Below are 272,971 nucleotides of genomic sequence, written 5' to 3' on the forward strand. Positions count from 1 at the left end.
ATTACCACCCTGGCCTCAGCCACCCCACATCCATCTCTTAGTTCAGATTCAGGTCACCAGGGAGATGAATGGCTCAGGCTCATGGGGAACAGCCCTGGGGAAAGCAGGGCAGAGAAGGCATGGCCAGGTCTGGCTCCCACTGCTCCTGCAGTGGAGACCGTGGGGGGCAGGGTGTGGGGGGTGACAAGGAGGGGTGGTGGTGGTCATGGTGGGAAGAGGAGTTGGACAGAGGCATGGGGGAGGGGTGAGAATAATAGTTATAACAGCCAATATTTACTGAACTCTTTATTCTGGATGCTATACTAAGCATGTTTGTATTTAATTCTAATAAGTAGATACTAGTATTATCTCCACTCCAGAGAGGAAGAAATGGAGCCTCAGAAAGGTATGTGGCTTCCCTAAGGTCACAGATGGAGTCAGGACCCCAACCTGAACAGGCTGTCTCTGAGCTCACACTCCTCCTGAGTGCACAATGCTGTCTTACATAGCTTACAGGGACTGTGAACGGCAGAAGCAATTTTCCCAGTTCTTAGATAAAATGGTTTTGACCCAGTCTGGGTTCTCTCAGCTGTGCCACGTTTGGGGGCCGTCATGCCTGCACTGTCCTTGGGTCCTGGATTCTCTGCCCTTCCACTGCTGGTTAAGGTCCCAGCTTTGCTGGCCATCTTGCTGTTTTCCCTTGTGGTTTCAGAGGGCAGCAGAACCAACGTGGCCCTCTCTTTAATTCCTGCTGTGTTCACTTTAGCTCAGTCACTTAATCCATCAGCCAGGAAGCTGCCCGAGGTTTATCTGTGTCTGTGTACTGGATTCAGTTCATCTGCCTCCAAAGATTCACTTGCCCCAGCTGTACCCTCACCCCGGGCCTTGGCCACTTGTTTTTTGGACAGCCCAGCTGCCATTACTGTCATCTCATTTAGTAACACATCTGGTTGTTTTAGCCTCCTCAGGAGAGTTTTGACAGAGCCTCCAGTATGCCCACTGTGGTGGGATTGCAATGGGCCTAATTTGACCAAACCAGGGGCTATGACTCCTCTTATCATTTCTAGTCTCAGATGAACCACTGTGCTTTAGGGTGTGGGATCTGGCACCCCCCGTGGCTACTGGAGTGGTGGGGTAATACAACCTCCCTTTCCCCTTATAAAGTGATGGTTCTATATGGCTTCAATGACTAGTTGTGTTTGAAGCTCCAGGCAACTTTATAATACACAACCTTATATTTTCTTCCTTTTCTTCTTTGCTTCACTTCTCTTTGCCTCCTCAACTCTTGCTGCCCTGGGATTATAGTTCCCAATGAAATTTTACCACATAAGCTTTACCTCAGGCTCTGTTTTCTAGGAAATAAGAAAACAGGGAATCACCACAGAGCCAAAGGCTTGAGGGAGCCAAATGCTGGGTTAGGCAGCAGTGTAAGGCACCAAGAATATACTGATCTCTTAAACTGTTCTATTATTTGAATACATTTGGCCTGGTCTTTGTCCAAAAAGAACTTATATATAATACAGTCCGGTGAGGTCCTGGAAGCTATAGGGGTGAGCTCTAGAGCACCGAGGAGGAAAGAGCACATTCTGGGGAAGTTAAGGGCACCATGGAAGGCTCCATGGAGGATATTGGTGCTAGGCCTTAAAGGAAGCCTCCAATCCAGACAGTGTAGGTTGACTTCATTCTTACAGCCAAGAAGTTTGGTTGTGCCCTATTCTTAGGCCAGACTCAGGACATATGAAAACCAGGGACAGGAGAGACCATCTCAGAGCCTCTCATTTGTCTAATTTTTTTTTTAAGATTTTATTTATTTATTTGACAGAGAGAGACACAGCGAGAGAGGGAACACAAGCAGGAGGAGTGGGAGAGGGAGAAGCAGGCTTCCCGCAGAGCAGGGAGCCCGATGCGGGGCTCGATCCCAGGACCCGGGGATCATGACCTGAGCCGAAGGCAGACGCTTAACGACTGAGCCACCCAGGCACCCCTCATTTGTCTAATTTAATTTATCTATTTACTTATTTGTTTATTGTCTGTTCTGCATCTACCTTCCCCTCCGCAATATAGTCTTCTCAAGGATACAGGTTTTGTGTGCCTTATTCACCAATGAATCTTAGCAGCAAAAACAGTTGCCGACACCTAGCAGAGGCACTATAAATGTATGTTGACTGACTAATCAACTGGGATTAATGTCTAGATGACATTAACGGGAGGAGGAATACCCAATTCCAGCCCCAAGAATCAGATAGGAAGATGTGCCTCCACTTTACTGACTTTGGGTTAAGTGGCATCTGTCCCTGCTGATGTTTATTTCCTCATTTGTCCACAAAAGATTTACCAGATTCCTGCTTTATTCGTGGAACTGTGCTGGGTATTACTGATACACCATGAACAATACAGAAATAATGCTTACCTTAAATGAATTTACAGCCCTGGGGGAGAGACAACAAGGAAATTGACAATTATAAAACAATGCAATAAATTCTGTAGGTGCAGAGTAGAATCACCTAGTCCATTATGCGGGATTAAGGAAGACATTCCCTAATATGGGTATTACCAGGCATTCCCAGCTCAGGCAAGAACCAGTATGTTAAGGTCAGATCTCACAGAAATGGTGGGCCCAGAAATGACATCACTTTCTTTGTGAAAATATGCAAATGGCAGACAGAGGGCTTGGTGACCAAAGCTGGGCCCAGAAGATGGTTCTTGGCTCACTGGGAAGCTGTCAAAGCCATCACTGATTTGGCCAAGGCCAGGGTTTTCCACCTCAGAACATGTTACCCATGACTTCCCAAAGAGCCATAAACCAGATGAAGAAACACATCTCTGGCTTTAGCCAGACTTCTGCCCAAATGACAGAATAGACTCTCTCTCGTAGCTCCCTGTAGTTGAGGCCAGAATCCTTTTAACTCTGACGTTCCCTCTGGAGCCAACCCAAACAAGTCAGTTCCCTTTTCAGTAGGAAGGCCCCTCAGAAATCTAAGAATTTTCTTCTTAGCCTAAAATCTGCCTCCTTTCAGCTCTCCCCAGGCCCACCTCCGAGAGTGGATGACAATAATGACTTGTTGAACAAATCATGAGGAGGAGTTATCTAAATATAACACGTCATGTTATGAGCCTATACTCACCTCGTGAGTATATTGGGAGGTGGGAAAACGGAAGTGGGGGACCTGAGTCGCTCTAGGCCTTAGAAAGTTTTCGTTATTTAAAATATTCCTTTCCCAGGTCGGAAGGGAGCTCCCCCTTCACTTTCTTCTGAGTACGTGCCACCTCAAAACTACAAGTCCCATAAGGCCAGCCGCGGGGAGTCACCATCTTGACACACCTTAACGCGCATGTCGGCGGGAGAGCGAGCGTTTGGGGAGAAGAAGCCCCGCCCCCTGAAGCCCATTGGTCGGAGGAGCAAGCGGCGGGCTCAGCGGTTGGCCACCGAGCCCGCCCGTCAGTCGCGTCGGCCGGGGTCAGAGTGCGCGGAGGTGAGTCGGTGTGTTGTGGACTCGTGGTGCTGGCTGCCGCTGTTGAGGCGGCCGGGAACGGGCGGTGGGGAGCGGGCGGAGCTGGCCTTGCCTCTGCCTGGCCGGCGCCGCAGTCGGCGCGGGCCGCGCCCGCCGCCGTAAACTGCCCTGAGCGCCTGCTGAGGCCGAGGGAGACGTCGGGGCCTGCACCTGGAGGGAGCCTGCCGCGCTGGCCCCGAGGAGGGGGCGTTGCCATGGCGACAGCCTCTCCCGCCGCTGACGGGGGGCGGGGGCGGCCCTGGGAAGGAGGGCTGGTCTCCTGGCCCCCTGCCCCTCCCCTTACTCTCCCCTGGACTTGGATGGGCCCGAGTTGGGGGCAACACCCTGGGGTGGGTGATGCGGAGAGGCCCCCCAGATTGGGCCCTGGTTAATGCATGCGGGGTGAGGGTCGCCGCGCGCTGTTTGTGCAGTCTGGGGTGCTAGCCCATGTGCTCACCCTGGATGCATGATCTACTGAGTAACGTTCTGGCCAAGAGGGAGCGGGGCAGGGCTTTGCCAGACCGACTGGGTGGGGTGATTAAGCGTGCTGACTTTTTACTTGGGATTATACTAGGTAAGAGGAAGAGAGGTTTGGCCACAGTGGATAGAAACTCAGCAAAGAGATAGTAGATAGAATAACCCCATTCTTCCCTCTCCAGCACACACACGAGGTTAGCACTTTAACTCTTTGTAACTCTGTAGCAGTGGTAGTAGTGATGGTGGAAGGAGTGAATAACGGGCCTAACCTAGCTAGCTTTCCCCTGTTTGCTTTTCCTGCAAATGTTCCAGCAACAGGTGTTCTCTTAAAACAAAAAAGCATGAACTTGGATTGAGGTGTGACTGCGAGTTTTGCATAATGTAACTTCTGGTTGACTTGGAAGATGCTGCATGTGGCTCCTTCCTGGGGGTTTGAATTCTAACCTTAGGGTTGGATTTTGCAAACTGATAATGCCCATCGTTGTCTCTGCTATAGGTCTCTGGCCACCTCTATGGGATTAGCTCTTATCAGACATTTTATCATTCTCCGAGCTGAAGGGCAAAAAACCACGAATCCTATTGGCTGAAGACTGTACACTATTTGAACTATAGTAGGTTGTGATTGGCTGAATGAATTTTGACTGTAGAGTTTCTACCAGAAATTGGCTTCATCAAATTCTGCTTTATTCTGACTTTATCATACATGGCATGCCTTGTTTTAGTGGGTTCGTTCCTGGAGCTTAAGTATATTATACCTGAATCCCCCACCATTTAAAAGCCAATTTATAAACAGGGACTTGGAGTGTGACTCCACTAATGTGTGTGTCTGTGATCTTGGTTAGAAACCCACTTGGCTGCCTTTCGTCAGAGAGGTAGGGTGTGGGGGAAGGGAGCTGCCGGGAAGTGATTGATAAGGTTTCCTTTATGGATTCCGTGGTGCTTCACTGGAGCTCAGAGCACTTTGGCAACTTAAGCACTCCAAATTAAAAGCTCATTAACAATTCCTGCCCAAAGATCCTGTAAATAATCAGCTAGCTAGGTCCTAGAGCTTGGCTGAGAGCTCTCCTTCTAACTTGAAATTTCCAAATAAAAGTGCCTTTATTCCCTTTCATTTTGGGAAAAGTGTTTTCTTGGTGGTGGGTTAAGTCTGTGAGTGGTCTTTCCCAGGGGCTCTGAGTAGCATAAAGTCTTAAATGTGCAGAGTGGTGGACAGGAATAGATTGGTTCCAAACCTAAATGTTTCTCTGTACAAAGGGCATTGCTAGCTTACAAGAGCACCTCTGCAACTTCTAGTCTTTTGGAAAATCTGAATTAGGTGATAAATATGATAGGTCTCCATTAATGATTTGACTTAGGGTTTGGTTACACTTTGACTTTCTTAGGACTTGAGATATACCTGGAAGTATACTGCAAGTGTTTAATGGTCTATTTGGCCATTTGCAGTATGGCCTGTGGGTTTGTGGCAACCAGCCCCTCCAATCCTGGTCTCAGTTCCTGAGTTCTGAATATTGTCAGCCTTACCAGTGTCTCCTCCTTGACTAAACTAGGTTTCTGGTGTTATCCCGAGAGATACCATTTCGTGGCCATCTTTCTTAGTCCAAGCTCAGATATTATAAATGTTTAGTGTTTCTAGGAGATGACCTCCTTAGGAAGAAAAGTATGCGACTAGAGAACATGAAATCCATCATTCCAAAAATAAATAGTACTAGTAGCTTCTGAAAGCTTTGTTCAGGCATTGTTCTTCCACATAGATAACTGTTATCCCAAAGTAGTTTGAGTTTAGGAGTTGAGGTTTGGTGTGGTCCTTAAATTGTTTCAAATAGCAGCAGTCCCCTGGGGATTTGATCCTTTATACTGAAATAGACTTGTTGCAGAGATGTGTATTTATCCACAGCATTGGGGCTTTCCAGCTCTCACAGAACCTTCAGCATCCCCAGCTGGCAGTCTTGGCATCTTCGAAGTAAGGAGAGGTGAGAATGTTGTTGCATGGTCAAGTTTGGCTCGACTTCTTTCTTATGAATATTTGGGTTTGGAGGGTGAGGGGGTGGTGGTTGGTGCAGATTGTATTTTTCTGTAGCTTTTTCTGATTAGACACCATGTGCTCAAAGACTACTGAATGGCGAGAATTAGAGGTGGGGTATCTACTCAAGTTCTGTCATGATTTCTCTGTGGGCATTGCATGAGCACCTACTTTAGGTTCAGGAAGGTTGAATAGAGCTGGAGTAGCCCTTCATCCTGAGAAATACACAGCTTAAGATAATAGGAAGGAACACATTGGTTTGGCTTTTGGTAATGCATTTGACCAAGGCCTTTGGGATCTTGGTTTGATTTGGGTTGGGAATCACCATTGGGTGGATGGTGAATCCCAGCCTGTCTCCATTTTACAAGATCAGGGCTGCCTGAAAAGGAAGACTCTGATGATTAATATCCAGGATCTCAGAGGCTGTTTAGTAACAAAGGGCCAGATACTTTGCTAGGACTGGAATTGTAGTGGTGAACAAGACAGATGCTGTCTCTGATGCCACAGGGCTTAAAAATTCAGGGGAGAGAGAGGTGGTAAAGAAGCAATTCTGATACACACTGGGAGTGCTATAAGGTAAGTTTAGATGTTTGGGGAGTACTCAGAAGGGTCTGCAACCCAGACTTGTAGGCTCCTCATCTAGAATTAAATGAAGACATGAGGGACCAAGTGTGAATGTCAGAGTTTTGTTGAGTTTGAGAAACTGAAGTAATGTGTTAAAACATAGTGTACTCAGTGGGCAGGGGATTGGAGAATAAGGTGAGAAACGAAGCAGGAAAAGTAAGCAGAGGCCAGGGCCTTATAAGCTCTTAGGATTAGGTTAGACTAGGTCTTTTTTCTGTAAAGGACCAGATAGTAACTATTTAGGCTTTGTGGGTCTCTCTCACAGCTATTCAACTCCATTCAGCTCTGCTGTTAACGGCATGAAAGCAGCCATAGTATGAAAGTGAATGAGCATGGCTATGTTCTAGTAAAACTTTATAAAAACCAGTGGCAGCTGGATTTGGCCTGTGGAACATTGTTGCCAACACCTGGACCAGACTATCATAAGAGCAGTAAGAAGCCATTAAAGGTTTTAAGCTGTGGACTGATAATTAGATTTGTGTTTTAGAAAGTTTGTTTTGATTTCATTGTTAAGAATGGACTGAAGGGGACAATACTGGAGCCAGAGACCAATTAAGAAGCCTGTGACATTTGCATGGGTAGCATTTTATATTTAACCCTTTGAGGCAGTATTTTGACCCTAAAAAATTGAGCATAACTGAATTTTTGCATAATGTATATACTGGTTATGTTTATTAATATCCTGGCCATCGACTAGAGCTTAAAGCATGTCTGCCAAAGAATTTGTTGGTAATACCAGCTCCTGTGTTACAGACTAGAAAAGATGTAGGGGCGCCTGGGTGGCTCAGTTGGTTAAGCCACTGCCTTCGGCTCAGGTCATGATCCCGGAGTCCCGGATCGAGTCCCACATCGGGCTCGCTGCTCAGCAGGGAGTCTGCTTCTCCCTCTGACCCTCCTCCCTCTCATGCTCTGTCTTTCATTCTCTCTCTCTCAAATGAATAAATAAAATCTTTAAAAAATATATATATATAATTTAAAAAAAAAAGAAACGATGTAGGAAGGGAAAGTAGGTGTAGAATGAATGAAAAGGTTTGGGGAACTCTTCTAATCAAAGAAGTAGAGAATAAATGGAGCCCTGGTAGGGATGTTGGTCTTAGGGCTCATAGCTTAATGTCAATTACTTTAAACTTTTTGAACTATACAAACAAAGGAGGACCCAGTTTCCTAAGTTTTCCAGGGAGTTGTCCTCATTCTGTTACGTGTCCTACTCAGTCAAACTTTCCTTGCTTGTAGCAACCTGATGACGTTTTTTCTGGTTTGGGGACTGTCTCCTGGTTCAGGTATGATGGTATATGCCAGGCACAGGAGCCAAAGTGTTGAGTGTCCGATAAATTGTCTTCGTCCTCCTGCAAGCCTACTTGCCTTGCTGGAGGGAAGCCTGTAGGTTTCTGATAACCCACATTATGGTGTTTATGTAACCTCGGGCAAGTGACTTACCTCTCTGAGCTTTACTTTCCCATCTGTAAAATGCAGATAATGGGACTTAAAGAGGGTTGATTAATGGATTTAATGAGATAATGTATATAAAGCTCTTAGCGCAGTGTTTTAATAACTTTTGTTTACTAATAGTATTTTACACAGTTAATTTTTTTTTTTTAAAAGCAGCCCACAATTGGGTGAGTTGGCCTTTGGATTAGTATGTTTTGGGTCCTCACAGTTGTCATTATGGCCATATGATAGGAACATAACCACTGGTGGTGAGAGCCAGTAGACAGAAGGAAGTTATAACTAACGGAAGGGGCCACCACTCTTCGTAATGGAAAATTTTCAGACATCAGGAGTCCAGAAAATCAGAACTTTCTTCAGGGTAGACCTTAGCCCCAATACCATCAGTGAGGTGAATTGAGTGAGCAGCTACCCGAAAGAAATTCACCAAAGTGTGACCAGTCATTTCTCCCAGTTGGTCAGGGTCATTTATTAGTGTTGCCACCCTTGTGGCCCTACATCTTCGTAAAGTCCTCTTGAATGTTTTTTTATTACTTTTCACCACCACTCTGGGAATGAGTCAGGTGGTCAGTATTGCTGTCCCTGTTTACCCCTGTGAGGAAACTGAGGCCCACGAAGGTTAAGTGTGTTACCTGAGGTCGTGCTGTGAGGTACTGTCATAGCTAGTGCAGATTTGCCTCCAGATGAAATTGTGTTAGTTTATTGCTGTGATTTCTCTTCCTTTGAGTGAGAGATGTGTAGTCATTGCAGAACTGCAGACTGATGCATGCTTTGTCCAAATGTGCTAGGAGTGATTTGGGTCCCACTTTATCCACTTGGTCCTGTTGGGTTTTAATTGATGACTGCTTGGACCAGGGAAGCAGATTCCCTTTGGGTCATTGTTTTTAGCCCCTCCTCCTTTGGGGACATTCTTGGGGGAGCCTTGGGTTACAAGAGATTGCTTTGATATGTTCAGAATTGTGCCTTGTGCCCCACAGCTACAGGTAAAATCAAAAGGCGGATAATTTATGGGAGTGTCAGAGCTGGCCGCTGGCACCTCAGGAGGCCATTAGTATGCCTGTTCAGACCCTCTGTGTCCTTGCAATTGATTCCTCTTTGCATGAGCTTGATTTGGGAAGCTGTAGATCTGTGGGTAGTGATTGGATGTGACAGTCCAAACACTGGTCCCTAAATTAATCCTTTTAATAGTATTCCAGCACCAAGGCAATGTGGTATCTCTCTCTGTCTTTGACTGGGGAGGACAGAATGGGGTGGGGCTAGGAAGGAGAGAGGAAAAAAAAGAAGCTTTGCTTGGTGCTTAGGGTCTGTTCTGTTCTAACATGTTCTGATTCCAGAGCAGTTGACATCAGGACTTCGGGCATATTCATTCAGCAAACATTGATTCACACTAACTTTGTACCCGGCCCTGTGCTGGGTGCTGGGAATACAGAAATGAATAAAATGTGGTCCTTGCCCTTAAGGATCTATGTGAATGTCAGTGTTTCTCAGAGTTTTGAAACTCATGCGCTATTTAGGTGAAAAAATTAAACTGATGCTTTTCTTTAATGCTACTTGAAATTTTAAAATGCATTAAAGGGTCTGACAAAAAACAAGTCCAAAGAAATTATGCCTTTTTTACATGCACGCGCACACATACTTATACCTGCTGTCTTACAGCCTTCTCACCTAAGGCTCTGAAAATTATAGTAGGAGAAATAGATTAAAATTTTACAATATAGTGAGACAAAAAGTATATGTACAATATAGTGAGACAAAAAGTTATGAAATAGGAATAGGGTGTGTTACTGGATCACACTTAGGCAATTAACTTTCTGATGGAGTATCAGAGAAAGCTACTAAAAGGGAATTTTGAGCTGCATTTTGAGGAAGGAGCTGGTGAAAATGGAAGTAACATTCCAAAGCAGGGGGGTAGCATTTGCCAAGGCACAGATTTGTAAAAGGAAACATCACATTTGGGGACCTGAGCAAGAGCTAGTCGTCACCCTGCCTCCTGCCAGTTTCTCTGCTCTTCTGGAATTGTTTGAGAAGAGGCTTTGAGTTTCTTGTGCTGCAGTTGTTTTTGTCCAAGGCACCCCATCCTTCTTCTGCTTTTTGTTCGCAGGGCTGCAATTTGTTTTTCTTGTTAAAATGTGATAAATGTATTATGAGAACAAATTTGGATGATTTGGACAGACTTGATCATTGCTTACGGTTGGGTTACTTTTTAAAGTCACCACCTTACCTCAAAGGAAAAACTGAAGTTGATATGTATTTTTAGCGGACTCAATCAAGTGGGGAATGTGGGCCCTCAAACATGGGAGAGGAGAACAGGGCCCCGAAGAACTGAGGACGTGTGAGGCTTAGTTTTCTCATGTGTAAAATGGGATTATTGTTCCCCATTTTGCTTGAGAGTTAGGAGGATAAAATATGTGGATCACTAATACAGTACCTGGCTTATAGTTGTGTTTCCCTCTCCTCTTTCTCATGCATTAACAACAGTAGCTCCCTTCTATTGAGTGCTTAAACTGTACAAAGTGCTTTATATACATTGTGTGGTTGACCTGAACCCCAAAGAGATAGGTATTATTATTATAGTAGTTATTGTTAAGAAAATGTGGTAGAAGGGCTGGCTCAGTCAGTAGAGTATGCAACTCAATCTTGCGGTCATGAGTTCAAGCCCCATGTTGGGTGTGGAGCCTACTTAAAAAAAAAAAAAAGGATATGTGATAGAGTCAGGATTTGAACCTAGACTTGTCTGATTCTAGTGTTTAAACATCTGGGCTGTGTTTCTGTACCAGTTCCATCTTGGAAGCAGGGGAATGGCAGGTTCTTGATATCTCTCCTCTGGGGTCAGATGCTGTCTACAAGTGTGAAAGGTACTTGAAGGGATAAGAGTACCATACTCTGCCCCTCCTTCATTTCTATCCTATTTATGGTGTATTAGAAACAAACCTTTGCCCCCTCTCACGTGCGATGGGTGTCACAACTGACTTGTAGGACTTTGCAAAGAGATGTCTCCCAGCTTTGGCTCCTCGAAGGAATTTGCCCAAACTACTGCATGTAGTGGTAAGTTAGCAAACAGCAGGCCAGTCACAGTCGCTTCTTTTTAGGTGCTGCCTTGAGCTGCTGAGATGGCTAATTGAAGAGGAGAGTAAGCCTCCTGTGGCCTGTAATGTTGTCATCAGAATGTGGTGTTCCTGAAGGTCTTTAGTGACTGTAGCTCTCTTGGTAATTTAGGGTTAGCAGCTGCTTCTAATATGGAGAATGCTCTCCCTTGCCCCACCTTGGAGCAGAAGCAACTGTAGGTAGCTACAGGCCGAGGGAGTGACAGGTTGTAGGGAGGAGGAGAGTGTTTTGTTGAGGTGAGGACCCAGCTTTAGAGTTCCTGCTTCCATTCTACTTTGGGGCCATCAGGAAGTTGTGTAGAGGTTCCAGGGCATGTCAAGCTTTGTTCTGCCTCACCCTCTAGCTTTCAGTAGACTAGGCCAAACCCTCAGGCCCCCCGGCCTCCACTGTGAGACTACAGAGAAGCTTGGGAGGTGAGCAGTGAGGCCTGCTCCTTGTGTTGGGGCAGTGGTCTGAGACCCTGGTGTGGGAGTCAGGAGCCCTGGGTTCTGTTGTTACTATGCTATGTGAGTCTTAGGCAGTCCTTTTCTCTTCTGGGGCTCATTTTCCCTGGCTGGCTGTACTGTGTCTCCCCTTAGATTTTCTTTCACCTTTGACAATCTGTGATTTTCACAGAAAGTGCTCTGGCAGCAAGGTGCATTCATTAGCTTGAAGATTATGACTTTTGAAGGCATGCAGTTTATTTAGATTTTTCCCAGGCTATTTTTAGCTGCCTAATACAGAGCCTGTGACTGAGTGGTTCCAGACAGGTATTACTCTGCTCTCTGTTGATGCCTCTGTGACTCAGGTACCTGAGCCCTTGTAATACTGTCAGTCAGATTGGGACAGGGACTTGCCCTGGGACTGGGACCTGAGGAAGCTGCAGCTCTCTCAGGTGCTTCTAGTTGGCTAGACTCAGAGCCTGCCTCTAGTGCCTTACAGTTTCTCTGGAATGTGCTCCTGCCTCCCAGTCTGGTTTTTAATGGAATGGTTAGAATCCAGGGATGGTACCAGCCTAAACCCTCCCCAGGGATTCCAAGTACAGTTGACCCTTGAGCAACATGGGTTTGAACTGCACAGATCAACTTGTCGATTTTTTTCAGTAAATACAGTATAGTACAATAAATACTTTATGATTTTCTTGACATTTCCTTTTCTCTACCTTTATGGTAGGAATACAGTATACAATACATATATAAGATATGTATTAATTGACTATGTTATTGGTAAGGCTTCCAGTCAACAGTACTATTAATAGTTGTTTTTGGAGAGTCAAAAGTTATAGGTGGATTTTCCACTTTGTTGGGGGGGCGGAGTCAGTGCCCCTAAGCTCTGTGTTGTTCAAGGGTCAACTGTATTTGCAGCTGGGGAGATGGAGTGGGAGTAGACCCCATATTTCATGATGGCCCTCTCCTTTCCTATCCCCCACGTTCCTGTGGCCTGTGGATGTGGATGTTAAAGGATGGCCCCCTCCCTTTTCTCTCTCTCCCCCCCTCAGTAATGGAAGGCTATAAAATGTCTATTTACCCAAGACACCAGAATGACTCCTCTGTGGTTCCACTAATCTGGTGATTTGGTGCTTCTCTGGTCTCTCAGGTAAATACAGATTGAGGCTTTTTATAAAGGCATATTTCCCTCATTAAATGTGTGTTTTGGCACATGCGTTATTTACCTGACCGGTGGTAATGGCTGCAGAGGACCGTTGGTGTCTGTTGTGTAAATACTCTGCACAGAGACCATCCTCCGGGGGCTGTGGCGCAGGCCTGTTTCTCCAAATGGGGCTGGCATGGCAGTCCCTATTTACCACTCCCCTGTCTCCAGTGGGGGCTGGACCTTTCATTTTGAGGAGGGAATCATTTATTTTCCTCTTTGCCATAGGCTACTTACTACCTTTAATTGCCAGGAGAAGAAAAAGGGTGCCTGAGAATAAATGTGTATAAGTCTTGGTCTCTGATGAAACACAGTATGCAGAAGTACATGGAATCATAAACTGTTCCTTTTGAGTTCTGCCCCTGGACTAGATACTCAAAATCCCAATTGATGATACCAATTATAGACTTAGAGTCTACAAACTTGTGACTCAAGTATAAAGCAGCATTAGGAAAGGGGAATTCCCAAGAGGCCAGAGGGTACAAGGCAGGTGGGATGCCTCTGCAGGGAGTGCAGGGCTCTTTCCTGAGAAGGCTCTAATGGTGGCAGGAGTGCTCCATGAGCAGGCATTGAGTGGGGGCTCTTGTCGTGGAGACTTGATGCTTTAAGGGCTGGCTTTGCCTCTTAAGGTAGGCTGTAGGCTGTATGCACAGGCTACCTTCGGTGGGCGGTATGGCGAGATTGAGCCCTCACATACCATCTCTTCTTCTCTCTCTCTCCTCCCCCCCTTTTTTAAACCACATTGCAGCATATAGATTAAAAAATAATTTTTTTAAAGATTTTATTTATTTATTTGACAGAGAGAGAGACAGCGAAAGAAGGAACACAAGCAGGGGGAGTGGGAGAGGGAGAAGCAGGCTTCCCACCGAGCAGGGAGCCCGACGCGGGGCTGGAGCCCGACGCGGGGCTCGATCCCAGGACCCCAGGATCATGACCTGAGCTGAAGGCCGACGCTTAATGACTGAGCCACCCAGGCGCCCCTAAAAAAATAATTTTTAAAAGTTTGGAATAGGCCAAATTTACATATAAGTTGGAATTAATAGTACAAAGAATTTTTTGTGGAACTATTTGAGAGCTAATGCTGACCTAGTGTCCCATCACCCTGAATACTTTGGGCATATTTCCTACATGCAAGGACATTTTCTTACCTAACCATAGTACAACCAGCAAAACCAGGAAATTAATATTGGTACCTTACCTCCTTCTCATTCTGAAACCCCATTCAAGTTGGCCTATTGTCCCAGTAATGTTTTTTTGTAGCAAAATGATCTAGTTCAGAATGTGCATTGCATTTCGTTATCAAGTCCCTTTGATCTCCTTTAGATTTTGCTCAGTAAAAGTTCCTTGACATTCATGACCTTGATACTTTTGAAGATTACAGGCTGGTTATTATGTAGGCTCTCCCTCAATTAGGGTTTGTTGGATATTTTCTCATGATTAGAGTTAGACTATGCATCTTTGACAGGAATATCACAGAAATGATGCTTTCTTCTCATTGCATCCCATCATGTGGTACATGATTTTGATTTATCCCATTGTGTTCATTTTGATCACTTGATTAAGGTGATGTCTGCCAGGCTTCTCCATTGTATACTTGCTTCCTGTTAACTATTAATAAGCATTCTGTGGGGAGATTGAAACTACGTGAACATCCCTTACCAAACTTTAATTTATTAATTAGTTAATTTGTGTATTTTAATTTCATGGTTTCCTTTTTTATTCAATGCAATATAATCTATTAATATCATTATTTATTGCCAGTGGGAGCCCCTTCAAATTGGCTTCTGCATCCTTTTGATTAATTCCCATCATTCTTTGAGCATTTCCTTGCTTTCTGGCCCCTAAACAAGATGTTCTAGACTCATCTTGTACTTTCCCTGCCATAGTTGTGGAATCAACCATTTCTTCAAAGAGCTCTGGTTCTTCCACTGAAGACTGTTATTTAGAAGGCAACTGGGTGTTAGGTGTGCTCATTGCTGCTAGAGTGTTGCTGCTCCCTGGCCCTTCAATAGACAGAGCTAGAAAATAGATTGTGTGTGTGTGTGTGTGTGTCCCCATACTCATGTCTAGCTTATTTTTATATATTATATATCAGAAACCATGAGTTCACACTGTTTCCTCCAATTTCAATTTGACACCATGGATTTTTTTTTTCCTCTTTCCATATTTTAATTCCATCCTGTAACAATGAGAAACCTGGTTCTCATTACCCTTAATATACGCCCTTCTTTGATCAATCCCTCTGTATATAACCAATCTCCCATTTGTTACCATTGGTCCTTACCCCTCTTGAGTGCCTTTTTTACCCTGCCCATGACTCCCCACATCAGGCTTGCTCCCCGCCTCCCCATGTCCTCCACACCCCACATGGGTTCTGACATGCTACGTCACACCTTCTTGCCTCTGTACAGATGCTTTCCTTACTGTGCTTGGGCTCTGATACCCTCCACCCCCACCTTCAGACTCTTCTGCTCCCCCCCACTTCAACTTGTAGATACTACTTTCCTCTGCCACAACTAATGACTAAAGCCATAAGATTAAATTTTTCAGGAAGGGAAGAGGAAGAGCTGCCCCCTGTTTCTTGACTTGAGTTGAACTTGGTTTTTAGAAGTAAAGGAAGTATGGAATCCAGTGATTACTGACGTGTGGAAGACTTCTACTATTGTCTATTCTCAAGACTTCCTGCAAGAGAAGCTTTTTGATGTGGGTGAAATCAGTTGGGAAAGCAAGGCCTGCAGGCAAGAGGGCTTTAGGTCATCAGTGTGTCATTCATGGAAGGGGATAGCGCACATATAGTATGCTACATGGGAGGCCTAGAGCATTCTGGGCACGCAGGAGATTTGGGTGTTACTTCTGAGGTTGCCTTATGCATGCATTAATTGGATATATAGGCTCCAAGTTTGGGGGTCCAGGCTTGGCCAGGTGGGCATAGCTCAAAAAAATAGTAGTAGTAATAATAGTAAGAGATATTGAGCCCCTATATGCCAGACACTGCTCAATAGTGTTTTACATGTGCCCTCTCATTTCATTCTCACTTACGGAATAAGAGCTATTATTGTTGTCATTTTACAGGTGAGGGATGGAAGAACAGAGCTTGCCCAAGGTGCCATGGCAAATAAGTGGCTCAGCCAGGATGCAAACCTGGAAGGCCTCCTTAATCATGATGCTAAATTGCCGGTAGTATTTGGCAGATGGGGTCTGGTTGACTATATATATTATATACACTCTCTATGAATATTGACAAACATTAGGACTCTCAAAAGTCCTTATCCCAGCCTGACTTCAAGGAGTTAGAGGAGAGTTCTAAGGCCCTGAGAGATTGTGGATCCAAACTGTAATGCATAATCTGAACATACTGGTGTCTCCCGTCTCAGCAAGGCTTCCAGTACTGTTCAAGGCAGGGGTGGTGATGTGAAGTTATTTTGGATTCTGGTGTTCGAAGGGATGTTGGCCCCTTTGCCTTTCCAAGGGATTCCATAGTGAAATCCAAGCCAGCCTTTGTCTATCCTGAGCTGAGGAGTTTGGGCTGCGTTTTTGGAAATGCTGTAAAGCCATGGTGAAAGCAAGCACTGTGCTCTGTAGGATCCATGAAGAACTTAAAATACTTTTTGGTCTTAGCACCTCTGAATCCCCATGGAATCTCACTACGGGGTTGGGGAAATTGAGGACCCACATGTGTCCTAGTAAATATGCAGGCAAGTTATTGTAGGTCATTCAGTGAGTCAGGGAAGAGCCAGAAGGAAAAGTGATACTTGATTGTACATGTCCATTCAGGTAGTAGTCACCTCATTGCCTCTGAGTGTGCTCTGGACTTCACAGGCTGCTACCCCCCTCAGCCCTGCAGGAAGGAGCCAGTGCCCATTTGCAGCCTTTCATAGGCAAGTTTTTGGCTCTATTAGAATGGGGCTTCAGAAGGCATAAACTATGGCTATATCTGCATTGAGCAGTGAGATTTCTCCTTTGACTTTGAGGATTAAAGTTGAGGGAATTTGAATATTGGGTGTAAGAGGGGTAAAAACAAACTTTCTTTGTTCCTTTTTTTTTTTAAAGGAGGCCTGGGTTATTTGTGAGTAAAACTTAGGCTTTGATTTTTATATTTAGTTAACCCTCTAAGGAGCAGACATTCTACAAATTTAAAGGGAAAACTTGAAAAGTGATTTGGATTTTTTTTTGCACATGTTCACTCAGGAAACTTTACTAGACTTTTTTTTTTCTTTTTTTCTTTTTTTAAGCAATGCTCCCATTACTGCCACATCTGGGTTTTCTCTTTTTCTTCCCTATTTAAAAAAAGTCCTGCAGTCCTTCAGGGCCTCTAGTAGAGAGTGAGCCTAAAGGCAGCGAACGGGAAGGCCTGAGGCTGTTACCAGCTGTGCTCTCTGGGCGTCCTTCATTCCCCCAGGGTGCCACTTACTGGCGCAGGGGCTGGGGAATCACTGGCCCTGCAGGAGCAAGCTCCCCTGTGATTGGCTGTGTTCCATTTCACCTTGGGAGATGGGAGGGAGGGTATGTGGAGGTGTGTGATACCGACTGGAAAGCCAGAGGCAAATGGCTTGTAATGGAGCTGAGGAGAGACTCTTTGGCATTTTCCAGTTTGAGGCTCCTTAGCTCCCAGGACTGACTGTACAGCTGGGTCACCTCATGTTACTTTAGGAACCTTAGCTTTACATTAACTGTTGCCACCTGAGAAATGACCACAGAATTTTTCTCTCCTCTCTTTTGAACTTTAGAGCTCCATTTAAAGATGAAGGCCAGCGTGGCAGGTTGTTCTGAGGATGATCTTGGAGACTCAGAGCTGTCGTAATGCTGCAGGGGCCAGTATTAGGGTCTTGAACTTCAGGAATGAATACTGTTGATTTAGAAAAGGGGTCCAGAAACACTGGGGAGTGGTTTGTGTTGTGTGACTATTCCTGAAGACCAGATGGAACAGGGCCACCGTGGGAGGGGAGTAACCCAGGCTCTTTGTTCTTTTTTTTTTTTTCTTTTCTTTTCTTTTCTTTCTTTCTTTTTTTTTTTTTTTTTTTTAAACTTTCCTCCCCTAAGTTTTAGATGCTTCTGGATGTTCAATGCTAGCACCTTTACAGACTGGAGCAGCTCGATTTTCTTCATATTTACTTTCAAGAGCAAGAAAAGTGCTGGGCTCCCACTTATTTTCTCCCTGTGGTGTTCCGGAGTTCTGCTCCATATCCACCAGAAAACTGGCGGCCCACGGCTTTGGCGCATCCATGGCGGCAATGGTGCCCTTCCCTCCCCAGAGGTATCACTACTTTTTAGTGCTGGACTTTGAGGCCACGTGCGACAAGCCACAGATTCATCCTCAGGTAACTGTTGCATCATTGCTTCAGAAAAGGTGGGGTGGGCAAGGAGGGAGGGAGGTTAGTCTTACTTTCTGGGTTCCAGGGGAACTTTCTCATGTCTTCCTGGCTTTTAGCTACTCATCAGGAGTTCCTGCCTAGGAAGTTGGACTTGGTTCAGGCATGGTAGGGTAAGGTAGATCTGAGAAGTCTCTGGAGAGAACTGGGCATATTGTTTCTCTCTGGTCTCAGCCTTTGGGAATCAAAATATTTCCTTCTGTCCCATCCTTCCTCTCTCCTTTCCCTTACCTCCTTCCTTCTCCTACTATTGCCGCATGTTATTTTAAGGAATACTGTCGTAGTCAGCCTCTAAGATGGTACCCAATGATCCTTGCCTCCTGGGATTCCTGCCCTTGGTAGTTTCTCTCCCACACTGAATCAGGGCTAGCCTTGTATAACCAGTAGAACATAGAGGAAAAGCCATAGTGTGATTTCTGAGGCTAAGTCATAAAAAGCGCTGTGGTTCGCCTTGCTCTTTTGGATCACTTGCTTTGGAGAAAGCCAGCTGCCGTGCATTGAGGACTCTCAAACGGCCTGTGGAGAGGCACATATGTACAGGAACTGAGGTTCTTAGCTAAAAACCAGTACCACTTGCCATTCATGTTTCTTGGTGCTGTCTTGGAAGTGAATCTGCCAGCCCCAGTGGACATCTGACTTCAACCTCAGGAGAGACCCTGAGCCAGGCTGGTCTGCTGAGCCACTCCTGAATTCCTGGCTGGCAGAAACTGTGAGAGATAAGAAGTGATTATTGATGTTTGGAGCCACTAAGTTTGGGGATGTGTTAGAGAACCTGAAGTACAACTCTTGGTCTGTTGGAAAGGAAGATTTCTTTGCTTACTTTTTTTCCTTAGTCATCAACTGTGTCTGGAGACCTTTTACCCTTTAAGGTAGTGCTACTAGGAGGTTTGGATTAGCAGCAGAGAGGCACCTGTTCTTGGAGATATTGGCGTGCTTGGGGTTGGTTTGGGGGGAACGATTGGGGGCTGATGGGGCAGTTCATTGTACTGTGGGGGCCTTGAGTATGCCCGGCTCTAGGACTGTAACTCTTCCCTGTGGGCCTGGGTTATTAGGGGTATAATTTTGGGATGTGTAGACATGTTAGTTTGGGAGCAGCTTTCAATGGTAGGGAGGATGGGAAAAGGGGGGCGGTAGCATCAGGCACTTGGGAGACAGGGAGGAGTGGGGTCCATTCAGAGATAAACTGAGTTCATTTCTCATGGTTGGTTTTTCCCATGAAGAGGTTCTGTCTTTAGAATAGTAGATTATTTTCCATAAAGCAGATCCCACCACCCTTTTACCTTCCCCTTTCTCTCTCCTTTTTCCTGTTCTCCCTTTAAGTAGTGGACTGTCTTTGGGAGCATTGGAATTAGCCCTGTGGAAGTTTGGGAAGACAGGAGCAAGATGAGGAGAATGTCCTGAGGGAAAGAACTTCACATAAAAGGGAATATAGCTTGGGTGCTGCCTGAGCCACCCTTATTTTCTCAGCCTCTTGCTCCTGCCCATGCTGTAGAGTCTTCTCTGCCTCCCAAAACTATTAGAGATTCTGTGCTGGCTGTTCCTGGGTGGTGGGTGGGAATTTTGGTTACATAGATTCTCCCAGGTTAGGAATCAAGGATCCATATCTTAACACACCATATTATTTCCCTTACTGATGTAGATTTCAATTACTGAGTAAGCCCTAGTGGGACATGAGTCTAAAATCCAACACGTCCCAATTGCATATGATTCATCCCTCTTCTGAACTCTCATAATCACTTGGCACCTCCTTTATGGCATTTTCTACATTCTGCTTTCTGGCACATGCCTACGTATGTTTATTTCTGAACTTTTCAGTTAGATTGTAAGCTCAGATAATTATGTAGCTTTGTTCTCTTGTCCTACAGAGGGTCCTATCAATGTTGCTGAAGGTAAAGCCTGATTCATGTCTAAATTTGGTCTGTCAGTATCACCTTCCATCTCTCTTTCAAGGGCATTGTTCTTTTTATTTATTTATTTATTGCAATGCTGAAGATATAATGCAATACGGTTTGGTTTTTTTTTTTAAGATTTTATTTATTAGAGTGAGAGAGCACAAGCAGGGAGAGTGGCAGGCAGAGGGGGAAACAGGATCCCCGCTGAGCAGGGAGCCCAATGCGGGACTCGATCCCAGGCCCCTGGGATCATGACCTGAGCCGAAGGCAGATGCTTAACCATCTGAGCCACCCAGGTGCCCTGCAGTACAGATTTAAATCACTTGTATCACCAACTTCTCACCCAGACTTAGGCACCAAGGCCTTCCTGACCTAGGCTGAGGTAGGACTTCATGCCATTTACCAGGATCTAGGCCTGATTAAAGATTATCTCCAGAATCAATGAACCCTGATGATGTGATTCCAAGGGCACTTAAAGAATTGGCTGCCCTGGTTCATTATTAGAAAGCGTTAGCTGTTGCTTTAGAGAACTCAGGAAGAAGCATTCGCTGTCTTGCTTATCTTTAAAAAGGGGAATACGAATGATCTTGGAAGTTATAGACCTGTTAGTTTACTGTGATTCCAGAGAAGATACTTGACCTGATCGTCAGATAATCAATCAGCAAACAGCTAGAAGAGCATAGGGTACTACTGAGTAATAACTTACATGGGTTTGTGAAGAAGAGCAAATCCTGTCAGATCAATCTAACTTCTTGCTGTGACATAGTGATGGATTTGAGTGGATCTGGGGTAAGTGATAAATGTAATGCATCTCTACTTCATTAAGCCTCCACAATGCTGTGATCAACAGGTAGGAAGGTGAGTTGGGGGCCAGGCAGCTCTGTTGGACTACCCATTGGATCACTCTCAGGAAAGGGATGGGTAGCTCAGGAGTGATTTGAGACTTGTTTGTGGCAACTTAAAGCCTCTCTCTCTTTAAAAACCAAACAAACGAAAAACTTCTCTAAAGTTTGCAAGTAGCAGGATCCTGATAGGATTCAGAGGAATTTTGGAAGATGGATTGGAGAAGTTATCAGTTCCACATAGGATAGCGTCCTTCCACTGAGGTTATCATGGGGGGGGGTCATGTTGTCATTAGAGCCTCTGTGCTGTGTAGGTCTTCTGGTTAGCAGGGACAGTGGAGAAATTGGAAAAACTCAGGATGAGAGGGGAAAAAAATCATTAGGGGCACAAAAATAGGACTTAGAAAGAAAGAAGAGAAATTGAATATCGTCTTTGTGACTTATTTCTTATTCAGACTAAATAAATTCATCATATGGGAGGTAGTTGTTCCAAAGAGTATACTAATAACTTGCTCTTCATTTTAATAAGGATAAAAAAAAGAAATGAATTTAAATGGAAACAGGAAAGATTGAGATTTGGGATGATAATGAACTTTTAGAAGAGACTGGAAAAGGACTAGAATATGGGCTGCTAGCTGAATCCAGCCCTCCCTAGTGCTCTCTCAGAATAGCTTAATGGCTGTCCACTTGACAGAGATGCTTTATGGGCAAGGTCTGTGTGCCTCCTGGGGATGAGCTTGGGACTGTGGATCAGCCTTCCTCCTCCCTGACTCCCAGTGGCTTTCAATACTCAAGGCCTCTACATAGGACATTTCCGATCCTTATGGGAGTGTGCCATTATCCCTCAGGGGTGAGGAGGCAGAAACAAGTTTGGGGCCAGGATCTATCTGGAGGCTTGGCATGGGGTTCATTTTTCTGATCTATCTTTGGTCTTCAGAAGTCTCTGAGTCAGCTTATTGGGACTGTCCTTAAGAAATGGCACCATGAAAACTAACAGGTATAAGCTCTGTTGTACTCGGGTGAGTAATAATATTGGTAATAAACATGGTAAAACATCTGGTATTTTCCATCTGTCATCATTTTTGCTGTTTATTTTTGTACTTTGTTCAGCTAGGTGAAGCTGGAGTGGTCGGTTTACCAGTAATAGGCTTCACTTTTTTTTGCAGGTTTTTGCACTCATTTTGATTTACATTTTGATTCAGATTAATCTCTATCATGTTAATATGATAGATATTGGCAGAATATGAGACTTTTACATTTGAAAACATTTTTCCACCTAAATGTTAATTTAGGTGGTTTAAATTGCTTTAGAGACTCTAAGTTTGAGGAATAGGATTCCTTTCTTGCTTTAGGAATTGTTTCCTGATAGGGAAGTAGGTTTTTATCTGGTTTAGGAGAATCCTGACTCCTTTCTCCTGGCTAGCAGGAGTTCATAGTTGTTCATTTTGGTGTGGATGTGCATCGAATAATGGTGGTTGTGACCCTCCGGCCCAGGGAGCAGCCTGAAAGCTTTGGTGGGATCTTTAACTGTCCATCTTTAACCTGGGGGCAAGTTCTCTTACCACCTCAGTGTTTAGAAAGGAACAAAGCATATGTAAGTGAGGACAGTGAGGTATAGGCCACAGCACACGGGGAGAAGGAAATAACCTCAGCTCTCCGGATGGCCGGGGAAAGGGCAGCCCTGCTGTCCTTGTCTGGGGAGCGAAGTCCTGGCTGCTGCCTGCCCTCCCTCCCTGGGTTTCCTCTGGCCAGCCATCAGCTCCTGAGCATGGTCTTTTCCTCACTGCTGTGCCACAGCCCTGCGACTGTTTTCCTTCTCATCTGTATTCAAGTGCCCATAACTTTGGAGAAAAATGACCTTTGGGGTTGAGGTTTTCTAGTGTTTGGTCTTTGTCCACAGGGGCTTTTCTTTTCTTTTCTTTTCTTTTCTTTTCTTTTCTTTTCTTTTCTTTTCTTTTCTTTTCTTTTCTTTTCCTTTCCTTTCCTTTCCTTTCCTTTCCTTTCCTTTCTTTTCTTTTCTTTTCTTTTCTTTTCTTTTCTTTCTTTCTTTCTTTTTCTTTCTTTCTTTCTAGGAAACCTTGAAGAAACTCCATCTGCATTTTGAGTTAGAACTATGAGTAAAGGAGTTTCTCTTTTATAGAAAATTGTCCAGATGCTGCGTTATTTTGGGAGGGTAGGGTGGAGGAAGGTTAATGGTGACAGGAGAAGGAATAACATAAAAGAGAGGCATTTGAGAGGCATACTCAGTATGACTTAGAACTGGTACATCGTTATTAGTCTTTTGTGAGAGAGACATTTTGGGAAACTTTACAGAAATTGTTAAGATCCCTACAAATCAAACTATATTGATTCCCTTCTCCATTCAAGGCTGAAAGGCAGGCTCCCCCTACCCTTTCTCCCCTGCCCCCAGCCAATGTGCACACACACATGCTGCTCTTCCTATGTATCCACCTTTCCTTCTCCCTGCTCTTGGTTTCTACATCCTCCAAGTGGACAGAAAGGCGGTTCCCTAGAGAAAGAACCCACCCTTCCTGCCCCATTCACTTGTCCCAATCACAGCTCCTTCAAGTAGGAGGGGCCCAGCCAGGCTTTCTATTGCGAGGGCCCAGTTGTTGGGTTGCGGGTCATCTGCCTGTGTCCCCAGTCAGCCTGCACTTTTTTCTCTACAGACAGGCGAAGGCGCTGATGCTATTCTTCTAAACTGGGAAATGAAATGCAAAACCGACGTTAATGTAACATTATGGTTGAGATTAAATGCACCAAAATCAGGAAATTCAAAGTTATGCTTCCCACAGCAACTATAATTCAGCCTCATCTGGCGTGTGTAGTATTTTGTGTTAGTGCGGATGGTGTTATATGTTAAGACATTAAAGTTAACACCATAAGCAGAGCACAAAATGCTTGAGGGGGCTGAGTTATGATGACTGTGTGAGCTGTAAGTGTTCTTGCACAGGCTCCCAACTCCTGGTATAATTTTCCCCTTGCCCATCAGACCAATTATTGCCTTTCTTTTTAGTTATATTTCTGCTTTAACACATCTCTTCTTCCAGGGTCACCATAAATGAATTCCGCTATTGGTGGTCACTGATGGTGGTGGGACTGGGACAGCCCACTAGGCGCTTTTGTCCTTTTTGTTGCTGCTTCCATAAAAGTGGTGCTTCCCCTCCACCTCCAGAAGCCCCCTCCTTCACAGACTGCTGTTTCCTGGTGGTCCCTCATCCGGATCCCCACCCCCACCCCCGCCATCCCTTCCCTCCAACTGTCACTGGGGCTCCTCACAACTGCTCCCTGAATGAGAACAAGCGTTTGCTGTGTCCGGGTCTTGGCCTTGTTGTAACTTCACGTGAAAGCCGAAGGGCCCTTCTTTATTTGGAGCAGACATAGCAATGTGGAAGTAAAATATACATCCCGGGAGCGCAGCACCGATGCATGGTGGTGCTGCCTTATGTGTTTGGCATAGCAGAGGCGTAGATCGAAGTGGGTTTATTTGCTCTCTTCTGACTGCTTCTCTATCTTCCCCAGGGTTTATACCTTTAAGCTGCTGTGGTGTGTAGTTAGGGCTGTGGAGTTGCCTGGGGGTGGGACCAGGAATTTTCCTTGGGGAGCACTGGGTCATTGGTAACAAAATCACCACATAATTGAGTACAAATCAGGAAACCTCCCCCTAGCCTCTTATTATCCTGGTGGCCTCCCCAGGGCTGAGACAGCTGTTGGAATGCAGATTTTGTTAGACACTGGGCTAAGGTTGGTGGTGGGGAAGAGCTGTAAAGAATAGGGCCATTGATAAATGATGAATGAAATCAGGGACTGTAAACGAACAGTGACAGTGAGCTGCCTTTTAAAGTTTTTGTTGGATATGACAAAACCAACCAAGTAAGCAAAGGAATGGGGAGGACCTTATTGTAACCACCTTAGAGGCAATGAAAAGGCCTCATTCTACTCTTTGGATAGCAACTTCAAGCTCTGTGTTAGATCCCGGGGACATAGAAACAAGTGAGAAATGGTCCCTACCCTCAAGGAGCTCATAGTCGAGGAGGGTAGACCTACATGTAATCACTGTTAAGCATTTGATTATATCATGTAGGTCAGTACTTGGTGCAGTGGGAGCTCAAAGGAGGGGAATGATCAACCCTGCTCATGGTGTGGAGGAGGGGTTGCATAGGCTTGATGTTAGAGAAATTTAGGAGATCCAAGAGAGCCAGGTCAGCCTATGGCCTCTCAGAATTGTTGTAGCAGGAATGAAAGAAGGTGCTCACAGAGTAAGCCAGGATGAATTGACCTAAGGCTGAAAAACTGACCTGGATTGCAGGGTTGTTTGTGGGAGTGTTGAAAATGAGGAAGAGAGAGAATGAAGACTTTGAACTGACAAATATTTCACTGTTTGTTTAGTAGGATTATTTCTATTGGTTATATGGTATTTCTCACATTCAATCCAGAAGATGTTTGTTGGTTTTTTTTTTAAGATTTTAATTTTTTTTTGAGAGCGTGCCCTCATGAGCAGCATGGAGGGCGGGGAGGGGCAGAGGGAGACTCCCTGCTGAGCAGGGTGCCTGATGTGGGTCTCAATCCTAAGACCCTGAGACCACGACCTGAGCCAAAGGCAGACGCTTAACAGACTGAACTACCCAGGAGCCCTGCAAGCCAGAAGATCTTAGTGGGATCTGTGAGAGTATGAAGGCTAGGAGAGATTTGAGAGAATTTTAGCCAATAAAGTGTGGGCAAAAATGTAAGGGTCAACAAAAAAATATGTGAGCTGAGGCCCTGAGGCATTGCCGGGGAGGGCTAATTGGATGCCCTGGATGCTATTAAGGGCAGCACGGGGTTGGGCTGCTAGGCCTTCAGGGAGAAGGAAGGGCTGGAGAATGACACAGCATCTCCCTGTGACCCTCTAAAAGTACTGGCAGTTTGGATCTGGATCTGTGAGACATCCTTTGGGAAGACCTACCTTCCATAGACTGGGGAGGTTTAGATCCATCAAACAGATAAGCAACTGGCTCCCTAACGTCGAGAGATGCAATGGAAGGATTAAGGAAGAGGCAGGTGGGCCTGGGTAACAACAGAAAATGTGCTAGAGCAGAGGTGACTAGAGGGCTTCGAGATGGGGGGTGAGCTCTCTCTCTGAGCAGCAGCAACAGGTGCACAGCCATAGAAGGAAAACGGGGAATTTGGGGTGGGGTAGTGAGGAAGTGAAATCCAAAGGAGTGTTTAGGGTAGGTCCATAGGCTTCACTTCTCCTTGCCTCCATCCTATCTTGTTTTTCTTCTCTCCAATATTGATTACATTCCTTACCTTGTAGACTGAGCTCAGTTGTTTGACATGAGGAAACTGATATTAGGAGATGCTTTCTCCATCTCTGTCTTTTTGGGGAAAAGGTCCTGCATCATTTTGATTAAGATGCTATTGGGGTGATTATTTTTTATTCTCTTATCCTGGGTGTTCACAATACTTAAAAAAAAAAAAAACCCACAGCTATACATTTATGTGATGAGTTTTGAGCTCTCGCTGTGAAAATTGAGTCATAGCCTAAAAGCCTGAAACAAGAGTGTTCCCAGATTGACACTAGCCCCCCAGGCTGGCAGGTCTGCAGCAGAGGGTGAGCAGGCTGGGACAGGCAGAGAAGGGTTTGTACCTTCTAGAGTGCTGTCATGGGCAAAGCCCCGTTTGGTGCTGAGAGATCAGAAAGGAGGTAAGTGGACTCTGGAGAGAGAGACAAACATCAGCAAAGCTTTTAATCTGATGTTCAGGTACCTTGGAATTGGCTGCTGTTTTGGTCCTATCCCTGTCTGTAGTGGCCAGTGGGCGATCTTGGTCTGTGGGCAGGAAAACACATCTGTTATGTGATCAGTCCACTTCTGTTCCAGTGCTGTGGTCAGTGTCTAGTTCTAGGGAGGCCAGGGGTTGGCCTGAAGGGTAAATGCTGGCAGAAGCTCTTATTTGGAGATACTGATGTTGCTGAAAGGAAAGGAGCGTAGAGTCCAAGGTGAGGCTGGGGGCAAAGTTGGTGAGCCAGAAGAGAAAATGTGAAGGTGTTATTGAATGGAATAGAAGAAACAGAAAGAGATGTTGCAAGCCAGAATTCATGGGAATGGTGGGGAAGATGTTCCAAGGGGTTAAAAATGGACATGGGGAACCTAATTAGGAGGCATTATTTGGAAGAGTTGTTAGTAGGTTGGACTAAGGTAGTGATGGTGGGTATGGAGAGAGGAAGTTATGTGTTGTAGCTTTAGATGTGCTGGGAAAGAAGTGAGCTTGAGAACCAAGTAGCTGGTAGTTCCTTTGGATACTGGTGGGCCCCTAGGAGTCAGCGGTGCTAAGAGATTTGGCAGGGAGTAAAGGTGGAACCTATGGTTGTTGTAAATGGAGTGCTCCAAACTGAAGAGTCATTATCAGGGAGAACCAACAAGGTGAGTTCCTTAGTGGTGTTGTAAGTAGGATCTTTTTGATGAACCGTTTGGCCATTGGCCTAGGGGAGGTAGGTAGTGGTGATTAGGTAGATAGGATGATAACTGGAAAGAAAGCTTGGAATCTTGCTCTCCAAAAGTGTGATAGCAACTGAGAGCCCTGGCTTGAGATTGTTATGTTTGAAAATGGAGTTCCAGGGGGTCTGTCTGCATTGTTCACGGGTTGGTTTTTTTCTGTCCCCACTGCTAGCAGCATTTGAATGAAAGGCCAACTGGTGGACTGAAAGGGATTGGTGGTTGGGAACAGAGGAGGTAGGCACTGAAGAATGGAATATGAAACATGCCATTTTGATAAGGTCTACTTTCACTAGAAAGGTAAGTGACTAGAGAAACAAGGCCAGGGGTAGGCCTTAAAAGGAAGTTAATGATGATGGTGTAGAATGTGGCGGCTGGTTGATGTTGGTGAGGAATCCCCGGTTTGGTGCCTCAGGATATTTGCAGGAATTGCCAGGATCCTGTTCCAGATCTGTGGCCACAGGTCTTTATCAAGAAGTCTTCATTGGAGAAGTATCCAGAACTGCTTTTTGATTCAGTTAGACAGAAGGAAGGTGTTTTTCTGGAGAGGATAGTATGAGTGCTCTGTGGGTAGCTGATGCCCTGATCCTGACAGTATTCTTCGAGGGAGCACGCATTGTCATGAAAGAAGATCTCTTGTTGGCTCCCTAGCAGAGAGTTACCGGCTTGCTCATTAAAGCTCTGGGATGTGACATGCCAGTTTTTCTCCCCTGATTGTGGCAGCAAGGAGAATGAAATATCTGATGGCAAGAGCCAGGAGTGGTTGGCAGATCTAAAGGTCTTGTCCCAGGTGCTTGAAAGTGGGCCAAGTAAGGGTTTGTTCTGAGAAAGGGACTAAGACCTGTGGCTCATATTCTCACTTGGTCAGTATATCTGTGATAAGGAGGTACTCTCATAGATGTTCTAGACTACATCTGTGTTTTTCAAAGTGTGGTCCAAGAACCAGCAGCATCCTCATCATGTAGGAGCCTGTTAGAAATGCAGAATATCAGGCCCTACTCCAGCGCTAAATAGAATCTGTAATTTGACAAGATCTTTGGGTAATTTGAAGTCTGAGAGACACTGCTGTAGTCTAGACCAATGGTCCTTAAACTTTAGCAATCAGAATTGTGATCAGAATCACGTGGAGAGCTGGTTAAAACACAGATTACTGGCCCCAACCTCAGGGTTTCTGATCCAGAGTTTGGGGTGGAGGCTAGGAATTTGCATTTCTGATAAATTCCCAAGTGATGGGATGCTGCCTGTGAGGAAACATGCTTTGAGACCCACTGACCTCCCTAGCTTTTTCGTCTATAAAATAGGGCAATGATTCCTGCCTGCCTTACAGAGATGTAAGATCAAATGAGCCAATGTGTGAGAAAAGTGTTCAGCGCATTGTAGGCAGGATGTCAGTTTGTGTATTGCTTGCTCCATGGTCAGTGATTTTAAAAATCTACTGTCATGCCAGCACAACCGTTTACCTGTCCTGGCTTCTGGCTGGCAGCTTTGTACAAAGAACAGGGAATCTATGAAGCACCCATGGAGATAAGTCTTCTATGAAGAGACCAGCAGCCCCTTTAGGAGCAGGGTCTCCTGAAGCCCAGCCAGTTTCTCTGGTCTCCTACCCAAGTTACCTGACCAGAACCTCTGTCTGCCTGAGTGGGCTTGGGCCTCTCCTGATCACCTGTTACCCCCAAATAGTAGATCTTTAGTGCAGTATTTACACTCATTGGAAAAATGGTCTTTGACTAACCAAGCCTCTGATTCATCTTGTGATCCTGAGCGCATTACATGACTTTTCCTCACCTTACTGGTTGATTAAACGAACAGTCATTGGCTGCATGTGCCCAAGTCCCAGAATGTGCACTCTGGACCTCCAGGGTGAGGAAAACTGAGGGAGAGGCTATTCTGATGAGAAGCAATATAGCATAATGGTTCAGAGCATAGACTCCAGAACTGGACTCTGGATTTGAGCCCTCTCCACCACCTACTAACAGTATGACTTGCCTTGGGCAAGTTGCTTATACTCTATGCCTCAGTTGCCCTATTGGCAAAAAGGGGTTTTATAAAGCGCCGGTCTCATAGGACTGTTGGGAGGATAAAATATAAGTGCTTAGAACAGTGCCTGACATACAATAGCTGTAGGAGTTAGCTCTTACTAGTAGTATTCTTAATCATGGCATCATTGCAAGGTATTGGGATATAGCAGATGGCTGGGAAGCAGGCCCTCCTTCAGGAAGCATAGAGAAAGCCTTTAGGCCCTCTATCAGCGTAGTGGGTAGAGCTGAGGCACCACCCAGAGAGATTTTTTTCCTCTACTGGAATGGTAAGTTGGACCCAGAACCCTTCTATTTCCATGCCCTCCCTTAGTCCTGCCCCTGGGGGGCCTCTCCTGCACACAACCCTGAGATTTGCTTAAATTAATTTTATGACCAATATCTATACAGGTAGCTACAAAGGAATCATTTGGTTGTTTGCAGCCCTGGAGGGTCAGCTTCACAGAGGCCACTAATATCTGCAGTTACTTACAATTGAACATGTAAAAATGCTTGAACTGAGGCGGATCCAGAGTCACGTGAAGGTAGACACAGGCATGCACACTCTCCTGGGTGAGGATGCAGTTTTGAAAACTTTTGGTCTCCTTCATTTATTGGTATTATGGTTTTGTTTTTTAAATTCAGATTTCAGTAAAAGTAAATTATAAAGCATTCTGTACACCACCCTCCACCCCCCCCAATAAAGAATAGCAGTGTCTATTTCAGCCTCTTTTCTACATTTTAATTGCTTTGGGGTCTATGGGGATAGTGAAAAGGGACATGTAGGTGAAAAATCAGCCTTTTAAAGCTCCAATTTTTTACCCTTCCTTGTCCTGAAACTTTGAGCATCAGCTCTCATCTGTCAAAGTGTAAATCAGCAATTAAAACCCAAACAGCCAAATGCCAAAGATGACCCGAAGCACAAAGCAACTGACAAACAAGTCTGGACAAATCGACGGGTAATTTATAAGCTTTGCCCTAAAATCTAATTATTTGGCAATTCGAATTTGCAGCCAGCCAGGGCTCGGCAATAAATTTAACCCGCCATAAATTATTTAGGAGCAGGCTGTGGTGTAAATCAAAACCACGAGTGTTTGTTTAAGAAATAAGCTCCTTGTGCATAAAATGTCTTTTTTCCCCCCCCAAGGGAGAAACTGTTAAGCAAACCGTGCCCTGTTCGTTGCCCAGTGCAGCCCTCACTTTCCCCTCTCAACTTCCCCTCTTCCCTTAGCCAGGAGGCTCCTTGATCCCTTGAGGAAGGGCCTGCCTTTGCATGTGACTTGTAGCCAAAAACCAAGTATTTGCATAAAACTCATGTTTTATAAAAGCCATGTACTGCTTTTTCTACCTTGTGGTGTGATGTCGCTTTTGGATTTACCAAACCTTTCTGTGCAGCGGTGTTGCACATTTTGGAATTTCCTTCATAGGATGGAGGGAAGGGATAGATTAGTTGTTGCCATCTGTAAATTGAAGAAATGCCGGTTCCTAGGTTGAGAGGAGGAAGTCGTGAAAAATTTTTTGCTGATTCCCTTATTTCAGACGGGACCATAGAACCATCAGCTCAGGCAAAGGAGAATCTGTGCTTTGGAGAAAAAGTCTATAAGAACGCTATTAAACCTTCTGTCCCATTGTCAAGAAATTCCAGCAGTCTAACCTAAGTCCCTTCTTAAAAATCCTTTTGTTGTTGTTCTGTCTTCAAATATATAATCTTATCACTGAAGACACTTTAGTTGAAGGGAGTTTGAATACCCTGAAAGCAACCTACACATTTATTTCTTGTAATCTACTGATTGTAGTTGTGAAATTTCACTTGAGATGCTATTGCACTTTTGTCCTCAGTTAATCAAGATAATCTCTGGTGTTCCTCGTTGAGCAAAAGCAGCTATGTCTAAAACCTTTGCTCCAACTTATACCTCTGCTCACTTAAAAAGGTAAAAGAATATTTACTTGGTGCTTCCTTTTTATCTGTCTTCCCTCCCCTTAAAAAAACAAAGGTTTGCTGCTGACATTTTATTGAGGGAGACACGGGAGATTTGGAACCCTGGATACTTTGAACAATCCAAGTTCTGAGGCTTTTGTCCTGAGTTGTCAAATTGTGGCTAGTTCCTATCCACCATCAGCAGACCAACTTTTGGAGACTATTATGCTCTATCCTTGGACAACCTAGTGGTGCAGGTAGCTTGTGGACAGGTAGGTTGACCAGCTGTCCCAGTTTTAACTCTGAAAGTTCTACGTTCCAGGAAACCCTTGGTCTGGACAGACAAAAAACTGGGATGTTGGTGGTTTGCAGCAGTTGGGGGAGGACGAGAAAGCACTTCAGCATGAGAGACAGAAAGTGCTTTGGGGTGTTCTGTGTCTGGGTTTGAATCCTGGCTCCACCACCATCTTTACCCTGTTTGTCACCTTCACCTCCCTGACCTGTGGAGAGCTCTGTAAAACAGAGATGTTTCTCTTAGAGCCATGTGCTTGGCTTCTACCTTGCCCTTTATTGGCCCCCTCAGATGTTACTCACCAGAAGCGCAGAGAGCGCGGTCTACATGCGAGGACAGAGCTGGGTGCTGGAGATGCAAACCTAAGGCTCCCACCATCCCCGAGCTCAGGGCAAAGCACCATCTGTGTCACTGCAGCTGCAGTGGAGCCTGTGCGGCAATGGTCCTCCAGGACTTTCTGCCCGGGTAGGCTGCATTCAGTGCTCTTGTAACTCGAGAGCAGTCTCTCTTCCTAGGAGACAGCAGACCGAGCTTCCTAAAGACAGCCTGTCAGTCTGGAAGAATCAGCTCTTGACCCGTCATATTTTGAAAGCTGTTCTCTTTAAGTCTCTTTTCCCCATTTGGAGTCCCAGCTTTGCCCTTCACAAGGAGTGTAACCTTGAGCAAGTGACCGCTTCTTTTAGGGCCTTAGTTTATCTGTAAAATAAGGATCATAGCAATTCCCACCTCCTGAGTTGTTAGGAGGCTTCAATGAGGTCGTTCCTGTTAAGCATCTAGCAGACAGTCTGCCACGTAGTAAACAACAAATGGAAGGAATGAAATGATTCCATTTTCCATGTGTCCCCAAGGGTGTCAGGGCCAGCTCCTCTCTACCCTTTGTCCAGACTCAGACAGAGGAGCCACATCTCATTGTATTTGTCTCTGCCTCCACACCCAGTCCCTGCCTGGTAAATAGTAGGTGCTTCATAGTGTTGGTTTATGAGCTGCTGCTGCTGCTGCTGCTATGACCTATCTTCCAGGATTAATAAGGGTAAGATAAGAAAATGTATTTGCAAGCACACTATAAGTTGAAAGTCCTAACACTCAGTATGTCCCTCCACTAAGAATTTATCGTAGTGCATTGTTCATTATTTGTTCTGTATCTTCTCTGCTCACTAGTCTGTGCACTTCCTTAAAGCAGAGGCTACATCTTTCTAAATCCCACTCTAACACTGGTACAGTGCCCTGCACCCAGTAGATGCTGCTCAGGTAGTTTAATTGAACGTGAATGACATACAGATGTAAGGAATTGGGAAACTGTTCTTAGGGCAGGAAGAGAGGGCTGGTGAACACACACTGGTTCTTTCATTCCTGGTGCTACCTCTGCACAAGCAGACACTCAACTACTGCTAAAAACTTCCCTCTTCCCAGGGGAATGAGGAGATTGAGGGAGGGAAAAGGAGGAGAGGCAGGAATAACAGTTTCATTATCGGAGTGACTGCCCTCAGAAGCTAGCACGTAGGCACATCCTCCTGAGCTCCTGGGTTGGAATTAATGTGATCAACCTGTAACTTTGGTGTTACCATTGCGATCCTTATGAGCCGAAAACTGTTGAAGTGTTTGGCCTGCTCCAGGTGCACTGGCTGCAGAGTCATGCCCCCTTGGTAGAGATTAGGGTTCCTCTCCCATGAATGGGCTGTTGGGGCCAGGATTTTTAGGTTCTGGGCTTGATTGGGTAATATGGGAAGGTAAGAAGTACCTAAGTGAAATCCTTTGTGCTCTGACTCCCCAGAGGGTCTTCCATCAGAAGCTCCTCTTTTGCATCCTCATTGGCTTAAATGAGTTTGCCAGTGTGCAAGGTCGTTGTTACAACAGCTGCTGATGGTGCTGAGAAGGGGCCCATGCAAAGTCATGTTCTAAGATTGGCTATTGAAAGTCCCTCTTGTTGGTCTTGGGGAGAAGGCCTGGCTGACGGGCCAGTGACTCTGGAGAGGTATGTTTATGATAGGTCCAATCCACTATGTCCCTGGCCCCCAGGCCTCCTGGGGATCTCCTCCCCGTCTTTTTGCTTAGAGCTGAAGCTAGCTTATTCTTCCTCTCTGGGAGGGTGCTACTGAGTGTGAGCAGAGGTTGGCTCCATTTCCCTAGGGGTGAGGAAGCCAGCAGCAGGAGAGCTTGAAGAGCAAGCTGCAGTGGGGAAACCCAAAGGCCAAGTTTTCAGAGAATCTACTGGGGATGCCGACTTGGTGCTGGTCAGAACAGGAGCTGAAGCGCTTACTATTTTATAATAAATACTAATGAAATTCTAGATCTATAATAACATTTCAGATATCTAAAACAAGCCATGTGCTTGTAAAAAAGTGGAAAGAGATCAACTTTAAGCCATAAATTCTTGGTAATAGAGGGCTTTTTTTCTATTTATGTTTGATAGATATTTTTGTTTCCAGAGGAATGTCAACTCCTAATTTCATAATGTATCATAGGCTTAAGAAAATTGAATTTAATAAAAGCCAGAGATGAATGGCATCCTTAAAGGTCCCAACACTTGTCTTTATTAGCAGGACAAACTGCAGGTCTCCAAACACTGCTTCTCTCCAAATGAAAGTTTAAATGAAAAGTACAGTTGTGTCACAGGTTAAATTTCATTGTGGGCCCAGCTAACATTGTTAGTGAGGAACTGGCTGTATTTGTTTCTTTAGACACCAGGGCAGCCAAACTAACCAGGCTGTGGAGCTCCCACTGGGGAAGTGCTGCTTCTCCATAGTTGGAGAAGCAGGATACATCAGAAATTCAGGTATCCGATGAGCCCCACTTCAGAGTTAGTGTTTGGAAATCTTGGACATCTGTTTTTTTCAGGGGGACCGATAACGTATTTTGTGTGTATGTTTGCCTCCATTTTATTTTTCAGCACAAAACTGTCCTCTACCAGGTCTGCAAAGGAGTGCTTTGTGAGGAGTGAGAGAGGCCCAGGGATTTGGGGGATAAGTCCCCCCATCTCTTCAAGTTGGGAGGAAAGGTGTCACCTAATTTAAGCAAAGCTGGGACCTCCTTGCCCCAGCCCCTCTGCCTCAGCCTTGTTGCCCTTCCTATCTCAGGGGGCTCCTGTCAGTGTCCCCATTTTGGGGGATCAGCTGGGGAGACCAGGCAAGCAGAACCTTTGGATTTTTCGGTCATGAAATCTGACTGCCTTGATTTGGTCTTCAGTCCTGCTGTAATGTGTTGGATAAAAATAGATGCTTTAAAAACAAGCCCGATAGTCACAGGTGTGTTTGAGGGAGAGGCTACCTGGCTGCCCTGGGACATTGAGGAGATTGGCCATTTGTTCTGTCTTCCCACTCATCCATGTCCTGCTCGCGGTCAGGTATCAATAGCTTCCGTGCTGCTCCTCCACGTTGTCCCTGGAGAGAACCAGTTTGCCTTGATTTTAGTGATACTAGAAAGGTCCCCTCCAGAACCGGGGACCTGGAGTAGGGATGCTGCTGGAGCTGACTACTGGGGCCACGGAGTGGGCCAAGCCCCCCTTCGCTCTCTGCAGTGGAGGCCTTTTCCACATGCTAATTTTACTCGGAGGATTTTGCTTTTATTTATTTTTTTTATTATTTCCTATTTGTCTCTTCCAGATGTTTTCAGGGCAGTTTTTTTTTGTGTTGTAAACTAATTCCATTCATGTTTTAAAAATTTATGAAAGCGCTAATAAAAATGTCAAAGTGGTAAAAATGTTAGCTTTTCCTCTGCTTTGATTAAATTTTGCAAACTGTTTTTGAATATTAAAAAGCAATAATTTTTTTTATTCTCTCTCCTTGCTTTCCCTTTTCTCTCTGATGCGTGTGTGCTCTCCTGCCCTCTCCCCCCTCTGGTGCATTCCTCCCTTCCCAGGAGCGATGTAGGAGGCGCGCTGCACAGCCAGCGTTCTGCAAGCCTGTTTGCACACCAGGACCTTGGTGCTGTGCATCTCTATTAAATAACGGAGACAAATTAATCTTAGAGACACCAAACAAATTGTCACTCCTCCTCCTTCTCTTCCATTACGTTCCAGTGGACTGGGAAGGGCTGGCTAAGTGATTGGGGGGGAGAGGGTGGGGGAGGGTGTACTGCCTGAAAGAAAGGTGGGAGGCACCAGGTCCTATTACTCTTACTCAGTTTTCTTTTTCTCTTTATATCCCCTTTGGCTTTATTTATTATTTATCTTTTTTTTTTTTTTTTTAAGAACGAATGAAGAAACTCATCGGTTCTGCTTAAGCTTCAAATGCAGAAGGCTGTGATTGGTCTTATGGCTGGTTGTCTAGGTGACTGGAGATCCAGGCCCATCCAGGGCAGAGGCCTGGGCAAGGGGACAGGGTGGGGCTACTCTTATGGGCTCCAGTTAACAGGCCTCTGGCAGAGAAGCAGTTGGGGAAACTGGGGCAGCTTGTACTACTGTCTTCTTTCCCCTTTCCAGTGGGGGTGGGGTGTGTGTCTAGTCCCTGCCACCTGTAAGGGTAGTAACAGTGGGAAGGTTAGGATTGGAACTGAGCTGGCACCATCTCACTCAGTCTTGGGTCTGGCCTGGCAAGAGCTAATGAATCCAAAACAGTCCCTCATTCTTGACTCTTTCTTGTAATGTTTGGTTAAAAAAATGTATTCTTCTTTTTCTGTGTCTTTGCCATTCCAGGAAATCATCGAGTTCCCCATCCTGAAGCTAAATGGTCGGACCATGGAGATTGAGTCTACCTTTCACATGTATGTCCAGCCCGTAGTCCATCCACAGCTTACTCCCTTCTGTACAGAGGTAAGGGCCCTGGAGCAGGGCAGCACGGGCTGCTGGGACAGGAGCTTTTGGGTCACTGGTGCACTATACATGCTGCTTTAGGGGCAGCTGGAGCCTTGTTAGTGGGTAAGGCAGGTGCACATTGGACCCAGCCAGCAGTTGGCTTTTTACAAAGTCTGCCACTCCGCTTGCACCGCTGTGGTCACTGGGGACCCAAGGAGAAGTGGCACCATCTGTCCCGGCTTCCCCAACCTTTTCTCTCCCTTATCATCCCTACCCGTCCTGGTGACCAGGCACTTGGAGTGCTGCACCACTCCAGGGTGGTACTGCCGCACCACTCCAGGGTGGTACTGCCGCACCACTCCAGGGTGGTACTGCCGCACCACTCCAGGGTGGTACTGCCGCACCACTCCAGGGTGGTACTGCCAGGGTTCAGCTACTTTTCAGTTCCATTTCCCTTGGCACCTCTTGACAAGAGGTAAAGATTTCAGCTTCTTGGAAGGAGAGGTTATGTTCAGGCTTTCTTAGCTTCTGGTGATGTTTTTCTGTCCTTGAGCAAAGAGGCCCTGCGTGAAGCATTGGTTGAGTTTGTGGGAAGCACGACCCTGTCATTGAGGAATGAGAAGAGCAGTCCAAGTGGGATATGAGGCTGAAATGTCTTTGTCCTTATCCCGTGCCAGTGTTGTACTCGGTCACCTTGCCAGCAGGTTAGTATTGGCCCCATTTTGCAGATTGTGAAATTGGGCTGAGATCTTGATGCTTGCTAGAGGCTCAGAAGAACTAGTAGCAGAGAGGAGGTGCCCCTGAAGAGTTCTTACTCCCGAGACCTTCTGTGACCGCTTTCCCCTGTGATGTGTCATGTTATGCTCTCTGTGGTAGCCAGGGGCTGTGGTGGAATCATGGGCCAAGTATGTGTGGTAGCAGAAGTAATGGGAAAACATGAGTGTTTCTGGAATCTTCTTAAGAATTTGGGGCTGGGGTACATTCGAGATATTGTGCTTTTGTTTAGCGATCTACATTCTTCATATGAGTGAAACAGGAAGGAAGTTCTTGAGTGATCCCCCAAACCATTGTCTTGGTGTGGGGAATGCTGGGAAAGGGCCTGCCTGCCACTGGTGGGAGGGCCCCATGGGCTCTGAGGCTGACTTAGCCCAGATATGAAGTTTCAGGGGTCGCTGGGCTTGATGCCAGTGTTTCCTGCCCAACCCAGGTAGGCCTTTGATGCAGGCATCCATCTGCCAAAGCGTGTAGTCTCTCAGCCCCTTTGTTCTTCCCACTAATGATGTTGAGATTCTTGCTCCCTCTGGGATCTATGTTTTTTCCCCCTTGCCCCTGGAAATTACCTATACCACCAGGGGGCGCTAATCTGTTCTTTTTGCCCTTTTTGAAAAAAAATCACCATTTTAATGGTGAAAATCCCCTTCCTTATGGAAAGGGAAGATTTTCCTTAAGCCAGCTAGTTACTTGAGCCTCCACTGGCCTGAAAATGCAGTATCCTCTCGTCCTTCTCTTCTTCCTCTCTGTGTGCAGATTCTCCCCTGGGAGCTCCAGCTGCAGCTAGGCTGCCTGGTGCAGCTGGGCAGACCCAAATTTGGGAAAGGTTACTAGTTCTTTAGGCATGGAACAGTGCTGTTGGAGCTCAGCCCTGGCAGGAGTGGGTTCTTGAGAGTATTGGGAAGAGAGATCTTTTTGAGATCAGGGCTGCTGCTGTTTTTTTGGGGATAAGGGAGGAGGGATTGTGAGACTATGATGAGAGCTGTTTTTCCTTTTTTAGAAAGTTTCACCCCTGGACACACATACATAATTTGGAGGGCAGGAGGCACGGTGGGGTTGGGACCCTTGTCCGGAAGCCTTATCTGAAAGTGAAGATGTGACTGAGCTGTGGCACCGAGGGTGCCATTTCGCCTCAGGCTTCCAGAGGCTCCAATTCTCCCTGACCTGGTCCTGGCCATTTTATCCAGCCTCATATCTCCCTGCTTCATGCCCCCTCACTTCCCTCACCTAAGGTCGCTCCCTCACAGTCTGCCTGTGCACATGAAGCTCCTGCCTGTATGCGGCTCCCACTCTCCTCCCCTGCCCCTACTTGTCCCTCTAGGACTCTTCTCAGGGTCACCTTCTCTGGGGAGCCTTCCCCAAGCCCATGGCTGGTCCCACCACCCAAACCGCTGATCAGATGCATTGTACTTTATTTACTTATGTGTCTCACTAGACCGTGAGTGAGTTCCTTGAGGGCAGAACCTGGATCTGATCCATCTCTGGCCCATCATTAGGGTCTGGTGCCAAGTAAACACTTAACATGTGTTCCTTAAATGAATGAATATTGTCAAAGAGTAGTCAACCACACCTTGCTGCCCGCCGCCCCGCTGCTGCCCCGAAGTAACTGTCCTGCTAACTCGTTCTTTCGAGTAAGTTATATCTTCTTTGGATGACCTCAGATCATCTAAATATTGCTCTGTTTCCATACCAGATGGAGTTGTAATATAGAGAAAGGCATGGACGTGGGATGGGGGCCATCATTGTGGGACCTTGTCCTGTGTGGCAGTGGCTGCCTTTGGGGTAGAGATAGAGATCATCACAGTCAGAGAGAATCTTTCCTTAGTAGGTATGAGGAACAACCCAGCACCTCTGGATTGTGCCTGAGCATCTCCTCTAGTAGGATTTTCTCTTGTGCACAAGAAGTTCTTAAGAACCCTGGCCTGTGATGTGTGCACACATCATGACACATGAGTACACATCTGAGTACATGCTTTTGGAGGGGAGAAACAGGCTCAGTGCTGGGCAGCAAGAAGAGGGATGCTGCCTTGAGTGGGTCTGTAGCCCACATATAGACACTCTTAACTGCTCTGTGTAATGGACATGTTAGTAGCCTTCTTGAGGTCCTTTCTTCGTTCCAGGTGATAGTCTGCCTGGAGACTTGTTTCTGACAGAGATAGGATGGGATAAGTTTCATTCCTTCCCAAGCCCTTTCCCTACCACCTCTAGAATCTGCTCCAACCCGTCAGATCTCTGCATCTAGCAGCTGGGCTACTGCACAGTTCCTGACCATGTGCAGTTTTTTTTGTTGTTGTTGTTGTCATTGTCTTGAAAAAACTAGAAAAAATACCAATTTTGCTAAATGCCAGTAAAGGGCTTTGTCTTGCACCTGTACTTATAAAGAGTGAGATTTATTGGTCTCTTTGTCTGAGGAGAAAGAGTGGGTCTGATTATCAGATTGCACACCAGAGACAAGTGCTTATGTAATCAACAAACTGTCTTGGTGTCAGAATACGATTGTGTTGGAGATAAACTGTGAAAGGAGAAAGCACTGGATGCTGACATGCTATTGGCATTGAGTGTCCTGGGCTGCTTCCTGTAGTTGCTAGTGTTTATGATGAAGCCAGCTCATTCCTGGACAAAGCCCCTGTGTGGGTAGGGGATCTCAGTAACCAGTCATGTTATCAGTCAGGGTCAAAAGCCCCTCGCCTTACGGTTTCTGAGTCTGGAGAAGCGGGAGTTAATCTGTAATCCCTCGGTGAAAGGAGCCACAGAGCACACATTAATTCTTCCTCTCACCTCTCCAGCTTTAAGTGGTTAAGGTCTTTGAGCTCTGTTTAGCCTGTGAGCCCTGGTTCTCAGCTTAATAATACTTGGCTTTCCTCTAGTACCTTTCATTGTGAGGATGTGAAAGCTTTTTACAAATATATATTAACCCAAGTGGGATTGGGTTTAAACTGCAGCATGAAGGATTTAAGTTAAGCCTAAGGTAGAACTTTCCAGTATTTATTTTATTAAATTAGCTCTCTCCTTCATGGCTTCTGGTGTAAGTCTTAGAGATGTCTTCTAGGTTGTCAGTATCAGGTACAGGGACGAATTTCTTAATTTCACACTCTTCATCTAGTGCCTTGGTGGAGCTGATAAGATGTAGTCCATCCTTGGAAGGATTCATACAGGGGAGTGAGGCCTCTCCCTGGAAGGATGCCTCTAGCCGAACCAATAGTTCAAGCCCCCGTGTCTCTGGGGGTTGAGTTCAAGCCCTTTAGGAGCTCAGCTGTAAGCCTTGTCTTGCTGAACCACAGGTGATTTGGGAAGCCTGGAGAGAGAGAGAGCTGGGCCCACTAGGCTCCTCCCAGGCTGATGATTCTAGGATTGCTGACCACTGGACAGGAGTGTGAGAAAGCCCCAGGACCCTGGAGCCCTACCTCCAGGGTGGAAAAGGTGGGCCCTAGTCTGTAGTGAGAGATCGTGCAGAGCAGTGCCCTGGTTTTCCTTTTTAGTGCAGTGACTTTCTCTCTGCACATGAGTGATTTTCCTGGGCCCAGAGCAGGTGCTTGTGGAGTACATAGATGCTGACCTAAGTCCCATCTCCAAGGAGGGAGGTCTCTTGACAAGGGTGCCATTGGTTTCTTCTGTGAGTGAGCCTTTCTGGAAGCCCTTCAGTGTTCATCTCATCTCAGTGACCCTTGGTGTAGGAGTCAAGAGAAGTGGTAGACCTACCCTTGCCCCAGAAAACTCAGACAAGACATGAGACTGGCACACAGATCCCAGAGCTTTTCCAAGAAGTAAGAGTGGCTGTAGGTTTTCCAGGATAGTCCTGACCCTGAGCCCCAGCTCCAAGCTTGGGGATATGGCTTGGCTCTGGAAGAATGAAGCAGGAGAGAAGTGGGGCCAGGAAGGGCAGGGGTGGGTGCATGGGTGCTCGTCAGTCATCTGGGTGTTGCACCTGGAGTCAGCAACAAGCCTACTCTGGACTCTGGCCCCTCTGTGCCTGAGACAAAACACAGGGCAACTGCCTGCTCAGGGTGTGGCTCTGGAAGGTGTACAGGCTTTGTATGCTGGCTGGGCTGGGCATAGAGGGGGCTGCCAAGAAGAATGCTGATTCCAGGAGGGCAGGGATTTCATGTTTTTCCTCACAGCTGGATCCCTAGTTCCTGGAATGGGGCCCAGTACATTGTAGGCTGTCCATGAATAGTTGTTGACTAAATAAAAAGAGGAGTCTTAGCACTCTTAAGATTAAAGCCACTGACCCAGAGCTCTTCCTCACCCCCCAGCCCCACCCCTAGCCCTCAGTGGACCAACTTTTTTTCTCTTTGGCTCAGGCCCTCCCTCTGCTGGGCAGTTCTTTGGTCTCCCAAGCAAGGAAAGGGTGTGGAGGTGCCAGCCGGGTGGGCATGCTGTGGGTTAAAGCCTTGTGAAACAACAGTGTAGTTAATCTTTCTAATTTATTTTCCTTTTAGACCATGGGAAGTCTGTAGGCAGCAGCTGTTACCCAATTAAAATACAGATTAATATAAAAACAGTTTCTGGAATATAAAATAGAGTGGCTGTGTCCTTACACTTCCTTAAAATACCACCTAATAATGACTTGATGAACTACAGAAACCCACCTAGAGGAACTCAGCGTTCTTAAAATGAAAATTTCTTCCCTAAAAGGTGTGTATTACCATTCCATGTAAGTCTCTATGAGAAACTAACCTTCCCTCTTAGAGCCGGCAGTTCCTGTGAGCTGGGTATTTGATATTCATTAAATGTAATTATAGTTTAATTGGAGTTTAATTCCCCCCCCCCAACACTTAAAAAAAATAAGTTCCCCAGCAAGCCTGAGCTGCTGCTCTCTGTAGGAGTAGCCAGGGGCACATTGGGCATGGTGATTTCCAGCTGGGTTCACGTCTGTGGATAGGGGCCTCCTGCCTCAGGTCCCCGAGGCAGTCCTAGTCTGTATTCAAGGGATATTTTCACTTCAAAACAAAGCAAAGCAAAGCAACAAGCTTGTTTGAACCTAGGCCTGACCTGGGTGAGCATAGGCCTGTGAGTCAGAAATTCTCTAGACCAGGTTCCTTTATTAGGCCTTTCTGTCTGAGTTTCCCAATCAGTTAAAGGTGTCTGTTTCTTGGGGTGCCTAGGGCTCAGTCGTTAAGCGTCTGCCTTCAGCTCAGGTCATGATCCTAGGGTCCTGGGATCTAGCCACGTCTGGCTCCCTGCTTAACGGAGAGCCTGCTTCTCCCTCTCCCTCTGCCTGCCACTCTGCCTACTGGTGCTCTCTCTCTCTCTGTCAAATAAATAAATAAAATCTTTAAAAAAAAAAGGTGTCTATTTCTTGCTTGCCTAGTTGGTATTGAGGACCCAGGTATTCAGGGTAAAGAGTGGATGCCTGTGGGGTTCCCCCGGCTCTTCTCTGGTGTTAGATGGGGAAATGCTGGACATCGAGACCCAGACTTGATAACCAAGTGTTGCTGTCCTATGTGAGCATTCCTCAAGGTCTACAGGAACTTCTGTGAAGCTGGGAGGTGAATTTACTTTGGATCATAATTTGTAGGGATTTACTGAGCCTATTGAATACAAGACACATAAAATCTTTTTTTTTTTTTCCTTTTCTTTTCAAAGTGAAAGCTGAAATGGGCATGAAACACACCCTTTGGTCAGCATGTAGATGTGTTTCCCCCTCTTGGGGCAGGATGTTGTGGAGAAAGTTCACCTTATGTCCTGGGACTTCATTCCCAAGGCTTCTGGCAGGTTCTGAGCCAAAAGCATTGCAGGCCAGAGTCTTTTATGGTAGAAGGAGAAAGGAAAGGATCCTGTCTGGCTTTGAGACCCTGTACCCTGCAGTTCCACCTATTGGCTATTTCTCTTTCCTTTCAGCTCACCGGGATTATTCAAGCCATGGTGGATGGTCAGCCGAGCCTGCAGCAAGTGCTGGAGGTAGGTTGAGTGACCTTTAATTCCTGACCTCTGGACCCTTTCCCGCTGCCTTTCTCTCCCTCCCCTCCTGAGAATGTAGCCGTGTAATTTGACTATGATTATGGCTTGATTAGAATAACATTTGCTGTCACATCCGTGACATGCTGTTGAGAGTATTGAACCATTGATCTGTCATCTCCAGCTGTTCCCGTCAGGGTTACTGGCAGGATGTCCAGTGCTGCCCCGAGTTCCACACAGGGCCCCCGCCCCCTCCTGGCCCCCGGCCCTGGGCTGGACAGCGCGGGCAGCCGGTGCTGGGTGGGTCATGGAAGAGGGGGGCCGAGCGTAGGACCGCAGGACTAGCCCTAGGGACTGAAGGTGTTTTTGTTTAGCTTTAGTGTTGGCTGCCTGTGGCATGTGAGCGCTTCATTAACTCACCCAGAACTCCCCATCGATGGCTTTTGTTTGCTGTCGGCTCCTCCAGGAGGTGCGCTGGGCCCGCCTGCCCCACTGCAGCCTGCCACTGGATGCATTGTGCCTGTCAGGGGTGCAGAGGCTGCGCTGGGTAATGATTCCTAATCAGAATAATTACGACAATTGCCTATGTGAGGGAAATCAAATGAAAGGCTTTAGAACCCTTGGCGGAGACCACACTTCTAGGATGTTCTCCTCGGGGAGCTGGAAAAGGTTAAGATGCTGCTTCTTGTGCTCCAGCCTGAGGGAATAAGGAAGGGCCGGGCTTGGCCTCAGCTTGTCTCCCACCCCTTCTGGCCTGGGAGTTTTCACGGAGGGGGAAGGTCCCTTTCCCCCTCCCTCCTCTCTAGGGGGAGGGGAGAAGAGAAGAAGCCTGTGGATCCCATTAGGTACTTTATTATCTTTAAGACCAGTAAACCTAAAGCTCAGCCCCTATCAAAGCACAGGAGGAAGCAGAGGGGGTGGGGGGGGGTAGCAGGGCACGTCTGCGCCGGAGGTAATCAGCCTAGAGGAAGTTGGGTGGTAGCCGGGAGAGGCGGGAAGATCTCTTTATTTAGCCAAGAGGCCCTGTCTCATGGGAGAGAGAAATGCAGACTGAATTCCTGGGCTCCTCAGGATGGAGTCAGGTTTAGGCTCACCCAGTGGCAGGTATGCTCCCTGTCCCTGCGAGTGTACAAGCCTAGGTTCTCTGACTGGTCAAGCTCTGGGTTGGGTCAATGTGAAGGTACCTACACTAGTTTGGGAGATGAGAAGATGAGTTCTGAGGTGTCTCCCAGCCCCACTGACCCTCTTTTTTTGAGGGGAGATTCACTCCTATGATTGAGGGGGCCCCTCAGCATCGACTGCTCCCTGTAAGACCAGACTCAAAGAGAAAGTGGGAACCCCACCCATCCTTTCCTCTGTCCCAGCCAGGGCCTGCCCCCTGAGGGAGGCCAGACAGCAGGCAGCTAGCTATTCCCTGGAATGTCGCTGGCCAGGATCTGAGGAGGAAGATGCCTGCTGTAGGCCAGCACTGAACCAGAGCTATTGAGCTTATGGGATTTTTTTTTTTCCCCTCAGTTGTGCTGGTTGACAGGGAGCGATGGTCTTCAGGAGACTTCCTCTTGCTAACCTCAGGCCACCCTGGAGCAGAATGCTCAGGGGATTCTGAGTCTTATCCATAAAGCTACTTTCTGATACTTGAGGATACTTTGTGGGTAAAGAGGGAAGATTCCTGGCATCAGCCTGAATGGGGAGTCTCTGGCAAGGAGACCAGAATGGGCTGTACTTTGTCTCATTGGCCCTGAGTTGGTCATATAGCTAAAAAGCTGACTTCTTGTCCTAACCAAGGCCCTGAGCAGGTGGCCAGCTAGGTGTTTGCCTGACTCATTTAGTCCAAGTAGGACTCATGCTAGACCTTCAGTAGCTGGGAGGGCCAGCCCAGCTGATTGGGGATTGTCTTGGTGATTCCTCTAACTCTTTATCCACCTAAGTGGAGAAGGGAAGGAAAAGGACAGAAAAAGACAGTGATAGTACAGGACAAATGTATCACCTCTCTGGACAGGCTTACAGTGGAAGGTTCTCACTAAATACCTATTGCATGAGTGAATGGCCTAGGTCCTAAGCTTCCAAGGACCCCTGTGAATATTAAGTGCTTCTCATGGGAAAGATCCTGCTGGGCATTGGCTCCTGACAATCTTGTCTTGCTCTCTTTTCCAAGACCACTTTTTAGGAGTTGGGGCATTGGGGAGCACCCCCCCAGCAGATGGGGCACTTACCTTGGGGATTTAAGGCCAGTGAGCTAGAGCAGGGTTAGATGACATAGGGAGCCCTAGGTTTGCCTTACTCCTTTTCTTATGTAGAGTCTTGGGAAAGGATACATGAATGTGAGTGTGTGCGTGTCCTTCTGTGCAACTGGGCCATAGTGGCTGGGGAGACAAGCCATTCCGCAGTAGAAAGTCCTGAATTTAGCTTGCTGGGGAGACTCTTGGGCTGAGGGGGATTCTCCGGTGTGCAGACTGTGAAAAGGGTCTGCACAGTCTGGCTTAAGGAGCGGTCTGACCTCCTGAGAGGTAGGACTGCTCTAGTCATGGAATGACCTAGGATCCTTGGCCCTACTCAAAGACTGCTTTGGTGTGGACTGGGCCTCCAGGATCTCTGAGATGTCCCAGGGAGCTAGCCTACACCTGCTAGGAGTAATCTTACTTCACAATTTCAGTGGGCTCTCCATTACCTGCTGGAGTCTTCACAGTCTGGCCCACCTAACCCTCAGCGTCATTTCCTGTCCCTCCTTTCTACACACTGGACATCGGTCACACTATCCCCTACTCATGTTTCAGTCAATCAGCAGGTATCTATTGAGAAGACACTGCTGAGTTAGGGATTTAGACAGTGAATAAAACGAAAGTCACTGCCTTCATGGTGCTTATAGTCTGGTGGGGGACGCAGACATTGAGCATGTAATTGCTTCTCAAATATAAAAGGATCATGCCTCTGCCTCTGCCTGGGATATCCTTTGCTCTGCTCCATCCTTTTGGGAAACCCAACCACCAAGTCCCCTAGTTCAGTTGGCGTCTTTGTGAAGCCTTCCTTTCTGACTCCTTTTTCTGTAAAAGATAGAGCTAGTCACTTCCTTCTCTTGGTCCTGTAGCATTCTGGTCACTTCTCCAGGGCTGCATCTATTATATTGTATTATGATGATCTGCCTTTCTCGCCTTCTCAGCCTACTGTCTATTTTGTGGTAGGCACTTAATACATTATTACATTTAATTCTCAAAACAACCCCGTAAGGTTAGTCATCCTACCTCGTTTTATAGATGAAGGAAACTGAAGTTCAGAGAGGTTAAATGACTTTTAAATGACTTCCTATCAGTGACACAGCCAGGATATGGAAGAGCCAAGGTTAGAACCCAGATGTGTTTGACTTTCAATCCTGCATTTCTGGCTACTTTGCGACGTAGCCTTTAAAAGCTAATCCTTCTCTGTGAGTGGCGTGGTGGTCATCTGCTGTACTCTCACCCCATGCCTGGAATCTTCTGAAAAATAGGCAATGCTTCAGGAATGCCTTCTGATAATTCTCTCATTATATACTGATTTTAGTATTTGTACTTCCAGTGTGAGTGCAAATAATAAACCTGATCAAAGGGATGAAGGGAAAGAAAACTTAAAGTATGTTTAGGAGCAGTTTTTGTCCCTGTCTAGGAATTGAGCTCAGCCTTCAAAAGAGTCCACTGAATTTGAATTTGAGTCCTCAACCAGGAGAGGAGAAACATAAAGCCTGGGCCAGTTTATGAGCTTTCAGTGACTGAAGCAGGCAGTGCCACCCCAGGGATCAAGGTGGGGTTCTAGCCCAGCAAGGGAGCTTTTTCTGCTAGACTCACAGTGAAGATTAACTTCATCGTCATTTCGGGAATAACCAAATTCATAAATTTGGTTAATAAACCTTTGGTGGGAGGGTGAGATGAATAAGGGAATGAATGAACCTGTGGATTGGAGTTCCTGCTTGGAGCCTCCTTCCAGCCTGTTCTCATGGCCCAGGGCATCCTGTGTCTGTGCTAGGCTTTGCTTTTGAGGACCGACTTACCAGGATGTGTCCTTATCCCGTCTGGGGTGGGCTGCCAGGCAGTGGGGCAGGGAGGCAGCGGAGGGGCTCCCTCCCCCCACTCATTCGGGTTTGTGGATCTTCCTGCAGGGATCATCCTCCTGGTGCCCCCATAGCCCTGAGCCAAGGCTGAGAGCCCAGAGCGGAGCCATGGCTGGATAAGATTACAGTTTTCTCCTGCTCCGATTACAAGCAGCTTATCTGTGTTTCACTGGTGTGGCTCTTCACAGACTTGGGAAGAAAAAAAAAGAAAGGAAAATCTCATCTGTTCTTGTTGTGTACTTTTCAGAGGGTCGATGAGTGGATGGCGAAAGAAGGCCTCTTAGATCCAAACGTCAAGTCAATTTTTGTCACCTGTGGAGACTGGGACTTGAAAGTCATGTGAGTATGAGAAGCACTGCTTTGCTGGCAGGGCTTGGAAGCTATGGGACCAGGTGTCGCCTTTCGCAGGCTTACATGTCCCAGCCTACAGGGCAGCTGAGTCAGGGAGTCCCTGGATCTTTGGGGCTGCCAAGGTAAAAAGAGGACTGGGAACCCTGCCTTCTGCCTCTGGAGCTGGGAGTAGACCTGTCAAGGACCCTACTGGGACGGCTGTTGTCAGGACCTTCCTGCCTTTGCCAGGTCCCACTGCTCAGGACAGTCCTTCCAGTTGTGGGGCTGCATGTTATTGCCCTGGAAGGAAGGAGTTAAAAGAAGATCCTTTTTTTTTTTTAACAAGTATATAGTGTTTACTACCCTTAATGCTTTAGAAATAGTAATTCGTTTAATAAACCTTGGTACTTTTATTCCTGTTTTATAGATAAGAGAATTAAGGCACAGAGAGGTTAAGTAACTTGCCTAAGACACACAGAGCCAGGATTCAAACCCAGGCAGCCTGGCTCCAGGGTCCTGTCTCTTAACCATTCTGCTGTGCTACCCTTTTATCTGGGGTACAAGGCCCTGATGATTCAACTGCAGGCCCAGTGGTGGGATGAGAGAGGGCTGCTTCTAGGGAGCTGTCCAATTCCCCAGCCTCCTTTGTCCCCACTGCTTTTTCTCCTTTGTCTCTGGGTCCTTCCCTGGGTATGGAAGACAGAACTGGTTCCTTTGCTAGGTTGACACTTTTGCCTCTTGTCTATCCTCATGGATACCTGGCTTCAGACAGCCCCCGGGGAGCTAAAACGGGGTGGAGGTGGTGGGGGCACTGTTTGCTGAGGATTGATAGAATCGATACCTCTGTGTTCTTTGTGACCGAAGGCAGCTGCAAGCATTCTGTGTGTGTGTGTGTGTGTGTGTGTGTGTGCGCGCGCGTGCGTGTACACTTTCGTGCATAGGTGGGGTATTGGTCGGAGGTGAGGAATAGTGGCTCTGGAGTGACATTTCCTACCAAATTAGGCATTATCTTCTCACCAAGGTCCTTTTTTATGCCTTTTGGATGCTGGGTATTGAGGTGAAGTTACGCACTCAGGTGGATGTCAAGCCTGCTACTGGATACCAGCTCCCTAGGTGAGACAGGAGGAACAAGTCCAGATCATATAAACACCCACACATCCCTCAGGTCGTGTACACACACTGACTGCATACTCTAGGTTGCACACAGGACTCCCAGAGCTCCAGAGGATCTCCGTGTTCCCAGATGACACTCATGTGTCAGGGAAATTACAGAGGCTGGATCTGGAAGCAGATATGAATCAGGGGAGGGTTCCACAGAGAAGGTGAGGAGGAAGAAGGCTGTTGCTCTTATTTATGGCATCCTGGGCAGCTCTGAGTACTTGAAGCAGAGAAGGGATTGAGGTGGAAGTACATAGCATAAGAGAAGCTGTTTGGGGTTCAGGCTGATACCCAGTGTCTGTGGCTCGTGTGGCCCAGTCCAGAGGCCCAGTTTCTCCAGATAGCCTCCCAGGACTCCCACTCTTCCAAGTGGATTTCACTCTTTGATGTGTTCATATCCCAGACACCCACATTTCAGAATCTCCTGCATTAACTAGGGAAGGCATGTGCATATGCGTGTATATGAAAACTTCCCTGTGCATACGAGTGGGGGCTCTCTGGCCAGACCTCCTAAGCTGGTTTCTCCATGAGACAAAGAGGGAATTTCAGAGGGTGTTGTCTTTGGGTCTGGCCCATTCTGGCCTATAGCACCAGTTCGGCCCACTGGGCCTGGGACAGATTTTGGTGACTCAGGAGGCTGCTTTGCATCTTCATAAGAACTGATGTAATCAAGAAGAGGGATTGGGTCTATATCCAAACATATAGAAAAAAAAAAAACCAAAAAAGCTTTTTTAAAGATTTATTTTAGAGAGAGAGAGACAGCATGAGCTGGGGGGGGGTGGGGGGTGCAAAGGGAGAGGGAGAGAGAGAATCTCAAGCAGACTCCACACTGAACTTGGAGCCTGAGATGGGGCTCCATCCTGGGACCCTGAGATCATGACCTGAGGCAAAACCAAGAGTTGGATGCTTAGCCAACTGGCACCACCCAGGCACCTTGAAACCAAATTTTAATGAGCATGTACCATATTTCATTCCGTCCTCCTAATTATCTTCCCCGGTAGAAGGTGATAGCTCCCTTTTATAGATGGAAAAAACAAAACAAGACAGAATTTGAAACCAAGACCCAAATTGGTAGACTCCTAGCTAGACAGACTTGAATTCTAAGACCATGTTGCTTCTAAAAGAGATGGGTTGGGCAGACTTTGGTAAGCTGGTTTGGGTTTGCATTGAAAAGACCAGTGAAGATCTGAAAAAGAATATGCAGGAGGGAAGCAGATGTCAGGTAGCAGGGACTGGGGGGAGGAGAGCTTTGTGGCTGCCTTTTAGAAGCAGGAGTCCGCATAACTGCTGGGAAGGCTCTTAATTAAATGTGTAACAAAATAAAAACAGCCAGAGAGGAAACCTAAGTAGTGCTTCGTGACAGTGCACAGCTTATCCGTGTTCCTGGAACCTCTCGTCAGATGGCTCTCATCAGAGCCATCACCTTTTTATGCGCCTGGTAAAGGCTGCTGAGGAGCCTGACAAGGGTGGTGTTAAATTGACATCCGCAACTTGTTAGTATGGGGTTTACTTCTTATTTTGACATCCATTTTCAGATTTAACTAAGTCTAAAGAATTCAGCAAATATTTTCATTTCCCACTCTAGTTTCCCAGAGCCACGGCTCCTTCTCGTTGCTGCCCTTCCCCTCTCTCCCAACACCCACCCCCAGCCAGCTTCCCATCACTTTTGTTGGAGAGGGCCTGATTAGTGAGGCACTGAGAAATGGGAACTGAAGTGGCAGCGGAAATCCCACTGGAGAAAAGAAATCTGCTTGGTCCTGAAAGAATCATTTTGTGTCCATCTTTTGTCAAAGCCAGATGAGTTGATACTCTGTGGGCTTTGATGCTGTAGTCACAGATCCTGCCTAGGTGGGTTTTAATTTAGTGGGCACAGATTTAATTTTCCTTCTCAACTTGTTTAAGAAATGTCATTTGTATGGCTTTGGCCCTTGGTCAGCTTGCCTCCCCTACCTGACCTACCTTTCCTTTGCCTTACCTCGTGGTTCTTGAACCTCTTCATGGCGTTTAGGGTTCTTTTCTCCAATTCTCTCTCTTCTCTGCCTGCCCAGGCAGGGAATGTCTCTATAGAGGGGTTTCATCTTTGACATGGCAGCAGAGATCCTGCTGGAGAAAAGCAGTCTGCTTTATCTGCCAGCTGAACCCCAAGCTTTCACATCCAACTGCCTATTTCTGTATCTCCATCTGGATGCCACAGGCCCCTTAAAGCTCAGGTGTCCTCTTTCTCCCGACACCTGGTCCTCCAGCTTGCTCTCAAGTTGTGACTGGAACCACTGTCTGGTAGTTCTGTCAGAAACCCGAGAACCATCCTTGATTGCTTTTCTCTAGGCACAACCAATTAATTGCCAAATCTTGTTGATTCTTCCTGCCAGAGGTTTCTCAAAATCTTTGTCTTCTTACCATCCCTGCTACGGCTGCCCTAGTTCAGGTCACCAGGTGCTTTTTTTTTTTTAAGATTTATTTATTTATTTGAGAGAGGAAGCAAGAGTGCAAGCGGGGGGAGGGGCAGAGGGAGAAGGAGAGAATCTCAAACAGACTCTCTGCTGAGCCTGGGCCTGACACGGGGCTCTATCCCACGACCCTGAGATCACAACCTGAGCCGAAACCAAGAGTTGGACGCTCAACCAACTGAGCCATCCACGTTCCCCTCAGGTCACCGTATTCTTGGATTACAGAAGTCTTCTAAATCATCTCTCTGACTCCAGTTTTACCCCCCATGACATTCTCCTAACTATAACAAATTATGTCACATGCTTACAAAACACTTTCAAGGCTTCCTCTTGCCCTCAAGGCAAAGTCATGCTGTTTAATGAGGCCTCAAGGCTCTTGCTTACTTCTCGAACCTCATCTTTCAATACTCTCTGTGCACCCCCCACCCCCTAACCCCAGCTGGATGCTCTAGCTGGCCAGTTCCTCATGATACTTCTTAATGTCAATTTCTAGGTGCCTTCCTGTGTGTTTCTGGAGCACATGTACTTATTTATACATGAAATTGTATTGTGTCTGCCTCTACTTGTCGGTCCCTCTCACTAGATTGTGGGCACCATTATAATCTTGGACAATGTTTGGTATGTAGTAGTTGTTCAGTAAATGTTTGTTGAATAAATGACAGCTCAGTAATGGAGTGAGCCTGTGGAATCTGTACTCAGAAAGGACGACAGAGGATCGATGGAAGGTGGATTCAGGGAGAATGGAACAGAAGAGGAAATCTTGGGCCTTTCTGCATCAACCTGAGTGTGAGGGGTTGCAGAACTATGCTGCTAATGCCAGGAAGCTCCTGGATTTTCTCAATGCCAGCACTGGGTGTTGGGTCCTCCCTCCATGGTACTGGGTGAGATGGCCCATAGGCCTGGGCTGTGGAGGAGTTTGGTCCTAGGAGCTGGCTGAAGGGCTCTCTGAGAGATTTGTGCCTTCTAAGACTCAGGGCTGGGATTGCTCTGGAGACATTTATATCAGATAATAAAGATAGCCAGCATCTATCGAGCACTTATTACATACCAGGAGTCTTGCTGTGCTATTTACACATTATCTCACTTAATTCTACCACAATCCTGTGAAATAAATTCTTTTTATAACCTTTTTTTTTTTTTTTAAATAAGTGATGAGGAAACTGGAGTCCAAAGGGGTAATTTGTCAAGGGCACACAACCATTTGTGACAGGGATTTGAACCTAGACATTCTGGCTCTAGAACCTGTGTGTTTAACCATTATGCCATCTGCCCATCTGCTTCTGCCCTTCCTGGCCCATGGCTTTGTGATACGGTGGGAATTCCCTTCCCTCTTGCTTTGGTTTGCACTGAGTGGCAGATGTTCTCTGACACCCTAGGCTGCTGGTACCCGGTCTGGTGTTGGTGGAGGTCTGGACTGTTAGGTTTATTTTGATATGGGGGCATGGTTGGCCAGGAGGTGTGGTGAGGGATGATTTGGGGCTGTCTGAGAGCCTCCTTGATGAGCTACAAATGAATGAGTCCTCAGATCAGTTTTAAGGAAACCACTGCCAGCATCATTTTGGATACCTGTCTCCTGTAGTATGTGGGGGGCTCTCATCATATCACTAAGCTCATGAAAACCTTGCTCCTTGCCCATGGGTGGGCCAGTTGGTCCCAGCTCTGAGCTGCATCACCTCTGATTAGCAGCCTGCTGGGGGAAGGGGCTTGAGTAAGAACTCCCTGGCAGTCCTGACTTGTCTCATTTCCAGATACTTTTATCTGTCACTGCAAGTGCTTGGGCTCCCCTCCTGAACTAATTAAGTTTGCATGTGTTTAGACACATTGCCAAATAGGGCTTAGCAAAGCGGAACTGAGCTACATCTCTTTCCGAGTAGGGAAGGAAGGGTAAATGAATGCTCTTCCATGAGGGCCAGGGAGAAGCGTGGATGACACGGAGTGGGTGTGTGTACAGATGATAGGCATTCTGCCCTGGCCTTCCTAGGGATGCCGCAAGCTTGCAGAGCAGCCTTCTGATTGGCTGGCAGGGGCAGGTGAGGGCCCACTCTCCAGCTCTCTTAGTGAATTGGGCCTTTTTTTTTTTTTAATTTTATTTATTGGGGCGCCTGGGTGGCTCAGTCGTTAAGTGTCTGCCTTCAGCTCAGGTCATGATCCCAGGGTCCTGGGATCGAGCCCCGCATCGGGCACCCTGCTCAGCCGGTAGCCTGCTTTTCCCTCTCCCACTCCCCCTGCTTGTGTTCTGTCTCTCGCTGTGTCTCTCTCTGTGTCAAATAAATAAATAAAATCTTAAAAAAAAAAGATTTTATTTATTTATTTGACACAGAGAGTGAGCATGAGCAGGGAGAGGGGGAGAAGCAGGCTCCCCACTGAGCAAGGAGCCCAATGCGGGACTTGATCCCAGGACCCTGGGATCAGACCCGAGCCAAAGGCAGACACTTAACAACTGAGCCACCCAGGTGGCCCTGAATCGGGCATTCTAAGAGGGCTAAGAATGGGTAGAGGATAGGCTCTGATGTGTGATTTTTATCCCAAGCACAAGCAAAACTGAATGTCAAATTCAGTGGGATTTACAGGGGGAATTTGTAGGGCTGTGTGCTCTTTGCTGCCAACCTGAACCTACCTAGCCCCCAGGTCTAAAACCACCTGTGTGAATAGCAGCGTGCAGGGTAGCCTTCTTTCTAAGTCTCTGAAAAGTATGCTGGAGATGTGGATACCTTTTAGCCCAGAAGACCCCAGGTCCCCCTGCTCAGTCTTGTGATCCCTATGAGATGGCCTCAGAGGGAGCTGGAGAGGAGTAGTAGTGTACAGAATCTCCCTACCTTAGAGGCTCACTATGGTGAGGTGATAGCTGACAGTGTGTTTTTGTGTCAGACCAATGCCTGTCTTTTCCCTAGTGCTGGGTGGCCTGAGGTCTGAGATGCCCTGTGGCATAATGTTCTTGGATCCTGCCCAGACAGCAGATAAGGGGGCATTACTATGTTGTGCATTCCTCCTCTGAAGTAGGGAGGGAGGGAGGGTATTTCCTACACAAAGTAGTTAGGAAAGCCAGCCACCAGCCGCCAGCCATGGGCAGTCTTATAGCTCGGAGGCCAGTGTGTCAGCTTCCTGGCCATGAAGAGGCTCTCAGTGGGCAAGACTGGCTCAGAGTCAGGCCAGGCTCCCAGTGCATACTGAGTGTGTGTGGCGGGTGGGGAGGGGGTTCTGGAGGTTGTATAGGAATTCTGGGCCTTCGAGCTGTAGCCTAAGCCCAGAGAGAACAAGAACCAGACCTTCTGCCCTCCCTTCAGCTTCCCTAGAGCCCTCTCGTCAGCAGAGGTGCATCGGGTTAGCCCCAAGAAGGCAGCTTGAGTTGATGGGGTCATGTTTCAGTTGCAGCTAATCCAAGTCACTCGATATAAATCTCTCCCCGCTGCCTCTCCCCTCCCTCCCATCCCCAACCCACAGACAGGGAAATGAATCCTGGCCCTCGCCCTGAATACATCATGGCAGGCCTGCCTCTAATGAGAGAGGGCCATTCATTGTAGGGTGAAGCTCCCTGCAGAGCCTGGGATGCCATTAATTAAAGAAGAGCCACCTGAAGCCAGTCGTGCGGTGCAGCCTGCCACGCTCAGATGGAGTGGCGGTGGGGTAGCCTCGTTAGCCTGACAGCTCCTTGGGCTGAGAGTTCTTGGGCTCTGAGGAGCGAGGGGTGCCCCGCCTCCCCCCAAGAGCTTGCAGGCTTCTGGGGCCAGCCTACTCACAGACACAGGAGAGTTCCCTCCGGCACATGTCTTGGTGCCTAGCACTAGTGGTAAAGGCGCTCCTAAGTGTGAGCATAGTGGGATTATCCCATTTCCTATGGGCAGGTCCTAGGGCAGGAGCAGGTTTCTGTGGAGTCCACCCGGACTCCTAGGTCCCTGCCTGAGCCCCCTTTCCATTCTTCTCCGTGTGGTCCTGGAGCTGCAGGTCAGCAGGCAGCTCAGCCTGTGTCCTTGCCTCGGAGCCTGGGAGTTTGGGGCAGTTGGTCTACTCTGGAAGGACTTTGGACCTGGAGGGGCACTGGGGAGAAGCTCTGTTGTCTGATCAGTAAGTTCAGCCCCTCCTTGGCAAGCAGAGCCTCTGGTGATTCACTTTCTGGGCACTTTTAGGCTGAGTGGTGGGACTCTAATGTTGGCCTCATCTCCTCATCCACTAGGAAGGTGACAGAAGGTTTAAAGCACTCTAGTGATTTTTTTGGAACCCCTGAAATGGAAGTGTTGCTTGTTTAAAATCCTGATAAAAGATAAAGACATTTGTGTGGTAACTGATAAGGTTTTGAGATGTGTGTGGTGGTGGGAGCCTCATGCGTTAGCCTGCTACAGAGCCGCTGACTGGATGGCTCTTTACTGCTTCACTGGGCCTGAGGCAAGTGTTGCTGCCTAAGTAGTGGCCCCCAGAGTTATACTCCCCTTGACCATCTGTGAGGGTCTTACCACCTCCTCCTTGCTGGCAGCAGGGGCTGTAGGCCTTGAGACCTTTGCATAGCCCAGAGTTCGGGTAGCTCAGCTAGTGTCTGCCCGGCTTGTCAGGAAGACAAATTGGTCCTGTGGCTCTTTGAGACTGTCTCTGGAAGTCTGGTTCTATGCTTTGTGGCAGTATCTGCCAGGCTGCATCAGAGAGCCTCAGAACCAGCTGGGGCCATGGCTTGACCGTATATTCCATCTCTGCTTCCCCACAGCTCACCTGGGACGGAATAGAGGCTGTTACTACCTCCTAGGCCTGGCACTCGGGCTGCACTTCTTTGTGTTTTGAATATTTCTGGACCTTCCCAGGCCTTGGCCATTTGTTTGGGCTCCTCTGTCCTCTGGCAACTAGAGAGTGAAGGCTGGAGGGCTTGTCCCCTGAACGCCCAAGGAGAAGGAGACACTGTTGCTCCTGGAAAATGTTTTACTTTGGGTGAGATATTTCTGTGTGTGTGTGTGTGTGTGTGTGTGTGTGTGTGTTTTAAACTCTGTGTGACTCTTGAGACCTAACCCTTTTTTTTCTACTGTTTTTAGAAATCTTGGTATGACATAGGCACAGTAGGGTACATAAAGCACACAAACGTGAAACGTACAGCTCCATATGTTTTTATGCAAGTACAAACCTGTGCAGCCACCACCCAGATCAAGATAAAAAACCTTTGACATCGTCCTAGAAATCCTCTTGTACCCCTTCTCAGTCAGTAACGCTCTCCGTCTGTCAGGTAACCACTGTTCTGACTTCTTTTACTTTTGGTTCGTTTTGCCTGTTCTTGACTTCCAATAAGTAGAATCATACAAAATGTACCCTACTATGTCTGACTTCCTTTGCTCAACATAACATACAAGAGAGTCTTCCATGGTTGTTGTATATATTAGTAGTTCAGCCTTTTCATTGCCGTATAGTGTTCCATTGTATTTCTGTGCTGTACTTTATCTATCCTTCTTTTGTTGGACTACATAGCTTCGTTAGCCCTTCAGTACATGGTTGTCGAATGAGCATGTGAATGTTCAGTCTGATATGAGAATCTCCCGAGGCCTATCAGCTTGCCCAAATTTCCCTCATACTTTAAAACCTAACCCCAGTCCTTTGGATATGTGGCCTCCCTATCTCTTCTGGAATCTGCACTGGTTTCCCTCTTCTCTGAGGGAGAGGCTGGCCCCAGGCCTGTGGAAGTGGCCTTTGAGCCATGCTGACCCATTTAGTTATTCTTTCAGCAGATGTTGATTAAATACCCACTCTGTCTTACACCATGCTAGGTATTGAGGATATAGCAGTGAGCAAAGAGAGAAAACTTCTAAAACATTCTGCCTTCATAGAGTTTACATTCCAGTGCATGCAGCCAGCACTGCCCTCTGCCCTTTGGACCCTGGTGCCAGAAGAATCTTGGTTTTGCCCAGGCTCCACTATCCTGTGGGGTTCTGCGGGAGCTGGGGGGCAATGGCCCTTGCCACCTTGACAAGGCCTCTGTAGAGCCTGTGGGCTTTTATCTCCCTCTCCTGCTGCTGCTGCTGCTTGGCAGGGAAGAGGTTTCTCAGTATTGGTGCTTCCCTTCCACTGTCCAGGAGTCTGATTCCCTCCGTGAGAGGAGAGAATTAATCTCCAATTTTCCATGCCTATAAGGTGAGTGACCTCTGTTTTGTCAGCGCTTGCCAATCTGTCCTCTAATGCCCAGCCAGGGTAATGGAGACATTACTCTGCGAAAGCAAACCACCAGTTCTCCTTGTGTGGATACCAGACCGATCCAGGCACTGGGAACAACGGGGCAGTCTGTGGGGATCTCCTTACAGTTGTCCAGGCGTCTGGAGACTACAGGGGCATTGACACTGGAGCAGCTTTGGTCCTGAACTGTGGTTGGCAGTTTCAAGGAGGGAAGATGCCCTGCCATCACATTCTCTTTAACCACCATCCATGCCGGTGGGGCAGCTGCTTCAGTTTGGTCTGAAATAGATTCCCTGTGTTGGGCTCCCGAGAGCCCCTGAGAGGCTACAAACACCCCAGTGAGGAAGAGGAGTCAGGAAGCAGGGGTCTTGGAAGATGAAGGCTCGGGAACTCGAGGGTGCAGCTGTCGTAGTGGCCTGTGCCTGAATGATCTGTGGACTTGGGGGCTTAGCTCAGTAGGGCTTGGGAAAGATGGCTGTGAGTGGGTGGGATAAATTTTCAGTGTCCCTGGCTAAAGGGTGACATACTCAGACTTGATAGTTTTGTAAAACTGTTTCTTCCAAAGCCTGCAAGGATGTTGGTTTGGGGAAGAAAGCCAGCCAGCCCAGAGAATCCCGGGAGCCTGACAGGCCTTTTTCTCTGCGATTCTTTCTTGCAGGCAGCCCGAGGCAGCCTGTCTCTTTGTTAACAGAGTGACAGCAATGTGACACCATGGAAATAATTACTAACAAATCACGGTGCTGACTGCAAACAGCTCTCTGTCTTCAGAGGCATGTCAGGGTGCATTAGAGCAGGACTAGAGGAGCGGCACATGTGGGGGCCGAGGCGCAGCCCGCACTCAGACGCTCTCCTCTTCTTCCCCCAACCTGACCCCTTTCTGCTATGGCTGACTCTCCTGCTGGTGACCTTTTCCCAGAGGTCAGCTGAGGAACCAGCTGGATGAATGACGTGTGGCTAGTCCCACTTCCTCTGGGCAGGTAGCTAGGGTTCCCATCTTTGCTAAGGAACACCTGGGTGGTGATGAGAACCAGGAGTTTTTCAATTATGAAGTCCCCAAGAGATGGAGGGATGCACCATTTCTGATTTACTCTACTAGTTAGGGCCAGCTTCACCTGCCAGTGGTCTTGGGGTGATGGGAAATATTTGCTCTAGCTGGACCCAGAATGTGGGGGAAGCCTTGCATCTCAGTGTTGGCTCAGCTCCCTTCCCCCACAGCCCTGGTTTCTTCAATTGCCAGAGTCAATTTTTGGTAAGTCCATTCCCTCTTGGTTAGCAGAGTGATTGCTCTGACTGTCAGGGCTGTAAATAATGTTCCTGGTGTGTGTGGCTGGAGGCAGCCGTGTTGGGTGGGGAACAGAGTGGAAGGAGGAGCAGCACTCTGAGGGCTCCCTCACTCTCCCCCCTCCCCTCTCATACAATATTTATCCAGGGATGGGAGTCAGATGCAGCGACCTCAGGGGTCACCCAGTTAAATAGCTTCTGAACCTCCCTGCATTCTAATTGCTGCAGTTGTCCTTTGCTCTGGAGACTTCTCCTCCCCATTGTCTGCTGAGGCACACACTAATGGCTCTCTTCCCTGGCCCTGCTGGGAGACATATGGGGGGGAGGGGGCGTGCGAGGGAGAGGGCTCATTGCTACCTTCCTTTCCCTGGGGATAAGGGAATCTAGGGCCTATTAACAAGTGGCTTTAGCTAGGAGAAGCACAGACCCCTGCCTCCCTCCTGCCCCTTCCCCAGAGCTGGCTGGAGAAGGAGGCCAGGCAGTGGGTTTGGTTTTGGTTTATGGGGCCAAGGGGCTTCACCCATTTCCAGAGCTATAAGCAGAAATGTGGGACTAGTGACTCTTCTACAAGGCGGCAGACCCTTGAGTACTCAGCTGATGAGCATCATCTTGTGTTTCCATGGATGGTCCCACATTCAGGGTTTGGAAACCTCTAATGAGTGATATTTCCGGTTGGAATGTCTGCATTTTGCCCAAAGATTGGCCATTTGCAAAAGTCTCTCTGGTTCCCCCCAGAGGTTGGTTTGGGTGATTGATGATGGTAGCAGGTGTGCCCCACTTGGTCATTTTAAGAGTGGCATATGCCGTGTGTCTTCACTAGGACCTTCTTTGTGAATGTCATCCTCACTGCAGCTCTTTTCTTTCAAGAAGTCTTTTGGAAACTGCCCTTGAAGGTGCTGACCACTGTGGGTGCTGGAAGTGCTGGCATTCCCAGCAGTAGCCCCGAGTCAGCCCCCGCTGAGAGAAGTCCTGTGCTGGAGGCTGTCAGGAGCACAGGTGGTTGGGATGGAAAGCAGCATGTGCGTGACTAACTACAAGCTGAGTGAGGTGGAGGATGAGAACTTACAGAGAAGATACAGAACAAACAGAACAAACGCCATGAGAGCCCAGAGGTGCACAGGAGAGAGACTGATTGGGTAGTATTTTTTAGCAGGAAACTTTTTTAAAAACCCAAATATTAAAGAAATCCCAATATTACAAAGTATATAAAAGTTGAGCTGCTCTGGTTGAAGCTGGGGCAGGGCCCTGCCATTCTTCCTCCAGTCCACAAAGTAGCCTCATGTCCCTTCTAGAATCCTAGAACCCCACTGAGCACAGTTTAAAAACCACTAGCCTATTCTAATGCCCACCTGGAAGTGTGACTCTGTGTAGGCCAAGTGCTTAACATGTTTTGAGGGAGTCAAGGGAGCTGGGATCAGGGCAGCGAGGTCAGCCAGAGGGTTAAGGGGAACAGCTCTGTCCTTGAGTGTGTCGGAGCAGAGATCAGTCTACATCCCGGAACCTGACCGCTTGCAGCTTGCCTCTCCATGGAGCCTCCAGAGGGCATTGTAGGCCACACAAAAGCAGCCCAGGCAAAGGGTCAAGATGGCCACAGGCCAGGTGGAGACTGTAGTGGGGGACGAGTGAGATATCTTGGAAACAGCTCAAACTGCTAAGGAGCTCTGGATTTCTTGGGCCAAAAAGAATAGCTCATCAGCTGAGATACTGACCAAAGTGCCCTGGAAACCTCCTGTCACCTGCTTCCCCTCCTGCCTCTACCCTCCTCCCTGCCGCCTGCTGGGGCTTCTGCCATTCCATCTGGGAACGAGCTCTAGCCAGGACCTGGTGGCAGCCCTGACACTTCCCACAGTCACAACAGGTGTGGCACTGTGCCCTTTCCTTGGAGGAATTGGCCTTGGGGAGAGCCTGGAGAGATGCTTGTCTTGCTGTCTCACTGGAGAGGGGCTGGGGAGATAGAAGGTATTTGACTTCCTGAACTATTTGTGGCACAGGGGAAGTGCGTGTTATACTTAACGTGCATCTTAAACACCACAGGGTGCTTGTGGCGCTTGTGTGCTTCTTGTGGTCATTTTTGTGGGCTCCGTGTGGGAGAAACGGTAGGCAAGTGGGCCGGCAAACAGTGGAGCAGGGAGGTGCCTTTTACCTATCAGTGCCTTTCGGAGGCTTTGAGCAACTGCTTGGCATTGGGGATTTGAAGTTGATTTTCTCAGGGACAACCGGCAGCCTGGCCTATGGGGCGTCCCTCTGCTCTGCCTGTGTTCTGGTTTCTGTTTGGGAACTCTCCAGAGCAGCATGTCTGGGAACACTTCCAGCTGTGCCGCCAGACCCAGACGCAGGTGACGGCCTTTCGTCTGTACCATAGGGAAACCAAGAGGAAATTAAATGTCATTTGCCCCCTGCACAGCAGGTCGCTGCCAGATCAGACACTGCTGCTCAGAGCTGTGCAGAGGGTACCCGAGGGAAGGCTTCTGCCTGCAGCCATGCCCTCTGAGCTGTGGAGACTCCCAGGTGATGGCCTGGCTCACTCCCAGGGCTTTCTCTGCCAGGCCGGGCTCACCCTGGCCTGGAGCCCAGCCCTGTGCTATATGGCAGCTGTGGCCTATACCAGGCCAAAGGTGTGTGTGTGTACCAGTGGAAGGGAATGGAGGGGACGGGCAGGGCCCTGGGAGTAGAGGACACACAGGAGGCCATGAGGTGATCAGCCCTTCCTCAGAGAATCTGCATGGTGCTGTGGAAAGAGATGGGCCTTTAGAATTAAGAGACCTGGGTTCGAGTCCTGACTCCACTACTTACTAGTTGTAGGATCTTGGGAAAGTCACATTGCCACTCAACTCCACGTCCTCATCTGTAAAACAGAGATTATGGTAAGCTCTGGCTCCTGGCCACCTGTGGGGGAAGTACTTCCTGTTGGGACTGGTGCCAGAGTATCCTCCCCTAGATCTGGAAGGGAGCCCCTGGAGTCCCTTGCCCATGGGCCTCCCTGTGAAATGAGTTGGCCGAAGTGGATGGGGAGGGGGGTGGACAGTAAGTCTGGCCTGGAAGGCATAGCTGGTGATCTCCCCCCACCTGAGGCCTTTCCTTCCCGTCCTGGTCCTCTCAGCTAGGCAGCCCAAGGCCTTTACAAGATGAGCATGGGTCATGGTGGTCACCCTCCCAATTGCAGGGATTCAGCTGGCCCCCTTCAGCCTCACACTTGGCATTCTCCTTCTGTTGGGAGGACCTTAGGGCTTGTCCCCACCCCTCCCTTGCCTTGAAGTCCTAGCAGTGGGCTGTAGTTCTCGGCTCTGCAGTGACATTTATTAACAGGGCTTTAGGAAAAGATGTTTTAATACTGCGAGGTTCTCCCTAGAAAACTCCCCACCCCCACCTTCCCCCCCCCCCCCCCCCCCCGCCCCTGGCCCCATCTGAAGCATGGCTGCTGGTGGTGAAATTCATTAGTGTTCCCTGACAGGCAGTGGCGACAGAGGCGCTCGCTGTCTGCTTCCCGCTCCCTCGCTCTCGTGCTCCTGCTTCACGCACACTGATATTTAAAGCTGATGGGCTGCTTATAGACTTCTTGTACCATGACAAGTTTGGGGAGGGGGGTGGGAGAGGAAGAGACAGACAAGGAGCCAGCTGTCACGCTGGTATTTCAAACAGTACTCTCTCCTGACCCCTTGCAGGCTCCAGCAAGTGTATCATCTTTCTGAAGCCTGTGGTTGGAATTGTAACCTGCAGCTGTCCCAGAGGATGGGGGCAAGTGTGGGAGCAAAATGGGCTGAGAAGTCGGCACTCTCCCAGGGCTGTGGGCAGGCAAAGAGGAATGAATGGAGGGACAGAGAGGGGGGAGAGAGAGAGAGAGAGAGAGAGAGAGAGTGAGTGTGTGTGTGTGTGTGTGTGTGTGTGTGTTCGTTCTAACAGAGGGGACTGAAGCAGAGTGTTTGTACATGCTCCCCAGCAGTGCTCTCCCATCACCAGAAATAGGATGGCCCTTTCTGTCGTCTTTCCAGGAGTGATCATTATGTTTCATGCTGTGATTATCTTCTGGGTGGTCTTGGAAGCTCTGTGAATCTAGGAATCAGGTTTGATTGGCATCTGCCCTTGAGGGTCCTGGGTCTCAGTGATACCCTTAAGTGTGTGGTAGCAGTTGAGGTAGAATGTTCTCCCATTTTGTGTCTAGACTGGGGCCTTGATTTTTGTTCCCTCCTATATGTATGCTGATTATTTAGATTTGGAGAATGAGTTCCAAGGTGCCTCCTCCATGCACAACTCCTCCTATCATCCCTAGGCTTCGGAATTCATTTTTTGCCATTGTTCAGTGGTTTTAGAATTTACCCCTTTCTGTGTCATCCCTAGCAAAGCTTCTCCAGTGTATTTTTCCTGAGTAAGGCGCTGTCTTAAGGCAGGTGACCCGGAAGCCTCTCCAAAGTCTGTTGCAGGTTTGGTCACAGCTGACCTCCCTGTAGCCATACTCCCTTCTATGCATGCTTAGGTAGGAACGTGTTTCCCTTGGCTGGCTCCTATGGCCTTCATAGAGCAGCACATGGAGGTGACGTAACTTGCTCAAGGACACATGGGCACTTGACCAAGTTGTCTCTTAGTGCGGCAGAGCTGTATGCTGGGTGGGGGTTATATTGACGCTCCCTCCCCCGCGCCCCCCTCTAGCTCCGGGTCTGCAGTGGGGGAGCCATTGAAGAATGGGCCTGACTCTTCTATTCCTGCCTCTTTTAGCCTTGTCATTGCCATCAGTGCTGCCATTGGCTTCCTCAATTTCAGCACAACTGTGTGTGTGTGTGTGTGTGTGTGTGTGTCTGTCTGTCTGTCTGTCTGTCTTATCTGTCTGGGGGAGGCAGAGAAGGGTTACTGGATACCCCTCTAAAAGCACCTTGGACAGGGGGTGGAAAATGGAGCCAGAATGCTGCTTCTGTCTGTAGACTGCCCAGGATCATCTTTAATGTGATCACCTTCTACACCCTCCCCCCACTAACCCCCCATTCTTCACCCCACCCTGCACTTTATCCTGTACGCTTCTAGGAGGGGTTGCTGGCATGGGGCCGCTGTCTTGGGTAGCACCTATGTCTGCCTTCCTGACCTTGCTGATCCCTGCATGGTCTGGAAGCACTGAGAGCTCAGCCTGCCAGGGGTGGCCCAGGCCATGTCTTCTGCTGTGGTGCATCTCGCAGGTGAGATGGAAACTAACCAGCTTTGATAAGTAGGAGGCTCCAGCATTAATTTTTTATACATCAACGGTGGCCAAGTGAGTGAATTCAATTATGGGTCTGCTTTCTGTCCACCACCCTCCTCCCCCCAATGTGGTGGTTCAGAGCAGAGACTAAGGAACCTGTTGAAATGAGAAACCCCTATTTCCTGGCTTGACCCCCCTCACTAATTCGGGTTAAATTGCTACGCTATTGCTGTGGTGACACATTGTGCCTGCCTCTGTTTGTACAAGAGGATGCGGTGGGGGAGGAAGGACCAATTTACACCGAGATAAAGGTGTCGCAGCAGATAACTAACATCCCAGCCTTGTGCCCGCTCTCATTGTAGCTCAATTTGCTCTATGTGGAAGCCCAGCCTTCCCCTCTTTCTTCCTTCCCTCCCCTTGCTCATATTTTACCTCAATGCCACAGGGTAATGATGCCCTGCGTAGTGGGGGAGGAGATAGGCACCTCTGGCTGACAGCCCTTCCCGATAACCAAATTCCAGCCCATCCATCACTAGCTACTCTCCTCAACTTGAGGAAAAGTGATCGTGAAAGGCGGGCCGTTTATCACCCAGGGTCTGTTTATCTCCTCTCGTAGGGGGGGAACGGAAACAGGAGAGACAAAGAGCTGTGTCCCTAGCTAAGTGCTGCCTCAGCTGGGATAGGCTGCCCATGCTGGATGCAGACTCATCACGCCGGCCGTGAAGGCTCTGACTGGGTGCATCTCCCAGACTAGGATCCAGTGGGAATGGGACCTTTCCCAAGGCCTTGGAAACATGGCAGTTCTGAAACGCAGGATAGTGACAACATTCCGTGGGCACGTTTGTATCAGAATGAGCAAGTGTAGAGACCCTACATGGAAACAAGCCCCACTCCCCCTCATAGGTGTCCCTTTGGCAGGAGCATCCATCTGGCTGATTGGTTGGGTCTGTTGGCCTACTCCTTGCCCAGGCTGGGCCTTCTGGCCCTCCGTGGCACAACAGTGACTTGGGAGAAGACTGAGCCTTTCTCCCTACTCTTCCCTTTGCTCCTTAATACTTCCCCGTTTCTGCATATCAGATGGGACAAAATAGTTTGCCCTTGCAGGTGGGCAGTATGTGCCTCCTTGAGCTTTTGGACATCAGGACTGACAGCCTACATTACTTCAAGATCTGGGTCTCATGGCCTTCCCAGAGAGGCAGAAAGGAATCACATATGGCTCCAGATCCGGCTGGCTTCCTGCTCTTTAAGGGCTCAAGTCTGCTAAAAGTGAGAGTGTCCTGTATCTCCCTGATTTGGAGTTGCCCCTAAAACGTAGAGAGAATGAGAAAAGCACAGAAGGAATTGCATGCATAACCTTTCCCAGCGCTGGTGCCTGCGCTCCTGCTGGTCCTGGCTGCTGGTGTCTGCCAGTCTATCTGTCAGACCTCCATGGATGCTGCTGGCCTCCTCAACTCAAGCCTAGCAGTTCTAGCAGAGCCCCCCAGATCTGCGTCACCTAATCTTCAAAGCTGAGCTCCTGTTCACAATGGCTTCATCCTGCCCCTACCCATTAGCGAGGGTGGTGTTCCCTTAATGAGCTAGTCCCCTGCCTTGGCTGGCGCCAAGCTGGTCACACCTGTTTGCCATCAGGGCTGTCTGGGCCCAGCCCCAGCACTGGGCTGCAGGTGGTGGGGCTGGATGAGGGGTGTGTGGGGAGGGCCGGGTTCCTTATGTTTTGTGCACTACGCTTGTTGGAGGGGGCAGTTTCTTCTATCCCTCCTCCTCCCACACTGTTCTAAGTGGAGGAGGGCTCTCTGCTTTCTTTTTTGTTATTTGGAAGGAGTAATAAGGGAACTTGAGAAATACCCCATCTTTTCTAACTCCTGCCTAGAGTTAGAAGTAGTGAGGGGCTAGTCAGGCATCTTTGAGGAGGGTTTGATGTTCTCTGCTGAAGACCCTAGGGCCCAGTGTGATAGGAGCAGCGTCACATGGTAAACGCTGAAGGCGGAGTCCCTCTCCAGCCCTCGGCCCCACAGTATTTGGAAAGCGATTGTAATCCCTCGGTTTAGAGCCCACGCAAGACTGGGGGGCCCTTCCTTAAAGGGGGCCCCTTGCATTCATGAAGCTGAAGGAAGTTTTGATTTGGTTGAAAAAATCTCATTCCTTTTTATGGCCTGGACATAATTGGCTCTTTTCTATTGGCCATCAGTGATGTCATTCCGACCCTCATAAAGAAGGGGAAATCACACCTGTGGACTCGGTGCATAAAATTTCATTGGGCAGCAGTAATAAGCATGGCCAGATGATGTTTGGGCAGTTGAGGAGCTCTGTGCCCAGTGATTCCAGCTGCACGGAGACCTGGGCACCATAAACCTGCCTGCACGTTCATGCCCGCAGGCTAGTCCAGGGCCCACTGCCAGTGGCTCTTTTCCTGGTAGGAACTCACAGCATTCGGACCTTTTGTGTCAGGGGGACTTTTGCCCTCTTCCTTTCCAAATTGGTGGAACCATGTACCCCCTGGTACTCACGGACCCTAGCCTTAGGCTCCTAAGAACCCTGGAGCCAGGTGAGACCTTGAGCAGTAACCACCATGCTTACCATGCTACCTGCCTCTCTAAGGCCCCAGCGCTTGGCTTCCCAGGGACTGTGAAGAACTCTGGGTGCCTGTGCATGACTGAGGCCCCGTGCAGTCGGAAGGCTGAGGCCCCACTTCTCGTTCTCCCCTTGGCCTCTTGTGTGATCGAGCAAATCCTTTTTCTTCTCTGGGCATCACTTTCCTTTTTTATGTAGGGGATGACAACTACTCTGACCTACCTTGCTCATAGTTTCTCTTGGTGCTCTCTGAGCTGGCGAGGGTTCTGTCATAGAAATGTGTAGCTGTCTTCCCATGAGGCACCTGGAAGTTCAAGTTCTGGCATTTGGCTCTGTGTCTCTTGTGAAGATGGGCCTGGAGCCTGCCGCATCTCGACTGCTCATGTCTTGGAGTCACAGGGCCAGGACCAGCCGCAGACTGGAGGGCTCAGCAACCTGAAGGCCTGTGAGTCTGCAGACTGCATGTGTCCCTGCAAGTCCTGAAGCCTGAGTGAGAATTACAGTCCAGCCTTCCTCTGCTTCAGTCAGCCACGGGGTCCAGATAGCACTCAGGGCTGCTGCTGAGCCGTGTCTGAGGCTGACCAACCCGCCTGGTGGTCTGTCTAGTCTGTCTTTGATGTGGCCCCTCTGGTATAGGTCTTCCTCCGAGAGGGTCAGGTAGGATTCTACTGTGCCAGACCCTCCCTACCTGGGTAGAAATGTCTACCTTTGATATCTTGCTGAAAAGGGAGCCGCCACCCCCTCCACCCCCACCCTGTGCCCCCGACCAGAGTTAGCCACAGCCAATAGGACTTCTGGTCCGTGTCATCTAAAAGAAACTGGGACTGGCTAAGGGAGAATATGGTAGGTGGCCCAGGACCCCTGCCTTTTGCTGGCCGGTCCCCCTGACCTGTTTCTTTGCAGATTCTGCTGCTTCTGGTGGCCCCTTCACTCACAGACCTTAATGTGGTTTTTCAACAATACCTGAGCTCAGCAAGCATTTTCACAAATAACAAGGGTAAGGAACATGAAAGAAAAATGGAAGGAAATAAGAAAATTATCCAAAAAATACAGTTCTCCTTAAGCAACCACATTGTGTAGCGCCTAAGGCTATCTTTCAGCCTTCAAAACCTTGCCTAGTATCCTTATATTCTTGGTCCTTGGTTCCCTCATGGGGACGTGTTACCTGGGTACTCCTTCATCGTGGTCTCAGCCAGAACTTCCCTTCTGGGAAATTGACTGGTTGTAATTAATGTCCCTGTGCCACCTGAATATTTGAGAGGACCCTCCCCTTCAAGTAAGGTATCTCAGGTCTTAGAAAAGTAAATTTCTTAGTGTACTGCCTGAAACATGGGTATCAGTTTCCTCTGAGCGTCTGCCAAATAACAGAGTAATGGAGGGGAGGCTGGACTGCCCTGGAACTTTCTGGGGTGGAACCAATCACCTTAACTGGATTCTTACTACCAGACTTCCTCAAAAAGGAGTTTATACTGTGGTCTCCACTTTCTTATCTCTTACTCACTGTTTGACACGTTGCATGTTGCCTTCTGCTCCCACCAACCCACTGATGCCAAATCCATTGGGTTTTTCTCAGCTGTCATTTTGCTTGACCACTCCGTGGCATTTGACACTAATGACCTGTAATTTAAGCTGAAAAATCGGTTGTATATATTCCAGAAAGGGGAAGTGTGCTTTTAGGTTGTTTAGGTTGACCACAGGTTGATATAAAGTGAGGCCAAAAGAGCATGTGTGACTCTGGGTATCTGATACCCTGAAAAAGGTCCAGGAGCTCTGCCCTCTAGGAATGAGGATAGGTTGGGTGAGTCCTGACTCATGGTACATTATCTCCTGTGGAATTCTGGAAGGAGATGAGAAGGGACCTCTGGGGAAAGCTTCCTGGGCCCTCAGATCTTGGGAGTATTCTGCAAGGAAGAGATGGAAGTCTCACTCTCTAGTTTCTAAAGACTCAGACAGAGACAGATTTTAGTTTAGTATTAAGAAAGGATATTCTAGAATTGAAGGAGACCAAAACTAGGGCTGATTGCCACATAAAGTAGTGAGTTCCATGTGTGTGGCGATGGTCTTCTAGGGGTGACCTGATTTCATTCTTGCTCAGTAACACTGCCGAGACATTAGCCTGGGCCTTCTGCTCATCTCATTCCATACTCTTCCCTGTTGATCTACTCTTGTGGCTTTAATTTCATTTAAATTACATTAACGATTTAGCAGTTTATATCTCCAGTCCAGACCTCTGCTCAAAACTGGATATGCAGCCGCCTCTTTAGATATCATTCCCCTGCCACATGTCTCCTAGGCACTTTGAACTTAGCAGACATTGAGTGCCCACCATGTACCATGCACGTACGTAAAACTGTATTCCCAAACTTGTGCCTCCTTCCAGTGGTGCACCAGGGGTGAGGCAGTGAGCAGTCCACTGTGATTTGGGCAGAGAATTTAAAAACAGTCATAAAATTGACTAAATACTGTTTTGCTCTGGGTGTCCGATATCCTGTCTGTGCCCCTGCCTCCCTCTCTGTGTCTGACTCAGGGAGTAACATGAAGCTAGCCAAGCCACAGACCTTTGAATTGGGCTCTTCTGCTTCCTCTCATTGGGCGCCCCCATCCCATTTGGTTGCCAGGGTCTCCTTCACGTCTCATGTCTGTTCCTTGCTTGTTATTTCTACAGCCTTTGTCTAGCTTTGGGCTACTACCCAGCTTTTTCAGGGTATTGTTTTTGTCGGCCCCAGATAAATCTTTGTAAATCACAACTCTTCAGAGGCTCTCCACTGCCTATGGCCAAGCTCTTCTCTTAGCAAGAAAGTTCTATGTTCTTTCACAGCTACTATTTCTGGTATTTTACTCCATGTTTTCATGTATCCCAGTGCTCCAACTTAAGGCTGTTTAGTCTATTTCTTTTATTGTCCATCCCACTGAACAAATTGTGAACCCCTTGGAGGCAGGGGCTAAGTCTTAACGTTTTGAGCCCTAAGTGCCTGTCTATTATTAAACTTCAGTAAATGGTTGAATGGATTTATGCGGGTACAACATCCTATTTAGAGGGAAAGACCATTTATAAATAATAAGAAAGGGCTTTTGGCTTAAATTCTGACCTTTTATCCTTTTGCATGGTCTCTTCTCTATCAGCAGAAAACCTCTTGCTAGAGACCTAAATGTGAACTGGAGCCCCTGCCCAGCTATCACCAACTCACATGCTCCTCTCTCTCTCCTCCCGTCTTAGATCCCTGCCTCTCTGCTGTAACAAAACAACTACAAACTGGTGCATTGGAAAGAACGTAGGCTTTGGGGTGAGATAGACCTGGGTTCAGTTCTTGGCACTGTCAGTTTTTAGCTGTGGGACTTTTGGTGACCCCTCTGAATTTCATTTTCTCATCTGTAAAAGGTAGGCAACAATGCCTCCCAGCATCGTGCTGAGGAATCACATGCCAATGCGAGTAAGATCCTTAGCATTTTGCAAGCCATCAGAAAATAGTAGCTGCTGGTGTTAGTTTGAATAGAGGTTCCAGGTGCTCACATTTAGATCTGGAACCTAGTGTCCAGGGTGCTAGAGGTGCGGTGCCTTTCTTGGGCAGAGTGGGACCCGTGGCTAATGGGTCAGCCTTCTGAGGAGGTGTGTTTGCATTTCCTAGATTCAGACTCCATACCTGGGACATGGGTGTTCCCAACTTGTTCTCTTTTCCCTTTCTTGTAGGCTCCCAGGCCAGTGCCAGTACTTGGGCTTGCCAGTGGCGGATTACTTCAAGCAGTGGATTAATCTGAAAAAGGTACTGTGTCTGAGCCCCATTCGGGTGCTTCCTCTGGGTCTCCTGTCCCCAGGTCCCCTCCCCCCTTGCTTGCTTTATTCATCTCTGTTCTCTTTTTGTTGTCATCTCTTTTCTTTTTGTTCTCCTTTCTCAACATCCCTCCTTCTTCTTCCCTAGCTAACATGCACTGGAAGGGTGTGGACCTTTCTGGGAGGGAGGAGCTGCTTGGGGACCAGGCTGCAGGGTAGAGTATAACATTATCCAATGTAGTGTCATCCAGATGTGCAGAGAAGTCCCAATGAAGGGGACTTTCTAGGTTCTTGCTCAGAACTAAATCACTGGGCTGAGCTGCATTGTCTTTAGGAGAGATGTGGCACTAGCTGAGCCTCTGGGAAAGTATCCTTCTTTGATGTGATCATGAGTGTGGCCTCTGACTGTCCTGAGTGGCTCTGGTATCACCCTCTGGTTGGGAGGTAGAATTAGTTCAGGCTGGCTTTGGTCCTGCCTCGCCCCAGCAGAGCCTTGCTCATGTGACAAGGACCATGGAAACTAGAGCCCAATTCCCTTTGAATATGAGGAAGGAGACTGGCCCTAATGTAGCACCAAGTACCTGGGGAGTGGGTGCTGGGGCTCTGGGCTGGGAGGGACCCCATGTGGCTATGAAATTGGGACCTGGCAGAGAATGAATTACCCAGAAAACTCTACTTTGCTAGTGTGTGTGCTATACTTCCTAGGTAAGCAGAAGAAAGGAGGTATAGGAATAGACTCTCAAGATAGAGATCCTCCTTCCTATCCCTCTGTTGCGATCATTCCTCCAGGAGGCCCAGTCCGCTAGAGAGACTCACCCCCATAATTCTGATGTAAGGGCAACAGCCCTCGAGCAACCTTAAGAACCCCATGCCGCTCATCAGCTTAGTGACTCCCAGGAAATCAGAGAAGAGAGAACACACCAGGGGTCAGAGTAGTGGCCCCCAGGGGGACTTAGAGAAGAGAGCCGTCATTGAAGGGTATTGTGAGGATTTGGCTCGTGAACTGGGTATTCAAGGAAGGTGGAATATGAATCTGAAGAGGAGAGAAGACTTTCCAGGGGAGCAGCATGCTTTTGGTGTGTGTATCGGCTGGAGCTAAGTGAACATGTGGAGGAACAGTAGAGGAGAATGACTTTGGATGTTGTTCCATCAGTCTCAGGGCAGCCATTCTTTATGGCGACATTTGTGAACTCCTTTGCTTTCCCCTGGTACTCAGGTTCTTTACACGTGGTCCTTGGCCTGTTTGTACTTTGATCCTTACCCACCTCTCCAGCTGATCTCCCTTGGACCTGAGCAGTAGCTACTTACTACCTTACATCTTTGGCTGAGGGGCCAAGCTCTGTCCTTCCTCCAGGTCTTGGCCTGTGGCCTTACCTCTGTCTGAAGTGTCCCCCAGTCATCTTCATAAGGCACGTTTGCTCTTCTTGAGGATTCAGCTCAGGTATCACCTCTTCTGACAAGGTCAGCAGTCAGTCTCTTGTCTTGAGACTCCTCGACCCTTTGGATATCAGTGATCTTTGAGCGTTGAAACTGAGTCCCAATCTGTTTCCTCACAGACCTGTCCGTCTGGAGCACGGAGACTGAGGCTGGTTCCTCTCTGTGTCTGAGGTGGCCAGATCAGGGCTGAGAACAGAGTGTGTGCTCAGTGAATTGTGGCTGGCTGGCTGGCTGACTGATGTTTGAGAGCTGGCTCCACAGGCCTCACACAGGGCTTGGTGGGGCTCTGCACGAGGGTGTGGCTAGGTCTGCGCTCCCGGAAGACAGCATGTCAGCTGTCAGAGTGCATCTGAGGCTGCTTGCTGGCCTTAGCAAATGTAATGTGAAGGCCCGGCCAGGCGAGGCAGGCGCTGACCATGAACAGTTGCTGTGTGAAGTTCGCTAGACTCTTTGGTGTCTGGCTAGCTCCCTGCCTCCAGGTTCCTTGGCAGAGAGGCAGGAAAACAGCCGATCCGTGTGTTAACATTGCCACCCAAGGCTACCTTGATGCTACTGGGGTTGGAGGCAAGCTGTCCTGAGCCTGTTCAGCGTGGTTCTCTGCCAGACTGTGCCAAGCCATAGGAGGGAAATAGGTACAAGTGGAAACTGGAAACTTTGTTCCCAGTTGGCCTTGTGACTGCGTCTTGGTAGGTAAACTGAGCACATCTAGGAAAAACAAAAGTGGCATGAGGCGAGTGGCATTAGAGGGGTCTAATCCCTTCCTCTCTGCCCTCCAGCCACATCATGTTCCAGATGCGCCTGAGGGCCCAGCAGGAGAGATGCCTCACTTCTGGACTTTGGGCCAGTCTTTGCCAGCAGCCATTCAAGACAGAGAGGCTGCAGGGCCCTAGAGGTCCAGGGGCATGGTGATCTTTCTGACCTTTTTACGGTGTGGGTTAGTGCAGGGTGCACAAAGATTCCCGCTCCCTTAAAAAGAGTAACAATAACAGCAAGCCAGAGAGGTCATTGCCAGGGTTGCATGGGTATTGTGTAACGTCTTACACTATGTATGCCCTTCTTTCCCCCTGTGTGACCAGGCCCTGGCTGTCTCCAGGGCCCTCTCCTGTCCTTGATCTTACTCTTTCCTCCCTACTTTACCTCCTTTTCCTCTTCTCCTCAACTCCACAAGCAGAACTTTGCCCATGGAAAAAGTAGGGGTGGGGGTATCTTGGTCTGCTTGGCTGCCAAAGCTTGCCCATTGAGTGAACTGGGACTGAATTCACCATCCCCATTTCCTAAGGCCTCTCCTGTCCAGGAATGGTGTGCACTACATCAGGGAAGAGTAGCTTTTCAGTGGTCAGGCTGCCACATCGCCTGTCTCCACCCACTTCCCCTGTAGCAGAGTGGAGCAAGCCAGTGTTTGCTGACATTTGGAGTATCATTGAATGATCTTACACTCTTATTGAACTGTCAGCTTAGAGAAGACATGGGGCCCTGCTCCCAGCTCCCTCCAGGAGGTCAGAGCTGTCACTGAGGAGCCAGAAGAACACACACACACACACACACACACACACACACACGTGCAGGAATATACACGTGTTTTTACTCAAGTGAATGAATATACCCAAGTAGGCATATCCAAAGTTGTATGTATGTTTCCATTCATACATATGGGTGTAAATATATAGTCACATATTCACCTTCAAAAATATATGGAAATACACAGGCACGAATGTTTATACGTACATATTTATAAAGCATGAAGACACATGGATATATATATAAAAACATACACATCTTCATCAGTAAACACGTATTCTTGAGTGCCCTCTGTGTTCCAGGTACTGTACTAGGCCTGGAGATATAACAGAAAAGATGGATATTAAATAATTCTAATTGTAGTCCAGAGTCATGGCATCATTTCATAAGGGGGCCTGACTTAGGGGGGCAAGGTCAGAGAATGGTTCCCTGAGGAAGGGTGTCTAAGCTGAGATCTGAAGGATGAGTAGGAATTGGCTAGTAAGCATGTGGCAAGGCCCTGAGGTGAGGAGAAGCCTGGCAGCTTAATGGAACTAGAATGCAAGTTCCATGAAGAGTGGAGAATTTTAGTCTCTGTTCACTGTTCTGTCCTCATCACTTTGAATAGTTCCTGGCACACAGTGATGTTTAGTCATTATTTGTTGAATGAATGACTGCCTGGAGCATAGTGAATGTGGGGAAGAGAGGAGAGTGGCGAGGGATGACACTGGAGGGGGAGGCCACACTTTAGATTTTGATCCTTATCCTTAGGGTAAGGGGAAGCTGTTGAAGGGTACTAAACATAGGAGAGGTGTCATCTGATGTGCATTTTGAAAAAGCTCTTTCTGGCTACAGTGTAGAGAGAGCTGAGTGTTGATATGGGGGGATCAGTACTGGTTTTTCTTAATGGGGCTATCTATAGTTGGCGTCTTGGAGTGGGAGGAACCCTTGTCTGGACAGCATTGCTGAACTTGTAGCATTCTTGTCCCCCCGTTCACTGAATGCTAGTAGTGCCCCTCTCCAAGTCATTGTGACAATTGGAAATGCTCCGTGCCCACCATATGCACGTACATTTCCAGGGGCCTAGACAGGGGTGGGAGTGGGGAGGTACTGTCCCTGGTTGAGAACGACAAAATTAGACCACTGCTACAGCCCAGGTGAAAGATGATAGTTACCAGGATTGAACTGAGAACAGTGGAAATGTAGAGAAATGGATTAATTCTAGAGTATTAAGTGGTACAGTCAGTTCTGCTACAATGCAACATAGACCTTCTTAAAAATCACCATGCTATGAAAAGTTATAATAAAAAGTTGAAATAAAAATGGGGTTAGAAGCACAATTCTCAAAAACTTCATCAGTGACATATAAAAAAAGATAGGAATCTAATAAAAAATGGTAGCATAATTTTACACGTTAAAAGGCTAAGAAATACATAAATAGTGCAGTGAATACGGCACTCTACCTTGAAAAAACCCTGAAGTTTGCTTGGTAGTGGGCATGAGAAAGGTTGCAGCTTGTGAGTTACTGCAAAGTGGTAGAAAGCGAGTTCTCTGGAATCAGTTGGAAAATTGTAGCCAGATGGATGCGGCTTATGATACATGTAGTGTTCTAGGAAGCTACGTATGTTTGAAGTGTAAGCATGTGTGCATTCTGCATCTTCTGACTCAGCTCTCTTCAGCCGGGCCACTTTCCTGTGTTTATCTGGTATTGATGATGAACAAAATCACACATAAACAAAGGCAAAATTTGCATTATGCTAAACTGTTTCCTAATACATTGACTGCATTGGAATGAATGTTCTCTTTCAAAATGAGTATTATAGCAGAACAGACTGTACAATGGACAGGAAAGGGTGATTGATTGGCTGTGAGGACTGATGATGAAGGAGGAAACCACGATGACTCTTAAGGTTTATGATTTGAGCAACTGGATGAATTGGAATGAATGCACTGAGGTAATGGAAGGAGGAGAAGTTCGGGGATTAGAAGAGAAGATGAATTGGTACACGTAGAGTTTAGAAGCTTTCAGACGTTCTTGTGAAGCTACGGAGTAGTTGAATATATAGGTCTGGGGCTCAGAGATAAGGTCTGGATAAGAGATATAAATTCAGGGGAGTTGTTGGTATATGAACGATCATTGAAGCCAGGAGAATGTAGAATATACAGGGTGAGAAGACGAGGGCCTAGGATGAACACTGAGAAACATCAGCACTTAGTAGATAGGAGAGGAAGAGTCAGACATAAAGGAGTGGCCACTGAGAGTAGTGATAAAAATTCTCATTCATTGATTGCATTTTGTGTGCTAGACCTGTGTTGTCCAGCGTAATTGCCAGGTTTTTTTTTTCACTTTAAAGTTTAGTTAATTTAAATGTAAATAAACTTTCTTGAAGAACTTTTAAGTATACTTGGAACAACCTGTGTTGGTGAGTTTACATTTTCAACTGTTAGCTGTTTAAAATCTAAATATAGATCTAATATTTCTAATGACGATTTAGCATCTGAACTGAGATGTATTTTAAGTATAAATTACACACTTAAATACAGAATAGTTCATTAATTTTTTTGTTCTTTAGTAATTTTTATGTTGATTACTTCTTGATAATCTGTTATTATTTGCGTATCTCTTTTTTTCACACTTTAAGGTTGAGAAAACAGGCACGTAGTGAAGATGCAACTTGCTCAGTGTCCCACGTTGGTACCTGGCAGAGGTAGAACTGAAATTTAGTTTTGCCTGACCCTTTGTGCTAAAGAGAGGGTTAGGACGAGAGAGTAAAGAGTGGTAGAGAAGGGAGGGTGTGGTGCCACAGAGACCACGGAGAGAAAGAATCTTCAGGACAAGAGGGCCGGTCAGCTCGCAGAGAGCCATGGAACAGAAGGACCGAACTGGGAGTGCCTGGGACGGAAGGGCCTCGGCAACCTTGGTGAAAACTCGATGGCGTGAGAGGGACTGGAGCCAAATTGGAGCAAATGGGGGAGTAAATGAGGCGACAGAGAAATTTTAACCTTTTCAGAAACATGGCTTTGAGGGAGAGAAAAAGGACAAGAACTGTGATGGGGCAAGTGTGGGGTTGAGGCAGGTGGCGTGTTGTAAGATGGGGGACGTGCGCTTGGTTGTAGGCACCGTTACGGAAGGAAGTTTGAAAATACAGGACGGACAGAGGTCTCTGGGATGGTGAGGAGATGGGGTGCAGAAAATGATGGAAATCGGCTCTCTGCAGGAGGAAGACCCCTCTTCTGCTGCGAGGTGGGGGCAGTAGATGCTGAAGGAGTGCGGATTTGATGGCAAGTTGAGGTAGTTCCCATCTGATGGCTCATTTTCTCTATGAAGTAGATGAGCCACTTGCTAATAACTAATAGGGGAGGACTGGGAAGGTTTGTAGGAAGTGGGAAAGGATTGCTGTAGTTTTAGTAAAGAGTAGAAGTGTGAGCCAACTTGAGAAATAGAGTAGGATTTCTAGGCAGTATTGAGGGTCCCGTCGAGGTTGATGGCATTCATTCATAGTGGAACCGCTGCTCAGTTGTAGGGCTTTTCTGTAGCAGAGCTCAGCAGACCAAAAGCAGACATTTAGATTCATCCAGGGTGGAGACTTTCGCAAGAAGTGTGATGAAAGGAACAGAGGAGTTGTTGAAAATACTGGCAAGATGGTGGTTGCCAAGATGGGCTATGAGATCCTAGCTGGATATTGAGGAAAGAGAAGACAGCAGGGGGCCTGATGGATATGGAAAAAGTAGCTAGGTCCCAGTAAGGCGCGGAAAGGTATACCGGGTGTAGTTGAACATGCCACATGGAAAGATAAGAGATTATGGTTAGCGTAGGATGTGATTTCAGAGATGGGGCAGTTCTCCGTGTTGGCAGGTTCCAAGGTGCACCCATGGGAGTGAGTAGCTAAGATTGGGTGGTGGAAAATGTTAGTGTAAATAAGAGGTTAAGAAAGGGATAGGTCAGATGCGACTTTCCTAAGGAAGTGAGTATGTGGATACACACATGCACACATAATGTATATATTCTCTCTGCATATGCATGGACACATAGGGATAAATGTATATACGAATATATGCCTGCATGTATGCATATGCAGTTCATGTACTTTCAGACCAAGCCATGCAAGTCCATGCACATACACTCACAAATGGTCTGGAATTCCCTCTGGGCCTGTTTAGACAGGCCATCTTAGGAGGATCCTGAGTCAGTCCTGACAGAGCTCAACCAGACATGCTCAGAAGTTGTAGGGAGCGGGTCACCTAGAATTTAACAGACCCAGATGTGCCAGAGTAGGAAGACTGCTGTTCCACTTTTCCTCTGCCATCTGTGCTATCCGCCTTGCTGTAATTTCTGGGTGCTCTGAAGGGGTGCGTTGGGACCAGCTGTGAAAGAGAATAAGGAAGAGGAGACCTTCTTGGGTCCCTCCAAGAAGGAGAAGCATTTCTCCAAGAAGCCTTTCTGTCTCCCTCTCCCCTGGGAGTGGACAGCAGGAGAAACTGCTGAAGGGAAGGTTGGTGTCTACGATTGAGTGCGACTTTTCCTGACCTTGGAGCATTCAGAGTCCCAATCAGTGCAGTAATAAATTAAGGGCTTATGGAGGAATAAATTCTTGGCCTTAATGAAGTTCTTTGCTGGGGGCCATAGGCAGGTCAGCAGGTCGGAATGATGCAGATTGGAGGCTCCAGCAAGTGGGCTTAGCTAGCTGGGAAGCCATCAGGAATGAAAAGATCTGAAACTGTCGGTCAGGTCACTGTTTTGGAGCTGTGGGCATAAAACTGCTCAAGTGATAGGCAGCCTGACAGAGGCTGGGACTCTATAGAGTGGTGGCCACGTGGTGCCACCTGCAGAGCCCCTCCATTGGGGTTATTCAGAAGCTAATCTGGAAAAAACCAAGAACAAAACAGAACTGAAAACCAAGAGAGGGGTGTGAAGATCTAGGGGCCCTGCAAGGTGTTTGTTTTATTTGTTTGTTTATTTCGGAGGGCGAGAGGGTTTGTACCAAGACAGGTGTTTCTGGACCACTCAGTGGTCAGAACCAGACATGCTGTGGTCCAGGTCTTTGGCATCATCCAAAGTACAGAGCATTGTCCGTGGGGCAGTGGGCAGTTATGGGCCACTATCCTGTGGGCCAGGGCCTCTAGAATTATGTGCACAGAGGAAAGGACACAGAGCACCAGGTATAAATGAGGGAGAGGTGGGGGCACAGGCATGGGACAAGGAGGGGGCGAGTGGGAGAGCAGCCTGGAGCGCTTGCTGCTGGGTTTGATGCTGAAGCCCTGGGAGGAGCCAGTCTTGGGGGCTGGAGGCTCCTGGATTGTGGAGCTGAAACTAGAACCCAGGCCTCAAGACTCCACATCCTGAGCTCTTTCTCCTTTCATCCTGCCCTCTGCAATGTCTGCCCTTGGGCATGAGCTCTTGGGATGTGGTCCAGAGGTAGCAGAGGGAACAGTGCTATGTTTGGAATCAGGGGCAGCTGGAGCTGGAAAGAATGTCTCCTTTCTCCACATCTCCCTGCCCCCATGGTGTAGTGCCCTGCCTGGCTTTTCCTTTAAATATGTCTTACAGCTGTCTGAACTCTGAAATTTCTTTCACTCCTTCCCTCGCCTTGTTAACATGTGTTGCCTTTGGGGTAATCAGGGAAAAAATATTATGTCCTTTTACAATTACCGGGTTTTGGAATATTAAAATGTCTCGCTGCATCGGCACTGTTATTTTGATTGGTATTCTAACCTTTGACTAGCCCATAAAGCGCGCCGCTCCTGAAGCCAATATTGCAGGACTGAAATTTAATTCCGAAATGATTCCAGATAATAGGGAGACAGATAATATATGCATGAAGGATATTATGTTTGGACTAACTGCAGCAGGGCCAAGGCTGGGGAGCTGAATAATAGCCCAGAGTGAGTTATAATCTATGGGACAGAAATGCCTTACTGTCAGGGCCAGGAGAGGAACTCTTAAATCAAAGGCACAGGAAAGGGTGCAATTGCAGTGTGCTTGTTTTGACAGGAAAAGCACTGGAGCCAAGAGGGTAGGTATGGAAGGCTGTGACCCATCCTTTCTCTTGAGCAAAGTACCCAGGGCCCTTTGCAGCATCCCTAGCTTCATATCTCCTATCCCTCTAACATTCTGGCCATATCAAACTTCTTGCCATTCTTCAAATACACTCTTCAAAGGGACTATCACTTCCCTTTGCTCATTCTGTTCCCTTTGCCTACATTGCCTTTCCCCTTTTCATGTGTTGAGAAAACTCCTGTTCATCCTTCAAAACCCTCTTCTGTGAAGGCTTCACTGACCTTCCCCAACCCCTGGTAGAAATAGTCGATCACCTCCTCCTTTGTATGGTTTCAGCACTTTGTAATGAGTATATATCACATGCTCCTGCAATTATCTGCTCACACATTTGTATTTCCTAGTAGACTGTGAGCACTTTGAGGCCTACATGCCACCTGTCTCTGTATTTCTAGTGCTCAGCACTGGACTGGGCACACACTGGGTGTCAACAGGAACTACTTGAACCCACACTGAATATAGGGCTGGACGAATGAGCTCCGGAGTCCACATGCCCATTCCCCTGCCAGATTTCCCAGACAAATCAGCTTAGAGAAGTTAAGTAACTTGCCACACGGCACATAGCCTAAAGCTAGGATTTGAACCTGGGTAGGGGTGTTCTGTTCCCCAGACCATATATCTTAGGCAGGTGGGCAGGGAAGGAGTTGGAGGCCAGGGTCAGAAAGACAGAAACTCACTTCCCTGACTCTTCCTTCCTTTCCTAGCTCAGGACTTGAGTCCTCTTTGCTAGAGATGGCATCGGTTCTTAACATTTATGGGTCTCAAGTCCTGGAAGGGATTGTGCCTCCTGTCACTGCTAATGACCTTTGGACAGTTATTCCACACAAAAGACACTTCTCTACTGTGCGTTTGTAACTAAGGATTGGGAAAGTGCCTTGACAAAGTGCCTGCCTGTGGTTTTGGAGAGCTCTCAAGGAGGTAGGCAGGCAGAGTACGTGGAGCTCTTAGTGACGTCAGAAAACTTCACAGACATTCCTTTTCCCCCTCAGCACTTGGTGGAACTGATGGTTTGGGTGTTTAGAGATAAGGGAGGTACATAATGAAAAAAACTACAATGAATTTGATTGGCTTTTAAATGGATTTGTATTTGTTAATTACAACACTATCTGCATAAACCTACATAAACAAATAGCCTGGCTGTGTGTGAGATGGACCCTTCCCTTAGTCTTCAGGTGATGCTTGGTGTGGACACTGGCCCCTGGGGATGTAGCTCACAGTCTGGAGACCGTTAGTGCAAGAGAAAGAGCTTTAGAATCAGATGAGTCTGGCTTAAACTTCTAACATTGCTCCCAACTAGCTATGTGATCTGAAGCAAATTCCTTAAGCTCTCTGAACCTATAAAAGACAACTAATACCTGACACACAGAAGTAGGCTCCGGAGTCCAGTAGGCTTGGTTTAGAATCTTCACTGTACTTACTAGCTGTGGGGTTTCAGGAAAGTCACTTCTTTCAGCTTCAGTATCATTCTTTGTATCCTTAGCAGAAGGTGACAAATTACAGCGAGGAATCGGGGTGCCTGGTGGCTCAGTCACTTACGAGTCCAACTCTTAATTTTGGCTCAGGTCAGGATTTTAGGGTTGTGAGATCAAGCCCTGCCTCAGGCTCCGCGCTGAGCGTGGAGCCTGCGTAAGACCCTCTCCCACTCTCTCCCTCTGCCCCTCCCCACCCTCTCTCCCTTTCTCTTTAAAAAAAAAACAAAACAAAACAGTGAGAGGAATCAATTAGGTGATGTGTGTAAAGCTTTTAGAAGGCTGCTGGCACTGGGGCGCCAGGGTAGCTCAGTCGTTAAGCGTCTGCCTTCGGCTCGGGTCATGATTCCCAGAGTCCTGGGATCGAGCCCCGCATCGGGCTCCCTGCTCAGTGGGGAGCCTGCTTCTCCCTCTCCCACTCCCCCTGCTTGTGTTCCCTCTCTCGCTGTGTCTCTCTCTGTCAAATAAATAAAATCTTAAAAAAAAAAAAAAAGACTCTCTCTCCCTTTCCCTTGCCCCTCCCTGCTGTGCTCTCTCTCTCAAATAAATAAATAAATCTTAAAAAAAAAAAAAAAAAGACTGCTGGCACTTGGTGTGTGAGTGGCTAGCCTAGCACACTCTCAGCCAGGGGGCTAGGCCGCCTTGTTCTGCATCCCCCGTGAGTGTGGCCACAAGCGGAAATGGAATAGGTGAGGCAGTCAGCTCAAGGCAGCTGCGATTCTTTCTTCCTCCATGAGGTTCCCTGCTGCTGCTACAAGTCGATCTCTACCCTGGAGTTGCTTGCAGTGCCGTCCGTGGCAGGTGTTTGCGGCGAGGCCCGCCACATGGTCTCCCTCTTGCCGGCTGCTGCTCAGATCTGTGTCCTATCAGGTGATACCACCTCTTTCTCCTGGTCCCACTGTGATGCTCCTCTGTCTTTCTCTTGTGTCCTTGAGGAAGCGACTCCTGAGAACAAGGGAGCGTGTGAGCTCTCCTGGGTCTGTTTGGGGCTTGGATTTAAGCCTAGGCATCCCGACTATCGAGCCTAGACTGTAACTGTCGGGCTAACCTCTAGGGCCCAGAGTAGCCCAAGGTCCAGGCCTCTTGGTTATTTTGTGTGGCCCGGTCTGTCCCTGTGCAGGACCGTGAGCCACTCAAGCACAGGGACTAGATCTCGTTCTTGAACCCATCAGAATTCTCAATCCACAGAGCTAGGCCAGCAGAGGGGATTGTCAGGAAGACACTGGAAGAGCTGAGGGCCACTGGGGTGAGAGGTAAAGCGAGGGAGAGGTTGACTCATCTACACTCAGTGTTAAGTCTGAGAGAAGGGAACCATGAGTTACTCTGCCTTCTCCCAAGTTTTTGTTTTGTTTCATTTTTTTTCTTTTTGTGTTCTGTTCTGTTTTGTTGTTGTTGTTACTGTGACTCTGGACCCTAGAAACTGGAAGGAGTTACAGAAAAGGAGAGAAAAGGACAAAGAGACTTTGTTGAAGGCAGGAGGCACAGCCCTGCCTCCCTTCTCCCTCCCACATTTCCCTGCTGCCACTCTGGAAAAGCAGGGCTGACCACGTCTGCCAGTGTCAATAATAGAGCACCAACGTTTGGAGCCCCAGTTGGCGCTAGCCTCCGTGCCAGGTGTTTTACACACGTTCATTCATTTCATCTTCACAGCTGTGCAGCAAGGGAGTGGCTGTTGTCCCTGTTTTATGGGTGCTGAAGTAGAGACTCAGAGAAATTAAGCTCACCCAAGGCCCCATGAACAGGATGTAAATTCAGCTTCTCTCCTTTCCTGGCTTTCTTGTCACTTGTCCCATAGCAAATACCACCTACAGGCAGTTCCTCTGATCTGGCCTGGTTGGAGCAAGAGGCTGGGGCAAAAACATACCAGCCATTACTAGTTGTATGGTCAGTGAAAGGCAGTGACTGGGGAAGAATAGGGATTGGCCTCATAATCCAAGTCTCTTGGAAGTGGCACCTAATTAATGGGGTCTGTCTGTGTGTGTATGGGGGTGTGCCAGTGTATGTGGATATCTGTATATGTTTAAAGAAGTGTATCTGTCCATGTGGGAGGTTTGTATCTTCATATACTCAGGTGTTTGCACATGACCACGTGTAGGAATATGGTAAGGGTGTAAATATGGGGTCTGTGGAAATATGTGCCCACTTGAAGGTGGGCAGATGTGGCCCTTATCTCTGGAAAACAGCAACATACAAAGAACCCTGGGCTGAACTTGAAGCTGGAAGATTGAAGATATGGGCTCTGGTGTTGGGTCATTTGCCTTTTCTATGCCCTCAGTTTCCTCATCTAACAAATAAGGGGGCTGGAGAAGGCAATCTCTTCTGCCTTTGCCATTCTGAGATCATTCATGGTACTTTAGGTTTCCTCTTTTTTGTTCTCAGCAAAAAATGAGACAAAGGCAAGGAAGGTGAGAGAAGTTCCCCTTAAACCCTTACCTACATTGATCTCCAGCCTTTGGACTACTCTACTATCCCACTAGGAAAAGTTGAGGGTCTAGGGAAGGCAGAACCTTGCCTGGCATCAGGTCAGGAGAGCTGGGGCTCAGGTATTAGGGAGGGGTTTGGATAGCTGGTCCTGTCACAGTTTGGGGTGGCCTGGACTAGAGTTGAATGCCATTGAGGCTTCAGGCTTCTCCGTGAGAACATGGGGTGAGGTGAAGCTTGTTGTCTCCCTGCTCCTTTGGAGTGTGGTAGGAAGGGGGCCTCTCAATACCTTAAAGGCAGGCTGCAGCCCAGGCCTTTCCTCTGGCCTTTGGTCCCCTTTGTTGATTGTCTTGGCAGGTGCAGAGTGATGACCAGGTAGAGACCAGAACAAATAGCTGGACATGTTTTCACATTCCTATGAAACTTGCTAGTTCAACCCAAAGCCTTTGTGTGAGCTCACTTGGCCTGCTGTCAGCTCTTTTGGGGGAAGAGTAGCTTAGGGTGCTTTAATTTTCCCCGGCTGATTCCTCAAAGCTGATTTGGGTGGCTTCGAGATATGGGACCTTTGGCTATCTCAGTCTTCAAATAGGATTGTAGCAGGGTTTTGTCTATTCTGTCCCATGAATTTGCCACCAGTTCCCTGAAATTTCTGAATTTAACTGGCTGGGTCACTAGAGAAGGAACAGGCATTGTGTGGACTCACAGTGAGGTGTCCTCGGTGCTGGGAGGACATTTATCTGTAAGCTAAGCTTAGATCAGCCTGGACCTAGTGACCTGTACCCTGCCTGCGCCAGGACCTCTAAATTCACATTCAGCCACCAGTCACTCTCTAAAGCCCTGTGTATCAGGGCATTTAGACTCTGAGATGAATCAGGTCTAGTCTTTACCTATACAGGGCTCCCAGTCTAGCAGGGGAAATGGGGAAAAATACAATAGAGGTAGTTAAGTACAGTAATAGGAATTGTGTATAGTGTGTTTGGGTGTGTTTTTAAAAATAATTTACTTTGAATTCAGCTTTGTATGAGTTAGAATTCACAAGAGAGAGAATCCATGTAAGCATGCCTTTGTGTTTATATGTCCCTTGCCTGTGTGACTCGATAAGCTCAGAGCTAGCCGGGTGAGCCTGCCCCGGCTGCAGCTGGGCCAGTGACTTTTTCAAGGGCCTTAACGCAGGGCCCTCGAGAGATGCTAGGCTGCCCTACTTGGAAAAGAGGAGTGGTCCTTCTGGGAAGATGTGGTCCAAGCTAGCTGCTTGGGAAGTGTTTATGTATGGGTGCACACAGCTGTGCCTGTGAGTGTACACGAGCATGAGCCCAAGTGTGCAGAGGGCGGCAGCCAGGGGTCTGTCTTCAGCACCATGACCAGGGCTTATGGTGCTGGGCCTGGGCCTTGCACCTACTTGGCTGCTGGAGGGAGGACTGGCTGGCTGCAGGCAGATCCCAGGGCAACCCTGCGGCCTCCCCAGTGGTGTGTTTGCTGTGCCTAATTACCCGGCAGTTGTTTAACTATGCAAGCTGCATGCCTGCCTTTATTGCGCTGTGATTGCCAAGCTGCCTATGGGGAGTGTCATAAAAAGATATAAAATGCCCATTATCTGTCTGACGCCCTCCTCCTAGACTGTGGGTGTTTGTGTTTTATTTTATTTTTATGGCTCAAGGGAAGCTCTGCAGGAAGGAAAGGGAGGGAAGAACAGGGAGGGGAGAGGAGGCCCTACAGGAATTGGGGGCTGGGAGGCTGAGGAGCCCCCTTCATACTGTGGTCAGCAGTGAGCTGAAGGGCTCTCCTGACCAGAGGGGAGAAGTGGAAATGGCGGATCTCTGGGGTCAGGACAGGGTGCTCAGGAAGTGAGGTCCAGACCTTCTCCTCCTCGTCCACCTGAACAACCTGCAGCTTATGTTCCCACCTCACCTCTGTGCTGGCCCCCTCTCTGCACTTGGGCCTTGGGTGCAGGGTAATCTGCAGAGGATGCTGCGAGCGGGCTGTGGGAATGTGGGTCTGTCATTCCCACTCAGGTCCTCACCAGCTTTAATAAGTGGAATTGCCTGCTGCCTTCCTAGAGCACCATGGCTTGCTGTGGATCGAATACCTTGGGTACTACCACCTGCTCCAAAGCCCTGCACCCTGACAGCTTTAGCTCCCTTTTTCTTGTCAGCCACTGCATCGTGTTCATGCCACACTATCCAAGATTCACTGGGTCTGAGGGAAACCTCCTAGACCAGGAGAGGGAGGGGTATTAATACAATTTGAACACTTGCCCTGTGCCAGACAGAACCCGTGTGAGTCACTGAGGCAGAGATCCGACAGGGACCCTGCCCATGAAGAGCTCACACTGTGTAACCAGTGCGAACTTCACAGTAGATGTTAAATCAATGTTTGTCAAATGGGACTGGATTCAACATATTCATTCATTCATTTTCATTCAGTAAATGGCTGTTGACCACCTACTAGGTCAGGCACTCTGCCAAGCACTGGGAATAAAATAGCAAGCAAAATAGACAAAATTCCAGCCCTCATCGGTCATTCAAGTTTATTGGGAGAAAAACTGAAGGATTTAAATGCTGGATATGTGACTCCAGAAACCGTGGCCTTTCACCTGTGACATGTTGTTTCCCATGCCTAAACCGTCAAAGCCCAAGCTATTCCTGTACTGATCATCTGACTCCTCTACTTGAAAAATCTTGATGTCTGCTGTGTGCAGTACAAGCTCTCTGGCCTACCTCTTGAAACCCCTTTGGGTTTTCAGCTGTACCAGGATAGCCTGCATGGTCACTTGCAGACCTTATTCATATTTGTTCCATTTACCTAGAATGCCCTTTGCTGCATTCCTGCCTACTGAACTACTTAACCCTTCAAGACCTAACTTCTTTATGTCCTCTTTGAAAACTTGCTGCGTTTCCCATTGGCAACTTCCTTCTCTTTCACACACCTATTTATTAAGTGCCTAGGTACCATGGTAGAGCTTTCTGGCTTTGTTCACTTAGGTGAGGCTGTTGTGGGTTCTTTGCACTTCTTCTGTGCTAGTGTACTTAAAAAAAAAAAGTTTTGTTGAACTGTAATTCATATACCATACAATTTATCCATTTAGAGTGTACCATTCAGTATTTCTTAGTATATTCCTGAGGTTGTGCACCCATCATCACCGTCTGAGTTTAGAACACTCTTGTGTCCCACTAAAAGAAACTCTATTAGCAGTCACTTCCCATTTTCCCAAAATGCACCAGCCCTAGCCAACCACTAATCTACTTTCAGTCTATAAATTTGCCTATTCTTGCATTCTGGGAATTTCTTATTTGTGGTCTTTTGTGACTGGCTTCTTTCACTTTGCATCATTTCCAAGGTTCATCCATGTTGTACCATGAATCAGCACTGCATTTCTTTTCATTACTAATACTCCGTTGTATGGATATATCACATTTTATTTATCCATTTATCAGTTGGTGGACATTTGGATTGTTTCCACTTTTTGACTGTTACGAATAATGCCGCTATGAATATTTGTGTACAAGTTCACTTTATTATTTTTGCATTTTTGGTGTTCTGTTTGTTTGTTTTACACCTGTCTTTCCAAGTAGATTGTGAGTAGCAAGAGTAAGGGTCACTCCTATACTGCTCATTGCTGTATCCCCACCACTTAGCCCTTGGCTAGCACTCAGTAAATATCAGTGTATGAATACGTGCATGCTTTCTAATTATCTTCCCTCTTGGGATGTAATAGCAAATTTCCCAAGCCACTCTGCCCCCTATATCTATATTCACATACCTGCCACCCATGCTGAGGCGTAAGTTCATTGTCAGTGTCCTGGACCATGCCCTTCTCATTCCACTGTTGGCCTCTCTGGTGTCAGTCCTTTGCCCAACAACAGCTAATCTGAGAAGCTTTCCTGAGTTGCCCCCTTGGTGGCAAGTAAGGCCAGTAAGGTCTCTGGCGAACTCAACACTGAGGCAGAGACTGACTCTAACCCTCAATCCCTGCTTCCTCTTTCCCTCAGGGGCCCTGGATTGTTTTATGCAAGGAGGGTAGAATCTGTGGAAAGGCCCTGGAGGGAGTGTTGATCTGGATGGCCTCCTGGCTCTAGGCCAGGCTGGCTTTGTGACAGCTCCAGATGCCTGGGTATCTGAGGAGGAGAAGAGGTTGCCCCTGCCATTCCAGTCAGTAGCCTGTATGAACCAGGTCTGTAAAAGAAAAGGACTTTCTAGAACCAATAGCCTCTGAGAGATTAGTAAAGCCAATATTTCTCTTTTCTTTGCATTTACTCACCCTAATAGTTTGAGCCCATAATTAGAATTGGGCTTTATTAGGCTAATTAGGAGGTAGGAATGATGGCAGAAGGGCATGTGGAGATGCATCAGGGTGGTGGGCAGTAAATCTAGGGTTTTAATAGGTTTGTTCCATAATCAGGTGGTCTGAAAGGCTGACTGGGTGGCTGGGCCCCCTCCCCTCCTCCCTTCCGTCTAGTCCCATCACTCCTTGAAGTGGCCTTCACACTTTGCCGTCCTTGTCCTCGATACTGGCAGCGGCGCTGGGATATGGGGGACTCAGGAGGGAGGGAGGAGACCCCACCCGGAGCTTCATTGCCTATGCACGCGCCGTCCAGCCTGGCGGCATGATTACCTTGCTGAGAAATCCGTCCAGGCGCAGGGCTGCTGATAGCAATCATTGATTAAGAGGGTAATTGTCCTGAAAATTCAGATTGATCAGAAGGCAGAAATGATAACTTGTGTAACTGTGTTTAAAGCCACGTCCTGTCAATAGACGAGACTGAGATGTATCGCGCCAAGAGGGGGGCAGAACGGATGGGTGTGTGCAGGCGGGCAGGCGCTGCCATCCTTCTCTCAGGGCTGAGCAGGATGTTTCTTGTCAGTAACCTGGACTATTGGAGATTCAATCACTTTTATCTCCCCCTCTCTCTCAATCCAAATGCCTTTTCATATTAGGAAATTAGAATCGGCCCTGCTCATGCAAGATTTATTAGCTCTGCTGAGCAGTCACACCAAAGAGTAAATGATTTTGCTTTGCTGGAGCTTTTTACACATTAGGACCCAACTTCTTCCCTGCTCTATGCCACTGGCTGCCTGGAGGAGTGGGCTCTAGAACTAGATACTCTGGGGATGAGCTTTCGAAGTCTGGTTCAGGGGAAAAGCATCACTGGGACTAGCTTCTTGACCTGCCAGAGACCCTGTTGTGTCTGTCTGACTTCCTTCTATCTGCTCCCCAGACAGGTCCCTTACTGGGGTCTAGGTTGTCCCTCTCAATTGAAGGGGTCAATCCCCCTGAAGGAATGAGGTTCATCCCTCAGAGCTGGGTGACCTGGTGGAGGCTTACCTAGAAGGTTGGTGCTGAGACTGTATATTGAGTAAGGACTGGCAACAGAGGCAGAGGACGGAGGGGCTGCCATGACTTGACTTCTCAGAGCCTGGAATTGTCCTCCTGTCTGGGGTGGGGCTGCAACAGCTAGAGCATCTTTCTGAGCCCCTGGGGAAGTTGTCCAGGAAGTTACCTGGGAGTTTAGAGCTTGGGAGCTGGTTAGAGCAAGTTGAGGGGTGTCTGGGCCTGCTGGCTGGGTATCTAGAGGGCTGCAGGGGGGTTGACTGGCTGAGGCTCTCTGATCTGCCTTTAATGTGGGCTCTTTGGGAAGGAAGGGGCCGAGATCCATGTTTCTGGAATTCTCCTGTGGCCTTAGGCTTGAAAGCAGTATGGACCTGTGTGCCATCTAAACCTAGCCTGCCCTGGAGATCAGGGTACCATTGGGCTAGGTTGGTTGTAGGGAGGACCCTTTCTCCTTCACTGAGACTGTATGATTCTGCCTCTTACCCATCTCCTTGGGTCACTTGGACTCATGGACAAATGTTGGTCGCTGTCATTCTTTCACACCCCTCTATTGTAGGTATCTGATCTTGGAGGCCTGGTGGAGCAGGTGAGTGTGGAGAGTCCTGATACAGGGCTGAAGGAAGGTCATAACAGATTTTCTGGTTTTTTTGTGAGAGGGATATGATCCCAAGGACTACAGTCTACCCACTTTGCTCTGTTACTTGGCTCTATGAAGCCTCCAGTTCTCTGAGCTTTCAAGTTCTTTCCCCAAACCTAAGGGTTAGAGCTGGAAGTGATGGGGTCCCCAGGAATGAATGGTGGGGGTAGGTAGCAGCCATTTTGATCCAAAAGGAGGGCTGTGTTTTGGGCAGGGGATAGGGGGAGGCTTTTCAGAGAAAAGTAGCTGGCAAGTGTCTGCAAGATATTCCCTAGATAGGACTTGCTTCTAAACAGACCACAAGGCCACCAGCTTTTTACTGAGGCTCTGCTTCTCTCTACCACCAACCTCTATCCTTGGAGAAGCCTTGACTCTCTTGGACGGCTCCTCCTACTAGGCTGGGTTGGGCAAGACAGGCCTTCCTTCTCTATATGCACCACCCCACCTCCCACTGCTAAGAGTATAGTAAGGGATAGAGTAATCTCTGAGGTGCTTGATGTAAAAAAATTTTTCAGAGAAAACGTATGTGGTATGGACATAAAGTTTTCTATGTAAAAAATTCTGTACAACTTTCTGTACAATATTGATTCTCATCTGGCATATTCTAATCAGGTTTAAGTCAGTGAAGTTTCTGTACTGTTAAAAAAAAAAAACAACCCTACCTTGTCCCATCTGATGGATTGTGAAGGAAGTGGGTGTGCAGAGCCAAGAGGGTTCCCCAGGGTGGAATGCCTCTGCCGCTGCCTCTCAGCTAGGCTTGCGGGCTGCCTAGGAATACTTTGCAGTCCAGAGGAAGGGTCAACTCTTGTTCGGCTTAGTCTCCTGCTAGGGATAGTTTGGGCAAAGTCAAGAAAGAATGGAAGTGCCATGGGTAGCTTGGACCTGGGAATAGAGAACTCAGAATTCTGACAGACTCCCAGTGGAGTGAGGGAGACAGATAGTCACTACAGGGTGATGTAAATGGTGTTGCTTTCCAGAGCCCAGAAGAGGGAGTGCCTGAATTCTCCTGGAAAAGCGCAGACGGGCGTCCAGAAGGCGGGGGGGGGGGGGGGGGGGGGCTGGGGGGGGCGGTGGCTCTTGAACTGAGTCTGTGAGGAGGATGGGGAGTGTGCTGTGGAGACAAGTGTGGGTGAGCTTCTGGGCAGAGAGAACAAGGAGAATCATCACAGATCAGTTGTGTTAGGGCTAGGGCTGGGACCCAGTGGGATTTACTCTCCCAGGCACACTTCTCCATCATAATTTGATGGTATGAGCCACACCTCAGTTTTAGCAAGCCTGAGTGGTGCCTACTTTCACCATCTAGCTGGGCTGCTGGGGGCTAGGGGCCTTGGATTAGACCAGCCAGAGCTTTAGGTCAGAGAGATGTACAGGACAGAGCCTTAGGAAATGGACCCCAGGCCCTCCCTCTGCTCTGTTTCCTCTCCTGGTCAGCCTGACGAGCAAGGCAGGGGGCCAGGCTAAGGCAACAGCTCTGGGGAAGCTTTAGGCCAGCTTGCCCCACCCTTGCTAAACCCATTCCCAGCCCTGCCTGGGCCTAGATCCAGCCCTGCTGCCAGGGGCCCAATTGGTTCCCTGGGCCTGGTAGGGAGGCTGGGAGGAGCCCGGGAAGCCGGGAGACTCATTTTCACTAGAATTTGACCTAAAGCAGGATTGGAAGGGAAGAAAAGAATCTGAACAAAAGTGCAGGCAGGAAGGAGCTGTTAACGAGCCTTTCTTTCTCTTCAGGGACGGAGCGGAGCGCCTAGCGGGGCGCAGCGGCCTGCTCTCCTCAGCGGCTCTCTGAGGTAGCTGTAGTCTCCGGCCGCTGCCTGCTCTCGCTCACTCTCCTTTTTTCCCTCTCCTCTTTCTCGGCTCTCTCTATTATGGGGACTTGCTCCAGCTCTTTCTCTCTCTTCTGTCTCTCCTTTTGTTCTCTCTTTGTCTATTTATCACACTGTGAAGGTTGAAAGAGATGTTATTAATCTGGGAGAATGAAGGCAGGATTAGTGGTATGAATCGGATTTTGAGAGGTGTAATGATAGAAAGACTCGCTCGGCTGGCGGCCTGCGTGAGCTTGATAAATGGGGAGCACTCCAGACTGACTCGCGCCTTCCCCGCGCTGTGCGCCCTGCCCGCTGGGGCGTGCCGCGCTCTCAGATCTGCCAGCCGGCCCACCCCGCTCCTACCTGAACCGGAGCAAAAAGCCAAGGGTAAAGCAGACACAAATATCTCCCATCGCACTTGGAGACATCATTGCTTTTAGCACCCTTTTCAAGTAGAGGCCTGTCGAGTTCTCAAAGGACTGTGGGCAGAGGGAGTGGGGACCCAGACTTCTGCCTGCTTCTAGGGCCTGGAAGAGTAGAGCTCCCCTCCTGCCTCTGAAATGGATGTCAGGGGTCAGGCAGAGACAAGACAGTCTCCAGACCAGTCAAGTAAGAGAACCAGACCCCATGTAATATGTAATTAAGCAAAGTGCTATAGGGAGAACCATAGTATGAACTGTGGAGGTCAGGGTGGGATATGGGGGAGGGAGGAAGAGAAATCAGGATGGACTTCCTGGAAGTGGTGTCCTGGCAGACAGAGTAGGATTTGGAGAGGGTGGAGGAAGGCCAGTGTTTTGGGGGTGAAATAGTGTAAGCAAAGATGTGGGATCAGAAATAAGCCTGACTTTTGTGGGAGGTTCACCTCGGATCCAGTGAATTTCAGATCAGGAAGAGACCTAAGAAGTCAAGTAATTAAGCCCCTCACTTTCCAAAGAGGAAACAGTCCTGGGGACTAGAGTTGCTGGAATCATTTCCTGAAATGATTTCCTATTTAAGCCCTGTTGCTTATTCTAAAGGTGCCCCTTCCATCATCCTGAGATGATACAGTGAGCCTTTCCCTCCTCTGCCCTCTGTAGCTTTGGTCACATCCTTCCAACCTTCATTTGTGCAGTCAGAAGATCCTGGCTCAAGTTCATTTCTGCTTGGTCTCCGGCCCTTTCCTGGGAGCCTTGGCTCAGGGTCCTCCTCACACTCTGCCCCCAGCCCTAAGTGCAGTGTGTGTGGGAGTGCTTGTCCCAGCCAGCCAGCTGCTGCTTGCGGTGAGGAGAGGACCAGGAGGCAACACACCTAAACTGGGCTCCAGATGCCTTTGGGCTTAAGCACTTTGCTCCTTCGTAACACTCCTGCAGTTCTCACTGATCACTTTGTCACAGTGACTGGGCACTTCGTGGCATCTGTATTCATTTCCCTGCAAAGGACTGTGAATTCTTGAGGGCAGAGTATACATGTGATTTAGTTGAGGTGCCAGGGTCTGGCAGGCCTTCAGTGTGTGAGTCTTCAGTGAATAAATGAATAAGTTCAGCTGCTTGTGCAATTTCTCCCTCTCCTTCCAGGAGAAAATGGTCTTGGTTCTTGATTAGCTTTTTCCAGGCCTGACTGTCCTTAGGAATAGGGAGGGACAGGTGTGCAAAGCAACTAACTTTTGACTTTGGCACAGCACCCTAAGATCACATTGCATGACAGTGGTAGACCCTTGGCTGGCTTCCATCACCTTAGGAAACAATAGTGAAACCCTTTATTGTGTCCCGTGAGGCCCTACGTGGCCGGGCATCTCCTGCCTTCCTCATCAGCCACATCTTACACTGGCCTCCTGTGCTCCAGGGGTACCAAGTGTTTGATTCCTTCCAAGTGCTGTTTACCCTTTGCCTGAAGGCTCTAGCATGCATCATTCCCTACACCCCAAACACCTTCCCCTCCAGTCCATCAGTTCGTGCTTCCCTGTCCTCAGGGAAGTGTTCCCCATCTAGGTCAGGTTCCCATCTTCCATCCTGTCTTAACAGCCTACCTTTCTTTGAGTCCTTACTATAGGTACAGCTTAGTGGTTATTTATGTAGCTGTTTATTTAACATCCACTTTTTCCAACAGACTGTGAAGCTCTCTGGGGATGGTACTGTGTCTGTATTGCTAATGTATGCAAGTGGCCTGGCATATAATAGGCTGTCCGTAAACGTTTGTCACAAGTGAGTCAGTGTGATTGCAGAGCCTGCACTCTTCCATCAAACCACATCCAGGCAGAGTGAAAGTCGCGGTGACAAGTGCGTACGGGGACAGGATGGTGGGTGTGCCCAGAGAGGAGGCTCTTTGGGCGCTGGTTCTGGAGGCTCTAGGGTTTCAGCCTTCCATCTCTCGGCCTTTCTCTTTTCCCTCCACACGTCAAAGAAGAGAGGGCCTCTTCTGACCCTCAGAGCTTTTTTATTCTCTTTCTGGGTGATCTTACCTACTTAGTTTCAAGTGCCACCCATACACATTCTTAGGACTTTCTTGTCTCAGCTTAGACCTCTGACCTCTGACCTGAGCTCCAGGCCCACATGTCCACCTTCTCTAGGCACCCTGCCTTGGATGTCCTACTGAAAGCCACGTCAGTCTTCTAGCTGATTTCCCTCCAGACCTGGTTAGGGTTTCTACCTCAAGGCTCTTGTTGATCTCAGCCCCCATTGCATGTGAGTTTCTGTGTTTCTCCTTCTAGCTTGGAAGCTCCTTGAAGGCAGTGGCCTAGTGCACTTGATCTGTGTGTCTCCAACACCTAGCACAGAGCTTGGCACATGGTAATTGCTCAATAAGTGTGTGTTATATGAGCAAGCCGGTGAAGATGGAGGGAGGTCTGGGATGAAGGTTTTGAACACCGTTTTCATTTTTCCCAGGGAGAAAGAAAGCGAAGGTGTATGTGCTATGTGCAAGCAGGCACATGCTTTCGTGTGTGAGGGGTTGGTGGTGGTGGTGGTGGTGTCACATGCTCAGTAAAGGATTATATTTTAATTTGGAAAGCACTTTAGAAACTTAAAGTGCTTGCCTAAGTGCTGACTGCTATTAGTGTCTCCTTTTTATTAGGAAAAAGGACATGATTTTTCTCTTTTATCTTCAGGCCTGTCCAACTTCTGAGAGTCAAACTTAGCAAAATGCCTGCCCCTCACTGAGGACTAGTTACATGCCAAGTTCAAAGCTTTGGACTTGAAACACAGAATTCTGCTTTGCAGACTGGTTCTGACACCCCTGAGGGGATTAGCCCTAACAGCTCAGTATTAGGAGGGGTGGGGGAGGTGGGAGAGACAGGGTCATTTGACATAGTTCAAGCTGCAGTCCCAGGCCCTTCCCCTCTCCATATAGGTCTGGGTGCAAGGACGTAAGAACCCGGACCATTTTGGGGGATGGGGGAACAACCCCAGTCGTTATCAAAAACCCACTTGTCATGCAATATGAAGTGCCAGGCTTCACAGAAAGCATTGGGGAAGAATGGCCCCAGGAAGAATTGGGTTTGTTCAGCTCAGGGATTTTAGAACCAAGAGGCAGCGACATCACAGCTGCCGGACTTGGTGATGTTAAGAGCTGCCGCCACAGAGGGCTAGGTCAGAGAGAGGGAATGTGTGTAGCAGTAGCAAGAGGAATTCTGATCTAGGAGACCATGAGGCAGGAATTTGTCTTGTGCTTTGAAAGCACCTTTGAGAGCCTTGCTGGTTGGAAGGAAAGGTAACACCCCTCCACATGGAGAAGATTTGGTGCTGCAGTGACAGGGGGCCTAGGAGGCCCAGCTAAGCCTTGTCATTGGGCCTCTCTGGGTGGCCTCTACCCCAGGCTCTCTACTGAGCATGTACAAGATGCTCCTGGTCTCAGTCTGACCTGTCTCTGCCATCCCTGGATGCTGAAGGCTCTGCCCGTGGCCAAGGCACTGGGAGGTGGGGGCTTTGGCCCATCATGCTAGTGCCCTGCAGTTCCCAACTCCTAATTGGGCCCTAATCTGGGGAAGGTAGGGCGGGGATGGGGTGAGGGGAGTACATTGAGCCTTCTGCCTTAACTGAATTTCCATACCTCCTGTTGTTAATTATAGAGATGTAATAATGTGATTAGTGCACGATTAAAAAAAATCCCTGATATGATTACCATGGATTTAATATCACATGATATATCATTATATCGTTATGCAGTGACAGATGTAATTGAAATACACTTATTGGAGCCGGGGGTGGTGTTTCATTCAATCCTTAGCACCCCGGGGAGGAAAGGGCTGGCTAAAAAGAAGCAATGGGAGAGGAAATTGTAATGAAAACAAAGAAAACACACAAGTTCGCTCTCACCCTGGGCAGCTGGCTGAGACCTGCTGCCTTCAACTCTGTGACAGTGCGTGTGGAGCCCCAGAGAGGCCAGCCTCTTCCGTGGGGGCTCAGGCAGCGTGGCTCAGGAGCTCCTTATCTGGTTCTCGCCTCAGAAAGCTCAGTGTCCCCAAGTCCCCTCTGACTCAGCAGTGAAGCAGAGGCTCTGGATTACTTCACCTGAAAATAGACCTGGGACCCTCATGGGATCAAACGGAGTTGGCAGCTGTCCTCCCAATGCCGTGAACCTGGCCTTGGCTGTGGTGTCGGTCCAGCACACTGGAGGCAGCTGTCCTGTTGTGGGCTGTGTGCAGGAAGATTAAGTACAGACACAACAATCATCTCACACAAGGTCTGTGGATGGACAGAGGCAGTGGCAGCTCTGGGGCCCTAAAGGATGTTGGTAGCCAGGGAACACCATGAACATGCAGAACTACCCACCAGGCGTAGAGAGGATGGGTTTTGTCAGCTGATGTGAGTGTCAGTCCCTTTGCTGTTATAGTTGTGCTGGCCACGCCTCTGCTGGGCCACAGGAACGGAGTGGGAGCTACCCATACGGCCAGAGAGCTCAGAAAAAGAAGGGGGACAGGAACAGCCTCCCCTTCTCTCCTAACATAGGATGCTGAGCGCCCAGTTCTAAGGTTGACTGTTGGGGGGGATTCCTGGTCTGCTGGGCAAGAACAGCAGTGGTTCTTGAAGGAGACTGGGTAGGGTCAACAGGAGCAGCAACTCTGAAAACCAGGCTTTCCTGCGTGGCAAAATTAGGCCCAAAGAGACGTCTTATTTTCCCTTCCCTTAACGGAGACCATTTAGAGAAACAGCGATACAGCCCTTGCCCTTAAAAATCTCCCAGTGTCGTCGTGGGGTAACAGTTATGTAAACAAATCTGGTGTTACAGATGCTGTTCAGAGTATGGTTGGGTTTAAAGAAGGGACGAGTCAGGGAAGACTTGATAAAGGAAGGTACTTTGAGTTAGTGGTGAAAGAAGAGTACGTGTTCATTAGGACAGTGGGAGAAGGCCGAGGGCATCCTAGGCAGGCTGAAGGAACTGCTCAAGTCAAGTCTTGGAGGCATGAAACAGCAATCCCAGGACTCGGGGCAGTAAGGAAGAAGAAGACGACACAGTTGACCCCACATTTCTATAGACCACAGAGATGATAATGGCTTTCACTGGGATTTGGGAACCCAAGAGAAGGGTAACTTGGGGGAGGAGATGTTGAGGCGTGTTTTTTTGGTTTGGGTTTTTTTTGTTGGTTTGTTTGTTTTAATGTTTGAGAATGATGTACCCGGGTGAAATCCAGGTGGAAATGTCAGGTAGGCAATAGAATATATGTGGTTAATACTCAAGTAGTGGCAAAGAGTATCGATTCGGAAGTTGGAGAGGTGGAAGACAGGAAGTTGAAAAAGTCACCCAGGGAGAGTGGTAGAGTGTAGACAAAGACAGGAAGTGAGGGCACCTGAGCGCATGAGGAGGAGGATGGTCTGCACGAAGAAGGGACTACAGGGAGATTATGAGGAAAGTGGCAGATCAGAGAGAGAAGAGAACGCAAAGAGAACCAAAGGAGAAGAGTGTGAAAGCTGAAGCAGGCACAGAGAGGCAGAGACAGCAAAGTTCTGACACTGTCCCTAGGTGTGGGCAGCGTGGTGAGGACCATTGGCTTTAGCAGGAGCTAAATGTCGGTCAGGCCAGAAGCCGGACTGCAGGGGTTCAGGAGCAATGTGGGAGGTGAGTGGAGGCAAGTGGAGACAACCTTGAGAAGTTTGGCTGTTAACAGGAAAACAAGTCAGTCACCAGATGGGGATATGGAGTGAATGGAGGGCTTTAAAAATAATAATCTAATACTGACATAACTTTCAGAGGGCCGGCTATTGTTTTAAACAGTTTACACACAATAATTCATTTAATCCTCACATCAGCTCTGGGGTAGGAACTGTTATTACCCCCATTTTACAAAGAGGAACCTGAGGCCCAAGAAGTTGTGTAAAGTTGATAGAGATTCAAACATTTGCTAAAATGCTAGTGGAAAGGAGCCAGCAGAGAGGGGGAGGTTAAGGATTTAGAAAAAAAGGGGATCCCAGGTGGAGCAGGACTAAGCAGGCAGGAGAAGGGTGAGATGTTGAGCACAAGTACGGGATTGGCCTTAGACAAGAAGTGAGGTGTCCCTTGTGTTGGAACAGCGCTGGTGGAGGTACAGATGCAGGGAAGGATACAGATGCATTAGTAGACAAGGGGCATGCAGTTGAAAGAGTTCTGTGCCACAGCTTTTATTAGATTTGTGAAAGTCAGAGAAGAGTCGGATTGTTGCATACCACTGAGAATTGCTCAGGTTGTGATCTTGTACCCATAGTGGCCACTTTTGATGCATCAGAGTGACTTTCCAGCATCACTTAGCTCAGGTGCAAGTGTGGAGAAATGGAGTCACCATTGGGTTTTTTCAGGGAAGGTGTACCTAGGGTAAGCGGGCAGGGGTTTGAAGACTGGGGAATGGGTGCTTGACGTGATAGATCCCAGGGCTCCAGGCCTGGTAGACAAAGGATCGAGACCAGAAGGAGTTGGACAGACTGGGAAAAGAGCAAGAGTAGAGGGTACAGAAGCTGGAAGGAGAGGAGACTGGCGTCAGAGTGGAATCTGTCATTGTAAGATTGCTTAGGGAGAGCAGTTCTGGGTGATAACAAGGCCCCGGGTGTGGCCGTAAGGATGGATGGGTGAAATAGGTAGAGGAGAAGGTCGTTAGAGCCCAGGAAGTTGAGAAACTGAAAGGCAGGCAAGGTTCATGGGTGGGCTGTCCTGTAGATACTGAAGTTACCTGGTGGATGATGACCTGGAATGGAGTCCCAGAGGGAGGGGAGGAATAGTCTCAAAGCAGCAAGAAGTTGAAGGTATTGGCAGAGTGTATCCAGAAGTGAGTAGGTATTGGTTTTCTAGTTAGTATTGCTGCATAATTAGTCACCCCCAAATTTAGTGACTTAACACGACAGCAGCTATCTTACTGTATCTCAAGGTTTCTGTGGGTCAGGAATTTAGGAAGGGCTCAGGAAGGTGGTTCTGACTCAGCTTCTCTCAGGCATTTGTAGTTAGTCCTTGGAGCTGGCACAGGGTGTGACTGGGTCAGCTGGGGGCTGGCTGGGCATCTCTCTTTCTTTGCCTAGTCTCCTGGCTTCTGTACGTGGTCTCTGCACAGACTAGTTTGGGCTTCCTCACAAGATGGCTGCCCGGGAGCAATCTGGCTACTTACAGAGCCACTCAGGGCCCCAAGGCAAGTGTTCAGTGAATGAGGAGGAAGCTGCCTCCTGTATTTCTGAACTTGCCTTGAAGTCCCATAGCATTACTTCTGTGTTACTCTGTTAGTTGAAATAGTTGCAAAAGCCAACGCTGTTTCCAAGAGAGGGACATAGACTCCCTCTCTTGATAACAGGGGTGTCAAAGTCACATTGTAAGAAGAGCATGGGAGATGGTGTTGCAGCCATCCCCGGAAAACACAGTCGGCCACAACTGGTTGCTAGGCTGAGCCCAGAAAAGGGAGAGGGAGCAGCTTTCTCAAAGGCAATACGCATTTTGGGTGACGGCATCAAGAATATCTGGAGGTTGCAGTGGGAGTGGACCCGAGTGACCTCAGGTATACCCGGAGAAAGAACTGTCATCCCATGTTGTGGTATAGGAGACTGAGGCTCAGAGACGTTTGATAACTCCTCCCAAGTGACAGTGCTAATAACTGGCAGAACTGGGAACCAAATTCATGTTTGTCTGACTCCTGAGCTGGACCACACTGCCTTTCTCTGGGCTGCTGGGTCTGCCAGCCTCGTGTTTACCTCTGTCTTTGGTACTTGGCTCACCAGCTATAGAAGTGTTGGCCAATTAGATAAGGAATTAAGTAGTAGTTATGTCTGTCAGGCTTTCTGTTCCCCCCTCCCAATCCTCCAGAGTATCACCCTTACAACTTCATCTGTTGGGTGTTTGTGGGAATGGCAGGTGATTTGATTTATTTCCTCATCTTGGGAAATGACCCATCAGCCTTAGGTCCACCAAGTGACATGTCACCCAGAGGTCTGGTTAAAGGCCTCCTCTTCCCCACCTCATGAGGAAGCTGGATAGGTCCAGTGTGCTGGTTCCAGCTTGGAAGCTCTGGGTTTTCTGGAAGTTACAGAGCAGTCTGTGCTTGTGTGTGGAGTCTGAGCTGGGTTCTAACCCCATCCACTACCCTGCCCACTCCGTGGCCACCCCACCCTCAGGGCCCTGGCAGGTAGTGAATGGGTGGGCCGAGACACCCCAGCAGCCATCGATGCCTCTTCCTTCCTCTTTGAAGGATCTGACGCTGCTGCCGAGGAGGGCTACTTCATCTATTAAACCCAATACACTTGTCGCAGCTGCTAAGCCCCCGTAAGCCGCCGGGCGCCGTGTTTGTGATGGGACTGACAGTGCATGGAGGAGGCTGATTATACACGATTCCATTTCGCGGGCCCAGCAATGTAATTTCACAGGGCGATCAGCGTTTGCATGTAATAGCAGGCTGTGCTGAGGTGTCAGAATATTAAAGGCGCTAATGGCAAAGCTCCCTGTTACACAGGGGGCCACCCGCCGCGCCTACAGCAGGGCTGCGCGGCAGGCCCGTCGCAGATGGCTGGCCACTAAGCTAATGGGGCAGCAGCCAAGGCGGGCAGAGCCACGAGAGAGAAGAGCCAGCCGGGAGTGGCTCGGCACCTGCTTCCCCGCGCATGGAAATTACAGCAGCCCAGGGGAAGGGAAGTGTGCGTGCCTGCCTGGCACAGGGCTGCGGTGGGGTGGTTTGGTAGACCCAGCATCTTTCACCCCAACTCCACCCCCCCAACTCTTTCGCCAGGAAGCCACTGCTGGGGGAGAGGGCGTGGGTCCTGGTGGCTAGGAGAGGTGCAGGTGGAGAAGTGGCACCCCAAGAATTTGGAAGCAGTGTGGGAAGGGGGCTTTTGGGCACAGGCTCTTGGCAAGAACTCTTAAAACAGATTCCTGCCCCGCGCTGATTGAGGTCAGAAAACTCCAAGGTCCCTTACCCCCACACCCTGCAGGCTGGCAAGAGAGAGGGAGGGAGCAGGGAAAGGAAGCAGGCGGGAGAACGGGGATGGACAATAATTAGGTCCCTTGATTGATGCCAGTGTTGCTATTGGTACACAGAGCTGGGAGCCAGCACCTCAAGATAGGGCTCTTTCCGTCCTTGTGGGCTGCCCTAGCCCCACCCAAGCCCTTTCCTGTGCTCTCACCAAGCTTGCTCCTGCCATTCTCCTTTGTCCTTACTATGTCTCCTGCCTGGACTGTTGTCAAATCCCCGCCCAGCCCTCCACTACCACTCCCTCCAGGAAGCTTTCCTAGCTGCCTCCAATGTCCCACAGGCCTGTTTCTCTCCACTGTCCCTGTGGGCAGCCACAGGGGACAGCCTCCCTGATCTTCCTGTTCTGCTGGTTCCCTAGTCCGAGCCTTGACTTCTCAGCCAGAATCTCTGAGACACAGCCCACATCACCTTGTCCTGAGCGGGGCTCCTGGGAAGGCTCTACTCAGATTCATAGACGGATGTTATCTTGTGGGGGACATCTGGAGGGCGTGGGGAGTGGAAGGATGCGCCGAGTAACCTAGGGAGAGTCTGGTGCCTGTGTGGGTGTGCACACTTGATGGTGTATGTATCTGGCAGGGAGGGACTTTAGAAGTGAGTGCTGGGGGTGGTGGGCATGTGGGTACAGGCGTAGAGGGGTAGCAGGTGTGAGGATCCAGACCACACATTGGTAAGAACACAGATTGCTGTAGGACCCTGTGTTCTCTGGGTGGCTTTCTGCGTCTGCTGGCTGTGACTGAGGGGTTCCTCAGATGGCAGGAGTTGGAGGGAGCTTGTGGGACTGTGCCCCGAGGCTGGTGGTCACTTCTGAAGGTTCAGCTCTGCAGGGGTGTGTGACAGTACCTGGGGGAGACATGCCAGGGTTCTCAGCAGGGGCAGCAGGGGGAGAGACCAGGCTGAAGGAGAGCAGTTTTAATTAACCGTTTTTAATATCATTTTGGACTTTGGCTGGTATGTGAAGGCCCCGCTGGAAGCAGCATTTGTAAAAATTAAATCCCTCTTATTAGGAGCTTGGCAGACCCATGTGCACGTGCTGCCCCCTTCCCCCCGCCTGTGCCCCCCTGAGGAAGTGCTGGATGAGGCCATGTCATGGCAGCAATTGGTTATCATGCCTTATCTGGGAATATGAAACTGTGCGCATGACACCCGCGGCCACGCTGGAGACGCCAATTCATCTCGCCCTCGCTCTGACAAGCTAGACTGCCCTTCCTGAAAGGCATCCGTCAGGCGGGACCGGGGCCGCTGCCTTGCCTGTTTCCTCTGCTTTCCTGCCTGGGTTCCGGCTTGCTCTGTTCCAGCCAGGCCCAGCCTGGCCCTCCTGGGCGCTGCCACCCTCCACCCCCCTTCCACATGTCCCAGTCTAGGGAAGATCTTGGGGAGTCATAATTATAATAATAATCTAATCACGGTGACTCATCGGGGCAAGCGTCTAATGTTATCTGAAGTGGTCTTCCCGCTTAGCTGCGATAAGACTCAGGATGACGTGCAGATAACGTTGAGCTGCCCTGTCCCCAAGCCACGAGCGGAGCAGAGGGGCCTCAGCAGCCCGCTGCCCGCCCGCCGCTTTAAGCCGGGAAGCGGCAGCACCTGCTAATGCAAGTGTTTAATATTTGATGGGCTGGGATAAAGCAGGATCACCTTCGAATTGAATTGAGTGTCAGCCGAGAATCTATTACTGAAATTCGGGTGTGATTTGACAGCAAAGTAGACGATGTTATTCTTCACTAGTTACTGCAATCTTCTCCCCGACATCACTTAAATATTTTTTTCTTTGCTTGAGTAAACACACATTATCCTTCTTTTTTCCCCCTTCCTTCCCTTTTTCCTTTTTAGAGGGGAAAAAAACCCATCCAGCTCGCCTTCTCCAGGCTGATAGGGTAGATTGTTATTTCTTTATTTGTCCTATTAAATGGAATTTCTGATCGTTTAATCCGGCCTTTGTAAGTGATTTTAAAGTACTTGAAAGCCGGCCCGCCACTGCTCTCTGGCCCACTGCGCTCCAGCCATGGCCCTGACCACGCTCAGCAGCTCATCCAGCTGTGCACCACCCACTGGCTACTTTCCCTTGCTGCCTGCACTCCCCCAGCTCTGCCCTGGCTGCAAGCCAGCGTTCTTTCCCCTGCCCTTGAGCCTCACACCCAGCCACCAATTTGTGGGTCCAGCTGTGGCCTGGGAAAGTGTGGGAAGGTTGGCTGGGACGTTGAGTTGTGGCTGGTATCGTCTGTGGTCAAGGAAAGCGGCTCGGGAGGGTGCTAAGATTGAAGGACCCGCAGAGCCAGGGCTTGGTTCCTGCAGCTGGGAAGGAAGGGTACCAGCCCCTTGGCCTCAGCACAGACTCTGTGTCCAGCCTCATGTCTTTGGTTTCTGACCTGGTGTTAGGACCTCCCCGCTGTGAGGGAGTCTCCAGTGGGATGGGGACCTCCAGGCCAGGGCATGGCTGGGGGCACTGCAGTGCCTGTCTGAACGTGGCTGCAGCCACCTTAGTTCCCCCTCGTTCCCCTCCCCACCTAGCTTCTGGGAACTCCCCCGAGCTACATTCCTAGTGACCCTATCCCGTATGCTTCCTGCCACTGGGAGCAGGGCAGCCTGGGGTTCCAGGACTTCAAAGTGAGGCGATGGGAAATGTCTGAAGGGCCAGCCAGCTACACAAGCCCCTGGTAGAAGCCCAGGACTTTGCTAGCAGGTGGAGCAGGAGTTCAGTTCCCACTGGGCCACTTGATAGCATTCTAACCCTTGTAATTCTCTTCTTTCTGGGCCTCAGTTTCCTCATCTGTGATGTCAAGTCAGTTGTGCCTGTAAGGGATTGTGAAAGAAAAGTACTATCCCTGGTCCTGCCATGTACTGCCCCCCACCATGGAGGTTGGTGGCGGCCAGGTGGCGCGAGTAGCAGATGGAGGGGAGCAATGAAGTGCTAGGGGTCTGAGCAGATCGATGCCCCCAGCACTTCCTTCCCCAACCCCAGGAAAACAATTAAGTACAGATCGATGGGTGGCCGCTTTGAATATGCATAAGTGAGTACTTGACCTTCAGCAGAGATCTGTTCCCCCTAACACACACACACACACACACACACACACACACACACACATTCTTTTTATGTGTTCCCTTCACAGCTGCTTGAGTCAACCAGGTGACCTTACTCCTCCTCAGTTGAGCCCACGCATGGCACTCAGCCTTCCACAGCCTGGCCTGCCTCTTGGTCTAAAGCAAGTAGACCAAGGGCCTGTGGTTGGCCCCCTCTTGCTTCAGTTTTCCTATCTATAGAGTGAAGTTTGGATATGTTGGTCTCCAAGTCCTTCCCGACACCAGGCTTTATGACCAGCAATACTGTGGGGAGGGGCCCAGCACAGTGCTGGGTACACTGAGGGAGGGGTATCTAACAGGGCTGCCTGGTGAAGGGGGTGCCCTGATGACAGGATGGTCCTGAGAAGGAGAATCTTAATAAATGGGAGCTCTCTAGAGGAGCCTGACAAGGGGGCACCTGTTGGGGGCTGGAGGTTTCTGATGGGGAGATGCCTAAGATAAAAGGAGCTCTGAAAGAAGAAGGGATTTTCTGGTGGGGGCCCTGGTGGAAAGGGGACCCAGTGAGGGGACTCTCATGAAGTGACATAATGAGAGTAAGCCCTTACTGGCAAGATTTGGCTGGAGGGTGGAGGTGGTGAGTATTGGGGGTCAGGGCCTCTGTTAACCATTCTTGCCTCCTGTCTTCCAGGCTTACAGCTTCGCCATGGGCTGCTGGCCCAAGAATGGACTTCTAGACATGAACAAGGGCCTCAGCCTGCAACACATAGGCCGGCCCCACAGCGGCATTGGTCAGTCCCTCCACATATACCCCCTGGCAGCTCAGTCAGCCCCCTGCCCGCATGCCCCAGTCCCCTGGCACACAGAGGGGTTCTGTGGCTCTGTGCTCTAACGGGGTGCTTTCCATAGGTGGGGGGAGTGGGGAAGGAGGGTGGCATAGGGGAGAGTGGAACCAGACCATTGGAAGAGATCTCTCAAAACACTGTTTAGAATAAGACTGGGGTCTGGGCTTTGGGTGGGTCACAGGTGGCCTTGGATTCAGGCCAAGATACCCCCAACCCTGCCTGCATCTCTGGTGGGTGATGTCCTCAGAGGGGTGGGCATATGTCAGCTTACCCACCCCCATGGAGCTAGAAGAGGCTGTTTAATATTGTTTCAAGTCTGTGGCTACTAAACTGGGCGATCAATGGGAGTTAAGGAGATGAATTATTTAAACCTCACCAGCTTTTAATTAGTCGGGGTCCTTCTGACCGATGGCTCCGTCCACAGGGTATTGACTCCCCCGCAGGAGGAGCAGCCTCCATTGAGCGGTGCCGGGGTTGGGAGGGGCCACTTGGGGTACCAGGTGGGGGTGCACCCTCAGAGGAATCCCTGCGTGGGAGGGGGATGGAGTGGCTGTGGTTCTAGGCATTGGAAGCTCTGCTAACTTTGGATATATCAGTATTGGGGGGCATGTGTGTGTGAGTGAGTGAGTGTAACAATATATCTGGGTTGATTTTCCTGAGGGCATTTGTCTTTATATGGAAGCAACCATCAGCCTGTGTGTGTATCCACCAGAAAGTGTGTCTGTTCATTTCTGTGTATCTGATTTTCTGTGTGTGAGCACACGTCATGCAAATGCTTTCAAGTGGGGTACTTGACAAGCATAGGCTTTGTTCCAAGTGGGGAGGAGCGGGGAGGGGGGTTATTCCTGGGAAGTAGTATGACATTATCATAACCTGTGTACCTTTGGGGAGCTATGGCGGCAGAGGGACCGGCAGGATACACCAAAAGGACCCAGTCACCTGTCACAGACTAGCCCTTCATCCTTTCCACAGAGATCACTGGTGCCTAGTGGGTGCTGGGCATGCTGGGTGGAGATTCTTGTCCTCAAGGAGGTGACATCCTAGGACAAGATAGAGACTGAACTGGGTCCCCAGGGTATAAGGGCCGCGATAGGAACACCTAGGCTGCCCCAAGGGAGGATTTTCCTGTCCTCAGGTGCCACAATGACTTCTGCTTCTTTATTTACATCTCACTGACCTCAGGGATGCCCTGTATCCTTCTTGTTGGGACACCCCAAGGCTCTTCTGGGGCCTGGCAGGTGGGGGGAGAGGAAGCAAGTCAACAGGTCTAAGGAATTGGGGGTGCCCCACAACAACTGTTGCCTTCCATAGGAGCTAGTCCATACAACCTAGAGGAGACCCCAAGCCTAGCAAGCTGATCTGCTTGGAAGCTCAGCAGGGAGTTTCCTAGAGAGGAAAGACACTTGAGTCAGGAGATTCTTGAAGGATGAGTAGGAGTTTGCTAGGTAGAAAAATGAGGGAAGGGTTTTCTACTTAAGGGCAGCTGTGCGTACAAAAGCACAAGGGCACACTGAAGACAACTTAGATACCTACACGTAGTTTGCTGTGACTGGAGTGGGAGGGACACTTGGGTCAGAGAACAGCTAGAAAAAAAATGGGGAAATAAGTGGGTCTTGAATGCCAGTTAAAGGGTTGGCTCTTTGGTGAGGTTCTGAGGAGATAGGAGGTTTGTGACTGAGAGGACAGTACTCTCAGAGCTCCTGCTCAGAACTGACGGGGCAGGGCGCACTGCGCATGCTGGTTCTTAATAGATGCTTAGTAAACACTTTGGGGGGGGCACTGAATGAATGAGTAGATGAATCAGTGACAGAGGGATGGGAAAGGGAGGGACCAGACAGTGAGGATCAATGAGAGGACTTGCACTGGCCCAGGCGGGCAGGGGCTGCCAGTAGTTGAGTCTGGCTGCTAGAGGGACCAGCGGGGCTGGGTTGGCCTTGAGCTGGGTGCCCTGTGTCTGTGGATGCGTCCCAGGGTGTGTTTGTGAGAGGAAGAGGTTCCTTCTTCCCTCTCTGTTAGGACTCCTGAGGTGTTCCCTCCCTCTCCAGGGAAGAAGGTTTTTCCATCTGGCCAGGCCACAGGGGACAGTCCAAGGTTACAAGTGACAATGGAGTAAGGGCTTTGGAGCCAGAGGAAGTTCTGGCTCTACCACCCAGAGCCCTGTGACCTCAGACAAGAGACAATGCCAGTGCCTCTCAGGGCTGTTGGGGAGGTTCAGTGAAGCTGATCGTGTAAAGGGCTTGTGCAGTGCCTGGCCTGGCACACAGTAGGTGCTCAGGCAGCCCCCTCCTCTGTGGCCCTGCCAACACCATGGCCTCCCCAGGGCACTGGGGGTTCCTGGCACTGGGTCTTTGTATCTTTGGATGCAGAGGGCTGCCCTGCCCGCTCCCAGCTGGCTCTGAGGTGTGGGTGAGGGTGTTTGGAGGGGAGGGAGGATGCAGGGCATTAATTGGGCTGGGAGAGGCAGGGAGGGGAGGCGTTGGTTTTGAGCAGTGAGGTTAATGGCCCTCGCGCCAAAGAGACAGCTTTAATGAGCTTCAGCTGGCGGTGCCCCGAGTTACTGTGCGTGCTAAAAGGGTCGCGCTGTAAGAGTTTGATGTGGACTGTTTCCCAGCCCTGGGGTCAAGGGTCAGCTCCTGTCACTGGCCACTCAGGCTGGTCCTCAGTGACATAGTGCTAATTAACTGCGTGAGGAGCTGCCAGCCTGAAGTGGGGAGTGGTGTGCATATTGGTGGGGGGGCAGCATTGGTGATGCTGGGCAAGGGTTCTGCAGATTCCACAGCTTAGCCATCTCTGGGACCCGCTTGGCTCTCCCACGGTGCCAGGGAGGGGGCTACGCAGTGGCTCTGTGCGCAAATCACTGATGATCCTAGGCCCTATAGAGATCTCCTGAGTCTCTTTCTAAGGTATGGGTGGGAGGGGGAGTGTGTGGGGCCTACCTGGTGGGGACTCCTGCTGAGCACCGGGTGTGGTGGCCCTGAGAGAGCAAGGGGCAGGCATGCTGGAGGGCTGGGAGGTAGGCTGTGGAAAGGGAGAGGGCCCGCTGGGATGGATGTGCATGGCTGAACTGTTGCAGGGGAGCTGGGGGCGGGGTGGGCGGATCCTGGCAGAGCGGTAACCTGGTCAGAGTTGGGCTTCAATTTGAGCCATCTGAGAGTTTATACAGGGAGGACTAGCAAGGAGAAACTGCAGAAGGGGCAGCTCAGCAAGGAGCACGGAGGCGGCGGTTAATTCAGAGCCAGCAGTGGCCCTGGGAATGGAGGCAGAGGACCAGTCAGTGAATGTTTACCTTACACCTGCTATGTGTCAGGAGCCGTGACAGGTGTACTGGTGAAGATGACAGAGTGCCCTGCCCCGACAGAACTCAGGTACAGTCGTCAGCACAGGTACAGTTGGCCCTGGCAGCTAAGGGAGAGGTAGGTTCAGGAAGGGAGGCGGTGGAGCTCCAGGCAGAAAAGGGGTGTTTGGGGGCTGTCGGCATGCCCTCTGTCAGGAGAGGGACACTTCGTTCTGAGGTGGTGGATTTGACCTTGCAAGCCCAGTGAACAGGGTGGTGTGGAGCGGGCTATGGGTGAAGAGGGACCGCATGTACGTGGGACTGCTGACGGGCAGCAGTCAGCGTACTCCATCTGCATCCTTGCCATGGACCAACGGCTTTGAGGCAGGGCAGCCTCCACGGGGGACTTCGGAGTGCTGTATGGTGCTTCTTGTGTTTCTGCAGAGGGTCAGCATGTATTTGGGGGTACTTTTTATTAACTAATGTAATTTTCACACCAGTTTTATGGAAGGCAGGCATTATCATTCCCATTTTATAGACTAGGAAGCTGAGACTCAGTTAAGTGACTTGCCTGAGGTCACACAGCCAGGTAAATTGAAGAACCAGGACTCAAACCCAGGTCCGTGTGAGTGCAGAGTCTATGTTCTTACCGCTGTGCTGAACTAGGAAGCACCTTTTTGGTGTCGGGCTTTGTGCTACCAACAGAGACAATGAGGAAGAACACAAGCTCACTTCCCTCATTTCCCTCAGTTAGTATGAAACATACAGGCCTTGACAAAGCCTTGTTGAGGAAGAAAGCCTGCTACAGTCGCCCTCAGAGCCAGAGCCCGGCAACTCTCGGCTTCTGACCTCCTTCTGGCTCTGACAGTTCTCTGATCTGTTTGCTCTCCACCTCATTGACCAGGAAAATCCTGCCCGTTTTCCAGGGGCCACCTCTTCTGGGAATCTTGCCTGGACTTCCCAGTGTGCATGTACAAAATACATCCTTGGACCCCACTTACAGTTTGTTGGTGGTGATGTTCAGGCCCTCCATACTTGATCTAACAGCAGGACCCAGAAATCTGCACAGGAAATGTCAGTAAAATCTCACCTGTTGTTTGGACATGGAGGCCCCACAGACTGCTGATTTCAGCTAGCTGGGAGAATTAACTGGAACCTTCCCTGATGCCCAGCTGGGTGGTCCTTCCTTGGTTTCTTAGCCCCTCTGCTTAGGGCCTGAGAGGTCCCTCTGAGGCTCATGGTAAGGAGGGATGGCCAGACACCAAGTGGACTCTCAGGAGCTTGTTACCCAGCATGGTTTGGCAAAAAGAGCTGGGCTGGCAGGAGGCAAGGTGGGGGCCTGGCCCCAGGGGGGCAGTACTGGCCTGTGGTCTCCCCTGAAGGAGTAGGGTGTCTATCAAGAGTCCAGTCAGAGCGCATTAGCTCTGTGACACGGATCTCATTAGCTCCCGTGAGAGGTGTCACTGCAGGAGAATCGTCGGCTCAGGGAGATGCTTGTACCAAAAGGAAGAAAGGACAGTGACAGCCTTTTCTCTGCCGCCTCTGCCGCCACGCTCCCTGGGCTGCCCGCCCTCCTCCTCGTGGGGGGGGGTGGGGGTGCTGGCTAATGAGCTCGTCCACAGTACAGCTTTGCCTTCCCCTCCTTGAAGTTCCCCAGGTCCCTCTGAAGACCTCAGGCCCGGGATTAGCACACACCAAACGCCAGCCCCCCTCTTGCCCAGCAGGGAGTTCCTTCTGATCACCCTGCTCTGCTACCATCAGCAAGGGAAAGGAGGTGGGGCCACGACAGAGCCACTGTGGCTGGCAGGGAGGGGGGCTTTCACCCTTAGAAGGCTCAGGCCCCTCTGCCTCTCTTGACAGGGTGACCATGTCCACTTCTCTGCAGTGGGTTCTTTCTTTCCAGAGTTGCAATCTTATCTTCCCCTCCCCTTTTACCATTGACATCTGTCCAGGCAGTGCCCCTGTCCCTATGGGGAGCCCTTCTCCCAAGGCACGGAAGAATGTGGGGATAGTGGCCAAGGGTTCAGTGGGTAGCATTTAGATCTGATCTGATCTAAGGCTTTCTGGCTGAGCTGAGGGGCTTCAGAATCAGCTAGAAACCAGTCTGGGCTTTGGAAGACCTGAGGGTGGTGAAGGATTGATATAAAGCCCCTGCAGACCTAGTAGCCCTCTCCCTGGCTATCCCGGAGAGGCAGAAAGGTGCTGCTCGGGCCCCCCCTCCCCACCCCCTCCACTTCGACCATCTTCAGGGCGGGCTCAGGAGGAGTTGTCGGCACAGCTGCTGTACGAGGCGGGGACAGAGACGGCTGGAGTCTGTGCTTCCTTGGCACTACCCCCACCCCCCACTCCCGTCTCGTTCTTTCTGGTGTCGCCCAGAGAAAGTGAGCAGCTGGGGGAGAGGTGGCCCTGAGAAGGGATGACTCTCCAGGCACCGACAGGGGCTCCCTTGGCCTGTCTGTAGGCAGTATTCACCTGGAGAGGTGTTCACTCCTTCCTTCCTGAGCTCTAGTCTTCAGTAGCAACCACAGGTGGAAAAATGGACGGACAGATGGACAGGTGGACTGCCGGATGGATGGGGGAAGGTTCTGGTATGTGTATTATGTGTTGTGTGTGTGTGATGCACTGGGAAGTACAATCTTTGTTTCCCTACCTTGCTAGCCCCGGGCCCGGCCTGGCCTCCCCTTGTCTCTCTCTGTATTTCCTGTCAAACCGTCGCAGACGTAAATGACAAAGAAATCAGAAAGACAGATCAATGCCGGCCAAATTAGCACTTGCAGATAGACTGTGCGGGGATGTCAGCGCCCTGACCCCTGGTGATCTTGCAGCCTCCACTGCTGATATTATGCAAATTGCATCCATCTGGCAGGACCTGCGTGCTGGCTGCTCCTACTCAGAGGAGTAATGGGCTGGGGGTGGGCAGGAGTGTCGGAGCGAGTGTGTGCGTGTGTGTGCATGTGTGAGCTTGTGCTTGAGTGTGTATGAGGGCGTGTGGTGCCCACCGAGCACTGGGCGGTGATGGAGTGATTGACAGGGCAGATAAGGGGCTGCATTGGATTCCTTTGGGCTGGGGGATTAGGAGCAGCCACAGATGGGAGATAACTGGACTTCATTTCAGTTTATTTTCCTCCTTATCCCCGCTCCCCACCTTCACTCCCTGAAAAACACAATCTCTGTAGTTTGCGTTTTCATCAATATTTGCAAGTCATTACCACTGGTTTAAGGTGAGAGACAATGTCAGGGCCCAGACCAGGCCAGCCCCTCCCCTGATCGCCTCCAGGTCTGGTACCCTGAACATGAGCACCGCGAGTAGCCAGACAGCCCCTCACTCTGGCCGTGTTCACAGCATGCCTCCTCCCGGGCCCACAGTACTCCTGGAAGGGGCCGCGCCTCAAGGACCAGCCCCAGACCTACTCAGCTGACCTCATGCCCCCTGACAGTCCTTAAGCTGGGTCCTGCCCTTGCCACCTGAAGCTGCCGTGTGACATCCCTGCCCCCAAGCTTAGACTCTAGTGTCGGTGCTTCCGTCCCTGGTATTAGCCCCTTCCCCACAGCTCCTCCTGTCCTTGACACCGGTGACCAGGGTCCAGACCCCACCTGGGCAAAGTGGGGCTGTGGCCTATGGAGGGGGCAACTTGGTCTGAATCGCCCTCCAACGCCAGTATCCCTCCACATTTGCTGAGTGGCAGATGTAGTACAGACGAGTTCCCGTCTGTCATCTCATTCCCAAACCCTGTGAGATAGGGGCTGTCAGCACTACTGTATGTGAGCAAACTGGAGCTCCGGAAGGTTACCGTTCACCCAAGGCTGCAGAGCAAGGATGTGGGAGAGCCGGAATTTAAACATGTATCTCTCTAAGGTCAGAGCTCAAAACCACCAGGTTCTGCTGCTTCACAGCGGTGGCAGCAGCCCAGACACTCTACACATCAGCATGCCTGGGCCCGTGGAAGGGGGCCACCCTAGCACAGTGGGCAGACATGTTCCTTCCGCTCCCAGCCTCTGAACACAGACCCTGACCCAGCCCAGAACCCCTGCCGGGCTGAACCAGACCAAAAGGGACAGGATTCAAACACATGCCGCCCTCAGGAGCTTGTGTCTGAGACAGTCGGGCTGTAGCAAGAAGGACGCACAGAGGACAGAACGCACCCAGCGGCTGAGCCAGCCCCAGGATATGTCACCACATGTGGCATCCAGGCCCCTGCAGCTCAAGGAGAGGGGCTGAGCAGCTCAGTCCAGGCAGCTGTGGTGGCGGAGGCTGTAGCTGTCCCAGGGGCCCCTCCAAAACTGGGTCCCCACCGTACCCTCCCACCAGGCAAGGTTGGGAGCTGAGAGTGCTGGGGACATGTCCGGGGACACGTGTGCAAGGGGAGCTTGTCCTAATGAGGAGAACATGGCTGCTAGTTAGGCGAGGGGCGGGCGGGGAGCCGCAGAGCTGATTGAAGGCAGGGGCAGGGGTCAGACAATTAGGCCCAGATCCGGCCGTTTGATGTGAGTTCTGAGGCCTCAAAGCCTCCCTTCAGCCCGCTCCCTCCACTCCCTCCTCTCCCTCCTCTTTCCTTTCTTCTTCTGCCCAAAGGCAGGAAGGATGGAAACGCTTACTCTCACTGTTACTATTATTAAACTCTGCGGCAGGCCAGCCAGACCCCAGGACTCCTGCCCACAGGGGGCACCCCAGGCCCCCAGGAGGCTTCTTGGGCCCCAGGTGGCATCTGGCCAGAGGCCAAGACCAACCTGAGGGCAGGGATGAGCTGAGCCCCCAGAACAGGGTAACCTTGCTCCCTTTCTTACTTCTGAGGCAGGAATGAATAGGGCTGCCCAGTGGTTATTTGGACCGAGGGCTGCTTTGACCATCACCTCCTGCAGCCACCTAGTTCTTTTCTCTTCTGCCTGGGGTTTGAGGGTGAGGGTGTGGTTCATTCACACGCATACCCCATCACACAAATAGTTGTCTGCAGCAGTCACACCAAAATCCTGCCCTGCAAGGTACAGCTACATGGAGCCACACAGCCCTCCAGTAAGTACTGTCACACTCACACACCAAAGTAGTGTCCCCCCCCACCATCACAGGGTCCCTTACTTTAGTCACACCCAAGGTCTTGCACAAAAGCCCTGTCTCCTGCAGCAGGGCCCTGAGAGCTAAGCCCCTCCCCAGAGTGTCTGGGAACAATAGTCAGATCTTGTGTCCAGGGTGGGTGGGTGCTGAGCCCTTCCAGTCCCCCATCCTAGGAAATAAGCCTAGAGAACAGGTACTGACCAGAGAGCGGGAGGAAGCCAGATTGGGGGGGCAGTGGGGAGAGGGAGGGTGGGAGCAGAGATAAATGTTAGCTCATTTCTTCCGTAATTAGTTACTCCCTCATCCCCGCGTTGTAATTGTGAACAAGCTGTAATGTTTAATTAGTCTGTAAATGAAACCCCAATTTCATAATGGCCTGGCTGACAGGGCTAAGTGAGCAGGGGAGGAGGCAGCGGGGAGGTAATACAGAGGGTCTGTGGGGGGGGTGGTATGGGGGGCTTCGTGGGGGGGGGGGCATGGCTTGCGGGATTACCTCCTCTTCTCTTCAGCCCCAGACTGGGCTCTGTCTGGGGAGGCTCTGTGACTAGGTCTAGTACTTGGTCCTCTCCACCAGCCCTCGTCACCAGAGAAAAGAGGGAAAGGGAAGACTGCTGGCACCCTTCTGCCCCGCTCTCTGCCTGCCCTCCAATTCTCTGGTTGGGATACCACAATCACAGCCCAACCTACGTGCTTCTGGTTGGAGAATCTGGCTCTGGGGGCCCAGGCCTTGTCACTCCAGCTAAGATGATGATGCCTCCCTAGGTCCAACCTTCTTCCTCCTCAAATCATCCTCCTGAGAGGCCTTTGCTCAGCCACCTGGACCTCAGGATCTGGTCCTCCACCTAAAGGAGCCAGTGATTGGCACGGGATAGGCCCCTCCCCCTCCAGTCCCACCGCTAGGCGGAATCCAGCATCTGTGCGGGGGCTCACACCCCAGGCAAGACCTTGCTCTCGGTGGGTCTCACCGCAGGCTGTGATAAACTGGAGCTGCCGCAGGGGGGAGCCCCCGGCCCCACCGCTGTCTCATCGGTCTCCCTGTCTCCCCTACAACATCCTCACCGCCTGCACACGCCCCCGCCCCGCCTGCTGCAGCCATAAATCTCAATTTACGAGGGCGGCTCTGGTGGGGGAGGGAGGCAGCGCGGCTAATGACGGCTCCTCAGCCGGATTTTTCATGTTGCACAGTCATAAATTTTTAAGAACAGCATGGGCAGCACGTTAGCAAGTTATCGAGGCTGCCTCCGTGCTGGCTGCCTAGCTCCGAGAGAGCAGAGAAGCAGGCAGGGCCGAGGCAGCATTTGGGGCAGGGGTGGGGCCCAGCAGCCAGACTAGTCTGCAGGCAACGGTACTGCGGGGCCAAGCAGGCTAACGTGAACCTTTGCACAGGGCCGGCTAAGACTTCCTGAGCTGCTGGGAGCCAAGGACAGACGCACGGGTGGGAAGAGGCATGTGGGCACACAGGCATGGCGTTGGGAGGTGCTGATGGATGCCTCTGCTCCAGGACTTGACACCATGATGTACAGGTAGCCTGGAGACATACGGATTTTCAAAGTGGCCACTTTGAATAGAATTACAAACCCTGATCATGTGCACAGTGAAGCCTCTGCCCTGGCAGAGCTACATTTGGTTCATAAATGAGTTGAGACCACTTGGGGATCATTCTTGAGAACTAGGGTCCCTGGAGCCACCAAGGGGGTACCTGGGGAAATGCCCACAGAGGGGCAGACCTATGGGTATGGTGGAGCCAGGAGCCTAGAAGCAGGGTGACCTTGTTCTAGTCAAGGCTTATCACTTCTAGGTTGTGTGGTCCTGGATAAGTCATTCACCACTCTGGGCCTCTGTCTCTTCCTCTTTAAATTGGGGTTGATGGTGACTCCTACCTCCCAGGCTTACTATGAGGAGAAAGGAGGTAATGCATTTGAAAATACTGTAAACCTACCCCCCTCCCCCAGGTACCAGTTAGCCCATTTGTCTATTTTAGTTCTCTGTAAAAGTTTTGAGGGGATTGTGGGGCATTCATTCACTTTTGTTCAGTCATTCAGAAGATGTTTGCTGAGGTCTTCTGGGTGCCTAGTCCAGTGCTGGATTGCAGAGGTGAGGGAGGTTCCTTGCTGGGAGGTGATGTGAGCACTCGTGGCTGAGGCAGCTCAGTGTTCCCAACCCTGTGCCTGGTCCCCACATAGAGTCAATGGGTCAGATCCAGCCCGGTCCTGCCATGGGCACACCTAAGCTTTAGGGTGCTGAGAGGCCCACACAGGCCTTCTCATAAGCCCCAAGCTGAATGCTCACCTGAGCTTCCTAATCTGTGCAATGGAGGGTTAATGATCTTGACCATCTCTCAGGAGCCACAAGCAGAAGGTCAAGAAATCACATGTTGCTCAAGTCAGCAGAGGTGGTGTGAGTGAGCATATCAGGTGTTCAGGATGTGTTCATGGCAGTCCACCAGGAACAAAATGCCAGTCATGGAGGGAGAAGAGCATCCCTGAGCTGGGCCTGCCCCTTCTCAAGCCACTCTCCTCACGCCCTCTGCACTCCAGCACAAGAGCCTCCCCCATTTTCTGGGAACTGCCATTGGCCTTCCCACATGGCTTTATGGGTCCTTGGCCTGATTAACTCCTGCTCAGCCTTCAGAGAGCAGCTCAAAGTTGCTTCCCCAGGGAAGCCTTCCCTGACTCCTAGACTTGGTCAGGTCCTCCCCTGTGCACACCTTCCTAACACCCAGCACTTCCCCTGCACAGCCTTTCCTCACGATCCTAATTAAGAAATAGTCATTTAAACATCTCTCTCCTCAACTGAATTGTAAGTTCCCTGAGGGCAGGAGTTTATGTCTGTTTGTTCAACTTGTATCCCCAAAGGGTAACCTTGTGTCTGACTCTTGTAGGCAGATAGTAAATAAAATGTGTTGTTTTGAATTGAGCTGAGGTGGCCCTGGCCCACCCCTGGGTGCCAGGGCAGGGGGAGACAGCTAGGGCAGTGCCTGGAGCTGAGGTGCTTCCCATTAGTCCTCATGATTAATTCACAGCCACACTGTGATGGAGTGGGCTTGTCCCCAGTCAGCGCCTCCGCTGGGGCCCACCTGTTAGCGACAAACAAACAAAGGGGATAAATAATGCATTGGGAGCTGAGCCAGGCAAGGCGGCGGTATTGAAATTAATAGGGATTAGCTGAGCAGCTTGAGGATGAAATATTTACCAGGTGGGACAGGGCTTCGGGAGGGCAGCCCCCCTCGCAGAGTCCCCAGGCAGAGCCAGGCCCTTCTCCAGGGCATCACTGTTAGGACTGGGGAGTCCCACCACCAATACTGCTGCCCCCAGGTGCATCAGTTTGCTGGACAGACTGGTGGCTGGACTGCTGAGAGCTCAGGTCCCAGCCAGTGTCCTGGCCCAGCAGGTCTTGGGGAAATCAAGATACTAGGAAGGAGTGGAGGTGGGGAAGGGGCTGAAGCCCCCAGCACTTTGGAAGCTGAGGACAAGGACCTTGACTAATTTTCAGGGCCTTGGCATGTTTAGGCTTTGGGCAACGGATGTCAGGGCTGTAATAGATTTGCCTGTGAGCTTGTCTCCCATCCTTCCCTCTTTCTTTTCTTCCAGTTCTTCCTTTTTTCCACTTAATACGTGTTTATTGAGGGCCTCTGCACAGGTAACATTAGTGCCCTCGGGTTTGTGATCTAGCTGGAGGTGACACAGGCCATCACAGTGGAGGAACATTGGGTGCTGTGAAACACATAGAAGGATCCCTAACGCAAACATGAGGGCCCAGGTAAGGCACTTGAGGCAGTGATGGCAAGGGGCGGGGCTTTCCAGCAGAAGGAGGGCGTGCAGAAAAAGCTGAGAAGCTAAAGAGCCTGAACTCTGGGGTCCCCAACAGGAGAGTGGGGAAGATGAGGCCTGAGGGGGAACCTGGGCAGATCCCCGGAACTTTATAAAGAAGTTTGGACACTATCCTGAGAGCAGTGAGGTGCTGTTGGAGTGAGTGGTGGTGGTGATTTTAATGATTAACTCTTATTAAACTTTTTACTTTGAACCAATTTTACATTACAGAGAAGTTTCTATACATCTCTTACCCAGCTTTCTCTCATGTTAGCATCTGACATAATCACAGTACAGTTATCAGTACCAGAAAATGAACTTGGGTACTATACTGTGAGCTAAACTGAAGGTCATACTTGGATTTCACCAGTGTTTCCAATGCTGTCCTTTTTCTGTTCCGGGATCATTGAAGGGTTTTAAGACAGGGAGTGAAATGACTCAGATTTGTGGCTTAGAAGGACACCTTGGAGGAGATTGGCGGGGGCACTGCTGTCTCCTAGGTGAGAGGTGGTGGTGCCCTGGACCAGGGTGGTGGTAGTGGGAATATAGGTTTAGAAATCACTGGGACATCTAGGGTAGATAAGCTCAGGACTGGCTAAGTGTACCCGGTGAGAGCGTGGAGAATGAGAAGGGGGCCAGTGGCAGCTTTGAGCAACACCCACTCTGTAGGGACAATCAGAAGAAAGTACAGAGAAGCTGAAGGAGTTGGATAGGGAGGGAAGGTGCTGTCACTGAAGCCGGGGGAGAAGAGCTTCAGGGCACGCGTTAGTCCACTGGGGCCATCTAAACCACTGGACTTTCAGCCTTGTGAGGTCGGAGGGATCATTTGGGAAAGCGGTTCGGTAGGACGCAGGTAGGGAAATCAGATTGTAGGGTGGGAAATGAGGGAAGGAGGCCTTGAGCGTTAACCAGGAAGTTTGGCTATGAAAGGGAGGAGAGGTTGGCTACCAGGCACGTGGAAAAGGAGTTAAGGCGAGGTTGTTTTTAAAGATGGGAGAGGTGTGATGTGTTTACATGCTTATGTGAAGGAAGCAGTGCAGAAAAACAATCGAGGCTCTGTCAGAAAGGGGCTTGCTCCTCACGTAAGGCCCCCCTAAAGGAAATGGGATGGAAAACCCAGGTGGAGTGAGGGGTGGGCTTTAGAAGTGCCATGAGGACGCACCCTCTCTCCTCCCTCTGTAACAGGTGAGAGGACAGTGCCTACTGTGTCTCCTGTGAAGTAGGAGACCACACTGTGTCGGGGGCGGGGGGGACTTGAGAATGGTGGGAAGTAGAGAAAAGGGCACTAGGGAGAAAGGGAGAGCGTGTGTGCGCTGATCAGGAGCATAGGAGGTCGGCCAGGCGGTTTCATACACCCAGGTGAGCTTGCAGACTCTGGTTTTAGGAGGGGCACGAATCTATATGGTTGTGATGTTCTCTAGTCACGCTCAGCCCAGATGCAAGCATAGAGAAGGCAGCTTGGGTTTTTCCAGGCAAGGGTGATGGAAAGAAGAGAAGAGTTGAGAGTGTTGGCAAGAAAGGACTGAGATGATGGGCCATGGAATCCAGGCTCCTGTGTGAGGTGCGTCGGTTATGTTGCTAGGACGGGAACTGCTTGCTTCATACCCTATATCCATTGTCTTCCTTCCTCACTAAAAGGAGCCCTGGTATCACCAGGGGCAGCGATGTGTACCCAGTTAAAACACCACTTCTTTTTAGTTCCTCATACAGCTAGATATGGTTATGTCCCTGAGTTCTGGCCAGTGAGATCAAAGGAAAAGCGTTGTGTGAGACCTCCAGGAATGATACTTAAAAGGAAGTGATTCAGCCGGGAAGTACATTATTCTTGCTGTTTCCTTCTTCCTCTTTCCTAAAATGTGGATGTGATGCTTGGAGCTCCCGCAGCCATTTTGGACCAGGAGATAACCTGGAAATTAGAAGCAACACGCTGAGAAGGGTAGAAAGAAGTGTGAGCCCCCAATGACTTTGTGGAGCTGTGGGATTCTCAGGCAACTTAGATCACAAGCCATAGACATAAAAAATTTTCCTTCGTTCAGTTGCGTTTTCTCCCCTCTCTGTTTTCATGTGGGTTCCCATCAAAACTTGACTCTTTTAGCCTTTTTAGTAGTAATATGGCCTGTGTCTTGCCATATAGCAGGAAACAATTTGGTCAAATGTTTCAAGAGAGCATAACAAGAGTTACCAACTTCCTGGCTTGAAATAACAGCGCCCTCATTGCCCTTTGCCCTCCCTCCTCCCTTCAGCCAAGTTTATGTTATAGGGCCCCTTTGTTATATGTCACTCTCTTTCCTGTCTTTACATTCTGTATCAGTTAGTATGCTTCTGGCTACAAGAAAGAGAAAACTCAATGCAAGATACCTTAAATAATAGGATTTATTACCTCACAAAAGTTTGGAGATAAGGTGATTGTAGGATTAGTTAATTCAGCATCTCAGCAATGTCATAAAGGACCCAGACTTTTCCCATTTTTCTGTTCTGTTATCTTCAGCATGTTCTTCACAGGCTAACTCCCCTAACGTTTAGAAGATGGCTTCTGCAGTCCCAGACATTACATGCAAACATGAAAACTTCCCACAGAGTATAAAGGACTACTTCCTCCTTGTGTTTCTCTTCACAAGAGTGAACAAGTTTTCCTAGAAGGTCTTTCAGCAAACTTACCCTCATTCTCACTAGCCAGAACACACCGCCACCCCTAAACCAGTGAGCGGCAAGGGGGATGGGATCACCGCAGGTGGCTCAGACCTGGAGGATTCACCCTGGTCACAGGAGGGAGGCGTGGGCTCTGCCAGGTTGGCAGCAAGGGAATGACTGTTGGGTAAGCAGTCAGAAGTCGACAGGGGAGAAAGTAAAGAGAGGAGGCGAGTCGTGTATCTGGATAGAGTAGAGGTATTAATGTTTCAAGGTTCCAGTGAGATGAAAGAAAAGTGTATTATTGCCAGTAACTAGGGAGATTTGAATTTAATATTTCAAAGGAAGAGCAGTGGAGGATGTTAAAAAGGTAGAAGGTATAACTGTGGAAATGAGTGGAAATAGGATACAGTGGAAACAGTCGTCAGTGCTGAGGTCAAAGATCCAAGAGGCTGGCAAGTTTCTCAAAGGACAGGTTGTAGAGGCTATGACAGGCGGGTCTCTTGGGAAGGAGGTGGCCAGGGTCTAGATTGCTAGCACATGCTCATAAGAAAGGCCTCAGAGACACTGCGTCTGAGTCTGGGCCGCATGGGTCTGGGGCCAGGTCACAGGTGCCTGGGGCAGTACCGGCAAGTGACCTAACGTGTCTGAATCCCAGTGTTGGCATTTTGGAAAAAAACACCCTGGTTGGTCAGGCCATTCTGGAAAGGGGTAAGGCCCTGTCACCTTCCTATTGGAGCCACTCAAGGACCCTCAGAAGACAGTCCCACAGGAGACCCCTAGGGACAGGGTAAGGTGGAATGGGGCAGAGGTGGCTGCCAGGTATGGCAGATGTGCCCAGCTGTTCTCAGGAGCTGCCTCTTCTCACCCCACCCCGGCCAGGTCGCCTTTGCCCGGCCTTGGGTTATCTGGCTAACCTCTGGCACTTCTAGCTATAGTATCCCAGAGTCAGGAGGAGGAGGGTGAGGCTTCTTGGCTCCTCTACCTGGATGGGGCCTTGGCTAGGAATGAGTGGGGGAGGCGGGCACCCGTTGTAATGGCCAGAGCAGCCGCCCTGTTACTACGGCGTATTTCACTTTTAATTCTGACATATAATGTAATGATCTTTTTTAAGGCCCGATGATATTATCTGCCTGACTAGATTATTGAGTCTTCATCATCTCCAGATAAATTTATGGCCAGGACGAGGCTCAGGATTTATCATCAGTCAATAGAGCTCGATACTCTAACAAGGCGTGTAATAAGATATACATATTTAATGATCCAAGGGGAGGAGCGCTAATGGGAGCCCAGAGTGAGTGGTCCACAGGGCCGGGGCTCTGCCCTCGGGCTGCCGTAGCTGTAGGGGCATGGATGCGGTCTTTGCCCTGTGGTCCCCAACTCTGGCCTTTCTCATGACCACCTCAGTGTCCTCCTCCTTAACATCCAGAGGGAGAGGCAGACAGGGAAAGGAAGAGGAGTCAGTAGGCAAAGTGTCGGTGCTGGGGCCTAGGCCTCTTCAGCCCGACCGGCGTAGAGACACCCCACCAGGGAAGTCCTCTCCCTGCTTCTGGGCCTGGGGTGCGGGTGGAGGAGTAGCGGTGTCCTTAGACCTGTACACCCAGGCCCCTGAGCGTTAGGGCGGGCCCACAAGGGGAGGGAGTGCCGGGGCTGCGTGCCCAGGCCGCGCTGATGGTGACGGATGGTTTTTCATTACAGCCTCTCAGGTCCTGCCCGCGCCCTGTGTGGAAATTCTATTTATTCCCTAATTTGTAAAAATTCCCTCTTTATCTGATCCCAATCAGGGCGGGGTAATTGGCTCTCTGGGGCAGCGGCTGGGGTCCTTGATGAAGAGCTATGTGGATGTACCCGGCCCGGCCCCCACCCAGCCCGCCACCAGGGCCCACAATTAATAATGATTTGCAAATGGCAGACAAGCAATAACATAGAAAGATGTGGCGTCCGTGCTGCCTCTTCATTTCCTCCCCTCGCAGATATAAATGGCCACAGAACAAAAACCCAGCACTATAAATTCTGGAATTAGTTATTCACTGGGATAAATGGGGCCTGGAGCCACCAGCCCCTCTCCCACCACCCTTCTTGCCTGCTTTCCTTGATCCAGGTGTGTTCCCGGGCCCGAGGCCTGGCTCCTCTGTATCTTTGGCTCATGGCTCAGTTCCCCAGTTCCCTCCTAGACTCTTCCCACCGCTGCAGCTAGCCCTTCCTGTGTGGCCCAGAGTTGGGAGCGGTCACCTGCTCTGGATCTGTGGCTTCCTCAGCCTCTGCCTCCTCTCACTGACCTCTCTTGGCTGCCCAAGCAGGGCTTCTGTCCCCACTCTGTGCTAGGGTTTGAATGGAGGTGACAGGTCCCGCCCAGCCTGGGAGTCTGGGTCAGGGTTGGTCTTGGGTGTCATCTTTGGTATTTGGGACCAATCTGGTCATTTGCCTGGCCAAGTCTGAGTTGGGCTCCTGGTGGCCAAACGTGATGTAAGTGACATAAGGCTTTGACGCCTGCTCGCTGGCCAGGCTGTTGTGGGATGTTGGCACAGGCGTTTCCGGGCACTCTGCCCTCTCGGCCAGGCACACGCTCTCCCCGCCCCCCAAGTGGCTCTGAGCTGGCGGGTAATGGGCGTGTAATGGCCTCATTTCCATGCCCGGCCTCCAGGAGCGGCGGTAAGTGTTTGATTGCCTTAATTTCCAAACACATCATTATCCCAGCTTTACCAGCGCTTAATAAACACTTTATGAGGATTTTTTTAAAAACATCTTCGGTCCGCATACTTCTCTGAAGTGATAAACTCTAATTAAGTCTAATATTTAAAAATATGGTAATGGTGAGTTGTTTGAATAAGTGGACTGCATTTCTGTAATTTCATTATTACGTAAAACACGCTAATTATTTGGAGCGCGCTTATTACGGAGAGAGAAATCGCCTGCTAATCAAGATGAAATTGCCTTTTCCCCTTATTGTGGAACCACCGTCATCCTTCACCATCAGCGCTGTGGCACCTCCAGGCACCTCGGTGGGGTGGAGGGGGCGGAGGGGAGGGGCTAGAAGAAGGGGTCACTTTGGAGTTGAGGCTATAAGGGCTCTGGGGGGAAGCAGAGGGAGCTGTGGGAGCCGTGTCTGGGGAGAGGGATCTATATCTGGGGGTGGTGTCAGGGGGGCCAGGGTGGGCCCTGTCTGGGCGCCCAGGGGACTGTGTGGGCCATGTCTGGGACAAGGAACGGGCTTGTGGGATCTCAGGGTATTACTGCTGGAATAACATTATTATTGGATATTATTGGAATAGCAACCACAATAATAATCACTAACCCAGCCACTGTTTTAAGCACTTCACAAATAAAAACTCATTTCATCTTTTCAACAACCCTTTGAGGGAAGTAGTTGCTATAATTATCATTATTGTTCCCATTTTAGAAAAGAAGAAACCAAGACACAGAGAGGTGAAATAAAAGCACCGTAACTTGCTCAAGTTCACAGTTATGAAGTGATGGAGTTTGGATTCGAACCCAGAATCTTAGGATACCCAGGGCTTTCTGCTGGGTCAGTCCCAAATTCACTGCCTTGGCTCCTGTCTTCCTTCGGAGCTACCCTGTGCTCTTGTACCCTGAGTTGTACCCAGCTGCAGCTTGAGATGCTGGCCCCCAGCATAGAGTTGCCCAGTTAGCAAATAAAAATATAGGACACCAATTAAATTTAAACTTCAGCCAAAAAACAAATAATTTTTTAGTACAATTATGTCCGCTCTGGGGCTGGGGACTTATTAATCTGGCAGTCTTCTGTCAAGCAGGCCCAGCATTGACCCACTGACCCTTTGCGCTCGGGCACGATGCTGCCAAGATGTGCAAACAGAGAGATGTAGTGGCAAAATGAGGTTCTAGAATGTCAACACACCAGGGTTCTTGCTCTCTCTACTTTACTAAGGTTCCTGCTTCCAGTGCTGTTCTCCCCACCCCATCTTTGCTGTCCCTGCTCCATGGGCTCTGGCCCCATTCCTCACCAGCTCCTGGAGATCACTAAGAGAGTGTGCTTACCAGGCTGAGCTTTTTAGGAAGGAGGCCTCAGGTTTGTCTGAGTCTGCCTTTAGGCCACACTGCCTTGCAGCCCTGTAAAGTCAGCAGCGTGTCACCCTGCTGCCCCTGATGTCTCCCAGTCCAGTTCACCTCTATGATCATTTCGTATTCATTCTCTTTCCTCGCTCCAACAGACTCACGTATGGGAATTGTATATATAATAGAGGCATCATTTCAGAAGGGTGGGGAAAGTGTGGACAGTTCAATCAATGGTGATGGGACAATGGCTATCCCACTAGGGAAAAAAAGTAAAGTTCGATCTTCTATTTCTCACCATATATGAAAATAAATTCCAGACAGATTAAAAAGTTAAAAAAAAAAGTATTAGAAGAAAATATATGATAGTTTTCTAATAGCACTGGGATATAGGGAAGGCCTTTTTCAGTGAGATACAAAGCCTAGAAGCTGTAAAGGAAATGCCTGATACATTTAAATGTCCCATAGGAATCTCAAGATTAACACTAAGGTCATCCCTGGCCCAAACCTACACCACCTCAGGTTTGTCTTACCTCCATGAGTTGACTAAGATCCTAGACTCAGCCCCCTACAGACCCACACCCTGATCTCCCCCCGTTAAGGCTTGCGCATTCTGTTTCCTTAAAATCTCTTGCCTCTGTCCACGTCTCCAGACCGTCAATACATCCCCATCTCCGTCTCTGCCGCCACTGGCCTGGTTCTGGGCCACCGTTTCTGGCCTGGACCGTAGTACAGTCTGCTAGTCAGCGTCTGTGCCTTCAGGGTTAACCCCTCCAATCCTTGAAACACAGATAGGCTCCTGTCTTGTTCCTCCTCAAATATGTTAGCGTCTCCCTGTCATTCCCAGAATAAGAAGCTCTGAAGCTCCTTAGCTTAGCATCCAGTCTCCAGGGTTTCCTCTGGCCAGTCACTGCTGACCTGGCCAGCTTCGCCTCTCGCCACTCCCCTGCCTCTTACTCTTCATCACCCCCACCACCTGCTAGACTTAACGTGTTTTTGGACACACTACGTTTCCCCTCCAGCAAGGTGCCAGTACTATTCACTATGCTGGGATCACCTCCCCACTTCAAGCCCAGCTTGCTGGCCAGCTCCCCCCACCCCACCCCACCCCACCCCACTCCACCCTGTGCCCTCAGACTTCTGCCTGGCTTTGTCCTCCGGGGAGCCCTTTCCCGATTCTCGGTGCCTTTTCTTTGCCACCTTTCCCCATAGCACTGCTCACATCACACCACTTACGGGCCTGCCTCTGAGCTCCTTGAGGGCAGGGAGCAACAGTCTGCAGCGAGGCCTGTGACCCGGCATGGCCCGTGTGCACCCAGCGCACAGAAGTGTCAGTGTGTGTTTGCTGAATGAATGCGTGCACAAATAAATGGTCCTCCAAGAGTTTCCTTGGGCCCTTTCCCTGCTGAGGGTGGTCCTCGCCCAGGCCCTGCTTTCTGCCCTCTACTGTTCAGTTCCCAGACAAGTGCAGCTACCTGGAGTGGTCTCAGGTCATGGTCCTGTGTCAGCCCTCACTGGGTGTCCTAAGTGGTCTGAGCCACCCTTCCACTAGCAGCTTTGCCAAGCAGATATTTGACTACCCTTGGGCCCAGTCAACAAGCTTATCCAAGTCAGGTGCTAGCCCCACTCACCTCTCGGAGGGATTTAAGCAGCTGCACATCTTCCCGTTATGGTCTTAGCAATATAAAAATATTTCCAGTATTAAGAACATTAATGCCCCAAACAGAAGAGAGTCATCTTGTCACAAGCTGATAACCCTGCAGGAACATAAAATCAGGTTAGTCTTCTAGAATTTGGAGGTAAGGAAGACCTACCTCGGAGGCCTCCATTGTGGTCACAAGGCTGGGTGCCTCCCACCCCTTTACCCTCTACACCATAATGGGTTCAGGCTGGCCTCATTAGCTCAGTGAGAGGTGCCAGAAGGGGAGGCTGTTGACCCATGTGGCCCCAGGGCTTCAAGCAGAGGACTCTCCCAGAGGCCATGTTGTCACCAGCCTCACCCTGCTGCTGGCTCTCTCTGAACTCCTGGCCTGTTAAAAGGCCCAGATTTGCCTCTTCACCTCTGCCCCATTTCCTCATTTTCTAACTGTGCCATTGACTTTTTAAACTGATCAGTAGGTTGCACTGGCTCATGAGGTTTCAAGGGCTAGAAAAAGAGCCTGGGCTGGAAGCCCATAACTGCCATACCACGGACTTGGTGAACTGAAACAAGTGTCTTCCCAATTCTGGTTCTCTCTTTCTTTGTTGTAGTGGACCAGTTACAACAAGGTAGGCTCCAGAATCCTCAGTAAACAGGATCAGTAGTCAGTGTGAGCTTGTGCAATGAATGCCGGCTGGTCTCATCGCCGTGTGCGGGCCTCTCTGTCATCTGTGCCAGAGATTGTGCAGGATATACCCTCTCACCGTTGGGTCACCCGGGAAACTAGCGTCCTTGCCTTCCCTCCAAGAAGAGGAAGTGTTCCAAACCTAAAGCACCGACAAAGATGGGGTGTGGAAGGGTATCACCTGCTCAGTGCTCACAGTTAACACATGTAGCGTCCCTCATCACCCCTAGTGGAGGAACCTGAAGTTCAAAGAAAACGTGAGCACTTGCCACAAGCACACAGCCAGTGGGCAAAGTTAAGACTAGAAACGCGTCTATCGTTGTCATTTTCAGAAAACAGAGGTTCCTGGAGATTGGAACACAGGGATTGGGGGTAGAGAGTGGCAGAGGTGAGACCAGAGAGAGCAGGGACCCGTTTTTACAGGGCCTTTACCTTTAAGTCATATTAAAGAGTATAGCCTTGAACCTGAGGGCAGCGGGAGCCATTGAAAGGACTTAGAGAGACAAGGATGTGATCACTTGGGCTACAAGAGAATGGATTAGAGGGAGAAGAAAGAGGATAGGCTGTGTAAGAGCAAGAGATGATGGGTCTGCGCTGGAGTGGGGGGCGGAATGAAGGGAAGGAGATGATTAAACAGAATAAGATAAAATCCAGTTGATACTTGAGATTTGGGGAAGGAGAGGGCAAAGTGTCAAGCCCGATTCTCAGGCTTCTTTGGGAGCACTTGGGGTGCTGTTCACTGGGATGGAGAACACTGGGTAGTGAAGACATGTGGGGAAGGAAATTGGTGCATTACTGGATGTTTTGAGTTTGTATGGATCCAGAAGGAGATGTTCCAGAGCTCAGGAGAGGTGCAGGCAGGAGATGGCGATCTTCAGGGCTCGCTGAAGCTCAGGGTGTGGATGAAGCCAGCCAGTGTGTCAAGTGCAGAGAGGTCAAGGACAGACTGGGGCTGGGCACAGGTGGGAGGTCAGTGCTGGCCCACGGGATGGTTGGTGACCTGGGTGGGGGGGGGCTGGGCACATTCACTTGGGCCAGGGGAGGCAGATTGAGCGATTTGTCCAGCAATGAGGGAGGAGCCAGATGAAGTCAATAGAAAACTAATTTTCTTTTCTGCTGGAAGAAATGAGGTGTGTGGCCGCTGGGTAATTGCAGATAACGAGGGGACTTACTCTTAATATGCACGGCGGCCATGGTCCCCAGAGTGCAGGAGACAGGAAGGACTGGAGGTGCCCTGACAAGGCCAGACTTCTTTGGGAAGAAAATCACCCTATCGTAGCCTTTTTGATGGTCCCATCACAGCCTCTGGGCCCTATCATAAACCCTCCTGCCCCATCTCCAGCCTGCCCCTCCTACACAGATCTTCCTGCCCCCCTTCCCCTTCCTGTCAGCTGCCTCACTCCTGTCTCATCCCCCTCCCTCCACCCTCTACCCCCACAGCACAGGCGTACACACTAAGGGAGACAAATGATGGGGCCTCAGCTGAGCGGGGCGCGTGTCCGGCCCATAAACCACGGGGACGGGTCACGTCTGGAGTTGCCATGGCCGCGACTACCCACCCATCTGTCTTCCCACTGTCCTGCCTCAGACCAGCCCTCGTGGCTTCCTGAGTCCCTGGAGGAAAAGGGTGTCCCTGTGTCTGGGTATCACTTTTCCATGCCCACATTCCCCTTGGGTATGTTCATGTTGAGGTCTGCAAAACAGGACCCCGTGTGACCTGTCTGCCCTCACAGAGTTGCATCCGGCTGATGACACGGGACCTGGGCTGGCCAAGACTCCCGCTTCCACAGCCCTTTTCTAGCTCTGTTGCGCCCCGTTTCCTAGTCTGAGGTTCTAGCAAGGGCAGGCTGGAGGGCTCAATGGAAGGGGTTGGCCCTTGACAGATGCAGAGGCCTCCTGACCCCACCTTGACGTTGCCACCGCCCCACACCTGATTAGGACATCGAAGTATAATGCTTCCGCAATCACAGCATCGATCCCATGAGGGCTGGTAGCGGCTGAGGTTCTGGTTATGGCCCAGGACCATCTATGGAAGGTGGGAGAGGGGTGGGAGGAGGGGCAGGTGAAGGGATGGGGAGCTGTCTGGTGTCCTGGGCAGTGGAACAAAAAAACTCTGGGCACTTGGGCCATTTCTGTCCTTGGCTTTCTGTAGAGGGACGAGTGTTGGGCAGCTGCACCTCCTGCTGGTGGCGTTAGAACTAGCCCTGGCCTATGTCCATGATAGTGAAGGCGCGGAGTACCTGCTCCTGCAGCCGCCAGGGTTCCAGGAGTTTCTCACAGGGACCAGTACTGGAGAAACTGCTGACACGGTCTGGCAGGAGCAGACCCACTTAGGTACAGCCAGAGGCAGGACTGAAGCCTGACTGGCACCAGTTTTGGGGAGAGGCAGGGCTTAGACTGAGCACACAGGCATGTCTAGTAGAAGATTGCTGGCCCAGGTGTCAAAGGTCCACAAACCTAGACCCTCTCCGCTGCTCTGGGGCGACATGGGGGAGCAGGTTCCCAGAGCAGGCTGACCAGGCCCCCGGCCCCAAGTGCCAAGGCTTGTGCCTTGTCACCAGCGATTATGGCCTGGGCCATACCCCCCCACACACACACACACACTCTCCCTCTCAAGTGCCGGCAAAGTCACCCTGGCCGTGGGCGTGATGAATGGCCGCACAGTAATGAAATGGAGACATCAAGGCGGGTGGCGGGAAGACGGAGTGTGGCGGACGGGCCGTCCCCACGCGGCGGCAACAAGAAGGATCGCCCAGCGGCCGGGGGCCGTCAAGGGAGAAATTACACATTTACTCTGCCTTTTTCTTACTGCGACGGCGCCCATACATCACCGCTGGGGCCGGGGTGGGACATGCCGGCCAATTTCCAGCATGAATTATGGGACTGAGCAGCATTGAGACCATGTTTCCTGCCGGCCCGGCCTCATCCAGCCCAACCTGAGGCTGGAGATGCTGCCACCAGGGCACCGGACCCCCTGGTTTAGAGCCTGTGGCTCCTGAATCTGACCCTGCTCCCCTCCCTCACCCACGTAAGAGCAACTGTGGGCACAGAGGGGAAGGATCTGGGACCCATCTAAATGTCTTCTCTTTCTCTTCTCAGATGACTGCAAGAACATTGCCAACATCATGAAGACTCTTGCATATCAAGGCTTCATTTTCAAGCAGACATCAAAGCCATTCTGATTGGCCGAGGACGGGATGGGGCAGGACAGGGTAGCTGCTTGGCCCAGCCCAGAACCCTCCTTTCCCTCACCAGAGGGGAAAAGGGAGAGTGGCACAGCTCTACATCCAGAGTGTCCCCCAGCCTGCCCTGTGGGCTTGTGCCCTGGGTAAGGCCTTGGCCACTCGGCCCCTCTGGAGCAGACACTTTGTGCCCCCCACCCCAACCCCTCAACCTCAGCCCAGTATTAGCCCCTCCCATTGTGGGCCTGGGCTAGGGGGACCCAGGCACTCACCGCCTCTTCCCTGGTACACAGGCTTCTGCTGGGGCCACCAAGCCCCCCTGTGCCCCCTCCCATCTGTAGTGCATGGTGTGTGGTGCCCCCAGGGCTCCAGGACAGATCAGGCCCCACCTTGTGTCTACCCCCATCCCCGCTGTGAACGTGCCACTGAATAAAGTCGGGGAAACGAGACTCTGGGTGTGTGTGGACCAGGCGCTGCTGTGCCTGATGCTGTCCAAGGTGTACAAGGTTAGAGCGCGTTCCGGGCTGCTCTAGGCTGAAGGCCACCGGTGCGGCTGGCCGTCAGTGGAGCACCTGGGAGACCCTCCCTGAATAAGCACAGGGCCGCGGGGACTGTAAGCATGAGGCAGTGTTCCAGTGGCTGGTATCTGAGGCCACTGCAATGTGTGAACCACCTTGAGTGCAGAACCAAGTACAGATGTTTGGGCAAAACTGGCAGTGGTGAGAGGGCTGCTAAGGGCCTCCCCACAGGCAGGTCCCAACGCCACCCCTGTGGAGTGGGGGTGGTGACTGCTCCAACGTGACCCCCCGCAACCAGCCAGGGGCTTCACAAGTGGTGGGAAGGAAAAGGAAGCAGCCCAGTCCAACTCAGCAGCTCTATTTACACAGCAGCACCCACACCCCGTGTGGCCTCTCATGGCTTCTTGGCTTTCTTCACAGAAGAGGAACTGGAGGCTGACTCCCGTCGCTTCCTCTGAGAAGACACAGAAGGCACTGGAGTCAGTGGCCCCCAAAGCTCTACTCGGGCTTGGTGCATGTGTTTCACACTCAGGGCAGGTAATGCCCACTGACCACCCAGTCCTACCCTCAGTCCCAGAACCCAGCAGAGTAACCACTCCCACTGCCGGCACGAGAGGGAGCGGGGCCGGTTCCAGGCTCTTACCGAATTGGGCGTGAGGGGCGCGCCCACCACATCAATGATGGTGTCCTTGGTGGGGTCGGGACCGAGACCAGGTTCAGGTACTGCTGGCTCAGCAGAGGCTGGGGCCGGGCCGGATGCTGGTGTGGCGGGGCCCCCGAGCACGCCGGCCCTAGCCAGGGCCTCGTGCCGGTGCCGCAGCATCTGGAGCTCATACTCGCAGTTGGCACAGGCCTGCTTGAGCTCGTAGAGCAGCACCAGGTCACTCCGCAGCTCGTTGAACATGTGCACCAGCTCCTCCGTGGGCGTCGGGCTCAGCTCTGCAGGCAGTGGGTGGAGGGCACGGGCGGAACCAGGGTGTGCGGGAAGGCCAGCGACAGGAAGTGCCCCCCCCCCCGAGCCCAGCCTTGATGGGCAGCCGCGGGTGGATAGCTCCTGCGGGCCCAGTCCCCACTCACCCACACCAAGCTCCAGCAGCATCTGCTCCAGGGCCTTGATCTTCTTCTGTCCCACAGAGCTTGGCAGCTTCATCTGCAATGACCCAGGCTGCTAAGCCCTCTCCCCGACAAGTGGTTAAGGGTGAGGGGGACCAAAGGCAAGGGGGAGTGGGAGAGAAGTGAACCCCCTGGAGATAGCTCTACGTCCGAAAAAGAAATAACCAGCAAGTGGAACAGAGCAAGAGCCTGGACCCCAGCCCAGCCACATCCCCGAGACCTCCCTCTCTGCAGCACGTGGCACCCCCTCCCAGTGCTCCGGTGCCCCAGCTGCCGCACGCAGGCTGCAGGGAGCCTGGGGCCCCAGCACAGCAATGGAGGTGACACGTACCCGCTGGCTCCGCAGGGTGACGCCGGCAGACTTGAAGTCCGGGAACTTGATGCCTGCAGTCTCAGGAACAGCCTGGGGGAGAGGCAGCGGGAGGGCCCAGGGTCAGTCCCAGCACCCCGCCAGCTCTGGGTGCTCTCGGAGCCCTGCACCCTGGGCTGGGCTGACTCGGTCTCCGCACCGGCTTCTCCGCCTCCTTTTTCTGGGGTAGCTTCTTCTTGGGGGCTTTGCGCTCCGTGCGCCGCTGCTCTGCGGTGGTGTCCGCCGCTGTTATCAGCTTCTGCAGGTCCTGGCTGCGCTTCTCCCTCTCCTTCTTCCGGGCCTCGATCTTGCGCAGCTCCTGCAGCAGATACTCCTCCTCCGCGACCTGGGAGAGCGAGAGGATGCCAAGCCGTGCGTGCACGGCAGGGGGCAGTGCAGAGCGGGGGAGGGGGGTGCGGGGCCGCCCCGAGGGACCACGAGGGAGGGGAAGGGGTGTGGAGCAGGGAGAGTGGCTCATGAGGAAGGACGAGGTGGGGAGGCAGGGGAACCGGCGGCGGGGGAACTGAGAGCAGGCCGGATGGAAGCCAAGGGCTGCAGCGCTGACCTGCTCTGGGGTCCGGTTGTAGAGACGCTCCAGCTGCTCCTTCCGCCGTCGCTCGTGCCCAGCATCAAACACCGGTATCTTGAGGTCTGTGCCTGGCACAGCGCGCACGTTGGCAAGCTTGGCACAGATATGGTAGTACCGCTCCTTCAAGTCTTCCACGGAACGCTTCTGAGGATAAAGACACGGCGGGAGCGGAGGGTGAGTGCCCAAAGGCACAGGGCAGGGGTCGCGTGAAGGCAGGGGGCACGCGTGCCAATGCAGGACACCGGCTCACCTTGAACTGCTGGTGGTCGTAGCGGTCATGGATAACTACAAACCGTAAGTCAAAGCGGCGGCTGAGGTCAAAGAGATGGTCCGTCTCTGCCTTGGTCCAGGCGTCGTCGTGCAGGTACAGCTGGTACTCCTGCTCTGAGTACACGGGGACCTGCACAGTCTGCTGGCGCGGGGGGCAGAGCGCGGGCGCGGCGCATCAAGGCATGGCCGGCGGGCTCCGGCCCCCGTGATCACAGCCCTCCCCCCCCCCCGCCCACCGTGGACCGCCCATCCCGAGGCTGGACCAAAGCAAACCCTCCGCCTGGGGCCCCGCACAGGGCGGCCTGGAAATGATGCTTCCACGTGAGGAAACACACTGCGTGCCCAGAGGACCCCAGCAGGCTCTGGGACCGCAGCCTGCCTCTGGATCCGGTCCAGGAGCGACCTGACCATGCCTTCAGCTCCAGAGCCGCAGTAACAAGATGCATGCCCCTGTCCCCAGGGTTAAGATGAGGGGCTCACATGTAAGTGCTTCCGTGGAGTCCAGAGGTTAACTCTGGAGTAGAGCAGATGGCTAAATACTGGAGAGAGGCCCGAGTCCATGGAACCCTTGTCTGAAGCACTCCTGCCACCCAGTGGTGACAACGAGACTTGCAGCTCCCCAGAGCGGGCCAAGGTCCCTTCTCTCTACAGAGTAAAGGGGACTGAATCCTACTCCCAGTACGTGCACCCCTACACACGTCCCTGCCTCCCCTCTGCCACGCCCCAAACCCCAGACCTTCCTCATGGACAAAACGCACCACCACCAGCTGGGCCTGTCAGTCAGAGACCCCAGGAAGGAGTCAGCGTTAGGCTGGACTGGGGAAGTCCCTTTTCTCAATCAAAGGCCAACCACATTGACTCTAAACCTGCTCTCAAGACCCTATGTCCAGCTGCCTCTTAGACCTCTCCTACTGGAGGTCCCACATATACATATACCTCCAACTTAATATGTTCAGGTGACAAATAGTGGTGATCATTTGCAATATACAACAAATATGAATCATGTTGTACACCTGAAACTAAACTAACAGAATACTATATGTTGATTATACCTCAACAGAAATATATGCGAGTGTTCAGTACTGAGCTCGTCACCCTCCCTCAAACTTCTAGATCTTCCAGTTCGGTTCTCAGTGTCACCATTGGCCAACACAGGTGCCCAAGCCAGAAGACTGGAAAGCATCTTTAACTTCTACCTTTACCTCTGACCCCTCCCCTTCCACAAAGCTGTGGCTTTTACCCCCAGATCTCTTATCTCCACCTGCCACATCGCAATCCAGACCACCACCACCACTGCCTGCATCAGAGAAACAGCCTCCCCACCTGCCTCTCTGCGTCCATTTGATCCTCCTCCAAGCAATTCTCCATCCGCAGCCAAGATGTGATCTGACCAGTGCTACCTAAAGGACAGCCTGCAGACCAGTGCTGTTTGCAAACTGGTACCAGTGGTCTACGTAAGTATGGAAAGTGAGAGTAGGCAATTGGAAAAGTAGGAGAGAGTACGATAGTTTCACCGAAATCACATGCTACTGAGTCGAATATGAAGAAACGGGGGGGGGCGGCGCCTGGGTGGTTCAGGTTGTGATCTCGGGGTCCTGGGATTGAACCCTGTGTCGGGGGGGGGGTCTGTGCTCAGTGGGGAGTCTGCTTCTCCCTCTCCCCCTACACGCCCCCCACTTGTGCTCCCTCTCTCTCAAATAAGTAAATAAAATCTTCAAAACAAACACAGACTTGTATTTGGTCTTTTCTTATAACCTTACTATCACTCTCTGATGGATTGGAAATATTTTTTTAAGGTCCTTCATCACAGATAATTTGAGAAGCACTGTTCTAGAATAATTATCTGATCATGTCACCCAAACATCTCTTCCTAAAACCCTCAGAAGTTCTCTACTACACTAAAAGTGCCTTCTAGCTAATTCACAAACTCCTCAAAAGCACAGGTCAGCACAGGACCAGGCACACTCTTAAGTATCAATGAATAGTTACAGAATCAACCAACGATGGGTGGATGACCTCCCCTCTCTGCAGCCACTGTCCCTCATGCACCCGAAGTTCCAAACAAATGACTAGCAGTGTCGGGAACACGCCAGGCTCTCCCCCTCAGCCTGAAGTGCATTCCCACTCCCACATTCCTTCTTCTAATAGATAACTTCTCATCCTTTTGATCTCTTACAGGCATTAGCTCCTCTAGGAAGTCACTCTGGTTTCCCAGGCTTGGTTAGGTATCCCTGCCATGTATTTCAATTCCATTTAATTAAAAAAAAAAAAAAAAAAAGCTCAGGAACTGTGTAGCCAGTCCTGCTCTCAAGGAGCTCACAGTCAAGTGAGGGAGACATTCATTCATTCATGGATTTATGCTGAGCCTGCCAGACCTATGCTGGGAACACAGTGCTGCATAAGACAGACAGTGGCCTTACCTTCTCAGAGCTCACAGTCCAGCTGAAAAAACAATTTAGTCCAGTGTGGCGAGTATGATGCCAAAGGTATACCGAAGGGTATAATGAGTGACACCTGATCCAGCCCGGGGATAAGGGTTGGTCAGGGAAGAGGTGACAGGAGACAGTAAGGTTACTTTGAAAGAGAAGAGAGAAATGATCATGATTCTCTTTTATAAAGACCACCCCGGCAGCAGTAAGGACAGATGGGGGGAAACAAGAGCCTGGGAGGCCAGCTGGCACGTTTTGGAAACAATCCAGGGGAGAAGGGAGGAGGCCGGAACTAAAACAGCACCAGTGGAAGGTAGAGAACAGGGCACAGACGTAACTTTGGGTTAAAACCACAGGACTTGGCACCTGGACATGAGGGGTGAAGGAAGACGCCGTCACAGGTGACCCCTGTGTCTTGGGCTTGAGCAAGAGAGCGGCTGGGGAGTCACAGACTGAGAGTGGGGCCCCAGGAACCAGCAGTACTGGAGGGAAGATCATTAGTTCACCTTACTCCGACTTCATTCTCCACCTGTAGTCACCATGATCTTTTTAAGACTCGAACTGGATTCTGACAGTACTCTATTTAAAAATCTCTCTGTCGCTACCCAAGGATATGAGGGCCAAGCCCAGATTCCTGAGCCTGGTTGCCAAGCCCTGCCTGATCTGGCCTTGCTGACCTCTCAGGCCTCACCTTCCACCATGTCCTACCCCGAGCTTTAGGCTTCATCAGGAGGGAAGTGCCTGCAGCGTGCCATACATGGGACTGGTTTTCTATCTCTGCCTTTGCTCCTGCTGGCCCCTCTGCTTGAGAAAGTCACTACACTCATTTTCTAACATCGCCTGGTGACATCCTTTAGGACACAACTCCAGCCCTAACTGCTCCAGGAAGCTTCCATGACCTTCAGGTCCTCCCAGAACAGCTTGTATCCTACCAAACTAACTGCCTGTGGCTCTCCCCACTCCCTCCCCAACAATATGGAGAGTTTCTTGCAGGCAGATATTGTTTCTGGTGCATTTTTTTGTTCTCAATGCCTAGGGCTTGACTTGGCATGAAGCAGCATTTACCAAATACAAAATGAACATTCTTTCATCTTCTCAAATTGTCTCATCCAACCTTCCCTCCCATCGCCTCAGCACCTCACCTCTTGGTTGTCCCTTCTCAATCCTACACCTCCAGCCTCTCCCTCTGCTGGACCTGAGGGGGTCTGAGGATGGTGCTGAGATGGAGGAAAACCAGGTCTGTCTGGGGTGGGGGAGAATGATGCGTCACACCCGGATGCGCTCAGTCCGAGAAGCCTGTGAGACATCCAGGCAGAGCTGTGCAGGGACAGTTGGCTACACAGGGCTGAGGGGGGAAAAGTCGGGACTTGAAGTCGTGGGATCAGGCCCCAGTGTTTTCAGCCTCCAAGTCTAGGCTACTCCGGGCTGCAGGGACTGTGACACCATATCGTATAATGGCTTGAACAACAGCCTAGGAAATCCTAGCCTAGCCCAGCTCTGCTTCTCACTGGCTGGGGGAGCGTGGGTAAGGCCCGGCTCTCCCTGAGCCTCGGTAACCTAGACTAGAGATGATTCAGCTCGGACTAGGGTACCAGCACAGGGAATGAAGAACAAAGGCAGGGCGCCTGGGTGCCTCAGTTGGTTGAGCGACTGCCTTTGGCTCAGGTCATGATCCTGGAGTCCCGGGATCGAGTCCCGCGTCGGGCTCCCTGCTCAGCGGGGAGTCTGCTTCTCCCTCTGACCCTCCCCCCTCTCATGTGCTCTCTCTCCGTCTCTCATTCTCGCTCTCCCAAATAAATAAATAAATAAATAAATAAATAAATAATCTTTAAAAAAAAAGAACAAAGGCAGACGTGGTTTATTATGGAAACAGAATCAGCAGAACTCGATGAGATTTATCGCTGAGATTTAGTTCAAATGCCACCTTCTCAGAGAGGCCCACCCTAACCACATTATCTAAATTAGGCCTCCCCTATGCTTACAAGTTCACTCTTTAACTCATTTCATATTCCATTCATATCCTGGTTTCATTTTACTGACGGCTCTTATCTGAAAGAATCCAATTTATTTGCTTACATGTTTGTTATCTATCTTTCCCTACCTTCTTTGTCCTGTTGTTGGCTGAAGTAATTAGAGACTACAGGAGAAGTGAAGTCAAGGATGATTCTCAAGTTTCTGATTTGGGTAGCTGGGTGGACGGTGGTGCCCTTCACTGATACGGGTGAGGAAGAGAGGGAATGGATGAGTTCTGCTCAAGGGTACCTATTTGAAATTCCTGTGGGGCCTTCACGGAGAGACATTAAGTAAATGACTGGATATTGCTCTGGACTGGAGATATTAAGTGGGGTCACTGGCATAGAGCAGGTAACTGAGGCCACAGAGAAAATGAGACACACTAGGGAGAAAGTACAGAGAGACAAGGACACAGCTCTGAGGAACAGCAACATCTGAAGGGCCAAGAGAAGCCACCAAAGACCAGACCAGGCCCAGGAAAGGACAGGATCCCACGGGCCGAAGAGACGCACGAAATCTCACCCTGCACGTCTTTGCCATGCGGACTGAGTGGGTGACTGTGGCTGACACAAAGACTGACTGTGCCTCTGGGGCCAACCCCAGGAGGCCGAGAGCTCCCAGAGGAGCGCAGAGACCTTGGCCTATGTCCAAATGGTGATGGCTCACCTTGTTGAACCTGGCAAAGGGGTAGTCCTTGCCCTCCTCAGCCGCCCGTCGCCAGTGGAAGAACATAGCTCCGTCCTTGCGGGCTGGGTTGGTGAATGGCATCCACTTCCAGGGCCGCACCTTCTTAGAGCCCAACTTGGCTTTCACTGTGCGGTAGCCTTGGCCAGTGTCACTGGGTAGCAGTGGGGGTGCATCCCTGGCAGTAGGGTTTGGAGAGATGGGAGGTTAGAGTCAGAGGTGTGTAGACAGCCTTTGGGCCCAGGCTGATCTGCCCTAGAGCAAGAAAGTCACATCCTGGAACGAGAGGTCTGAGCTCCTCCTGCATCCTCCTGAGTAAGCAGGAACCCCACCTGGGGAGGGCGGAAGGGGGAGAGCGGGCACAGAAAAGCAGGAGATAGGGACATGCAGACTGGTCAGGCAACCAGAACCTGGGGGGCCTGGGATTCTAATACTTGCTTCTTGTCAGAGTAGAGCAGTGCATAGACCTCTCGGTGCATGCCCTCAGGCCTCTTGAAGGTCAGTGTCTCGGAGGATTTCTTGGACTTTTTCTGCGAAGGGAAACCACAGGGTAAGAACCACAGCCTAGACTCCCTTCCCTGAAAATTCTCGAGCCCAGCTCAATCCCTGAACAAAACAGCACCTACAGGTACAGTGACACACATACACACCCGACACATAACGACACACCGAGAAGGCCCACTCATAGGGGCACCCCTAGTTGGGGCAGGTCACTCCCCTCCCCAGCCCCACCTCACCTGGGTAGAACCCCGACCTGTGAGAGTAGATACTTTTCCACCGTCTCTCAGAATGTCACACTGACTTGGTGCCACCCCGCCCCCCATATCCTACAAGTGTCTCACTCTTTCAGCACTCTCATCTCTTATGAGTATCACACTTTCTTGGTCCCCACCATTTCCCATGGGTGTCCCACCACCTCCAACCCATCTCGTCAAGGTAACACATAACTCTCTAACCCGTTATGTCACACCTTTCACCGCCCATCTCCTCAGAAGCGCAGCACCACCCCCCATTCCCTCCCCCCGTTGTCACTGCTCCCCACCACTTCACTCCTAGTACCCAAGGCTCTCAGGCGCCCCTGCTACCTTGTCCGGGTTGATAATGTCCTTCTTGCTGATGGTCCCGGAAGCTGCATCCCCCTCTGGACCTCCGAGTTCTAGAATGTCCCGCACATCCGCGCCTGTAGCCATCGCGCCTGATGGGGGAGCGCCCCGAGGTCAAGGGTCAGTGCCTGAGAAGGGACCAGCCTTAGGCCAGGGGGCGGAGCCACTTCAGCCCCAAGAGAGGCGGGGTGAAGAGGCGGGCCGCTAGGAGGAGGGTAGTCCGGGGCGGGTCGGGGGTTCCGCCTGTGTCCCACCGTTTGGGTCTCCCTAACGGCCCGAACTGCCACCTAAGCCCCAGCGCCTCGGCACCTGGATTCCCCCGACCGCCGGAGCCACCGCTCCGCTACCCCCGCAAAGCCGCGGACAGAAACTTCCGGTCGTGCGCACTCGAAACGCGGCCGTCAGGAACACTTCCGGTCTGTGCTGAGCGGAAATGGATCCGGAGGGCAACCCAGTGCGAAAGCGGCTGACTGTGGTGATCCCGTCGCGGGCTTGGCTCCCACGGGCTTGCCCGTGTTCGGGTGCTGCCTGCTTTCTGGCATTTTCCCTCTACATTACTCTGTTGCATCTCGGGCAATAAGAACAGCGCAGAGCTTTATGACCTTGAAGTCGCTTAATTCCTCTGAACCCGTTTCATTTGTAAAATGGAAATTGTAATGGCACCTGCTTAAATGAGGTACCGATAATCCATGCAAAACATTAGCAAATTGCCTAGCACGTTTAATTTTTTTATTAAATAAATTAGTGGTATTAATGGCCCCTGTTCATTAAATGCTGTGTGTACCAGGCACTGTGCTAAGCGTCAGAGATGAAGAGAGAAACTAGTCAAGGTGGAACATCCCAGGATGCCTGCCAAGATGGAGTGAGGTCTGGACCTTCACTTGCACCTCCACTGATGGAGCTCCCCTCCCATGGGGCTTTCCTGGAGCCGGCTTCCTGGAACTAAACTAAACCGGGAGCTAACTGCACTAGTGTGGGTTACAAACAGGCCCAAGAACACAGCCCCAAGCAGGGAGCAGCTAGAAGTCTCTCTTAAAGGAAGAAATTTACTAATCTCCTGGAGAGAGAGACGTCTAGAACAGGAGGTCCTGAGGAAGGGCAGAAGGGACGGGGAAAGCAGCTCCCAACTTCAGTCTCTGCATACTAACCTGCAAACATGGAAGACACGTAGTCATTGAACATGGAGTGTGGGCTTGTTAAGGCATTAAGGAAACCAGACCCCAAGCCAGCTTGCCAAAGAACCAAGCAGGGACTAGAGGAGCACACAGCCTGCACAAGTTAGCTATCAATATTGGAGCCTGTTCTGGCTGGGTGGGGACAGGGACGCAGCAGCTGCGGCTGCAGCCTACCTAGACTCCAAGACTTTGGAGAACTGAGCCTGGAAGTAGAAACCTTGCCCTTTTCCAGAGACCTGATTTCTGGGTGAAACTTCTGGGCTCTAAACGGTTTCTAGGCAAAGCCAGGGTCTTGTGCAGAAATTGCCCACAGGGTGAGGGAGTGGTCCTTGGAGCCAGAAGTGGACAGAGCAATGGGAAAGAGTCCTGCACCTCGGCCTCAAACACTTGACTCTACTTGTCCTTAGTTGTGTAATTATTTGTTTAAGATATATTAAAATATATATATATTTTGAAATTTATTGGATTTTTTTTTGAGAGAGAGAGAGCACATATGAGTGGGGGGGGGGGAAGGAGAGGGAGAGGGAGAGAGAGAATCTTAAGCAGGCTCCATGCCCAATGCAGAGCCTAACACCAGCTCAATCTCATGCCCCTGAGATCATGACCTGAGCCAAAATCAAAAGTCGGACACCTAGCCAACGGAGCCGCCCAGGCGCCCCTCCCCTGATAGATTTATTTCTATGAGGATCATGGTACATAAATGTATGTATGTATCAGGCATTGCACTAGGCTCTGGGGAATGCAGTGGGTGAATGAGATACAAATGTCCCTTTGTGGGGTTTATATCTAGTGGAAGAAGAGAAACTCTGAACATATAAACAATAAAACAGTGTAAGTTTTGATGATGACAAGAGCTATGAAAAAAAATATACAGGGTAATAGGGTGGAGGACTACTTTATGTAGTGTGGTCAGGGAAATCGTCCCTGAAATCTGAGCGGAGGCTTAAATAATGGAAGCAGCCGCAGAATACCTGGGGAAGGAATCTTTCAGACAGGAGGAATAACAAGTACAAAATCTCTCAGATGGAAGGAACTCTCTATATTAAAGGCACGTAAAGAAAAAAGGCCAGTGTAGTGGGTGGTGAGTAAGGAGGGGGAGAATAGGAAGACTTGAGATCAGAGGGATGCATAAGGGGAAGGAGTTCAGGTTTTACCCTATGAGCAATAAGATGTTATCCTTTCTTGGCCACAGTCTAGATTCTATCCTCATTCTTGGATTGCCACTGTAGCTGCTGTCATTGGGAAATTCCCCAGACGACTGGTCCAGAGCTTCTCATCCCTTGGGGAAACTGAGTCCAGGGATTGGGAAAAGGGGCAAGAGGAGGATACCTCTCTCGACCCATCTGAGGAGCCAGTGCCCACACTTCCTCAACCAGACTGCAGGTGGCAACAGGTTCCACTGTCCACCAGGAGAGAGGGGCTTGCTCTGCAATCCTGACCCAGCAGACCCTCTGTGGGAACACAGCATCACTCCTGGAGAGACTCTCTCACTGCAGTGACCTATTGCGGAGCCAGGGAGAGGGACTTCAGGCCGGGACACTCTGGGGCCTCAGAACCGACTTTAAAGGAATTTTTCTTTATCCCTAAGAGCAGTATGAAGCCATTGAAAGGCATGTGGGAGTGGGCAAGATGGCCTGCCAGTGGGTTGGGCGGAGGTGGAGGCAGGAGAACCAGGTGGGAGGCAGCGGTAGCAGCCCCTGGAATTAGGAACTGATTACATGTGGATATAGGAAACGGAATTTAAAAGGGACCCAGAAGCCCATCCCTCCTCAGCTTGTCTATTCACATCTGGGACCAGAAATAGTAGACTGGAGCTCCCGAGGGCCGGGCCTGGCTCTCTCCTTCCTTTCTTCTTCTCCCTTGGCCCTCTCCCCTCTACCTCCTCACCCTCTGCCCTGCTCCTCACCAAGACTATGCACTCCTTAGCAGCGGCAGTGGGTCTCCTCATCGTCTGAGCTCTCCCAGCATGAGGTGCACGCGTGCTTTATTTGCACAGGCTCCTCAGAAACTGTGGGAAAGGGGAGGCAGTCTGTACATGCTGTGATCAAGGTCCAGAGCATCTCAATCCGACCTGGTCTTGCTCAGCTTAATTATCAGAAACATTTTCCAACTAACGAGGACAAATTTCCCACTTTTTAAAATGGGCAAAGAGCATGATTAGGAAAGTCCCAGAAAATGTGCTACAGCCAATACATGTACAGGTAAACATGCAGCATCACTGGTATTCAAAGAAATGAAAAACTGAAAACTATAATGAGGTGCCAGGGTTTGCCTTATCAGGTAGGTAAAAACCGTAAAATAATAATTGTGATACCTGTTCTTGACAAGAGTACTACTGCACTAGTAACCAGCCTACCCTGTTGATGAGAATGTTAATTGATGCAGTTTTGATCATTAGTTCTTTCAACAAATCATCTAGCGCTTACTGTAAGCCACTTAGAAGTCTGGCACTCAGGGAGCCTGGCTGGCTCAGTCAGTGAAGCGTGAGACTTATGATCTCCAGGTCATGGGTTCGAGCCCCACACTGGGTGTAGAGATTACTTAAATAAATTTAAAAAAAATAAAATAAAAGAGTAAGAAGCATGGCACTCTATGCCAGGCCCTGCGCTAGCCCTGAATATACAGCAGAAAGACAAATGTGATCACTGCCTTCAGTGGGTACCTTTAGGAGCTGGGCACTTTATCGTAGGAAAGTTACTCCTCGGTAAGAAGAAACAAGTAGACGGAGCAGGAGTTCCCCGTTGGGCCCAATCAAGATGGCCCCTCCCTGAGGCCCCGAGACTTCCAGGCACATTCCCGCGGGGGAAAAGCCCGTGGGGAGCTGGCTGGGGTCAGGAACTCTGGGGCAAGAAGCTGGGGCACAGGGGCTTTGATGATGTGGGTCCTGATCAGTTTTGTGATCAAGAACGATAAAGCCCTCTTCCAGGAACGACGGAAGGACACAGGCTGCTCCAGCTGCCTGCAGTCTGAGAGTGGAGCGAGGCCTTCTTGCAGGGTTCTCTGGGCAGCCCCCAACCCCCAGCACTGAGTCTCCAGACGTGCAGCCCAGTGGGCACTCCTCCCCTATCCGCCACAAGGGAAAAGCTTGCTGTTGGTCCCCTCACCTCCACGTATTCCAGGGTCTCTCCGGAGCTCTCTCCCCTCGCCATTTCAATGTTTCTGGGAATTCTCTCTCTTGCAGGCATCTCTCTTCTCCTCCCCTGCCAGTGTTCTAATCGACAGTGACCAGCTTTCCAGAATGGATTCCTGGCTCCTTCCCTCACCCCACCCTCACCTCCGGACTGTCTTATGCCATTTAGCTCCTTTTTTTTTTTCTTTTCTTTGCAGAGCGGACTTCCCAGCTGCCAGAACTGTGATCAACTAAGTTCTGTTGTTTAAGCCATCCAGTCTGTAGGAGTTCTGTTAGAACAGCTCGAACTGAGACATTTTTCTTTGAAATACATGTTCATATTTGGCGAGCCAGTGCTTCTAAAGTCTGGAGTCCCTTACAAAACTTCTTTGCAAGTCAATTCTCTTGCTTTTCTAAATTAACCAAATAAATAAAAATCAAAGTCAGACAAGACATCGCACCTTGTACCACCCACCTCAAAGAAAGTGTTATGAAGCTTGGTGGTCATCTTTGGGGTTGGAGGCCACTTGTCCAACATCCAGGCCTACTGTTCTGACCCATTTACCGGGTAACCTGTAAGGTCAGAGAGGTGCTTGGCTCAAAAAGGGGTTCTCCAGTAGGTCCAGGTTGCAGTGCAAGCTGTGTTAGCAATTCGGCCTGATTATCCAACAGACCCAAGGATCTGGGAAATATTTCGTGACAAGGATCTTATACCTTCAGGTAATCCCAAGGGGAGAACCACAGTGCGGGCACCCAGGGTTCCGAGTCAGGCTGTGATCCCGCCTGCACACGAGGCACCACCACTTGGAAAGCAGTTTCTGGCTTACAACTGGGCCCAGTAGAAACTGAATCCCTGACCATGAGACATTAAGTGTGAGACTGAAACTGCGTGACGTGAACTGAGAATTATCCCATCTCCTGAGCCATCAAGGTGGGGATGCAAGTCAACATCCCATGCTAAAATGTTAGGGGTGTGTAGACCTTTCTTTTTTTTTTTTCTAAAGACTTTATTTATTTATTTGACAGAGAGAGACACAGCGAGAGAGGGAACACAAGCAGGGGGAGCAGGAGAGGGAGAAGCAGGCTTCTGGCCAAGCAGGGAGCCCGATGCGGGGCTCGATCCCAGAACCCTGGGATCATGACCTGAGCCGAAGGCAGACGCTTAAGGACTGAGCCACCCAGGTGCCCCTATGTAGACCTTTCTTCTTTTCCATTATAAATACTTAATGTTCTAAGTTTCACCATAATCACTGTTTTAGCTGCATCCTACAAATTATGTTACGTTTTCATTATCATTCTAATTTCCCTGCGATTGCTTCTTTGATCCATGGATTATTTAGAACTATGTGGCTTACTATATTTATAAATATTTGAGAGTTTTCTAGGTCGTTTATGATCATTGATATCTAATTTAATTCCACTGTGGCCAGAGAACATGTTCTATATAATTTCAATCCTTTTAAATTTATTGAGAATTGTTTTATGGCCCAGCATACGGTCCATTGGTGAACATACCATGTATACTTGAAAAAAATGTGTGTCCCACAGTTTGTTACAGAGTTCTGTAAATACCAAGTAGGTCAATATGATTGACAGTATTGTTCATATAATCTCCTTTATTGATTGTTGTGGTCTATTGTATCAGGTGCGGAGGGAATCGTGTGTTTCCTCCTTTAATTCTGTCCATTTTTGTTCCATATATTTTGAAGCTCTGTTATTATTATAATTGTTATATCTTCCTGGTGAATTGACCATTTATTATTATGAAATATCTATCTTTATCTCTGGTAATAGTCTTTGTCTTGAAGTTGATATTAGAGTCACTCCAGCCTTCACAAGCTTGCGGTTTGCATGGTATATCTTTTTCCGTCCATTTTCTTTCATCTTTTTGGTATGTTTACATTTTAAGTGCATCTGTTATACATATTTGAGTTTCACTCTTGTTCATCCATTTGGACAATCTCTGCTTCTTGAGACCATAGGTGTTGGATAGGTAGCAAAAAGAACAAGCTTAGGCCTGGCCTCATTTGTATCCTTTCGTCTTCTTCTCTTCTTTTTTTTTAATTTTTATTTTTTTAAAGATTTTATTTATTTATTTGACAGAGAGAGACACAGCGAGAGAGGGAACACAAGCAGGGGGGAGCGGGAGAGGGAGAAGCAGGCTTCCCGCGGAGCAGGGAGCCCGATGTGGGGCTCGATCCCAGGACCCTGGGATCATGACCTGAGCCGAAGGCAGACGCTTAACAACTGAGCCCCCCAGGCGCCCCTGTATCCTTTCTTCTTGATGATGAATGCTATTGGGCACTACAGACTTTATAGTGGACCAAATAGTGTGCAGGCCATGTTGGGCAGTTCAGTTTGCAAGGTCACCTGGTTGTCCCATGGACAAACATTCAGTCTCTATCAGGGCCCCGTCAGTAAGATAAAGCTGTTTCCCGAAGGGAGATCAGTAATTTGCCAAACAGAGCACAGCTTTCTTCCTAAATCCCAGGGGCTGCTTCTGCAGTGTTCCTCCTGGGCTTGCTATCCACTCCATCAGCATGGGACATCAACATGATTGGATCTGGTGGGTCATGGAGACCAAGTGGCCTATTTACATGGCAGCCTCGACCTACTGGGCCATTTTCCTTTGTTCTGGATTCCTCTCAAAGCTGACAGCCTTTCAGGTCACTCAGTAAATGAGTTGGGTGCAAGACATCCAAATATGATGTATGCTCCTCAAATATCCAAGAAAACCACCAAGTACCATATTTCAACCAATCAAAGTCACCATCAACTGAAAAGCACACCTTCATTTATATTCCACCATGAAGAATTTTTAAAAAACACTATCAATTAAGCCATAATATACCATTAATTATAAGATGAATTCTCATGACAGAGACGTTAAAATGTGAAGAAAAAGCATTGTGAATGTACGAAATGCCACTGAACTGTTCAGGTTAAAATAGTTAATTTTACGTTATGTGAATTTTACTTTAATTGTTTTTTAATGTGAACCGGTGAAATAGTATTCTGCCCCTTTCATATGGTAAGAGGGTGTAAGGTGAAGCAACATGTACGTAAGAGATTCACTACCTCCAGAAACACCCCTGCAGTGTATTTTCATGGGGTTTACTTTATTTCATTGAATCTAAGATGCTGTATCCTGGCACATTTTTTTTTAAAGATTCATTTATTTATTTTAGAGAGAGAGCGTGCACAGGGGGAGGGGCAGAGGGAGAGAGAATCTCAAGCAGACTCCACGTTGAGTGTGGGGCCTGACGTCAGGCTCAATCTCACAACCCTGAGATCATGACGTGAGCGGAAACCAAGGCTCAGACGCTTAATGGACCACACCACCCAGGTGCCCCAGGCACATTCTTGATTTACCAGAAGGTGTCAACAGAAGGCTATCACAGAACTATGTCACTATTTCTTCCTGCTGACAAGGATTGTCAGGAGTCACTCATTAACCTCAGCAGAGGAAGAAAGAAGAACTTCTGTCAGCAAAGAGGTTCAAGGGGGTAGAATTTTGGATGCTCCAAGTCATCTGAATACTTTCTTTTCTGATCAGTGCTCCAATATTCACATAAGAGACCTGGCAAGGCTGTCATTTTACCTGATAATTTACTACAACTATTCTCGGTATCACACTGTAGATTTGATTTTCAATTCTAATCAGCCCCATGACTGCAAGAGATAAGTTATTTTTATCATAGACATAGAAAGTCAATGGTTTGGGACTTGTCTTGGGCCAAAATTTCAGGATATTGAGCTTGACATTCTTTTTCTTTACTCTGTCCAAAAAGAAACCCCTTATCACTGCAGTTCCCAAAGCCCCCTGCCCTCATGCTGCTCTGTAGCAGAGGTCATTTGGATCCCCAAAACTTTGCCTTCAGTGCAACTTTCATTCAGGTGATAATCGATCGCAGGTGATAATCTATTAGCGGCAGGCCCAGGGCTGCCTTTGATATTAGCTGGGTTTTCACTGCCCCCCCCAAAAAAACCCAAATTCATGACTGTTCTGATAACAACGTCTTTATCAGTTAAAGGCATAATTTTTAGTTACATCTTCTAGTAAAAACAAGCAGCCAAAATTGTTCCAAGAAGAATTAGGAGACTAAATAGAGCAATAACCTTAGAAAAACTAAAAATATAGTTATTGAGCTTCAATTTTAAAAGGTAACAAACAGGCTGGAAATTACAAAGAGATAAGTTCTAGTTGACCTTCAAGGACCAGAATATTCCTCATTTATTCAAATTGACTTTAAAGCGTATAAGAAATTGAAATTTTTCTCAATTCAAATTATGAAAATAGCACAATATCAGAACCTAAAAGAGGAACGCTTTGAAGAATACATAAATCTCACCTTATATAAACAATTTAAGGAACTAAGAAAAGGCTGAACATTCTGCTCACCAGTCAGGGTACAAGGTGGGGCAGAGCTGGAGGGTGGGAAAAGCAAGTTACACCAGAGGTTGGAAAAACCATGTGAGGCAAAGAACTTGCATCAAGACTAGGACTGAAATACATTCATGTGGGTGATTTAGCTCAAGAAGTCTGATCACTGGATGTCATGGAACCTGGTGAGGGATGGCTTCTCCCAAGAGCATGCCAAAATAGCACAAATGATGGCTGAAATCCTGAAGGATATGGGGATTACAGAATGTGAGGCAAGAGTTATCAATCAGGTGTTGGAGTCTGCCTTACAGTTCAGGGGCACCTGGGTGGCTCAGTCAGTTAAGTGTCCGACTCTTGATTTCAGCTCAGGTCATGATCTCAGGGTCATGAGATTGAGCCTGGCCTCAGGCTGCACTAGGCATGGAGCCTACTTAAGATACTCTCTCCCTTTCCCTCTGCTCTTCCTCCTGTGCTCTCTCTCTCTCTCTTTCTCTAAAATAAATAAATAAATAAATATATCTTTAAAAAAAATGTGCCAGGATCATAGCATCTTAGATTCAATGAGTATGCGCTCTCTCTATATATATATAAATACTTTAAAAAGAATATATGTCAATTTAACTTATTATATTAATAATTTTAAATTTTAAAATATGACTGTCTTAGTAAATTCAATACCCATTAATGATCTAAAAGAAAAAAGTCTCCTAGCAAACTAGGAAAAGAACAGCCTTAATTTGATACACTATTTGTTTTTAATAAAGCAATGATAAAAACCTACAGCAATGGGGCACCTGGGTGGTGCAGTCAGTTAAGCATCTGGCTCTTGGTTTCGGCTAGGTTGTGATCTCAGGGCGGGGGGGGGGGGGGATGGGGGAGGGTGGGTGAGATGAAGCCCCACTGGCTCCATGCTCAGTGTGGAGTCTGCTTGGGATTCTCTCTCCCCCTCCCTCTGGCCCTCCCTCCCATTTGGGCACTTGCTCTCTCTCTGTCTCTAAAAATAAATAAAATCTTTTAAAACAAAACAAAACCAAAAACAACAACAACAAAAACCCCACAGCAAATGCCACACTTACTGGTGACACAATAGACACATTCCAATTGAAGTCAGGAGTAAGACAAGAATGACCTTTATCACCATAACTATTCAAAAAGGGTGTCAGATGTTCTCTCCAATTCAAGAAGGGAAGGAAAGCAATAAGAGGCATAAGCATTAGAAAAGAAAGAGGCAAATTGTGATTATTTACAGATGACACTATTGCTTACTTAGAAAAACCTAAAAAAATCAATTGACAAAGTATTAGAATAAGAGAATTCAGCAAGGTGACCACACATAAGATCAAAGTGCAAAAATCAATAGTCTTCCTATATACCAGCAATAACCAATTAGAAAATGTAATAGCAAATAAGATTACATTGACAATAGCAACAAAAACTATTAACCACCTAAGAATAAACCTAAAAAATAGAATTTATTTCAGGCCCTTAAGGATAGTACAAAATTAGGAAATCCATCAACCCAATTAATCATATTAATAAATTCAAATTGAAAGTTATACAATCATATTATATAGCAGCTGAGAAAATTCAAGAACCATTCCTGGAAAAAACACTAAGTAAAACAAGAGGCACCAGACATTTCTTAACTATGATAAAGAGTTAGTCTATTTTCCTTTTCTAAGAAACTAAGAGCAAACATCATATTAAATGGCTAAATGCACTGCCATTAAAGTCAGGAACAGGGAAGGCAACGACCATCGCTGTCCCTCAAAATTTGTTTTGTGTAAAAATGAAACAGAGGATTTGAAAATGGGAGTAACAGGAGCACGTGGGTGGCTCAGTCGGTTGAGGGTCCCACTCTTGGTTTGGCTCAGGTCATGATCTCATCATTTTTGGGACCGAGCCCTGTATTGGATAGTCTGCTTGATATTCTCTCCCACTGCCCCTCTCCCCATGCACGTGTGTATGCTCTCTCTCTCAAATAAATAAATAAATCTTTAAAAAAAAGAAAGAGAAAATAAGAGTAACAACTTCATATAGCAGATCTCATTCCAGAGACTGCCAAAATAGAGAGGGGAATGCTCCCTCTGTAAACAAGACTAGTTTGATTTCATATTATACAAATAGGATGGAAATTGAAATCACACTCAGAAACTGATACTGATCAAAAGGGTCTTACTTTCTCTTTTTTATTTTTATTTTTTTTAAAGATTTTATTTATTTATTTGAGAGAGAGAGAAAAGAGTGAGCAGGGAGAGGGGCAGAGGGAGAAGCAGACTCCCCTGCTCAGCAGGGGGCCCAGTGCGGGGCTCAATCCCAGAACCCTGGGATCATGACCTGAGCTGAACACAAACACTTAACCGACTGAGCCACCCAAGTACCCCAAAAGGGTCTTACTTTCTTTTTTTCCTATCAAAGCCATTGCCAACCACTATCCAGATTTTATTCATACTGTTCCTGTCCTCTGCTTGAAGGAAAGATTTTTAAATTACCCAAACAGTCCTAAGACCCAGAGCTGGTTTGGGCAATGGGGCAATGTGGGCGATGGGGTAATGGGGGCTGGTGGCAGAAAGGAGGGTCTGAAGTGTAGCCAAGCCCCGAGGGCACAAATTCTGTCACACCAGTGGAGGTGGGGCTCTGGCACCTTTCACTACTCTCTTCATGCTCATGCTCACAAGTGGTGGCACCTTTTTATATCCTATCTCAACTCTTACCTTGTTTTAGATACTGAAGTCTAGGTTTATTCCTTTTTTTAAAATAATTTTAGACAGAGAGAGTGGGATAGAGGGGCAGAGGGAGAGAGAGGGAATCTTAAGCAGGCTCCAGGCTGAGCATGGAGTGCAACGCAGGGCTCGGTCTCACAACCCTGTGATCATGACCTGAGCTGAAGCCAAGAGTCAGACACTTAACTGACTGAACTGCTCAGGCACTCCAAATCCTTTTTTTTTTTTTTTAAGAAGAAGAAAGGAAACCCCACCAAAATGGGTTCTAAACAAAGTTGGAAGTGGGGCTTTTAAGCAGGGGGTTTACCTAAGTTACACATTTGCTTTCCATCTCCAAGAAAGAACAAACATAGGTTGCATTAGAGCAGAAGAGCAGAGTCAGTTGGAGGTGTGATGAGAGGCTATTTTGACTCATGAAAACAGTACTGTGGGTTAAGGTCCTTGAGAGGCATACTCTGGAACAGAGATATTATAATATCTGTTAGATTGTACTCTTGGTACCAATATCTGCAGCAGAAAAGAGAAAAGCAGGTTTGGGCTTTTCTATTATTTACATTATTGTATTAGTTTGAGGGAGAAGTTGGATTGTGATAAAATCCCAACAAGGCCTCAGTTGGCCCCATGAGGTGCTCTGAAGGTGAAATGGCCCTTCAGAGTTGTCTCTAGATGGAGCGAGGGGACCAGGCCCTTGAATTCCCATCCCAACAAGTCATCAGATGTGGGCTATCCTGGGGAGAGGAATGACCTGAGTGAGGAAGGAGATTGAATTACTTATAAGTAAAAGGATATCAGTTTTGCATCAATGTTTTCCCACCAAAACACTTTATACCAGAAGACAATAAAGTAACATCCTCAAAATACTCAAGAAAATATGGGCCAAGCATTTTATATCCAGCTAAAATGACCAGAAAGTATAAAGGCCATAGACAAGTTGTTACGAACATGTGAAAATTCAGCAAATGTTCCCATGAGATCATTCCTGAGGAGTCTACTAGAGAATGACCTTTATGCAACTGTGAAATAACTAGAAAAACTTCAACATGAAGATTGGCAGTAAACACTGAATTTATTTAGTTGTAGAACTAAAAGCAAATGTCAAGGGTAAGGGCGACAGAATGGCATGTACTTATTATGTACTCTGACAATGTAGATAAAGTGCATATCAAAAATGGGGAAAGGGAGAATATATGAAAAATAGGATAAGCTCACCACTGCCTTATAGTTATTAAGAGTGAATAATAATATATCACTTTAACTAGATGTCAAGGAGAGGAAGCAAAAGGTGAAGAAGTTGGAACTTGTTAATTTTAATATTGCTCAAAGTAGGGGACCAGTGGACCGTTATCTAAAAAAGGAAGGAAATGATATTTTGCAAAGGTATTATCATGAAAGTAATAATTAGAACAAAATATAGAACTCCCTATCCAAAAGAAATATTTTTGAAGTTCAAAAGAAAGAGAAAAAAAATCAGATGACCATATAGTGAAATACTTTAAACTTTTTTTTTAAGGTTTTATTTATTTGTCAGAGAGAGAGAGCACAAGCAGGGGGAGCGGCAGACAGAGGAGAAGCAGACTCCCCATTGAGCAGGGAGCCGATGTGGGACTCGATCCCAGGACCCTGGGATCATTACCTGAGCCTAAGGCAGACGCCCAACTGACTGAGCCACCCAGGCATCTCTATAGTGAAACATTTTGAATTGAATAAGAAAAAAACATGTTGGTCTTTATCAAAATATAAATGAGGCAAACTCACATATTAAATAAAAGTATTTTCAAATCGTCAAAGCAAGGTCTAACCCTGCTACAAAGTCTAATCCCCAAAACAGACAGACTGAGACTGTTTAAAAATAAAAGGATGGACAGACAAATATATACCAGGCAAAATATAAAACACAGAAAATGCAAGGGTCATGTCTGTCTGTCAAGTTAGAATTATGACCAAGAAACATTAAAAAGAAAAAGAAGGGCTTTTTATAATGCTACTGGCTAAATTAACAATGGAGATACATATCCGCTTCATAACACAGCAATCAACTTTCGTAAAGTAAAAACTACAGGAAGTGCAGATGAACTAGAAACACATCAACAAAAGAAAAGTTTAACACATTACTTTCAGGCAAAGACAAATCAAGTAGACCAAAAAAAAAAAAAAAAATGAATAAGGATTTAGGAAACCTAATCCAGTGCTACAGAAAATGTGGTTAGAGACAGGTGTTAGTTCATGAAGTGTGGTTACCAGATGCCGTGCGACAGGAAGCTTGCCCCAAATGTAAATCAGTGTGCTACTTCCTTCATGGAGAAAGTCTTGCTACCAAAGCAGGGGATCAGCTGAACTATTATGTGCTTATAGTGACAGAGTAGACTGGCTACTTTGAGTTGCCCCGACCTACCAACATAATCAATATGGTAACTCTTACAAATATACATCAAACTCTGAATCCCAATATTAGGGAATATACCTCACTTTGAAGTGCACATGGAATGTCCATATGGGTATCTCAGGCCATAAAGAAAAACTGCAATAAAATGCAAATAACACAAACAGTGCTGTCTGACCCCAATGCTAGAAATTGATAGTGCTAATAATCAAGTTTCTTCCACTTGGAATTTTTTTTAAGATTTTATTTATTTATTTGACAGAGAGAGACATAGCAAGAGCAGGAACACAAGCAGGGGGAGTGGGAGAGGGAGAAGCAGGCTTCCCGCGGAGCAGGGAGCCCGAGGTGGGACTCGATCCCAAGACCCTGGGATCATGACCTGAGCCGACGGCAGACGCTTAACAACTGAGCCACCCAGGCGCCCGGAATTTTTTTTTTTAATGCACATACTTTTAAGTGATTCCTGCAGAAAAAGGGAAAACGAAAAAAATAGAATTCTCGGAAATACTGCTACTAAAAATGAAATCATTCCATCTGAATACATGATCTACAGTAAAAATCATTATTAGAGGAAAATTCATACACTAGATACCTATATCGATGAAATGAAGGTAAATGAAACATTTGATAGAAAAAGATCAAAGGAAAGCATAAGGAAGGGATTATTAAGAGTGAAAAATTAGTGAATTAAAAAAACAGAAACAGAGTAAAAGTAGTACATACATAAGAAAGCCTATCATTTGAAAATATTAATAATGTACACAAACAATTAGATAATTTTTTCTTGAAGAGAGAAGTACAAATATATAAGCTTAAATGATAAGGGATATGTGGCCACCAAAATGTAGCCTACTGTTTATATAATTTTATGGAAATAAATATGAAAATCTCAATGAAATACATAATTTTCTAGGAAACATAATTTACCAAAACTGAACCCAGTAGAGACATAAAGTCTCAATGGACAAAATTATGTAGAAATACACATTTGTAAAACAGAAACCCAACAAAAAAGTATCAGATCAAGATGGCTTCACAGAGGATTTATACTAAATCTTTAAAGAAAAGATCATCTGAATGTTACTTCAACAATTCTAGAGCATAGAAGGTGAAGAAATACTTCTAATTTCTTTTTTGTGAAACAAAGTATAATATTGATAGTATTGATAGTAAATGAATAAAAAGGGTGAAGCATTAGCAAACATAACTCAGCACATTAAATAAATACACAACTTATTTCAGGAATGCAAAGATCATTTAATATTAGGAAATCTGTTAATATAATGTATCAAATTTATACATGTAAGGAGAAAATGAACTAATAACATCCATAGACCCTGAAAAGGCATTTGACAAATTCAAAGCCCATACATGTTAAAGACTCAGTGAAATAGAAATTGAGGGATACTTTCATTATATATCTTGACCCCAAATTTAGCATCAGTATTAATGGGCAAACACTAGAGTTTTTCCTGTTTGTGATATAATAAACAATAAATTTGGTTTTTGTCACAGGTTCCTGGCACAGAGCTTCAAAAACCCTTGAAATTTCCTGAATGATAAGAATGTCTTGTTATTCACGAGTCCCTTGATACTTAAGTTTATAAACTTAATACTTTATAAACTCAATACTTGAGTTTATGCTAACAAGATGATTCGTGGCAATGATTCATGGGGAGAGGAATTTGATAGCTTCAGGATGGGGGCTAGGGCCAGAGGAAACAACCGTGCTATTAGTGGGTTGGAAATCTCAGCAATCCCCCCCAACACACACACATACCAACCTTGGGGAAAGGGAGAGGGACTGGGGAGAGAGTTCAGTCATGAAGACAATGATTTAATAATCCTGGAGCACAAAGGAGCTTCCCCAGTCGGTGAACACCTTGATAAGCTCGGAGGGTAGCAGGCTTAGATTCTGTAAGGAGAAGGCGGGGAAACTCTGTGGCCCAAGCCCTTCCTCTCGAGATCTTGCCCTATGTACTCTTCATTTGGCTGTTCATTAATATCCTTTATAATAAAACGGTAACTGTAAATAGTGAATTACCAACCTGAGGAGGTTGTAAGAAGCCCCCAGTTTGTAGCCGGCAAGGCAGAAGCGCAAATGGCTTAAGAACACCACCCAGGATTTTCTTTTTTTCTTAAAGATTTTTATTTATTTATTGAGAGAGAGAGAGAGAGAATGAGAGATAGAGAGCATGAGAGGGAAGAGGGTCAGAGGGAGAAGCAGACTCCCTGCTGAGCAGGGAGCCCGATGTGGGACTCGATCCCGGGACTCCAGGATCATGACCTGAGCCGAAGGCAGTAGCTTAACCGACTGAGCCACCCAGGCGCTCCACCACCCAGGATTTTCAACCAGCATCCAATGTGGGGTCAGTCTTGTGGGACTGAGAACCTTCACCTGTGGGGTCTTCACAGACCCCCTGTGGGGAGTTATGGTCAGAACTGAACTGAATTATAAGACACTCAAATAAATAAATAAATAAAATCTTAAAATATAAGACACTCAGTATCAGATACTTGGTTTGGAACTCACGGCAAAAATCAGAAACAGACAAGGATGGTCACTATTTTCACACAAGAAAAATCAATTAGAGGCATAAGAATTTAAAAAGAAGAGATAAGATTACATACATGTGCAGATGATATGTTTCTAGGAAACTTGTAATGAATGAAAACCTCCTATGAATAGTAAAAGCATTTTGTAAAGTAGCAAGATATAAAATTAACATGCAGAAATAGTTTTCATAACCACTTAGAAGAAACAGTAACAACAGTAACCACTTGGAAGAAATAATGGGAAAGAAGATCCCAGATCCCATTTACAATAGCAGAAGCAAAATAAAACAAAATGTAGGCACAAATTTAATGCGAACTGTGTAAAATCTATGAGAAAAACCATAAAACATTCTTACAGGACAAAAAGTAGACTTGAACAAATGGGAAAAGATGCCATATTTTTGATCAGAAGAATCAGTATCAGAAAGATATCAACTTTCTCCAAGTTAAAATTTACAAATTTAATGTGACCCCAATAAAAATATCCAAGTTACTTGGGGATAGTTAAGCATCTGTCTTCGGCTCAGGTCATGATCCTGAGGTCCTGGGATCGAGCCCCACATCAGGCTCTTTGCTCAGTGGGGAGCCTGCTTCACCCTCTCCCTCTGCCTCTCCCCCCCCCCCCCCGCTCATGGTCTCTCTCTGTATTGCTCTCTCTTTTAAATGAATAAATTAAAATCTTTAAAAAAATAAAAATAATAAAATAATAAAAATAACCAAGTTACTAGTTTTTTTTCTGGAGCTAGACAAGTCGATTATTATTTATTTTGGAAAATAAATACAAGACTAGCCAGGAATCTCCCCCTTGCCCCCCCAAAATAGCAATGGGCATCTACCCATACATCGAAACATTTATAAAGCCCCTGTAATTAAAACATTATACTATCGGTGCATAGACAGATGACTAATAGAAGAGAATATAAAATCCAAAGATAGACTCCAAAGGCATATGGAAATTTAGCGTTTGATAAACAAATGGTGTTGGAACAACTGATGGCCATGTGGATAAAGATAAAACTGGATTCACTCCTTGCACCTTACACCAGGATAAATTCCAAATGGATCAGATATCTAAATGTAAGAAAAGACTGAGTCATACAAATACTAGAGGAAAGTATAGGTCAATTTCTTTATGACCTATAGGAAAGAGGAGGACTTTCCCAGCTGTGATTCTATACCTGAAATCAATAAAGGAAAATGGATAAATTTGCCTACCTCAAATTTAAAAAAAATTAAATGCCTGCTCAAAACACCATCAGCAATGTCAAAAAGTTAAATTAAAAAATGGGACAAAACTGGGACGCCTGGGTGGCCCAGTCAGTTAAGCGTCTGCCTTCGGCTCAGGTCATGACCCCAGGGTCCTGGGATCGAGTCCTGCATCAGGCTCCTTGCTCAGCAGGGAGCCTGCTTCTCCCTCTGCCTGCCACTCCCCCTGCTTGTGCTCTCTCTCTGACAAAAAAATAAATAAAATCTTTTAAAAAAATAAAAATCAAGAAAATTAAAAATGGGACAAAATTGTAACTAATATCCCAAAGGGCTAATATCCCTAATATATACTGATTTTCTAAATAGTGAAAAGAAATTCAAATCCTAGTCTAACAACCCAGTAGAAAAATGGGAAAATTATAGAAAAATAAATGCAGGGGCCCCTGGGTGCTCAGTTGGTTGAGCATTGCCTTTGGCTCAGGTCATGGTCCTGGGGTCCTGGGGTCCTGGGGTCCTGGAATCAAGCCACACATCTGGCTCCTTGCTCAATGGGGAGTCTGCTTCTGCCTCTCCCATCCCCCCCAACTCCTGCTCTCTCTCTCACTCTCTATCTCAAATAAACAAACAAAATATTTTTTTAAAGATTTTATTTAATTTTATTATTTTTTTTAAAAAACAACTTTCTTTTTTGTAGCTTTTCTTTTCTTTTCTTTTTTAAGATTTTATTTATTTATTTGACAGAAAGAGACACAGTGAGAGAGGGAACACAAGCAGGGGGAGTGGGAGAGGGAGAAGCAGGCTTCCCGAGGAGCAGGGAGCCCGATGCGGGGCTCAATCCCAGGACCCTGGGATCATGACCTGAACCGAAGGCAGACGCTGAATGACTGAGCCACCCAGGTGCCCCTTTATTTATTTTTTTGAGAGAGACAGAGGGAGAGAGCACAGAGGGAGAGTGAAAGGCAGACTCCCTGCTGAGCAGGGAGCCTGATGTGGGACTTCATCCCAGGACCCTGAGATCATGACCTGAGCTGAAGGCAGAGGCTTAACCAAGTGAGCCACCCAAGTGCCCCAACAAATAAAATCTTTTTTAAAAAAAGAAAAATATTGGAATATATAAATGTCCATGGGTTCATAATGTTAATAATTTTTTTTAAAGGTTTTATTTATTTGACAGAGAGAGACACAGCGAGAGAGGGAACACAAGCAGGGGGAGTGGGAGAGGGAGAAGCAGGCTCTCCGCCGAGCAGGGAGCCCGATGCGGGGCTCGATCCCAGGACCCTGGGATCATGACCTGAGCCGAAGGCAGACACTTAACGACTGAGCCACCCAGGCGCCCCTCATAATGCTAATAATTTTTTGAAACCTCATCGCTACATGCTGATCCTTTGTGATTCATTGTTTTGAATACCTATTGCTGCATAATAAGCCCACCCCAAAATGTAGTGGCTTAAAAAACCCAAAAACCTCATTGACCACCCCTGGACATTGCTAGAGTATGATCTCGTTATTCTGAAAGTTGAATTTTTTTTTTTAGGGGAAGGATCCAAGTGCCTTTCCTGCATGTCTTATATTTCAGACTGTTGGAATCAATGATGAGAGAAAGTAATTTATAGAAAAACCACAGTTAATAAATGCCAAAAAAATGGTGGAAACAGAAAAATCACTATTTTGCACTCCTTTATGAAATAATGGATCTAGGCAATGGTCATCAATTATTATTAAAAGTTTTGGGTGGGGACGCCTCTGCCTACAGCTCCCCTTGCTTGTGCTCTCTCTCTCTCTGACAAATAAATACAATCTTTTAAAAAATAAAATAAAAGTTTTGGGTGGAAAGTTGATGACAAACTTTAAACCAGGCTGGAATCTCCTGAACTCACTGATTAATCTCAACCTCACTGCAAGTTGGACAACGCCCTGTGCCTCCTGATCTGATGTGGTAGAACCTATAGTACACCACTTACAAAGTATTCATGACAAAAACAAAGATCATCAAACCTCTAAATGCAGGTATCAGTTTATAAAGCATATGGAGGATAGAAAAATATGTTAAATGACATCACAAGATTACAAATCTAAATCCATAATGTGAGAAATCCCACATGACAAAGTACCCAGTTTCTTCAATAAATAAATGGCATAAAACAAAACCAAAATGAATCCAGTAACAAAGAAAGAGTGGTCAATCTATTTGATTGATAGAGATTTAAGAGTGGCGAAGTTCAGCCCCAGCAAGATGGTAGCCTTGGAGCTCAGCTGCTGGGGAAATAGTGGTCGGGAGGCCGTTCTCACTGTACACAGTGAGTCCCTGGTGATGATGGGTTAGGACAAATTTTCTGGTGCACTCTTGAAATCAGTATCATAGATAATATACAGAGAGGTTCAAGAGGAGAGGTACCAATTTTGACCACCGACGACATTACTTCTCAGCTGGCAAAAACACTAAATTTTTTAAGAACACAAATACAAATCTGACTATGAACTCTCGGCAAAACAGGGGGCAGGTGCACTGGCTTACATTGATCTCCTAGAAAAAAAGCTGCTTCTAGCAGTTTTTCCACATTCTTTATTGGGACTGACAATTCTTTACTGTGACAAAATTCTTGGGTGTGCTTCATGAATTCCTTTTCTCTTCAGTTTGATCCTGCCTAGAAAACTGTCCTAGGGAGCACTGAACATAGTATTCTCCTAATAAGAGAGCCTCCACTCTTCCACCTCTGAGAAGCAGAAGCACATATACACAATATGCCAAGGGGTGCCTAAGCCTCCTGGCAAACAGATTGGGAACATCTCTGTTTTTCTTTGGAGAGACACCTACTTTGGGTGTCTGCGTGTTTGGTTTTCTTGCACCTCTTTACAAAGTGTGATTTCCTAAAGTTCGGTTATAAGAACATTTGAAACAGCTCTTCCGCCTATGTCGCTTTTGCGATGACATCCTAAAGTCATTTTCAACTTGGCCTTGGAGATGGGTGACAATCTTCACCAAAGCCTTCCACTTCCTCCCGGGAAAACTGCCAACACAAGAGTGGCTTCTCGCACAGGAAAAAAGCAATTCCTTACAATGACTGTCACCCTGCTCTGTGCCCAAGTGTTTGCCCTGGAGTCACCTGATTTTGCAGTAATATCTTACACTAACGTATGCGAAGGCAAAAAGGAAACACTGCTTGTGTATGTATAAGAAAGGGTTGTGTTTTTTTTTTTTGGTATAAGACTTTAAACCAAAGGGAACTTTCTCTGCCATCTTTTTTTTTAATTGCATCAAATATCTGTTAAACTTTTAAAAAGCTTGTATTCTAGTTTGGCAATGCACTTTATATAATATCAAGATGAACACTGCATGAAATTAAAGGGAAACAAAGAAAACACATAGTGTGTATATGTATGTGTATGTGTATATATATATATATATATATATATATTTAAGATCTTTTATTTATTTGGCAGAAAGAGAGAGTGCTCAAGCACAAGCAAGCTCCCACCTGAGCAGGGAGCCCCATATGGAACTCAATCCCAGGATTCTGGGATCATGACCCTACCTAAAGTGTCATGACGCCTAATGACTGAGCCACCCAGGTGTACTTATTTTTTAAAAAATAAAAAAAAGATTCTTCCTCTTCAAGGAGGCGGTCTTGAGGCAGACGCAGAGTTGCAGATCTTTGTGGAGACCCTAGCCGGCAAGACCGTCACCCTCGAGGTGGATGGAGCCCAGTGACACCACTGAGAAGGTCAAAGACAAAATCCAAGACAAGGAGGGCATTCTGCCGGCCCAGCAGCGGGGGATTTTTGCGGGCAATCAGCAGGAGGACGGCGGCACTGTCTCAGACTACAGTATCCAGAAAGAGTCTGCCCTGCACTTGGTGCTTCGCCTGCGAGGTGGCATCATGGAGACTTCTCTTCACCCACTGGCCCAGAAATACAACTGCGACAAGATAATCGGCAGACATGTGACGTTCGCCCGCACCCCGGCGCTGTCACCCCGCTTCAAGAAATGCAGCTAACGCCAGCAATCTGGCCCCAAGAAGAAGGTCAATTAAGGCCCCTGCACCTGCTCTTCCTTGGCTGTGGGAGCGGCCTCCTACCCCAGGCCCAGGCCCTGGGGCCTCAGTCAAGTTTTCCTTTCATTGACTGGAGCAGTAAAAGATAAATAAATAAATAACAATGAAAAACCTGCCTTCATCTTGGCAGGTTTTTGCCTTTGGTTTGCGTGTCTCTAACTAAAAGCTACCGTTCTGTTCTGAATGTGCACCTTAATTTATTCAAATTCACTTATTCATTTATCAGTTTTCTTACACCAGTCTGAAAGTCTAATACATGGCTCTTCAGCGAAGCCTTTTTTGTTCGGTTTAGAAATGTCTATTTTAGGAACTAGGAAGAAATACAAATTACTTCAATAGAAAGCCTGTATTTAACTTTTTTTAAAAGAGAGGCTAAAGATACCTACCAACCAAATGCAATATGTAGATTATGTTTAGATCCTGATTTAAATAAGCCAACTATAAAAAGACATTTTGAGACAATTGGGGAAAACTGAACACAGACTGATTTTGAGATGAATTAAGGAATTATTAATTTTGCTGGGTATAATAAAATTATGGTTATGTTATGGTTATAAAATTAATCTGTATGTGATAAGAGATTTTTACCCAAGTATTTACAAGTGAAATGATATAATGTCTTGGATTGTTTTAAAATACTCTAGCAAAAGAAAAAAAACTAGTGGTGAGAAGGACAAAATATAAATAAGAGGAACCGAGTGTAGATAACCATTGAAGCTGGGTGGTGGGTGCGTGGAGGCTCAGGATTCCATTCTCTCTATGTATGTTTGAAACTTTCCATAATAAAAAGGTATGAATTCCCTCACTCACATCTCCCCTGGTGAAGCCATTGAACTCAAAAGAGCAAGATCAAGTGTTAGATCAAATAAAAGTTTTATAATATAAATTGCTTTCTTTAAGTTGCTTTCTTTGGTCTTGAAAGGCTTTTAACAGATAGAAGTTAAAATATTATGGAAAAATAAAAGACCATTGTCACAGTCTGTTAATCCCATATGCTTCCCATGAGAAGGATAAATACTTATATGGCAGTTTTATGGGATCCAGAGCCCAATACAGGAAAATTTCCCAAAGGGCTCTCTAACCCTCCATCCTTTATTTCTTCTTCATTTTGGTTTTTTTTTTTTTTAAATCAGTGGGTGGGGAGAGCAGGTGGGGGGGAAATTGAGGCATGAGATAATCTCTTATTTGACCAATTAGAGCAAAGTAAAGATGGGGGCTGGTGGCCTTTGGTTTGAGATATACTGATGTGATAGAAACATATGTACCTTAAGGCCAGGAGGACAATCATTTGAAATTGCCAGGTGAAGCTAGCTTTGCCCTAATGGAGTATCATTGAGAAAACACCTCTTCAGCAAATGGCTCTTTTGAGAACTAGCACCTGGTTTGCTACTAGACTCCAGGACAGTATAAAAACACTTAACCATGAAATATTTGGTGACTATATAGCCAGAACTGATCCCAAACCATACACTCGAGTGCACATCGTCCATTAATTACAAGTGGTACTTAGAAGACCAGGCCCAAGTCTGAACATACAGGTAAGCTGCAGGAGCTGCTTCCGTTCCCAGTACGTCCACTCCTATCATATGTCGTCCATGCTCAGCCTATACCTAGGACCTCACAGAGAGCTTCCTATGATCAGTGAGCTAAGAGGGAAAGCTTTTAGCCTTTAGAGAATACTCGGTACAGGACGCTGGCGGTGGCCAAAAGTATACTATCATACTATATGTGCCATTATATTATATTCAGAACGTCCTTGAAGGACTGTAGAGAAGAAAACTCCTTCTAGTGGGTAGACGTTCAGGTAACACATCTTGTTGTCCACTTTTCCTATTAGGGAAGCTGACCCGAGATAAGGTCCTACAGTGATACAAAAAGGGTGGCAAATTGCTAGGTGTATGGTCAGGGACTTGGAAGGGGCAAGATGAGAAAATGGATGACAAGGAAGATGGGACAAGAGGTATGTAGTTGGATTCAAGATCCTCTTAAAATTGGTCCAAACTGTAAATGTATTTATGCATCTTGTGAATCTTCAAAATGGAGGGGACTTTCCACAGTCTGGAAGACAAGAGGACCTGTTCCCTGGAGGTCAGCCTCCTCTCTTAGTCACCCCAGAACTTGCTCCATGGATTCATAAATAAAATGGGCTCAATGACATGGACTTCCCCTTACCAAGGTTGAATGTGCTTACTGCCATTACTGTTGCCCGGTGTGCCAGCAAAGTGACTAACTTTTAGCCACATGCACTTGGGGACAGTCAGGCACCTGGGGGCAGGTTGATCACATCATAAAGTGGTAGTGATTTGACCCCAAAGGAATAGACACTTATTCTGATTTTGATTTATTTCCCCTGCTCACCATGTCTCTGGAAGCACCACCGACCAAGGCTTGTTAAGTGCCTTATACAGTCCTGATATCTCATACTTACCAATAATGTTAATTTAAATGCAAAAAAAAATTGTGAATATGGAATTCCGTTAGTCATAGCTTTCTCTTATTCTTATTCATGAAAGGAAAAGAACATTTCCAATCATACCCAATAAAGACTACATCTGTAAAATTGTAATGTCTGGATTTCTCAAAAATAGCTGTTTCTTGGTTGTTGTAGAGATGCTGTTCCCATGCAGAGATATTATGTTCCAGGTAGTGGATTCCAGAACTATAATTTTTTTTCACAAAAGCATTGTGGCTCTTTTAGGCTATACAGGAAAGATAGTTGTTCTGTTTGCAGGCATCTGCTGAAGGAAGGAAGAGCAATAGATCACCATTATGTTGAATGAGACTAAGCAACCAGGAAATACAATATTATTTAAAACTTTTTAAAGCATTTGGTAAAATAGGCCTTGGAATTTTTTTTTTAAGATTTTATTTATTTGAAAGAGAGAACACGAGAGAGGGAGAGAACACGAGAGAGAGAGCACTAAGAGAAGCAGGCTCTCCGCTGAGCAGGGAGCCCCACATGGGGCTTGATCCCAGGACTCTGAGATCATGACCTGAGCCGAAGGCAGACACTTAACCGACTGAGCCCCCCAGGTGCCCCTGGAATGTTTTTTATGTAGATCGGAACAAAGGTAGAATCTATGTCTGCGATTATGAAATATTTAGCAGTAGTTGGCATGTTGGACAGTGTTGTGGCTGAATTAGGGGCAAGTGGAAATTAAGGCAAAATCATTTCATTAACAGAGGAGAAATACTGAATTACAATATAAGTATTTTTACTAACTTTGTGGCTTTCCTACAAGGTATCTAGGTACAGAAATCCTCTCATTTGATTTTTTTTTTTTTTGCTTTAAAAGTAATATAATTACAAAAAGGATACTATATTGGTTTGCTAGGGCTGCCGTAGCCAACTGGGTGGCTTAAACAGTAGAGGTTTGTTTTCTCATAGTTCTAGAAGCTGGAAGTCTGAGATCAAGGTGTGTCAGGATGGGTTTCTTCTGAAACCTCTCTCCTTGGCTTGTAGATGTCCGTCTTCTCTCCAGGGTCTTCTCTGTATATCCGTCTGTGTCAAAATCTCCTTATAAAGATACCAGTCAGATTGGATTAGGGCTCATCCTAATGTCCTCATTTTAACTTAATTACATCTTTAAAGATGTCTCCAAATACAGTCATATTCTGAGGTACTGGGGTGAGGAATTCAGCATACAAATTTGAGGGGGACACAATTCAGCTCATAACAGGTACTTTGAGAATAGATTTATCTGCAAGAAGTGGTCACTGCAGGGCTCCCCCAGTCCATGCTCTCAGTTCCCCTTTATCAGCTCTGTGCACCCGTCCTCCAGCTTCGCCATGCTTTGCGGCTAAAAGCTTACCCTTACTTGGAGCTGTCTGAGGATTGTCCTTGGGCACTGGACTCCTACTGCCCCTCCCCCTCCCCCACCCCCACAGGCCATTTCACTTCATCCCACCTTGTAGAGGGTTGGAAGTGCCTGGGAGTCTTACAAGTCCACTTGACCCCCACCCCAGGCGGCCCTTAACCAGTCATTGGCTGGGAGTACAAAAGCCTATGTCTTGGGGCGCCTGCGTGGCTCAGTCAGTTAAGTGGTTAAGCATCTGCCTTCGGCTCAGGTCATTATCCCAGGGTCCTGGGATTGAGCCCCACATCAGGCTTCCAGCTCAGCCGAGAGCCTGCTTCTCCCTCTCCCTCTGCCCCTGCCCTCCACTCCCACCCCCTGTTTGTGCTCTCTCAAATAAATAAATAAAATCTTAAAAAAAAAAAAAAAAAGCTTGTGTCTTTAGGACAGAACAAACTCTGAAGCCTAATTGTTGCCCTAGAGGTCACAGCAGGACCAGGTGTGTCTGAGACATCACACGCAACCTCACTCTTGGTCCCAGCCCCTTTGGGAAGCTACTTCACCATTCCCTCACTGGTTCTCCTGAGAACTTTCCTTAATAAGCCACTTACATATAGGTCCTTGCCTGAGAGGGGGCTTCTGGAAAAATCCTACCCAAAATCCATTTTAGCTGGTGAAACACAACAAATAATTCGACCTACTATGTCAAGACCAGAAGGAAAGAGGCACAGAAGGAAGAATTCTTGTTTTTTAAAGATCACTGAAACAGAATTTTTGGAAGTAGACACTGGAGATTTAGTCAGAGCTACTAACACAGAAGCCTCTTGCCCTGGGGGTGTGGTGTGTCCTCTAGAAATTCTCCACCAGGTCTCCTGGTGCAGATTTTTAAAGGGAATTATGACTCAATGGGTTGACAGTAAAGGAAGGATTTAATTAAAAACAGAGAGGCCCTGAGGTAACATTTGCGTTGAGAGAGGTAGAAATCACAATTAGAAATTCCCATAGCATTAAAATTTTCTGAAGACAAGGGCACCTGAGTGGCTCAGTCATTAAGCACCTGCCTTCGGCTCAGGTCATGATCCCAGGGTCCTGGGATCGAGCCCCGCATCAGGCTCCCTGCTCTGCGGGAAGCCTGCTTCTCCCTCTCCTACTCCCCTGCTTGTGTTCCCTCTCTTGCCGTGTCTCTCTCTGTCAAATAAATAAATAAAATCTTCAAAAAAAATTTTTTTTCTGAAGACAGACTTGTCAAAACTTATCAGAAATGAAACATGGCGACAGTTCCTTGGCTTAGGTGTCACCTAGTGTGTGGAAGACACAAAGACCATAGTGATCTACAGGTTCTGCCATGTGGAAATGACCTTTCAAATAAGCAGACCCAATTCATCCATGATTTTTTAAAAAGATTTTATTTATTTATTTATTTGAGAGAGAGAGAGAGTGGGGGGGTGGAGTAGCAGAGGGGGAGGGACAAGCAGACTCCACACTGAGCCTGGAGCCCAACATGGGGCTCGATCTTATGACCCCGAGATCATGACTTGAGCCAAAATCAAGAGTCAGAGGCTTAACCAACTGAGCCACCCAGGCACCTCTCATCCATGATTTTAAAAGATACACTCAGAATAGAAATATGATCAAAAAGAAAAAGAAAAAAAAAAAGAAATATGATCACACATCCCATCCTGAACTTAAAAAAAACCCTATACACTTTACCCATGAATTTTCCACCAGAATAAGTAGTTTCCTACTGATGAAGAAAGGCAACGTATTTCTTTTTCTTTTTTTAAATTAAAAAAAAATTTTATTATTAACATATAATGTATTATTTGTTTCAGGGCTACAAGTCTGTGATTCATCAGTCTTACACAACACACAGCACTCACCATAGCACATACCGTCCCCAATGTCCATCACCCAGCCACCTCATCCCACCCACCCCCCTCTGCTCCAGCAACCCTCAGTTTGTTTCCTGAGATTAAGTGTCTCTTATAGTTTGTCTCCCTCTCTGGTTTCGTCTTGTTTCATTTTTTCTCTCTTCCCCTATGATCCTCTGCCTTGTTTCTTAAATTCCACATATCAGTGAGATCATATGATACTTGTCTTTCTCTGCTGACTTATTTTGCTTAGCATAATACCCTCTAGTTCCATCCACGTTGTTGCAAATGGCAAAATTTCTTTTTTTGATGGCTGCATAATATTCCATTGTGTGTGTGTGTGTGTGTGTGTGTGTATACCTCATCTTCTTTATCAATTCATCTATTGATGGACATCTGGGTTCTTTCCATAGTTTGGCTATTGTGGACACTGCTGCTATAAACATTGGGGTGCAGGTGCCCCTTCGGATCACTATATTTGTATCTTTGGGGTAAATACCCAGTAGTGCAATTGCTGGGTCATAGGATAGCTCCATTTTCAACTTTTTGAGGAAACTCTATACTGTTTTCCAGAGTGACTGCACCAGCTTGCATTCCCCCCAACAGTGTAGGACGGTTCCCCTTTCTCCGCATCCTCACCAACATCTGTCGTTTCCTGACTTGTTAATTTTAGCCATTCTGACTGGTGTGAGGTGATATCTCATTGTGGCTTGTTTGGTTTTTTTTTAAGATTTTATTTATTCATTTGACAGAGACAGAGACAGCGAGAGCAGGAACACAAGCAGGGGAGTGGGAGAGAGAGAAGCAGGCTTCCCGCTGAGCAGGGAGCCTGATGTGGGACTCGATCCCAGGACCCTGGGATCATGACCTGAGCTGAAGGCAGACACTTAACGACTGAGCCACCCAGGCGCCCCCTCATTGTGGTTTTGATTTCCCTGATGCTGAGTGATGTTGAGCAAGTATTTCCCTGATGCCGAGTGATTTTGGGCACTTTTTCACGTGTCTGTTGGCCATCTGGATGTCTTCTTTGCAGAAATGTCTGTTCCTATCTTCTGCCCATTTCTTGTTTGGATTATTTGTTCTTTGGGTATTGAATTTGATAAGTTCTTTATAGATTTCAGATACTAGCCCTTTATCTGATATGTCATTTGCAAATATCTTCTGCCATCTGTCCGTTGTCTTTTGGTTTTGTTGACTGTTTATTGTGCAAAAGCTTTTTATCTTGATGAAGTCCCAATAATTCATTTTTGCCTTTGTTTCCCTTGCCCTTGGAGATGTGTCTAGCAAGAAGTTGCTGTGGCCAAGGTGGAAGAGGTTGCTGCCTATGTTCTCTTCATTCCTGTCTCACATTTAGGTCTTTCATCCATTTTTGGGTCTACTTTTGTGTATGGTGTAAGGAAATGGTCCAGTTTCATTCTTCTGCATGTGGCTGTCCAATTTTCCGAAACACCATTTGTTGAAGAGAATATCTTTTTTCCATTGGATATTCTTTTCTGCTTTGTCGAAGATTAGTTGACCATAGAGTTGAGAGTCCATTTCTGGCTTCTCTATTCTATCCCATTGATCTATGTGTCTGTTTTTGTGCCAGTACCATACTGTCTTGATGATTATAGCTTTGTAATAGAGCTGGAAGTCCAGAATTGTGATGTCTCCAACTTTGGTTTTCTTTTTCAACATTCCTTTGGCTATTCAGGGTCTTTTCTGGTTCCATACAAATTTTAGGATTATTTGTTCCATTTCTTTGAAAAAAGTGGATGGTATTTTGATAGGAATTGCATTAAAAGTGTAGATTGCTCTAATTAGCATAGACATTTTGACAATATTTGCTCTTTCAATCCATGAGCATGGAACGTTTTTCCATTTCTTTGTGTCTTCCTCAATTTCTTTCATGAGTATTCTATAGTTTTCTGAGTACAGGTCTTTTGCCTCTTTGGTTAGATTTATTCCTAGGTATCTTATGGTTTTGGGTGCAATTGTAAATAGGATCGACTCCTTAATTTTTCTTTCTTCTTCTGGGCGCCTGGGTGGCTCAGTTGGTTGAACGACTGCCTTCAGCTCAGGTCATGGTCCTGGAGTCCTGGGATCGAGTCCCGCATCAGGCTCCCTGCTCAGCGGGGGGTCTGCTTCTCCCTCTGACCCTCTTCCCTCTCATGCTCTCTGCCTCTCATTCTCTCTCTCTCAAATAAATAAATAAATAAAATCTTTAAAAAAATTTATCTTTCTTCTGTCCTATTGTTGGTGTATAGAAATTGCAACTGATTTCCATACATTGATTTTATATCCTGCCACTTTACTGGAATTCTCCCGTATGAGTTCTAGCAATTTTGGGGTGGAGTCTTTTGGGTTTTCCACATAAAGTATCATATCATCTGCAAAGAGTGAAAGTTTGACTTTTTGCTGATTTGGATGCCTTTTATTTATTTTTATTGTCTGATTGCTGAGGCTAGGATTTCTAGTACTATGTTGAATAGCTGTGGTGATAATGGACATCCCTGCCATGTTCCTGACCTTAGGGGAAAAGCTCTCAGCTTTTCCCCATTGAGAATGATATTTATTGTGGGTTTTTTAGAGATGGCTTTTACGATATTGAGTTATGTACCCTCTATCCCTACACTGTGAAGAGTTTTAATCAAGAAAGAATGCTGTGGCGCACCTGGGTGGTTCAGTCAGTTAAGCAGCTCCTTTCAGCTCAGGTCATGATCCCAGGATCCTGGGATCGAGCCCCACGTTGGGCTCCTTGCTCAGTGGCAGCCTGCTTTTCCCTCTCCCTCTGCCTGCCACTCCTCATGCTTGTGCTCTCTCTCTCATTCTCTCAGTCAAATAAATAAATACAATCTTTAAACATCAAATAGAAAATTGAGAGCAAATAAAAATACCCAGAACTTATCCTCATAGTGTAACTCACAAACAGGAAAAACTACACATTCCAATTTAAGAGAACAGGAGTGAGATAAATGCCAGAGACTAGCAGAATTGGTGCTGGAGCCCACATAGATGTGGCTGTACAAGAGTGGAGAACGTGGGTGGTCCTACCAGTAGCAGAACACAGGTATATCAACAAGATTCACCTCTCAAAGGAGAGGAACCCTCCCTGAAGGGAACAACTGAGAGCAGATCTGAGACTTCTCTGTAAGAGAAGTCATAGAAAGTGGCTTGGAAAGTGCCTGAGATCTTTGGAAGGTACTACTTCTAAGGGAGAAAAGGAGTGGCACCCTGAAAGATAGCAGTGGCCCCAGAAAGCCTCAGTAGATGGTGAAGAAAAAGAAAGAAAGAGCTCAGAATAAGGATTGTTCTTAAATAGGTGAGATCTAAGGATCAGAGAAAGTCTGACCAGAAATAAAGGTATCTTAAATTAAAGAAACAACCCTACGCTGTAGCAATGGAAGAGGGAACTCTTGAGTTGAACATTAGTAAAAATATTTAAACCTTCCCTCTTTATCATCCAGAAATTCCTCCTTCAAATAAATGGTCCCAAAAAACCCAACACATTCCAAATACAAACCTAAATAAATAAATAAATAAATAAATAAATAAATAAGTAAAATCAAGCATACATACAAAGATACAGTAAGTGTTAAAAATGAAAATCAATTATGTGTTGTCAGATGGAAACACTCAGAAAAATTCCTATCATACAGCAGAGGAAAATTGCAAAACAATGATGCAACCTGAATTTAGAATACTTTACAAAGCAATTGTAGATATGGCTGGGGGTGGAGGGTGGAGCACGGATCACAAGAAACAGAAATGCAAAAAATACAAAATAGACCAAACCAGAGGACGATGTAAAATGGAGTTGATTAGCTCAGGAAAGAGACTGACAAAGGTAAAATTATCTCAGAAATGAAGATTAAATTACAGGATGTCCAAGGGAAAATAAATTAGCTGAAAATACAGTAAAGAATATAGAGAATATAAGTGAAAAGAGCCAAGAAAACGATTCAAAAATAAAAAGTTTTTTTAAAAGATTAGAAAGTTAAATAAAAAAATGTTTAAAAGTTCAAAAAATAAATAAATAAAAAGATCAGAAAGTGATTGATACAGAATATAGGCAAGGAGGATCAACAGATGTATAATTGGAGTCTCTGAGAAAGAAAAGAAAACAGTGGAAAGGAACTAATTTTTTAAATTCTAATTTAAAAAACGTTTTGAAATTAAATAGGCTCCAAGTGTATATATTTTATTATAGTTTAAAAGCACCACATTTGCCTTGAAGAAATTGACTCAGGACAGGTAGAATTATCAGACTTTAAAGATTAAAAAAATTCTTATGGATTCTAAGCAGAAAGACCAAGTCATTTAACAAGAGGAAAATCAGTACAACATTATGTTCCTGACATAAACATTCAGTACAAAAAGACAGTGGAATAGCATCTATAAAAGGAGAGATATTGTGGGACAGTTTACCTGTAATACCAAGGCTATAGGAAGGCAATTTTAAACATGCCTCAACTCAGGCAATATCATTCTCATTAGCTCTTCCTGAAAGGGGAATGAAGTTGCATAGGAGCTCAGTTTTTATATGCTATTAAAGTTAAGCTGGTATAAATTCAAATTAGAACATTAAAGCTTTGAGAGGTTAAAGATAGTCCCCATGGTAGCCACAAAGAAAATAGCTATAGAATATACGCAAAAGAAAACCAGAAAGAAATGAAAACCTACAAAAAAGTCAATTAAATACAAAAGAAGACAGTAGTACAGGAAATGGGGGGGGAATGCTATAAGGCATATAGAAAATAAAAAGCAAAATGGTAGAACTGAATCCCTTCTTGTCAGTAATTAGTTTAAATGTAAATGTATTAAACTCTCCAGAGATTAGTAGAATGGATTTAAAATACATATCCAACTACATACTGTCTACAAGAAATTCACTTAGGTCCAAAGACCCAAATAGATTGAAAGTGAAAGAACAGAAAAAGATATTCTATACAGATAGTAGCCAAGAAGGAGGGGAAATTGCTAAACTAATACCAGACAAAACAGACTTTAAATCAAGAACAGTTACAAGCTGGGACACCTGGGTGACTCAGTCAGTTCTCAGCTCAGGCCTTGATCTAAGGGTTGTGAGTTCAATCCCAGGTTGGGTTCCATGGTTACAAGAGACAAAGAAAGATGTTATGCATTAATAAAAGATTTGATACACCAAGAAAATATAACAATTATACACATTTATGTATGTAATAACAAACCAAGATATAAAAAGCAAAAACTGAAAAACTGAGGGGAGAAATACAGTTTTACAATAATTGTTGGAGACTGTAATACCCCACTCTTCAATAAACAACCAGACAGAGAATGAGTGAGAGGACTTGAACAACACACAGACAAAACCAGTTCTAACTATTGAACATTTTACCCAACAACAAAATACACTTCCTTTTCAAGTGTCCATGGTACATTCTCCAGTATAGACTCTATTTTAAGTCACAAATCAATTCTCAATACATTTTGTAAAAATAGATATCCTATGGGACACCTGGGTGGCTCAGTTGGTTAAGCATCTGCCTTCGGCTCAGGTCATGATCCCAGGACCCTGGGATGGAGCCCCGCATCGGGCTCCCTGCTCAGCGGGAAGCCTGCTTCTCCCTCTGCCTGCAGCTCCCCGTGCTTGTGCTCACTCTGGCATGTGTTCTCTCTCTCTGACAAATAAATAAAATCTTTTAAACAAATAAACTCCAGCTTTCTCATCTGTAAAATGAAACAATAATAGTTCCTACAGTTAAAATATTACTTTGAGGGGGCACCTGGGTGGCTCAGTCAGCTAAGCATCTGACTTCAGCTCAGGTCGTGATGCCAGGGTCCTGGGATCGAGTCCGGCATCGGGCTCCTTGCTCCGCAAGAAGCCTGCTTCTCCCTCTGCCTGTCGTTCCCCCTGCTTGTGCTCTCTCTCTCTCTGACAAATAAATAAATAAATAAAATCTTTTAAAAAATAGATATCCTACAAAGCATTTTCTCTGACCTTGACAAGATGAACTTAGAAATTAAGAACACAAGGAAAATTGGAAAATTCATGAATCTGTGGAAATTAAACAACACATTCTATTTTTTAAGTCATGTAAAGTCAATCCATGTCTTAAAATCATTGCCTTAAAATAGTGCATCTTTGCATTAGCTTCAGCATTTATAAGAATCACTTGGTGAGCTTATCAAAATACAGATTTCTGGGCCCCACCTCCAGAGACTCTGATTTGGTAGGTCTGGAGTAGGCCCAGAGAATCTGAAACTAACACGTTCTGACAAGATGCTGCTTCTGTGGACCAGTAGACTATTTTGTGTGACTCTGTCCCAGAACACGACATATTAGTTAATTTTGATTTTAAAACAGTTTAAAGCTGGGGCGCCTGGGTGGCTCAGTCGTTAAGCATCTGCCTTTGGCTCATGTCATGATCCCACGTCCTGGGATCGACTCCCGCATTGAGGTCCCTGCTTGGTAAGGAGCCTGCTTCTCCCTCTCCCACTCCCCCTGCTTGTGTTCCCTCTCTCACTGTATCTCTCTGTCAAATAAATAAAATCTTTTAAAAAAAAGTTTAAAGCTTTGATTAATATTTAAACATTGATGTGACTATATAAATACGTGTAGATATACACATGTGACTGTCAACATATAATAAAGTTAGCAATTATAAGAAATGTATGAAAGAGAGAGACTGGTAGCTCAAAGGAAAAAGAATTGGGCTCTGGGTACATAATCGGTGCTCAAAACTAGGTAGAAAAATGCTCTTTTTCCTTCATCTCTTCTGCCTAGCTGGCCTCACCCGAGCACCTATCCTAGCCTCAAGCATGTTACCATCTGGACTGACTGGCATTACAGTTTTGGATAGTTCAACTTGAGACATTTGTGAAACAAGAAGGCTTCTCACACTTGAAAGAGTAGAAGTGTCTAATGATCTTGTCACTTTCTGTTTGGTGGTCATAAAAATTGTCCTGACGAATAACACAGGCAAGGGTCCAGCCATTTCTCATCCTCAGTCACCTTTGCTCTCAGTTGTGAAGCAGGGAACTGACCATATTTTTTTCCTGGTGACTTTTCCTTACCCTGCTTTCTCCACAACCAAGCTTTCTCTTGCTTCCAGATTATTTTTTGCCTGTGCCCCCTGCCTAGATAGTCACTGAATATCACCAAAGGTTTGTGGCAAAGTCTCCTCAAAAACATTTTAGAAAAAAAAAATTGCTTTTAGAAGAAAAAATTGCCATGCCCCTAATTCTTCCAGATTGTTCAACAATGCAGTAAAAACTGCCTTTTTCGCCATTCCCACAACGTAGGGAAAACTGTCAAGACAAAGAGAGTAACTTCCACGTTGCCAGAAGGTGATTTCTACCCAGAAGAGAAGTAAGTCATGTTTATACGATGTACCTCTGATAGGGCACTTCACCTCTGCGATAATCTTCTCAGCACAGAAGTTGGCTTGAGATTCTCTCTCCCTCTCCCTCTGCCCCTCCCCCTGCTTGCACACTCCCTCCCTCCAAAATAAATAAATAAATCTTTTTTAAAAAACGCTTTACCCTGTTAGTACAGTTAGCATTATTCCATAGGCTCACATAATTTTCATTTTCATCTGAGATTTACAAGGATAAAATTTAAACAGATACTAGTTTTGTTTTAATTGAAATATAGCTGACACACGATGCTACATTGCTTTCAGGTGTACAGCATAGTGATTGGACAAGTCTGTACATTGTGCTCTGCTCACAAGCGGAGCTCCCACCTGTCCCCATACAACGCTATTACAGTACCATTGACTATACTCCCTGTGCTGTGCCTTTCATTCCCGTGACTCATTCATTCCCCAACCGGAAGCCTGTGTCTCCCACTCATATTGCTCCACCCCCACCCACCCCCCCTCTGGTAACCACCAGTTTGTTCTCTGTGTTTATGGGTCTGATTCTGCTTTTTTGTTTATTCATTTGTTTCGTTTTTTAGATTCCCCATGTAAGTGAAATCATATGGTATTTGTCTTTCTCTGTCTGACTTATTTAACTTAGCATTATACTCTCTAGGTCCACCCAGTTTGCCACAAATGACAAGATCTTGTTGTTTTATTTAATGGCTGAATAATATTCCATTGTACCTGTATGCCACAACTTCTTTATCCATTCATCTATTGATGAATACTTAGGTTGCTTCCATGTAAATGTATTATTTATTTAAATTATAATTCAACTTAATTGTACACCTGTGTTTACATTTAGAATTCCTACATATTAGTGTAAATAATAATAAACTATATGCCTCGTAAGGCAATTTTAAGGAATTTAGGTGATTCTTTTAATCTAGCCTTTTTATTGAAATCAAATCCAGAGTCTTACATAAATTAAACTGTTTGCATGTTTATTTCTCACACAGGTAAAATCTAGAAGTCACAGTCATCATTTAAACCCCACACTCGGGCATCTGGGTGGCTCAGTCAGTTGAGTGACTGCCTTTGGCTCAAGTCATCATCCTCAAGTCCCAGGATGGAGTCCCGTGCTCAGTGGGGAGTCTGCTTCTCCCTCTGACCCTCCCCTCTCTTGTGCTCTCTCTCTCATTTTCTCTTTCTCAAATAAATAAATAAAATCTTTAAAAAAAAGCCAGAACCCCCAAACAATTTATCAAAGGGTTTACCTTGATTAAGTGTATTAAATTAATATTGATGAAATTTCGATTTCCTTGATTTCGTTTACTTTCTGAATATCAGTTAAAATTCTTAGTACAAGTGGCGCCTGGGTGGCTCAGTTGGTTAAGTGACTGCCTTCGGCTCAGGTCATGATCCTGGAGTCCCAGGATTGAGTCCCGCATCGGGCTCCTTGCTCGGCGGGGAGTCTGCTTCTCCCTCTGACCCTCCCCCCTCTCGTGCTCTATCTCATTCTCTCTCTCAAATAAATAAAATCTTTAAAAAAAATAAAAAATAAAAAATAAAAATTCTTAGTACAGGGGCACCTGGCTGGCTCAGTCAGTAGAACATGTGACTCCTGATCTCAGGGTTGTGAGTTCAAGCCTCACGTTGGTTGAGAGCCTACTTAAAAAAAAAAGTCTTGGTACAAAAGAGTTTTTTAAAAACTTTTTTATGACTAGTAACTGTTGACCTGATATCAACTTGCACATCCGCATTCTGTATCTACAACCCAGCAGTGACATGAACCAACAGCCAAAGGCAGATTTCCTTTTATCAGGCACACTCTTCAGACAAAGGAATTAAATGAATACTATTTAAAATGTTTCCAACAACCAGGGGTGCCTGGTGGCTCAGTTGGTTTAGCGGCTACCTTCTGCTAAGGTCATGACCCTGGGGTTGTCGGATCGAGTCCCAGCTCAGTTCTGTGCTCGGCGGGGAGTCTGCTTCTCCCTCTTCCTTTGCTTGTGTGCTCTCTGTGTCAAATAAGTAAAATCTGTTAATAAAATAAAATGTTTTCAATAACTTAGTTGTTTACATAGTTTACATGAAGCTCTAAATTTTCATTAGAGTGTGATGTTTACCTTTTATCCAAAGTTTTAGAACTCATTCTAGTCCAATTTACTTCTTTCACTTGCCCGGCACATTTTTTTTTCTCTCAAATAGAGATTTAAGATTCAGATTCAGAGTACTAAAGACTAATTTCTTCAAACTATTTACTTCTTTATTAGATCAATACAAATTCGATCGGCAGCACTGAATTTGAGGGGCTTATGCCCTTTACTTTCTATGCATCTATGAAAGTGGACTGGCCTCCCTTATTCAATGGTAATTTCCCAACTTCTTCAAAGGTAACCTCCAGAGGAGCCGACTGTCCTTTGCCCTGGTAGTGTGCTCACCCTAAACGCTTCCCTACTTCCCTTGCTTCAAAATCAGAAAAACCGGTCTCTCCTGGCGACCCTGAGATGCCTTGGAGGCCCCTCCTCACTTCTCTGTTCATACAAGGGACAAAAGCAGCAGTTAAAAGGCTAATTCCCTATCCGCCACGAATGGTTGTCAAGACATAACATCCAGTGAAAAGAGGTAAATTTCAGAATAAGTGGTGAATAATGACACTTACATGAATTTATTTTTTTAAGATTTAATTAATTTATTTATTTGACAGAGAGAAAGCACAAGCAGGGAGAGTGGCAGGCAGAGGGAGAAGCAGGCTCCTCGATGAGCAGGGCGTGGGATATGGGGCTCGACCCCAGGATCCTGGGATCATGACCTGAGCCACCCAGGCACCCCCACTTATATGAATTTAAAAGCACATAAAAACATTAGTATAGTGAGAGAAAGCAGATTAGTACTTGCCGGGAGGTGGAATTGTGGGGGCGAGAAACCAGTAAGGATTATACATTTATCCCATGATGGCAGTTCCTCAGCGAGGCCTTCCAGCAGCCGAGAGCCGGAGCCAGGGTCTGGGAGTCCCCGCGGCCCCTCTCCCCCCACCTCTCAACCCATCTCAGGCCCCAGGCAAAGGGGTGTGGGCGACTCACGTTAAAAATTTTAGAGACCTGATGCTGGAGAGGGGGTGGCCCTAGGGCGGGACTTTCTGGGAATCGCTAAAGCCCCAAGGCTAGTTGGTGACGGCTGGGCCCTCGGTGGTGGGGACCAAACGGAGACCTAGAGCAGAGTCCGGAGGAGGTCAGAAGTCACTCATGCCACCCCAGGCCTGTGTCATTTTGCTGGGGTGAAACAGTCTCCGGGACCTGAGGAGTGGGGGAAGGGAGCTGGGCATCAGGAATGCCATTACCATTTCTAGGTGACCTGATCGAAACTAGAGCTTTGTTAGTAATTTACAGCAAAGAGATGGACTCTGCAGAACTCAGTGGCTGAATTGGATTTAGGGTTGAAGCCTCGTATGTTTAAGGACACACTACAAGCGCAAAACCATTTGAGTTTCGATCTAGTTCTAATCTCTGCGATGGGCTTTCTTTTCAACTCCAGCGAATGACTTAACCTCTCTGAGCTTCAGTTTTCACACCGTAGGACGACAATTACAAAATCCACCTCACAGGACCGTTGTGAGGATGAACAGGCTAATGCGTACGAATCGCTTCCTCGCCCAGTGAGAACACTCGGGAAACGACTGGAACAACATCCGGAGGCGCCTCGCAGGTAACGCGATCAGCCGCAGTCCCGGGAGAGGTCGAGACTGCACAGGTGGCGGGATGGGTGCCCTGGGCTCCGCCCTGGAGGGCGTGGCCGACCAAAGGCGCGAATCTGCGAGCCTGGCGCATCCGGCCGGGCCCTATATGAAGGCAGGCCCTGCGCCCGGCATCTCAGTGCTGGTTCACCCAGGCCCACGACAGCACCCTCTCCGTCCACGCGCTCGAGCCGCTGATGGTGAGTCTGCCCCTTCAAACGCAGGGGCAAAAGTCCGGGTGCTGGGGGTGGGGGTGGGGTCCGAAACTCTTCAGGTGGACCGTCGGGAGTCCTAGCCCCTCATGGCGAGGTGGGGGTCGAAACATTTGAAATGGTTCATTTCTTTGGGGATGTGTTTTCTGAGCGCTCCACCCCCACCCCCGCGTGGCTGTCCTGCCCAAGGGGGTGCCCTCCAAAAGACGGACGCGGCCTGCCGAGGAGACACTGTCAGGGCCGGGCCTGCTGGTTGCTGTCCCTGAAGTCTCGAGGGCATGGCCACTCCCTGCCTGGTGCCCCGGAGGCCCCAGACCACCGGCCTGGTCCTGGGCGACTGCAAACATCGTGGAAAAGATGGCAGGATGGGCAGAACGCGAGGCCGATGAGGCAGAGGGACGTGGGTGGGTTCGGTTAAAAATTAGCCAGCATCTGGAGAAAGAGGCACAGAGCCCCGGGGGACTGATTCCTTCTTTCTCTGTCTCCTTTCCCACCATCCTTCCTTCTTTCCCTTTTTTTCCTTTTCGGAAAATCTTTTTTTTTATTTTCTCCAGTTTCATTGAAGTATATTGACAAACTCGAATCTATTCAAAGTGTACAACATGATGATTTGATGTGTGTATACGTTGTGAAATGATCACTGCAATCAAGGTGATTAACACATCTATCACCTCACGTGGTCACCTTTTTGTGTAGGTGAGAATCCTTAAGACCTACTATTTTAGCAAACTTCAAGTCTACAATACAGCATTAGTAAGCACAGCCACCATGCTGTGCATTAGATCTTCAGAACTTCATCACCTTATAACTACAAGTTTGTACCCTTTGACCAACCTCTCCCATTTCCCCACACCCCATCCCCTAACAACCACCATTCTACCCTGAGTTCAGACTTTTCTTTTTTATATTCCACATAAAAGTGATACAGTATTTGTCTTTCTCTGTCTGACCTATTTCACGTAGCATGATGCCCTTCAGTTTCACCCATGTTGTCACAAATGACAGAATTTCCATCTTTTTAATGGCTGAATAATATTTCATTGTATATATTATACCCCACATTGTCTTTGTTTATCCATTCGCCCTGTCAACAGACACTTAGATTGTTTTCACATCTTGGCTATTGTGAATAATGCTGCAATGAACATGGATGTGCAGATATCTCTGAGATCCTGATTATATTTCTTTCAGATAAATACACAGAAGAGGATGGTAGTTCTACTATTTATTTTTTGAGGAACTTCTATACCGTTTTCCATAATGACTGTACCAAGTTTACGAATTCCAACAACGGTACACAGGGTTCCCTTTTCTCCACATCCTCCCCCAACTGTGTTATCTTTTGTCTTTTTGATAATAGTTATTCTAACAGTCAATGAGGTACTATCTCATTGTGGCTTATATTTGCATTTCCCTGATGATTAGTGATGATTAACAAACACCTTTTTCTATACCTGTCGGCCATCTGTATACCTTCTTTGGAAAAACGTCTATTTAGGTCTTTTGTCCATTTTTCAATGGCATTGTTTGGTTTTTTACTATTGAGTTGTACGACTTTCTCATATATTTAGATATTAACCCCTTATCAGACAGGTGGCTTGCAAATATTTTCATTCCACAGGTTGCTTTTTACTTTATTGATAATTTCCTTCGCTGTACAGAAGCTTATCAGTTTGATGTAGTCCCACTTGTTTATTTTTGCCGTTGTTGCTTGAGCTTTTGGTATCACATCCAAAAAATTGTTGCCAAGACCAATGTTAAAAAGCTTTTTCACTATGCTTTCTTCTAAATAGTTTTATGGTTCAAGTTTTACATTTAAGTCTTTAATCCATTTTTTAAAAGATTTTATGTATTTATTTCAGACAGAGAGAGCCAGTGCAAGCACAAGCAGTGGGGAGGGGCAGAGCGAGAAGCAGGCTCCCTGCTCAGCCAGGAGCCCAATGCAGGTCTCAATCCCAGGGTCCTGGGATCATGACCTGAGCCGAAGGCGGATGCTTAACCAACTGAGCCACCCAGGCACCCCAGTCTTTAATCCATTTTAAGTAAATTTTGCGAGTGGTGTAAGAAAGGGCTCTAGTGTCATTCTTTTGCACGTGCATATCCAGTTTTCTCACCATTATGGAAGAAACTATCCTTTCCCCGTTGTGTGTTCTTGGCACCCTTGTCAAAGATTAGTTGACCTACATGTGTGGGCTTATCTCTGTGCACTCAATTGTGTTTCATTGGTCTTTGTGTCTGTTTTTATGGCAGTGTCATATTATTTTGATTACCAAAGCTTTGTAACATAATTTGAAATCAGGAATGGTGATCCCTCCAGCTATGTTCTTCTTTCTCAAGATTGCTTTTGTTATTTTGAATCTTTTGTGGTTTGATTTGAATTTTGGAACTGTTTTTTCTATTTTTGTGAAAAATGACATTGGAATTTTGTTAGGGATTACTTTGAATCTGTAGATCATTTTGGATAGTGTGGACATTATAACAATAATCCTCTCAATCCAAGAACAGGCGATAGCATTCTGTTTGTGTCTTCTGTGTCTTCCTTCAGTGTCTTACAGTTTTCAGAATACAAGTTTTTCACCCTTGGTTAAATTTATTCCCAAGAATTTTATTGTTTTTGGTGTTTTTGTAAATGGGATTTTTTTTAAATTTTTTTCCAATAGTTTGTTGCTGGTGTATAGAAACTCAACTGACTTTTGTGTGTTGATTTTATATCCTGCAACTTGACTGAATTTGTTTATTAGTTCTAGCAATTTTTTTGGTGGAGTCTTTAGGATTTTCTATATATGAGATCATATCATCAGTACACAAAGAAAATTTTACTTCTTCCTTTCTGATTTGGGTGCCATTTATTTATTTTTCTTGCCTAATTGCTCTGGGTAAGATTTCCAGTACCATGATGAATAGAAGTGGTGAGAAGAGCACCCTTGTCTTGTTCTTGGTCTGAGAGGAAAAGCTTTCAACCTTTTATCATTCAGTATGATGTTAGCTGTGGGCTTGTCATATATGGCCAATAATTATTATGTTGTGTTTGTTCCTTCTTATTTCAGACTCAGGAAGACCAAATGAGAAGCAACTGCAGGAGTTTAGACAAGAGATGATGGTGGGGTAGACTAGGAAAGGATCAGCAGAGATGGAGAGGAAGGGTATATGGAATTGGGATTTGGGCTGGATAAGACCCCTGAACTTCTAACTTTTTTTCAGGATCCCACAACGGAAGATCTAGTTCAGTTATCCAGCAACAGCAAAGAGACTTCCACGGACTCTTTCCTTCGAACAATTGAGGAAATTGAGGAGTTTCTCAAGGATGTCTCTGAGACATATAAGGCAAGAACCTCAGCTGCACCAGAACCGCAGCTTGGTATACCTCAGACTGCTCATGGTGAGGACAACCAACAGGAATCAACCCAGAAGGTGATGACTCCTTTGACATCCACAATGATGATTTCTGCATGTTCTAACATCCCCGGGACAGACCTTATTCAGAACTCAACAATACCCACTGTTAAAGCCCTTAATATCCCCTCTGAAGACCTAAGTGAAACTTTTTCCATGAACCAAAAGGTGACCTTCTTTGATGAGAGAAAACCCACAACAATGTCCTGGATGACAGATATTACTGACAACCCAAAAACGTTCACTGAATGCCAAAAAATAACTATCACTGCAAACAAGATAGCAATCCACGATGAAGGTAGCCAGATGAAGATGATGACCAGTGATGACCAGATCCTCTATGAAAGACAGGTGGTAACTCTTAAAGAGGGCCATATGACTGTTAGTGGTAACCAGACCTTCACTGAAGGCCATACAATGACTTCCAGTGGTGACCATAGCCTGAATTGGAACCAAAGGACAACCCTGTGTGAAGAGCAGATAAAGACCCTCAGTGGTAACCAGGCCCTCTATTTCCATCACCAGAAGACCTTCAGTGGGGGCCAGATGGAGACCTACAGTGGTGACCAGACCCTCTATGGAGGCCAGATGACCCTCAGTGCGGACCAGACCCCATATGGGGGCCAGATGAAGACGCTTCATGATGACCAGATGCTTTATGGAGGACAGATGACCTTCGGTGGGGACCAGATCCTCTATGGGGGCCATGATGACCAGACCTTCTATGGAGGCCAGATGACAACTCTTAAAGGGGGCTATACAATGACCTTCACCGGTGACCAGACCTTCACTGGGGGCCAGATGACAACATACAGCAGTGACCAGACCCCCTATGGAGGTCAGATGATGACCCTTAAGGGGGATCATATGACAACCTTCGCTGATGACCACACTCTCTATGGAGGCCATATGATGCCACATCAATCATCATCACTGCCATACCCGGGGTTCCTGTACTTTTCAAGTTCACATTTGATCCATGGACAATCCCTAGAAAAGCAGAAGTGCAACATCAAGACCCAGAGTCGTCAATTCCAGAAGAATCCTGACACTTTGAAGACCTACACTTGCACATACCAGAACTGTGGGAAATCATATACTAAGCCTTCCCACCTCCGCATCCATGAGCGCAAACATACCGGTGAGTGAGGGCTGAGGGATAGGGATGTACCTTTATAAAACTTTGGGATCATTTGAGATTGTTGACACCTCTAAGTCTGGGACTTCAGAAGACCAGAAAAGGTTGGCCTATTTGAAAGGATGTATAAAGCAGTCCCAGAAACAGACTACATAGTTCTGGGCCAAAGCCAATCTGGCTGCAGCCTTTTGTGTTGTTACCTGTGCTGGGATGATGGGAATAAGTGGAAGGATTTGTTTGCCCTCCTATGGTTGGTTGGTTTTGGCCCTACCTCTATTGGGACTGACACTTCATGGACCTCTCCTAAGTCCCAACAGATACCCACCCCTAACCTCCTTATTCCCCCACTGACTTTCCTGCTGACCCTTGCTTTTCCTATTTCTCTTTTTCTCTTCCTTTCACTCCTTCACAATTTTTCTCTCGTGTTTCCAGCTCACGCTGCCTTCCTTTCGCTTACCACCTCTGGTCTCCTCTCCTCTGGCTCTCTCCGTCTCCCACTCAAATATGCTCAAACCCTTTATCTTCTCTATTCACTTTCTGCTTCCCTGTACCATGCTACCCGGAAGCATGACAAATCTCTCTCTTTTTCTGGTCCAGGGGAGAAGCCATACAAATGCAATGTGAAGGGATGCACATGGAAATTCCCCCGTTCAGATGAGCTCAACAGACACAAGAGAAAGCATAGCGGGGAGCGACCCTACCTGTGTACTAAATGCAACAGGAATTTTGCACGATCTGATCACCTGAAGCAGCATCAGAGAATCCATAGATAATACTTGCCCATGACTATGAACTCATCAGGGCATGAGGAAATGAGTTCAGCTGAAAAATTCTCTCCACTAAGTCTTTGTATAGTAAGAGCTTAACATTATTTGTAAGCTTTTAAGGTTTTCAGTTATTTTTTTCTGAAACATACAAAGAATACATGTATGCATTTCAACAGAATCAGAAGCACTTTTCATCCACTCCCACTCCAAGGGTAACTTTTGATCCTGGGCTATCAATCCTTCTAGATCTTGCTCTGTGCATTTGCCTCTATGTGTACCTGTAAAAATGTATATATGTAGATGATTAAAATTTGTACATAGTTTCAGTGTGTAAAGAATGTATCATTCTGTATCTGAGCTCATGTTTCTCTGGGTCTCCATTTCTATGCAGTTAAGAGGAAGGAGACACTTGGTCACTTCTAGTGTAAAATGGTCTAAAATTAAATGAAATTCATTTGGATGAGTACTAGATCTATTCAGAAGTTGAACTTCCTGTCATGACTGTTTCTTCTATCAGGCAAAATGTCTCTTTCCCACCCTACCTTCTCCATGTGCTATCAGGATACAGGGAGTGAGGGGCACCTGGGTGGCTCAGTCATTAAGTGTCCGCCTTCAGCTCAGGTCATAACTCAGGGTCCTGGGATCAAGCCCCACATCAGGCTCCCTGCTTGGCAGGAACCCTGCTTCTCCCTCTCCCACTCCCCCTGCTGTGTTCCCTCTCTCGCTGTGTCTCTGTCAGATAAATAAATAAAATCTTAAAAAAAAAAAAAGATACAGGGAGTGATAGCATGGGAACAGGAGTGGTCATGGGATGCCAGGGGAAGGATCTATCCTTGCCACTGGGCTTTGGGTCCTTTTGCTCATTGCTTCTGCACTGGGGGGTGACCTGCCGTCTGTTTGTCTTTGCATGGGCATGATTTGAAAACGGCTTCAGAGAAGCTCCGCCATCTTTCCCTGCTGACTAGGTCCTTCTCCAGCTCTTAAAGTTTCTCCCCCCTTAGGGCTTGACTCCTGTCCAAACCCCAGCTTATATAATATCCTCCTGGCAAAAAAAGTCTGGGTAAAGCCAAGGATGTGATCCATCCCACTCCTCGTCTCCAAAAAGGGCACTTTGAAAAGCTCTTTCTACCTGGAGCCCTAAAAGGGAAGTGGACCATAAAACCCCAAGGGGTTCAATTGGCTCTGCAGCATTTGAGGTGCTTTTGACCCACACACTTGCACCTCACCCCCAGACACTAGATCCCTGAGTCTTTAAAGGACTCAGACAGCATTTAAAAGATTCTATCTTAATGTTGTATTTGGTATTATATAAAATAATCATGTAAATTAGAAGTGTAAAAAAAAAGTGAACATCTGTGAGATTCCATCACCCAATGGTATGCAGTCAGGTGTCGAGATGGCCATTTAGGACAGTGAGTCAGACTGAAAGTAACCATCAAGCCTTTACTTACTTCCTGCTACAGAGAAAGCAGGATGCAAAAAGAAGAGGTGTTAGCTCTCCCATGTTCCATCTTTCCCCATGAAACAACACACCAGGCAAGGGTTAAGGGACATGCAGTGCAGATGGGGAGAATTCTCTCAGTGCCCTAAACAAAAAGATTCTCCTAACTTTTCATGGAAGGGATAATAAAAGGAGGAAGAAGGGAAAGTGCTAGGATTGGAAAAGTCTTGAGTCAGGAAAAAAACAGTACCTCAGCATGTTCCCCAGTAAAGAGGCTTCTGAATGGAGGTGCCCAGGCTGGGAATGCAGATATGCCTGTGAGCAGGGCTGGCCTGTGTAGTGACTTCTTGACAACAACTCCCTTCAGGAAACTGTAGTGCACCTGCTGTGCACCAAGTCTGGTGTGGGGAGGGCAGCTTTTTCCCATGAGGACTGGCAGGCAAGGTCTTGTAATTACCTATGGTTGGGCTTGAAAGATCACAAACAGGGTTTTGGCCTGGAACTGGACTCCTCAGCTCCACCCCTTGATCCTTCAGGGCCTGAGCGAGAAGCACAGGCTACTCCATGATGGCCTCAAATGAGCCGGACATTGCAATAAGTATGGTTAATCAGTCTGAGGGCCATGATCAAAGTCACTCTAAGTAGAGTATCAGACCTGCCCAGAAGAGTGAATATAGCCATGAGCCCCAACAGCTGCCAAGCCAGAAAAAGTTACATAGCTCATTAGCATCTACCCTAGAAAGCCAGGAGGCCTTCTATCCAAGCCACTTAATGGACTGTTCTATTTTGCCAGGTTCATTGATCCAAGTTGTTGGCAATCACACAGACCCTCCTGGGCTGGCCGGCAGGAAGCCAAGGACTATGCAGTTAGCCAACAGTACTTGGGCCAAGGAGTTGAGGCTGGGATAGTATTAGTAATAATCTCAGTGAGAAGCAAGGACAGACAGTATACAACCTTTTCTAATTGGAGGACAATGAGAATAACCACACAGCCTCTATAGGGCAGGAGTGAGTGGAGGGAAGAAGGCCACTGCCACTACAGCCAAAATAGCTCTGATAGAAGATCCTGCACTTCCTTCCCAGATGTTCCGGTTGCCTCCTCTGACAGGAGTGAGTTTACATTTAGGGAGATATTTTGCTCCTGTAGAATCCAGTTGTGGCAATGTATCATGTCCACATTAATTAGGTTGGTGCACTTGAGGTACCACAAAGACCCTAAGAGACCAATAATTGCCTCTCAAAGAGTGTGTACCTTTCAGCCAACTCCAGGAGTTTATGGATTCAAAAACCAAGCGGTGCGACTAGACCATGGCACTGTTCTGCCATAGGCTGTAATCAGTGAACTCGGAGTTTTGCTGAGACCTCTAACTCAAAGGTAAATGTAGATCTGTGGGGACCAGAGGAAGGCCAACCAGGGTGGCCCACTGGAGAGCCTCCAGGTATTTTGTTAAAGGCCCCACTCTAAGGTAGCAGTCTTTCTGGTAACCTAGTAGATCGATGCCACCAAGATCCCTACACTGATTAGGTGAGAGCACCATTAGCCACAGCGGCCCACTAATCACTAGGCCTCCTTGATGTTTGTCAGGGTAGTCATCTCTGGAATGAGATAGTGTCTAAGAATTTCACTGGATACTAGGTCATTGTGCCTTGTCTGTGTTAATGAGCCACTTGTGTTGTTGCATGGTGGTTGATAGGGCATCCAGTTCTTGGGTGGTGCCCTTGTGTGGGCCCACTAGGAGGATGTTATCAATATAACAAAGGCTAGTGCTCCTTCCAGGAGCAGGACTTTTTCCGGGTCACATTGATGGCAGAGAGCTGGAGAATTTAGGTAGCCTTGTAATAGGACATTAAAGGTGTATTGCAATGCATTGCGCTTAAAGGTGAATTTGATCCTGATCATCTGGGTAGAGAAGGGATGCTAGGAAAAACATTTTCAATATCAACTGCTACATACCAGGTTTCTTCAGCTTGGGCAGTAGCCTCTGTGACAATCATGATACCAGGTACTTCCAGAACTATGGCACTGAGCTTCCTCTAATCAATTAGGAGTCTCCAGATACCCTAGGCCTTGTGCACAGGCCAAACTGATCTACTGAATGAAGATATCATGTCATGGAACTTTGGCTTCCTTGAGATGGGCAATGTGGATGATTATTTCTTTTTCTCCCTCAAGCAGCCAATATTGTTTTGCATAGACAGTGGTACTAGGCGCTGGTAGGTAAGAGGGTAGGTTCATCCACATGCCCCACTAAAATGCAGCCGTTCTTATCAGGGATTTGGGGCAAAGACAAATCATCTATAGACATAGATAATACTTCTATACCAATAACACATTCACTAGTGGGAGCCATAGCCAGGAAGTTTGTAGGGACCCTAAAGGACCCACCCATAGCTAGGCATGGGCAAGGGTCCCAGTGGTAGAGCGTTATCTGTTTCCCCCTCATCCTGGAGCTAGGATTTCAGGGATCACAGTCACCTGTGCACCAGCAACCAAAGACCCAAGAAGTGTAACTCTCCCCCACCTCCCCGTTGAACCTTGACCTTGGCATAAGGCCTCTGATCCCCCATGGAAGCAGAGGGGCTTTGGCCTGTCCCAAAGTCTTGTTTTTGGATGCCAAGAGGTCCAGGTAAGATCAGTAGTACTCCCCGAATCATCTCCAGGCTCACTGGGAGGGGACCGCTAATCAGGTGACCCACAGGCCCTGATTTCCTTGCCCTATCAATTTCCTCCTTTGAGACTCTCACAAAGTAACCAAATTCAGAAATCTTTCTGGAAAGGTCTTGCCCAGACTGCCCAGGAGAGGGCGCTAGGTTATTACTCTTAGTGCCACTCTTTCTCCCTGGTCAGTTTGCTTTCTTGCCCGTGGCTGCCTTTTCCATGTCCAGGAATTTGTCAGTAAGACTTGGACTGGATCATGCGTGAACTGACCTGATCTCATGAAGAGGTTTAACTAGGCCTGGTGGCCAGTGCCAGCAGGGGTAGCACGAACAAACTTGGAAATTTGAGTGTGGCTAACAATCTGACCATCGTTCTCAGTCCCTCATGGTAGACCCAAGGGACCGACCGCTAGGATGGTTTGCAGGGACGTTAGAGCCTCTGCAAGTGTGGTCAAACAAGGAACTTGTCACTGGTGGGACAAACTTGTTGCAGCCACGGAGTACCCATTGAGGAAGGAGGTCTCGGATGTTTGCCCACAGTCAGGGCACTTGCAAAGAAGAGTCTGTAGCAATGCGCCCCACAAGGCACCTCCCTCCATCACTAAGTTTAACAAGATGATCTTTTTCATTGTGAAGGCAAACTCACCAGGTCTCTAGGTCTCTTTGGGCCACAGGAAAAAGACCTCTACACTCTCATGGAAGTCATGAGTCTCAAAAACACACTACATTGCAGGATGTCCCTTGGCATCAGCAACCTGCTTTGAGCCAATAGTTACTGGGCGCAGTTCAGCATGTGGGTTCTCTGACAGTTTTGGTCCCATTTCTGGAGGACCATGAGCAGTAGCTAGGGAACGGATTCCCTAGCTTTCCTAGAGTTCCCTTTGTTGGATTTCTCATGTGACCCACTGGGCAAGCCCAGCCAGGGAGTGGAGTGCTAAAAGGGACCAATGATTCCCCTTAGAACTGAAAAGTTTCTGTAAATAATCTGCTAGCACCCCCCAAGTCCTGTTGGCACGGCTATGGAGGTGCCCCATGGGGCCCTCAGGTGTTTTATTCTTCCAGAATGGCTTTGTGCTCAGTGGGCCCCTGTCTTGCTGCATCAATTTGTTGAGTTGCCAGGTGCTAAGATGGTTAATTAGGACAATGAGCCAAACTGAAGGTAAAAATCAAGGCTTTATTTACTTACTTTGACAGTGCAAGCAAGAGGTGAAAAGGAGAGGTGCTGGCTCCCTAAAGCCCCCAAGTAAAGTCACTTGGATACAGACAGGGGATTTCCCCCACTGCTGAGGAGCCCCAAACTGAAAGGCTCTTGCCTTTTTATGGACCTGGGGAATCTGAGGGAGGAAGGGATGGAGGGCTCCGAGTGGGAAAGTAGTGATTCAGATCACCAAGGCCCCCAAAAGGAAGCCTCTGAATGGAGGCCACTGGGCTAGAAATACATATGCACATGGACATGTGTGGCCCGTTATCAACACACTGGGGTGGGAAAGGAAGAGACCAAAGAGCTCTGAGAGTCTACTTGGATCTTGTTTAGTGCCTTTGCTGGAAATGGTACTTTACCTCTGTGGTCTTCCTCCTAAAAACACTTCATTTACCTCTAGCCAAATCATGCAAAAAAACAAATCCCCAACCGAGGAACGTTCTACAAAATATCTCACTAGTGTTCTTCAAAACTGTCAAGGTTGCCAAAAAAAAAAAAAAAAAAAAAAGACAGTGTAGGGACACTTGGGTGGCTCAGTCGGTTAAGCATCTGCCTTCGGCTCAGGTCATGATCTCAGGGTCCTGGGACCGAGTCCCCCATCCGGCTCCTTTGCTCGGCGAAGAGCCTGCTTCTCCCTCTGCCTGCCGCTCCCCCTGCTTGTGCTCTCTCTCTGTCAAATAAATAAATAAACAAATAAAACAACTTTCTTAAGATTATAGCATTGTTTCATGGCAAATGAGCTGAATGTCCTGCAATAGAAGATGGATGAAATAAATATGGTACATCTATGCAACGGAATTCTACATACCCATTTAAAAGATTCTAGTAGTTCTCTATTTGCTTACACCAAACAGTCTCTAAGATGTACTGATAAGTGAAGACGGCAGGAGACCCAACAGTGTGAATAATCCGCCATTTATGTATTACAGATAGGTCTGGAAGGCACACAACCAAAAGTAGCATCACTTCCAAGGAGAGGCTCAAGAGCAGTAGGACTTTTCACTGACTAATACGTTCTACCTTTTGAATTTTGTACTACACGTGCATATTATCTATTTAAAATGTTTTTAATGAACCAGGCAAAGGAAAAGGAGGATGGAAAGGAAAAACACAACTGAAAGTCAGAAGCCCTGGTTATCTTTTAGCAACACTTAATACAAGTAAAAGTCTGATTCATCACATGAGCTGTGAGCCAGGCAAGGGAGAATTGAATGAATGAAGAACATCTGAAAGCCAAAAGAAAAAGACTTATTGGAAAAGCCACTCGTTTCTTGCTACGTCATATGTAAGAGTGGAATAGATGTACCAGTGTTTTCTCAAAGCCTGTTTACGTGTCATCCCTCCTCTCCCTCCCCCACCTGACCCCTCACACCATTTCTGTACCCACTCAGGGCTCCATTCTGCAGGTGGCTTCCATCCCCATTGCCCCAGAACCTAAGATTCCCTTTAAAAACTGTCTCTCCAGTCTGTGGAAGGTGGCTGAATTCTACACCAGCCCAGAGGACAGGGTGTTCTCCTTTGGACCTAGGCCCGACCCAGGGAAGTTGCCTTTGGGAGGGCATTAGCTGCAGCCCCAGAACCTTAAGCCAGGCAGCCCCCAGCACCTGCTTGACAAAAGCAGGATCATCATCAAATGCACCCAGTGCAGGATTAGTTGCCAGCACAGCCAACCAGCAGTGATTGTGGCTGGGAAGAGGTGACCTCTAGCATGAAGTCAGAAATTCTTTTCAGCTTACCTACCTTATCCAACCACTTCTCAATCATCTGCTTGCCTGTGCAGACCACTATCTTCCACCTTCCCCAAATGCAGTTGCCTACTCTTCAGCCCAGAATAACCCACCCATTCTTCACCCAGGGCAACCAAGATGGGCTTTCCAAATGCAATTGTAATCATCTCTTTTGGAGTCAGCCTTTCCTGCATTTAGCTCAGAGCTCCAGGAGGAGTTAAGATCGAGTTGGCCACTTGGCCACTGTATCCCCAACACTGAGAAGCCTGGGCCCCCAGTAGACACCCCATAAATTTTCTGATGAATGAATGAGAATGAATACAATGCAAGTTCTAACACTATGCAACGACAATGTTCCAAAGACTTTTGGAAAGCCTTCCCCCATCTTATTTTTTAGTTCCCAGCCTTCCCCCAAGCTCCCTCTCAAACTAGCCCACTGTACTCTTATGAAATTCTTCCATAATCTGGGAACTCCCCTACATCCTCCACTCCTCCAAGAAGCTATCTCTTCTGCTTGCCTTCACATCCTGCCACATCTCTACCTTGTGAAGATATCCCAACCCATCCACCTACCTTAGGATTCATTCTCCCATCCCATTTACCTTAGGATCTCTGAACACAGTGCTACTTAAAAAACCCAATTCTCCCAGATATTTGCAAATTATATATCTAATAAAGGATTAATATCCAAAATATATAAAGAACTTACAACTCAACAGCAGAAAAACAAATAATCATTTACACATGGGCAGAGGGACACCTGGGTGGCTCAGTTGGTTAAGCATCTGCCTTTGACTCAGGTCATGATCCCAGGGTCCTGGGATCGAGTCCCGCATTGGGCTCCTTCCTCAGCATGGAGTCTGCTTCTCCCTCTGCCCGCTGTTCTCTCCCTTTCTCTCTCTCTTTCTGACAAATAAATAAAATCTTTTTTAAAAAATGGGCAGAGAACCTAAATAGACCTTTTTCTAAAGAAGATACAAATGGCCAACAGACATATAAAAAGACACACAAGCCGGCATAACGTATAGACTTGTCAAATCACTATGTTGTACACCTGAAACTAATGTAACATTGTGTGTCAACTATACTTCAATTAAAAAAAAAAAAAGAATGAGGGGTGCCTGGGTGGCTCAGTCAGTTAAGCATTGGACTCTTGGTTTTGGCTTCGGTCATGATCTCAGGGTGGTGCAATCAAGCCCCATGTTGGGCTCTACATTGACCATGGAGCCTGCTTTGAATTTTCTCTCTCCCGCTCCCTCTGCCCTTACCACTCCCACCCTCATTCATACTCTCTCTCTAAAAAAAATTAAAAAAAAATGATTAGGGGTACCTGGGTGGCTCAAGATCCAGAGATGTGTCCCTTTGAGTCTTTGACTAAGTACTGATCAAGCATGAGAAGAAATTACTCAAGACTAAGAAAAAAAAAAAAAACACTGAAAAGGAGGCAGAACAATTCCTGGATCACACACAGGATGGGAAATAGTCTGTTTTCACCAACTAGAATGCAAAAACATAAGATACAGACCAGGAAGAATCCTCAGAATGTTGCCTTAGTAGTGGGCTTAAATTAGCCCTAGGAAAAATGCAGTTCAGGGACTGTTCTAAAAAAGCTTAAACTGTAAGTCTCATATAAATAAAAATTCCCTAAGGAAAAAAAGTAAGGCTCAAAGAGATCCAACTAACTCCAAGAAAGTAAAATGCATGCCAGAAATAAAAATTAACAATATGTAAAGGAATAAAACAAAATCCAGCAACCAACTATGTACATTCACAATTGTCTGGCATCCAGTACAAAATTATCAGCTATTCAAAGAAGCAGGAAAATAAGGACAATTATCAAAGAGAAAAAACAATCATTACAGACTCAGAAATGACAAACATGATGGAACCAGCATCTGAGGACATTAAAACAGCTATTTTAACTATGCTTCATATGTTCGAGGGAGAGAAAAATATGAGCATGATAATGAGAGAAATAGAAAATTTTAAAAAGATCCAGATGGAATTTCTAGAGATGAAAAGTACGGTATCTGAAAAACTGAGAGCAGATTATACTGCAGAAGAAAAGATCAGTTAGCACAAAGACATCTAAAATGAGAAAGGAAAGACTGAAAAAAATGGACTGAGCATCAGTGGCCTGTGGGATGATAGCAAACAGTCTATAACATGGGCAGATTCTGTGTCAAGAGGAGAAGGGGAGGGGGACAAAAACTTGACAAAACATGGCCAAAAAATTCCAAATTTTATTAAGACTATAAACCTTTAGATGGAAGACACTCAATGAACCCCAAACAGAATAAACAAAGTTCAAAACCACATAAAACAAATCACTATATGGCTTAAGAGCATAGACACAGGGCAAAAACAAAGAAAGACAAACAAATTCACCAAAATTCGGGATAGTGGTTACCCCTACGGAGGATGAGGAATGTGGTCAGAGGGGAGCACAAAGGCTTCAAATCTATTAGTATGTGCTCTTTTTGAAGTGGCATAAAGGGTAAATAAGTTATTACTTTAAATTGTATATAAGCTTTTTTGCACATGATAGACATCAACAATAAAAATATAGAAAAATAACTTCATCCATTCTCCTTCCATGTCACTTAGAACACAAGCTATAAACCTGGGAGTTATCCTTGACCACTCCCTCCCCATTCACCAAGGTTGATTTTATCTCTTAAATCTTTCTGCTACTCTCCACCTACACTGCCACACCCTGTCCAAGCCATCTTCCACTCTCGAACACTCCCTTTCTTTTAAGCAGAAGCCATTCTTTTTTTTTTTTTTAAGATTTTATTTATTTGACAGAGAGAGCACAAGCAGAGGGAGAGAGAGGGAGAAGCAGGCTCCCTGCTGAGCAAGGAGCCCGATGTGGGACTCGATCCCAGGACCCTGGGATCATGACCCGGGCTGAAGGCAGCCGCTTAACCAACTGAGCCACCCAGGCGTCCCAGCAGAAGCCATTCTTTTTTTTTTTTTTTTTTTGAAAGATTTATTTATTTATTTGAAAGAGAGAGAGAATGAGAGAGAGAGCAAGCACATGAGAGGGGGGAGAGACAGAGGGAGAAGCAGACTCCCTGCTGAGCAGGGAGCCCGATGTGGGACTCGATCCTGGGACTCCAGGATCATGACCTGAGCCGAAGGCAGTCGCTTAACCAACTGAGCCACCCAGGCGCCCATCAGCAGAAGCCATTCTTAAGCAGGACTAATTCTCTCTTCAGCTTGAAGGTGTCAATCTTGCCCCACTTGCTATTGATGCAGAGATAAGTAAATTGCCCCAAGGCCACATGGCCAGGAAATGGCGGGAGGCAGGATTCAAAATCTAATCTTACTTGGGAGCCCACAAGGTCTTTACCCAAGCACTATCCTGCCTGGTGTTGAACAAGATAATACTGGAAAAGGCTTAGCCATGGCTTGCCATAAGCTAACCTGTAACCTTTTTCTCTTCCAGTAACTTCCTTAGCTCTTTATCTGCCTCCTAGTTAGTCCTTACCTCTGAGCTCAAACCGTATTTCCAGAGGGAATGCCTTCCTAAGCCCCTTGTGCTGTTACAGCCAAGTCCCTGGTATTTGTCCTCACTGCACTCTGTACATGTCTATCATCCTTCCTCCACTAGATTGTGACCTCCACAAGGGCAGCGGCCCATGTGGCCCCCCCACTGTAGTGTATGTGGCACACCCCTGCCCACTCTGGCTCCTCCCAGTTTCATTCCTTGGTGAAAGTGAAGGGTCACCAACAGACCTCTCTTTTATGTTCCAACAAGCAATCTGGCCTTCTGACCCTACCAGCAGGGATGTGTGGGAGCCACAGGGGATGGAGAACAGCCCTGGCCCATTGAGCTTGAAATGTCCTGCCTCACAGAAGGGACCCCGTGCCCAGGGGGGAATGAAAGAAACTTCAGGCACTGGAGACCTGGGGCCACTCACTGGGTCACAATCGAGTACCCCTTGCCCTTATTTATCATATCCACTCCCCTCACTCAGAGTTTGGGTGGAAGGCACCTGAATGCCTGGCCCAGGTACCCTGGGGCCACTAGGGGAACAGACCAAGGTGGCCATACAGGAGGGGGTGAGGGTGGGGATGGGGGTGACAGGCGTCTCCGCATCTGTGGGACTTCCTGGGGCCACTAGGGGAACAGACCAAGGTGGCCATACAGGAGGGGGTGAGGGTGGGGATGGGGGTGACAGGCGTCTCCACATCTGTGGGACTTCCACAATGCCCAGAATAAATTTGAGCCCCCAGAGGTTTGGCTCCTCTCTTTGGCAACACTGAGTACTTTCAGAATGTTTAACTGTGGTTTTAATGCCCCACAGCAAGGCACTGTCATGCTGTGTCCTTAGTGTCCAACACAGGACATGACAAAGGGTAGACATCCAGGAAATGGAGGTCTGGCTAACCCCCATGAGTCCTTCAGGTTTGACTCAGGCACCTCCTTGAGAAGTCTTTCTTCCCTGACACACCTTTCCATTGTCCCTGTGCCCCCCACCATGAGTCCCCACAGCAGCGATGCTCTTTTTAGTGGGCTCAAAGAACATTTGTCGAATGAATGGGAGCTTGCTGGTTGATTCTTCTCTGAGCAGTTGTGTTGGTCCAGGAATCTGTCTGGAACTCTTTTCTATTAATTTACCTGCTCAGTTTATTCCAACATTTAAGGGATTACTAGATGTTACATATACTCACTGAGCTCAATGGTGACCCCCCCCAGAAAGCCTTTCTGACCTTCCTGTTTAGGTGTTCCTACTCTCCGTGGCCACCATGCCTAGGTGGACTTCTCAGCCCCTAGACCAAGATGATCCCTTGGCCACAGGAACTGGACCTGATTCATCTCTCTGTGGCCATGACCTGGCAGGGCTTGGCAACACCTGTAGAAGATATCGTCTCTAGAGTAGAGAGATTCTGGCTGGGATCCCAGCTCTGCCACCTGAGTTTGGGCAAGTTCCTTTCTATTAGTTTGCTGGTGAGTGGAATGGTTGGCTAAGAGGTCCAGAAATGAGACTCAAAACTACCTGAGTACCCAGGATAGTCATTATGCCCTCTACCCTACAGAAGGAAAAAGGGCAGGACAGGGCCTTTAATACCTGGTATTTGGTAGTCCAGGTACCTGGGCTCAGTTAGGGGAGGAGAGGAAGTTACAATAGGCTTTGTCCTTCTCTGCCCCAGTCTAATGTCCTCCGCCCCCAGATCACCTAGAAAACAGAGCCTAAAACAAGAACTAAGTACTGATGTTTTATTTGAGAGGTGCAAACCCAGGGCACTGAGTGAGAAAAGGGAAGCAAGGCAAGGAAGAACTGACAGTAATGCAAAGTGATAGCAATTGGGTCCTGCTTCATGACAAGCCTTGAAGAAACACAGCAGGTGTGTCCAATGGCTACTTGGGTGATCTCCCCATTGGTGGAACTGTTTGGAGAAACAGTGCCTTGCAGCAATTGAGGAAAAGGGGGGAAGAAGGTATTTATCTGCCCGGTTCTCTCCCATCTCCCATTAGTCAAATGTTATCTCAGGAGAATTTACTACCCCACCCTTCTGGGTTGCTAATAGCAACTTGAGATGCCAGATTCCATGCCCTGCAGCAGGGCATTCCATCCAAGTCTGGAAGCTAGAGGAGAGTCAATCTCTGGGCATGTGGCTGATGAGTGCCAGAGAGAATTTGATTCAGTACATAAGATGTGTCCAAAACAGTCCAATACTGTTTTTCTCATTTACCAGATAAGGAAACATGGCATAATGATCAAACCCCTTTTCCAAGGTCACATGGCTAGTAAGTGGTAAATTCAGGTTTTAAACATAGTTTGGCTCTGGAAACTATAGAAGACCAAGATGAGGAAGTTGGATTTTATGTAGCAGGCAAAGGAGAGTCACTAAAGGGCTTCAAGCTGGGGAGTGACACGAGATAAAGAGCTTTTTGATAAAGCTCTCAATCTCTACTTTCCTTCAGTTTCCCATGCGGCCAACCTTGGCAAAATAGGTGCCCCAAAGAGGTGAAGGCATGCAAGACAGTTTTGAGGAGTCTCTGACTGGGTCCAGGGCTCATATAGGCTTTAACACCACCTCATAATCTTTCTCTGTCTTCATCTAAGCCTATACCTACTGAAGACTAGCTGGGTCAGAGGCAAGCAAGATCAGGGTAGAGAAGCCAAGATGAGGAGAAAGGGAGATTGGCCTAAAGACCAAGAGCAGGAGGACCAGCCATCTGTCCATTGTTGGCCTGTGGGTCTGGGGATCCTGGTGCCTGTCGATGAATCCTCTGGTGTTGCCTGAGATGGTCAGATCTCATGAATTGTCGACCGCATTGATCACATCCATGTGGTCGATATCTGGTGTGTATCCGCGTATGTCGTCCAAGCTCATCAGAACGGAAGAAAGACCACATACAGCCTTCCCACATGCATTTATAGGGCCTCTCACCTGTGGGGAGGTGACAAGGAACAGAAGAAAATAAGTAGAAGAATATGCCAGCACATGCATAGGAAGGAGTCTGACTCTATTGAGGAAGAGCAGTCAAAGTTGAGAAACCAAAGGAAAACCAAGGGAAAGCAGTGAGGAAGCAACACAATCAGCAGCCCATGATTTTGGCACGGTCACACTGGACGGTGGGAAAGCAAGTTGGTGGTGCCAATATAGCTTGACCCCAAGCTTGAAGGATGACAAGCTAATCCCAAACCATTACAAACCAGTGGTCTAGCACAGATCTAAAGCCCAGAGACTCCTCTACCCCACCCAACCCTACCCCACCTATCTGACACCTCATTCACCTGTATGTTTGCGTTGGTGACTCACAAGGTGGGAGCGCTTAGTATAAGCTTTTCCGCAGCTTTCATATTGGCAGCAGTAAGGCCTTGAAACCGGGGATCTCCTCCTGAGAGCCCTTTCCTGGGCCCTGGAGTTCCACTCTGCTCTCTGTGGAGCACGCATGGGCTGTTTGGGTAAGGGGTCTTCCTGGGAGCCTGGCTGGACGAGAGAGTGCTGGGATTCTAAAGCCAGAAATGATGGGGACCCAGCTGGGTTCATCCTAAAGTCATGGGGTTCTCTAGGGGGCAACATCTGAGTCAAAGAAGGGAGCATTGCCTGGGCCTCAGTAGAAGGCATGGTTGGGGCCAATAACATTTTAGGTGTTAAAGAGTCTCTGTTAGAAGGTACTGTTGGGGGGCCAGAATAAGGCATTGTTGGCACATTGATGTGGGATGTCATTGAGATTCCACTGGGAGCTGAGACTGGCGGCCCACTGGGGGCCATCCTTAGATTCCTAGCAAAGGTCATGGCCACCCTTGGAGTACTGGGCTCTCCTAAGGGCATCATCTGGGGCCCCTTGAAAATCATTATTCCTGGCTGGGAGGAAAGCAGTCCCTCACAGTAAAACATCTGGGAAGGAGTGCGAGTCACTTGGGAGCAGTAGCTCACACCATGCTCAGGCAGTGACATACTGAACTGTGGCCCCATTTCACTTGCATTCTGCCTGGGTGCCTCAGCTAAGGCCAAGGGGATCCTCTCCAGCTCTGTGTACTGAAGGAAGTGTTGAATGCCTGATGCGCCATCATTCCAAGAGGTGTGCCCTCCACTGCATCTAGGAGGTGGAGACGTGTCCAAGATGGACATTGACTTCTCAGTATCCTTGAAGAGAGAGAAGTGAAATTCACCCTAGTTCAAATTCCAGTTCCCCATGTCCTTCCTTCCCATCTCCAGACTCCACCCTAATCCAGCCTCCAATATCTCTTGCCTGAATTATCCTGCTACCCAACCATTCTCCAGTTTGGACTTTTTAAGATGCAAGTCTAGCTGATAGGAGCACAGTAGCAGCCTAAATGTGACTCATGCCATTTTTCCTCCTTGTCATGATTTTGTTTATTTCATAAAAAGCAACGAAGAGAGCAAATAAAATATTCCACAACCAAAAAAAAGAAAAAATATTCCACAACCGACACCTTCAGCAAAACTCTGAGAAAACCTTCACAGATTATCTTTAAGTGTGAGGGTAAAAGAACATCCAAAATCAGCCTAAGTGCAGAAAGCCACAAGAGTAAGAAGACCTGAGGGTTCAGAGGGGTCATGGCTTTAGCAAAACTTAGAAAGCATCTGCAAATATTTACTTACAGAAGAGGGTCTCAGCTGAGCTGGAACTGCTGTGGACAAGTCTGAGATCAAGCACTGGAGGAGGGGAGGAAAAGAGGCAGGCTTTTTTTTTTTTTTTTTGAAGATTTTATTTATTTGACAGAGAGAGACACAGCGAGAGAGGGAACACAAGCAGGGGGAGTGGGAGAGGGAGAAGCAGGCCTCCTGCTGAGCAGGGAGCGCGATGCGGGCCTCGATGTGGGTCTCGATCCCAGGACCCTGGGATCATGACCGGAGCCGAAGGCAGATGCTTAACCAGCTGAGCCACCCAGGCGTCCCAAGAGGCAGACTTTTAACAAGGAAGTCAAGAGGCAGTATTCCTGGATGACTGACTGGTATGAAGGGATGTAAAGAAGAGATTGGTGGTGGAACCTCTTGAAACAGGACAGGATCCAAGAATCATATTTTTTAAAGTTGTTCATCACTGTAGCATTAGAGAGAGCTCTTGAGCTAAAAACTGGGGCCCCTTGAAAATCATTATTCCTGGCTCCACTACTCCATAACCTCCCATCTACTCCTCCACTGTGACAGTCCAGAAAAGACCAATCCATTCAAATATGAAAACCAAAACATAAGTAGAAAATACAGTGTCCATAAAAGATACTAAAACACCAACAGAAATTGAAGATTGCAATCTCAGGAAAGAAAAAATGGGGGCGCCTGCGTGGCTCAGTTAGTTAAGCATCTGCCTTCAGCTCAGGTCATGATCCTGGGGTCCTGGGATGGAGCCTGCTTCTCCTTCTCCCTCTGCCCCTCCCCCTGCTCGTGCTTGCACGACTCTCTCGCTCTCTTTCGCTCTCAAATAAATAAATAAAATCTTTAAAAAAATCACCAGAAAAAATGTTGCCACAGATCAAGGAAAAATGAGCAACATTCACACACACACACACACACACGAAAAGAAAGCAAACTTAAAGCAATTTCGGCTTTTACACCAATTACAGAAACACCACAGAGTAGAAATAGGGGAATTCAAAGAAGTTACGTCCAGATAATAGGCTACAAGTTATATTAGAGGGGAGGGGGGGACAAAATAAGGATCAGAGGGGCTTCTGTGGTGGTGGCAATGTTTCATAGATCTTCACTTTGTACTCTTCCATTAGGCCATACACTTATATTCACGTCTCTGTTTGAGTGTTATTTTTCATTAAAATAGTTTTAAAATAATATTGTGAGAAATCAGGATTTTCAGCAAGTGAAAAATTCTGTTATAAAAATCAGAGTAAAAATCAATTAAAAATAATGGTGAATTTAAGTAAGAAATATTCTATAAATTTTTCCCTCCTAAGAGGGAATTTACAGCTATAAATGCTTATAATAAAAAAAAATCTCTAATCAACAACTTAGCTTTACACCTTAAGGAACTAGAAAAAGAAGAACGAACTAACCCCAAAGCTAGCAGAAGGAAGGAACTATTAGAAAAATATCAATGAGGGCGCCTGGGTGGCTCAGTTGGTTAAGCGACTGCCTTCGGCTCAGGTCATGATCCTGGAGTCCCGGGATCGAGTCCCACATCGGGCTCCCTGCTCAGCGGGGAGTCTGCTTCTCCCTCTGACCCTCCCCCCTCTCATGCTCTCTCTCTCTCTCAAGTAAATAAATAAAGTCTTTAAAAAAAAAGAAAAATATCAATGAAACCAAGAGTTGGTTCTTTGGAGAGATTAACAAAATTGCCAAATCTTTAGCTAAATTGATCAAGAAAAATATGAAAGTGAGGACATTACTACCAATTTTACAGAAATGAAAAAGATTATGAGAGTACTATGAATAATTTCATGCCAACAATTTGGATAACCTAAATGAAATGGATAAATTCCTAAAAAGACAAAAACCTACCAACACTGAATCATGAAGAAATAGAAAATCTATACAGACCCATAACTAGTAAAGAGACTGAATCAGTAATCAAAAGCCTCTAAGACAAAGAAAAACCCTGAACTTGATGGCTTCATGGTGAATTCTAAACATTTAAAGAAGGATATCAATGCTTCCAAAATTTTTCCAAAAAATTGAAGAGGAGGGAATACTTGCTACCTCATTCTCACATTGCCTTGATACCAAAGCCAGACAAAGACATCACAAGTAAAATAAACAAAAGGCCAACATTTTTCATGAATATAGATGCAAAAAAATCCTCAAAAAAAAATTTAGCAAACCAAATCCACCAGCATATTTTTTTCCCACCAGCATATTAAGCAGATTATACAACATGACCAAGTGGAATTTATTCCAGGAACACAAGGCTGATTCAGCATCTGAAAATCAGGGGGTGGGGGGGGCAGGGCAGGGCAGAAAAAGCATCTGAAACAATCCAATACCCTTTCATGATTAAGAAAAAAAAAACTCTCAAAAAAAAAAACCCTCTCAAAAAACGAGAAATAGAAACTTCCAATTTGATAAAAGGCATTTCATTTATGAAAAACCCACAACTTACATCATATTCATGATGAAAGACTGAAGGCTCTTTAAGATCAAGAAGACAAGGATGCCTGCTTTTACCATTTTTATTCAACATTGTACTGGAAGTTCTAACCAGAGCAGTTAGATAAGAAAAACAAAAGGCATCTGTATTGGAAAAAATAGTAAACTATCTGTTCCCAGATAATATGATCTTAAATGTAGAAAACCCTAAGGATTACACACACACACACGTTAGAACTAATAAATTCAGCAAAAGTAGTAAGATTCATTTTTTTTTTAAAGTATTTATTTATTTATTTATCTATGTATTTGAGAAAGAGAGAGAGTACATGCATGTGAGTGGCAGGGAGGGGCAGACGGATAGGGAGAGAATCTCAAGCAGGCTCTGCACTGAGCAAAGAGCCCAACTCGGGGTTCCATCTCACAACCCTGAGATCATGACCTGAGCTGAAACCAAGAGTCAGAAACTTAACCGACTGAGCCACTCAGGCGCCCCAAAAGTAGTAAGATTCAAATTCAAGACACGAATAGATACTTTTCTAAAGAAGACATCCAGATGGCTAACAGACTCATGAAAAGATGCTCAACATCACTCATCATCAGGGAAATACAAATCAAAACCATGATGAAATATCACCTCACACCTGTCAGAATGGCTAAAATTAACAACAGAAGAAACAACAGGTGTTGGCAAGGATGCAGAGAAAGGGGAACCCTCTTGCACTGCTGGTGGGAATGCCACTCTGGAGAACAGTATGGAGGTTTCTCAAAAAGTTAAAATATCCCCAGTGGAACCACGAAGCTGTAATTAGGGGCACCTGGGTGGCTCAGTTGTTAAGTGTCTACCTTCGGCTCAGGTCATGATCCCAGGGTCCTGGGATCGAGCCCCGCATCGGGCTCCCTGCTCAGCGGGGAGCCTGCTTCTCCCCTGCCTGCCACTCCCCCTGCTTGGGCTTGCTCTCTCCTTCTCTGTGTGTCAAATAAATAAATAAATAGATAAATAAATAAAATCTTTAAAAAAAAAAAGTTAAAATAGAACTACTCTATGATCCAGCAATTGCACTACAAGGTATTCACCCAAAGTACACAAAAATAGATTCAAAGGGGTACATGCACCCCGATTTTTTTTAAAAGATTTTATTTATTTATTTAAGAGAGAGAGAATGAGAGATAGAGAGCACGAGAGGGAAGAGGGTCAGAGGGACCTCTGGTCCTCTGGTCGATGGACCATCCCTGAATTCTACTCCTGAAACCAATATTGCACTGTAGGTTAACTAACTAAAATTTAAATTAAAAAAAAAAGATTAAAATTTAACACACAAAAATCAGTTGTTTCTATACACTGACAATGAACTAACTATAAAGGAAATTAGAAAATCAGGGGTGCCTAGGTCGCTCAGTCAGTTAAGCGTCTGCCTTCAGTTCAGGTCATGATCTCAGGGTCCTGGGATCGAGACCCACATCGGGCTCCCTGCTCCACGGGGAGTCTGCTTCTCCCTCTCCCTCTGCCTACTTGTACTCTCTATCTCTCTGTCAAATAAATAAATAAAATCTTTTTAAAAAGAAAATCAATTCAATTTACAATAGCATCAAGACAAATTAAATACTTAGAAATAACCAAGGAGGTTAATCACTGGAAAATACAAAACATCACTGAAAGAAATTAAAGACATAGTAAATGGAGAGACATCTTAATATTCATAGATTAGAAGGCTTTAGTAGTTACGATGTCAGTGCTACCCAAAACAATCTGTAGATTCCATGCAACCCCTACCAAAATACCTTTCTTTGCAAGAATAGAAAAATCTACCCCCTAAAATTCATATGGAACTTCAAGGAACCCCAAATAGCCAAAAACAATCTTGAGGGACGCCTGGGTGGCTCAGTTGGTTAAGTAGCTGCCTTTGGCCAGGGTCATGATCCCAGGGTCCTGGGATCGAGTCCCACATCGGGTTCCTTGCTCAGCAAGGAGCCTGCTTCTCCCTCTCTCCCTCTGCTTGTGCTCTCTCTGTCAAATAAACAAAATCTTGAAAAAAAATCTTGAAAAAGAACAAAATTGGAAAATTTACACTTCTTGATTCAAAACTTACTACAAAGCTAAGTCATCAAAACAAGGTAATATTGGCATTAAGTATAGACCTATTCACCAACAGAAAGGAATAGAGCCCAGAAATAAACCCCCACACATATGGTCAAATGATTTTCAACAAGGGTGCCAAGATCATTGAATGAGGGGAAAGACAGCCTTTTCAGTAAGTGGCACTGGTATAACTCGATATCCACATGCAAAAGAATGAAGGGCCCTTACTTAATACCACATACAAAAATTAATTCAAAATGGATCAAAGACCTAAACATAAGAGCTAAACTATAACTCTTAGAAGGAAACATAGGGGAAAAGCTTCATGACATTGGATTTGGCAATGATTTCTCAGATATGACACTATAGGAACGGCAACAAAAGAAAAAAAGAGACGAAGTTGGATTTCATCAAATTAAAATCTTTTGTGCATCAAAAGACACCACCAGCAGAGTACAAAGGCAACCCACAGAATGGGAGAAAACATTTGCAATTCACATATCTAACAGAGACTAATATCTAGAAAATATAGATAGCTCCTAAAACTTAACCTAAAAACAAATAACCCGATTCGAAAATGGGCAAGAGCCTTAACTACTTTTCTCCAAAGATATACAAATAACCAACAAGCAAATGAAAGATTCTCAACATAACCAATCATTAGGGAAATGCAAATCAAAGCCACAATGTGATACCACTTCACACCCATTTAAAATGATTGTTATCAAAAAGAACAACAACAACAACCCAAAGTGTTGGCAAGATATGGAGAAATTAGAATCCTTGTAGTAGGAACGTAAAATGGTGTAGCCACTATGGAAAACTGTATGACAGCCCCTCAACAAATTAAAATAAAATTACTATATGATGCAACAATTCCACTTCTGGTATCTACCTACAAGAACTGAAAGCAGGGACTGAACTAGGTATCTGTACACCCATGTTCACAGCAGCATCATTCACAGTAGCCAAAACATGGAAGCAACCCAAGTGCCCATCAGCAGATGAATGGATGAACAAAATGTGGCATATACCTACATTGGACTATTATTCAGTCATAAAAAAAATAAAGAGGAAATTCTGATATACTTCAAAATGAATGAGTCTGGAAGGCATTAAGCTAAGTCAAATAAGGGCAAAAAATGTATGGTTCCATTTATATAAGATATTTAAGGAAGTCAAATTCAAAGAGACAAAGTAAAATGGTGATTGCCTGCCAGGGATTTGGGAAGTTACTTTTTATTGGTTAAAGAGTTTCAGTTTGGAAGGCAGAGGGGCATAAGGGAAGGGAGGGAAAATGAAACAAGACAAAACCAGAGAGGGAGAAAAACCATAAGAGACTCCTAATCATAGGAAACAAACTGAGGTTTGCTGCAGGGGAGAGGGGTGGAGGGATGGGGTGACTGGGTGATGGACATTGGGGATGGTATGTGTTATAATGAGCACTGAGTATTATGTAAGACTGATGAGGGGCGCCTGGGTGGCTCAGTTGGTTAAGCAACTGCCTTCGGCTCAGGTCATGATCCTGGAGTCCCGGGATCGAGTCCCACATTGGGCAGGGAGTCTGCTTCTCCCTCTGACCCTCTTCCCTCTCGTGCTATCTCTTTCTCTCTCTCTCAGATAAATAAATAAAATCTTTAAAAAAAGACAGAATAACAAATGGATTAAAAAAAAAAAAGACTGATGAATCACAGGCCTGTACCCTGAAACAAACAATACATTATATGTTAATTAATTGAATCTAAATTTAAAAAAATAAAAATTAAAAATTAAAAGAAGTTCAGTTTGGGAAGATGAAAAAATTTGTGGAGATTAATTTTGGGGATGGTTGCATAGTAATGTGAATATGATTAATGCCACTAATTATACACTTAAACATGGTTATAATGATATTTGTTATGTAGATTTTACCACACTTTTTAAAAAATGTCTAAGAAAAGGACACAGGGGTTCCCACTGGCCAAATTTGTGACAATTTGAACATCAAAAAGAATAATGACTATTAGTTTTAATAGAATTTTGAACATTGTGAATTTAAGTGAAAATTAAGTGTTTATTATATCTTTCCGGTAAGAAATTTATTTCAAAATCACCAAAAAGAGTCCAGTGGTTTAAGAAAAATCCTACATTACAGAAGAACGCAAACTAATAAATGTAGAAGGAATGGTAGAATTGAAAAATCATTATTTTACAACCCTTAATAAAACTTTTGATTAAGGAAACTTGGTTGACACCGTAGGTGAATGACTGGTAGGGAACTGGGCATTTGGATATATCCAAGATCACGTTACACAGGTTACTTTCTGACCACAAGGCTAAACGTAAAGCTTGAATAGAGAGATCAATCAGGCTACCTTAATTCAAGGGCCAAGCCTAGTGTCACCCAAATGTGGGGAGCTAGATGTGTCTCCTGATGAAGAGGGAGCCCACCATACCTATGAGACCTTCTTACCAACAATCAGGAATCCAATGAAGCTTTAAGGTCTAACTTCAGTTTACAAGTGACACAAGAGCTAGAAGATCAAGCTAACTTATACCATGAGAACGCAATGTGATAAATCCAGAAGGAACAGTCTACAAGACAAAAGTTAGGGTAATGAAAAATGGAAAGTCAGTCAGGAAAAAAGAAAACTATTCTAATTTCAAAAAAACTCAGAGGGGCGCCTGGGTGGCTCAGTCGTTAAGCGTCTGCCTTCAGCTCAGTTCCTGATCCCAGGGTCCTGGGACCGAGCCCCGCATCGGGCTCTCTGCCCTCTCCCACTCCCCCTGCTTGTATTCCCTCTCTCGCTGTGTCTCTCTCTGTCAAATAAATAAATAAAAAGGCTTTAAAAAAAAAAAAAACTCAAGAGATGTAACCAGATGCAGTATGTGGTCTTAAAGCAGATCCTGGTTTGGACATATTAGCGTAAAGGACATTTTAGGGACAACTAGGGGAATCTGAATAAGAATTACATTTAAGATGATATTAAGAATATTGGTAGGTTTGAAAATGTTTGACTATGGAAGAAAATAATTTTCTTTCACCCTAGAAGGGTTGGTGAGAGCCTATCTGTTTTATTCACCACTATATGCAACTAGCATAAAGTAGGCATGTAACAGGCTCCAGATAACTGTCTATTGGATGGGTATTTCTGGGGTGCCCAGCCCCTTTTTCCTCCCTGTCAGTGATGGCCCTCTTTTATTTTCCTGATCCTTCACAGGCAAACTTCTTTGGAGATGCTTAACATATACACCTTCAACACTGCCTTGCCTAATTACTCCCCCAAATTCAATTTGGCCCCCCAATTTCTCCACAGAAACTGCTTTTATAAAGGTCAACAACCACTTTCATGTCACTAAGTCCAAACACTTGTCAGACCCCTTCTCGCTTGACCTCTTGGGAGCTTCTGAGACTCCTGGCCACTTGTCTGGAAATGTTTTCCACCCTTGACCTTGGGAACACATTGTCACACTTGCTGGGTTTTTCTCCTCTCCTCCCTGGCCCTCCCTCCTCCTCAGTCTCCTCGCTAGGTTTCCCTTACTGGATACTTTCTAGGCAATCTTTCTCATGCTAATGATCCATTTAGGTTTATATTCCACTTATTCTTAAACCAGTAGCTCCAGGGCAGACTTCTCCTGAATCTTCCAGCTGCCTAAGGCTCAGTCCACTTGGATAGCCCAAAGGCACTTCAATGGACTGCATCTAAAACTCCTGCTCATCCTCACTCGCCCACCCACAGGAGTAAAAAACAAGCCTGTTCCTTCTCATCCTTTGCTTTCCCACAAAATGTCACTATTCTTGCCCAATGGTGCAAGCCAGAAATCCGCTAAGGTGTCCTGGATGGCTGCTTCACCACCTAGATGCGAGTTAATTACCAAATCTTATGGTGTCTACCTCCAAAACATGTCCAAGATCTACTTGGTTTTCTCTTTCTCCACACTCCCCTCCCTAGTTAGGCTGCCATTTTAGTTCTCATAGTACCTTTCCAGCAATTGCCTTGAATTCTGCCCACCTCTCTCAGGGCACTCTTTACAAAATGCAAATCTCATCATGACTAATCACATTTAAATTCCTCAGTGGCTTCCTACTGGCTCAAGCCCTGCATGATCTCAGTAGACACTCTCCCATCACTCTCTTGGCCTTAGTTCTCAGTCCATCTTTCACTTCCTCCAAGGTAGAAGCTTACTGTCTCTGGTCTCAGGCCCTGCAAACCCTTCACCCAGCCAGTTCCCCAGTTCCAGACCAAATCCTTAGCTGTCTTCTCAGCCTCCTAAATCAACTCAAACACCTCTGCTATTCATTCCTGTGGCCCCTGTTCTTCTCCTTAATAGTAATCTGTACACTTCCAATCATTCAGCTATTTATTAATAAAATGGCATAATATCTTATAGTAAGCATACCACTGCATTCCCAGGGTCTTGACAAAGGCCTGCCACTTAGTAATGTTTTCCTCCCTGCCTGCTTCCCACTGACTTCCTAACTTTTTCTTCTTTCCTGGATACTCAAGTCCCTTGACAGGGCAGGGCATTACCCCCAGAGCCCAGCACAGGTGCTAATGCTGTGTGAATATTAATTGCATAAATGACACATGACTTATGTCCGCGATCTCCCAACCCTCCCCTTCCTAACCCTACCCCTCACACTTCTAATACCTCAGATTTCTGCTTCCCTCCACCCCCAGACTGCACCCACCCTACCCCCGCCCACCACGCCCGGCCCTGGCGCTGACTTCTGGACTCACCTGCACGAGCTGGTGCTGAGCCGGCTGCCACTGTCTCAGCCACTCGGCCTCCCGCTCCATCTCAGCCTGGGATGGGCTGCACATCAGGACCGTGTGCGGGTCCAGGCCCACACCAGAGCACAGCTGAGACGCGCTGCCTCGGCGTCTCAGATCAGGTGTCCCGCCACCACCACGCCACAATCTCAATTGCCTAGCTCTGCTTCTACTTAGCACCGTGCGGCCGGGAGGGGCGGAGCCAAGGGCCGCACCCACAGACCCACCCATCAGCAGCCGCCCCACCCCGGGCATCCAGGTCCTGCCCGGACACAGCAGGGTCACTAACAGGGACCTCAGACCGTCACCACATCTTGTGTCTTAAGTCTGCCCCCACCCGATTTACCCCATCCACCCTTCAGTCTGAGCATCTCTGTTACACTCAAGTAGGGGTAAGGACACCAAGGTTCCGGACTCCAGGCTTTGGAGACCTCAGAGTGGAAAAACCAGGGCAGGAGGCAGGAGGCAGGCGCAGACTGGGATGTAGGAGACAGGAGAACCTCCACCAGCACCCCACCAGGTCAGAGTTCTTTGTCATAAGCTCCCAGAGGCCTGGATCTTCTCTGCTATAAACGAGGTTCCTCTGTCCCTTGTGTGTACAGACCAAATAGTGCGAGCTCCGTAGCACGCATTTTCTTTCCAGAATACTGAGCCTCCTGTGTGTCCGCACTGTCTTATGGAACTAGGGATACAACGGCAGACAAGACAGAACCAAGGGTCTTTGCTTTCAAGGAATTTTCATGTGAAATGGGCAGACAAATGAATATAATAAAGTCAATAGTTATAATTTTCCTTGGTGATGAGTGCCACAGAGAAAACAAACAGGAAAACGTGAGCTGAGGACTAAGTGCCTGAAAGGGACCTCCCCATAGGAAGATTGGAGGGATCTGAGGCAGGAGAGAGCTTGGCCTGCCAGAGGAAACATAGAGGGACCAGGTGACCTCTACCATGTGAGCACAGGGGAGAGTGGAATGACGTGATAGGGATGGTCTTGGAGACCATGGACAGCAGTTCGAACTTTATTCTAAGTGTGATGGGAAGCCACTGAAGGATTTTAAACAGGAAATTGACAGGATCTAAGTTTTTTAAAACATCACTGGGCTCCTTTGAGGTGTATGGATTATGGGAGATGAGATCAAAGCAGGGACACCAGTTAGAAAGCTAACGGAGTCTCCCTCCAAGAAAGAGCTGTATTTGGTGAGGGGGGGGGATGATGGCGATTACAGAATATTTTAGAATTAGAAGGGAAAGGACTTGGTAATGGGTTGGAATGGTAAAGAGCTGAGAGGAAAAGAGGAATCAAAGATGACCCCTAGATTATTGGCTTGAGCAACTGAGTGATGACTGCACCATTTGGGAATATGGAAAGATAAGAAGAAGAGCAGATTTGGAGGCAGCTGAAACAATTCGATTTTAGGCATATTGACTTTGAATTGTCTACTAAACGTGCTCAGGGAAAGGTTAAGGCTGTAAATGTCAATTTGGGTGTTGTCAGCACAGAGATGGTGGTTATAAGGCCATTAGAGTGAGTGAAATCAACTAGGGAGCTGGTTAGAGAAAGGGACGGGACAGAACCTGAGGATCTCCTACATTTACATTTAAGGTTCAGCAGAACAGAAAGTTCATCCAAGGAGACTGAGAAGTAACAGACGGAGAAGTAGGCGGAAAGTCAGGAGATTATATTTCAAGAAGCCAAGAGAAGCATGCATTCAAAAGAGGAACTGTGCAACCACATCAGATGTTGCTGAGATAAGAACCAGGACTTGACAAGATGGAGGCCATTGGTGACTAACAAAAGCAGGTAGAAGGCGCCTGGGTGGCTCAGTTGTTGGTTAAGCAACTGCATTAGGCTCAGGTCATGATCCTGGAGTCTCCGGATGGAGTCCCGTGTCAGGCTCCCCGCTCAGTGGGGAGTCTGCTTCTCCCTCTCACCTTCCCCCCTCTCATATTCTCTTTCTCTTCATTCTCTCTCTCTCAAATAAATAAATAAAAATCTTTAAAAAAAAAAAAAAAAAAGCAGGTGGACCTGGGACTCCTGATCTCGGAGTCGTAGTTCGAGCCCCATGTTGGGCATAAAGTTTACGTCATAAAAATATATTAAAAAAAAAGTTTTGCTATAAATGGGGGTAGAGAAATGAGGTGGTAGTTAGGAGGATTAAGGGAGGCTGAACAGAGATCCACCAATAAAGAGACACTGATATTGGGCGCCTGGGTGGCTCAGTTGGTTAAGCGACTGCCTTCGGCTCAGGTCATGATCCCGGAGTCCCGGGATCAAGTCCCACATTGGGCTCCCTGCTCAGCAGGGAGTCTGCTTCTCCCTCTGACCCTCTTCCCTCTCGTGCTCTCTCTCTACCATTCTCTCTCTCAAATAAATAAAATCTTTAAAAAAAAAGAGAGAGACACTGATATTGAAGGAGATAGCTTAAAATCTTTTTAAAAAGGTCTGTAATATGCTAATGTAAGCTTACATGATTTTATGTTTTTTCTTTATTTTCTTATTGAGATATAATTGACATATAACATTATATTAGTTTCAGGTGTACAACATAAGGATTTGATATTTGTATATATCATGAAACAATAAGTGTAATTAACACAATAAGTGTAATTAACATCCATCACCACCATTACAATCTTTTTCTTGTGATGAGAACTTCAAGATTTATTCTCTCAGCAACTTTGAAATATACAAGACAGTATCATTAACTACAGTCACCGTGCTGTACGTGACATCCCCAGGACTTATTTATCTTACAACTGGAAGTGCGTACCTTTTGACCGCCTTCACCCACTTTGCCCACCCCTCTCCTCCTCACCGGCCTCCCCCCCAACCTCTGACAACCACCAGTCTGTTCTATCTCTGAGTTCAGTGCCTTGTTTTGCTTTTTGTTTAGAATCCACATGTAAGTGGTATCATATTTGTCTTTCTCTGCCTGACTTATTTCACATCATACTGCCTTCAAGGTCCATCCATGTTATCACAAATGGCAGGATTGCCTTCTTTTTAGTAAGATTTGCCTTCTTTTTAGGCTAATAGTCCATCGTATGTATGTGTATATACATTGGATGTATATGTAAATACATGGCAGTGACCAACGTTTTGCAAACTTCCTGGTATCTTTTTTGCCATGTACAAATATGCAGGTCATATCTCAATTTTTGTGCTTTAAATAAAAATGAGTCATTTTCAGAAATAATAAAAATCAGGAAAATTTTCTGAATGCATCATCTGGTTAAGAGGTGAAACCTGATGGAACACTACACCAAAACAAATGATGTAATATATGGTGATTAACATAACAATAAAAAATTAAAAATAAATAAATAAATAAATAAATAATTCTTACCTAAAAAAAAAAAAAAGAGGTGAAACCTGGAATCAGGGCATGGGTTTCAATCCTAGTCACGGCTCTGGTTCTGAGATTTTGGAATGTGTGATTTAATTTTCCTGATTCTCCTGAGGGGTGCCTGGAGGGCTCAGTCAGAAGAGCATAGGACTCTTGACCTCGGGGTTATAAATTCAAGCCCCACGTTGGGTGTAGAGATTACTTAAAAATAAAATCTTTAAGAAAAAATAAAAATAAATAAAAAATAAATAAGATCTTTAAAAGAAACCAGTCCCTGAGAAGATAAGCTTTGTGACTTATCAATGTTCCATTAATGTCATTATCTTATCAACCTCCCTCCAAGGCAGGGCAGGGCAGGACAGAACAAGCACCACCCTTTAGCTTTTTATTTAGAGCCTATTTTTTTAAGATTTTATTTATTTATTTGAGAGAGAGAGTGAAAGAGAGAGAGCATAAGAAGGGGGAGGGACAAAGAGGGAGGGAGAAGCAGGCTTCCCACTGAGTAGGGAGCCTAAAGCAGGGCTCAGTCCCAGGACCCTGAGATCATGACCTGAGCCGAAGGCAGATACTTAAGCCACTGAGCCACCCAGGTGCCCCTGGAGCCTAGAACACCAGAGGCTTGTGGGAAAGAGATGCTTGCTCTGGGGGTCCTGCTTTCTGCCCCAACCTCAAACTACAGCCCATCTTTGGCTGACTGTCCAACAGTCAGTCTGTTTGCCTTATCATCCCTCAGAACCTGGGTCATTCTAGACTCCAGTCTTGAGTTAATGAGCTGAACCCCTCCACCAGAGGCAGCTCTGATTCCTAAGCGTACCACTTACACACAACACAGCACGGTGCCAAATGCCAGGCTCTACTGGAGGCACTTTTCATGACTTCTGTTCTGTCATTTAAAGAAAAGATTAGCATATCCACCTTATATATGTGGAAATGGATACTGACTCAGAGAAAGGCAGCCCCTCAAGTCATAGTAAGGGTAATTCCCAAGCCATAGGCTACTTAATGCCTCTAGAACTTGTTTCTTGGCTGGGAGCACTCTGCCCACTCATCACTAGAGCTTCCCCAACCTGATTGCACCCCCTATAAGGTAGCCTATCCTGACACTCACTGGGTTAGGTGCCTCCTCTATGCTCCCACTGCCCCAGGCACAGATAGCCAATTGCTTTTGTTGTTGACAATGTGGTTTGTATTTATTTGCTCAAGAATCTTCTTTTTCTGGGCCCCTGGGTGGCTCAGTCATTTAAGCGTCTGCCTTCAGCTCAGGTCATGATCCCAGGGTACCCTGCTCAGCCGGGAGCCTGCTTCTCCCTCTCCCACTCCCCCTGCTTGTGTTCCCTCTCTCACTGTCGCTCTCTCTGTCAAATAAATAAATAAAATCTTAAAAAAAAAAAAGAATTTTTCTTTTCTGCCTTCTCCTCTCCCACTCTGAGGCCCACATATACGCACCCTGTTCTGCCTTTGCCTCTCTTCTGTGCTACTCAAAGTGGAGGCCATGGATGATCCCAGTTTGCAAACTTTACCAGTCTGCAATGAGATCGGTACAGAAATTGAGCGGAACGTTTAAAATTCTTGTAGCTATTTGGCAAGTTATTTTTGTGTGTTGAATCTAATAATGAAAAACTGTGCCTTGTATTTTGTATGTCCTTTTTTTTTTTTCCATTTTACTTTCCTAGTAATTGGTTTTCATTGTGTTTTAGAAAAGAATCCATCCTGACGGATTTGGGGTGGGAAAAAGTTCCCTCACCAAGATAGGTTGAGAAACATTGATTTATTTTTATTTCCCTGTGTTCTGGCATAAAAAGGCATTGAGTAGCTGCAAAAGTGAAGGATACATGAATGCACTTGACAAAGGTGATAGAATAAACAGAACTTGGTGTTGCATTGGATTGAAACTGCCAGGTGTTTACCTTGAGTTCTGGGAGGTTGCTGAGACCATTCCCTGAGATATGGGGTACACTGAAAGAAAAGCAGATTCAGGACATTTTACAGATAACAAATCCATTTTTTTTTTTTAAGATTTTATTTATTTATTTGAGAGAGAGAGAATGAGAGATAGAGAGCACGAGAGGGAAGAGGGTCAGAGGGAGAAGCAGACTCCCCGCCGAGCAGGGAGCCTGATGTGGGACTCGATCCCAGGACTCCAGGATCATGACCTGGGCCGAAAGCAGTTGCTTAACCAACTGAGCCACCCAGGCTCCCAGATAACAAATCCATTTTTGACCAGATTGACTTTGAGGTTACCTATGAGATAGCCAAATAAGGATGCCCAGAAAGAATTTAGATATATGGGTTAGAAACTCAGGACACAAAATCAAAGCTGGAGGTGCAAATTTCCAAGTTGAAGCTGTTAGAATACAGAATGGGAAGAAAAGTGGCTACAGACAAACCTCTGGGTGCCTAGTACCGTGTCTGACACATGGACACGATTCGTAACTCTTTGTCAGATGAAGAGGTTGTTAGATAGAAGCCTGAGCCCATTTCATTCCAAGCCCAAGCTTTCTTTACTGGATTATAAATGTTTTTTTTTTTGTGTGTGTGTGTGTGTGTGTTTTTAAGATTTTTTATTTTATTAATTTATTTGTCAGAGAGAGAGCACACACACAAGCAGGGGGAGTGGCAGGCAGAGGGAGAAGCAGGCTTCCCGCTGAGTAGAGAGCCCGATGCGGGACTTGATCCCAGGACCCTGGGACCATGACCCCAGCCGAAGGCAGTTGCTTAACTGACTGAGCCACCCAGGCGTCCCTGGACTATAAACGTTTTAAACTTCATATTTCCTGCTGCCCCAAGAGCCCCACAAACAGGCTGTGTGGGCTCACCAGTGTGAGAAGTGTGGTCTCTGCCACAAGTCCCCCTCTTTGCCCTGCCCTGACTGTGACTAGTGGCATTCAAACACACCGAAGAAATCCCCTCCTGCCTCTTGCCTGAGTACTCCGCCCTGACCCCCGTGAAGGCACTTGTCCGTGGTCCTTGCTCTCTGGGTTTCCTACCTGTTCAGTTGAACATGCTCCCTTGGTGCTGCCCTCAGAGCCCCCCGGCAGGGCATGCCTGCCTCCCTCTTCTCTACCTTTACTTTCATATGCCTCTGTGTGGTTTTAGTCTGTGCGATTCTAAAAAAACAAAAAATCAAAAAACACGCACGCCTTTTAAGCAACGAAATTGTTCCTTATACCATACTTACTGACTCCATTCGGCTTTCAGTCTGTGTAGCCTTCTAACAGATGTCACTGGGGCTGGCGGTGGGGTGAGGAAGACCGGAAAAGGCAAGGCTGGGAACCAGGAAAGCACGAGGGAGATTAGAAAACAGAGCCAAAACTCAACCATGAACTTGGAGGGTTGGCTGGGAGTGCTGAGGCAGCTAGAGAAGAAAGTCAGAGCCAGATTTTGAAGGTACAGCCTTGGACTTCATTATAAGTTACAGAGAGATCTTTGTTTCCTGACAGTATCAAGAAAATAAGGACAAAGGTACAAGGGTTACACCTGTTTATAATAGCAAGAGAAACTTGGAAATAACCCAAATATCTACCAATAGGAGAATAAAAACACACTGTGTGGGGTTCCTGGGTGGCACAGTCAGTTAAGGGTTCAACTCTTGGTTTCCGCTCAGGTCATGATCTCATGTTATGAGATGGAATGCTGCATCGGGCTCTGCACTCAGCGAGGAATCTGCTTGAGATTCTCTCTCCCCCTCTGCCCCTCCCACTTATGTTCTCTCTCTCTGTCTCTCTCTGAAATAAGTAAGTAAATCTTTAAAACACACACACATATTGTGTTATAGTCAAACAGTGGAATTCTCACTTCAAGCAGAATGAATAAGAATGCCATGTATCACCATGAATCTGAAAAATGCAATTTGCTAAATGTCATGTGGTATCCTGGGTTGGAACCTAGAACAGGAAAAGGACATTAGTGGAAAAACTGGTGAAATCTGTATAAACTCTATACTTTATTTTTTTTAAAGATTTTATTTATTTATTTGAGAGAGAGAGAGAATGAGAGATAGAGAGCACGAGAGGGAAGAGGGTCAGAGGGAGAAGCAGACTCCCCGCTGAGCAGGGAGCCCGATGCGGGACTCGATCCCGGGACTCCAGGATCATGACCCGAGCCGAAGGCAGTCACTTAACCAACTGAGCCACCCAGGTGCCCTAAAGTCTATACTTTAGTTAGTAGGATTTTACCACTACTTTTTCCTTAGCTTTGACAGATGGACTGCAGTTATGTATGATGCTAACATTGCAGGAAGCTGAGTGAAGAGTATACACTAACTCTGTACTACCTTTGCAACTCTTCTGAAATTTAAATGACTCCCAAATAGTTTATTTATTTAAAAAAGCTCAAAGAAAAAAAGGAAGTTTTTAAATGAAAATATAGACTCAAAGATAAAAATGAGTTCATGCAATAGGATGACATTTATACATAGTTTCAAAACATATAAAACAATACTAGATATGGTTTATGGACACATATCTATGTAATAAAGATATAAAAACATTCACGAGAATGAAAAATACCTAATTTAAGATAGTGGTTTCTCAGAGCAAGGGGGAGGAGAGAGTAAGGAAGCAGATCCAAGAAAAGTAGTTAAAAAGTTTCAAAAATGTGGGTACTGTTTCTTCCTCTTTGAAGGAATCTGGGGAATGTCCATCGACAGATGAATGGATAAAGAAGATGTGGTGCATACATACAATAGAAGAGTACTCAGCCATCAAAAAATGAAATCTTACCATGTGCAATAATGTGGATGGAACTAGAGGGTATTATGCTAAGCAAAATAAGTCAATCAGAGAAAGACGATTATTATATGATTTCACTCATATGTAGAATTTAAAAATTTTTTCCCATTTTTATTTATTTATTTATTTTAAATTTTATTTTATTATGTTATGTTAATCATCATACATTACATCATTAGTTTTTGATGTAGTGTTCCATGATTCATCGTTTGTATATAACACCCAGTGCTCCATTCAATACATGCCCTCTTTAATACCCATCACCAGGCTAACCCATCCCCCCACCCCTCCCCTCTAGAACCCTCAGTTTGTTTCTCAGAGTCCATAGTCTCTCATGGTTCATCTCCCCCTCTGACTTCCTCCTCCCTTCATTTTTCCCTTCCTACTATCTTCTTTCTCTTTTTCTTTTTCTTTTTTTTAACATATAATGTATTATTTCTTTCAGAGGTACAGGTCTGTGATTCATCAGTGTTACACAATTCACAGCACTCACCATAGCACATACCCTCCTCAGTGTCCATCACCCAGCCACCCCATCCCTCCCACCCCCCACCACTCCAGCGACCCTCAGTTTGTTTCCTGAGATTAAGAATTCCTCATATCAGTGAGATCACATGATAATTGTCTTTCTCTGATTGACTTATTTCGCTTAGCATAATACCCTCTAGTTCCATCCACGTCATTGCAAATGGCAAGATTTCATTTTTTTTTTCATGGCTGCATAATATACCATTGCATATATATACCACATCTTCTTTATCCATTCATCTGTTGGTGGACATCTTGGCTCTTTCCACTGTTTAGCTATTGTGGACATTGTTGCTATAAACATTGGGGTGCACGTACCCCTTCGGATCCCTACATTTGTATCTTTGGGGTAAATACCCAGTAGTACAATTGCTGGGTTGTAGGGTAGCTCTATTTTCAACTTTTTGAGGAACCTCCATACTGTTTTCCAGAGTGGCTGCACCAGCTTGCATGGAATTTTTTTTTTTAAAGATTTTTTAATCTATTTGACAGAAAGAGAGAAAGCCAGAGAGGGAATACAAGCAGGGGAGCGGGAGAGGGAGAAGCAGGCTTCCCGCAGAGGAGGGAGCCCGATGTGGAGCTCGGTCCCAGGACCCTGGGATCATGACCTGAGCCGAAGGCAGACGCCTAACGACTAAGCCACCCAGGTGCCCCTCATAGGTGGAATTTAAGAAACAAAACAGAGGAACATAGACAAAGGGAGGGAAAAATAAAATAAGACTAAACAGAGAAGGAGACAAACCATAAGAGACTCTTAACTCTAGGAAACAGAGGGTTGCTGAAGGGGAGGTTGGTGGGGGGATGGGGTAACTGGGTGATGGACATTAAGGAGGGCGTGTGATGTAATGAACACTGGGTGTTATATGCAATTGATGAATCACTAAACTCTACCTCTGAAACTAATAATACACTATATGTTAATTAATTGATTTTAAATTAAAAATAAATAAAGGAATCTGGGGCAAATATTGTAAATGCTAAGATTTGACAAACCTGGGAGCCAAGTACATTGGTATTCATTATCATATTATTCTCTATATGTTTTAATGTGGGGTTTTTTTTGAGAAGGAAAAAAAGACAAGGAGAGTTTTCCGAATTGTCAAATTATATAACTATAGAGCATATCTTAATTTCTCAGGAATGTCATCTCAACCCTCAACCCCAGATTCATGCTAATTCTGTCAAAATCGAATTTAAAAAAATTTTTTTTGAAGTAGAATTTTTAAAAAGTTAACTCATTAATCAAAAGTTTGGGAAAGCTGATTCAAAGAGCATTTAAGGAACAGAGATTTACATAATTTCATAGGAAGGGGATACTTTAGTAAGTTTGCTAAATGAGATACTATTATGGACTGAATGTTTCTGACCCCCCCAAAATTCATATGTTGAAAGGTGATGGTATTAGGAGGTGGAGGCTTTGGGAAGTAATTAGGTCATGAGGCTGGAACCTTCATGGATGGGATTAATGCCCTTATAAAAGGTCTCCCAGTGAGCTCCCTCACTCTGTTTCTGCCTTGCGAGGCTACACAAAAGAGGGGTCTCACCAGCACTGGCTGTTCAGGCACCCTGACCTCAGACGTCCCGCCTTCAGAATTGTGAGAAAGAATTTGTAGTTCTTTATAAGCCTCCCAGTAGAGGGGACTTTGTTATAGCAGCCCGACCTACCAAGACAGAGATGAAACGAGTTAATGTAGCCCAGGGAATTTTAAAACTGTAAGCCTGCCTTACATGAAATGCTAAAGGAAATGAAAGGACGCTATTGAGTAACATGAAAACTTCTGAAAGTATCAATCTCACTGGTAAAAGTAAGCATATAGTCAAATTCAGAATACTCAAATACTTTAATATGGTGGCGTATTAACCACTTAATCTGGTATAAAGGTTAAAATATTAAAAATAACCAGAGCCACAAAAATTTGTTAACACACAATATAAAAAGAGATGAGACGTCAAAACATAGTGAGGGAATAAGGAGTAGAGTCTTTGTGTGGAATCAAAGTTCAATTGTTATCAGTATAAAACAGGTTGTTATATCTGCAAGATGTTTTCTGTAAGCTTCATGGTAACCAAAAAGCAAAAACCTACAGCAGATACGCAAAAGAGGAGGGGATCAAACAGACAACTAGAGAAAAAGACAATCAATTCACAAAGGAAGACAGCAAGAGAGGAAGAAAGGAACAAAACAGCCAGAAAGCAATAAAATGGCATTATTACGTTCTTATCTACTGATAATCACTTTAAATGCAAATGGACTGATTTCTCCAGTCAAAAGACATAGGGTGGCTGAATGGATAAAAAAATAAGACCCAAGGTATGCTGCCTTCAAGAAACTCACGTTAGCTTTAAAGACATACATAGGCTCAGAACGAAAGGATGGCTAGAGATATTCCATGCAAATGGAAACCGAAAGCAAGCGGGGAGCTCTACAATATCAGACAGAGTAGACTTCAAGAGGGAGGTGAGTGGGGGATGGACTAGATCCGGGAGGTGGGTAAAAAAGAGGGCACTGGTGATGAGCACTGGGTGTTGGATGTAAGTTGTGAATCTCCAGAAACCAATATTGCACTGTATGTTAACTAACAAAATTTAAATTAAAATAAATAAATAAAGCTATAACAAGAAGGACACCTGGCTGGCTCAGTGGCCTGACTCTTGATCTTGGGGTTGTGAGTTTGAGCCCCATGTTGGGTGTAGAGATTACTTAAAAAATAAATAAATAAATAAACTTCAAAAGAAAAAAAAGCTGTAACACGAGGTAAAGAAGGTCATTATATAATGATAAAGAAGTCAATTCATAAACAGATATAACAATTATAAAAATACATGCATCCAACATTGGAACACCTAAAATATACTAAGCAAATACCCACAGATCTGAAGGGAGAAATAGGCAATACCATCGTGGGAGAATTCAATCCCCCACTTTCAACAATGGATAGACCCTCCAGACAGAAAATCAGTAAGTAAACATTGGACTTAAACTACACTTTAGACCAAGTGGAACCAATAGGCATATGCAAAGCATTCCATCCAACAATACACATTACACAGAATACACACACAAACATATATATTATATGGTGTATATATATTACTATGTATATTGCTACATGTAATTTATTATTACTATGTAACATTATATATATTATGTATATTATTCAGCCACAAAAAGGAAATCCTGCCATTTGCAACATGGCTGGACCTTGGAGGGCATTCTGCTAAGTGAAATAAGTTGAACAGAGAAAGACAAATACCGTATGATCTCATTTATATGTGCAATCTACAGAAGCTGAACTCAGAAACAGTAGAATGGTGGTTGCCATGGCCTTGGGTGGGTGGGGGGTAGAGAGAAATGGAGATTAGTCAGTCAAAGGGTACAAAGTTTCAGTTATAAGATGAGTGAGTCCTGGGGATCTAATGTATAGCGCGGTGACTACAGTTAACAACACCTAATTATACATTTAAAAGTTGCTCAGAAAGTAGATCTTTATGTTTTCATCACAGACACACACATGAAAAGATAATTATGTGAGGTGATGGAGATGTTAATGCAGTGGTTGTAATCATTTTGCAATATATATGGGTATCAAAGTATCAGGTTGTACACCTGAAACTTACACAATATGGTGTGTCAATTATATCTCAGTAAAGCTGGGGGAGGAAAAATAGATAGTTGAAGAAAAGAAATAATGAAAAAGGCAGAAATAATGAAACAGAAAACAAGCATGAAACAAAGGAAAGCAACAAGCCCAAATTGATATTTTGAAATGATTAATAAAATTGATCAACCCTGGGGTGCCTAGCTGGTTCAGCCAGTGGAACATGTGACTCTTGATCTCAGGGTTGTGAGTTTGAGCCTCACAATGGGTGTAGAGATTGCTTAAATAAATAAACTTTTTTAAAAAAAGAATTGATCAGGGGCGCCTGGGTGGCTCAGATGGTTAAGCGTCTGCCTTCGGCTCAGGCCGTGATCCCAGGGTCCTGGGATCGAGTCCCGCATTGGGCTCCCTGCTCCTTGGGAGCCTGCTTCTCCCTCTGCCTCTCTCTCTCTCTCTCTCTCTCTGGCTCTCATGAATAAATAAATAAAATCTTTAAAAAAAAATAAAATAAAAAAATAAAAAAAGAATTGATCAACCCTTAGAAAAACCAGTCAAGAAAAGATAAATGAGTATGTTATTCTATATGTGCAGTTAAAACTTAAGGAAATACAATGGAATTGTAAAACCATCTTACAGGGATTAATAAAGTTTTCTGGATTTATAAATAGAATAATAACAAATATTAGAGCAATATGAATTTAAATGAAACTATATAAATATGAAATAATAGAAATTTTAAAAAGAATAATATAATCAGTCAATGAAATAAAAGCTTGAGGAAGAACTGGGCTTTTTACCATGATAGCTTTTAAGAATAAAATATTAACCTTAAAAAACTAAAAAAAAAATGTACATGGTTACATAAGATATTAACTTTGTGAGATGCTGGGTGACAGGTACACGAGAATGCTTTGCGCTATCACTGAAACTCTCTGGAAATTGAAAATTATTTCAAAATAATAAGTTTAAGAAAACCTTTAAAAAAAGACATGTAGTTATCCTTTTGCCTTATTACCAATTTTATATGATTTTTCTTAATAGTCCCCTGTTGTGATCATGACTATTCTCCAAAGATCATTCTCAATCACAGCAAAACTCTAGCCTTACAGTGTTTGGCCTGATTCATTTACATCAAGCAGCATATGTTCTTATAAACTCTGTTGGTTCATATGATATTGTGATTTATAGTAAGAAATATATATTTGGCTTTCCTCCAATTTGTGGCCAAGAGGTCCTAAAACCTTGGAATTTCTTAACTGAAGGGAGTGATCAAAGTGTCCTTTATTATGCTAATGAAGCAATTTTTGGAAAGCCCCTAGATCACCTAAGGATGGGGGTTGGTCCTCAGAAGAACCAACCATGTGATTAGAGGGGTGGAACTTTCCATCCCATCCCGCTGACCTCCGGGGAGGGGACAGGGCCTGGAGGTTGACTCAATTACCCCTGGCTAATGATTTAATCACTCATGCCTATGTAATGAAGCCTCCATAAAACCCCAAAAGGACTGGGCTTAGAGAGCTTCTGGGTTGGTGAACACATGGATGCTGGGGAGAGCAGCATGCCTGCAGAGGGTATGGAAGCTCATCCTATGCATCTTTTCCATCTGGCTGTTCCTGAGTTATATCCTTTTTACAATACACGTGATCTAGCCAGTAAAATGCTTTCCTCTGAGTTCTGTGAGCCATTCTAGCAAATTAATTGAGCCCAAGGAAGGGATTGTGGGACCTCTAATTTATAGCCAGTCTGTCGGAAGTACAGGTGACATTCTGGACTTGCGACTGTACTCTGAGGTTGGGGTGGTGGGGACAATCTTGTAGGACAAAACACTTAATCTGTGGAATCTGATGCTGCTACCTCTGGGAAGATAGTGTCAGAATGCAGTTGAATTTTTGGACACCCTGCTGGTGTCCAAGAATTCCTTGTCGGTTTGGGGAAGCTGCCACATACACACCACAACACACACACGCGCGCGCATGCGCGCGCTGGAATTGGGTCCAGTAATCTAAAAGAATTTGATAAAATGTGTTTCAGGATTTCTTTTCCATTAGTGCCCGCAGTTCTTGGTCATGCTGCTTCGAAGAATGGGAGGTAGACCAGACGAAAAGTGGTGGGCAGCAAAGCAGTTTATTGAGCAATAGTACCAAGCCTCCAAAGAGGGAGGGGGCCAGAGAAGGTTGCCATTGGAGTTTCTAAGTCTACGAGTTTTGGGTTTTTTTTTAAAGATTTTATTTATTTATTTGAGAGAGTGAGCGAGAGAAAGAGCACGAGCAGGGAGAGGGGCAGAGGGAGAGGGAAAAGCAGACTCCCTGCTGAGCAGGGAGCCAATGCAGGACTTAATCCCGGGATCCTGGGATCACCACCTGAGCGGAAGGCAGACACTTAACTGACTGAGCCACTCAGGCGCCCCCTGTGGATTTTTACGTGAGTGTTGGCAGGCTGTTTTAATCTGATCAACCCTCCATACACCAGTCACCAAGTCAGGTTTGTGTCCACGTGCTCATCTACCTATCAGGTAGTTTGTTCATGTGGGAAAGGGTGGAGGGCTCCTTCCAGGGTTGTGTAAATAACAGGATGGGGTCTTTTTCCTTTTAAGGGTATTTCCTCTTGGGCTGGGGGGGGAGGGCGCTGCTTTGCCCCTGCCTGCCTTTCTTCCCACTATCCTCCATTATTTGTGAATGTTGGAGGGTTCTCAATGTCCTGCCTCCCTGTTCCCTCTCTGAAGCAGAAGCTAGATACTTTGGTAAAAGTCATAATAAAGTTGATTGAGGAGGAGCAACCATGGCAGAGGAGTATATTGTGTCTTAGAATGTTCAGCTCACCAATTCTCTTCATGAGAAGACAAAAACGAATCTTTCTTTTTTTTTTTTTTAAGATTTTATTTATTTATTTGAGAGAGAGAGAGTGAGAGAGAGCATGAGAGGGGAGAGGGTCAAGAGGAGAAGCAGACTCCACTGAGCGGGGAGCCTGATGTGGGACTCCATCCTGGGACTCCGGGATCATGACCTGAGCTGAAGGCAGTCACTTAACCAACTGAGCCACCCAGGCGCCCAACAAAAATGAATCTTAAAAATGCCTGGGTGGCTCAGTTGGTTGAGTGTTCAACTCTTGGTTTCAGCTCCAGTCATGACCTTGGGGTCAGGGGATTGAGCCTGGCGTTGGGCTCTGCGCTCAGTGGGGAGTTTGCTTGAGATTCTCTCCCTCTGACCCTGCCCCCACTGTCTCTCTCTCAAATCAATTCTTTAAAAAAAAAATCAAATAAACTAAAATTTATGTTTGTATTATACTCTACACTGGTAAAAATCAGGAAAAAGACTAATTTTTTAAGGTAAAATTTCAGGTCAGTCTGACTTGTCTAGCATTCAAACTTGCTTGATTGCATAAACTTGGATTTTGCATAAAATTGCTTCTGAGGTAGCAGTTTCTATGAGAAAGGGTTTTGTTTTGTTTAACCCATTTAAAGTATTAGAAGTTCAGCTTCTTTGTTTTCAGGGGGTTTGAACAATATTGGATTTATGTAAGCTCTTGTTAGTCTCTATAAACCAATCAGAATAAATGTCCTTTAATTTGAGTCTTTATAATCTAATTTGTTCATACCCTTAGGATGTAGGAAAACAGTCCACACGCACACAATGAGATTTAAGGCTTTTCTCATTTGTAGGCCTGTAGACACCGAGAGTTTGCAGCTTCAGTTTTACCCGTCACTAGTCAGTGTAAACAATAACTCACCAGTCCTGGTCTCAAAGGGCCCTTCTCTTTTTCATTGGGCACAAAATATTTTAAGTGATCTGATTTCACAAATAAACTATCAAGACCAACAAAACTAACAAACCAGATTCTCTGTCATCTCTCACCCAACAGAAAGAGCTCATCATTCACCTGGCAGAGATCACCAGTTGTCAAACCATAAAACCAGATTCCTGCTCATCACTGCTTCCCGTGGGGAAAACTCACCACCCCTGCACAATCAGACTCTTGTGTACACACTGCATTCTCAGCAGTGCAGCCCAGCCTGGCCTAGTGGTCTGATTCCTTCTGTTCACGGACCAGCTATGGAAAGGGACAGAGCCCCAAAACAAGCTAGGCAAGTCGCAGACAAACAGACCTAGCCAATAACCAGAGACAAAAACAAAGAGTAAAAAGAAAAAGAGTCCGCAAAAGTGAAGTCCCAAGGTCTCTTGGGGTTCACTCCAGGAGTCATGAGAATACATGATTAGGCTTAACATGGGTTTCTACTGCTAATCTTAACAGAAGGCAACTGGACAGAGCTTCCACTGCTGCTGAATTCCCAGGACTAATAGAAGGAAGGAAACCTTTCAGAATCTCTGAGCAAGGCTTTCTTAGTATGGGTTTATCTGACTGTTGAACCCTCCAAGGTCACGATTAAGTAAGGTCAGGGGAACACACAGCAAGGTCTTGGGAAAAGAGGCTCTAAACAGCAGCATTAACCTTAAAAATAAAACTGCCGGGGAGCGCCTGGGTGGCTCAGTCGGTTAAGTGTCCAACTCTTGATCTCAGCTCAGCTCTTGATCTCGGGGATGTGTGTTCAAGCCCCATTGCATGGGGCTCCACGGCATGGAGCCTACTTTAAAAAAAAATTTTTTTAAATAAATAAATAAATAAAACTGCCAGTTATTTTGCCAGCAAAAATGGGTTTCTTTGGGAATAGCAAAGAATTGCCATCTGGAACAAACAAGCTACTGCACAACCACGGGCAAAAGGCCAGAGAACAAAAGGGAGGAACATTCTTACAGAGGAAAGGAAGTCCACTGGAATAAACTGGGAGTTCAGAGTATGTGGTTCTTCATTGGCTGGGCTGTTGTCAGGGAAGAAGGAAACCAAACCTTTCTTCTTCCGGCTGGGATAATCAAGGAGTAGCTAAAGAAGTGGGACTTGCAAGGTGCACCTCTCCGCCTTGGGTCTGCCCTTGACCACCCAGACTCCTGTGCCTGTAAGTGGGAGGAAGTAAGAGCTCCCCCTTCTGGCCTCCCAACTCCTTTCCAGAGGAGGTTTCCCTTTATTAATTTTCACCAGGTAACTGGCTGGCTGGATGGTCTGAAACTCACTTGGGGTACAAACACAAAACTTTTTTTTAAATTTTTTTAAAGATTTTATTTATTTATTTGAGAGAGGGAATGAGATAGAGAGAGCATGAGAGGGGGGAGGGTTAGAAGGAGAAGCCGACTCCCTGCCGAGCAGGGAGCCCGATGCGGGACTCGATCCCGGGACTCCAGGATCATGACCTGAGCCGAAGGCAGTCGCCCAACCAACTGAGCCACCCAGGCGCCCCAAACACAAAACTTTTATTCTTTTCTTTTTTTAAAAGATCTCATTAATTTGACACAGAGAGAGACAGCAAGAGAGGGGACACAAGCAGGGGGAGCGGGAGAGGGAGGAGCAGGCTTCCCGTGGAGCAGGGAGCCCGACGCGGGGCTTGATCCCAGGACCCTGGGATCATGACCTGAGCCGAAGGCCGACGCTTAATGACTGAGCCACCCAGGTGCCCCCAAACTTTTATTATTTTCTAATCACTGCCTTCAACTTCACTTGTCACCTTAACCTTTCCAGTGCCTTAACAATATCTTGAGCAGGTGCGTTAGCTTCCAGTCATTCAGTATAATTGAAAACTCTAGTCTCCTGTTCATCAACCCATCACCATCATCATTACAGTTCCACCTCTGTTCACAGCTCCATCACACCCCACCCTTCTTCCTTTCCATCCTAAAGAGGATCTTCTCTGTGGCCAGGTAAATCAGAGATAATTGTCCATTTCCAGCTCCTTTCTTCTGCTTCATTTGAATAAAAAAGCAATGCTGAACAAAGGATTGAATGAAGGGCAGACCACACCTTTCCCCTTCTCTAAGTATCTCTGGCAAAATCTGACCTGTGGGGGAGAGTGGGAGGAACGGTAAGGAGGTCCATATTAACTGGACTTGAGTTCTGTTACTCCTCATTTCTTACTCTTTTGCCTCTTCTGGTCTCCGACTCCACCTTAGCTTCTCTCTTTGTGTTTTTGTCCTCTTATCTCCCTCGGGCTTGCCTTACCTCCTTGGGCTCCCTCCTGCTCTGCATCCCAGGCGCTGTAGTCACCTTGAACGGTGGAGGCGTTCAATCTGAAATCTAACTTGAGTGACTTCTTTTGAAGTTCCATACTCGGAGCCTGGGGAGGAAATTTTGTATAGGGGGACCATCCACCTTGATAGCCCCTAACATTTCCCCAAACTTTTAGCGTTCTTCATGGATCTTCCTCAATTTTCACCCTGGAGGAAGTGAGGGCGGAAAGGAATGTGTAAGAGTAGGGACCGGGTGCCCTGGGAATAGGATGAAAACAGTAACGGGGATCGAGCGGCACCAGGGTGGGGACTGGGAAGGAATAGGAATAGACACTGGGAAAAGGGGCTGGTGATAAAGATGGAGAGGAATGTAGGTCAGAGCGAAAACGGAGATGAGGACGGAATGGAGACCAGACGGGCATGCGCATGGGGTAGAAGCAGAGGATAGAGGGGGAAAGAGAAGATGGGAATGGGAAAGGAGATGGGAAGGCGGATCTGGACGGAGAGGGAAATGGAGGCGGCGATAGGATGGAAGGATGGAGTGTGTGGCATCAGGTTGGAGGTCAGGATGGAACCAGTGTACTGCACAGCTCCCAGGTGCTGGGGTCTCCTCACGCAGCACTCTTGAGTAGGGAACTGGCAGGGTAGCTTAAACTCAGCTATCTTCCATGGTGGCCACTGGCCTACAGGCAACTCCAAAGCATAGGAGTACACACTGCCCTCGGTGGTAGCACCCTCTTGTTACCCGGCCATCGCCCTGATTTGCTTTCTTCCTGCTCAGCCAGACACAGAAGGCAGACCAAACCCAGTGCATGTCCAGCACGGGATACCAGTCTCTTTGTGATTACCTCCAGTATCTCTCATGGCCCCCTGCCTCCTGGTACGGGTATGGAATCTCCTCCTGCTCCTGCCCCCTCCACCACCACATGAAGGGGTAAAAAAGCCATAGCTCTTCTCCCTAGGCCCAAGACTCACACCTCTAACTCCCCACTTCCCCTCACTCCTTCCTCCCTTTTCTTCTCCTTACCTGGAGAGGGGGCGTTGGAATGATGGCTAGGAGTAACAGAGTTAGTTCATTTACCCCTCAAGTCCTCAAAGGGGTGGCTATCCCTTAGTTATTGGAGTACCTGATGCTGCTTTGTCCTAGGCGCTGGTCCTAACGGTCCCTCTGGAATAACAGAAGTCCCTTTCAACATCCTATTTTAACCATTGTCATTGAACTGATTGAGCTAAGAGATGGTCACACCAGATTTAGCTGAGAAGTTGTTTTCTCCTCATAGGCGTGAGTGGTTTTTTTTCAGTATGAACTGAGAATTCATCAGAACAAGGTGTGCTTGGGGCACCTGGGTGGCTCAGTTGGTTAAGCATCTGCCTTCGGCTCAGGTCATGGTCTCAGAGTCCTGGGACCGAATCCCGCATCAGGCTCCCTGCTCAGCAGGGAGCCTGCTTCTCCCTCTCCTCCCCACTCATGATCTCTCTTTCTCAAATAAATAAATAAAAATCTTAAAAAAAAGAAAAAGAAGGTGTGCTCTCATGAGTACAGTCATGGATGGTGAAGGCCTATATTGACTCAGTTTGAGTGTGCTCCTTGTATGAACTGAGTTACTAAATCTCCTAGGAGAATGTCCCCAGAGGCTTGTAGCCCGAGGCATTCTCCCAGCTCTCATGAAGGGCACTTCTTCCAGCCATTGCTACACTTCTGGAAGGAGACTCTGGCTCCAGACTTTGGAGAGTAACACTTCTGAGGAAGGTAGTGATTTATGCGAGGAGGTGCACAAGGCTGACTAGTCCTTTCTTGCCAATGGGTAGGTTTGTGCTTCCTTTATTCAAACCCATACTTTTCCTGTGACCAGTCCCTGCATCAATACCACACTGACTTAATTACAATAGATTTGTAATAAGTACCGTTCCCTGGTAGCGCAGGATGTCTGCCTTGTTTTTCTTGGGAGGTAATTGGTAATTCTTAGCCCTTTTTATTTCCGCACATATTTTACAGTATTCTTGTCATGTTGGGATTTTTTTTTTTTGCAATGAATTTGCAATGAATCTACAAATCCATGTGGAGAAACTTGATACATTTAAACTATTGACTCTTCCAATCCATATTATGTCTCTCCATCTATTTAGATCTCCTGTAATGTCTCTTACCAGAGGTTTATAATTTTCCCTGAAGAGGTCTTGCACATATTTTCGGTAGACTTATTCCTATGACTCCATTTTTTTTAATGCTATTTCAATTTCCATTCTGGTCTTTTATAGGAATATAGAAATACAATTGACCTTTATGTTGATTTCATATCTAGCAACTATGCTGAATTACAATTATTTGTTTTTAGATTATTTAAGGTGTTTTTTTTTTTAAGATTTATTTATTTATGGGCGCCTGGGTGGTGCAGTTGGTTGAGCGACTGCCTTTGGCTCAGGTCATGATCCCGGAGTCCTGGGATCAAGTCCTGCGTCGGGCTCCCTGCTCAGCGGGGAGTCTGCTTCTCCCTCTGACCCTCTTCCCTCTCATGCTCTCTCTCTCTCATTCTCTCTCTCTCAAATAAATAAATAAAATCTTTTTTTAAAGATTTTATTTATTTATTTGAGAAAGAGAGTGCGCACAAGCAGGGGGAGCAGCAGGCAGCTCATGACCTGAGCTGAAGGCAGACGCTTAGCCTACTGAGGCACCCAGGCATCCCTATTTAAGGTTTTTAAATACAGATAATCATAGCATCTGTGGATAACACTGGTTTTATTTCTTCCTTTCCAATCCTTTACCTTTTATTTAATTTTTTTCCTTTTTATACATTGTAGGCTATGACCTCAAACACAATGTTGAATTGAAGTAATGATGTAGGCATCCATGGCTTGTTTCCATCTCAGAAAGAAGTTCTGTTGCTTGCTACAGGATTTTTGTAAATAGCTTTTCTCAGGTTAAAGAAATGTCATTTTATTCTTAGTTTGCTAGAAGTTTTTGTGAATAGATATTAAATTTTATCGCATGCTTTTTCTATTGATATAGTGTACTAATGAGTATAAGATTTTTGTATTTGTGTTTATGGGGGAGATTGGCCTATAATTTTCCTTCTTCAAAGTGTCTTTGTCAGGTTTTGTTATCAAAGTTATGCTGGCCACATAAATGACTAAGGGAGAACATTCCCTCTTCACTCGTTCTCTGGAAACATGAGATTGTAATTGTGCCTTCTTGGATATTTGGTGACACTCACTGCCATCTTGAATCTGTTTGGTAGACTTAGCAGCTGCAAGCTTCCTCCTACAGTGGCTCTTCCTGTGATAACCGCCTAAAAACAAGCGATAACATTCTCTAACACCCAGCAAATCGGATATGACCTATCGCTTCTTCTGATCACGTGATCCTTAATAAATGCTTCTGTTAAATCCAGCCTATTTTCAGTTCCCATAATGAGAGAAGTTCCCATTATGATGGCTTTGAAGTCATTACCAATTTAATAACATTATCTGTTAATTTCTCTCCAGATGCCAATCTTGACAGGTCAGTGAGATTCTCCTAGAAAGTTCCACATAAGAAGTTTTGGTTTCAGCAGGAAGGTGTAAAGAGGTTCCCTCTGCCTTACACCATGCACAAGAAGTTGAACCTTCCTTTGCTGCTCCAGCTTATTCCTTTGCTGCTTATGAATCTGTCGTGATTTGTATTTATTCTTTTTTCTACTCAAACTGATGCATAATTGTAGACCATTGTGGAAAAATGGAAAATTTTTGCCTCTGGAGAAGACATTTCTAACTGTCTTTATACTCTGTTCCACACCTTATCTTTGGTTGTAGGTATCAAAAAAAAAAGTGTTATTATTCTTCAAAAACCTTAAACTGACTTTCTACTTGGAAATGCTCTAGCACTTTGCTACTTCAGAGTGTGGTTCATGAACTAGCAACATCAGCATCACCCCAGAACTTGTTAAAAGTGCAGGATCTCTAGTCCTTCCCCGGAACTTAGAAGTCAAAATCTGCATTTTAGCAAGATCCCTAGGGGATTTGTGGGCAGGCTAACAATTAAGAAGCACTGCTTTGGTTGATGCCACGTACATTTCCCAGGACACACTACTGCTTTTGTTCCCCCCATCAATGCATTTTTTCTTTTTTTTTTTTTAAAGATTTTATGTGTTTGTTAGAGAGAGCACAAGCAGAGAGAGAGGCAGGCAGAGGGAGAAGGAGGCTCCCTGCTGAGCGTGGAACCTGACCCAGGACTCAATCCCAGGACCCTGGGATCACGATGCTGAAGGCAGACATTAACTGACTGAGCCACTCAAGTGTCCCTCAATATATTTTTTCTGGCGATCCTGTCTGCCAAATTCGGGAAAGGACACAAGGAGACTGGTGTCTTGAAAAATTGAGATTGTGTTTTGTTTTGGTTTGGTTTTTTTAAATCCATTATAAGCACTATTTGTTTTTAAAACTCTTTTATTGTGAAATGTAACACGTGTAAAAGTGCATAAAATATAAATGTAAAGTACAAGGACTAATTCTAACGTGAACATCCATTTAACTACCACCCAAATCAAAAAAATTGAACTTAACTAGCACCCCGAAAGCAGCCCCTCACCCGTACAAGAGTCTTTCCAGATCACATGACCTTTTCTATCCCTAGAGGTAACTACGATCCTGAATTTTATGTGAATCACTTGCTTGTTTTTCTTTTATATCGCATATATATATGGCTCTAAACAATATAGTTTAGTTTGTTTTTTGAACTCTATATAAATGGAATCGTTTATATAGTGCTTCATGCACTCAATCTGTAAGATTCATTTGTGGTATTGTAGTTTATTCATTTTATTGCTGAATAATTTTCCATATGAATATGAATATGTAGCAATATATTTCTCTCTTCTGCTGTTGATGCCCGATAGGGTTGTCGAGGTTATTGTCAAAATGCTGCTATGATTAGTTTTATACAAATATTCTGGTGCACATGTACACAAATCCTCTAGGGAAGTGATCCCAAATAATTTTCTCACTTACCCCTAAAGACTTGAAAAATGTATGTATTCTCTCACACAGTTTTAAATAGACTTTATTTTTTAGAGCAGTTTTAAATTCACCAAAAAAAAAAAAAAAATTGAGCAGAAAGTACAGAGAGTTCCTGTATACCTCCTGCCCCTACACATGTACAACCTCTTCCACTATCAACATCCCACATCAGTGATAACATTTTTTTTTAAAGATTTTATTTATTTATTTATTTGAGAGAGAGAGAGAGCACATGAGAGGGGGGAGGGTCAGAGGGAGAAGCAGACTCCCTGCCGAGCAGGGAGCCTGATGCGGGACTCGATCCAGGGACTCCAGGATCGTGACCTGAGCCGAAGGCAGTCGCTTCACCAACTGAGCCACCCAGGCGCCCAGTGATAACATTTGTTAACAATTGATGTACCTACGTTGACACATCGTTATCACCCAAAGTCCATAGTTTACATTAGTGTTCACTCCTGGTGTTGCACAACCTATGGGCCTTGACAAACGTATACTGACGTGTAACCATTAGTATAGTATACAGAATGGTTTCACATCCTAAAAATTGTCACATATTTTTAGGTTGATATTGAAAATGTTCATTGTTGGGGCACCTGGGTGGCTCAGTCATTAAGCGTCTGCCTTCGGCTCAGGTCATGATCCCAGGGTCCTGGGATCGAGCCCCGCATCTGGCTCTCTGCTCGGCAAGAAGCCTGCTTCTCCCTCTCCCACTCGCCCTGCTTGTGTTCCCTCTCTCGCTGTCTCTCTCTCTGTTAAAAAATAAATAAAATCTTTAAAAAAAAGAGAAAGTGTTCATTGTTAAGTTAAATAGTTGCAAAGGATTTAATTTCTGGAGTACTACAAACATTGGTATTTTTTTCTAAAGATTTTATTTATTTATTTGACACAGAGAGAGACAGCAAGAGAGGGAACACAAGCAGGGGAAGCGGGAGAGGGAGAAGCAGGCTTCCTGCTGAGCAGGGAGCTCGATGAGGGGCTCGATCCCAGGACCCTGGGATCATGACCCGAGCGGAAGGCAGACGCTTAACGAACTGAGCCACCCAGGCGCCCCCAAACATTGGTATTTTAAAATAAAGCTATTATAGCACTCTTAAAAAAAAAAAAGATTTTATTTATTTATTGAGAGAGAGAGAGCACAAGCAGGAGGAGCTGCAGAGGGAGAGGGAGAAGTAGGCTCCCCAGTGACATGGGGCTCGATCCCAGGACCCCGGGATCACGACCTGAGCTGAAGGCATATGCTTAACGACTGAGCCACCCAGGCGCCCCTTATAGCACTCTTTTTTAACACCATCCAAATACCAGTAAACTAAACACTATTGCAATTTTATTTTTTATTTTCAAATAATTTCATATTTACAAAAAGTAAATTACAAAAAATTGCAAGAACAATTCAAAGAATTCCTATATACCCTTCACTCCGATTCCTCAGATATTAACATCTTACCACATTTGTTTTATCTATATACCCCTAAATACTTTAGTGTATATTTCCTAAAGATAAGGACGTTCTCTTATATAATCATAATATAAATATCATAATAAGGAAATTAATACTGATACAATACTAAATGACCTTGTTCCAGTTTTGCCAGTTGTCCAAATAATATTCATCATAAGCAAAGAAAACCTGGGACCATGAGCTACATTTAGTTGTCATGCTGCAAAGCCTCATTCTGGAACAATTCCTCAGTCTTTCCTTGTCCTTTATGATCTTAACATTTTTGAAGAATACAATCAAGTTACTCTGTGGAAAATCCTTTAATTTGGGTTTGTTCGATGTTTCCTCATGAGTAATTAAGGTTATGCATTTTTTGGCAGGAATACCAGGTAAGAAGTGTGTCCTTCTCACTGCATCACATCAGGAGACATATGATATCTATTTGTCCTTTTACTAGTGATGTTGATGTGATCACAAATTTCTCCACTATAAAAATAAAAAATAAAAATATAATTTTACTGATATGCCAGAAAGTATTTTGATTGATGTGCTAAGAAAGGGGAGAAAATGAAATCACATAAAATGCTCAGTAAAACCACACAAGGTGAAAAAAAAGTGGAAGACAAACACAGGAACAAAGAACAAGGGTGACGTATAGAAAACAGTAACAAATATGGTAGATATTAATCCAACTATATCAATAATCACTTTAAATGTCAGTGGTTTAAATACACCAATTAAAAGACAGAGATTGTCAGACTGGATGAAAAAACCAAGCCCTAACTATATGTTTCTCAAAAAAACCCACTTTATCTTTCTATTGTATATAATACTTTCATTTTAGCGAGAGAGAAGTGTGAAAACTTGAAGAGGATCAGAACTTCTGTTCTGTACTATAGCTTGGTTTGCTCCAGCTGGAGGGGATTAAGAAAACCACTTTAAATATAATGACACACATGGGGCATCTGGGTGGCTCAGTCCGTTAAGCATCTGCCTTCGACTCAGGTCATGATCTCAGGGTCCTGAGATCCAGCCCCATGTTGGGCTCCCTGCTCAGCAGGGAGTTTGCTTCTCCCTCTCCCTCTGACCCTGCCCCCCATCGTGTTCTCTCTTTCTCTTTCAAATAAATAAATAAAATCTCTAAAAAAATAAATATAACGACACATATAGATTAAAAGTAAAGGGATAGAGAAAGATATGCCATGCTAATACTAAACAAAAAGAAAGCTGGAGTGGCTACATCAAGTTCAGACGCAAGAGACTTTTAGAGCAAGAAAAATTATCAAGGATAAAAAGGGGCATTACGTAATGATAAACAGGTTAGTTCTCCAAGAAGACATAACAATCCTTAATGTGTATGCATCTACCAACAGAACAAAATATGTGGGCAAAGACTGATATAACTGCAATGAGAAATAACTGAATCCAATATTATAGTTGGAAATTTCACTACTCCTCTATTAGAAATGGACAGATCAGCAGGCAATCAGTGAGGACATAGTTGAACTCAACAGTACCATCCATCAACTGCATGTAATTGACATCCTATAGACTATTTCATCCAACAGTAGCAGAAAAGAGATTCTTCTCAAGTTCACGTGAAACAAGACAGACCACATTCTGGGCCGTAAGACACATCTTTACAAATTTAAAAGACTAGAAATCCTGTAATACCTGCTTTCAGACAACAGTGGAATTAAACTAGAAAGCAATAACAGAAAGATAGCTGGAAAATCCCCAAATACTTGGAGATTAAAGTTACTATTTTTCTTTTCACAATCAATCAGTATTTTGTGGGGATCTTTGAGACTATGTTAATTCACCCACTAGTTGTAGTATCCATTTGTGAGTCCTGCGTGAATCAATTGTTACTACTGTGGTTGCTAGACAGTAATTTCCCAATTTCCTAATCCGACATTTATTAGTTGGCATTCTACTATATGGAAGAGCCTTTCCTTCTCCCTTGTTTATTTCTCTATAATGGTATAGACTCATGGATTCCTATTTGACTCAATGGATTATAATCCATACTCATTATTTATTCTCATGCTCAATTTGTCCCAGATTTGGCCAGAGAGAGCCACATAGTCACCTATGTCCCCTTTTGACCTGTCACCATCTTTCTTCTCTGATTCATCTTCATTTCATTTTAGATGAAATGTATATACATTTTCAGATTTAGTAAATTATTATAAAGTTAAAATAATTTATATATAATTATATATGAAATAAAAAATATTTCCAACTGCAATATTGTGATTTATAATAAGAAATATGTATTTGGTCTTCATCTTAGTTCTATTACTGAGCTTCTAAAGCCCTTGAAATTTCCTAAGTGATGAGACTAGTAAAGGTCTTTGGTTAGGGTAATGAGGTGACTGGTGAACTCCACCTAACAGTGGGGGATGGTTATCTGTAAAACCAACCATGTGATTAGAGGGTTGAAACTTTTATTTTTTATTTTTTTTAAGATTTTATTTATTTATTTGAGAGAGAGAGAGAATGAGAGATAGAGAGCACGAGAGGTAAGAGGGTCAGAGGGAGAAGCAGACTCCCCGCCGAGCAGGGAGCCCGATGCGGGACTCGATCCCGGGACTCCAGGATCATGACCTGAGCCGAAGGCAGTCGCTTAACCAACTGAGCCACCCAGGCGCCCGAGGGTTGAAACTTTTAGTCCCAAATAAATAAAATCTTTAAAGGGGGGGGGCGCCTGGGTGGCTCAGTCATTGGGCGTCTGCCTTCGGCTCAGGTCACGATCCCGGGGTCCTGGGATCAAGCCCCACATCCGGCTCCCTGCTCCGGGGGAAGCCTGCTTCTCCCTCTCCCGCTCCCCCTGCTTGTGTTCCCTCTCTCGCTCTCGCTGTCTCTCTGTCAAATGAATAAATAAAATCTTAAAAGAAAGAAAGAAAGAAAGGAAGAAAGAAACTTTTAGTCCCATCCCCCTGACCTCTGGGAAGGGGACAGGGCTTAGAGGTTGACTCAGTCACCCATGGCCAATGCTTAATCACTCATGCCTATGCAATGAAGCCTCCATAAAACCCCAAAAGGACTGGGTTCAGAGAGCTTCCAGATTGGCGAACATGTGGTGGTTTTGGGAGAGTGGTGCTGCTGGAGAGGGCATGGAAGTTCCATGCCTTTTCCCCATACATACCTTGCCTTATGCACCTTTCCCATCTGGCTATTCCATCCTGAGTTACACCCTTTACAACAAACCAGTGATCTAGAAAATAAAATGTTTCCCTGAGTTCTTGGAGCCACTCTAGCAAATTAATCGAACCCAAGGAGGGGTTTGTGAGAACTTCTGATTTATAGCCAGTCAGTCAGAAGTACAGGTAACAACCTGGACTTGTGACTGGTGTCTGAAGTCCAAGGCAGGTGTTGTGCAAACTTCCAATGTATAGCTGGTCGATCAGAAACGCAGGTGATAATCTGGGTTTGCAATTGGTGTCTTAAGTGTGGGGTAGGAGGGACAGTCTTGCAAGACTGAACCCTTCACCTGTGGGATCTGATGCTATCTCTGGATAGATAGTGTCAGAATTGAGTTAAATTGTAGGACACCCAGCTGGTGTCCAGGGAATTGCTTGGGGGCGGGGGGCATGCAGGGCGGTGTGCTCCCCTCTCCCCCACAGTGGAATTGGTCCAGAACCTAATTTGCTAATTTAAGTCTATCAGCGTTTCATTATCAAAAAAATATTTTTATTTTTTATTTTTTTAAAGATTTTATTGATTTATTTGACAGAGAGAGACACAGCGAGAGAGGGAACACAAGCAGGGGGAGTGGGAGAGGGAGAAGCAGGCTTCCCGCCGAGCAGGGAGCCCGATGCGGGGCTCGATCCCAGGACCCTGGGATCATGACCTGAGCCGAAGGCAGACGCTTAACGACTGAGCCACCCAGGGGCCCTCAAAAAAATATTTTTAAATGCTTAGGAAAATATGGTTGAAAAAGAGTGATCAATAAACAAATTCAGTGCAGGGACAGAAGTTCCTCAGAGAAAACTGTGGAACTGATCATTCCTTCAAATAATAGCATAACTTCTACATCTGTTAGAGAGATTGAAATGTTAAAAAATAAAATAAAAAAAGAAAACCACAGGGCCACCTGGCTGGTTCAGTCAGTGGACTGTGCAACTCTTGATCTCCGGGTTGCTAGTTCAAGCCCCACGTTGGATGTGGAGATTACTTAAAAATAAAATATTTTAAAAGAAAAGAAAACAGTAAACACATGGACGTACACCCCACCCCCACTATAGCAATTTTCTCTCCTTCATTTTGATTTCAAAATGCTTCAAAAGAAAACCTTACCCAGACTCACCCAATCTCCTTTGCCAACATCTTTTGTGTCCTCTTTACAACCTTTCTTGCTAACTCTTTTTTTTTTTACACACAGGCTCCACACCTAATGTGGGTCTTGAATTCACAATCTTGAGATCCAGAGTCACATGCTCCACCAACTGAGCCAGCCAGGCGCTTTCTGACTTGCTAACTTCTCCCAACATTGTGTAAGTGCCCCCTGCCAACTCTGTCAATCACGGGCAGGGTACTGGCACCATAGTGTAAGGCAGTAAGCCTTCTACTACTTTGGCAAGGAACAGTACAAATGAGACGATACAAGTAATTGCACATGGCTACCAAGGCAACCGGGAATTCGGATAACATGATTTTTGCTTTTTCTTTAGAAGACTTATGCTTGGCATACACAGGTTAGAACTGTGACTGTCTCTTTCTCTCTTCCCAGACCTGGCCAAGCAGGAAGCACCATCATGGGAATTGACACTGGCTTGGTATGGGAAGGAAATGAACACATTGGCACTGCTGGTGAGCAGAATGGTATTATTATTAATAGTTGCGCTTCAGTAAGCCATGATGAATTTGGTAGACCTGCAGTTTCCATATTTCGTCCAGCACCATACGAAATGCCTGCGTTGGAAACAAAGCTCCTACTTTAACATGTGGTAAAATATGAAAGATGAACAGAGATGATGCCTATCTCTTTCTCTCAATTCTTTCTAGTCGCATATATGTGTACACATATAAATGTGTCGTCAACTTCTCTGTCAGGGACAAAATGCAGGACACTTGCTGATTAAACCAAGTGCTTTTGGAAACAAGCGACCAGTGACATTGACGCTGCTCTCATCTGGTCACTTACACACTTGGTTTACCAGCCAATTTTGCCTTAGGCTGTGTGCACCGTGACCTTTAGCCACAAGCCGGACATCAGTTTCCCGATGAGTAGTAGTAGCAGGAATTAGGAAATTAAGCTAGCTTTCCATTAAATATGTTTGGGAAACAGAGGTTGAACAATTGCACCATAGTTGGTATACAGAATAATAGAATGTTCTTGCTAGCTGGTTTTGTCATTGACTTTAAGTTGTTCATACATACTTATATGATTGCTCAGTAACTTATTTTTAATTTTTTCCATAAATCCTTTCAACAGCAATGACTTTTTAAAAATGTGCATATTTAATAAAAATACATGTATTGTGTTACATTTCCCAAAACAGTTTATGTAAATGTGTAAATTGCATAAAATGTCTGCTGACATTACCATCCACTTTGGAGGATATAGTGAAATCACTCGCTGCATAAAAACTAAGACATTAGCAGCTACGTTGAAAAATGGTCAGTTTGGGGAGCCTGGGTGGCTCAGTTAGTTAAGTATCCAGCTCTTAGTTTCAGCTCAGGTCATGATCTCATGGGTCGTGAGTGAGATTGAGCCCCGAGTCGCCCCAAGTTGACTCCAAGCTCATGGGGAGTCCGCTTGAGATTCTCTCCCTCTGCCCCTCCCCCCACTCGAGCTCTTGCACGAGTGCTCTCTCTCTCTCTCAAAAATAAATGAATAAATCTTTAAAAAAATGGTCAGATTTGGGGCACCTAGATGGCTCAGTCGTTAAGCATCTACCTTTGGCTCAGGTCATGATCCCAGGGTCCTGGGATCGAGCCCCACATCAGGCTCCCTGCTCTGCGGGAAGCCTGCTTCTCCCTCTCCCACTCCCCCTGCTTGTGTTCCCTCTCTCGCTGTGTCTCTCTCTGTTGGATAAATAAATAAAATCTTTTAAAAAAAAAGGTCAGATTTGACTTGTGTCACTGCAGAAGGTACATTTAAAAATCATTCTGTTAAACATGATTTTCATCTGGGTCAAGTGCTGGTTCTCAATTAATTTCAGTCATTTCAATTTCTTCGGTTTTCTTGCATGATTTTAGCTGTTAAAGTATTGGCTCCACTAGTACGAGAATTATAAAAACAGTGTAAATTATGCCAATTTGATATCACTTAGCATCATATGCATCTAAGAGAAAAATCAGTGATATTAATGTCAATAACGGGTAGATTTTTTCATTCAATTCATTAAATCAAAGTAAAACTTTTAAAGGGTCCTACTCTTGAAGGTAAAATATCTGACTTTAGCATTAGAGCCCCTGTAAATTCAGCTGAAGAATTTAACACTGAAGGCATATTTATTTGCTTTTGTATTAATAATACAAATATAAATTTAGTAGAGTACACATTAGGCTAAAAACATTGTTTTTACTAAATTAATAAACTTATGTAACAGATTAAAAAAACAAAACAAAATCGTCACTACCTCAATCCATAAATCTCCCAAAGTTGCTCTGCATTAACTTCACTCTACATGTGATTCTTCAATAACACCAGATGCTACATTTCGCTAAAAGCTCTGGCTTATCTATCACAACTAAAATTCAGAGGTGATTTGCTCAAGCAAATAAAATACATAAGCTAAAGCTATCTTGTCAGGTTATTAAACCTATTTATCAAAACCATAGGAGTTTGGGGGCGCTGGCGTGGCTTAGTCGGTTAAGTGTTAGACTCTTGATTTTGGCTCAGATCATGATCTCAGGGTCTTGGGATCGAGCCTGGAGTTGGGCTCTGTGCTGGGCATGGAGCCTGCTTAGGATTCTCTCTCTCCCTCTTCCTCTGCCCCTTCCCCTCCCCTCCAAAAAAGAACCCAAACACACACAGGAATTTTAATAGGAAAGACACAAAATAAATCGAAGAACTACAAATCTTACTGTTTTTTTAAAATTTTTCTTTATTTTTAAGTAATACCTACACCCGATGTGGGGCTCAAACTCACAACCCCAAGACCAAGAGTTGCATGCTCCACCGGCTGAGCCAGCTCGACGCCACCAAATCTTAACGATTTTAAAAATTACACATTGACTGCAAAAGTAATCTAAGACTATTTTAATTAGAGAGGTCTTAGAATGTGGTTTAATTAATTTTATTTATTTATTTATTTTATTTATTTTATTTTTATTTTTTTAAAGATTTTATTTATTTGAGAGAGAGAGAGAATGAGAGATACAGAGCACGAGAAGGAAGAGGGTCAGAGGGAGAAGCAGACTCCCCACTGAGCGGGGAGCCCGACGCGGGACTCGATCCCGGGACTCCAGGATCATGACCCGAGCCGAAGGCAGTCGCTTAACCAACTGAGCCACTCAGGCGCCCTAATTTTATTTTTTTTAATTTTTAATTTGACAGAGAGAGACACAGCGAGAGAGGGAACACAAGCAGGGGGAGTGGGAGAGGGACAAGTCGTCCTCCCACGGAGCGGGGAGCCCGATGCGGGGCTCGATCCCAGGACCCTGGGACCATGACCTGAGCTGAAGGCAGACGCTTAACGACTGAGCCACCTAGGTGTCCCAGTTTAATTAATTTTAAATACTGATAGAGCTACTGCTCCCTCATACTTTTCCAGCCTGTTTTTGCATGTTCATTTTTCCATCTGAACTTTAGTACCAACTTGATGACAGTTTGGGGGATCACAATTAAATTTATAAATTAACCTAAGGAGAACTGACATTTAATCATGTTGATTCATCCTGTCCAACAATAAGGGACATCTTCCCATTTGCTCATGTCTACTTTTGTATGTTTCGGGAGAGTTTTCAAATTTTCCTCAGATAGACTTTGCACATTTCTCAAGTTTATTCCTAAGTGTCTTCTCTGTTGTAAATTGGCTTTTTCTCTACCATCGTATCCGCTGATTATTATTTGTATACCTGACAGCTATTTATTTCTGCCTGTTAATTTTGTACCCTGCTATCTTACTGAATTATTTTACTGAGTGAACTTTATTATTCTCAGTTTTAATGTCTGATTTAATATTCAATATTAAATATTGATAGAGGCAACCCCATACAAAAGCTCTTTAGGGTATTCAATTTTTTTAAAAGATTTTATTTATTCATTTGAGACAGACAGATACAGAGGGGGGAGGAGCAGAGGGGAGGGAGAAGCAGACTCCTGACTGAGCCGGAAGCCCAAAGCGGGGCTCGATCCCAGGACCCTGAGATCATGACCTGAGCCGAAGGCAGATGCTTAACTGACTGAGCTACTCAGGTGCCCCTCTCAGTTTTTGTTTTGTTTTGTTTTAACGGAAGTATAGCTGACACACAATGTTACATTAGTTCCAGGTGTACAACACAGTGATTCGGCACCTCCCTGGGTTACGCTGCGCTCACCACAAGTGTAGCCCCTGTCCCCGTACAAGGCTATTACACCGTTGGCTATATTCACTATGCTCTACCTTTTGTCCCTGCTTCCTATTCCTTCCATAGCTGGAAGCCTGTACTTCCCACCTGCTTCTTCCATTTTATCCCACACCCACTCCCATCCCCTCTGGCAACCCCCAGTTTGTTCTCTGTATTTATGGGTCTGTTTCTGTTTTTGCTTGTTCGTTTGTTTTACTTTTTTAGATTCCATATATAAGTGAAACGATATAGTATTTGTCGTTCTCTGACTTATTTCACTTAGCATAATACCCTCTAGGTGCATCCATGTTATATGGAATGTGAAGAGATTCAGATTTGGGCAGCCACCACTATCCGTGGCAACCTAGATTTCATATTGGGGTTTTTATATTTGCCATTTCATATAGGGGTTTTTATATTTGCCAAAATAAATTACAGGTCTCCTCATGGTAGACACCAAGAAGCACCACTCGGATGCCCCTGCAGGGAGAACTGGTTTTCCAGCTGCAGGGAGCGCATTAGGCAGACCGCCTCCAGCTGCCAGTGATTTCAGAATCGGCCACATCTGCAGAAAGCTGCCTGCCTGCATCCCCTACCTGGTGACCAGAGGGGCAGCGGCAGGCAAAGGCCCAGCTATTCCGGCCCAACACCGAACACCGATCACTGTGTTGGGTGCGTGATACTTGCTCGAGCTCCCCGCTGGGTTAGTTGAAGGTTGTAGGACCCGCATCATAGTTCAAGTTCTTCCTCTGCCCAGTCCTGCTTCCTCTCACTTCCACTCACATATGTTGATCCCTGGTAAGCTTCTTGCACCTCAAATTACATCTCAGCATCTGCTTCTCAAAAATCCATCTGGGATATGGATTACAAATACTTTCCTCTGTGACTTATGATTGGTTCGCTACAATGTTGTCCCAACATAGTCCTGCCTTACGGGAATCATCTGTTGCCCAAAGGTTATGCCCCCTTCCTTCCTTGGAGATTCAACACTTGGCTCACTGTCAGTCTCTGCAACACTGCCACCCCTGTGACCGTTCCTGGTAACTTCAACATAGCCAGAGATGTGCCTTTTCACACCTTGGCCTCTCAGTTCCTCCATGTCCTCTCCTCCAGGAACCTTACGTCCTGCCTCAGCCATTCGGCCCCATGGTCACACCCTAGATTTTGTCATTACAAATTATTGCAACCCCCTATTATCCTAATTTCCTATACTCCACTCTCCAATCAGCTCCTCCTCTATTTCCAGCTCACACCTTCTAATACTCCAACTCCGATAATCCTTTGGTCTCACCATTACCTATAATCCATTCATCTTACCACTTTGTCATTCTCCTAGACCGCTTCCTTTCTTACTGTTATGGATTGAATTGTGTCTCTCCAAAATTCCAAGGTTGAAGTCCTAATCTCCAACGTGATTGCATTTGGAGACAGAGCCTTTAAGGAGGTAATTAAGATTAAATAAGGTCATAAGGGTGGGGCTCTCATCTGATAGGACTAGTATCCTTATTAGAAGAGGAAGACATTATGCTAAGCGAAATTAGTCCAAGATAGACAAATACTTAAGATCTCACTTACATGTGGAATCTAAAATCAAAAAAACAGTACAAGAAACCAAGCTCACAGATACAGAGAACAGATTGCTGGTTGCCAGAAGTGGGGGATGGGGTGGGCAGAATGGGTGCAGGGGGTCAAAATACAAACTTCTGGTTATAAAATAAGTCACGGGGATATCATGTACAGCATGGTGACTAGAGCTCATAATACTGTATTGCATATTCAAAAACTGCTAAGAGAATAGATCTTAAGGTTTCTCACCACAAGAAAAAAAAATGTGTAAATATACATGGTGAAGGATGTTAAGTAAAGACTTATTGTAGTGAACATTTTGCAATGTGTACAAATACCAAATCATGCAGTATATCTGAAACTAATATGTTGTATGTCAATTACACCTAATAAAAAAGGAAGAAAAAGAGGCACCAGAGATCTCTCCCTCTCTCTGTCCACACACATAGTAAAGGTCATGTGAGGATAACAAGAAGGCAACTGTCTGCAAGCCAAGAAGAGAGGCTTGCTTCACCAGAAACCAGCCCTGCTGGCACTTTGATCTTGGACTTCCAGCCTCCAGAAGTGTGAGAGAATAAATGTGTTGTTTAAGTCACCCAATCCACAGCACCTTGATATGGCAGCCTGAGCTCATACACTTCCTTACCCAGTGAAAATTTCATGATCAATCATAATGCACCATTGTAAATGCCCTCAAGTCCCCTGGCCAGATCTCAATTTGTATTACTTGCTTGGCAAAAGCCAAACCTTGGCAGAATCCAGTTCTTCCAGCTACTCCAGGTCTGCGTCAATGCTGCAGGAAAACATGGCCGCTGTGTTGGCCAGACTCCTTCACATTCCTGACCACTTACCTCCAGTGGGCACTTAACTTCCTAGCAATTATTCTACATGTGTCTAGTCCATTAACTCTCTTACTTGCATACTTAATTATTTTACATCTTTTCCTCCCTCTTCACACAGGTTTCATCCCTAACTCCCCGCTGATGACCTTGCTCCTTGTTTCACTAATAGAGGCCACCAGGAGAGCATCCCACTGCGCCTGCTCTCCCGACTGCCGGTCTCCCAGCATCTCTCCACAGGCACTCGGCCTTCTCTCATAGATTTTGTCATTACAAATTATTGCAACCCCCTATTATCCTAATTTCATATACTCCACCCTCCAATCAGCTCCTCCTCTATTTCCAGCTCACACCTTCTAATACTCCAACTCCGATGATCCTTTGTCTGTGCCCTCACTCTGCTCCTGCAATTTCCCTACAGCATCGATTTTTACTCGCTAGTGGATAATTGCCACCAGCATTCAGAGGTGCTGTATTATCTCCCAACCCCCTCCCCCAAACCGGAAAACATGAAAGCAAAGACTTCCCTTTACCCGATTTCTCCTTCCAGCTATTATACTGTCTCTCTGCTCCCCTTCAGAGCAAAATCCTTCAAAGTAATGGTCTGTTCTCACCATCTCTAACTTCTCTCCGTCTTGTCTCCCCGGAAGCCCCCTCAGGCAGGTTCTCCCCCCGGTTGCTCCTCCAGCACAGGCCCACTCCCTGCCCCTCCTCTTTCCCAACTGCCAGGCAGCATTTGACAGAGTTGGCTACCGTCTCCTTTCTGAACACATTTTCTTTTTTTTTTTTTAAAGATTTTATTTATTTATTTGAGAGAGAGAGAGAGAATGAGAGATAGAAAGCACGAGAGGGAAGAGGGTCAGAGGGAGAAGCAGACTCCCTGCTGAGCAGGGAGCCCGATGTGGGACTCGATCCCGGGACTCCAGGATCATGACCTGAGCCGAAGGCAGTCGCTTAACCAACTGAGCCACCCAGGCGCCCTCTGAACACATTTTCTTGGTTTCTGGAACAACATGGTCTCCTGTTTACCCCTCTACCTCAGTAGAGCCTCTACTGCTCTTCATCTCCTCTTATGTCCTTCTGGCTTTATTCAAAGGTCTCCGAACCTGTGAAGCCTTGCCCTGGCTAGCCTATCTAAAACTGCAATACTCTTCCAGCCTACCACATACATACTTTTTATCCCCTTTCCTTGTTTTACTTGTGTCGTTAGCACGAAGTCCCCCCAACCTAATCTATTTTACCTCCGTACTGTGTGTTTTCTGTCTTCCCATTAGAATGTGAGCTCCATGGGGGAAGGAATTTTTTAATTGTTATGTTAATCACCATACATTACATCATTAGTTTTTGATGTAGTGTTACATGATTCATTGTTTGGGTATAACACCCAGTGCTCCATGCAGTACGTGCCCTCTTTAATACCCATCACCAGGCTAACCCATCCCCCTCCCCCCCTCCCCTCTAGAACCCTCAGTTTGTTTCTCGGAGTCCATCGTCTCTCATGGTTCGTCTCCCCCTCTGATTTCCCCCCCTTCATTCTTCCCCTCCTGCTATCTTCTTCTTTTTTTTCTTAACGTACATTGCATTATTTGTTTCAGAGGTACAGATCTGTGATTCAACAGTCTTGCACAATTCAGAGCACTCGCCATAGCACATACCCTCTCCAATGTCTATCACCCAGCCACCCCATCCCTCCCACCCCCCCCCCACTCCAGCAACCCTCAGTTTGTTTCCTGAGATTCAGAATTCCTCATATCAGTGAGGTCATAGGATACATGTCTTTCTCTGATTGACTTATTTCACTCAGCATAACACCCTCCAGTTCCATCCACATCGTTGCAAATGGCAAGATCTCATTCCTTTTGATGGCTGCATAATATTCCATTGTGTATATATACCACATCTTCTTTATCCATTCATCTGTCGATGGACATCTTGGCTCTTTCCACAGTTTGGCTATTGTGGACATTGCTGCTATAAACATTGGGGTGCACGTACCCCTTCGGATCCCTACATTTGTATCTTTGGGGTAAATACCCAGCAGTGCAATTGCTGGATCGTATGGTAGCTCTATTTTCAACTTTCTGAGGAACGTCCATACTGTTTTCCAGAGTGGTTGCACCAACTTGCATTCCCACCAACAGTGTAGGAGGGTTCCCCTTTCTCCGCAGGGGGAAGGAATTTTTGCCTTCTTTCCTTATTCACCACTTTATCCCCAGCATCTAGAATAGTGCCTGGCATATAGCAGGTACTCAATAAATACTCATTGAACCAACAGTAATGCCAACTTGCCCATAAATATGAGTAGCTCATCCTCCACCACAGGACATTTGTAAATATTTAAGTTTCTACCTAGGCAAAGAAATGTTGTTCTTTTGAGTATGCCTTGGTAATTCAAGTATGTTTTTAGCAACAAGCAAAGGCTAACCCAGTCACCATGAATCAAAGACTTCTGAAGAACTTCTTGCCCAGGTCGAGGCAACTTTATCCTTCAGCAGTGATCAGGTCAAACTGTAAGGGAAGTGGGTAAAGCCTTACTGAAACTAATATTTGCACTGCTCACCTCACCCACAATTAGCTCAGGGGGTAGAAAGCCAAAATGGGATTTCAGAAAGGAAATTAGCCAAAATGTATAGACCAAAATGGTCAGATGTCTTGCCCAGAATTCTCAAGATCATAAGAACTATAGCCAACAGAAGAACTGGATAGACTCGTGTAAACTTCTTGTTGCCCTGCCAGTGGCCATCCACTTGGAAAACATTTATGCATTCAATGGCATTTTGCTACATTATTCCAAAGCCCTCCTGAAGTGTGTCAGAACTTCTATTCACAGGAACAAGAAGCCTGCAAGATCACCCTGGTGAAACTGAACTATAATCTACAAACTGAAGATTGCCTAGACCTTAAGATGCATCAGAGGAAAGAAGCATCACTCCAACTTCCCCGGAGAGAACCATCCCAGCTTGTACTTATCACCCACATAAACTGCTCCAGGCTTCCCACCTCAAGAAGACATCTGTGCCAGAGGCATGGCAGCTTCTCAGGCCTACTTTGTGGACGTTTAACCTTAACCTTGAGAACAACGTGGCTGATATTTTATACTGGCTTCTTATTTGCTCTCTGGATGCCAGCTAACACTTATCCTAACAATGGAGTCTGGGCGTGGGCCAATTTGTGAGCACTATGTGAGTTTACAACTTTAAAGGAGTAATTCTGTCACTAACCTCTCTTCTGCAAGGAAAAAAACTTAAGCAGATTAGCAATGTCTTTCATTGGGTAAAAAAAGGCCTTGCTCGATTCTTACCTCGAAAATTTAAAGACACAGTGAGTGTGTGGTCCCCTCTCTTTTGGCGAAGAGACCAAATGATGAGGTCAGTCCTGCCAAGTTATCATGGCAGTGGGCCCACTGTCCCTTCTGAATGTACAGGTTTGGTTTGGGTTCCTGCTCTAAGGTACAGAAGGTGTTTCATTCCAAAGTGAAAAGGATCTTCCCCTCCAGAGAGAAAAGGACTATCTAAAAGATTAGAAAAAAATTCCAAAATCACTGATGGGCCTTTGTCTGATTATTGTTGTATGGCTTTGGCATGTCAAAATCCAGGGGTAAAAATATCACACTTCTTAAAACTATTCTTTCTGTTCATAAAGAAATTTCGCATCTCCAAATATGGGGTCAGTTCTCATGGGATTACCCAAGATACTGATGCCCCTCCTCTAGGAAGACTTTTGAAGCCCCGGGATGCAAAACAGTTGTTTTTGATTGCTGCTGGAATAGGACCAATAAAGCCCTCTAAATGCACCTTCCCCAGTGTAATTTCCCATACTTCCATACTCTTTCCACAAATAGCCATTGCCATTAAAGTGTTTCAGTGTTTCATTCAAAATGGATTAGTTCCTGTGGCCAGTAGCCAATGTAATTATAATGAATGTTGTATTAATCCTTATGATATTTCCCTGAATTCAATACATCACTGTATCTTAATCTTCCGCTATTCAGTTGCTCAATTGCCCAATTAGACTGTCGGTGATCATTTATTGGGACTTATTTCATCTGTGGTACATGGGCTGACTTTTGGTATCCAAGGAATTGGTCTGGCGTATGTGATTATGGGGATATTATCCTGGTTATGCACCACTTCTAGTCTCTCCCCTAAGCAAAATTATAGAATCTCAGAGAAATAAGTGAAACGGAAAGGCTTTGGACATTAACTTTCCAAATATATGGTGTTGCCAGGTCCATTAAGAAAAATTATCTGAGATTTTAGAACAAGTTGGTACTATCACATATAATAACACTCTGGAAGATAGTACAACAAAAAGACTTCTGCCACCAGCAGTATGGTTCACTAGAAAATGCCCTCCTGCTTAAAAACATTGATACTGGATAAATTTCAACAAATAGATATTCATACTCTTTGCTAGGACCTCAAGACACTAAAGAAAACCTCCAGGGGTCTAAAACAGATACAGATTGCTGGAATTGGTGATATACCAACATAGAAAGAATCTAGGCTATCATGGGGAAAGTGTCAATATCAGAAACCTAGAGCTTTGGGGGGTAAATAAACATTAAACATTATGGGGAATGGGGGATAAGTTTTGGGTTTGTATAAGGGAAATATGAAAAAAACCTGTCTGTCTCTGTTGTGACTTTGAGTGAAAATAATAATAATAATAATAGCCTGTCCAGAGTTCTAACCATGAACCTGCCCTCTCATGAGTCTGGCATTCAAATTTATATCATTTAATCTTACAGATTGTTTAGCCCAATATGAGCAAGCAATAAAAAAAAAAAAAAAATCTACCACATGAGGAAATAAGCCACCTTGAAATAGAAGCAGCAGAAATAGAAACAACAAAACAGTTTAGAGTTTAACATTTTTTTAAAAGTTTATTTATTTTGGTCATCTCTACACCCAATGTGGGTCTTGAACTCACAACCCGGAGAGATCAAGAGTCGCATACTCCACTGACTGAGCCAGCCAGGCACCCCTAGAGTTTAACATTTAAAAAGCAATCAGTGTGATCCGCCATAGATTAAAAAGAAAGTAGATTATCTTGTAAGAAATAGAAAAAAAGCATTTGATAAAAATCCAACATAATTTTGGGGCGCCTGGGTGGCTCAGTTGGTTAAGCGACTGCCTTCGGCTCAGGTCATGATCCTGGAGTCCCGGGATCGAGTCCCACGTCGGGCTCCCTGCTCGGCGGGGAGTCTGCTTCTCCCTCTGACCCTCTTCCCTCTTGTGCTCTCTATCTCTCATTCTCTCTCTCTCAAATAAATAAATAAAATCTTTAAAAAAAAAATCCAACATAATTTTGAAGACAATGATTGTTGTGGAAGGAAATGCTTTACTAGATACCAAGACCTATTATGAGATATGATTAAGACATGAGGACATTAGTGCAGGCACAGACAGACAAATGGGACAAAGCATACATCCTAGAAAGAGACTCACACACACAGGGACTGTTGCTATATCCCAGATATGTCACTGAAGAGCAATGGAGGAAAAGAAGGCTTTTCGTTAAATGGTGCCAAGACAGTTGGCTATCTTTTTGTTAAAAGTGAAGTTGGACTCCTGTCTCGTATCATATACTAAATTATTTCTAGGTAGACTAAATACTTTGTCAATCGGGATCCAGTCAGGCAAAAGAAACCACATGAGTAACGTGAACCGGAAAAATTTAATATACAGAACTACTAACTAATTACAAGGGGATTAACTACTTAGAGGAGTAGAGAACTACAAATAATGCAGGCATAGCAGACGCAGGGAGCAGCCCCCACCTCTATGGCCAGGGCAGAGCACCCAAGAAAGGAACACATTTGGAGGAGCACCCCCGCCCTCCCCCACCCAAGGCTGAGTTGCAGACCTCATTGGAGAAGGTGTGGCTGGACTACACTGGATGAGAGAGAAGGTGCCCCAGACCACGGCTGCTGGCAGGAAACTTCCCACTGGGGTGCTGGCGAAACTTGCTAGGAAATCACCTGTCAGGTGCCAGCAAAACTCAATGAGAAGTCACCCAATGGCCAGGTAGCCCCTTACTGGCAGCCATGCCTTTGGAACCAGAAGGGAAAGCCCCCGGACCAGGAAAAATACCCTCCTCTTGCAGTGTCTCTCTAGCACCCTCTTCTGGCAAGACTTAGAATTGTGTCAGCTGACAAAGGAGAACCATTCATAAGGTCCAGCTCCAGGATTACAAAGCAGGACAAAAGAGGGTGCATTTGGAGCTGAGCACTAATACATTGATAACTGCATAAATATATAAACGTGAAAAGCAGAACCATAAAGCTTTTAGAAGATACTATAAAAGAAGAGTTTCCCGGCCTCAGTATCCCAGAGGCATTTACAGCACCAACCATAAAGGAAAAGATAGATCATTTGACTAAATTAAAGTACTATTCAACAAAAGATGTCATTAAGACAGTGGAAGACTCATCTTCAGAGTGGCAGCAGATGGCTGCAGCATATATACTCAGTGAAGGACTGGTATCCAGAAAATGTAAAGAACTCCTGTACATGGCAAACATATTTTCCAAAGATAATATCTCCCATCCCACGTGCTCTTATATAGTCAGATTTTCTCATCCTCCAGGAGTTAACTGAAACATCTTACATATCAATAATAAAAAGAAAAAGGATATACACTCCAATAGTACATTGGGTAAAAATATTAAACAGGCACTTCACAAATGAGGAAATACAATGGCCAATAAATGTATGAAAAGTTGGTTAACATCATTGGATTCAGGAAAATGCAAATTAGAACCACAGTAAGATACATACAACAGAATGGCAAATTTTTTTTAAAGCCTGACAATCTCAAGAGTTGGTAAGGAAGTAAGTAATGAAAATTTTCTTAGCCTGGACCCTCTAGAAAGCAGAGCCTGAGAGACAAGGAGGAATGCTTTATTTTAGATGTGCCAGCTGAGGTCAGGGAGGTGAGAGGGGAAGGGAAGGGAGGGAAGGGAAGCTAGGGTGTGGTGGGATCCTTACTGACCACCACAGACAATGCTGCCATAAACTTTTGTTCTTGCGATCTGCTTCACACGTGCACGGATTTTTGATTCGTGCTTTGCAACCAACTTCGAAGAGACACTGCAGATTATTCATTAAACAGGGTCATTCTTCACGTGAGAAGGGTTGCAAGATGAACTACACTTTGGAAGAGAGAAGGCTCCTGGCTCCTAGCTTCTCTCGTTTCCATTTCCTTCTCTTGTTTCCAGGCTGCTTCCCATGGCTCTCTGGCAGATCTCCATGGTGTGGATTTCAGCCAAAGCTGGAACTGGCCAGGTGACCAGGGGCAGTTTTGGGTGCTCAGGAAGAGAAAGAGGGAAAAGGAGGCAGTTGAGGGAGTCTGAAGGCACATGAAGTTTGTGTCAGAATAAAAGATATTCACATACACTGCTGATGGAGTGCTAAATTGGCACAACCATTTCGGGAAAAAGTTGGGCAGCCAAGTTTACAATCCATGGACCTCACAGCCCACCAATGCTACTCCCAGGTTCATACTTTTTGAAATCTGTGCACATGGGAACCAGAGCACACACAAAGAAATGTTTGTAGCAGCATTATTTGTAGTAGTCAAAATCTGGAAGTAACTAAAAAAAAAAAATGCCCATTGGCAAGAGCATGAGCAAATAGATGGTTGTTTGTTCTTTTTTTTTTTTTAGGATTTTATTTATTTATTTGACAGAGAGAGAGACAGCAAGAGAGGGAACACAAGCAGGGGGAGTGGGAGAGGGAGAAGCAGGCTTCCCGCGGAGCAGGGAGCCCCAATGCGGGGCTCGATCCCAGGACCCTGGGATCATGACCTGAGCCGAAGGCAGACGCTTAACGACTGAGCCACCCAGGTGCCCCTAGATGGTTGTTTGTTCTTACCGTGTCATACTACACACGCTGAAAATGAACAAACTGATTACACATAGCCATATGGATATACTCAAGAACAAAATGTGAATTGAAAAAAGTAAACCACTGAAGTATAACACACATTATGAAGCCCTTCATATAATATTCAAAGATACATAGAATTTAATAACATACTTTTAAAGGTCATGTACATAATCTGTAATAAAATGTTAACAAAAAGCAAAGAGGTTATACCCACAAAATTGAGAATAGCTATTATCCCTGGAGAGGAGGGAGAGGAATGCAATAGGAAGGATCTTCTCAAAGGCTTCAAAACTATTGATGAAGCTCTCCTTCCCAAGCTGGATGATGGCCACACTTGGTGTTCATTTACGCCATATAGTCTTCATACATTATCATTCTCTATGGTGTTTTTATTTGTTATATTACTCTTTGGGATGCAAAAAATAATCTGTTTTATAATTTTTTTTAAGATTTTATTTATTTGACAGCAAGAGACACAGTGAGAGAGGGAACACAAGCAGGGGGGGTGGGAGAGGGAGAAGCAGGCTTCCCACTGAGCGCAGAGGCCAACATGGGCCTCGATCCCAGGACTCCGAGAGAGTACAGGAGCAGGGGCAGAGGGAGAGCGAGAAGCAGACTCTCCCACTGAGCAGGGAGCCCGATGCGGGGCTTGATCCCAGGACCCTGGGATCATGACCTGAGCTGAAGGCAGACGCTTAACGACTGAGCCATCCAGGCACCCCTGTAATATTCTTTTTTTTTTTTTAAAGATTTTGTTTATTTTTTGACAGAGAGAGACACAGCGAGAGAGGGAACACGAGCAGGGGGAGTGGGAGAGAGAGAAGCAGGCTTCCCGCTGAGCAGGGAGCCCGATGCGGGGCTCGATCCCAGGACCCTGGGACCATGACCTGAGCCGAAGGCAGACGCTTAACCAACTGAGCCACCCAGGCGCCCCGACCCCTGTAATATTCTTAATTCTTTGTTATTTCAACAATCTTCACAGCATCTTTTACCAGGAGTAGATTCCAGCTCAAGAAACCACTTTCTTTGTTCGTCCATAAGATGTAACTCCTCATCTGTTCAGGTTTTATCAAGAGATGGCAGCGATTCAGCCACATCTTCAGGCTCCACTTTTGAACCTAGTAGTTCTCTGGCTCTTTCCACCCCATCTGCGGTTACTTCCCCCACTGAAGTGTTGAACCCCTCAAAGTCACCCATGAGGGTTGGGATCAGCTTCTTCCAAACTCCTGTTTATGATAATATTTTGAGCTCTTTCCATGAATCATGATTATCCTTAATGGCATCTAGAATGGTGAATCCTTTCCAGAAGGTTTTCAATTTACTTTGCCTGGGTCCATCAGAGGAATCACTCTCTATGGCAGCTATAGCCTTAAGAAAAGTATTTCTTAGATAATAGGACTTGAAAGTCAAAATTAAACTTTGATCCATGGGCTGCAGAATGGATGTTGTGTTAGCAAGCATGAAAACAACATTCATCATGGGGTGTCTGGGTGGCTCAGTCGTTAAGCGTCTGCCTTCGGCTCAGGTCATGATCCCAGGGTCCTGGGATCGAGCCCCGCATCGGGCTCCCTGCTCAGCGGGAAGCCTGCTTCTCCCTCTTCCACTCCCCCTGCTTGTGTGCCCTCTCTCGCTGTGTCTCTCTCTGCCAAATAAATAAATAAAATCCTTAAAAAAAAGAAAAAAGAAAACAACATTCATCTTGTTGTACATCTCCATCAGAGCTCTGGGGTGACCAGCTGCTTTGTCAATGAGCAGTCATATTTTGAAAGGAATATTCTTTTCTGAGCAGTTTTCAACAACAGGCTGACACTATTCAGTAAAGTATGTTGTAAACAGATGTGCTGTCATCCAGGCTTTGTTGTTCCTTTGATGGAACGCAGGCAGAGTAGACTTAGCATAATTCTTAAGAGCCCTAGGATTTTCAGAATGGTAGATGAGCATGGACTTCAATTTAGTCACAGCTGCTTTACTAACCCTCTAGTTGGAGAGTCAGCCTGGCCTTGAAAGCTTTGAAGCCAGGCATTGACTTCTCTCTAGCTATGAAAGTCCTACATCACATCTTGTTCCAATAGAAGGCTATTTTGTCTACACTGAAAATCTGTTGTTTAGTGTAGCCACCTTCACAAATTCTCTTAGCCAGATCTTCTGGGAAACTTGCTGCAGCTTCTACATCAGCACTCACTGCTTCACCTTGCACTTTTTTGTTACAGAGACGGCTTCTTTCCTCCAACCTCATGAACCCACCTCTGCTGTTCTGCAGCTTCCTCCCCTCTCTCAGCCTTCAGAGAATTGAAGAGAGTGAGGGCCTTGCTCTGGGTTAGGGAATGTTGTGGCTGGCTTGATCTTCCATCCAGACCACAGAGACTTTCTCCATATCAGCAACAAGGTTGTTTTGCTTTTCTTTCTTTATTCTTTTTTTTTTTTTTTTAAATCATTGATGTGTTCACTGGAGTAGCACTTTTAATTTCCTTCAAGAACTTTTCCTTTGCAGTCACAACTTGGCTTGTTTGGCTAAGACACCTAGTTTGGGCCTATCTTGGGTTTCCACATGCCTTCCTCACTAAGCTTAATCATGTCAAGCTTTTGATTTAAAGTAAGAGACATGTGACTCTTCCTTTCACTTGAACACTTAGAAGCCACTGTAGGGTTATTAATTGGTCTTATTTCAGTATTGTCGTGTCTCAGGGAATAGGGAGCCTAAGGAGAGGGAAAGAAATGGGGGGACAGCCGGTCAGTGGGGCAGTCAGACCACACACAACATTCATGGATTAAGTTTGCCATCTTATAGGGGTGCAAAAACACCAAAACAATTATAATAGTAACATCAAAGTTCACTGATCACAGATCACTCTGAATATAATAAAACGAAAAGTTTGAAATATTGTGAGAATTACCAAAATGTGACACAGACACACAAAATGAGCAAATGCTGTTGGAAAAGTGGCTCAACACAGGGTTGCCACAAACCTTCAACTGGTTAAAAAAAAAAAATGCAGTATCTGTGAATTGCAATAAAGCCAGGTACGCCTATAATTAAATAATTCATTAATTTTTAAAAAGATTTTATTTATGTATTTGAGAGAGAGAGAGCGAGAAAGAGCACAGGTAGGGAGGGGAGGGAGAAGCAGGCTTCCCGCGGAGCAGGGAGCCCGATGCGGGACTCACCAGGACCCTGGGATCATGACCTGAGCCGAAGGCAGACGCTTAACGACTGAGCCACCCAGGTGCCCCAATTCATTAATTTTATTATATACATATTTTGGTCCAGCCTCAACTACAAGGAAATTCTAGGTCATAAATTGGGATGAAGGTAAAGACTTATAAAAACAAAAATCTCAAGAAGCTGAAAGTATTGTGTTTGTTCAGGTGCTGGGCTGATCATTTCTCTTGAAGATAAAGAAAGACAAAGTACTTAGAACCCAGTGAACAGTACAAGAAGGCTTGTTAGCTGACTAGTCAGTCTGCAGCAGAGACCAGAGTCCCAAGTAAGATTCAATTTGAATTGCTCTGTTTTTTATCATAACTTACAGACATTCTCAGTGTTTCCTGACATTAGAAATTAAGGTAGGGGGGAAGCCCTCTGACAAGCCATATTGTTTTTACCACAGAGTTTGGCTTAATCTCTCCAGGCTCAGAACCCCTAGTCCCAAGGCTTGTGATAATGCCACTATTTGTAAAACATGTTTCAGAAAATTTCAGAGAGTCGTTTATTCTGTCTATTGTAGGGAATAATACTAGTTCATAAGATATGCTTGTTAATATTTACTTAAGTCACTATGAGAAGTCACTATCAGTCTATCTTCCCACAGCTGCTTGTATTAACCATGGCCCTGGAGATTTCCAAGCAGGGCGAGGAAGCAGGTTAGGTGGTGATGGTGTTGGCAGAAGGGAATGGGGGAGGAAACGGTGGTGGGGGAGGAGACCGCATACTGCTCGCAGTGGGGGGTGGGGGACAGAGAGAGTATAGACACTGGGAACTGGGATGAGGTAGCCTTAATGCTGGATCAGGATAAGAGCCTGATGTGGATGGAAAGAGAGCTGCCACAGGGGTCTGAAGGGGAATTAAGATGTGGGGATAGAGGAATCAGACCTAGAAGAGGATGAGTACACGTAGGACGGTATGGGGGAGAGATGGCATGGGGATGGCAGGGATGCCAATGGACACGGGACTGAATGTTTTCCTGCGTGACTGGGGGAGGAGACATGGGTTAGAGAAGAATGGAATAAAAATGAGAACGGAATGAGAATTGAGTGTGTTGCAGTGGGCCTCGGGGGAAGATTCACTTGTTCCTTCCTGCTCAATTATTTACTGGGCAGCTACTGGGTGAGGCACTATTCCGGGTGCTGAGAATACAAGGGTGAGCAGGACCAAGTCTCTTCCCATATGGAGCTTATAGTCTAGTGAGGAAGATAGAAAATAAACAAATGTGTTATAGAATATTATTGTAAGAAGTGCTACAGATAAAAGCAAAGCAAGATAAAGGGATAGAGTGATGGGTGGCACCTTCTAGAAGGGTGGTCAGGAAGGACTTCTCCGAAGAGCAGACATTTGGGCAGAGAGAAGGGAGAGAAGAAGCCATGCAAACAGCTCAGAAGAGCTGATGTCCAAGGCCAACCTCTCTGCTGCCGATAGGTCCCTGCCTCTCTCAGCCCTTCGGGATTCCGTTCTTCCAAGTTTCTTCTCTCTTCCTCCATCAATCCTTTCCTCTCTCCTGGATCAATCCCCTAGAAATAATGTGCTGTTATTTTTCCCATCTTTAAAAAAAAAGAAAAAAGCTCTCATGTCCTTAACCTGCCCTCCAGCTAGCATTTACTTTACCTTTTTACAGCAAAATTCCTTGGAAGAGTTGTCTATCCACCTGACTCCCACCTTTCTCTGTTCTTTCTCTCCCAGACATACACCCCTAAGCTTTTGCCCACATCATTTCCTGAACTGCTCTTGTCCGCAGCATCAATGACCTTCCTGTTATTACATCTAGCGGTCAATTCTCAGACCTCCGCTTATTTAAACTTTGACACAGTTGACTGCTCCCTCTTCCAACAAATCCTTTTTCCACTAGGCTTTCAGGGTGCTGCAGTTTCTCGCTTTCCCTCCTCTGTCACTATCTTTTCCTTCTGAGGCTCATCTCTCCAGTCTCTGAATTGTGGGAACCCTCATGCCTCGTCTGTTTTCAATCTCCTTACATCCTCAGTGTCCTCGCCGAGTCTTGTGGCTTTAAGTGCCACCTCCACACCGATGACTCATAAATGTACAGCTCCAGCTCAGTTCAGTCCCCTGAAGCCAGACTCATCTACCTGAGTGGACTTCTAACGGCCACTTCCATCAGCACTTGCAAAACTGAACTCCCTCTCTTTCTGCTGAAACCCATTCTTCCCACTACCTTCTCATCTGTTAGCAGAATTAATCCCTTAAAAACAACTATGTTGGGGCGCCTGGGTGGCTCAGTCATTAAGCGTCTGCCTTCGGCTCAGGTCATGATCCCAGAGTCCTGGGATCGAGCCCCGCATCGGGCTCCCTGCTCAGCGGGAAGCCTGCTTCTCCCTCTCCCACTCCCCCTGCTTGTGTTCCCTCTCTCGCTGTCTCCCTCTGTCAAATAAATGAATAAAAAAATCTTTAAAAAAAACAACAACTATGTTTTTCTCCCCCATACTCCCAAACCCAACCAGTCCTATTGTACCTTCCTTTCAGTATGTCCAGCATCTTGTACCACATCCATTGTCAGCACCCTAGTCCGAGCCACCCACATCTCTGGCCTGGCTATGATTGCCCCCAAAAAGAATCATCAGAGAGGGGTGGGGGGAGGGGAGGGGAGCCCAGGCAGCAAAGGGAAGAAACTGTGTGATGGGGCAGAGTGGGAGCTCCAGATAGTTAGATACTATTGGAGCAGAGAGTGGGTGGCAAAGAGTGGAGAGAGCTAATGCTGAGGGCACATCAGGAACCAGAGGTGGGGAGTCTGGATTGTCACCCTCTGGAGCTTGGTTTTCTTCTGAGCTAATGAGGACTCAGTGAAACCTCACCAGACTGGCTTCAGCATGGAAAATGGACTGAGCACGTGGAGGCGGGGGAGACCAATTGGAAGGCTGTTGCAATAGGGTAAGCAAGAGAGGATGGTGACCCAGAAAACAAAGAAGCACATTCAAGGTACTTAGGAGATAGATAACAGACCCAGGAGTTGGCTGTAGGCAGGATGTGGGAGAGAAAGCTTTGGACCTGGGGACGGAATGAATGATGTAGCTGCTCACTGAGGTGCTGCTGACTTGAGCCTGACCCACCCCACACAGCGGCGACCCAAGGTTTTGTGGGGGAGAGGAGAAATCAGGTTCAGGTTTAATGAACCTAAGTGCCTGAGAGAGTACATGGTTGGATACAGGGACCTAGAGCTAAGGAGCTGACCTGGGGCGGTATTTGGAAGTAACCTAATTACAGATGGTAACTGAGACCTGAGAAGGGAGGGAGCTGGACCAGGAGAGACGAATACAGGGCCAGAGGGGGAGAAGGCCCAGCCCAGAACTCCGGGGAGCACAAACATTTCAGGGAAGAAGAACCAAGAGGAAGTCAGAAAAGGTGAGGCTTAAGAAGTTGAGAAGACAGTGGGAGAGAGCAGTTGCCACAGAACCCACAGGAGAGCTTTTCAATGCCAGAGGTGGTCACGGCCCAGGCCCATAACATATCAATGTGAAGGTCATTGGTGACCTTGGCAGGAGAGTTAGTGACTCTACGGTGTCTGAAGCCACACAGTGTTGAAGGTCGAGAGGTGAGGAAAGAGAGAACAAACACCTTTAAAAGATTAGGGTCCCCATCCCTCCCATAGATGACACAAAATAAATTTTCGATTTTCAAACTAATGTAAAACTTGCATGTATGCTTAAATTCAAATAAGCCCTTTCTAAAGTATTTTAAATGCAAAGTTAACATATTGCCACTTTTCACTGAAAATAACTTCTGCCGTGGCTATCTCACTCCTTCTCTGGAGGGTTGTTCCTCCTTGGCGGAGCCCCAGGGACATGCCTGTTTCGGCCATTTGGTGGCCCAGCAGGGTTTGGTTTTGATGGAGACGGGAAGGAAGGGGGGACCCTGAGCGGAATGTGTGGTGAACACAGAGTGGGGCCTTTTTTTTTTTTTAAACAAGGGAGGTTTTTGCATGTTGACAAGCTATAGATAGAAACCCATATTCTTGAAGGCTAAACATGTAAGAAGGGCTAATCAATAAAACACGGGGGTGAAGGTGGGGGGATTTGGAGCCCAGGAAGGACTGCTGAGGATGTGGAGTCCACACCCATGTGCTTACCAAGGCCGGAGTAGCCCCTGACCGCAGCGGCCACCACGGCGAGGGACCGTGGGGCACTGGGTCTGAAGGAGGGAACAGACATTGAAGGCATCAGGGCAGGTACTAAGGCTGGGCAAGAGCCGGGAAGAGAGAAAGGGGGACGTTGATGCCTTTTGGGTTGGGATATTGGGCCCTGACCCACCCAAGCAGCTGGGGCTAAAAAGAGATGCAGCCTTTCCCTCAGCACCCTCAAGGTGAGGGCAAAGGGGAGAGGGAGAGACCACCAGCCTGGGAAGAGCCTGCTGAGCCCCCTCTGGCCAAGACCCATCGCTGGAAAGCTCTCCCTGCTGAGGCCCCATCCCCATCCCCACCTGCTGAGATGCCCCCTATCCATTAGCTGGAAGGATGGGAGAACCGAAATGTCTCCCACCCAGGGCTGTCTCAGCCTCTGAATTGCTGCCGCTAGGGTGTGCTGGCTCTGACTTTTTGTGTTAATGCCCTTGAAATACACACTTCTGCTGGAGGAGGGGCCCTGGCCACTGAGAGCAGGGCCTGCTGCTGCGGGAGGGGGAAATGTGTGCAGAAGGCACAGGGGAGGCCACCTGGTTCGTGATATCGCAGGGGTGACCCCCGAAAGTATAGACAGAAGGGCAGAGGGCGGCAATTGTGTTGAAAAGGAGGGTGGGGCAGGGGACACACTGTTTTCACTTAGATTCAGTGCTTCTCGGCCGGCCTGGGTGGAAATGAGGAAGTACGTTGAGCATCCACAGCCCTCTACAAGGCTTCCTGTGCTGCCACCTGGGAGAAAACAATTTTCAGAACCCCAGGTTCTGGCCCTGGAGAATCATGCCGGCAGAGCAGGAGTTAACGACCCCCCTGGTTTGCCCTTCTGTGAGGCCAGAATGTTCCACTCCAGACTGAGGCAAGCAGCTTGGGAAGAAACTGCCCATCACCCAATGAATCAGATATCACATTGAATCTAGCACAGTCAGAGCCCGAGATCAAGGAGAAGGCCAGGGTGGGTGGGGGAGGGGGAGCAGGTTGCTAAGAGGGGAGCCTCCGTTCTCGCTTCCTGAGTAACTGGGAGGGTGACAGTGATGACGGGGGGGGGGGGGGGGGTTGGCGGTGATGACAAGCTCGGCCCTCACTGGAATGAAAGGCTAAGGAGAGAGCTTGGCCCATCCCTCTGTGTCGAATGAGGAAGAGCGGTCCCTGCTGCACCAGGCCAAGCCCTCAGGGTCTTAAGGAACCCAGGCTTATACTTCCAAAGTATACAGACAGCCCCCTGCTACTCCCCCTGTCTTGCTGCCCTCCTCCATCCCCCCACCTAGTCCCAGTCTGGTCCCAGATCACCCCCACCTTTCCCAGTGAGCTCAGGTTGGCACTGGGTCACTGCCAGGGCTGTGCCCTGGTCAATGCACCCAGCCCCAGTCGCTATGAGAGCTGCTTGTTCCTTCTCTAAATAATATCCCTCAGCCACATGGGAATCAACTTCCCCGGACGTTAGGCACCCTCCCTGGGGGGCAAAGGGCTGTCTTGTCCCACTTGCCTAAAACAGGAACGGATTCTGTGGTACGATTCATGCTCCAATGTTCCTCTGGGAGCCAGGCTGAGGAGTCTCCAGAGAAGGCCACGTCCACATCCATGCTGAACTTTCTTCCTCTGACCCGTTCTGTTCCTCTCGCTCACCTTGTCCCACGCGTACTCATCCAGTAAATCACTTAAACTTAAAAAAATCTCCATAGCAGGCTTTCTTCTAGAGACTCCAGCCTGTCTAGAAAAGCCCTGTATCACTCATAACCAGCATCACCCCAGACCCTTTGTCAGCCACAACCCATTGTCTCTCAAAATTCAGCTTCACCGAGTACCTAATACCTGGTAATAAATCCCTTCCTGTTGAAACTGAATATTGCAGATTCTGTGGCCTGCAACAAGAACTTTGACCAGTACAATGATTCACACGAGAAGGTTGCAGCAATTAATGCTCAAGGGAGCAGGGAGTCTGGTTTACGAGTGGAATTTGTCATCTGACCTGGTTGGGGTTTGAAGGCATTGAAGGTCCTATTAGTAACAGTGGATGAGATAGTGAGAACTACTTACCTATTGTTTTAATTTTTTAAATAATATAATGAACACCCATGAGTTCAACACTCATCCCAAGTTACAATATTATCAGTAAAGTGGGTCTGCCAAAGTGCTCCTTGGGACTTGCATCTCCTGCAATAGGTCACTACTATCTGAGGTCTTTATCACGTATGCGGATGCTTAAATAAAATATTGTTTTTGCTTTATTTATCTTTGAACTTTATGAAAAGCATAGTCATTTGTATCATTTTTCACTCAGAATTACGCTACTAAGATTTACTCATGTTGTGGCATATAAAGGAATATCACTCATTTTTACTGCTGTATAGTATTCCGTGTGTGAATATACCACAATCTATTCATTCTGTGGCCACCGGGCATTTGAATTGTTCCATTTTTTTGTTCTTACACAACGTGCTACTGGCAACATTCTTGTCACCTGTCTTCTGATGTACATGACAAAAATGTATCTTGGGTATATACCTAAGAGTTGAATTTCCAGGTAGATGATTATTCAATAGCATAAAACAAAACGAAATTGTTTTTCAGAGTAGTTGTTCAATTTGCACACCCACCATCACTGTGTAAGAGATCTCCTTGATCAATATTTTCTTCAGAAAGTATTGTTCTTAATTTTTGCCAACTGGCTATATATAGAATGGTATCTCATTCCGATCTTTGATTTCCTGATTATTAATAAAGTTAAACATTTTTCATCAATTTATTGACCATACATGTTTTCTTTTCTGAGAACGTCTTTTGCCAATTTTTTTTAAGATTTTATTTATTTATTTGACAGAGAGAGACACAGCGAGAGAGGGAATACAAGCAGGGGGAGTGGGAGAGGGAGAAGCAGGCTTCCTGGTGAGCAGAGAGCCCCATGTGGGGCTCGATCCCAGGACTCTGGGATCATGACCCGAGCTGAAGGCAGATGCTTAACGACTGAGCCACCCAGGCCACCCCCGTTTTTAAATTTTCTATTGAATTCCTTCATTTTTTTAAAAAGATTTATTTACTTGAGAGAGAGGGAGAGCACCCCCAACATGCGAGAGTGGAGGGGAGGGGCAGAGGCAGAGGGAGAGAATCTTTTGCAGACTCCCTGCTGAGCCCGGCCTGGGGCTCAATCTCACAACTCTGAAATCATGACTTGAGTCAAAACCAAGAGTCAGAGGCTTAACTGATGAGCCACCCAGGCACCCCCCACCTTTTAAAAAGATTGATTTATTTATTTGAGGGGAGAGAGGGAACACACATGAGCACCTTCTCTTTTTCTTATTCTTTTATAGTAGTTATTTACATACACTAGATATTAATCTTCTGTCGGTTAGATGTGTTACAATTATCTTCTCCTTTGCTATGTCTTATATTTTTATTTCTTCTGAGGTGTCTTTTTAATAAATGAAAGTAGTGCAGCTCGTAAAGATTATTTTGATTAATGTTATGAATACTTTTACACCAAATAATTCTTCAAAATTGGAATTATGATAAAATCTGATCACTAGTTTCTGATTTGTATTATTTAAATTGTTATAAACAGTTCTAGACCTTAAAATAATATAAAGCTTGGGGCGCCTGGCTGGCTCAGTCAGAGGAGTGTGCTACTCTTGGCCTGGGGGTCATGAGTTTGAGCCCCATGTTGGGTGTAGAGATTACTTTAAAATTTTTAACCCAAAAAACAAAAAATCCAGTTAAGAAATGGGCAGAAGACATGAATATAGACATTTTTCCAAAGAAGACATATAGATGGCCAACAGACACATGAAAAGATGTTCAACATCACTGATCATCAGGGAAGTGCAAATCAAAAGTACAGTGAGATACCGTCTCACACCTGTCAGAATGGCTAAAATCAACAACACAGAAAACAACAGGTGTTGGTGAGGATGCGGAGAAAGGAGAACCCTCTTACACTATCGGTGGGAATGCAAACTGGTGCAGCCACTCTGGAAAACAGTATGGAGTTTCCTCAAAAAGTTAAAAATAGAACTACCTTACAATCTAGCAGTTGCACCACTAAGTATTTACAAAGGATACAAAATTCTGATTTGAAGGGGCACACGCACCCCGATGTTTATAGCAGCATTATCAACAACAGCCAAATTATGGAAAGAGCCCATATGCCCATTGCCTGAAGAATGGATAAAGAAGATGTGGTATATAGTTATACACTGGAATACTACTCAGCCATCAAAAAGAATGAAATCTTGAAATTGGCAATGATGTGAATGGAACTAGAGGGTATTATGCTAAGTGAAATAAGTCAGTCAGAGAAAGACAAATACCATATGATTTCACTCACATGTGGAATTTAAGAAACAAAACAGATGAACATAGGGAAAACAAAGAGGGAGGCAAACCATAAGAGACTCTTGGTTTTTTTTTTTTTTTTTAGATTTTATTTATTTATTTGAGAGAGAAAGAAAGAGAACACGAGCAGGAGGAGGGGCAGAGGGAGAAGTAGAAGCAGACTCCCCGCTGAGCAGGGAGCCCAACCCCAGGATCCTGGGATCATGATTTGAGCCAAAGGCAGATGCTTAACTGACTGAGCCACCCAGGTGCCCTTAAGAGTTTCTTCACGATAGAGAACAAAGTGAGGGGTAATGGAAGGAGGTGAGTGGGGAGTGGGTTAGATGGGTGATGGGCATTAAGGAGGGCACTTGCTATGATGAGCACTGGGTGTTGTATGTAAGTGATGAATCACTAAATTCTACTCCTGAGACTAATATCACACTATATATTAACTAACCAGAATTTTAAATAAAAACTTGAAACATCGGGGTGCCTGGGTGGCTCGGTCGTTAAGCGTCTGCCTTAGGTTCAGATCATGATCCCAGGGTCCTGGGATTGAGCCCCGCATCGGGCTCCCTGCTCCACGGGGAAGCCTGCTTCTCCCTCTCCCACTCCCCCTGCTTGTGTTCCCTCTCTCGCTGTGTCTCTCTCTGTCAAATAAATAAATAAAATCTTTAAAAAAAACTTGAAACATTAAAAATAAATAAAATCTTTAAAAAATAATATAATAATAATATAAAGTTCTTCCTAAAAATACCTAGTTAACATCTTTTTTCCTTAAAAATTGCATTAACTGTTTACTTCTGTATTTAATTATTTGAAAGTTCTTAGTTATTGGTTTTATACACACAATTAGCGGCTTTCAAATCATCAACTATTACAGCATTTTATTAATGAAATATTAAATATACATTTGTACTTCAAGTGATGATAGAATTTCAGCATCTAAAGCAAAGAAGGACATTTTCACTGAGTTGCATCAGAACGGCTACCCATATTTGAAAGCGAGTATTCAGATATTAATAATAAACCTAAATAACATGGCTTACTTAAATGTGCAGACATTGTTACCTTGATAAGGTGTGATGGAAATCATGATCATGGACCACACACAAGTTCAAAGACATCAGAAATGATACTGAAGTAAGTGTTTGGCTATTCACCTTTCTAAGGGTTCAGGCCAAAGCCACAGTTGAATAGCAGATATGAGCCAAAAACCAAGCAGCTGCCAAATCTTATGATTAATGAACTCTGGAGCCACCTAAATGAAGAGTACTCCCAAATATTGCAGAAGAAACAGCTTTGTTCTCCCCTTTCTTACCACACGCCTAAGCTACGGAAGATGGTGTTTTCATGTCACACCGCAATGTCAAGGAAATATGGAAAAAGACTGAAGCGGCACCTGACATAAGAATCTGACTCAGAGGGGCACCTGGTGGCTCAGTCGGTTGTTTGCCTTCCACTCAGGTCATAATCTCAGGGTCCTGGGATCGAGCCCTGCATTGGGGTCCCTGCTCCACGGGGAATCTGCTTCTCCCTCTCCCTCTGCCTGCCGCTCGCCCTGCTTGTGCTCTCTCTCTCTGCCAAATAAATAAATAAAAATCTTTAAAAAAATTTAAGAATCTGACTCAGTAATATCACTCTTAATAACAGGATACTAGGCAATCTTTTCCATTTTATTGGCGTGTAATTTAGATGTGGTAATGTGTACAAATTGATTTTGAATGCATATGTCCTGTGTAATCACTACTCAGATCAAGAATAGAATAAGTACATCTTCCCAGAAGATTCTCTCGTGCCCCCAGCAAGTTAGTAACCCTCCCATGGGTAACTCTTACCTGATCTCTACCACTGTTGACTAGCTATGCCAGTTTTTAACTTCATATGATTGTAATCATACAGCATGGAATCTCTTGTGTCTGACTTCTTTCAGTCAAAATTACGTGAGACTTAGCCATGTTGCTGTATTAGCCAGACTTTGTTCTTTATTATTGCCATATAATATTCTGTTGTATGAATACATCAAAACATATTTACCCACTCTACTGTTGATGGACATCAGGGTTGTTTCCAGTGTGGGTTATGATGAATAGAGCTGCTATGAACATTCTCATCCATGCCTCCTGGTAGACAGAAGCATTCATTTCTGTTAGGTATACATATCCAGGAATAGAATTGCCGGTCATGGAGGGTATGCATGTTTCGCTTTTGTAAATACTGCAGAAGTTTTCTAAAGCAGTTGTCTCAGTTTACACTCTCATCAACTATATAAGACTGTCCTGGTTTTTCCACGTCTTTGACATTAAGATACATGATTTTTTAAAGGCCTGGAAAATGTTACTATTTTTAAATTTGAACTATGTATGTATATGTGTATAAAATAAGAGATGTCTAACTCATATATTTGATCTTAATAAAATAAAATTATCTCTCTAAATTCTTATATCAGAGTTTAAAATATATTCAATTAAAATTTTGATCAAAAATTTTTTATCATTTCTTTTGAGGGAAAAAAAAGACTGACTCTACCAAGTATTAGAAAGCACGTGTGGTTTCTGTGACAGTGGGTTTTGGCAGTGGTATGTTGACAATTATTGAACAAATGGCTCTCTGAGAAAGACTCTGATTTGTAGAAGTTGCCAATTTTTGTGGCGTAAATACTTTTTTTACCATGGCTGAACCCTCACACATTGCCGGTGGGAGTATAAATTGGCACAACCACTTTATGAAACTATTTGATGATATCTACTGAAGTAGACGGGGGACAGAAATTCCACTGGTAGGTATGTGCACCAAAAGATTTATATTACTTATAATAGTCAAAAACTGGAAAACTAGAATGGATAAGTCATGTATTCATGCAATGGGATACCACACAGCAATGGAAATAAGTTGCTACTACACATAACAACATGGATGAATCTCACAAACGCCAAAGAATGTATACTGTAAAATTCTAACTATATATAAAGTTCAAAAACAGTCAAAACTACTCTAGGGAGTTAGAAGTCAGGATAGTGGTTATCCGGGGAGGATGGAGGGTGGTGATTGGGGGGCATCTTTACCAAATGGTTACTGCGTGGACTGAATGTTTGTGCCCCCCGAAGTTCCTATGTTGAAACCCTAACCCCCAGTGTGATGATATTAGGAGGTGGGGCCTTTGGGAGGTAATGAGGTCATGAAGGGGGGGCCCCCATGATGGGATGGGTGCCCTTATAAGAAGAAATCTCAGAGAGTGCTCTCTCTCTCTCTCTCTTTCCTTTCCTGCTCTCCTCCCCCCTTCTCCCCACCCAGTGGAGAGAGGACAGCTTCTGAGAGCGAGAAAGAGAGCTCTCACCAAGAACTGAATCTGCCAGCACCTTGATCTTGGACTTCCCAGCCTCCAGAACCATGAGAAATAAATGTCTGAAGTTTGAGCCATCTGATCTATGATATTATAGCAGCCTGAGCTGACTAAAACAATTAAGTTTACAAGATGTGTTCAAGTTGAAATGATGCATTAAGCTATATATTTATGATTTATGAACTTTTCTGTGTGAGTTATTTCAATTAAAGGGTTATTAGGCTAATGCATTTATGCATTATTTACACACATAAAACAAAAAATCTTATTATTATTAGAATAAATGAACTTTTCAACATCTTTAATTCATAGATAAATCTTACTGTGTTCATAAATTAGACAAACTATACCTCAGCCAAACACATGAAGACAACTTCACCAAGAGAAATTTAGGCTCACAGTAAGGCAATTCATTTACATACTTAAGAGAAGCCATTGGAGCAAAAAGAACATTTTCCCAATGCCCAAATACTTACTTTTAACCAACTTGCTCTAAATCTAGTCATATCAGAGAAAGTTTCTGGTTCGAAAAACAGAATGTGGTACCTTCTCAGAAGAAGAAAAAGTCAAACACACATTTCAAGACAAAAGCATTCACCCTTAAGAAGAAATCTCTAACTCATCTGCTTTTCCCCCAAAACCTTTTTATTTCTCCATTCTGACAAAAACTTCCCTTTATTACACTGTGGGTACGATATCCCTCAGTCCTCCATCTGTTCCAGGTGAACCAAGGGAATCCATGGAATCAGGGCATTTCTCAGTTTAACTGACCCCAGGCACGCAGCCAATTCTGCTTGGAAAGTTCCTGGCTGTGCCTTCTTTTCTTATTTAAACCACCGTAGTCTACTTTAGGAAAGGGGAAAAGTTCCTATCTCCACAGCCTTTGGCTTTCTCACATTTTTAAATAAAATCTTTGGGCCATTGCCATCAGCTACTCCCACATTTTGCCTCCATAACCATTTCCTGACATCTACATGATGAAGTTAGGAGAAGCCACACAGCTCCCGACACACACACACACACACACACACACACACACACACACACACACACACACACACACACACACACACACACACACACACACACACAGTCTTTTGTGGGCCTGCTTTCCAAACACTCTGGAAGCCACCCCTCTGGTGGTGAATCTTGTCTTTGGTGAATTTAGCTTCCGACCTTAACCTGCCACACCAGAATCTGATATTGTTTGAATTCCTGAAGTGTCCACTAGAGGGCACTATAACTCCACCTCTAACACCATTTGCTGCAGAATGGCGTCTGTGAATTCCCAAGGGAAACTTCCTCTTCCTGTCTAGCCCACCTACACATTCCTCTCTGAGTATTCCTTAGACTAAGCACCTAAGAAAGAAATAGGGGGCATGAATAAGGAAGGAATGTAGCACCACTATCTATCCCCCTATTCTTGAGCCCTTGGTCCCAGGGCAGGATACACTCACTCACTATCCAGTCACTCTTTCCCTCAAAATGTATGTGACTGATGCAGATGTGTTGTTAGTGAAGTTGATTTGACAGTGCTGGACCCCTGTCAACGCTCCAGAAAAAGTCAAAGAGTTGAGTTGGGTCTAGGGTCATTATGCAAACATAAAAGATATGTCAACATTGTTGGCAACCCTACCTCATGACAAGGCTGTTTTCTATCTAGACCTAGGTCTTCTCCTGGTCACCCCCACCTGCTTCCCCTCCTCCCTCTTCCCCCAACCCTTTGTCCCAGGACCAGCTCTTATTGTTTCCTCTCCCCAAGGCTGTTATATCAAAAGTCAGGACTAATCTATCATTAGCTCACCCAAGGGAATGTGTGGCTTAATGCTATTAGCACAACTACTTTATCTTAGGAAAAAAGAAATGAGCAAACTTTTGCATTGAAAACATTTCTATGACTGAGCCTTGATAATAAAACATTACTTCTTATTGTACATTTTGACAAAAACGGACATATCTAAACATAAATATATTCAAGATGGTGGTTTTTGTGAACGCATGTTTATACGCCAGACTGCCTCAGATCAAAATCCTATGTTTTGCTATTTACGAGCCATGTGGACTTGGGCAAGTTATTTAACCTCTGTGCATCAGTTTTGGGTTTTTTTTTTTAAGATTTTATTTATTTATTTGACACACAGAGACATAGCAAGAGTGGTAACACAAGCAGGGGGAGTGGGAGAGGGAGAAGCAGGCTTCCCGCCGAGCAGGGAGCCCGATGTGGGGCTCAATCCCAGGACCCTGGGACCATGACCAGAGCTGAAGGCAGACGCTTAACGACTGAGCCACCCAGGCGCCCCTGTGCATCAGTTTCCTTAGCTGTTGAAAGAGGAAGGTGAGAGCATCTACCTACTCCACCACATTGGTGGTGTGGAAATGACAAGAGTTAACGTATTTATATGGCTCCCTGCCAAACATGGGCAGTCACATGACCCAGCTAAGCCAATCAGAGCCATTCTTCAGGATTAGCCGTACTGCAGCAGGGAAAAGCCTGTCTCTGTTCCTCTGACACCACTAAGCCCTACTGATGTAAGACCTGAGCTGCTGTTGGCTGTATGGTTTCCTGCCATGGAAGAATCCCGACTGAAGTAGAAGCTGTAATGAGAAAGGGAGAGAATATCTGAGTCCCTGAATCTACTACTCCTGTTCTCTCTGGGCCGGAGTCAATGAACAAGACTTACTAAGTGCCGGGCACTATGATGAACACTTTCCAGGTATGGGCTCAGTAATCCCAATAACCTCAGAAGCGTACTCCATGCTTGATAGGAGGAAACTTGCCCAAGGTTGCAAAGTGCGAGAGCTGGGATTTCAGCCTGGGCAGCCGGCTTCAGAGTGGAGCATGTGGGCCCCATAATTCTTTATTGTGGGGGCCTGTCCTGTGCATTGTGGGATGTGAGCGGCTTCCCTGGCCTCTTCCCACTAGATGCTTAGCACACCTTTCTCCAGGTTGTGACAACCAAAACTGTCTCCAGACACAGACAAATTTTCCCTCCGTTGACAACCACTACTGCCACTCCAGTCTCCCAGATTCTTTTTGAATTGCTACCATTGAATCACCCAGATCCTGTGTTAGCCACAACTCAGGGCGACCCAATGCAAGTGTCAAATACAAACAACCCAATTTCCCTCACACCCTGGGTCACCCACAACACATTGCCACCTAGACCCCGTGTTGTCTACAACCCCAGGTCACCTACCAGCTTGTGTCCCCAAAACTTCCTGTCACCAGTCCTGTCATTGAGTTCTATGTAACCCATTACCTAGTGGCTGTCTCCAACCAGAGTTTCACTGGGTCAGGGCCACAGAGCTCCTCACAGAGACAAGGCACAAAATACACACGGAGGCAGAGACAAGGAGACAGAAACACAGATGCCCAACACAAAGCAGGAAGAGTCAGAGACCCTCCCAGAGACCGAGAGAGGCTCTACCCCGCCAAGAGGGCCATAGCTGGTTATGCTAAATGGGTCATCAGGTACCCACCAAGGCCCTCCCCCCACCTCAGGATTAGACCTGGGGGTGGGGAGGCTAGATTCTGAGGGTAAGGAGCTTAGACCCAATGTGACAGCTAATCGTCCGCACAAGACCTCTGTCTAGGTCACCCAGCCCTGAGCAGCCCCCACCCCCACAGTCACTCCTCTGTTCCTCCCATCAGGTACTCAATGAACAAGATCTCACCCCTGAGAAATCACAGCCCAGGGAGGCAGAGGCAAGAGGTCAGACCCTCTAGTCTCCCCTCTAGCTCTGCTACCAGAGTGCTAGGAGGGGGCAAGATCCACCAGCATCTGCAGTGTTGGTGGGGGCCAGCGCTCCTGGATAGAGAGCTTGAGTTTCCCACTAGATTGTCTTAGGCAGGATCTGGCTGAGTTCAGAGAAACATCTTTCTGGGTTGAGAGACATGGTGGGGAGCAGATGGTTCCTCCTATTCTGGACCCCTCACCTACAGGGCCCCTGAGGATTACCAAAATGAAAGAATCAAGCCTAGGTTTTTGGGCAAAAAGTCTTTAAGCAGCCCCACCCACACAGTGGCCTGGCCTGGTTGCCATGGTGATACCCCAGTTGCTCTAAAGGCTGTGCCAGTCCTTGAAGTGGGGATACTGGAGGCAGCGGATCCTCGAACTGCAGCGGGTTGGGGTGAGAGGTCAATGCTCTCTGGGAACATTCCTGACCATGGCTGGGGAGTGAGTGCCCAGGTTTGTCTCCATTCCTGCTCTCTCAGCTCAGGCCCCATCCCTACCCTCCAGCCTCTACTTGCCCTGCTGCTCCCTGAAGTGGGTTACCTCAGAGGCCAAATCCACCTGTAGATCATCAAGTGCAGGGTTCTCTTGTGAGGACTGATCAGTGGGCTCAGGTATGGAGGCTGGGGTGAGGAGCTCAAGCATGTTGCCCCAGGGTAGGGGCGCAGAGAGGTTCCAGTGGAAAAGAGAGGGTATGAAGGCTCAGCATAAAGGTTCTGGAAAAAAATCCAGGCAAGACATAGGTGCAAGACTTCAGGCTTGGGGCAAACATGTCCTAAATATGACAGGGGACTTCAGTGGGTGCTCAGGGACAAGGATCCAAATGTGAGGGCTCCAATGGGGCTCAGGGGAGGATCTGTACTGGTGTCTCCCTACAGTAGTAACTTGTTACGAAAAATAATTGTTAAAGTACTAAACTTCAGAAGAATAACTTTTTGAATGTATAAATTAAAAGGGCCTTTTGTGGTGTATCTATACAATGGAATATTATTCCACCAGGAAAAGGAATGAAATCTTGCCATTTGCAACAACATGGATGGACCTTCAGGGTATTATATTAGGTGAAATAAGTCAGTCAGAGAAAGACAAATACCATTTAATCTCACTCATATGTGGAATTTAGGAAACAAAGCAAACGAGCAGGGAGGGGAGACAAACCAAGAAACAGACTATTAACTCTAGAGGACAAACTGGTGGTGACCAGAGGGGAAGGGGTGGGGGATGGGGGAAATAGGGAATAGGGGTTAGGGAGAGCCCTTGGGATGAAAAAAAATGAAATGATTTAAAAAATATTCCTGTTTTGGGGCACCTGAGTCACTCAGTCATTAAGCGTCTGCCTTCGGCTCAGGTCATGGTCCCAGGGTCCTGGGATCGAGTCCTGCATCGGGCTCCCTGCTCAGCGGGAGGCCTGCTTCTCCCTCTCCCACTCCCCCTGCTTGTGTTCCCTCTCTCGCTGTGTCTCTCTCTGTCAAATAAATAAGTAATCTTTAAAAAAAATTGCCATTTCTTTAAACAAAAGGGACTTAAATTCAGTTACATTCCTAGAGGTTTCTCCTAACCTTTCTGAGGTTGAGTTTTCTTATCTATAAAATGGGAAGAATAGTAACTGTGGAGTAACTTATGGAGTCATTGTGAGGACTAAATGGGAAAGTGAATGTAAAGTTCTTAACACGGAATGTACCCAATAAATAATAGTGTAAAAGAAGTGCCCTTAGAAACGGAAGAGACGGTGTGAAGCAAGAGCAGCTGTAACCACGCAGAGCACAGCCCGCCAGCCGATGTTATCAGCCCCGAGGGCAGTAACTCGTGAGGGTCAATTTTTCTTCTCCTTTCAAAAAGACCAGGCTGTGTGTAGGGAGAAGGTGCGCCCTCCACGAGGGAGACGGAAAGCTGCCAACCCCACTAGGACCACACTGAAACTTTGCAGCTTCCGTGCTTTGTAACGTAGGCAGTAGGATGAGCTTATTCTCTCATCGTACGCTAATCATAAAGGTCTAGACCAAAAAGGGGCTCTCTTTTTAAAATTGAAATATAATTGACATATAACATTGTGTGCATTGAAGACAAACAACATATTGATTTGATATAGTTATCCTGCAATGTGATTGCCGTGGGAGCACCTCTAATGGGTCACATAATTAACATTTCTTCTAGTGGTGGGAACAATCATGATCTAGTCTCTCAGAGATTTTAATGTTTTACATTTTGTTGTCTTTTTTGTTTTCAAAATAAAACTCCAGGAGCACCTGGGTAGCTCCTGACAGGTGATTTCGGCTCATGGGTTGTAGGATGGAGCCCTAAGTCAGGCTTTGTGCTCAGCAGGAGAGTCTGCTTGAGATTCTCTTTCTCCCTCTACCTCTCCCCCTGCTCACGCTCTCTCTGTCTCTCTCTCTCTCTCAAATAAATAAATAAATCTTTATAAAAAATAAAATTAAAACACCAATTTAGTTGTTCTCAAACTTTTTGATCCCAGGACCCCTTTGTACTTTTAAAAATAACCGAGGGCCCAAAAAGTTTTGTTTAAGTGGGTTTTATCTATTGATATTCACTGTATTCAAAGTTCAAACCGAGAGACATTTAAAATACATATTAATTCAAAATAACAATATCAATGTATTACATGTTTCCAGAAAAAAATATGTCTATGAAAAATAGCTATGTATTTTCCAAAACAAAAACTTTAATGAGAACAGTGACATTGTTTTACATTTTTATAAATCTCTTTAATGTCTGGCTTGATAGAAGACAGCTGGATTCTTATATCCGCTTCTGCATTCAATCTGTCGCTATATGTTGGTTTGGCTGAACTATGTGAAGAGAATTCAGCCTCACAATGTATGCAGTTAGAAAAGGGAGAAGTGTTTGAATAGCCTTATCCATTGTGGATATTCTTCTTTCATTCTACACCAAAACTCGGCATGTGTAGTTTCTTAAAGGCTAGTTGCAGTGTGGAATCTGAAACTCCATTAATGAGTTCTTCATATTCTGTTACAAGAAAACCTATTGGTCTGTCCCACACCTTGAATGCATCTTTTATCCACGCATGATTTTTAACATCACGTACTGGTCATTTGGAAGATATTGGTTCACTGAGTTATGCCGATCTTCCAAATACTGACATGTTTCATTATATAACACAAACAAAACAAACAAAAACCCACACACATTCATTGATGTCATAACCAAACTTCATCAAAATTGAAAAGGTTTCAAACTCACGGTAGCAGTTAGATATTTGCCAAATTCTAATTTTCACTTGAAAGCTCTAATGTTATCAATGGCGACAAGCACTAAGAATTTGTTTCCTTGAAGTGACAAGCTCACGTCGTTCACTTTGGAGAAAGTGGATGTCAAATACCCAAGCCTGAATAACTTTTTTGGGTCATTTGTTCTTTTAAGTAAAACCAGCGAGAAAAGTGAATTTCAGCTCATAAATCAACTGTATGAGTGCTTTCCCCCAAGATCACTATCATACGTCAGTATGCAGAAGACACGCTTTACGGATACTTCCCATTTGTCACAGAAATATTGAAAAGACATGTAAGAGTTGAAAGTTAAAGAAATTAATAATTTTACTGCTTCATCAAAACATTTTTAAGTGAAACTGGCCCTCTTTTCCCTTTATCCTTTTTCCTCTTTTTTTTTTTTCTGTGCATGCATAGTGGCCGACAGAATACAAAGTTTGCTGGTACTGTTGGGAGCCACGCCCTGATTCCTCCTTGGGCACCGGAGTTAGAACTGCCTACTGCTGCCCTTGTATCACTAATGTGAATATCAACAGAATGAAAATGGCAAATAATAATTTGGCATTATTATAAAAATCGTTTTTGTCGGGCGCCTGGGTGGCTCAGTTGGTTAAGCGACTGCCTTCGGCTCAGGTCATGATCCTAGAGTCCCGGGATCGAGTCCCGCATCGGGCTCCCTGCTCAGCGGGGAGTCTGCTTCTCCCTCTGACCCTCTTCCCTCTCGTGCTCTCTATCTCTCATTCTCTCTCTCTCAAATAAATAAATAAATAAATAAATAAATCGTTTTTGTCTTGTGGATCCCCTAGAAGGGTTTTGGAGACCCCCCCAGAGATCTTCGAACAACACCCTGAGAATCGGTGCTTAAATTCGAATTAAAGAATTAGAATAGCTGTGTTTACTTTTCTTTTTAAATGACTTTTTTTTTGAGATGTCATGCAAAGGTTTGTAAAACGCTCTCTCAAATATCCCATGGAAAAAATGAGAGTCAATTCCATTTGTGGTACTATTTGCCTTACTTCCTCCAAAAAGGGGCGGGGAGAGGAATAAGAAGTGGTTTGGCCCTTGGGAGTACACCAGGCATGTGAAGTCATCCATCATGTGTGTCATGGTGAGCAGACACAGTCCTGGGACTGCAAAGGCAAATGGTGCTGGGAACTCGGGGCCCTCTGTCACCTTCCCCCACAGAGTCTCAATAACCACACATGCCCGCACCACACACACACACACACACACACACACACACACACACACACGTGCTTGCGGGTGGACGAGCCACACGTTTTGCCATGGCTAATTTCACATCAGTGACAAGCCTGGCCATGGTTTATACTCACACAATGCAATCAGCCACATCATAGCCACACAAAAGGTCCCAGTAGTCAAACACCCAATCTTATTGTCCTCGAAACCAATCGACATTTTATATTCGCAGTTGGAGAATTTCAATGGCCATACACCCAGTCATGGTTACACTCAAGCTATCAGTATGGCACAAAAAACATCTACTGAGTTGCCATGCAACTCTGTGTGCATATTGTTCACAAGGTGAGAGCGTAGGTTTGGGAGACAGGACAACATGGGTTCAAGTTCAAGTTCTACCATTTACTAGTTCTGTAACCTTGGGCAAATTATTTAACCTTCCTGAGCCTTGATTCTAGAGAATGGAGGTGATTCCTCCCTTGTAAACTTGATGTGAGGACGACACAAAATAACCAGACAAGTGACAGCACCTTGTCTGGCCAGATGTGCCCTGGGACCCAGCTGCAACTGCCATGTATGGCTTTTGTCACCAGAGGGCACCAGGGCTCCAAGGTGTCCGTAAGGGGTGCAGGAAGAAACCGGGCCAGAAAGGCTGGGATTCCTGGGAAGGATTCCTGAGGCAGGTGCAGAGTGGGAAGGTGTGGGCGTGCGAGCAGGGATGCACATGGGGCTGTACAGCCCCCCAAACCCCAGACCCCACCAGAATGTGCTGCTGGGTAAGATGGGCACCTCCGGGTGAGGATCCTGATCTCACCTAGGAAGCAGGACAAGTACTTACTATATACCAGGCCCTCTTTTATGCCTACTTCACAAGTAACTGATCCTCATAATACTATGATTGGTCCTCACTACTAATAGTATTCTTGTTGAGGAATATTGCAGAAACT

General features: G+C 46.3%; 3 protein-coding genes and 2 pseudogenes across 13 annotated transcripts; 3 read left to right on the forward strand and 2 right to left on the reverse strand.

Moving 5' to 3' along the window:
* Positions 1–3,435: 3,435 nt before the first annotated feature.
* On the forward strand, positions 3,436–128,552 carry ERI3 (ERI1 exoribonuclease family member 3). 9 transcript variants are annotated; one of them, XM_028123246.2, is made up of 9 exons: positions 3,436–3,452; positions 5,842–5,917; positions 17,812–18,089; positions 36,206–36,322; positions 42,917–42,976; positions 47,299–47,390; positions 69,829–69,901; positions 103,651–103,750; positions 128,021–128,552. In XM_028123246.2, exons 3-9 carry the CDS (start codon positions 17,835–17,837, stop codon positions 128,101–128,103), a joined length of 780 nt encoding a protein of 259 aa, XP_027979047.1. In that variant the 5' UTR covers positions 3,436–3,452; positions 5,842–5,917; positions 17,812–17,834; the 3' UTR covers positions 128,104–128,552. The 9 variants fall into 9 exon arrangements, with proteins under 9 accessions (XP_027979047.1, XP_027979051.1, XP_027979048.1 ...); XM_028123242.2 differs by lacking the exon at positions 3,436–3,452 and adding an exon at positions 3,474–3,820; XM_028123247.1 differs by lacking the exon at positions 5,842–5,917 and having other exon boundaries at positions 3,438–3,452.
* A 411-nt stretch (positions 128,553–128,963) lies between these two features.
* On the reverse strand, positions 128,964–137,555 carry DMAP1 (DNA methyltransferase 1 associated protein 1). 2 transcript variants are annotated; one of them, XM_028123240.2, is made up of 11 exons: positions 137,481–137,555; positions 137,154–137,299; positions 136,507–136,598; positions 136,051–136,246; positions 130,923–131,084; positions 130,649–130,816; positions 130,244–130,429; positions 130,066–130,137; positions 129,699–129,771; positions 129,265–129,560; positions 128,964–129,075 (listed from the first exon to the last, which is right to left on the reverse strand). In XM_028123240.2, the coding sequence occupies exons 2-11, from the start codon at positions 137,256–137,258 to the stop codon at positions 129,016–129,018; spliced, it is 1,410 nt and encodes a 469-aa protein (XP_027979041.1). In that variant the 5' UTR covers positions 137,259–137,299; positions 137,481–137,555; the 3' UTR covers positions 128,964–129,015. The 2 variants fall into 2 exon arrangements, with proteins under 2 accessions (XP_027979041.1, XP_087878591.1); XM_088022465.1 differs by having other exon boundaries at positions 130,923–131,081; positions 137,154–137,545.
* Positions 137,556–156,937: 19,382 nt separating this feature from the next.
* LOC114224145 (metaxin-3 pseudogene) lies at positions 156,938–157,674 on the forward strand (annotated as a pseudogene).
* Positions 157,675–158,399: 725 nt separating this feature from the next.
* On the forward strand, positions 158,400–158,699 carry LOC114224168 (ubiquitin-ribosomal protein eL40 fusion protein pseudogene; annotated as a pseudogene).
* Positions 158,700–194,179: 35,480 nt separating this feature from the next.
* Positions 194,180–205,428, reverse strand: KLF17 (KLF transcription factor 17). 2 transcript variants are annotated; one of them, XM_088023001.1, is made up of 3 exons: positions 205,351–205,428; positions 194,772–195,627; positions 194,180–194,424 (listed from the first exon to the last, which is right to left on the reverse strand). In XM_088023001.1, exons 1-3 carry the CDS (start codon positions 205,426–205,428, stop codon positions 194,180–194,182), a joined length of 1,179 nt encoding a protein of 392 aa, XP_087879127.1. The 2 variants fall into 2 exon arrangements, with proteins under 2 accessions (XP_087879127.1, XP_027979029.2); XM_028123228.2 differs by having other exon boundaries at positions 205,345–205,428.
* Positions 205,429–272,971: the final 67,543 nt, after the last annotated feature.

This window comes from Eumetopias jubatus, unplaced genomic scaffold (genome assembly GCF_037043125.1).
Source record: "Eumetopias jubatus isolate StellerSeaLion01/CBP00866 unplaced genomic scaffold, mEumJub1_p1.0 scaffold_4, whole genome shotgun sequence".
Lineage (NCBI taxonomy): Eukaryota > Metazoa > Chordata > Mammalia > Carnivora > Otariidae > Eumetopias > Eumetopias jubatus.

What these genes read in the sequence shown, in the direction of transcription:
- ERI3 (XM_028123242.2), top strand. Translation starts at nt 3,686, where the DNA reads ATGGCGACAGCCTCTCCCGCCGCTGACGGGGGGCGGGGGCGGCCCTGG. An exon ending in GTTGGGGGCAACACCCTGGG is followed by an intron (nt 3,821 to 5,841) that starts GTGGGTGATGCG and finishes ATTTATCCACAG; the next exon opens with CATTGGGGCTTTCCAGCTCT. An exon ending in CCGGCCCCACAGCGGCATTG is followed by an intron (nt 103,751 to 128,020) that starts GTCAGTCCCTCC and finishes TTCTCTTCTCAG; the next exon opens with ATGACTGCAAGAACATTGCC.
- KLF17 (XM_028123228.2), bottom strand. Translation starts at nt 205,428, where the DNA reads ATGTGCAGCCCATCCCAGGCTGAGATGGAGCGGGAGGCCGAGTGGCTG. An exon ending in CTCAGCACCAGCTCGTGCAG is followed by an intron (nt 195,628 to 205,344) that starts GTGAGTCCAGAA and finishes TCTCTCTTCAAG; the next exon opens with GATACTGAGAAGTCAATGTC. An exon ending in TCACCAACGCAAACATACAG is followed by an intron (nt 194,425 to 194,771) that starts GTGAATGAGGTG and finishes ACCTCCCCACAG; the next exon opens with GTGAGAGGCCCTATAAATGC.
- DMAP1 (XM_028123240.2), bottom strand. Translation starts at nt 137,258, where the DNA reads ATGGCTACAGGCGCGGATGTGCGGGACATTCTAGAACTCGGAGGTCCA. An exon ending in ACATTATCAACCCGGACAAG is followed by an intron (nt 136,599 to 137,153) that starts GTAGCAGGGGCG and finishes TTCCCTTCGCAG; the next exon opens with AAAAAGTCCAAGAAATCCTC. An exon ending in ACAACCGGACCCCAGAGCAG is followed by an intron (nt 130,430 to 130,648) that starts GTCAGCGCTGCA and finishes TCGCTCTCCCAG; the next exon opens with GTCGCGGAGGAGGAGTATCT.